Consider the following 288358-nt stretch of genomic DNA (forward strand, 5'->3'; position numbering starts at 1 on the left):
GAGCATTAAGTGTTAAATACTTTGGAAGATTTATGGTGCATTCAGAGCTAACGAAGATCACAGGGCCTTTTGTTCATGTATATGGAGCACCATTGACTGTGGTGGAATTAATGTCAAAAGGAGTTAGAGGAAACTGCAAGATGACCTGGCAGAGGTATCTTTATATATAGACACAAAGAACTCTTTCCACACAGGCACAAAGGATAGAGGCCAAAGAGCTGAGTTAAAGCTGCTGCTTTAAACTATTTTATCTTCAAGGGGCCCAAGTAGTTGAAGACTCACTGAAAATTGCTGTCTCTACAGTACTGTAGCCCTTACTATAGTGAGTCTATTCTGTGCTCTTGTGTCTGATTAAGGTGATTTTTGTCTACTTTACAGCCATCCACCTCCAGAAGTGTCCTCTTCCACTTCAATACCTCTGCCTTTTGGATAGGCTTGACATGAACAGTAATCAGCAACAAAAAGGTGTGTTGATTTTTATTTTTTATTTTTAAATAATAAAATAAAAACGTATGAGCTGTGGAAGACTGCTCTTTCTCAGCTGTGAAACGGGACTCACAGTGATATGCAGTAGAGATATCTCCTCTGTTTGGTGGTAGCATACTCAGTACTGCTGCTTTCCAGTTCTTGTCCTGGATCACAGCTTTGAATGACAGGATGGTTGCTCCCTGTGACTGTATTGCTGACTGCAATAGGGTGCAGTCATTTCCTACTGTGCTATCATCACACTACATTGTGTTATATATAGCTAGAGAGAAAATCAGAAAAGATGACACCTGGGAAAAAATCATTCTGGATAAATCTTGGGGTCAGTTGTGTTAGTTGAAATGTTCAAAAAGAAAGGGCAGTTATTTGTAAGCTGAAATTGTCATTTGGTAGAAACGAAAACTGAGATTGAAAATTTTTACCCATTTAAGCGTGGGTATGAGAATATCAACTGTTATGGTCTTGGTACTTTCCATCCTCTGCTTTTGGAAATATCAGTCAGCAGAATGAAGTTTGAAGAAGAAGAGTGAAGACTACTGCAAAAGATTTGTGCCTGCTACCACTGTTGTAATATGCATTTAATGGGGATTATTCCCTGTTAAGATATTTCTGAGTCTCTTTGTTAAGTGAAAAAATCTCAGTGTTGTTTAAACAAATGAACTTCTGTCTACAGAGTAAGACTTGAAAGTGTAGAATCAATCTGAAGGCAAGGAAAACAAAATTCTTGTCTTGGACTTGTGTTTCAATTTAAGCCAGCCTCAGTATCTGCACGTGCCCAAGACTGACAGTACAGATTAAGTGTAGTCCTGAGACTGTAGCAAACTGAGATGAATATACTGGGCCCTTCCCCTCCTTTTACTTTATTATGGAAAGAGGAAAATGATAGCAAAATAATTTCCTGATGAGTAGCTCTGGCAGACACATTGCCTCTTTAAAGTTTCTGATCCGAAGCCACTAACCTGATTGCTAGAAAGTACTGGCACCCAAGACCTTCTCACTGAAACACTGATAGACTTGCTTGGATTTTTGTGCCATTCTACTCAGCCTCTTGGCACAAAAAAGTGAAGAAATATGGCAAGATAGATAACTTTTCTCTGGCTAGCCCAGGGAATAGAATGATTTCCCCTTGTAATTTTAATGAAGGAGACAATTCGCTCACTGATTAATTATATCTATGCCCTTTCTTTATGCAGGTGTCACCTATGTGTTATCCAAGAGTAAAAAGGCAAAGGAAAGAACAGATGGCATGAAATTAAGACATCCAAAACTATTTATATCCACTGTTAGAAATAAGGCAAATTAAGATCAATTTTCTACTTCATTGTATGGAAATAACTAATCTTGCAGAAGTATTTCAGAAAGAGCTTTGAATAAGCATTGCTTCTCAAGAAAGTCTTGGTCCTTCATTCTTTTCATGAGTAAATGATAATCTCCTTGCAGACTGGGCTGGAATTGTCTTAAAATGTGTAGTCTCTTTTCCATATACACATTCCCATTTCTTTGGCTTTATTATCTGATGGGAGCACTTCACAGATTTTAATTACAGTTGTATAATAAATACTCTTAATATACAATTGCTAACAAGAAAAAATGTTGCTCAAGTACAAACTACCCATTCGCACCTCTGGATTATTGTTTCTAATTTATTTCCTTTCAGCATCACAAAATGTGTTTGGCATCTTTCTTTAATTGTTCACACATCTGAAACTGCTACTTTGGCTCTTTCCAGCAGGCGCCAAAGTTATGCCTCACTAACATTAGAGGAATTTCATTTGCTTGTATCTTTTGGCAACTGGACAAGAGAGTTTGTAAGAGTAAGCCTTTGCCAACTGAGTAATAGTTGAGTTGTGATACAGGAAAGGGTACATGAAATGTGTTTGCCAGTCAGCAAATGATTGAGTGAAATGTATTAAGTCTGCAGTAAGCAGATAGAAATAATGGATTTGTTATAAATCCACAAAATTATACACGATCTTGAGGACGAAAGACAATCCCATTTATATGTTTCATAGTTTCATAGTTTCGTGCGGGTTGGAAGGGACCTTAGAGATCATCGAGTCCAGCCCCCGGGATTCGAGCCTCTGTGTAGCAGAGTGGCACTTCTACCACTTGCGCCACAGGGGGGATATGTGATGACTACTAATTTCTTGTTGAAGAAATGGTTGTTAACAGTGACTAATAGCTATACAAAAGAGTTGTGTCCAATTTTAAAAATGCTTTGCCTTTTCAATATTTTAGTCATCGTTCTTCTGGAAGCAAAGACTTTTATAATTTACAGCCATAAAAGCATTGCTGTTAGTAACCAAATCATTCACATCAAATGTTGCGTTTTGAAAAGACAGAAAAATAATGCTTTCATTACTTCATACTAAAGGTTGGTTTAACAGTGCTGTAAGCTGTCACCAAATCCAATGGGATCTGACCATATTTTTGGTTCTTTCTCTTTCAGTGCACCTAAAGTGAACTGTAATCAGTGGGAAGTAACTGAAGTGAAATATTTTCATACAGAGGTCATCATTTTCTTGTGGAAAATGGTACAAGTACATAATTACTTCAAAGCAGGTATGTCTGGCCTTCAGGTTGCAAGTGGCCCAGGACAGCTAGTAATGTGTCCCACTCCATGCCAGTGTGTACCATCATGGCGGTAGCTCTCCTCCACTGAGTGGCCTGGCCCAGCCTTAGGCAGTACCTATCACTCAACAACAGCCAAAGCATTGGCCCAAAACAATCCCTCTTGTTTGAGTGTGGGCCAGAGAAACCTGAGCATTAAATTAATGTATAATTTTGTCATGAAATGAGGATGAATGTAAAAACATTTTAAGAGCTTCAAAAATAAGGAAGATGCTTGATAAAAATGTCGTTTAAGAACAATTGAAATGAGCCAGGTTTATTTCTTTAAATCAAATGAACTTCAAATAATTGGCTTGATGTAAACTGACAAATTACTTCAGCTTATCTGAACACAAATGCTCGTGTGCGCAAACAGCTCAGCAGTATTAAAATAAGAACATGTATATTTTCAATTTGAATTGAGATTTTAAGAATACAGATACCCTCCAGACTAAAGTGCACAAGCTAGAATTTGAAACACATTTGTGGAAAAATGCAAATATTTCTTGCATGAATTGTAATGGGGCTGTAACTTTATTGTTTATAGCTGAGATTAAAGATATGCATTATAGCCAAAGTGAAAACAGTTGTGAGTGAATCGGAGATTTCTCTTCATTACACAGAAGTATTAGATAGATACTGACAGTTAGCAAAGCAAGCCCTAGAGTTTCAAATCCATGTCTAGAGCCATTAGTTCAAGTCAGGTTCCACCAATTTCTTTTACCATGAGCAGGAGACATGCAAAACATCACCTTCAATGGCCGAGTCCAAAGATTTTTATAATATAGCTTTACCCTGAGGGTAAAAAGCTGAAACACAAAAAGGACCTTTGTTTCTATGTTGATTATTGCAGAAGATTTTAGGAGAATAAAAACAGGGATGGAATTGAAGAAACAGAGAATTCAAGGTCTACTAATTTATTCAGTTAACTTTGAATTAAGTGAAAATTGAGGATACCACTCTGGAATGCTCACAGATAGCAACACAGAGAGTGGTTTTCTCCTCCTTATTTAAACAGTGGTCTTAGTCAGAAACCTTAACAAGTACAGCTCTACTCTTGTACAATACATTTTGATTTGTTTGATTATTTGAGGGTCATGTGACATCTGAATTGGCATCATACTTTTCCACAGGCAATCTATGACAAAATAAATAAATACAAGAAACTGAGGAGATAAAGGCATTATCTAGATAATTTGAGGGAGAGCAGTGGGACATCCAAATGAACGATGCTTTCTCATGTCAATAATCAGAGCAACAGTATTCAGAAATGGCATAACGTTATATCATCTGGCCTGCCAGTTTCAAACTGTAACTCAGAACATCTTTTGTTTCCTTTCTAAAAAGAACAGAAAATCCATACAGGAAAGAAAAATACATCCAAAGTTTGTAAAAGCCCTCAAAATGCAATTTAAGAGTTCCAAAAATATTTTAATTATTCCAATACGTAAAAGTGAAAGGTTACTGGGATCAACACTCTTCCTTAGAATGGAAAAGAAGAAAAAAAGCAGTCACTTTCTCTTTCATTAGGAAGCATCAGGGAGATGGCTTCACTCATGGTAAGGGGATTGTTTTGCTGTGTGGGGTAATAACACAAATCAGATGCTTCTTCAAGATTAATTACACTACAACTTTTTGCCACCAGTTTCAGGATCTTGGAAAAATAACTCATGAATTTCTGAAGATGTGTTTTTTTCTACCTTAGGCATATAGAATGGTTTAAATTAATTTAATTAGATTAATCTGCTTCTTAAGTGGAAAATGTCTCCTTGTTGGAGAAAATAGACAGGAAGGCTAAACTGAAACCTCATTAGTATCTGTGTTAAGCTTCCTTAAATAAGTTTCTCTTTCTTCCCTTCAGAAAGGGAAAAAGAAAAATACCATCGAATATTAACCACAAGCATGAGGGGATTTTTCTTAATTGTACTGAACTGTTATCCTTTCACATCTTTTTGTCATCAGATTCAGTATGCGTTCAGTTTCACAATTTACTGTTTCTCAGCATCATTGTTGCATCAACTATTGACTGTCCTTCCATCTAGTAAAATATGAAAATGATAACAGCTGTCAATATTTACTATGATTTTCAGATAGGATAAAATGTTATCTTAACACCTGTTATGCCTATTTCATAAAATTAGGGCTTTTTTTGTTTTTTGTTTGTTTGGTTGGTTGTTTTGGTTGTGTTTGTTTGTTTGTTTGTTTTTGCATAAGTAGAAGTGGAATACTTGAGTATACAACAGACAGCGCAGTTAATCTTTCTGCAAAACCTTTGTGTTTCTGAAGTTGAGACATCACCCAGAGTAGAACAGTCCACATTGGTTGCAAATTTTGTGCGCAGTTACAGTTTAAAGTTTTGTGTTGTTTTAGTAGTAATGAGAAACAAATGCCGAAACAAGTGGTGTACTTCTAAAAAACAAGATTAAAAAGAGAATAGCTTTCTGAGTATCTGGGGGATTTTCTCTCACCTTTTTTAAATGCTTGGTTTGTTTATGTGTTTGATTTTTGTCTGCTTGAAATGAACTCTGTGAAAGTAACTTACTGTGTTCTGTTCTTGCTGCTGAATCTGGCACAGGGTGTGGAATCAGTCCTGGGAAAGATTATTTCTTGAAGAAATAATGAAGTAATAGGAATATTGCTGTTTTTTTTTTGTTGTTGGTGGTGGTGGTGGTTTTTTTGGCTTTTTTTTTTTACTTCTCCCTTTCTTTCCAAGTGGATTTGAATACATCCAGTAGTTTGAAAAGATCTTACACTGAAGTTTCTGTGAAAGCTTCCATGAGGTATTAAATGATTATTCTTAGATTTATAAAAAATGCAAGCTCCAATTCATAAATTTGTTCTATGTATAAGAAATTGTATCAGTTCAGGATAACCTCACTCAGGACAGCAGGAACCATCCACACATAACTCACTATAGACAGTGGAAGACAGCAAAGAGGGAAAAGATAGTGAATGAAACATCAGTTATAATCAGTATTGATGGCACTTAATAAGCAGTTTTGAAACATCTCTGTGAGAATCCTTTCACTTGTAATATTTTTCAATAAATAATGTAATAATTTTTCAATAATCTGCTTTTGTTTCCATTCATTATTTCATTTGTTTTCCCTCTCTTTTTTGCTTCACTTCTTCCCTGAACAAGTTTCTCTTGGGCTTTGCCTTTTTATTGATGGTTGTATTCTGTTCTTTTTCAGAACAAGTTTACTGTGACTTGTTATAATTGTGCTTGCCAAGCCTGTAACAACCGTGCCTCAGAGCTTATTGTTACCTGGATCCACTTAAGCATGTAGAAACTCTTTTGATTCAAGGAGTCTTAAACTAAAAAGCATTTGCAGACCTTCAACAAAAGTACTACTGTGTTACTAAATGTTAGCTTAAAATTCACTCTCACAGAATAATAAGCATTGTCACTGGGGGAATATGGATCTCAGCAAGTGCTAATTTAATCTTCCGCCCAAACTGTCTTGACATTGGCACAAGTTTTTTTTTTGTGCTGTGAAATCACAGTTGTTGCCCACCTCTTGGTGACATAAACTTATTGCTGCCTTCTGAACCTTCCATCAGCAGTGTCAGATTATCGTTCATAATGTTGGCCTGTGGTGTTGCTAATACTAATTAAATAACATTCTGATAACCTACTCAAATTGATTTACTCTCAGTTACAAAGAAAACAGTATTCTGAAGAAGCATTGTTTCCATCTCATGTGGCTGATGCTTTTCTGTCTTAGCAACAGAATCATCAGAATTCACTGCAGACTTGATGCCTCTTCTGTTATTTTAAGTCTTACCATACCTTCTTCTTAAATACCAAGTTATTTTTGTATCATTTTTTCTATTTAAAAACGTAAATTGTTATTTAAAGATTTTTTCTTTTTGCAGGAAAAAAATTCTTGTGGTGGACAAGAAGGGCAATGGATATAATTTATCTGTACTTATGCAAGGCCTTTGACACAATCCAACTCCACTTCCTTATCTCTCTGTATTGGAGAGTTATGGATTTGAAGGGTGAACTACTTGATGGACAACAAATTTGTTGGGTAATTGCAGACAGAAGGATATGGTCAGTGTCTCTGTATCCAGGTGGAGGGTGTTTCAGACAACCACAAGTGCACCATGCAGATGATTGCTGATCACTTGCAAAAATAAAAAGCATATAGTAGTGCTGAAAAATAGTGTTTTGTAGCTGAAAATTTGCTCTGACAAATAGGGTTATTGTGATCTTTCTAACTATTGTAGCTTCCATGGAAATAAGCAGGAGGTATTACTTTCAGAGCAACCTATGTATTTAGGCTCTAACTGATAAAAATATATTTGCTAATATCTTTGCATGGCAATATGCGTTATCTAAGTATTGCAATCAGAATATTCTGTCATACTTGCCAATTTACTGGGATCTGTTGTGTTTCTGATAAACAGTGACAAAAACAAACTTCAGTTCCCTTAGAGACCGCTGGTATATTTGAGCTTTTGTCTGCTCAAAAAAGGTAAAGTAATAAATCATGTGAATTCGGACTCTTTTAAACCTTGTGGCCATGTCCCACAGCAATATGTACATACTAATACAGAAATTTGAATATTTGAGTTATTGTTGACCGAAGTGGGCTCAAATGCACTATCAAAGATAAATTTAGGCATAAGGTTTAGATTTTTGACAGTGGGTTGTGGCTTCATTAGCCATGAGTTTCTAGGTCCTTGGTTATCTGGATGTATGGGTACATCCAGTTCCCGTGACCAAAGGAAGTCCAGTTTTCGTGGCTCTGTTTCAGTATACCAGAATGTCTTATTTTGCCTATGGGAGATGTAGACCAAAGAATTAGAAAACCTACTCCTTTTTTTCTCAGAGCCAACAAACCACGTTCTGCCTTGGGCCAGTGGCCCAGTTTATTTAAGGCCTATTGGCCTTTAATTCTGTCCATGTCATTTCTAGGCGTAAGAGCATTCATATAGGTCGTCAGATAGCTACTACTTTTAATGATGCTGTGAAGAAGCTCAGTCCTGACATCATAGTGCAGTTTAGCTACTCAAACAGTCTTTTGGTCCTGCTACTTCAGATAGTGTGATCTACATCTGGGACCTACAGAAGATGGATGACTAGTGAGTTCCACAGCTTTGCAAGCTGTCTAGATTAACCTCTGTGATAGCAAAAGTATACCAGTTGTTTTTCCATGCAACCATCCTTTCCCTTCAGTCCCTATTAAGGATTTAGATATTACAGTAGTGATGGCCCACTTTGAATTGGGACTTTCACAGAATCACAGAATAACTTAGGTTGGAGGGGACCCTAAAGATCATCTAGTTCTAACCCCCCTGCTATGAGTGGTGTTGCTGTCCACTAGGTCAGGCTGCACAGGATCCCATCGAACCTAGGCTTAAGCCCCTCTGGAAATGGGGCATTCACAACCTCTCTGGGCAGGCTGTTCTAGTGCCTTACCACTCTCTAAGTAAAACATTTCTTCCTAATATCTAACCTATATCTCCCCTCTTTTAGCTTAAAGCTATTCCCCTATTCCCCCTTGTCCCATAACTATCAGGCTATGTAAAAAGATGGTCTCCTTTCTGTTTACAAGCTCCCCTTAAGTACTGGAAGGCCACAGTGATGTCTCCTCAAAGCCTCCTCTAAACTAAACAAAGCCAGCTCCCTCAGTCTTCCTTCACAGGAGAGGTACTCCAACCCTGTGATCATCTTTGTGGGCTTCCGCTCTAACAGCTCCACATCCTTCCTGTATGGCAACCAATTCTTACATCTACTAAGTTCTTCTATTGCAATTGGATGAAACAGGAACACAAACAGTCAACCACAACCTCATGGCAGCAGCTAGAATTAAATATACCAAACTCCAGCATATAGAGATTAGTACCATTTAGAACTGCTTCTACCAAGAAACAGATTATGAAAATAAGTGCATAACAATGCAGTTTGTCATTTGTCACCAGCATGTATTGTTTGTAAAATGCCACAGCCCTTAAGAAGCACAAGAGGGACATTACAGGAGTATGAAGGAGAAGAGGAAGAAACAGAGGGCTTGATAACTGAAAGCTAAAGAGTCTGGCAACTGCAGATAAGCACTCACCTAACAAGATGCTTATTGCTTAATCTATGAGGAAGTATCATGAGACAGGTAAGAGGTCTGGCATGCTACTGAATTTATTAAATATGCTTATTTATTTATTTATTTATTTACTTCTAATTCCTCTTTGGATCTCAAATTCGTACTTTCAGAGAAGCAGAGAACTGCATCTTGGCACAGAAAGGCACAGACCTTTGAGTACCCATCTAAAAGAAGAAATTCCACTTGTTTTGATAAATTTTTGCAGGACATCTGCGATGTGAGCAGAAATAGAATTACCTGTGCCTCATAGCTAGAATGAAAGGTACCACTTCTGTTTAAGAGAAACAGCAACAAAAAAGAAAAGTATCTTATGATGTTTGTTTTTCCTTTTTAAGTGTTAGTAGTTATAAGAATAAAAACATTGAATAATTACACTTGATAACCATTCAAAGCTTCTCTCTGTTATCAGGAACGTCTTGGTAGCTACAAGTCTGCAGAGGTGCATACTGAATAAGGGTTTTTTTAAAAGCATATTTAAGAGAGGGGAGCACGCAAACAAGACAGTGAGACAGATTATTGATTTCAACCACAGCAGTCAACACCAGAGTACCCATCCCTGGGAAGTTCAAAGGAGTGTGATATACTGTGAATTTAAGTAAGACTGTGGTTATGATGTACTTTATAGCTTCTGGCATTCAAGTGATTTGGTTAGAAACCATGTTTTTTGTGTTTTGTGGGAAAAAAAAAAAAAAAAGAAAAAGACATCAGAAGTTGTGCTTTGTTTTTGAAATGCTGAAAACATTAAAATGTATAAACAATAGCATGGTTTAATCAAGTGCTACAGTTATCTCCTAGAATTATTCCAAGAGTTCCCAATGTTCTGAAAATACTCCTCCTTTTTCATCTGCTCCCTTTACTTTCACTGGGTTCTCTCCAGTCTAATCCAGTGCACCTCACAGTCTCCACTGGGATCACCATTTCTCTGATCACAGTTCTTCACTGGTTAAACTGCTTTTTTATGTGAGCTTAAGTTTGTTGGTAAATAAGAACCTTGTCTAAGCTGTAGCCTTTTGATATCGAGTCATTCCACTATTGTAACTCTGAGATGGTATCTCATATTTCATGTGATCCTGTGCAGACACAGGAAAATGATGATGAATATAGTTTACATTCCAATTTTAATCCTTCTGCTCCCCATAAACTTTTAAGAAAGTTAGTTTCAGAAACTCATTTAAAGCCAAATCCTAGCTGGAGGACCACAGAATGCACGGCAGGCTTCGTATCTCTGTATCTCTGCACCTCTAACAATAGGTATTAACAACTAATGGAACTGTGAAATAACATCGAATCAGGGCATGAGAGGGATGATTTCCAGTACACCACCTCTTCTTTCTAAAACCATTTTTGAGGCTTAGAAATGCATACTAAGTCATTTGGAACTTGTGCATTTAAAAAAGGAATGTTAACAACTTCAATATCCTGTGTTATCCCACATGTCTGAGTCTCTAGAAATTTGTGAGTAACATGCTTCACCAAACTTCTTATGGTCTTGACAGCAACTGTATTTTTGCCTTTTATCTGTTTTTTGGTTTTTTTGTTTAAATTATTATTATTATCTGTTTACTTTCAAGGACAAAGGTATGTGTTGTTGTATATTTCATGCAACATATTAGCCATGTTGGATCCACGCTGTAAGTTTGATGGCACTGAGACACACTCTCATTTATTCACTACTTAAGCAACTTTACGGTGTATCTCTTCTGGACCTTTCTCAGATGCTTTAGCCAGAGGCATTCACATACTTTGTCAGTAACACTGTCAAAAGCGCCATTCTTTGAGATGTCATTTCATTGTTAAGATGTTTACAAGCATACGGTCTAACCTGTTTAAAATTGCTCATATTTTACTGATTGGTTTTAGAAATCTGCAAACAAGTGGTATGTTGGGAAACCTGCAGCCAAGCCTTGAATTACAGTGTACTTTTTGAACATGACAGTATCAGTGTTTGACAGAAGTCAGTTCTCATCTTTTTCTCTAGGTTTTGACAACCCATGTAAAATACTTAACAGACTTTATCTTAACATCACACAACTCTTTCTTGGTCTAAACATTTGCTGTTTTACTTTTACACATTAATTATATACCTATTTGCTAAGGTAAACTTTCCTGAGGAATTTAACTGGATCTAAAAAAAAACAAATAAACAAACAAGACCTTACATCTTTTTAGTGGGATAAAAAAGAAAAAGTAGACCATATAAATAAATACTCGGTAAATGTTTTCAATAGGAGAACTGTGTCAATGTTATTGTTAACATTTTGTGATTGCTTTATATCCTAAATACTCTGAGGGTTTGCATTCCTTTTTTTTTTTTTTAAGTAGTGAACATAAGAAGATGACTTTGTATGTGACCAAGAACTTATGTTTTAAAGATAGAGTCAGAATAAGTTTGATTTTGTGCTATTTAAGTGTGGTATAGTTACTTGGCTGATAACATTAAGAAAATAGAATATCAAGATATAGGAACAATTATACAGGTGAAAAAGTATATTTCTAGTTCACGTGAGCTAAACATGTGTATTTCTTTAATAAAGACGAGAAACTACTTGAAAACTTGATTATCCAAAACACGCTGAAGGTTTGGGTGCCTTCATTGCAGAAAGTCCTTATATCTATGTCAGTCCTTCCTATAATTCTTTTCATCCAAAATAAGCTTTCTAATGTCTAAGCAAGGAAGCCTTTCCTCTCATCTTTTTTTTTGTTCCTACTGTTTTTAATAATGTGTCTGACATGCTAATGATTAGGCATGTGTTCGTTCATTGTTGTCTCATCTCAGCTGTCTGATAATAACTTAAGAGGAATGATGAGTAGAATTGTACATCAAGGATCTCTTTTGTTAATGGAGTAACCAGGAGTGCATTTCCAATTTGCAGTTTGGCTCTGGGGCTTCAGAATTACCACAATTGTTTGATATACACTTGGTTACTTGCCACCAAACATGTCGATGGATCAGTGTGTTATGAGACTATGTAGAAAGAAAACAAAAAAAAGAGAGAGAAAAAGAATAAATCGGGGGGGTGGGAAGCTTTTATTTTTAAAATAGTAGGACACTTGCCAATTGAGTGCTTGTCTTCTGCAAAACATGTGGAGTAGCAAGCCTGTGTGAATGAAAGAGAAGGAACACGTGTATGTCTGTATTTCTCTTTCGTAATATCTCAACAACAAAATAATTTATACTTTGATTCCACTGTCAGTTATTGAGTTAAACCAGGATTACACTGAGTCGTTTTAGACAACGATTTTGATGTTAGTTCAGAAATCCTTGTGGCAAATCTGTGTTTTCCTTAATCACTTGCAGTCAATCAGATTTTAATTTGTCTGTTTCTTCGGTCCTGCAAAGTTTGGGCCCGGAACCCCTTTCCTTCGACAATCAAAGAGTGTTTTTCCTGCATATGTCAGATGCACGGAATGTTTTTGTATGTTTATTTAGCTCTACAATTATTCCATATTAACAAAAGCAGATTGATTGAGGAATGTTCTTCAGAATGGCTTTTTGAAATCTTGCTTCATTGGAGCTTTTTCACCACCAATTCTGTTATTTTATTTTTGAAATATGGTAAAGGAATTCACTACAAAATCTATAAAACCTCATTCAGGGGATGAATGGCTTATTCTGCTTCTTATCTTGTTAATCGATATTGTTAACTAACTGTGATAGACATAGTTAATGACAGGACTCTAGCTCCTCCAAATTAAAGGTAATTGCCTTGTTCAGTCACGTTCACTCTCCCAAATATAAGTGCATGAACATAAGCCTCATAATTTATTTTAGACTCTACCATGATTGTTATGTACTCTGTTTTCTTGTTAACAACTAATATTAATTCTAACTCACCCAGCAAAGTTGAAAGCTATAAAACAGTCATCTTGCCTTTCAGATCTGGATGGCTAAATAACACATTACTGTGTTCCATGCTTACAGTTAAGAAGGTAAAAACAGAATTCCAGTACTTACAAGGCTTTGATGCTGGCCTTAATCCGTCGGCCAAGAACTTGGTAAGAAGCTGTCTGATGAGATTCATTTCTTAGCTTGAAGTTAAGTGGTACAGATATCAGAATAACCCCCCTGGATTTTGGTATGCCTTTCATGTATCCTTTTATCAGCTTTATTATTTATTATATTTCTGCTGAGTTTCCTTGAAAAAGAATAAAATGTTTCACTTATTCTGCAGCAATTTAGTGAAAGCTATTTAAAATAATATTTGAGGAGGGAAAAACAAATCAAAATGAATAAAAGCCTAGGAAATACATGATGAAATAGAATGAATATCAGAGCTATTAAATTAATAGGCTTGCAAAGTGCTATTTGTGGTATCTCAGTGGAAGTTTAGAAATTGATACTGACTTATGCAAATTAATTGAATACTTTTGTTGTACTTCAGGAATACATATTCAGGCTCTCTGTACCTATTCCCTGTGGGGAAAATTGCTCTACTTGCCAAAATTCTAGCAATTTCACCTTGCTTTCATCTTCTTAAGGAAAATAGTTCAGGTATTGACTCAGTATGGCATTGATTCAGCAAATCTGTGTAGTCTGAGATTTCATCTGTAGATGGTTGCCGTCTCAAGTTGCCCACCAACTTGAGTTGCAAAGAGTAGCATGAAACAGAAGTTTGGCTTTTGCATATTCCTAAAAGGAGCCCTTTCCTAATAAGCATTGATGTTGTTGATTAAACAGCAGAAAAGCGTATAAAGGATTTTGATGTTAAAGGGAAACAAGCTCATAGAATCATGGCTTGAGTTGGAAGTGACCTCAAAGATCATCTAATTTCAACCCCCCCTGCCATGGGCAGGGTTACCAACCACTTAATCAGGCACTAGATTAGGCTCCCCAGTTTCCCATCTATCCTGGACTTGAACGCTTTTCTGGGCAGCCTGTTCCAGTGCCTCACCACCCTCTTGGTGGAAAATTTCCCCCTAACAGCTTATCTAAATATCTTCTCTTTTAGCTTGAAGCCATTTTCCCCTGTCTTATCACTATGTCTGTACATTTACCTAGGTTTGTCTCGACCCAAGCCCAACACGCTGCATTTGGTCTTATTAAATCTCATTACATTCGTATGAGCCCACTTTTCAATCCTGTCCATGTCTCTCTGGATGACATTCCTCCCTTCTCTTGTGTCAGCTGTACCACTCAGCTTGTTGTCATCAGCAAACTTGCTGAGAGTGCACCCAATCCCATCGTCTATGTCAGTTATAAAGATGCTAAATTGTATCAGTCCCAGGAAGAACACAAGCTCATCCACATATCTGCTTAGACATTCAGCCAATCTGAAGCCCAGCAGTACTCTCCTGTAGAGCATCTAATGTGCCTGGGCTGGCATGGCTTACAGGGAGCACAGGGCCGGGCCCAACTGTGTCCTTCAGAACTGTTAAAAGCAGGATATTTGATAGGGCTTTGTTGCTTTCTAGAATGAATGTTTTTGGGTATTATCTTCACTGTATCAACTTGTATTCACTGTGCAAATTAGGTGATGGCACAGGTGTCTTGTTCTCTGAGAAGCAGGTGTCAACAGACCAAAGCTGGCTCTTTGGAGTCAGCTGGTTACTTTTTGATGACTTTGAGTGGTTATGACTGACTGAATACTATTCCTTTATTCTACAGCTATGAACTCTCTGTAGCTAACTCCTTTTCCCTACCAGGAGTGTAATTTTTTTCTGGGGCAGGTGTTTTCAGTTGGTTTGCCACAGAATTGCTGGATTGACTATTGCTATAGCTTCTGAGACAAGAGTAGCTGCTTAAGTGACCCACCAAAAAATTAACAGTGAAGATTCAGGAGTGGTGCCAGAAATAATGTCCTTCCTGTTACTGGTTTTGTTTGCTATTCCATTTTAATTTTTTTTTTTTCTGTCTTTTTTTTTTTTTTTTTCCTCTGAACAAGATTTTCCTTTAAGTAACAGTATTTTCATGTTCTTTTTCAGAATAATCCTGCTGTATTACAAAGTTTGTCTACATCATGCTTGCCAAGTTACAGTAACATAAAAATCCTATGCGAAACATGTTGCAATATAGGTTCTAGTTTGTGGTGTTTAACTGCTAATGGGATAGCACTTCTAGCTTTGCGTTACTTTTCCTAAGGCATCTAGGTGTTGTAGGGTCAAGAGAGCTTGGTACGTATGTGGTATGCTTGCAGGGTTGTTCATTTTGACAGGTAGAATTTGGATACATTGGGCGCAGGTTATACCAGCAAGTGTCCTACTGTCCATGAGCTCTTCTTGGCCTCCCAGTGGCTGCTCAAAGAATGAGTAGGTATTTTGGAGACACTCAGGCCAGGACCCTACCTGGCCCTATTTACTTCTGCAGCCTCACATAGATGCCTTGCAAAACTGGAATGTCTGTGCAGATGGCCACACTCCCCAAATATGGTCTTCAAAAAGCACGTTGGTTGAAAGCTTGCAATTTTCAGAAAAGATTCCTGGATGCATAGAAGAAGGAATAGAGTGAAATGACCAATAGTACAGAAACAGCAAATCCCCCTTTGACCTTTCTGTCAAAATTCCTTCTACAATTATTTGCAATTCTGCCAATAGCTACAGACGTTACTTGCTAGTGCTGACTATCAGTTCTTAGAAAGCTGTAAAAAATCTCTTCTACATGAAGCTGTCTGTCCTTCCGTTGCACCTCTTACAACAGTGATAGTTCAGCTATAAATAATGTTGCTAATCAACGTTTCAAAATGTTATTTTTACTTTGATAGTCATCACCTGAAAGGTGATATTTGCTACCCAGAGAGTAGCATCTTACCGAATCCTCCCATGCTTAACTGGGGAACTCTGCTATAAAGACCAAAACCTTGGTCTTTATGTCTTTGTTCTGAGATGTTATCAAAGCGGTAGGTTTGCCATTTGATATTGCCTAAGTTGCCATTTTATTATTATTATTTTCTGCAGTGTTTCTAACTTGAGCTTCTTGCTGCTGTTTTAACTCCTTAGAGTTGTTCTTTATAAGAGTGGACAACCTAGTAACGGAAAAAGAGACAGAGAATGGATTTTTAAGAATCAAGTTTGTCTACACCCTAGCAATGAACAGGCGTTTGTGGTTTTGTCTCTCTTTCATTTCATGCCTGCACCTTTTTTCTTACTGGATTGATATCAAGGACTTCATGGTTGAGGGCTGCATTCTCAGAGATCACGGCTCCAAAGCCTGTTATTTGTGATTAGTACCTCTAGGTACTGCTATAATCCAAAAAGAGATGGAGTAATTATATATGTTGCTTATATTCATGTTTGTGCTTGTAGAGATGTGCTGATGGGGTGGTGTGGTGAAATGATAAAAATGTTATGGAAGGAAGTTATTCCTTTCTGTGAAATAAGAAAAACTGACACCACCAATTTAATTCCTAGGAGGATAGTGAAAAAGACTAGGGCTACATAAATGTAGCACAAGAAGGAATTGAAAAATAATAATGGAAAAATCCATAGCTAAAGTGCTGCCAGGTATATAGTTATGCATGAAGAGTATTTGGTGATTGATCCACAATAGGACTGAGTGAGACAGAGGAACAACACACAGATATTTGTATCACTTCACATCCTCCACAAGAGATAAACGTGAAATATAGTTGTATTTCATAAGAGACTTATTTTAAGCATTCTTTGTTCCAACACTCCCTTTAACTTTTGTAGTGGGTTTGTAAACACTTTCTTGCTTCTGATGTGTTGGGTTTTTTTTGACCCAATAGACTCCTTTAGAGAATAAGTTTTGTCCTCACTATTGAAATGGCTGCCTTAAACTACAAAGGCTACAGTTCTCAAAGTATGTGTTGAGAGACAGCAGCCCTGATTTCCCTCAGTTGTATGTATTAATCCCCTATTTTTTTTTTCATTATAAAAGAAAACCTTCTGTCATGTTGTCACTATATTTATTTTTCTGTTAACCGCAAAGTAGAAAAATGACTAGTGAATTACAGAAGCCTCAGTCTTTTCACTGAGGTCAATTTTGTTTGAATATGAAAACAAAAAGCCTGGAGAACTCAATTTTTCTCCTCTCCTATTTGTAAAATGATGAAAGTGAACTAAGTTTTGGAGGATTCTGTACGTTCTCCTTTTAATCTTCATGAATGCTGGAGAGTGAGGAGGATTTCAGTATTCTCATTTTTAATCTACTTTTCTTTGAATGTACACAAAATGTAATGCAATAGATGATGAAAAAATTCCAATCAATGACAACATCATGTCTCCCAAAGTCTGAAACAAAGTCATATTCCTGTCCTCAAGTTTGACAACGTGTACCTTGAATTTGACATCACATACTTCTTTAGGAAAAAAATGTGGATATGAAATTTATTGGTAAAGGCCTATGCTGAACATACCTTTTTTTTTTTTTTTTTTTTTTTTTTTTCTTCTCTCTTTCCCAATCAGAAGGACAATAGGTCTATCTTGCTATTGAAAGATGATTTCTGCATGTTTTTTCTCCTTATTATTATTTTTGTAAATCAGATCTTATTGTTAACAATAACTGATGCCGGGCCGGACCCCATCCAGAATGGACCCCATCCAGAGACAGACACAGTCATGGATGCCATGGAGTTTTCTCTCAATTTAACGCTGTGTCACGTGGCTAATATACCAGCTTATTATTTAGAAAACAGCATGATTTGTAAAGCATTTTATAGTAAGGCAAGTGATATAAGGATCAGATGAAATGGTAATGAGGGTTTATGATAGAAACTTATTTTCCATCTAGTCTTTTAAGATCAAGACTGAAATTTTGTAACATTGTCACTAAACCTCAGCTACTTTCAGAGGAAACTTGATAACTGACAACACACAAGGCAAACTGTGTTCCTTTTTGGGAATATGCAGTCCTATGGAAGTCATCAATGTCTCTGGAGGCTGATAGACACAGTGAGGCAAGTGTCTGGAACAGAGTAGTAGTTTAAAATCTTATGGTATATAATATAATAAATATAAGTTTCATAGATTTTTTCAGCAGTTGGTGAAAGAATCACAAATGAGATAAATTGTTCTGCAATAATTGATGGAATGGAATACTCAGTAGTGCAAAAAACTAATCTAAAATTCAAGTCAGGATAAGAGAAAGTCATTAGCTATGCTGTGTAAAGCAGACATATACAATCAATGTGTGAATGTCACGTTTGTCAGGCCAAAGTGATGGGAAAAGACTTCTACTAACAGAGAGAAAATTGAACACATCTATAACAGTGGAGGATAGTTCATATCCTGTTGTAATTGCAGTGCAGTTGAAGCAGAATGAGAATAGCAGGGGAAAAAAAAAAACTCTCGAGCTTTACAGAAGTATTGTCTGGAATGCATGACAAAGGTAGAGGCCTGAAAGATGAGGAGTCTTTGAGCTAAGTGAAGCAGATCAGGGAGATGCTGTGGAAAGAAAAAAATAAATAAAAAAAGCAGGGTTAGGATTTAGGCAGCTAGGAAGAAAGTAACTGAAAAAGAACCCCAGATGGTACCCAGAAGAACTGATAGCTTTCTTCCTTCTGTCTTCTAAAATGTGTCAAGTGTGCAGGGTCAGAGTGCACACGATGACTTGATGGCAAATAGAGACATGGTAAATATAAAAATACTTGGGAAGTTTAGATGCATGTTAGTAATATGTGTGCACTGTATAAGTTATTTGAGTATCACCACTGATTTTCAAGGTATGAGGTGCCATCAAGCACAATCCTTAAAGCTGACAAAAATTGAAGGGAGAAAACAAATAAAGGCAAAATGGAAATCCACTGATATTGTGGAAATAATATTACTGCATTAGAACTCTAGAAGGCCATGAAACACAATTTTGCCTTGCTCTGTCTCAGTGAGAAAGCTCCAAAGCCTCAAAAAAAACACCAAGCAGGTTTGAAGGAGTAGAACAGTTCCTGCTTCACTGGCTATGGAATATTATGGCATGTTTTACTCACGGGCAAATACTTCTTTTTTTGCAATAATACAAAATGAAAAATAGCCACCACCATTAAAACTCTAGAGAACTAGAGTAGTACCTGTAAAGCAAGAGAAATAACATGAATGATGACTTAGTATGAAGAAAAAAGACAGTATTGCACAGTGAGGTGGTCATTTTGTCTCCAGTTGCATGAGAATGAACCAGATTATTTTGTGGTTAGTTTTTTGCTTGCTTAGTAGTTTGCAAAGATATGGAGCTGGGAACAATCTGTCCCAAAGAGATGCCAGACACAAGAGCAATATAGCTGTATTTCAGTGCAAGCAATTCTGCAGTTAGTTCGGAAAGATTGCTCTCTTGCCTGAGATATTCTTTCTTCTCACAGGTTACTTCATCGTCCAGAAACATAAGCAGCAGCTTCTGTGTATTAAGGGACTGAAGCAGTAAATTTTACAGCATAATTCATCAATGGCGTCAGTCAGATTTAAGAGAGAGCATGTTTTTGCTAAGCTGCAGAGATTGCTGTAACTGAGGTCAACAGCAAACTCTTAGTGCTTTTAAAAATTGATTTTACTGAAATCTTACTCCATTTTCCTAGGAATAAAGGCCTCCAAGGATTTAAACTGCTGTAACTGAGAGCAGTGTTTGGCCCGGTTCTCTTTGTAGGTGTGGCACAGCTCCATTACAACTCCACTACAAATAATAACATCCTTTAAAAATAAAGCCCCCTTTCTAGCATTTTAGTAAGCAACCTTTTGTTTCCTCTTGTAAAAGCTTGGGGGCCATGAGTTAAACTTCTAAAGCCTCTACAAAACCTTTCTCCTTTGCAAAACCTCTGAAGTGAAATATTTGACAGGAATAGGAGCATATTTGCTTATCTGACAGATCTGAGCAGATTCATTGAAAAAATAAATAAATAAAAAATTGGCAAAATCTTGTTTAATTTGAGACATAATGTTCAATTTTCTATAAAATAACAGAAGATACTGATCTAATTATCTGACTATTCCAGAACTCACTGGAATCTCTCACAGCTTTATTAAGGAAAGCCCCATCATACATTGGTCTGAAAAAAAAAGAGAAAATTCTTTATAAATGGTAATATTATAATTTCCAATCTTAATAACAACAAAAAAGAAAAAAGAACAACCCCCAACAACAACAATCAGTACTACAGATGGCATGACCCTATCTTCTGTCTTTGGATTAATGTTTTCCATTCTTGGTCTCAGATCTCAAGCTACTGAATTCCTCTGCGTGGTTCTCCGTCCTCAAGCAGCAACAGAGGTTATGGTCTTGGCTATTTCTTGTGATTTATCTCAGCAGTTCTTCTGTATATTCTGTAGTTCCTTTCTCTTCTGGGCAATGATAATAAGTCACCATACTGTCTTCTTAACGCAAAGTGTTATTTAAAATGAAGTCATACTGGAGAAAGCATATCCATAAAAACAGCAGAGTACACTATGTCCGTGGCTTGTGCTTCAATAGAATGCTCCTCTCCACAGATCTGGCATGTCTCCGGAATCTTTTTCACAGGCCCTACTGCAGAGCATCTCCTTCTTCGATTTTATGTCAGTTTCTTGTTTTATGACAATTTTGACGAGAAAAAGTGCTGGTTGACTGCTTTCATTTTTGTTTTTGCTGGTGGTGGGATTTTTTCTTAATTTTGTTTTTAAATAGTTTTGCAGTTTGGTGGGATGTCAGGTTAGTGTCAGCTCTGAGTGCACACTTTTTTCTGTTAATTGCTGCTAGCTTTCTCAACTATCTTAATCTGATCCCTTTCCTGTAAGTTTCCCACAGCTTCCTTTTGAGCTAGAATGCTGCATTAATTTGGGAAAAGCTTGCAACTATTTGTAATAAATTTCTGCCCTCTGACCATACTGTCCATATTATTTGTCGCATCTGTGTTCAGCCTGCTGTTGCTTCCCCATTCCAAATCTGATGCCGAAGATGTGCAACTGAAATGACTGAATGTTGGTCGTCTTTGTCTTTAAGACGCCTCCAAGATTTCAACTAATTTCTACTTTGACATACCATTTCCTTGTAGCTTTTCTATAGCTTGCTAATCCAAATGGCTAAGAAACAAACAATTATTTCTCCTTTTCTGATACCATAGCAGTAACTTTCTTTCATGTGTTAGTGCTGATTCAAAATCAGCAAAAAAAAAACAAAACCAAAAACAAAACAAAAAAAAACCCACAAAACAAACAAACAAACAAAAAAAAAAACAGAGAAGCTGCTAATACAAATTCTTAAGCTAATTGTCCTAGTAAGTATCGGACTACTTATATAATGAAAAATCCCCTCTAATCAATAAAGGCATTTTGAAGATTGAAAAGTTAGTTCAGATGAATCAAATCTGATGTTGCAGTGGGAAACAGCAGTTTTGTCACATCCAGGAAAACAAATCCTTGTATTCCATTTTCCTGTCTCAGCACATTTGCAGCAGAGGATATGAAGTGTGTGTATTTACAGCCTCATTTGGTGGGCCTTCTGAGTTCTGTTGAGGAGCTCCATCTTTCAAGGCAGAGCTGCGCTTGGCTACACAACTGGGGAAGGAAGTACATCAGCAAAGTACCCTGTTTAATGCATGAGAGTTGCTTGACCCAGGATTGACAGATTGTCCTACTACAGGTCATTCCTTTCCACTTGTGCTTGGAGAATACTCATTATGTATAATTATTTATTGCCGGTGTTGTATAATAATTTTATCCATAACGTTATGAAGAATATTTAGATAATGTTAGCTTAGTCTTTCACAGAAACGGCAATTCTTTGTTGCCCATTTGGCCATAGAGGATAAATACAAAGCTAACTCATCTGTTCTGGCAAAGTGATAAACTCATTATCATTCAAGTAGAAAACACTGAGGGCTTAGGAGCTTCCCAGCACACCCAGCATATCATGCAGATGAAATGGGGATAAGGATGATTCCTACCCTTGAGCAGAAGTTGACAGTGACACAGGTAAGACTACTGACAAATCGTGCACCTAAATGATGCTGAGTACTACTGGGGACAAGCCTTGCTTGTAGTCTAAGATTAGGAGTTTTCCCAGACATTTATGGTATTTCTAGTGATGTGTTTCAGTAATTTGGGTTAAATTTTAGCTTGTACATTTTCTTCCCTGAAGGAAGTTCCAAAAGACACAGTCCAATAAGGACTAGTTCAGAACTTATATAATACTTGTTCATCCTCCATGATGATGCTGTCAGTCTCCAAATTAATCAGCCTCTCCCCAGAAACCTGAACTAAGCAGTTTCAATGCACTGTAGTAACTGTTTGTCTCCATGCGGTCATTAGAATTTGAAGCAAATCTTTTCAGAAAGGTTTCCTCCTTTAGTGATTTCTCCTTAGGGGAGGCACTCAGATGGGAAGTGCTAATTGCAAGCACACTGTGAAATCAAATATATATATGTAGCTTACCATTCTGAGCAAAGTAGTGAAATGATTTCATATCATTGCTCTAGATGTGAAGTTGAACTCTCTAAGATAATGTTTCTTATGGCCTTTTACCAATCTCATTCTGCCCTCAGATGTTGCCTCGGACCGTGAACAGAACTCAGTGTCTATTCCAAGAGGGTATAAGAGGAGAAAATCCCAGCTTTGAGAAGGGACACAGAGCGAGGTACCGGGCTCTGCTCCTGGAAACTGATGGCAGGGTGGAAAGGGCACAGGGCCCCACCAGAGAAGGGTCAGATGGGCACTGGGAAACGTCTCTTTGCTGTGAGAGTGCTCAAATACTTGAACAGGCTTCCTAGAGAGGTGGTTGGTGCCTCGTGCCTGTCAGTGCTCAAGAGGTATATGTTTATGGACATTAGGAAATATTACTTCTCAGAAAGGGTGGTCAGGCACTGGAAGATACTGCCCAGGGAGGTGGTGGAGTCACCGACCCTGGGTATGTTTAAGGAGCGACTGGATGTTGTGTTGAGGGACATGGTTTAGTGGGAGCTGTTTGTAATAGGTGAATGGTTGGACCTATGCACCTATTTTTATTTTTTAGTCAGCAAAAATGGAGGACTTATTTCACTGTCAAGTGTGCAAGTTTGGCTTTGAAAAGACAAGGGAAAACTTCAAATACTGCTCAGTCAAACCATAGAGATCTCTCTGTGAGCTCTTCAAGTGCCTTCCCTAAATTGGATCCATATCCTCCATATTAAAAGTACTGGGCTATTTTAAAATGTTTCCTTATTTATTCTCTGATACGTCCTGACTTTATCTTCTGAAAGGGCAAAAAAAGTCAGTGAGTTGAAATATCTGAGAATAAATGATTTAATTTCTTAGTGGCTTTATTTTCTTTTTAGTACAGAGGTTTTCTAGTGTTTTTTTTTTTTTTTTTTTTTTTTGGAACATTCATTGTGTCCTGAAGAAAAATAAATTAGACGAATCAAACTTGTCATTATGCACCTCACTGGAGGTCTGCCAATGTCTCCATAATAGAGCGTGGTTTTACAGGATTCATACATTTCTTCTGTAAACGTTCAGCCTAAGCTGAAATTTGGCAAGCCGCTTCATGATACAGTAACATTCTCTCCTGCATATAAATGTTGCTTCTCCCTCTGAAAACTAGCGGTAATGCTGGAGAAGCATTTCTTTTATGGCTTCTATAGATTTTTGTTTAGAAATAGGTAAATTCAGTCTAAGTGCTTGGAATGTCACCTTTTTATTGCATTCCTAACAAATGATTCAGCCTTTACGAGGAAAATTTGCAGCTAAACTGCGTTTGCATTTCCCATGCTTTTCCTCTCTATTCCATCTCCATAATAAGTAATCCTTGTTTTTTTTTTTTTCACAGTGGAATTGGTGTGCAGTTGCTTCATAATTACAAGTACAGCTACATTACTGCTCAAAGCTGAATTCCTTACGCTGCCTCATTAATCCATTTTTTTGGATTTTCACCTAATTAGTGTGTAAGTATTGATTAGAAAAAGCCATAGCTTAGCTTTAAATAACTGGCTTCCTTAAAGTAACTTTTCACACTTCATTTATCACTTGTTTTTATTACATCCTGTCTTATATTTCTCAGTTTTCTGTATTTTCTCATCCGCTTGTGTTTTCAGGGCAATGTGGTCCGTTAGGAGAACATAAGGTGAAGTATATCCCAAGAGTGCTTCAAACAAGTGAATGTTTACTGCTGACTGGTGGGAAGGTGATAAGAGTTTTTGCATCTTAGCCACCATTCCAACACTGGCTGACAGGTGCCTGTTGCCTTACGATGAGCTCAAGCAGCACCACTTCCTGTTGTGGTATTTTGAGCTCAACACTTGACAGTCTGAAAAGATACGCGGTTAGTTTGAGGCCTAAATGATTGCTGAGCTACTTGGGAAGGCTTTCCCTGGTGTGATTTATGTGGCAGTGCTGTGTCAACCCAGGTCTGGATCCCCATAAAGAAGTGGGATCGACTTCTCAAATAAGACCCTTCATAAATAAGTCAAAGAAATTGAGGAGGAAATGTTCTCACGCCTCCAGACAATCCCATCGAGTCACAGAGGAGGCATCCCTCGATGGGGAGCATTGTTCCGTTGTGCGCGTTGCCTCCTCCCTGAATAAATAGGGGACTGTCAGGCCACCTTTCTTTGTGAGTAGTGAACCTCTCTTTAATTCTTTGTACTGTTTGTTTTTAGAGAAAATATTTTATCTTTCAATCTCTCAGATTAGGAGAAGCTCTGTGAGATCTGATTAATTAAACAATGTGATGCGAGAGCCGTAAACGTTAAAAAGCCTTCTTGAAAGCAGTCCGTGGCCCAGTCCATTGGATAAATTGATTGATTACGTCTGTGGTTGCTCCTAATAATCTGTAACATTTTTTCATTAGACAGAAAGTTGTTTTCCTATTTAGTATGCAAACGTGAGATCCGGAGCATTCTGCCCATGTGTTCTGATTTCTTTTTTCCATTATGCAATCACAGAATGTGTCACTTCCTTCTTATGAAAGAAAAATGTAAGAGATAAAATTTGTGTTTAGTAAGGATTTTGATCTTCAATATATTAAAGAAATTAAAGTCCAAGGTTGGCAGAAAATCATAAATCATGGTTATGTGTTTCTCTCGAACGATTTTATGGATGCTAGGGCAAAGTTATTACCACGTGCACTCTGGTTATGCAGAAATGCCACTAGAGGCTGTTTTCTTTCTTCAAAGGTGCCCTTTAAGCTAATGTAGAATTACTCTTAATAGAGCAAACATGCAATTTGCACAAAGCTAACACAACGCATTTCAGGTTATCTGTCATAGAGGGGAAAAAAAAAAATAAAAAAATACAGGATGAGAATTTGGTAATGAATTTTATCCTTCCTTTCTTCTCCATTATTTTTCCCAGAACCTGCAGTTTTCTGAAATGCACTCTTTGCTTCAATTTTCTTTCCAAATTATTTCTGCTATTTATTTATTGTTAACTTCAGAGGTGTCCTTTGTAAAGTTTCAGTATTCAAAGCCTGAGTCACATTGGTGTGGTTTGGTATTCTTTTCTTCCTGGATGGGTTCTGTGGTGATGAGACATTGTACTCTGCTTTTATAATCCTTGTAGGGAAGGGGGGAAAACAAAGGCTGAAAAATGCACTTTAAGGCATGGATGGTGAAAACAATTGGGTGGTCCTGTGTGGAGCCAGGAGCTGGATTTGGTAATCTTTGAGGGTCCCTTCCAACCTGGGATGTTCTCTAGATGTATGCTTCTATGCTTCTACTCTCCCTCTCCCTTTTCTCTTTTAGCTTGGATTTTTACCTGTAGAAAATGACATTGCAGCAGCTAAGATGTAACTAAGATCAAGGTGAGTTTTCTGAGTGAGTTACGAGAACAATTCTAGTCCTAAAGTTGTTGGCTTGGGAGTAGTTCAGAAGCAGTGCAACCCAGAGGGATGCTGGTTACTTCAAGCTTCACAAGGTAATAATACAAGGTGGGGAAATGTGAGCTGATGTTCTGCTTGGGCTTGGGCACTGGCTGAACCCTTTGAAGAACTCTGTCCCTCCCTGTCAGGTATGCCTCTTGTGGCAGCATTAGTGTGTGGCTCAGATGATTGAGAGAAGCAGGTGTTCTGGCATCAGCAGAGGGCTGTGCTCTAGCCCCTGATGACTTCCTCTGATGCTTGTGGTCAGGAACTTGCCGCAGAATGATGGCAGGTGCTCTTCCCAAGAGAAGAAGAACAAGGTTTGGCTTGTAGTTGCCTCTCTCTCTTTTCTCCTCCTCCAGAGAACCACTGTTGTGCAGGGATGGGTGTTCACCCTGCTGTTCCTATGGGGGAAGCAAGAGCAGAATCAAATAGGCTCCTCTCTCATGCTGCTGCAGCTGGAAGCTGCAAATGTTTTATACACACAACTGGAAGAATGAAAAACAAATATCCTCTTCTTCAGAACTAATTTTTCTACTAACAAAAACCAGACACATGTATGTAATATATATAATATGCACATACATGTACGCACATATATTGCTCAGAAATCTTCCTGCACATTTTGTCTTCCACCTTCAAAATGTATTAACCCAAAGTCGTGAAGATGTAGCTACATACAGATCAAAACTAGCAGTTCTGAGGAGGTAGTAGTGTTTTACATCAGGTGCTGTCCTCCAGTATATAAAAAGAAGTCAGGAAATGTGACTGAATTCTAGGAATGGTTTGATCGGGGGCTGAAACAGCAGCATCAACAAGAGCTTTTATTACTGGGGAATCTGAAATTTTGAAGGAAATTGGAGCATTTTCTTGGATGTTTTGCCGTGGAAACTCATCTTTGCCAAATAAAGAAAAAGTGTAGTGGAGTGAGATCTGATTAAGGTAAAGTGGGATATGAGATGAGCTTCTCTGGGCCACAGGTGGCCAACTGCACAGCCAGAGAACCCTGCTCTTCCTTCTGCCCTGGGAGGTGCCTGCTGTCTGAGACTGGTAAGGACTGTCCCCAATCAACCTGAGGCAATCAACATCACTTTGTGGATACTCGAAAGTATTTCTCTGGAACTGTTTGCATTTGAAAGAGAGTGCTCAGTGTGCTTACTGCCTGAATACTTGGCCTGTGAGCAAATAACTCCAGTTTGTACCGGTTAACGGGAGATGGAGATGATACCATTGTATCCCGTGAAGACAGATGTCTCCTTGCTTCCTCTTCATCTGCTGACTTTAATTTGCAAGGCCTGGAAGATGGGAAAAAAAGGAGCTCCTGCTGAGATCCCAAAGCCAGAAGCCATCACTCCAAAAGAGCTGACTTGACCACTTTGGATTATGAATAAGAGTGTCTCCTGTCATTGTTAGTTGTCATCAATTGAACAACACAACCTCTGACGATCCATCAGACTGAAGATTAGCAGCTGACAACAAGACATCCCTGGACATCACCAGCTCTCTAGGCAACCTGTTCTAATGCGTAACCATTCTTATTGTTCACCTAATCTACCTAAATAGGTAGGGTCAGTGTTCAATACAAGCATGAGCAAAAGGAAGGGTTGGAGAAATAAAGTAACAGATGCCGTTATATTTGATGAAGACAGTGCTTTAGTCTGACTGAATAATCAAACAAAAGCAAAAAAGAAAGCGATGCTCACTCCCTTGTTTAAAATACCAGAACAAGGCTGGCTTCTCATGGCTTTGTCTCTTGGTGCAGTGCAAGCCTGGTGGAGCCACTCTGGAGTTTGGGGCACCAGCAGTGTAACTGAGCAGTAGCAGCATTCAGTTAGCAAAGCCCTGCAGCCAGTGCCCTCGTTTTACTGGGGCAGGAGGGTGCCTTGTTGCAAAGCTGTGGCACACCCGGGGCTGAGCTCGGAGCTGGGGTCCTGCTGGCAGAGCTGACCCTAAAACGCAGAAGGAAAAGAGGGGGTGGTTTGTGTGGATGTTTAACACACTGGGGGGGCTCAAGTCCTGGGAGCGTGAAGTGTGGCTCTGGAGGAGCCTGCAGGAAGGGAGCTGGGGCAGCCCGGTACCCCGGGGCTCCTCTCTGCCCCCAGGGTCAGCGGGGCCGTGCGCGACCCGCTTTAACGCGACGGCCGGGCCGGGAGCGCGCAGGCCTCTCGGGAGCGCGCTGCTGGCTGTGGGCGTGTGGGCTGGGCGGCGCTAGGGCCCGGGGCGGCGGCGGCGGCGGAGCGGGGCCGGGCGGGGGCGGCCCCTCCCGGGCGCCGCGCGAAGGCGGGCGCGGGCGGGCGGGCGCGGGGCATGGTCCCGGCGGCGCGGCGCGGAGCGGAGCGGGCGCGGAGCGGTGGCATGCGGCGCGGAGACATGCGGCTCTGCTCGCGCTCTGCTGCCCCGCCGACATGGACCGCCGCCGCCTGCCGCTGCTGCTGCTCTGCGCTGCCCTCGGCTCCGCCGGGCGTCTGAGCGCCCGCCCCGGCAACGAAGGTGAGCCGGGCCCGCGGGGTGGCGGGCCCCGATTTTCCGCGTATTTTTACATTTTTATTTATTTATTCAGTTATTTTTTTCACGTTACGGTGGTCTTGGGCGGCGGCCGCCCCTCGGCCCGGGAGCGCTCTCGCCCCGGCAGCGCGGCCGCCGCCCGGTGCGGGGATCCCGAGGGGGGGGCACCGCTCCGGCGGCCCCCGAGGAAAGTTGGGGAGCGGAGAGCGGGGTTCCTCCCCGCAGAGCTGCGGGAGGGCCCGAGCAGCGCCGGGCTGTGGATCCCCTGCCTGGCAGGTGCCGGTTCCGCAGCGGGCTGGGGCGACTTTCTCCGCGGGTGAAGCGGTGGCACAGCGCTGCGCCCCTCCGCCTCGCCCCGAGCGCCGCGCTGCGTGCGGGTGCGGGTGCGTGCGGAGAGCGCTTCCCAAGTTTTCACTCATAGCGGAAAGCCGCTCAGCTCCTGTCAGACCTCCTCCGTGTTCCTCGGCTCTATCCCGTCGGTTTCGGAGCTGATGGTTATGTGTGTGTGTGTGCGTGAACGTGCGTGAGTGTTCAGCGGCGATGCTTCTCCCTTCTCCCTTCGCTCTGGTGGTTTTTTCTTTCAGGTGACATTTGATGAACGCGCACGTTGGGTCACGGAAAGAATCGATGACCGCCGGGCGCTTTGGGGAAAGTAACCGCAGTACTTCGGGGGGAAGCTCGGGCTGCCCCGACCCCGTGCTAAGGGGGATGCGGCTGATGCCCGCAGGATGCGGTCGAGGCGCCCAGGGTGCGCGCTACCATCGCGTCCACAGATTGAGTCTGGTGGGATAGAGCCTGTGGCTCCGGAGAACTTGTGATGCCCAATGGGAGTGCGGGGCTTGCACCTGCCCGAGCCGTGGCATCCATAAGAAAACACATGGAAAAGCTGTGTTAAAACCAGTTATCCCGTGCGAACAGTGCTGATGTACTTGGTATTCTGGGTCTTTGCAGGCAGTGAGATAAGAGGTTCAGGTGATTTCTGGAAGGGGAAAAAAATAAAATGCATACAACAAATAGGGAAAGACCAAAACTTTAGGGTCCGTGAGCGATCCGAAATCAGTCAGTTTGTTGCTGGGAAGAAGCGGTGGTCCCGTCGCGCCTGCAGAACAATGTCGTGTCTGTTTGTATGCTCTATGTAAATTTGTTCTGCATGGGCAATGCTTTCCAGGGTACCTGGAAGATGACGCTGCTAGCGGTTGCTTACTCCTAAGTCCACATATGTGTACTATTTTGTCATGCATTGTCATGTTTCAGCAATGATTTTCAGGTAGTAAAAGCAAGAACAGTGGTGGGGGGTGCCCTTGTCTCATGGCTAAAAGCGGGTTGGGAGTGCTGGGGGTCCAGCAGCCAGCAGCACAGCTCTGCCTCCACAGCAGGAGCGGCACACGGACTCAGTCCATGCGCTGAGCAAAGCCTGCCAAAACAGGAGCTGGGCACTCGGCTTTGCTAATGATACTTTTTTGTGTCTTTTGTTTAAAACCATTGGCACAGAGAACCGGGAGAGGAGGGAAAAATAAATAATAGTGCAGAAGACACGTTAAGCATCTTGTCTGAGTCAGCCTTCTGTAGGTACCGCTGCTGCTCTCTGTGCTCAGTTTCAGGAGCATAGCCGTCATATTTTCAGCCTGGGTTGCAAAAGGCAACATGCATTCAGTGATGGGATGGTGACTGGCTTTGCAGGCTTACTTTTCTTGAGGGATGGATTTTGCTATTCTTTTCAGAAAGAAAAAAAAAAAAGTAAAATAAAATAGAACACTATCAGTTTTCTTTAAAAAATGGGGCCAGCTTCAATGTTTGTTTGTTTTCACTAAGAAAAGCGCACTAATTACTTTATTCATAGTGTACGTGGGCTGATCATGTGAGTGGAGAAATCCAAATTATGATTTGCTGATGCTAATTTGTTTAACAAGTCAAGCATTAGCACGGAGCTTTAAATAACGCCAAAAGATTGCTTTTTACTTTTAAAATATGTTGGTTTTTTTTCTCACCACTTCTGCTGTCAGCATTAATTCCTTCCCTCCCAGAAAGTTTTCTTTCTCTGCCCCTGACAAGGAACCAGACCCTTCGAATGGAGGTTGTTAACTGGCTTGTGGTGAAGGACGCACTTTTTTTTTTTTTTTTTTTTTTTTTTCATATGCTTTAATATGAAGCTGCCGTGGAACTTGTCGTGGATCGGTGTAACAAAGGATGAAGCTCATTTCTGGTTGCTCTGTGTAACTTCTGAGGGACGTGAATGTCACGATGGATACATTGAAAGGGTTACGCTCAGGGCTACCAGGGAGATGTCCTATGTTTATTTGACTCGAAAGAATCACTTCTGTTTTGAAAATGCAACCTCAGTTAGCATTTAGAGTTAATATTAAAGCTGACAGCCATTTGGGCTAGTGCTGATACTTCAGAGGATGGGAAAAAAAAGGAGAAAAGGCTGGAAGGGGCTGAAGGCGAGTTGTTGGCTTACTTCCTTACATTACATTCTGTCAGTAAGTGTGGTCCTTTTTACCCCGTTTTTAAAATCATTATTTTGGATAGTTGGAATATTTGTTAACTTACTTCATCCCAGAAAAGTTTGGAGGCTTTTTTTTTTTGTCTTGATAAAACACGTTTTCCAGCGAGTTTATTGTTAACCACCCTGCCACGCTCATTGCAAACACTCTGCTCTTTCCCTATGTAGTCACAGAGGTTCAGGGAGGCTCCCAGAAGTTCAGGCTTGTCTGCGTAGGGTGGCAAAGCATGTGCCATTTACTGGGGGGGGGGGGGGGGGGGGGGGAACGGACGTTTAACATCCAACCCTTAGGTTTGAAGGCACTCATAGGAACCACACGTTCTGCTGTGCCATTCTGCTGAATATTTTTTCACGTGGGGTGGTGGGGGTTTTTGTGTGTGTGTGTCTGTTTTTTCCTAGAAAGAAGCAGTTTGTCTATGAATAATTCCTAGGCTTTCAAGGAATTGACTGAGCTCTATCATTCGGTAATTTAATAATTTTTCCCCAGTCTCTCTGGTAACTATATTGCCTGCCCGAGGGTACCAGCAGCCTTAATTTCGCTGTTTTATAACCCACAACAGTTAACACTTGACCCAGGTCATTAACAGGATTATCAGCAAATTTGTTTAAGCTTTTACTGACAACCCGAATTGCTTCAATAATATTTTGACTGTGCAGACAGGAAACTTCTCGTAACCTCTCAATCTAGCATAAAATTAATTTCTTGCGAACACAGCTCCCAACCGATCGATACGGTAAATCTGCTTACAGTGCGTGGTTTCAGATAGTGTCTGTTTTGGTTAACAGCAAGGAGGTTCCAATCAGCCCTCTACTTTCGGTCTGCATTGGCTTCGGAGATGTGGTTTCAGCTTTTATTCATTCACCAGCAGCTCAGAGCTCTGCGTAACAGCACAATTAAGTTTACCATTTTATCTGTTAGCACTTAAAGTCGCTGAAGGCAGTGTGGTGCGCCTTCATAGCAGTGACAGCCGTTGGCACGGCTTTGAAAAACGCAACGTTTGCACATGGAGCAAAGTGCCTGATCAACTTCCCCGTGTAATTTGGAGAAGGGCTGGGAGCACTGGAAACTTTGTGGTGGATCAAAAGGGAATGGCGCGGGGCAATGCTTTGCGCTGATCTTGCCTTGCTGCATGTCAGGTATGGTTAGGGCAGGGAAAGTCCTCCCGTATGGTGACACAATCCCTGCTGGCACTTGGAGCTTGCTGCTGAGTGTTGCCCTGTAAAGGATGTCAGAAGTCAGTTTAGAAACCTTAACGTGATGCCTCTTAAATTTAAGCTCAGATTGGTGGGTTTCCAGCAAGCTGTTTTTCGTACAGCTGTTATCCAGCGCTGCTGTGCTTAATCCGAAGCTGTACAACAAGAAACTAATGATTGTGCTTTAAAATTCACATGGTGATGATTTTAAAAGCTGTGCGACGGGAGAAGGAAGTTGGGCAAATCCCTCATTTCTGATAGCGGGCGCTCACAAATGGAATCATTATTTATTTCCTTTTCTATGACTGAAACTTATCTTACGGCTGATGTCAGTACAGCGCTCTAAAAAGGAAAATCTCTTCATTCCCCACGACAAACTTAAAGCAGATGTCTGAAGCGCAGAGATGTTCAATTGGACACAGCAATTAATTCTTATTGCAGTTAATTTGGATGCGACGTATTTGCTGCCCAACGAGCCGGTCAGATGACACATACTTGTTACAACTCTCTTTTCTGCACTTTCCTCTGTAGGAAATGAGGCTTCAGGGCTATTACCCAGACAATAGGCACGCAAAGTTGCTTGCAAGAAATCTTTGCAAATCAGGTGTGCTTTCTGATTGAACTTCCAACTTTTTTCCCTACTCTGTGGGGATAAAAGAGATTAGTTTTATTTATTCCTTTATTATTTGCAGGAGTTGGGTTAATTGCTATTAGTGTACTTACTCCTGATTCTGCTTCAGAAGTTGTAAGTTTTCCTCCAGGAGTGTACGTAATGGCTCTTGTTCTTGTAATCCCCGCTTGATGAAAGTTTGGACGTACAGATGCAGGTGTTCGCTTTCCTGCTTTCAGAGCTCTGGATTTTATCACCAGTGAGGGTCACTGCAGAGCTGTTACCGAATCCAGCCTGTATGGTTTGTCGCTTTCTGTGCGGAGCCTGTGTTAGCTGCATAGGGTACCTGTAATTCAGGGAGGTGCCACCGCTTTGTGCCTGCTGTTGGATTTCAGTCATTCAATTAATTAATTAAATGCTGCTAGTAAGCAGAGATACAATCGTGTCCTTGTTTTTGGTTAAGGTTCAAAGGTATTCTCAGTGGAGGTGGTTGTTGTTGAAACACAGCGGGTCCTGTTGCTGCCCTAAGGTGCAAAATGAACTGGACTTCTGTAGACGTGTCAAATAAACCTTCAGAGGTGGAGCAGAGAGATCTCTTAAGCCCACCGCATTCCTAACAGATAATTTCAGCATCCCAAGAGTTGCTTTCCTGCCCTGAAATGTAGTTTTTTATCTTTTTGCTTTTAAACATATTTTTCTTACAAAAAGAAGCCTGATTTCTTGAAGCGTTCTTGAAAATCGTTGAAAATCTATTTATAAGGGAGGAAAATCTTGCAGTAAGAGCTGACACAGTCAGTGGAACGTTTTGTGTACAAATGCATATGGCTGCTGCTAACTCCTCTGTTTTGCTAAACATTCATTCAAGTGACATAGCCTTTCTTATTTCCATAAACCTTGAGCTGTAGCTTTTTTTTTTTTTTTTTTAATATGCATTTAAATTTTTCTAAATAAGACACAATACTCAACAGAGTTTAGTTTAGTTTAATTCGAAAGACGGGATGTGAGCTCCCTGTGGTGTAGTTCTGGAAACAGAACGTGGCAGTGATTTGCTGCGTTAGGATCGTATTCCCCCACTGGCAGTCTCATGCTGCTTACTTTTTAGGTGCTCGATAAATCCTAGCGCGATTTCTTATTTTGCAGCGTGAAACTGATGTCAAATTGAAATTCAGTCCTTTGGACTGAAGATTCCTTTGAAATTTCTGCAGCGAATGAATGGAAGAAATAGAGATATAGGAATAGAGATAATCCTGTCTGAAAGAAATCTTAGGACAGTGACAAAAGAGTCCCAGCCCGTGTGAGTGATGAGCGGAATGAATGAACCACTGGCGCGTACAGTTCTAAATGTGCAGAGACGTTATTAAACTAGGCACACTGTAAGCAGAAACTTTAGCACCACGCTCCTTTTTTTTTTTTTCTTCATAAACTGCTGTATCCTGCTGTTCCGGGCAAAATATGGAGAAAAATCCCATTAATCTGCTGGAGAAATATTGATGAAAGAATAATAGCAGACTGAAGGAACAGTGGTGGAAACTTTCTAGCAATTAAGCAAACAATAGGGTGAATGGTAAGATTCAGTTGGGGCGGTTTAGTGTCATATGCTGCAGGGATGGGGATTTCTTTTTGGCCAGCTGGTTTCTTGTGGCATTTTTATATCTCTATTTGAAAGGAGAAGTTCAAGTTACATCGGTCTGTTTCTGTTTGTTTGCTTTTTAATAATAATGAAAAATAAATAACATCAACAAAAGAATAACCCTGAAACTTCCAAAGTGCAGATTCCGAACATACAATTTTGTTTAATTTATTTTAAACTTTCAAATTTCTGCCTCAGGAAGGAGGCTTTTCTATAAGATTGAGCATGAAGGGCTTAAACAACGAAACTGACAGAAAACCTTCTGATTCACGGCAGGATTCCCACAAACTGCAGTGACAAAGAGAGGAGCAGCGCATTGTTCCTTGGTTTGGTTGTTGAGGAGCTGGAAAGCAGGTTTTGGTGGTTTTTTTTTGGAGGACAGGGCTTTTTGAAGGATCTCTTTTGGAGCGGAGAAAAAAGCTAAGGTAGGAGGAGAAGTAGACAGAAACTGAAGTGAAACTTTGAGCTGAATCAGACCAACATCCCAGCTTTCTCTCGAATTAGTGACACCGTTAAGCACCCAGAATTCAGGTCTGACAGTGATCTGAACGCCGAACAAAACACAAATTAAGAAATTCCTTGCCGCCCTGAAAGTCTAAGCATTGTTTACATTAGTGAGCTTCACCACTATGATTTACCAGTGGTGAATTTCAACAGACTGCAGTTTAGAAAAGGGTAGAGACATTTTTACCATTCCATTTGCTCTTTTTGCAACGGTGTTTTTCTTTTTCTTTTTTATGGTATTTTAAAGGAAGAACAGCAGTTCCTGTCTATTCATTCTTACTGTTCATGATGCACAGTGGCATATATTGAAACAGGTTCTGAGAACCCAAGGGTCTTGTTTTGCAAAAACTTTTCTGCCACATACAGAGAACAAACGTCCTAGCAATGACAAGAAGTCAGCTTACCTGGAGAAGAGGGTTTCAGCTATGGAAAATATCATGTGGTCACCCAAATTATCTGGATACCTCCAGATACCCAACTGTGGGAAGCCTTACATTATCTCCTTTGTTCCCACCCCACTGCCACGTTGCCCTTATCACGTGCTCATCACTTTTCTCTCTTCCCTCTCAAATCAACAATTTAAGATTCAATCAACATTCAATCAATATTCAGCCATGCAGAATCAAAGGAAGAAAACATGTTGTCTTCTTCTTTCCAATTGGCTTTTAGGACGTGTCCATTCCTTCTTACCAAATCATGTCTTCCAGGAGAAGCAAGATGCTTCAGTCCTGTAGATGACCATAGGAAAAGTGCAGAACTACATGTTTAATGGCACTGCCTTTAACACAGTTGGCTGTGTTGGTCCTAAAATCTGTATTAAATCTGGACAGGGGTTGTTCAAGAAACTGAGGTAGGAGTTGTCTGTGCTTTGCTTGGTTAACAGTTCTGGAGAAGTGAGTTGCATGCTTAGTTTGTGCAGCTTAATGGAAACCTGAGCCCTTTGTGGGAAGGTAATGGAAGCAGAAGAATAAGCAGAAGACAGAGGTCTGAAAAAACTGGCTTATGGATAGACGGGAATAGAACAGTCATTTAAGCATTTACCTTTGTTATAAATATTTGTATTTCTCACATATGGAAATAGTGAAAAAAAAACATTAGCAGAGTTTTGGTTGCAAAGGCAGCAAATGAAGTCAGGGGCAATTCCATTTTTCATACAGATAGCTCAGCACACATGTTCTGCATTAATTACCTCCATAAATTCTGTTAACCTGGCAAACAATGAAAATATCATGTTGGTGACATCACTGTATTGGAAAATAAAACTGGTTTAAGCATCTTGATTTTCTCAACGTGACACTTGAGATTCCGTAGGCTATTGGCATTTTACTCCCCCAGTTTGCACCAGGATGTTTAGTCATTTGTTCTATGGGTTTATTTTATCTATGGAGTGTCTATGTAAGACCTCAAGCATTTCATAGCTCATGTGAACTGGCACCCTTGGTTCACGTAAGTAGAGAAGATTGACAAAGCTCCATCAAGGTGCACCTGAGTAGGTGGCTTTCTGAGTGCTGTATTTCAAGACTTTCAGAAACTTCAAAATTTTTCTGTTTTGAACAACAAAATTACAGTAGTTTGAAAGTGATTTTTTTTTCTTTTCTTTTTCTTTTTTTTTTTTTCCTTCTGTGTCCTATGAGTAATTTCATTAAAACAGTTTTTTCTCCCCCTATGATTTGGCATACAGCTACCTGATTTGCTTTGGGGGTATCACAACTGTTGTAACAAAATAAATGGTTGTTCACCAGAGTTGTGCTCTGGCCCCTGTCTCAAAAAAAGTCCTATCAAAGAACTGTTGATCATTTGCTATGATTTTCTTTGTTGGTCATTCATTGTGTTTGAACTGCAGTCAAATTTGTGAGAACTTAGAAACTTTTTGCCCTTAGTGCTACCTGTGGTCAGAAATCCTTACTGTGATGCTTCTTGGTGTCTAAACTTCCAGAAACGAAACATGTATAAACAGTTTTTGAGATTCTTGCTACATCTCAAATAAACATGGACACTGTGTTGCAACATGTTCCAACTGGTGCAACTGTGTTGCATCTATTTTCCTTTAAGTTGTTAGAAGCTTTCTCAAGCAGGCTTCCTGCTTTAGATCTCCTTAAAATAATTTTAGTAATCAGTTAGGTATTAGGTTGGGCTGCCCAGACCCAGGCATGTGGTGCATTAGGGTTTGGTAAGCCCAACAGGGTTGATCTTTCACCCTGGGAGAGAGCCACTGAATTCTCAGCTGCTGAAAGGTGTGAGGAGCCTGTGTAGTTATAGGTATAGTATATAGGTATTTGAACCTCATCCTTATGTCAGTATTATTATTATTTTTCTTTTCCTAAAGAAGCTGAACTTGGGGTTGGACATTTAAATTCCTTTTTAACATGGTGACTCTCATTTTGCATTTAGATGTTTAACACCACGGTTCACCAATGTCAGATTTAACACCATAATAGTAGACTAGGATGAGATTCAGAGGATTTGGACTTCATTGTGAGTTCAGCCGAACAGTAATTCAGATATCTTAAGGGTTTATGCCTCTTGTAGGAGATGCTGGAAAAAGACCAGTTGGAATCGGTTTAAAAAACTGAATGCAAAGAAGTGAAAGCAACACAGTAATTTGGAACCCATTAGGTTAATCCATTTTTAATTTCGATATCCTTGTCTTAATGAAAAGAACTGGCATGTATCAACTTACAGGAAATAGCCTCATAAAACTGAAATCTTATTAGACCCTTTTGATAAACATTGCATTCCAGCCCACCAGTCATATGTTTTTGCATACTTGGAAATTGAGCTTTACACCACTTTAACAATATCAAGAGAACTCTCAAGTTTCAAAGTAATAAAAAAGAAGGAAAATCTGTTTTGTCTGTGTTCATCCATGAGAAGTTCTCCCACAAACCAGGCAGCTGCCAACATCATGCAGGCAGGTACCCTCGAAAAAAAGAAGTGTACGGATTTGTCACCTCACTGCCACTAAAATTCACATCCTCATCTGCACAAATTGCCTATCGCTGCTTCCTCTTCACAGCAGCCAGAATAACTTCTGTGAGGTGCCACGTTAGTATGTTTGAGCGTGTCTGTACACCCGTAGACTCGATACGGGTTAAGATCAGAGCTCGCTTACGCTGTGTGGCCTTACAGCTATTGCCTGAGTTCCGTCCGTGGCAGGATGGGCAGGGGGCTTCTGGAGCTATGTGAACCCTCCCAAGATTTCCAGCAGCAAAATGCTCTGTAGTTTCCTACTCTACTTTGAAATTAGTTCCAGTTTGTCTGCTAAGGAACAGTGTGCTTCTGCCAGCTTGCTTTTTGAAATCTTTCCTGCTTTCCTTTACAGCCTGTGCTTTTATTTATAGGCATTCCTGTATCGCTCACTGCTGTGCTGCCTTCCCTCTTTTATGGCAGCCTTTTGAGAGAAACTTGCAACGAAGTTCCCCTTTTGGCTCTTTCAGCATTCAGCTGTAGGAAAAAGCGAGGCGCCTAAATCTGGAAACAGCCGCTCTTTGGGAGCGTGTGATGAAGAGAGTGAGAACTGGGAGGAAAATGACACCCTTCCTCTTGCAAGGCAGAGGACAACTGCTGTAAAAATAGAACTTACCCAAGTTGACGTAGGAAGCTTTTATGCTTTATTGTTGCAATAATTAATAGAGTAACTCGGCACCTATTGCCAGCCTTCTGGGTTTATTTACTTTGAAATTTGTGACAATCTTTTAATTTTGGAAATAGCTCGTAAATTATTTGTGTAACATTGCAATGAAAAGAATAGAAGCTTGGGCTACCCAGTGTCCTCCTGTGAAGACTCCTGTGTTCAGTTTTAGAGCGACTGTTTTGTAACTTAATTTTGGTTTTCCCTTGTTTGTTCATCTTTTGCCCCCACCCTGGTGGAGTTCTTCGCTCAGCAATTTAACCACAGATTGAACATGACAGTTGCCAAATTTGGAATGTTCTGCACAAAATCATATTTGATTGTACAGTATAATGGCATAGGCAAGAAAGGTTGAAAGTGCAGACCTCACAGCTTTGTGTCTCTCGCAGGACCTTAGTCTGGCTTTGAGCTTTAGCAGGAATCTAGCTGAGAAATCTCCAGTATAGATGAGAATGGTCAGGTGAATGGACCCAGCTTTAAATTAGATGTGTGTAACAAAGTATTTTCTGCTGCCTGCTTTTGGGATGTTTATTTTATATTGCTTACTGTTACTTTGCTTCCTAGAGTTCCCCAGGCTTGGGAGAGACAGAGCTATAAAGGCAGAGCTTAAATGTGAGCCCTTTGCACATCTCTTAAGCTAAGGTCATTTCCTTCTGAGCATTTGTAGCAATAATTAAATCTTCACTGCAACACTTTAAGACCTTAAAATCACAGGAGGCTTGGCTTTTTATTAATGAACAAGCAGAAAATCAGGTCCCAGATCTGCTTCTTGGGAGCAGGTTTCATTGCTGAACATGATTCCATGAGAAGAGTACTGAGTTCATTGGCGTTGCTTTGTGGAGAAACTTCTAATCAACGGATTTTATTTCTTTGTTTTTTCGTTCCTTCCCAGAGATTTTTGGAGTATCCTTCAGCTGGTTTTATATTAGCATGATCCTAGTTGGTAATTGTGGTGAGCGCATCTAGGTGTGATGTCAGCATCACCAGGGCCCAGCCTGTCTGTAGGTGTTGCCTCTAGTCTCAGAACACAAACAGATCTGCTGCAGCCCTTTGTATTTCTCTTTCCCCATTAGTGGAGGAAGGAAAGATTGATAGAACTCAGACCTGTGCTCATAGGTGCACCAGAATCCAGGTGCAACCTTTGTCAGAACTAGGCCTCCCTTCTAAATCTGTATCTGTGTTTGCCCTGACTCCGCTCTGTCCCACCCCAAAACCAAGATCTGGCTGACTTCCTGCCGCAAAGTATTTTCTCTGCTGCTCAGAATTACATGACACATTTCAATTATGGGCATTCACCAATTATTTTTTTTTTCTTTTTGGTCGCATAGAAATGGTAAATTTTCCCATTTGTTAGCATGTTTTTAAATAACTTGCATATTTCTAAAGTGACAGTTTGAGGCCAAACAAGAAGGGACAAAATAGAGTTGGTTTTTTGTTTGTTTTTTTTTTTTTGGTTTTTAACTTCCAATTGGAAATGTTAAGTAGTTGAAAAAAAATTCACACATATTTTACATCGTTGGCCGCTATTCTGCCTTTTCCTTTTCTGGACTATGATTTGGAAATACATAAATACATTGCAGTGGGGAAGTGATTGTAGTTTATTGCTTAGCTGTTGCAAGCTGTCTCTTAGCAGGCTTTCCTCCCTGCTTCTCAGGTAGTCAGGATTATCTCAGGATGGTTCTACCTGGCACAGCATTTGTTCACTTTATACTTTATACTATGCTCATATCATTGTAGCAGCCAGTATTCCACGTGTTTCTGGAAGCGCTGCTGCCTTCCAACTGCATTCAGGTATCTTGTTAGTTTTATGGTTCTTTTTCTTTTGCTGACATGGCTCCTGATAAAGCCTGCTGTTAGTGAGCCTGGAGTCAGGCCCTCTGCCATCACTCTGAGACTGGAAGCAATTCCTGATAGCGTGAGCAGGCCTGCACGTCAGATTCCACTCCAGCCCTCATTCATCTTCTTCACAATGCCACAAAGAAGGGAGTGAGTGAACTCTGCATCTCACATCCAAGTGTCTGCTCCGGCTGCGGGAAGGAAGGCAGTCATCTTGGCACAAATGCACATTGAGGGAAGTAAAAATGCTTTCGGGTGAAGCTGTGAGCTCTGAAGGCCAGAAGAGTCTCGGGCAGGAGAGGGAGAGCACATGTTCTCAAAAGATGTTTTGCTGGTATGCTGTTGCTTGGCAGTAGCAGCTGCAGTGTGTGCTGTGGGGATCTGGGCTGCAGGGCAGCACCCAGTACTGATCTGTTTTTTTCTTAAGGGCCTTTTCTTAAGCTCTGCAATTCATGTCATGCTAGAAGTACACATCTTACAGAGGAGAGTGTTGAGAGAGAGGGGGGCTAGAACTCTCTTCTCTGTAGTTGTGTCTTTTAAAGATGTGGCTACTACCAATTATACAGTGTATAAATACCAGTTTTCATTTAACTTTAATTGTGTGTGGAAAAGTCTGTTAGGATCATGCTGGTAAATTCCTGCTGATGTTGATCTGATTTAACATCTTTCTGCATTACACATTGTGAATCAGTCTGGTCAGTTCTGTGAATCAAATATTGCCTTTTGTTACTGAGTTGAAACACATTGAAATGAGTAATCATTATATGAGACAATTGCTTTTGTAAAATTTTTCAATGCAGGGGAGTATTATTTTCTCCTTCAGTTTCTAGAATTATAAGCAATTTTAAGGACACATAATAACAAAAGTTAATACTTTAGCATTCTCTATCATTTTGCATTTGGACCGTGACCATTGCAGCCTGTAAGATCTGTTCTAATTGCTATCAAACTGTTCAACTCTCTCCTGAACTCAAAGGAAAACAGTGTCACAGAAACTTTTCTTTGGTGGGGGGAGGAGGGAATGGACAAATATTTAAAATGAGCATATAAACAGGAGGGAGAACAAGGTTTACGAGGGTGGACAGTGATAGGACAAGGGGGAATGGTTTTAAACTGAGACAGGGGAGGTTTAGGTTAGAGATTAGGAAGAAGTTTTTCACACAGAGGGTGGTGACGCACTGGAACAGGTTGCTCAAGGAGGTTGTGGATGCCCCATCCCTGGAGGCATTCAAGGCCAGTGTCTCTGGGCAGTCTGTTCTGGTGGTTGGTGATGCTGCACATAGCAGGGGGGTTGAAACTGGATGATCATCGTGGTCCTTTTCATCCCAGACCATTCTATGATTCTATGAATATGTTTCACTGTATGTATTCACTGAATACTGAATGGTGCCCATGTCCTTATTCTGCTGCCTGTGAGTACTTCATGCAGGAGTACCTGGCAACCTGCTGAGCCTGCTTAGAGAGCAGCAGGGAGTTGACATTGCAGGGGCACAGGGAGACATGGGCAGTGATCTGCACCACGAGGGCATGCTCTCTCTGCTAGGCTGCTTGGTAAGTCTGGAGAGGAAAACTACCACCAGGTTGTGGCTCATTTCCCTCTGTAGTTTTTTAGATGAGGCTGATGAATTTGGACAATTCATAAATTCCAGAGTGGTTGCAATCATGTTTTCAAGAAGCTCATTCTTAACAAATAAATATATTGCTTAAGTTTACTCCTGAGTGATTTGCCTGAGCAACTTACTGCCAAGTAATTTACCTCGGAAGTCATACTTCCTTCACCACCATGTATTTCAGATGCAGAGCGTCTCGTCCCAGGAGATCCATAATCTGTGGGAATTTGTAGTCACAAAAGCAAGAGCTGCACTTTTTGCTTTTGAATTCTTATTAGTATTTCCTTTTTAGAGATGCAAATGCTGCTTCAGAGACGTCTGCCTTGGGCCCTGTGTGCTCAACACGAGACTGACTGATTCCTTTCTTTGTGTAGATGATTGAGAATTTAATTATTGATAAAAATCAGAGCGGAAGAAATATATGATGTTGGATTATACTACTTCTGTAAGATTAGTAAAGATGTTTTGCTAGCTGATATAGGTAAACATTTGAAATACCATTGTTTTCTTTTACAGTGGTGTATAACTGCAGGAAAATTATTTTTCCCTCACTTAGATGGAAGAGCAGCTAATTTGTGGTAGTATAGCACTGAAAATATACACATGGTACATTCACGTGCATAGGCAAATGTATTTACAATTGTTGATGACATGGTTTGATTTCTAATGCTGTATGCCTGGTATGCCTGCTTTGTTTTCCTACTGTGTTTTTTATACATCTCAATAACGGGGAAAAAAAAGCTTTTGTTTTTTAAGTGATAACCAAAATTAAACAACTAGTAGAAGAAAAATGCCAAATTAATACATATAGGATAGGAATAGGTCAACTTATCAGATTCATAGTCAATTGCCCTCATTTATACTTTCCTGGTCCTATTCTTTTATATTCTTTTAGCACCAATACCCAGACAGTCTGGTTCTGGGAACAGTGTCAACCCTTCAGGGTTGTCAGGAGAAGGGTCGTTGTTGTCAGTAGGAGCTGAAACTGCTTAGGCTGTTCGAGTGGCTACCTCTAGCAGAACTATCATGCTCAAATGTTAAAGTTTCCTTGCGTATGGTGGGATTTCTTTTCTTGTTGCCAGTAATTTCCATCTTGAAAGGAAAAAAAAAAAAAAAAAAAAAAAAAAAGCCAAACCAACAAAACAAAAAATGAGTCCAAATTGCAGATAATAAATATTGAAGGTGGGCTGATCAGTGCAATCAAGACAAATGTTGTGTTTTATACAACTAATTCACTAGCTTGTATTTATGTAGAGATGCTTCTTTATGTTTCTTTGTATCAGTTCTCACCTGTTCTGCTTCATGTGAATAAATAAATGGTTATCTAGGAAACTGTAATTAAGCAATTGGAAACTGGGTCCAGGATAAGGAATGGAATTTTTTTGTACTTGTGAAAGAATAAGTAAACGGCAGAGAATATCCTTCACTGTATTTTGCTTGTTTTTTTTTATTTGTCACATTTTAAAACAGATTTTAAGACGCTGTGATTGGATGGGCTGGAAAATGTCTATTTTGGACTGCTTGCAAATTAAATCTAATAAAGTAAAAAAAAATTAGCCAAAAAGATATTGGTGATTAGTTGATGGCATTCCTTAAGTAGCTCTGTCTGAACTTAAAACACTGTAAATAATTACTTTTGTATTTAAGGTGTTATACATGACATTTGGAAAACAGTACTACAAGACAATTTGAGAACAAATTAGATCAGAAGGAAGAAGAAGCTAAAGGGAAAGACTTCAATCTGCATTCATTATTTATTCTTATATTCTGAGAATATGATAGATGCCAAATATGGGCCTTTAATCAAATAATGATTAAAATATTCAGATCTCACCTACATACTAAGATGCACTGACCCAAATTTTATCTGTCCAAGGGGCAAACCCTGTAGTTTGCGCAGCTGATGGAACCGCTCTGTTCCTACCCCCTGCTGTAATTGATTTGAACAAAGATCCATTGTTTATTTTTGTCACTTTTTTGTTTTGAAAAGTTCCTGTGTCTGCTGCTCATACCATGTTTTAAGATAAACAAGGCGATCCTTTTCATTTATCTGTCTTTTTCTTCTTTGTAGCTATCTGCCAGGCCACCTGAACAAATCAACTGCTTCACAAGGTCCTCAAATAAACACATCTTTTAGTACATGTAACTGAGGTTAACTGGACAGAGGCAAACAAAACTCATTCTTCTTCATTTTATCTTTTTTTGTAGTTAATCTGCTGGATTCAAAAACAATTCAAGGGGAGCTGGGCTGGATCTCCTACCCATCACATGGGGTGAGTTCACTAGACTGTGAAATGGAAAAGCGCTGCTGCAGACCAATGTGCTATTTAACCATTGTTTCCTCTTCAGAGGACACTGTGCAATAGCTGTGGTTCTTTGGGGCTTCAAAAATAGTCTGCTCTAAACCTGAAGTATATTTTTTAGAAAGTTATGGAGCCTTTTCTCTAGAATATATTATCATGCTGCATATAATCCCCACAAAGAGCTTCTTGGAGAAAGTGACAGCAAAAAGTGCACTGAACAACAACAATAACAAAAACCACACCTGTGTTTAAGCATTGTTCCTGCTCCTATTGCAATGCATATTTCTAAAAAGTACCACAGAACTGTTTCATAATAGTGCTTTGATGATTTTATCAGATGGAAATAATGGAAGGCTGAATAATAAGCATGTGATATGAGTACTCATTTGTTAAAATCTGTGCTGAAGTTTTTCAGGTACTGTTATTTATTAGTTAGAATCTTATCAAATAATTGTTTAAATCATATTCTTGAGGGTTTCTTTTTGCTAACTGTATGGGAATGGTTGAGTCATGGCCTGAACCTCTGATTGATCACCTGAGGCAAGCACTGTTTGAGCCCTGGGAGCACAGGTGGAGGTAATTCAGTGGTGTGACTGGATGGGGTGGAGCCTGGCTGCACCTCTCCTGGATCCCATTTAAGGGCTGACTGCTACTGGGATGGATTTCTTGTTGAAGATTGCCCCCTTTGGAAGTGGTGGTTTTTTTTTTTGTTTTTTTTTTTTTGTGTGTGTGTGTGATCCCCGTACTTTGATTCTTTCTTCCCACTGCAATAAGTGCTTAAAGCACTTACTGTGAGAGTGGGACAAGTCAAGTCTCTTCTTACTGCTGACAGAACAAGGGGAAATGGCCTCAAGTTACACCAAGGTAAGTTTAGGTTAGATGTTAGGAAAAACTTCTTTACAGTCAGGGTAGTCAATAGGCTCCCCAGAGAGGTGGCTGAGTCACTGTCCCTGGATGTGTTTAAGAGCCGTTTGGATGTGGTGGTCAGAGATTTGATTTAGCAGAGGGTTGTTAGAGTTGGGGTACTATGGTTTGGCTGTGGTTGGACTTGATGATCTTTGGGGTCTTTTCCAACCTGAGTAATTCTATGAATAATCCTTCTAGTTATGCAACTTTTAAAATACTAGCCTAACCACACCACTCTGCTAATTGTGTATTTGTTGATTGTACATTTACCTTGTATCCAGATTTAATGAAATTGTGCATTCTGTCTGGGTTAATGCAGTCTTAAATCATCTGTGCTTTATTGTTTGCTAATGCTGTTATTTTAAGACCACATTTTCCACCATTTTTTGCTAGCTTGAAATCAGTGCATAGATGTCTGGTAGCATTGTTATTTGGTCACTCCTCAACTTACTGTGTTGCTGTGGAATGTATGTGCATTCTGGTGTGTAGGAAAAAACCATTATTCTTTCTTTCTACATCGCACAATGCAGATATGAGACTCCCAAGTTCCTGCATTTTGTCTCTTGACCAAAATACCCACCTGGTAGGCTGAAGCTTCCCTCACCTTTGGAAAAGGCTGTGCTTTCAAGCCTTCTGTGGAAGACTGTGCTCTAAGACCTGCAGCTCTTTCTGCTCTATGGCTTGTCCAGCCCCGCACATGGTGGTGCTTTGGTTTCTTCCTTTTCTGCTAGTCTTCTTTTAGTCCTATATCTTTAAATGACTCCTAGAAGCTTTTCTGTATCGTTCTGCCTATGTCTCCTACCCTACAAATACACCTCTATCAGAGCATACTACTGTTTGTAAGTCTTCTGGAAATAGGGTTCCTATATTGTTTCCAGTCATGATGAGGGTGGGAAGTTTCTAGCTATAAATCCACTAGTTGCTTTTTAAGTTCTCACTGTTGGCAGTTATTTACTCATTTGCACATCTGTAGGACTCTGAGCATCCACTTTTTGATTCTTCTGTGGCTTTGGGTAAGCTGTTACTTTCCTTGTATTGCTTTTACAGATATCAGTGATAACAGTACTTCTGCATGTCTGCCTTACAGGATTCAGTTGTAAAATTAAAGTAGTGCCTTCTTGATATTAATTATTGTACAGGTGTCTAGCAGTGCTGAAGGATTGAGTCTTGGTGTACTGTCTGAGTTTATACATGGATCTCTCGCTGTGTCTCTGAACGAATTGTTCCATTCTCATGGGGAAGAGGGTTCAAGTTTCTTTCTAGTGGCTGTTCCTGCTGATTTTTCCCAACAAGAAACATTTATAAACAGGATGTCCAAGAGGGAACTCTCCAACAATTTCAGGCTCCACAGTTTATCAACCTTTTTGTCTTTTTTTTTTTTTTTTTGAGCCTGTTTTTGTTTCATACTCAGCTGTCCTGCCCTCCTGTGCTGTGCTCTTCTGCTCTGTTCATCTTGCAGCTGTGCAGATCTACTGCTCTGTTCCCTGCAGCTGTGCCTCTCTTGCCTTGAATGCCTAAAGCAGTTGGTAGGGAATGAGGTATCTTGAGGGCTATAAGAAAAACAGATGTGCTGCATTACCCCATCAGAAAGAGCCTCCAGATCTCTCAAAACAATTTAATGCAAACTCTGCAAGTTTGTGTCAGGTAAATCTAGCAAAACTTGTCCATCTGTGGATGCTGATCCTACTTACTGTAATGTCCACATACACTGAAGCCAAACTAAATAATGGATTTTTACTGTTGTCCTTAGAAGGTAGTGAAATTCCTTGTTAAAAATCACATAGTAAATTAATGTAAATCATGTATTGCGAGTGTTTTTGTAAAAGAACTAAGGCTCTGAGCTGTACCCTTCAAAGTACTGTGAAATTCTAAGATCACCTACTGAAACATCAGTGTGAAGTATGAAAATACCAACATGTACTTTATTGAATATCCTATTCAAATATTTCTGTGAAATGGTGACAACTTGAGCGTCATATGAAAGAAGGATCTTTTCTTTTTACAGCCTATTATTTATAGTCAATTAATTAAACCTGGTAAATATGGCTGCATCTGTCTCTGAGCTAACTAAAATATGAACTTAAACTTTAGCGGAAAAACATTATAATAAAGATGTCACATCATACTGAAAGATTGCTGATAGCATAGTGGTGATTTACTGGGTAAAGCTAATAGAGAGCTACACTTGAGGCTGTGATTCACAAATGAGTGTACTGGTGCTGTGCCAATTCTTCTTCAGTGTGCAGCAGCATTCTCATCTGAAGTCATCAATGTCAATGTACGGAGGAGCATGACTTACAGAAATTTTATAAAAATAATTTATCTGAAGTGTTTAATAAGACTGTTAGAAGGCTAGTTGTTTTATTGGATCTTTACATGATATTGATTCATTTTTTGGCAAAATGATCCAAGCTGGTTGGTTGTCGTTTTTAGCATTCAATGGCTATTCTTTTTTCTTTTAAGTCTGACTTGGGCATATATAATAATAGCTTCCCAGAAATTCCTGAATATTCATGTTAAGATTTATAGCTCATTTGTATTCAACGATTTCTGTGTCCCACATAAGAACCCTCTGGCGGCAGTGTTTTAGACTATGGTTAGTAATATCACCCCATAAGAATGTGATCTCTCCTTGAATCATCCCATGCAGCCACAGCCTTGGCATCAGGAACACTGATCTGGTCAAGCTCATTAAAATCTCTTAAGTACAAAACACCATCCTGTCCAGATAGCAAGCAACTGAATTAAAAATATAATAGTTGATTTGCTGATGTTTGAGCTTGATTGGCAGCAGCCACAAGGCCCATATCCTCTGCTACCATCTTCAGCACCTGCCTAGGCAACCTTTTTGTAATGCCAATCAGTCAAATACCAGCTCGGTTTCTATAGGTTTCATTAAAGGGGAGAGAAAGAAGAGCTACTTAGTCTGTGCAGAGTATATTATTGATATGCTGATTAAGCATAAAGAAAGTGATCATTAACTGCAATTCACGTAAATTACAGCAGCACAGATGTGGGGGTTGGGAGGATGAAAAAGCAAGTCACTTTAATAATGTACAATAGACATGTGATGGATAATTCATACAGGACAAAAAGAGTAGAGTCTAAATCCTATTCTGCATATTCATGTGAGTAGTTGTATTGGTTTCAGTGTGTTTTCTTTTTTTTTCTTCTAGTAAGAAAGATGTTTCTAATTTGAAACATTTCTAAATTGAAACATTGAACTAATTTAGTTCTGTGTTCTTTGGGAAGTTTGGAAAATTATCTCTGTCATAACAACAGTGCATTGTTTTACAGTCACCCAAGTTCTGACATGATCTTTACATGTTTCTTGCACATACTGATAGACTTGATAGTTGTTGGGTCCTCTTTTGGGTAGTTGGTTGAAAAGTAAAAGAAGAAATCCTGTTTATCTTGAGAAAAAAGAAGGGTTCTGGTGTTTGTTATAATGTAATCGATAATGGTTTAAAAAACAAAACAAACCCCCATTAATCCCAATTGTTGTTCTGTATACAAGCAGTAAATTGTGGGCAAAACTAAAAAATACTGGTTGGGAAACAGAGCTATAGCCTTTGATCTTTGGGGATCTTTTTAGGTCCTGAAGTTTTTTTTGGACTCATCTGACATGAGAGCTAGGCATGTTCATTACCATAAACTCTGGGGCGCATACTTCAGCTGCTGTCTGTACACTGAAATGCTTTCAAAATCTGTTGTGAATAATTCACATTTTCTTGGTGCTCACTCTCATAATCACTTGGACAAGGCAAGTCGTTGCTCTCAATAATGGAAACTTTATTAAGTATTAGTGGAGAAGCGGATAACGTTCCCTGTTTCTATAATAATAGTTTGTGTTGTGTGAGGAAGGCCAGAACATGCATTATGGAGCTTGATTGAGAGTTTTTCCATGAACCAAAATTGGTTTAGAATCAAAATTCTTGAGTACAAATGAGGAAAACATCTCCTTTCTTATATTTCAAAAGCCTGAGAGTAGTTTGTCGTGTTAGACTTTGCCTGCCCACAAAAGTGAGTCTTAGAGGCCGCATTTGTTCTGGTTGCAGTAATCTGCTAACATGTGGCACTGTAAAATCTTCTGGACTTTTTTTTTTTTTTTTGTGGGATGTCATGGATGCTGTGACTGAAGAAAAGTCTGAATAAATAAATACTTGGGTACTGCTTGTGACTAGATGAAGTAGAGAAGAACTTGGGCATAATGACATTTTGACTGTGATTAAGGTATGCTCAGATAAACTGCATTCAGTAGTCAGTTATTTTGGCCATTGGGAACAGAAAGTTTTCCGTTTATTTGACATAAATTTTCAAGATTAAGTATTTCCATGAGTACTGGAAATAATGTGGCTTGTTTTCCTGCAGCTTTATGCCCTGCGGTTAATTGTGTCCCTGTGATTGAAGGTTTTCTTGCAGTGGGTCCTTAATACCATTAGGTTTCCTGGTACAATGCTGCAGCCTACCCAAGAACTTGGACATGCAGAAAGTTTCTCTGACCTTACAAAGTCCTTCGTTTGCATGCCGTGGCAGATTTAAGGACAGCTTAACCTTCCGTTGCATTTGAAACTAGCCAGGAAATGCAGAAATTTATGAGCACATCCTAAATTTGATTTTCTTTTAATGCTGATCGACATCTTTGTATTTTTCTTTTGTCTGAGATGTGAATCTTATCTTGTCAGCTTCTAAATGATACTGTATTTTAAGTGGAGGATGTTACCAAACTTACCAGATGGTTCTGAAAATGTGTTTCAACGTGAAACAAACTATATCAAACAATTGGTAGGAGACAGAAGATTGAAATTGAAAAATAGTCGTATAGAATAAAAACCGAAGTGCTTGTTTTTCAAAATGAAAGCAGGCATGTTATTCTATTACATTTTCCCTACTCATTAGCAGTGGTATTTCCTTAGTACTTCTGTTAACATTCCGTTACAAACAGGGTTTATACATGTTTTGCCCGAGGTCTGGTCTCCTTACAGCTTTATGTATTTCCTACTGTCACTCTGCCTTTCAGAACTTGTGTATCAGGTCTGAAATTTAAGCAGACTATTTTGATGATTGAAAGTCAAACTAAACCACAGGGGATTCTATTTCTGTGAATCGTGGACTTTGTTTCATTTTCCTCTGAAAAGCTGATTGGAAAAAATAAATGCTTTCAGTTAATAGACACTGATTTTTATTTTTATTTTTTTTAACTGAAATATCTGCTTTTAGAGCACATGGGAAGTATGTTCCTTTCATTTTATTCTCCTTCAAAATAATGTGTATTAAGAAATGATCGCTTGTAGTGTAGTTTTCATAAACCCTTCCTTACACCTTCTGTTTTCTTTAGTCAAACATGTTTTCTCCTTTGTAGACATTGTTTTTTTTTCCTACTGGAATAAGACTGCTTAAATATAAATTCATAAATACTATGTGAATTATTTTGCTTTTCAGAGAGACTTTTAAAAAATCTTCCTGTTTTGAACTAAAAAATCTATTAATTCTGATTTGGAGCCTAACTCAGTCTGTGGATGCTTCCTTTACACTCAGTCTGAACATGTGAGAGGGAGTATTGGTGCTGTGTTTTTTCCCCCTTTCTCACAGTAATTAATGTTAGTGATTTAAAGCTACAAGAGATGCAAGATGATTACTTTCATTATATGAATGCTGTTAAACTGGTGCCACATTTATTACTCCTGCTTTCTGAATATAATGTGAATGTTTTGATGCCTACAGAAACAGAACACGAGTGTTCATCGATGCATATTTTGGCTGCATTTTAGCTTGCTTTGACTTTTGTTTGATTTGTGCTCTATATCCAGCTGGTTTCACTAAGAATGCATTTAAAAGGGGAGCTTTAATGCAAAAATGTAGGTGGAACTGACTGAACGTATGAGGGAAACACTTTAAAAAAGTTTGAGAACCCAATGTTAGCTCAAAATTATGACTCCTGTGTGGTCAATTGTTAGTCCTTGTTACAGGAGAAATGCTGCTTAAAAATAAAGTGCACAGAATATCCTTTAGATGTGTTGATTTGATAAGTGCATCCTATAGTCCGGTCACTTGAAAAATCCAGCGTGATCATAACAATTCTGTGCGTCAGCACAGTAAGTGCAAATGTTGTTCTATTCTTATGGGTGATAATTACTGAGGAGAAAACCCCACATATTTGCTTCATCAGTCATCTTACTGATGGCTGCTGAAGTTTCAGCATCAGTTTTCTGTGGCGTCAAATTGAAAGAAAGAAGAGAGGAAAAGAGCAGGTTTTGACGTCTGTTCTGAAACTTAAATAAAGATCTCACTAGAATTGGGAGCTGCAGATCTTCCAGCTCCCCCTTTTTAGCATTCCAAGCTCAGAACCGGTGTTACTGCCCTCGTGGGCAGTGTTATTTCTGTCTGCCCCAGCGGCATAAATGGGCCGCATGTGAGCAGCTCTCTGATGGTCTGGTCACCATTAGCTATTTTTCCCTTTTTGCTTTGCTTGGATGTACTTGCCTAAAGCAAAGTGCATTAATTATCATGGAACGTTGCACTGTTTATCAGTGCAGTTGATTTTATGACATGCTTTCACTTTCTCAGACCGATTCTCTGTTAGCAGCCCCAGACACCCCTCGGCTCAGCAGGCGGCGCTGTGTGGTGCGGCGCGGCCCCGGCGGTGGCTGTGGTACTGCCCTTCTTATTCACTCTGGGTAGGACAAGCGGGCTTATGGCAGTGCCTGCAGTAGTCGAGAGGCTTTGGAGCAGAAGCTGTTTGTGATGGAATGCGTGTCATGTCCTTGCGTTCTGCTTTCCATCCGCGGTTGAGCTCTGTGAAGGGTACACCGGGGTTAAGGGCTTTTTGAACTGTGCGTAGATATGATCTTAGGCATAATATGGTGATGAAATGCGTGAGTTCTACTCAGTGAGTTTTGGTCCTTTTGTTTGAGGGTTAGTTTTCCCTTCTTACCTTAATGTCTCCCACACCAGAACTGTGTTTTCAGCTGCAGAGGCCTGACAGATTAATTAAGACATGCGAGCTGTCTGCTGGCACGTGCCTGTGTGGGCTGCTGTGTGCTTTGTGTGTGCCGGGCAATGACGAGCGGTCAGTATTGCCCTTCCTCAGGGGGCTGATGCCTGTTATTTAGGCTGCAGGCAGCAGAATGGTGCAATTCAGGGTTACTTTTTGCTTGGGATTTTTTTTTTTTTTTTTTTTTTAGCTTTCATATTGAAATATGTCTCAGTTTTGGAGCTGTTGATTGTTAGAAATCAGGAGCTGTTATTTGGTACAGTTTCAAGGAGGCTCTTTAGCCCTGCAGGACCATTGTTAACGTTATTGCCAATATCAGCTTTGGCTTTGTGTAGTGAACTCCATTGAAGCCTCTGGTGAAACTACTACAGATCCTGCGCACAGCTGGTCACAGTACTGTGTTGTCTTGGTGTGGAAACAATTCTGCCTGATACCTGTCTGCAGTTTTCAAGACACAATTTGTAGCCATTTTCTCTTCTTACACCATCTGCCACAACTAGGAGAGCTTTGCTGTGTTAAGTCCCATTCAAGATGCTGCAGTCTGCAATTACATCATCGTGCAGCTTTTCTCTTTACAAGACCAAACGAGTCCCTCTTCCTCACCTCTTGTGTTTTTTGTCCCCTAACTCTCTGAGTATTAGTCATCATACTACGCTTGTCTGCACAGTACCTTTCTTATCTGGAATAGATGAGGATTTGAAAAGCCCCTGTGATGATAGCAGAGAAAATGTGAAAATGGTATGAAGTAGGATGTAGGTATCTTGTCTGTGTGCACATTAGGTGACTCAGTCTAGAAGCAATTCACAAACTATTGCTTGTATTTTACATACCCTTTTCCACCCAGATAACTGACAAGAAATTGCTTCTAGACAAGTTAAGATTTCTTAGGAAGAAAAGGTGAGAGCATGGTGTAACTTAAGTCTCCACAGCTCCTAGAAATGAGAAGTCTTGCCTATACTAGTTTGTTTTCCAAAACCTCTTGTAAGGAGAATTTTGTCTAGAACCTGTGTTTTCTAAGGCTTTTATTTTTTAGTCTTATTAACTTTTTCCATAATAGCCAAGCATTTTAAGCTTGCATTTTCTGCCCAAAAAGGAGATTTTATTTGCTTATGATTGAGTGGCAGGAGCTTTTTTTATGGGCCAGACCTTTTTTTATTCGAGTAGTTATTGTTTGTTAAAAAAAACAAATGCACATTTCCTGAGGGTGAACAAGGCTTGAAAAAAAAAGAGAGATGAGGTAATCATGGAAGCTAAACTGAAATGAAAGTGATAACTCTGGGTAGAATGACATTAAACAGTCATAGCATATATGGAGAGAGGTGTTAGGTGTGAGGGCGAGTGAAGAATCTAGACTAGAATCTGTAGAAAGCAGCTCACATTTAAACTGCCTGCGGAGCTGTTCCTTGCTGCCTTCTATCTGAAAGATGTGGAGATTCTTCCTCATGTGACAGTAGGGAATAAAGATGCCACAAAAACCTTTGGCTTCTGCTGAAGGGAGAGATTTTGGGTTAACTCCTAGCATCCCCATGACTCTGACTCGTACCTTCATACTGCAGTGACGCTTGTGCCTGTTGACTTTTCAGAGTTTTGCTTATATAAACATCTGTGTAAATATTTGCTACGAGTTCAAATGAACAGGATTCTTGCTTTTCCGCTTTTCGCAGAATGCAAAACTAAAATCCCAACCAGAACTTCAGAAGTTAATTTTCTTGGTGGCTGTGCAGTTTCATCCATAATGTGCATCGCATTCCATCAAACTTACGAGATGTGTAACCTGGCAAAGCAAACACTGCTACTGGAACTTGAGCGTTTATATTCCCTGATATCCTTGTGTTACCTGTTTAACTTTTGCTAATACTTTTGTGACACTTTATTAATAAATGTAACGTGTCCATGACAGTAATTTAATTTTACTCTGAAACCTGGTAATAAATGTTTGAACTGTAGAGCATTTATGTAGAAGTGTTTTAGCCTGAAGAAATGTTTAGAGGAGAAGCTGAGCCGTGCTTCTCCCGCTGGCGCTGTAATTTAGCAGTGTATATTCAGAAGTAAATGGTTTTCAGATTAGAACATCCTCTTACAATGAAACCATCCAGAGGCATGAACATTAAAAAGATCGGTAGAACAGTACTGCCTAGATGAAGGACAGATGGGTGGTAAAGTAGTCAGTGCACAAAATGAACATGCCGCCCTCGTGGAAGCTTAACTGCATGTCTGGTTTGCCAGGACCATATGACTTCTGCATAATTTTGTCTTGTAGACTGGAAATTGACCCATATAACCAAAAAGGAGGTATTAGCTTTAAAAAGGCAGGGCATATGGAACTGTGTGGGCTAACAACTGTTCCTGAATCTTGGTAAGAACCAGTTACCGACTCTTCCATTCAAATACTGTTTAAGAGAAAGTTGTGAATCGTCTTTCTCATGCTGTGGCAGAAGTTTGTATTGTGGATTACCCTAATTCTGAGTCCCTGAGAAGTTTGTGGGTTTTTTTAAAGCATCAGTGAATAAAATGGAAGCTGAAACTGAGAAAATTCTGAAAATAAAACGTAAATGGAAGTGTTGGTGTTCCTAAGATTTCAAGGAAAATTGTAATACGTGGTATGCTTAAACTTGAAAATTCAGTTGTATATGACTGTACTAGTGCAGTGTCTTGATTTAGAAGGTGGAGGGCAGCATTGAACTCATAGAGCTAACTTGTTAAAGCACTTATTATTAGAGATGCAAATTGAAACATCTGCAATTCATATTTATGTTAGAGTGGTGACTTTGAGGACTGAGCAAAGAAGATGTGGTTTTACTTGACTAGGAGTAGTGTTTTAATGAGTAGAATGGCAGATCTCCATGCAGGCAGTGAGAAAGAGTAGACTTCTGTTATTAAGCATATAATCTGTTTAAATTTATGCTTTTTTAAAAACTCAGGGAACTCAACAGAAGGGTAAGGAAGCATCTGAACTGAAGGTATGCCCTCAGATTCTTTTGCACTGACTTATATGCAGCCGTTTGCATTGTTATGTCTACCATTGTATTCTATGCTACATGTATTTCATTATTTCTGGCATGTTTGGAAGTGGCTTTTTAAAAAACCATATGCATTTTAACTGGTGCATGTTAGAGTTATTTACAAACACTGGTCAAATGTGATGTGTGTTTGTTTAACCTAGTTTACTAGCTGAGTTAAAGGCAGAACTGTGACCAAATATAAACGTGTTTTGGCATGGCCACTTGCAATGTGTCTTATAGAAAACAAATTCATTTAGTAAGAAGGACACTGTTTTTTGTTTTTTTTTTTTTTTGTTTGTTTTTTTCCAAATTAGTTGTGCCTTGTTTGGAAAACTGATTTAAATGTACAGAATCAAATCTTGTTTTTGCATTCTTTTGTAACTCAGGTTTTGAGTTAAAGCCTTGTATGTCATTTTCCTTTTTATTTGCTTTCTCAGTTTCCATAAAAGGTACTCATCCAGTAAGGACCAAGAAAACAGAAAAACAGTTACTTACAGTTTCTATTCCTTTTAATTAAAACAGAAAAACAAAAATGGGGAGGAAAGACAAAACTGCAAGTGATAGCATTCCATTCAGTTTTTTGCACTTAAGCTTCCCTATTCTTCCATTACAAAAACAGACAATTTTTCTCTCCATATTTCTTGCCAGCAAAAGTTTTGATCTGTCTGCTTTGCTATCTTGTTACAAGTGTCCACGTTTTATCTGTAGTGTGGAAGCAGTTTGAGGAATACAGTTGAATGCCAGGCCTGCAGTCCCTTGACATCCTCATGGGGACAATGTAGAGTTTTTCTCTATCATTCTGAGGACTGGAGGAAGAATTTTAGTGATATTGTCCAATAGCCATCCTGTTAAGGTACAAACATTTTTGAGTTGATTTGGTGACAACTTTCTGTCATAGCTTTACCTGACTTGAAATCATCTTAGAAGGTCTTGTAAAATGCCATCAGTGCAGGGATGTTTGCTGAATGTGGTGCTACTTGTGCATCTCTGGAACACATGCATGTGTACACAGATGCACACTCACATATGCTATATGGCTAAAACCAATAGAAAATGTATAATAATAAGGACTAATTACACAGTTATCGTGTTATAATTGAATCCTGTCACATTTAGCTTGATCTATTAAGAAAATGGCAGTTCTGATAAAAAATGTATTTTTTTTTTTTTCCCCTCATCCAACCCCAATAACTTGTGAAGACTGTTCCTGATTTCAGACGCATTTGATGAAGTGGAGGTGGACATATATCTGATATATTTTACTCCTATGTATGTCATGTGAGAAGAACTTGTTTTGAGCAGTCCTACTCAAGCTATACTGTACTTTGTTAACCATTTCAATGTCTACAAAAGGGACAGACATTGTGAGTGTCATACTCTGGAAAAGCCTTCTAATAAAGCTCTGCATCTCTAAACATAGTTGGGTGAGCACCAGATTTAAAGAAAATAATAACACGTAAGGTTTCTAATTCTTCATATGTGTAGAAACTGCTTATTTTAGTAAACTTCCCCTCTTCTCTGGGTTTTGAGGTGTGGTATGTAAAGGGCAATGGCAAGTGATAGCATTCTACACAATTCGTACATCTCACTGCTTGAAACTGTGGTACTTGACTTGAATTTTAAAAGCTTTAGAAGCATGTATATGCTTGAAAGTCATTTCTTATATTCCTAGCAATTAAAATCCTTCTGAGAATCTCAGGCATGTGATTCTGCATTTCAGAGAGAAGCAGTTCAGGGATGTGTGTACATTTTTACTATATTTCACTGAAACGTAATTCTGCATCCTAGTCAAACAAAAAAATGTTGTAAGAAAACCCGTCATTGGGTATTACCAACACTTGAAAGTTACACACAAACAACTTCTGCAGTATCTGCAATTAATGATACAGGAGAAAGTGATACTGGAGTAAAATTCTAGAAGTTGTGGTGGAAAGTGCCCAGAGGCTTCTTGGTATGTTGTATACCTAACAGAAGACTTGTTACGTTAAAGATGATAAGATGATGTTAGGTGGTCTTTGCCCCATGGCTTCACAAGGAACATTAGAACCATTTGGACAGCTGACATAGTTAACTTCCAATCTATATGATTTTGACAATGTGGAATAGTTGAATGGGTTTACATAGAAAAATGAAAGAGGACTAGTGAAAAGGATGTTTGAATAGTGACCCAGATAAATTGCCTGAACTTGGTTCTTAGTACGTGACAGAATGGCTTTTATCATAGCAAGTCCATCACACTGGAGAAAGTTCAGGCTGCATAGAGCTCTGGGGTCTGTAGTGCCTTGGTTGAAGTTGTTAACCTATCTGTGAAGGCATTTTAGTCACAGAAATTGTGTTGGATTTACATTGTAACTAAGAGTAAAATGTGCAAGGAATGTGCCTGCACCAGTTACAGAATCATGCTCTATGCTCTTGCCAGGCAGTGGTGAGACTAGTTGGCCTGTGATTCCCTGGATCTTCTTTTTTTTCCCCTTCTTGAAAATGGGAGTTATGTCTCCCCTTTCCCAATCAGTGGGAAAACATGACTGAATCTAGATAATGTAGTCTGTTTTTTTTTTTTTCCCCCCTGACCTATACCATCCTAGATATGAATAATGATTTGCAAACACAGTGAACCAAAATTAATATAAACTGTTATAATTCAACAGCACATTCTGTGACATGACATTCAGTGTTCAGAAATCATAGCTGGAAAGGATAGAGGTAAGTGTCTGAAGAGTAATCCTTGGTTCAGTACAACTATTAAATGCCTTTGCTGTGAAGTGAAAGTGAATACAGGATTGCACTGAGCAGTCACCACTAGACAGTGTGAGCAGACACTGGGAGCCTGGGGAGGTTATAGAATAGTTAATAGCAATGTTAGAATGACAAGAAAATAAGAATGCTGAAAGCTCAAAATAAGGAATGAGGGTACATTGTATCTGAGAGAGAATGGGATAAGAAGAAGGTAGTGGAAGATCTTGAATAATTTAATTAAAATGGAATTTGCATAAAATGAAAATACCGCTTTCAATGTCCACAAATACATAGAAGTGTGCAAACTAATAGTGGTGCAAAAAAGATCCTGTTGGCCTGTCTGAATGGTTTACTTTTAGCTTGTCTGGGTGACCCTTGTCATTTTGTACATTGAGAGGAATAGGATTGATAAGGGGGAAAACACTAGCTAGCAATGTAATGTTACAAATGTTACTCAGAAGATGAAACCAATGTGAAGTGGAGCCAAAGAGAGTAAATTCAGGAAGAGGGGGGAAAAAGGCAAAACAATGCATCCATTTTTGTGGATGGTGGGGTGGAAAAATAAAAAAATAAAAAAAAAAAAAAGGAAAGAAAAAGAAAGAAAGGCATGATAATATGCTACCGCGTGAAATATTTGGGTTCAGAACAAACGTCAGGCTCCAAGCTGAAGAAAACAGAGCATTTGCATTTGTCTGTGCAGTCTTATTTTAAAATATATAGCTATGCATGAGCAACCTATAAACTGAGAAAGGGAGCCCATATGGCTTACAGCTTTTTCCCGCTGTTTGTTAAACCAGTAGAATAGAATCCAAGTGTGCTTCATGCCCTGTGGTCTTTCTAGCAACACAGTCCTTTCTCTCCAAAGAGCTGTCTGTGCTCCTGTGGTCCCAAAAGGTGGAAGTGACCAATGAGCTGCTCAGGGAGCAGAGTATCCTTCTGAAACAACCTCCTGGGATTCTTCCAGAAGCTGTAGGCAGCCTCATGTTTTACTATCATGGTGTTACTCTGGATAGTTTCTGAATCCTGGCTGGACCTGAAATAGAGTAACTGAGGGATGAGATGGAGTGGTGGAGACTATGGGAGGGAGTCAAGAAGGTAGGTGGGCAGCTGCTGGATCCTGTTGAGTAATGCCGGGCCCAAATTTTAACTGCCCTTGTGACATCCGCATGAATTTTAATTCCATTGATAAAGTATGAACTTAGAATCTCCTCTGATTTTTAAGATTCAGTGTTGTTAAAACAGGCTGTGTTGCTCTGTTTTCTTCATTTCTTTTTCTTTTCGTGCTGTTCCAAACCAGAGGTTTTGCTGAGAATTCTGTCTCTTTTTCTTTATTTCATCTGCTCTGTTCCAAGGCTTAGCGTTTATATTAATTGGTTGAAAAAGTAGAGAATGCTGGTCAAAAGTTTTACAATTTGTGGCAAAATTATGGTAGTTATGTTGTTAAAGGCATAGACAAATAGTATAAACTCTCATGCTTTGTTTCCTTTTCCTATGAAGGTCATATACACAGCAGATAGCTTTATAGTCACTCATGTGCTGACCCTTTTGCCTGATGAAGTGGTTGAAAACATGCATAATTGATGTGCAAAGTTGCATACAGTCAATACTGTGCGCAACTTTTCTGTTTATAAACACGCATACTTATGGCATAGCCTTATAGTGCATACTTGTTATCTGTGAGCTGCACACATTTTGACAGTTTTGGTTTATAATGAGTTTGTATAATGAATTAATTTTCAGGTGCTTTCAGTCATAGTTTCACAGATAGATTGTTTCTAGAATGCTGCAGAGAAAACCCTAAAAGAAAAATACTTAATTAAATGTCATGTATATGCTGTGAAAATTAATTTTTTTTGCCCAAATTGTCTCTGAGAGAGACAAAAAGATGATATAGTCACAGTTGTAAAAGGGCTGAATGTCAGATTGTGAAATAGAGCATGTATGTGTGCAGTGTAATACGCATTACAACTATCCATCCATACCGGAAGTAGCTATGGAAAATCACTCTTTTGGCATTTTTTAGAGCAGTTTCTAACCGTCTTTTTTCTTTGTTTATGAGAAAGCTTTTCTTTGAATCTACAGAAGAAATACAAAGCATTCTGTTAACATAAAATGTGCTATGTCTCCTTTCCCTATGGATCTGTCAAAAGCAACTGTATCTCTTTTGGAGGGCTTGTAAAATCCAGTGGTAGGAATGCAGGTCTTAGTAGCAGGTCAGAGAGCTTGGTAAATATTAGTCTGGTCCTCACACTTAAAAACATTGTGTTCGCTTGCATTCTTCTGGATGCAAGATTTTTCCAGCCTTTCCATTTCTCTTTGTATGTTTTTATTTGTTTTTCTTATTCAGACTTCCAACTGAATTGCATGACATTTCTTAGTTACCTTGTATATTTTGACATGCTGAAACTCCCAGTAGCTCATTTTCATCATTGTTCCACCAACTCAGCTTGCACTGCTAGTAGGAAAGGCTGCTGGGAGCAAAGGCCTCCATACACTTGTAAGGAAGCAATAAGAACAGAAAGGGCAAAGTGAGAACTGGGGATACAGGAGAAGCACGTGTGCAGTTTAACAGCATGTTGGCTGCCTTTTAGGGGAATTTGCAAGAACAGTATTAATATCTGGGTGCTGTGGGAGTTATGTCTCTGCATGCTTTTACTTTCTAAGGTGACAGTGGTACATACTTGTGAGAGAGATTTACCTATTCATTAAAAATTGTTTTCGGGTATAAACCTGAATGAATTTAGTTGCATCATGGATACTAAAGTTTTTTCTCTCTCTCTCTCATCTTATTTGTTTTCTGTTCTTTACGTAGTCCTCCAGAAAGAAATAGAGATGAAGTTTCTGCTATTGAATTTCTAAAAAGTTCAATACCTTGATCTGCAGAGGTTCTTTTATTAGGATTATTTAGGCTTTATTTTGTGTGTGTGTGTATGAACACAATTTCACAGGCCTTTGGATTCAAGCATTTGTGGCCAGTTTTTTGAAAGGAGAATTTGTTCACATGTGTTGTTATTTAGTTCCTTCTGCTTTTGATTCTGATTTGCTAACCTAGCGCAAGATCTTAGGAGAACCAGCAGGTATCACTTAGCATTTAAGAAGCGTTTCAGGTGTGCCAGTACTTCTGCAATTTGTGCATTTCTTTTGAGTGCAAGGATCTGTTTTTTAGTTTGATCTCTCTTTTGTCTAGAAGAGTGATATAAAAAGCTATACTGTGTGTTGTTGATTCTTTTGACTAGCAGCCAATGTAAAAACTCTTAATGTTCATAGCAAGGGGCAGTTCTAAGTACAGTATTTTAAGTTCCTGCTCTAGAAATATGGTTAAACTTCAGAGAGAATGTATTACTTGTTTCTATAATTCAATTAAATTGATAACAGGAAAATAGAGTATTCTAATAATTTTCATGACAGAAAAGAAGCCTGTATTACAAAGCACTTGCTGCTGCTCATCTGATCTCTTGGTCTTGGTGCCATATGCCAGTGTGTTAGCTCTGCTTTCTGATTAGAAGCTTCCAGTTGGGATAGGAGCTGCTAACAGTCATTTAGAAATAACAATAACAAATCCCCTCCAATAACTCTGAGAGTGTGGTTATAGGTTATGGCATGCAATTAAAATTATTAACTGAAGCATATGGCACTAAATACAAAGATATTTCACACATCAAGGGTTTTTATGATTACATATGTCTTTTTATTATGAAAACATATACAAGGTTGTGGGTTTTTTTTTTTGTTGTTGTTTGTTTGTTTGCTTTTTTAGTATATATGTGCTAAAAATATTCTTTTAAAAGACCATAAACTATGGATACTCTTTTTCATAAGATAATGTCTGTTGTGGTAGAACAAGTGCATCTAACCCATGGGCCACGTGTGACTTAGTGCAGCTAATGGTGTGGACTTTGAGAATTGTGAACTTTTATTGATGGAATTGGAAGCAAAATTTATGTCTGAACTTGAAGATGAAAAATGGTTCACAGATTTAGCATTTTTTTTTTTTTTTGTGGATTGAACTTTTCATTTGAGTTAAATGTAATTCTTCAAGGTGAAAGTCAACTTTGTGTGTTTTAATCCATAACAGCATTAAAAATTAAACTTAAATTATGACAAGCTCAAGTGATGACAAATAATTTTATGCTTTTTGATACATTGGCTAGACACAGTCATGTGAACAGTGGAAAATAGGCAGCTGTGCATTCTGTTCTGATAAAAGGTGTTTGAAAATAGGTTTAAAGGTTTACAAAAGAAAAATCCTCAATGTTTTAGTGTATTTGTTGCTCCTTTTCCAGTTGACATATATATTTCATGTGTGGCTCAAGACTGTTTCTCATCACTCAGAGTGGCTCAGGCAGGTAAAAGGTTAAACACCTGTGTACTAGAACCTGCGGTGTGCTGTAGTAAATCAGAGTATATCAGCCTCCCCCACCCCCCCCAAAAAAAAAGTAAAAAATAAAAGTATTTAAATAATTCATTTTAATTCAAATGAAGGCTACAGACCAGATCAGTGTATTGATATGGAGTGTTTTTTTTTTTATATGATTTATGGCACTGGAATGAATGTGAAATTAATTTAATAGTCATTGATCTTGTACTGTAATGTATTGGCAATGTGTAATGTGATATCTGTCTTCCAGATTTTGACTGCTTTCTTATTGCTTATAAAGGTTATTCCTTCTAACTCTACTTTTTTCTTCCTAATATGAAGAGATAAGCAAACTTGCTGGCCTTACTTTCCTTACTGTTGTGAATGATTCATTTGGCTTAACTGGCAGTAGTTTATTTGGTCTGGACTATTTTCTTCCTAACATACACTTGAGAAGCTAAGTCTTCATCAAATGCTTTGTTTCACAAGTCTGCAAAACAAAATAAGACTTATTTGGTTATTCCACTTATTGTCATTCATGCAGAGATGAAATTTAGGTGTTAAATTCCTCTGAGTCAGTTAATATTAAATTTATTGCTTTTGTTCCACAGCTCTGAATAATGTCAAGTTGTTTTTTATGAAAAATCATTAAACTACTTAAATATTTGTTATCTTATAAACTTTGGAACTCAAGTTGCTGTATATACTACATTTACACATGACAACCGTGGTCAGCTTAATGTTAGTTTTTAATGAAAGTACCTCTAGTTATTTGGTGCTTATAGGCACAGGAAAACTCTTGTAGATATTCAGAGCTTTGGGATATTCTTCTGATCCATCCACTAACGTAACATGTCTGACCTGAGCTGATTCAATAGACAATGGAGTGGTTCAAGTTCTGACCCAATTGACCATGCTTCGAACTCCCAGCACTTAGTCTTCTCGTGGTGTTGAAGTAATAACATCTATGATATCAAAGTCATGAGAACAGAATGTGCTTGTGACTGGCAGGTAATTTACAATGAGCTTTTCCAGGGCTGGAGCATAATTGCAGTAGCAGCCATACTCATAGTATCTGAAAGGTTTTGAGTGTATGAGTGTGCATTTCAGTGTTGTTTTTTTTTTTCCTCTTTTCTCTTTGTTGATTTAAAATTAATTGGAATTTCTTTGGATACAACTCTGATCTCAGTAATGCTAAAAAACATAGTGTTACTGTGTTGGTTTCAGAGGAATAGCTCTTATGTGCTGCAGCTATACCTCTGTATAAGCAGTTTCAGATTTTGTTGGGTTTTCTCTTATTTTACATCATGCGTTCCCCACAGCAAAACAATAGGTGCTTATTTCAGAGTAATGTTAATAAAAACATTTCCTTCTCAGACGATCACTGCACAGATGAGAGCAAATGAATAATAACAGCTAGAATCCTTAATGAAGTTGAGGTTAAAGTATTTAATCACATCAGGCTGATTTGACAATTTTATTTTCAACTAACAAACATTTACTCTCCCTCTCTGCCCCCCTCCCCTTTCTTTTTAAGCACAGACACATTATTGATCAATGTGTAATAAATATCACCTTTTCTGAAATGAAATCAGTCTTTTTTTTTTTTTATTTAGTGATAAGTAACAGGAGAATCTGCTTATTGCATAGCTGCTGTGACTCTTCCTATCATGTTTTCTTTGTGAAAAGAGTGACAGAATGCCAGCCAACCTCTGAAATAAAAAATCACAAAAATAGTGTTTGGGTAGAGATGACACAGTAAGAAAATCATAACAGTAGTTATCTTTTTCTTGATGGCGATTTGTACCAGTTGCTGCAGTGTAAAATAAGAGCTAAGCAAATGACATAAGTACTATGCTATGAAGTTTTCACCTGAACTCCCCTACTTTAAAGTATGTTTGTTTGTTTCTTGTACTGTTAATCTCAAAACATGTGGAGGTTCTTAATATTTGGAAGTAATTTGTATAGCCATTACTTTCGTACTCCTGGATTGGGTTTTCAAATTTTCTGTCATGTAATTTTGAGCAGAAATCCTACAATCTTTTGTTAATGTGGCTTGATGCATTCTAAGCTACAAGATATGTAAATATATATATTTTATTGTGTTATCACTTGAGAATAATAAATGTAACAGTAAGTAACAGAAAAGCTTAACTAGTTGAGAATTAACTAGTAAAGCCGTCCAAGGATCCTTCACTAGATTCATTAAATCGATTTAGTAGAGCATCGATTTCCAAATGCAGAAACATGGGATAACTGTATCCTTAGGCTTTCCCAAGAATCTGTTAGAAGTGTAATTTGCAGCAAAATCTGTGTATTTGTGACAAATTATCCTTATTTATCTAAATTAAGTAGTGCGTACCACAAAGTGAATTACTGTGGTCCTTGAAAGATGGAGACAGGAAGAATAAGCTACGAGATGCAAAAGCTATTGCAATGCTTTAGTGCTTAGTAGCCTATCTGGAATTGTCCCAAGGAAGATCATGGATTCAGGAAGTGCAAGCGTTTTTCAGAGTTCAGTGGAATTTTCCTAGCAAAATAACTATGAAAAGTAGTAAAAATAAAACATTTCATTGGGGGAGAGTGGGAGGTCATTTTAGGAGAGGAATAAATAAGTGTTTTATCATCGAGAATTGAAGACTGCTGTTCAGTATTATGCAACACCTTGCAATCCTCTACAAGATTGTATTTAAATTTAGTTTTAATTTGTGAAAGGTGATCTGTGTGCCATACACTCATGTTATGTTTGTGACTGATGTATTTATCAGCTGTCATAAGGATGCATGACATTTTAGAAAGTTTGCTTTTTTTTGGTGTGTGTGTATGTATTTAGATTCAATGTGATTATGAATCTACTTTCAAGAGCAATTAACTGTATATCCTACATCAGAGGAAAACAGCAAGTATTGCTGCTGGTATCTTTTATGACCTGCAGTTTTTCACTAGAATAATTTCCTTGCTGTTTTTAAATTTGCACAAGCAAGAATGACGAGTGTGAACATCTATCCAATATCTTTGCAGGATAAAAGTAGTTAACATTGTATTTCAATCATATCCACAGCTGTTAAAGTTTATATTGTGAAAAATTCATAGACAGTGTTTAGCAGGAAAGGTGTGATAAGAGGGCATAGGATATTAAAAGAGATTATGAATCCGGAAAACAGGTATTTATTGTACTCAGAAGCTGCAGTGTGAAAAATTAAAATGGAAAACTAGCTTGGAAATGACTTTCAGATAAAAGAAGGAAACACTGGGACAAGTGAAGATCAAATGGTGACAAATCTTTCATGTAAGTGATAGGGGCTTCATCCATTCCACCAGTTTTGTCCTCTCTGCGCTCACTGCCCACTGGACTTGAATGCTGAGATGAACTTTCTTAGCCCTGTCTTAAGATGTTCTTTAGATATATCTGTGGCTGTGGTTGGGGCAACAGTACAATGCAAAATCAGATATGCAGTCTCCCTAACTCTCCTGGATAACTGGATTGTAGACTGTTGTAAGGTCATGAGATGAAGAAGCTTCTCAGCTCCTTTTCTACTGGGCTACTCTGTCCATTTCTGTTGTACCATCAGCCATGTTTTCTCCCTAAATTACACCCGTTCAGGTCCCTGTAATTGCCATTCTATTTAACAGCATCCTTTTGTCCCAGTTTGATGTAAATAACAGATTCTTCTTGTCCCTTTGTTTTTAGCATGCTTGTGCAAAGCAATGGACAAGATTTTATCTTCAAATACTGGTTTACTCAAATCAGATGTTCTGTAACAAAGAATTTGAGGGTGTAGCACTGAAGAGATGAGAGGAGCCTCGCAAGTGGGTTCAGAGAAAAAAGAAGATAAGGGTTATGTGAAAAAAATATCCCAGTAGCACCACACTGCTCAGCTGACAGAGCGTGGTTATTATGGTGAAATTTACTGACAGCAGTCAGTGCATTTACTTAGGTTGCTCTGTTGTTACAGTGGAGTTCATAGTATGGTTTTCTGTGTTAAGCTGTTTTACAGTAAGATTTCACTAGTTCCTACACAATATCTGGATGTAATAAAATAAGAATAAAATATTTTACAGTAAGATTTCACTAGTTCCTACACAATATCTGGATGTAATAAAATAAGAATAAAATATTTATTGGTAACTGTTGTAATGAAAGTGAGCGCAGAGAGAGCTGTAAGATACAGCATTAGATTGAAAGGGAGCAGGTGGATCAGGAACAGAAATGCTTTTTAGAGATCAGTACAAAGGCTCATGACTCAGCCCCTTCTTTGGGCTTAGAGTTTTGTAACCAGGAGGGAAATGTGAGGTCCTGTGTGAGGCCCAGTGAGTATGAATACTGGCAATTTTTTATGTTTGGGTCATCAGCAAAGGTCAGCACCTACAGCCCTTGTAACCATCTATCTCACAAAGAGGCAAGCTAAACCCAACTAAACTAGGGAAGTTTAGGGAAGACACATTTCCATCCCCTTGATGAGTAAGCAGGCTCAGGTCCCCAAAGTACGTGTTCTAATACTTTGTTCAACCTAATTTTAAAATTTCAGCTAATGGAATTTCCTCTGGGAGATAGTTTTGCAGCCTTCTTTATATGTCTTGCCTCTATGAATTACTTGCTAATAATGTCTAATGTTTCTTAATGGGACTTTTAAAAAATGACTACTTCTTGAATTTTACCCTTGTGAATCATATGAAACAACTTCTTTTGTATGTGTTTGCTCTTTAATTAGCTAAACGTGATCATTTTGGTTTAACTCTACTTAGCGAAAATATATAGCTCTCTAATGCCTCCTTCTTGCATCAACCTGCCCAATTTCTTTTCCTTTATCTTCCTTCCCTGCCTATAGATTCTCTCCCATTATCCATTCCCTTTTATTAACAGTAAAAAGCAAATCCACTGGTCAGTCTCCAATTTTTGAACTGATGGTAGTATAGGTACTGTTTGCTGGAGAAGGAAAATGTTTCACCTGTACATGTCCTCAGTGATCAATAGTGAAGGTCAAGTGACATTTGTGAGGATGGGAATGTATGAATCAGCAGTGGTTACAATGGGACTGCTCAAGTGAATGCAGAGAAACGTACAAAGTGTTTCAACAGTAATTGTTCTCAATGAAAATTCTAGATTACTACTGTAAAAATCTTTCTAAGCTTGCATTGTAACACCTTGGTTATCTCTGATTTCAGAGTACTTGAATTAGTGAACAGAAGGAAACTTTGTGACTTGCTTTTCATAAGCATTGTAAGGACGATGCACCGCAATCTTAACCTTGCAAACTGTGATTTTTATATAGAAAATTATATTAGGCCAAATTAAGATTTAAATGAATAATTTCAACATTATTCATGTTACTTTTGTTTTTTGAAGCTTGTATTTTTATGTTTTACTGCTTTAACTTTGCAATGTGACAAAGGAAAGCAAAGTCAGTTCTTGTAAGAGAATTCATTTTTGTATTACTTAAGCTGTTATGCAGATTCTTCCTAATAACATTCTACGACTTCTAAAAAGTAATACTTGTTTTAGATTCTAGTTTCTACATGTATATGTCAGTTGTAGATTTTGTGTATGGTGGCAGGAAAGAAAACTTATTTTTCCTTGTGTTGTTCAAGAAGCTCAGTAAGTTCCAACTTGAAACAGGACTTGTCTCCTGTCAAGCTTCAGAGCTGTTCAGCCTGTGTAAGCTTTATCCATTAATGCCTTATGAATCTGATTTTAATAGAAGAGCTACTTGTAACTGATGTTTTAAGGAGCTATCCAGAAGACAGCTTGAATGTAGATTTTTCTGTGAGAATTTTTCATCTCTTAATGACATCTTAAAATGCATTCAGTAGCAAAGTTTAATATACATTTTGAATCTCTTGACTTGGATATTTTTGTTATCTTGAATATGTGGTTTAAACAATTTCAGAGCATGGCAGAACTGAGTCTGGCATTTCACTTGCTATTCACTCAGCAGCAGGGTCTTTCTTGTCCCTGAGAGGGCTGGTAATTGTGTACTGATACCTGAGTTGGAGGTAATAACAGATGATTCTTCCTGACTAAGCAATACTTCTGATTTCTGTGTAGGTTGCTTTGGCTGTTACATATTTTTAGTCACCTCTAGAAGTGAAACATCTGTACTCTGTCACCACAGTGAGGTAGTGTTTCAGAATTATTAGTTATACTTACTTTTCTCAGTTTCTTCTATGATTCATGTTACTTAGTAAAAATTAAATAAATCTTTAGAGTGGATTTTTTTCATATGTTCTGTCAAAATCCCCAACTTTGCTTAAAGCAGTACAGAAAGGTGGAATGTACAGTGAGTGAAATAAGGTTTGAGTTGGAAGGGACCTTATGGCCCACACAGTTCCAAACTACCTGCCATGGACAGGGCTGCCTGCCACCAGCTCAGGCTGCCCACAGCCCCATCCAGCCGCCCTTAACACCTCCAGGGATGAGGCATTCACAGCTTCTTGGGGCAGCTTATTTAAAACCTTGTGTTCTGAAAAACATTTTGTATCTGCGTTGCTCACCACTTTGGAACTCATTGAAATTAATGAGTTCTATGTATAATTAAATATATACTTCTGAATTTGCAGATGGAAGCGTTTTATCAAGTAATTCTTTTTTCTTGAAGTGTTAGTGTTGCAACAGTTCTCTTCCTTTCTCCATAAGGATTAGCAGGAGAACTTCTAGGGACTGAAACAGGTTACATTTGGGAGCATCAGAGTTGACTTTGACATTGTGGAGGAGTAATCATGCTTTGCTGAGAATCGTGTTCCTCAGTCAGCTTTGCAGTTAGCTTGCATGTGCTGACCTTGCCTCTGAAGTTTTTCCTATTAGCAAACTTGTTGTCGGGTTTTGAAATGGAAAGGCATTTTAAAAGAAGAAAGAAGGAAAAGGAGGATTTCATTAGAAATGTTTAACACATCAGAAAACTACTAATAGAAAGGTTAAATGTTGAATCTTGAACTAATTTAAAGTGCACAATCAGCCCAGATCACTGGTGGCAAGGAGTTTTTGTTATAGACTGGCCCAGACCTTGAGTTAAATTATGCATAATTATTCATAACTGCTATTTTTGGCTTGCTTGCATTTGTCCTAGACCTCTGCCTGAGGAAACAATTTGAAATAATTAGTGTGCAAGTGCCCTGACAATGATGAATGAATCAAATGCATCTGGTGCCAAATGTGGATCTTGATAAGAAGCAGATAACTTTGGCAACTGTGGATTTTTTGTTTTTTAAGTCTCTGAGACTGGGAGCAGTTTGTTCACGTTATTAGGCTGACATGCTTAAGGTAGAAAATTACCGCTCACTGTGCTGTGATCAAAGTGCAGCAAGGAATTCTAGCATTGCAAACATGAAGCAGTTCTGCAGACTGTGTGCAAACATTCCGGGCAGAGAGAATGAAGGGGGTATTAAGGCGGAACATTCTGAACACGCAGGGCAGAAAAGCCAAATGTTAATGTTCCAACAATGAAATGCATTGCTTATCTTACATAGATTGCAGGCGCATTTCAAGTAAATATTTAGCAGCATAAATACAGCTGTATATCATTACTTACAGAAAAGCAAAAGCAGAAACAAAAAGATTCTGTTCTTATTTGTGTGCTGTAACTTATATAGTACTTCTGGAGTCTTTGGGATTGTTTATTTATTTTTTTTTTTTTCCTGGTTGGAGTGCTTTATTTCTCTTCTATGCAATCAACTTCACAAGGTTTTAGATGTGGATAAGTATGAGGCTCTTTTTTCAATTAAAGTGTTTAATGAAGAGGGGAAACAATGCATTTCACTTAGTGTGTCTGAGATAGCTCATATCTGTCTTGTTGGATGAGTGAAAGAACTCTTAGTAGTTTTGCATTTAAGAAATAATAATAATGAATTGAATAAAATGAGGGCAAAAAGTAGCATTTCTTCCAGTAACATAATGACTCCAGTAACATAATGGTTTGGCTATCCCCTGTGTACCCATCCTTCTGTTGCTTCAAGATGCTGCTTTGAAATTGTACCACTACAATTACACATTGTAGTGTAATTAGTTAATTATTAGTTAAAAATTACACAGAAGAGCTGACAAGCTGCAAACAGCTGTGTTTTCTTTGTTTCTTTCAGGTGAAACTGTTATAATAAGAATTTAAGTTTTCCACCTTAACTACTGCTGCCTGTCCCCTCTTTTAAAAAAAAGGATTTTCTTGGTGCTGCTTGTTTTATTCATTTGGTTGTTCTCTTAAACTCCATCAAAGCTCAAATAGGAAGACTTCTAGCTAGTCTTTCACCTTCTGCTACTATCTGCACTCTCTGTTCTTCTAGTGGTGTTTTGTTGATGAGAATCTGAACATTTCCCTAGATGTCTTCACCCATCTAGGTGGTGGCCAGTGCAGAGCTCCAGCACACTGTTGAAGCTGTGAGCAGAGTATAGGCGTAAGGGCATGAAAAAATATTGGGCCTAAGTAAAATAATTATAAAAGTTGTTTGCTTTCTTGCTTGTTCTTCAATCTCAGTAGTCCCTGGAACTGCCTCTGTGTATTTAGTAGTGTGAAAGCTACTAAGGAAAGGAAACATTGCTAATGTTTGGAGCTCTTAACAAGCTAATTTGGAAACCTTTAAAAAACAGACAGTAAGAAAGTTAACACAAGATATTAACACTGCATAAGCATCATTCAGATTATACACTTGTTGAGGCAAAATGGACATGGATCACTTTATGTAGGAGCATTTGTCAATGCCTTCATTCCAAACGATACCTGTCCACATAGCCAAAAAGCTCCTGCTCTCAGCTTACAATGCTCCCCCACTCAGGCTTTGCCTCTGCAGCCTTAGCTCTGCTGAACAAACATCTTTGAGATGTGTCTGGGTATGTGCTCCATGTCCACTGTATCATACCTAGGGATTTCTGGTCCTGTGGTCGGAACATGGAAGACAGCATTTGGACGCTCTGGGAACTGTCTATCTGTAGAAGTATCAGAATCCAGACTAGATCTTACTGTTCAGCATGATTTCTCACTCTCCTGGAATACAAATGTCCTGTGGGGGTGTGTATGGGAGAGAGGGGGAAGTGTAATCACCCAATTAGTCTGTATCTTAATGCATATGCACGGTGGAGTAGAATTAGGCTTCCATGTCTCAGAGAGCACACAAGTGATTCACGTTTCGGTGGCTTTGTGAAGAATTAGATGAAATGATGCTATTTTCTTCATTTCTGTCCTTTTAAAGATCTGGTAGAGATATTTTCTTTCAGTAGAAGTTAGCAGTTTTTTAGGAGAATTCATAGTTCTGGAATGAGTTTACTACATGTCTTCTATACTGTTAGGACATTTAGACCTGCAGGGCAAGCCAAACATCTCGTCTCATCCCTGTTTCCTGTGACCACTTGGCATTACATGGGTGATGGGGCATGGCTGCTGGCCTTTTCTTGGTAGGTGAAAGCGTTAGCCAATAATGAAGTAATTTTTAAAAGATTATGCTGAAAGTACTAAGGTTTTTCAAACTGAATGAGAAAATAATAAGTGATATTATTATTATTATGGTAATAGTATCTTAAAAGGTTAGAGGCATATAAGTTGTTCAAACTGTTTATAATTACAAAGTTTATGTGGGTTTTTACTCTTTTGAAAACACTACCAAATGTTGTGAAATGCCATTGCCTGCCTCTGTTCGCTCAGCTGTGTTTTCTTATTCACAGTGGTTTAAAATATAATGAAGTTCAGGTTTTTGTCAGTTACTGAATTATACCATGACAATTAAACTTAGCAGATTGGTTTACAAGTGTCAGAACAAAGCTGCTTTTATTTTTTCCAGATTTATCTCCTACCTCTTGCTTCCCTGCGGATGTTCTTCATAGTAGCACCATTACTCTAGTGTCTATTATGTGCTGTGTTTTAGATTGATTCCTGTATGCAATGACTTCCTCATTTTAGACCTGTCATTTTCCTTCACTGCCCCTTGAATCTTAGTGAGGATCAGATTAGGCTTAAAAAAATGTGGTTGTGTGAGTGCTCAGAGTAATGGGATGGCAGCTGTTGAGTCAGCATTCAAAAAAGGCACTGTTTCCTTTATCTGTGCACTTACAAAGCCTGTAGACATCCTTTGAGACTGCAGCCCATAAAATTTAGTTGAAATTGACTGGGTGATTTCAAAGTTAACAAGGGCAGTTGGCATAATTATGTAAGCCTTGTTTCTTATGAAAAGCAGACTAGAACATCTTATTTCTGCCTTTTGCAGAGGAGGAACTGTGTGAATAGCAGAATCCTTCTTGCTGGTCTGTGATCTTCAAGTTCTCCAGTGTGTGTTACGTATCTGTCTGATTGCAAAAGTGTCAAATTCACATGCAGATCTGGCTGGAACTGAAAGATGTGTGAAATGATTTTCAGTAGCTTTTTATTCCCTAAGTGTCAGATGAGGTTCATGTAGGACCTGTACCAGGGGCTTACATGGAGTATGATGTGCTAGTAAAAGATAACCTCTCTAGACACACTAACCTTTCTACTGAGTTTAGATGACATCCAAATATCTTTCCCAAAAGTCTAAAAGCATTTTGCTTTGAGTGTGTTTTTTGGAGGCATTCTTCAGAAAATGTGTGTAACTTCTGAAGCAAATACCAACCTTGGAAATGTTCTGCTGATTGCTATGAGGCACTAAGGGTCTTTTAGTAAAGCGTGCAGTTAGCCCAACGAAAGGATGTTTTGGGACTCTGAGAAGTTCAAATTTCTTCTTTTTCTACTACCCTTGCTTTAAGAAGAGTTCAGTTCTGCTGTTGTTTATCCTAGCTAAAGTAAAGGAAGATTTATGAGACTTCTGTTTCTATGTAGATGTGTTCCTAAGCCAGGTTCCACTGTGCCCATGTTGACAGCAGATTCACTTGCTGTGCTAAGAGCTGAGTCTTTTTAACTAGTTAATGAGTCAAAATCATGAAAATGTTCATTTCTCCATTGATAACTGATAAGACCAATTGGTACTTCTGGTAATTAGAACATGATGATTGTATTGGGAATGTCTGCCATCCCAAGTAATGTATTTGCAGGTGGAAGTGTGGCAGGTTCACTTTCATGGTATCAGTGTTATATTCTTGAAGCTTTTTTTCTCTTGTGGAAGGAATGCTACTGCAAATACTTGATAGCTTAGAACTTCTATAGAGCCCTAATTCTCTTTATAGAGGAAAGAACTAGATGCTGTTTGGGTGAATTTGCTATTTTATTTTGGTAGACAGTTAAAAAAAAAAATCAGTGAGGGATATTAGCAAACTTAAATGATTAATTTAGTCCAGTAAGACTTTTCAGCTATCCTAAAACTAACTAGGTTTTATTCAGTCATGAAAACATGAGTAATTGACTCCTTAGCTATAAAATTACAGTCTCCAAATTGCATCTATATGCAGCATTTCATGTGGGTTTTGTTTCGCTGGAGGCAAATATTGTGGTGTAGATTTTCATGTAATTTGAAGTTGCTAGATAGATAATATTTTATAGTGCAACACACTCATTTTCCAGAAAGGGAATGTGCAGAGGGTAATTGCTTTGAGACAGCAGACTGGCACTGCGTACCAAGTCTTTCAGGGTAGGAGCTTAGTGTAGATAAGAAAATTCTTTGAGAAAGATATTTTTTCCTTTTGTTCTGTTTTTCATTTGTGGGAGCTGTGAGTAGAGGCGTAAAGGGAAACCTCCTCATGTTCCCTTTGTGCCTGTCTCTGAGGAGGCCACAGTGGTGCTGGCTGATTCAGCTCAGGGCAGGCCATGTAGGGCCAAGGAGGGTGGCTTGGGTTGGCAGGCCAAGGCCAACACCATGCCATGCAGCGCTGCCTGGCACGATGAAAGGCACGCATGTGTCCTGAGAAGGCCTCATTAACTCTTCTGGAAGAGAGAGTGCTACTTTGACATATTAATTAGTTGCCATGCTTTCTTTTACTCCAAGTTCACCTTTGGGTTGGTGACTTGATTCAAATTACTGATAATTGCACGGCTGTTAGAGGTCTGTTTATGCAAAGTGTACTTAAAGGGGCTTTGCTGGCAGAGGGAGCAGGCAAATGTTTTGTATCACTCAAGGGCTGCTGGCTTGTGCAAAGCCCACTCTCCCCTCCTTAGAGACAGAACAGCCACAGAGAAACAAAGCAAAGTTGAAACAACAGAAAACCAACAGCAGTTACTGCTAATAAAGCCAGCTCTTCTTCATTGGAAATAAATGGAAGAGTGAAAGTGCGGTGTGATGCAAAGTTGTTAGGCAAAGAAATGTTTCCTGTATTATTTTCTGCGTTATGTTACAACGTATGGTTCACAGAAGTGACTGACTTTCAGAATGTTCGATGCATTCTTTCATTTTTTCACAATTCCTGAATAATGCATTTTATTTCCACAGGAAAAGACTAAGGTTTTGGGTGCCTTGATGAAAACTTTCTGGCTAATGTAAAACCAACCAAAATATATGATTTAAATAAAGTGAATTTACCATTTCATACGTCTGCATTTTGTGCCATGTTTAATCTTTTTCTTATCAAGTGCAAGAAAAAACATACCAATCTTTTTTTGTAATTTACTTTCATCTGAAAAAAAAAGACAAAATAATGCTTTTCATCAAAAATGTTCTTTTGATGGTTCTTTTTCAGCTTTTCTCTGCTCTTTCAGCCAAAGATTGTTCCTGAAAACTGTAGTTTTAAAAGCTGATCCTTTCTGGGCTGTTTTATTTCCTTCCCCTCTCTTCCCACCCCCCCCAATAAGTTACTTGTGGGGAACAAAATCATTTTATCCTAAAGGATTATTTGTGATGTGTAATATGTGTTAGCTAGGTACTTGTTAATGAATGCTGAGAGCAAAATGTTTTATCTTTTATCCAGACATCATCCAGTTATAGCTTAGTCAAGCTTTGGGGTAATTTTCAGAAACTAGTGCCAGAAAAGCTGACTGTCCATTTGTATGTGCTAGTATCTGCACTCAAATGATACAGAAATATCCACTTTAATTTTCTGACTTGTAGTTGCTGTAAATCAGGACGTTTAAATTGATTAAAACCTCAACTTCTGTTTTGAGATATATTGAATAATTCTTGCTGTGATAATTCATTATAAAAGGCATGGGATTCTCTTTCTCAAATCTATGCTGTAAAACAGCGTCTACCATTCAGATTGAAAGCTCTTTCTGAGCAGAAGCATGTCATTCTTACATATTCCTATTATGCCTTCTACAATGGGATTGCTCCTTCTTAGTGCTACCACTTTTCAAGTAATAAATGTACCAGTAAAAATACTTTTTCATGAATTTATCTTATAGAAAGTACCATTATCTCACTGCTGGGAACATTTGTGGTTTTTTTTTTTTCTTTTTTCTTTTTTTTTCTTTGCATGACCTACTTTGTAGAGTAGACGTTTCTTGCAGTTATTCCTTTTTTCCCTCAACCATCTGTCTGTATTCTTTATTGTGTAAATTTGTGTTTCTATTACCATTTAGTGCATAGCAAGTCATTTTAATTTTAGCTAAATCCTCAATTTCAAGCTACTTCTATATTCTGTGAGGAGTGACTGTGAATAATAATGTTAGAATTTAGGCCCTTTCTGGGAGACTTTTTTTACAAATACATAAATACATACATATTCTACGTAGTCATGTAGAATAGGATCGTTTTGATTATTTAGAAGTGAATGTTTGACTTGAGTATCTTCATGATAGTATGTTTACATTTTGTATTGCAGAAGATTTGTTTGGTTGTTATTCCAGCTGTTAAAAGATGTGAAGCACAGAAGCGATTAGTATTTGCCAGAAGAAATATTTGAGAAAGTGTTTGTTTATTTTCTGAATACTGACCTCAGCTGCATCTCAAAAGGAGCAGTAGTCTGCTTCTCTTGCAGAGCATCTCAACCTTTGTCTCGGTGCTTTTGTCAGTCAAAGCAGATGGCTTTGTATACTGTTGAAGATGTCAGTTTGGCAATCCCAAAATTGATTTGATCTTCATCACTTGTATTATGCAGGGAACATCTCATTTTATTGCTAACAGTTATTTGATGGTATCTTTTTAAAGAGTCTTTCGTACTTATCTCGGTTCTCCCATATATGCAGATTTCCACAGAGATCTTTTAAAGACCAAACTGACTTATTTGAAAGAACAGCTGGATGTGTGTGCTTGTGCTGTACTTTAGAGATGTGGATGAGTTGTTAAAGGTGGCCTTTTTTCATTCATCGCTACTTGAATGACACATTTGCAATCACCCCAAATTGCAGTCCTGACTGAATTAGCACTGTTTGAATAAATGACTGCCTGGAAGAAGTCAAGAGATACTTTTGTGCCCTGAAGTGAAAATACTTTCCCTACTAATGAAGTGGGTGGAGGCCCTGAAAATGTGCAGAAACATCAAGGTACATACTTGTGGAACAGACAATGTTAGTGATTCTGGTGAAGAGATCAGAGGTGTCTGTGCAAGTGCTTTTATGCAATAACAAATGGTCTTGCACAGGTATTCTGTACAGACTCTTGTTTCTCATCCATGATTTAGATCACAGCTCTCTCATCATAATTTAAAAGAACAACTTTGTGACCTGTATGCATACAGGTGCTGTAAAATGCAGCTACCAAGTGGAAAATTTAACCTTAAATCACCTGCAATCTGGTAGTGTTTTACTGATGTTGGTGCTGTACTTGCTGGTACTACTGATGAGGTGGACCCCACAGGTCATCTTGCACAGTCTGCTTGCACATCTGTGTCAGACACGAGATGCACTTTTGAGACTAAGAATGAGGTCATTCTTTAAATTATGTAGGAAACCAGCAGTTCTGGACCTGTTATCAACTCTTTACTGTCAGTGTGGAAGGGCAAATAATCCAGAAAGGATGTATGTGGACCTATGTGTATTACTAAAGGTAGCTGCTTATGTTTGGGTCTTGCAGAACTGGTGGTGAGAGGGGAACCAAGTTTAGCTAAGTTCCAAGCATGCTTCATTATGGCCATACCTTAGGGCAGCTTCTTTAACCATCTCTGAGCACATAAGGTGTGCCCCTTGCTCACTGATGTAGAATGCTTGCAAATTAGCACTAGTGCTCTGCTGTTTCATTCTCCTAAGATGTTCACTGAACTTTACTTAAACAATATTTGCTGCTGATGATATTTTGTAAGCCATTAAAATTTTAAGTAAATTTTAAAATTTGCTTAACGTTTTTATAACGACTGTTTTGAAACTAGAGAGTGCTAAAGCTGTTCACTAGTTTGATCATTGGCTACCTAGCAAGTGTCATACCCTGTGGTCAACTTGTTCAGTGTTAGATGGTAGTTTTCTTTTGATTCAGCTGATCTTATGTCTTACTTTTGCCCTATGAATCCAGCCTTAAACTATGTACATGACATATGCAAGTGTTGTGGAATTTTCTCATTGCCTGCTCCTGTCATTTTGCATTTTTTTTTCTGATCTTCTGATGCTATGTCTTGCCATTGGGACTTCCAAACATTTCACCTTGAGTGTTACCCTCAGGTCTAGGTCCAACACTGTCCTGATGGGAGTTCAGTTAACTCACAGTTAATTAAGTTCTGGGGAAAGATAGATTAAAAACCCCTGACACACTTTTTGTTATCCCTCTGAAACTGAAATGGCTGGAATAACTTTGTAATGTGATTTCAGCTTCAAATTCTGCTGCATAAGCTATTCAGCAGCTTTTCAGTGTTTTCTCAGTTCAAGGAGTGTCCCTGTCAGAGTGTCGTAGTAGTGGTGGGATCATGAATAAGGACAGGTGAGGGGGGAAAAAAGACTGCTGAAGTAAAATTCTTGGTTAGTTGGTGAGTAAATGCTGTAGTCTATGGAATAATGCCCAGTATCACAGGTGTAGTTGTCTAAAATCCCAGTCCTGTACTAGTTGTACTTAAAAAGGTCAGGCAGGTGCAACAGTAAGTCCCAGGTAAGGCTATACTGAATGTCCAGTGAAAGTACTACAGCTCAGACTGCTAAAGCTAGACGAAGAGCTGTCATATCCTATGTGATTGGGAGTGTACAGAGCCTGCAGCTACTTAATTTGAATACCAAGTTAGTAATTTCATTGCAGATTTTTACCAAAATGACTAAGAATGACTTCTGATGGATGAATCCATGCCCAATTAATCCTGATGATTTTCTTGTCCTTCACATGCCTGGAAATGGCTCCTGGAACTAGTTGTCACATTCTGAAGCATAGAGGCTGAGCAGCTTGTTGTTTCCCATGTCCTCGCTGCTCCTAGTACCTGTTATCCTGACCCAGCTTTAAAACTGGTGTTAACATTTTGTGGTCATTGATCATACTAGCCCTTGTTGGGGCTTTTGTTTAGTTGGTGGATTGGTTCTAGTCTGCTTTTGGGATCTTCTTTACCAGGATGATGATCTTATGATCAGATCCTTTTCCAGGATGATGCTTCAGTGGCCTTTTTTATATCTGCTTGCTGATCCAGACTCGGGTCTTTCTACTTGCTTCCCATACCTCCATGTTGCTGGGAGTAGTTCTTGATTGCACTTCCAGCTTTGTTTGCACTGCATGCTTTGCTTGTGTCTGAGTTTCTCACTTGATTCAATTATGGTTTGCCCTCCTCACCTCAGCTGCACATAGCTGTTTCTGAGTTGTATCCACTTTTATACTGGATTTTATGTTTGTGATTTTTTTTTTTTCCTGACTGAAGCATTCTTTTAAAATTTCTTGTCCCTTACTGTCCTTCTTTCTTCCTCTTGCTTAGAATTGAAAGCATGACATGCTAATTTGTTCTGTGCATTTAGATTTCTGCATGTAATTCTCTGTAAAAACTGTGTTCACAAATGTCATTTGAATTTTTTATGAGCTGATTTCAGCTTGTGGGCACTCTGTGTGATTACTCACCTACTTTGCGTGTTGGTGCTTTTGTTTCCTTACAAAGATAACACAAACCTTCATGCATCTATGTAGAAAGCTATTTTGTTTACTTTTCTTACCTGTATCTCCTGTACTTGTGGGAAATAAGATACTTTTCCTAAAACTAGTATGTAAATTACTGTTTTATGCTTGAATACAAGGACCTGTATATGTGAAAGTTGGTATAAATAATAGTTCAGCTATATTAAATGTCCTGTCATGTCTCTTCAAAGCAGAAGGCTTTTGTCCTTTTTTCAGTCCAGCATTTTTCATGGGAAACTGTATTTTCATAGTTCAAAATGCTTTAATAACAAAGAAATACCAGCATAAAATAAGTGTGTGGGATATACGGGGTGTACTTTGTAATGAAAAAATGTTACCTTGGTGTTTAAGAAAAAAGGTTTTTGTTTTATATCTATTCCAGCTTTCTTCCACAGAAGTTTATTTTGTCTGGTCTTAATAATATCATGTAAATATGTATGTAAAGTTTTCTGATTTTATTTTCAAAATACTGTTTTCACTAGATTTTAAGACTTGATTTCCATAAATATTTGGAAATCAATACATAATGACAATAGAATGATTTTTTTCCTTTTGCAAGTATCCTTATTTGTGGAGTGCAATAGGAACAGTGTCATTACAGGAGGCGGTTTTCCACATAGTATGAGATGGCATTTAAAATTGGTAAGCCATAGTATTCCAAAATGCTTAATGCGCAGATTATGAAGCTGTTGGGCATAAGGTATACATTTAGCCTCCCCTGCATCAAATGCTTTAGTGAATTCAAACTGTGTTTTATTTTGTTAGTTGGAAATCCTGATTAATTTATTTCTGAATTTAATTTTCTTTTGTGCCTGTCAAACTGTAGTGTAGACAGATAAATGTTTGGACTGTTCAGTGTGGAAAATACAATTTTCATGACAACTGTTAGTCTTACACCATAATTTTGGTAAGTGGAATATTAGTTTTAGTGCTATCAAAGGTAAAGTGAATATTTAACACTAGTTGGATTCTTTTTTTCCCGACTCCTTTGGATTTGGATATTGTACCGCAGAGGTTCATCAGTAGTAATTGTGCTCGTTAATCCTTTCAAAAATAGATTTTAGAGTGTTAGGTTTGTCAGCTTCCTGCATCTTTCCTCTCATTTTTTGCTTCTGTAAGTGGTGTATGGAGTCTAAGCCATAGCAGCAGCCACGTCCCAGAACGCTGCCTATTAAGATGCTGGCTCTGGGGCATGTGAATATGAAATAACTACGAAATGCACTTTTGAACTTTATTGAATATCAGCAAATCTGCGTTACTAGCTGTATTTCATGGGTTATAAATCAGTGCTGATACCAACTTTTTTTTCCCCCTCTGTTTCCTGTGGCTTGTAGCACATTCCAAATGTTTTCATGAGCTGGGTTTCTCACTAGGTGCCATCCATCTTGTACAAAAGTGTTCTGGTCCTGGCAGCAGCAAGGATTCCTGGCACTAAGGTTCTCGGTCAGAAATATGGGGGTTTCTCAGTTTGTTTAGATGGACTCTGGGAAGTGAATGACTGAAGCAGAAGATCGAAAAAGGCGGTTATCTACATATGGTAGTTTTCCTAACAGCGTATATTCAAATGTAATTTTTATCTTCTGGCTTACAAGACTTCAAAGGCTTAGCTGAAATGGAAAGTGTGTGGTGGTCTTATCTCAGAGCCTGAGATTGAGTCTTCTTTATCAGAAGCATAAATAATTTGACACAGGAACTCAGTTTCTGACCTTTGGGCAGGAAGAGCCCAGAGGAATGAGATATAGTGTGAAGGTTAGGCTGTCTCTTATCCTTTGAGTGGTGATTCCCTCACTAGCACTGGGGTCGTTGTCAGGACAGCATGGAAGGGCCATATGGTTACTACTGAAGTGCTACCTCATGGGCAAATAGAGGGTTTCATTGTATTGTGGTTCTGCATAAACTTTAACCTCTAAAGCCACAATTCATCAAAATAAATAAAACAGTGAAATTCTTGTCTGAACTTTTTCCTATGCTATTGCAAGTGCAGAGAACAGAGTTGAACACACTTATGTTTATTGATACATCTTCCCATCAGGCTGTCATTTGTTTAGTGCTGTGGTTTTATTATTTTTTTGGAAGGGGTGGAGGGGGTTGGAAGAGGAGGGAGCAAAAACATATCCCATGTGCATCCCATGGAGCTTTTCCTTTTGAGTTTGTCACAGTATGTAATCAGTGTCTTAAGGAGAGTGATGCAAGGTTAACTTTGTTATTTTAATCACAGAGCCTAGAAATGAGGCAATTGGAATATAAAAACCTCAGGGCTGTACTGTTGAGCGTGTTTATATGCAAACTAGTTATGGCAAAGAAATGAAGTGTGAATAATTAAAAATAAATTACAGAAATATTTTCAGCACCACAAGTAATGAGAGCTATTTAGATTTGGAGTTTATGTGTGTGTGTGTGTGTATATATATATATATATACACACACACACAATCTTGGTAGAAAGGATAATAATTAGTGAAGTGTATGTCTAGAAGCATATCATGTTCCACTATACCATAGCAAGCTAGAAAATGAAATATATAGCTCATGTTTACATACTTGATGTTATGGAAGAATTCTGTTAGTGTGATTATAGGTCAGAAGTTTGTGTCCCTGCTGGTGTATTTCAACCTCCCATGTAGTAAGTATGTAAATATACCTATGGAATGAGATGTAGATGTAAAGTACTTTGTAAAGCTTCCCTAAAATATGACAATACATTTAGTATTTCATTTATCCAATTCCTAAAAGATTCAAAGACTTCTTGAGTTTGCAGTGACCTGTGAGCTAGGTCTACAGCACAGATAGCGTGCAAGATGTGGGTAAACTTGTGTGAGCAACAGGTGGCTTGTTTGTTTTGTAAGGGTAGTGGTGGTGGAGTGTTGAATTAATGAGCTGGTTTACTAAAGACTGAAATAGATTGAATTGGAATACTGCCCAGTTGCTTACCTGATTATCTTACCTGATTATAGTTCACTACTTCTTCTCCTACACATATCCTACATGTACAACTATGTGTTTCTCTGACATGCTTAACTTTTGCAGTTCCCCATGTGTACGGTTTCTCAAATAATGAACTGGAAGTTTTTAGAACTGATATATCTCTGATTTACCTGTAGTGTAGAGCTGTGACAATGAGCCAGTGCAGTAGCTCCTCAAGAGTCTTTGGTTAAAAGCCTGGCTGAGATACTTGTGTTTGTTTTTCATATTAAATTAGGCGTGAGTTCATCTTTCATCCCCGGCTTGTCATATGAAAAGTAATTGTTTAATATTGTCATATAAAAAGTAATTGTTTAATAATTGTCTTTGAGCCTTGAGAAATTAAAAGCAACTTAGCCAGAAGTTGAGAAGATATCTGGACTGTCTCCAGTATTCCCAGTCTAATTACTTTCTTCTTGTTGAACTGAAGCAAACTTGTCTTTGGAAAATATGGAATTTGAAGTTATGAGTTTCTGTATTAAACATTTTTCAATTAAAGTAACTGTGGAAATTTGCACACAGCACTAACTTTTCCTAATTGCATGGTGAGAAAATTAATTTCCATAGAATTACAGTAAGAATGTAATAATTATCATTACTCTTTTGACCCAGCAATTGACAAAAGAGTAATAAGCTTTTTAAAGGAACTTTTACTTAGCATTTTGAACTTGATGACTCTTGTCTGATTTCAGAGTGCTTAATTTTCAATACCCCATATGGTATCTAGATTTTATAAATATTAATGGTATTTATTTTATTTATTATCATTTTTTTGGTAGCACTGCCCAAACAAGGAGTTCAAGGACACTGTGTCAGTGCTTTTCAGGTTCATCTCACAATTGCTTCTGGCTGAACCGTATTGAAGAGAAGTTACAGTGGCTGAGACAGGATTTCAGATATTGTTTCCTGTAACAAGATTGGGTGTGCACATGTGTGTTGGTTTCTATGGGAAGAAAAAGACAATCTTAGGAGGAAAAGTGCTGAGTTTTCTTGGCTTACTGAAGGGATCATCCCACTGATTTAATTTTATGAACCTTCTGTCACAGGTTCAGCTAGTCAATTGTAAGCTTATATCAGGGAGGTGGATGCCACATTACTCCCTCTAGGAAGCCATTTGTGTACATGACTTTTATAAAGCCTCTCTCTGAGAGAGATTGCCAGATTTGGATATGAGCCTCTACCCAGATAGAGACTGAAAGAAAAGGCTCCCAGTGCAGCTAAAGGGAGGAGGTATGGTCTGTGGATGTTACCATATAAACCCAGTGGTAACCTACTGCTCTGGCACTGAGGCATTGATTTAGTGCCCACATCAGCATCGTGTGTGCCTGAGAAGTGGCAATACCAAACAAATCTAGACCCTACTCACAGGGCAGCTCTGTCCCATTTGTGTCTCAGATGCGCTGTGCTTACCTTCCACTCAGTGTGGATTCATCTGCCTGAGGGAGATGGTGGTGGTCCTGAGTGTCTATGGATGTGGTCATAAGGATGTACATCCTATCTGGACTGTTCTCTGTGAATAGTCAGTTATTCCTGGAAACTTGCCCTGACAGTCTCCTCTTCTTCCACCCCAGCACACTCTCACTTTGCCAATTTCTCTTTATTCATGGTTTCTGGAAAACCCCGGTTGAAGGCTCTGTTTGTCTTAGAGCAGCTGGCATCAAGATTCCTGATAGTTTTTCTCATTTAGTTTGGTATTTAGAAAACAAGCAAATACTGTTCAGATTAAAGAAAAAGACAAAAGGTGGCTATGTAAAATTTTGCCCAGAACTTTTCATCCAACTTTGGTTTAATCATTGAAGAACAAATCAGATATTCTGTTGAGAAGTAGTTTTGTATGTATTTGTGTTACTTGTGCTTGTGCAGTAGTACTGCCAGTTATATTTATTAGCCCTAAATATTAAACAGCTGGCAGGATTCCACTGTATATAAATAAGACATTTGAGACCTGGAAGAATGCCATTTCTAATACAGCCAGCTGCTACGTTTTACAGTTACATTCATCACAACGCTACTGAATTTCACTGTACAGTCAGTGCTCTGTTAATGACAATAGGAGAACATGAAGTGGTTTGGGATTTCTTTAGGAAATACCATTGTGTAAAAATACGTTGTTTTGAAAGACCGGCTGTACCAAATAAATGATACATTATGCACCTGTTATGTGCATTTTGATGTAAATACTTTTGTGTTTATTATTTTTCTGGTAAATATAAACCGAGAAATGGCAGAGATTGTATTGAAATGTAAATTGTTAAGTGTTTGCGTGCCACAAGCGTTCTTCACTTCCACTGTTGCAGTGGCATTTTCCTATTTATGTGGTGGTTTCATGTTTAGAAATTCCCACTTGCTGCTGCTTCTGAAACTATGTTCTACTGCTTTAAAAAAAAAAATGAAAAAATGACTTAAAAAAAAAAGTTAGAAATTTTGCTCCAAAAGTAATACCTTCAATTGATTTTCTAGCTACAAAGAGTACGATAACACTACTTGGTAGAGCAGATTCTCAGCTATAAAAGGCTATTTTTCAACATAGTCACCAACATTAGCTACGCATTTTCAACAACGATGAATGAATCTTGCCTGCTGTGCTCATAAAAATCTGCATGTAAAATGGAACATTGCTCAGAAGGTTCAACCTCTACTGCTGTACCACTAATATCCATCTCTGATGTTGTGGGATGACATAAGATATGATACATTACTTTTGGTGCAGCCCTCACGTGTAGGAATGATCACTCTCTTATTGTATTCCAAGTAATAACTAAAACAGTAATGAACATAGTCATTACCTCTATAGTAACAAACACTTCATAGAAACATAGAATGGCATGGGTTGAAAAGGACCACAATGATCATGGTTTCAACCCCCCTGCTATGTGCAGGGTTGCCAACCACCAGACCAGGCTGCCCAGAGCCACATCCAACCTGGCCTTGAATGCCTCCAGGGATGGGGCATCCACAACCTCCCTGGGCAACCTGTTTCAGTGCGTCACCATCCTCTGTGTGGAAAAACTTCCTCCTAAATGTGAAGAACTTTCTCTATCACTTCTTTGGTGATGTTAGTGTATTCTAAAGTGCAGCTAAATAACAATTACATTGCTTAAGTTTTAAAGATCTTTCAAGAATTATCATCAGCATTTCAAGTGTCTGTCTATATCTCATTTTCAATTACTTCCTACTCTACATATCAGAAAACTGAGACCTAAGTGTGGATGTGGGCTATCTTCAGAGTTACTTGGCAAGCGAATAATAGTTTGGAGGAGATCTGATTTCCTTCTGCTCTTGAATTGCTTGTCTGCTGTCAGTTCTGTGTAAAAGTTTGTTGTCAGTACCCTGTCTGGCAATATCCACAGTGCTTTAGGGGAAGCAGAAGGTAATGGTGGAGAACCTCACGCTTTTTATGCTTTATATTTCCTAATTGATAACAGGAGCCATATAACTGGAAGTGTTATGTCTAATATGATATGTAAAATCATCTCTACTTGTACTTCAGACAAAGGTTTTGCCAGATTGCTGTGTCCACAGTCTTGGGTAAATTCCATCTGGGATAAAATTCTGCTTGCTGAAATACTCATTGTACTAAACAGCTGGTTATTTCCATCCCAGAAACAGCTATGCGTAGAGTGAATCTTCCCTAGTCTGTGGGATGTATTTGGATGGGAGGCACTGTTTTGGGAGTAGTAGTTTAGTATGGTTTTCAGCCGCAGGACTGCAGAGTGAACTACAGACTTCAGAGAACTACAATCAGCAAATCTGATTAACTTGCAAAACAGATTAAATTGAAGTCTGTTTCTCAAGGAGACCAGCAGCTGAGAGAAAGTAAAGTTGTGAAGGTTTTCCTTGCCCAAGTTCTGAACCAGCACTTGAGTGCTGACTTCATCTGTCTGTTAGAGAGGTAAAGTCAGATGTTTTTCTCATTGGAGTGACCCTTTCACCTCACTGTGATTTAGGGAATTTTGTTTGCAGAAGGGTGAGAATCAGCTGTCCTCACAACTCTGAAGACAGGGTACTCAGCTGTCTAGCAATTAGAGATGGAGGAAAAAAAGATGACTTCTCTTTCTGCAGTTTGTTTTAATTATTAGTCTAGTATTGCCGTGATGATGTGTGTGCTCTTTCTTAAATACTTTAAGAAAAATACTTTCTTAAATTTTATGTGTCTGTGAGTGCTTGGCATCGACAAAGAGTGTTGCGTTCTTTGCTAAATCCAATTACTATTAATATGTTGTTTTATATAGCAAAGGAGGCGTTAATTCATCTAAAACTATTTTTGGTATTTTTATGTACCAGTTGAGAGAAGAGAGATATGTGCTAAATTCTGTACATATTTGCCTTGGAGAAACGAGGCTTATTTATGCTGAAAGATTGTGACCACTGTGACAGTACTGCAGTTAGCAGAGGATGATGCAGCTGCAGCAGTCAGAGGGAGAGAGTCATGGTCTTTTCCACCTCACTCAGTCTGGTCGTATCATGGGGCACCGACCATCTCCAGTCAATCCCCTAGGTTTGTGGTGAGGACAGGTGGGCTTCCTTACAGTGCATGAAGGAGTTTTTTACTTTATAGCAGAGCTTCTTGCTAGCTCTGTGTGGTAGCTACAAACATGCAAACTCTATGGGCAGTTTGTGGGGATGGAGTAGAAGACAGGAAAGAGTAGAATACTGGGGGAAGTATGGGTGAGTAGTCATCTTGGTCCTCTTGACATCCCTCCTGAATGTATTTTAACACAATTTACATTGTAATATGTTACTTGCAAGATACTCAACGTTGTTCAACAGTACTGTGAGATGAATGAACACTTTTGGTTTAGCTTACAGCAGTAGGGGAAAAAAAAAAAAAAAAAAAAAGGCAAAATAACCTAAAAAACCAGACAACGAGATCAGGATATTCCTTTAGACTTATTTGCATTTTGGATAAGTTGGGAAAAAATCTTGGGCTATGTTTTGCATAGCAAAAATTTGTGTTGGTTAATTGTACTAGCTGGATGCTTTCAAGGAGTTTTGGAGTTTCTCATTTCACCTGAGCTCTTAGCAGACAAGAAATTAAGGGTTGTTTTGTGTGTGTGTGTGTGTTTGTCTGAATTAGTTCTAATTGTGAGGCTGTTCTATGTAGTTATAAGGAAAACATAACTTTTAATTTGAAGTTACAAACAAAATCTCCTGAAAACAGTACTGTGCCATTGGGTATATTTAATCTGCTCCCACATATTTGATGGTTAGTGTATAACTGAGCAGAAGGGGAAATGATACGAGACTACTCTTGAAGTGAATCTTAGATTGAATATTTTTGCTTGTAATTTTATACCAATACAGCTTCCTTGAAACATTGCATTCTTCCTGGTATCCCACTGAAGCCTTTTCATTTAACAGGTATGACTAACTAATGGAAAAAGATGAAGTCTTAAAATAGCATTAAGGAAAATTGTACCAAAGTCTGTGCCGTAAATTTATGTGCTTAGCAAAGGTAATTTCATTGTGTGTGTTCATCGTTTGTATCTTTGATAACACTAAAAATGGTGGAAGAATGCTGCTGCCAGCAGATAATTTCATTGAGTTTTGAAAACACAGAAGAAGGTTAATATGGTGCTTCCCAAATTTATTAAACTCCCAAATCTGATTGTTATCTGTCCACTGATCTCGACTGAGTGGTATTTATGGGGTTTGTGTCAGTGCCTTTGGTGGCGCTATGTGGACAGTGTTTTCATACTGATGGGTTGGTCTGGGCTATATTCTTCTCTGATATGGTCACTGGAATTTCTTTTAAGCCCAGGTTTTCAGAGCTCTTGCTTCTTGTTTCTTTTCAGTATAGTGTTTCGGGAAAATTCCACTTGTCTTTTGTACATTATTTCTGATTTCAAGATATCCTAGAACACATGCTAATTTTTGTTGATTGTTTTTCTTGCTCCTCAAAGTTTTGCTTGTTGTCTGTACAATTCTCTCCGTGAATACTTTTTAGCTTTCAACAAGCTGAGAAGGTAGTTCTCCTGTAGGTATTCTACTGAACTTCATAGCCAATATGTTAGAGTCATGGTCAACTCATATAAAGTGTGGTTACCCTAATGATCTAAACTAAAGGAAATGTTATTCTTGTTTTAAATTCTGATAGCATTTCCCAAATGTGTGCCTCAGCAGGGCACAAATGTTCTGAATACCTTTCAGCATTGCACGTTATTTGGTAAATATTACCTGAAATATGTTTTTAATTATTACCTAATTCCCTTTTATTGTACTGAAGGATTTTTAGGTCAAATTTGTAACAAATTGTGAGATTTTATTGCTTCTTTGATTATTTTTTGTTGAGTCTTCTTAATTAGATGGGTGGTGGATACTTCCATGCCTAATGCCTTTAATTTTACCATTTATGTTGTCATGATATAGAGTACATCAGTTATTTCAAGCTTAGCATGAATTATATTTTCACTTTATAAAGGTGACAAGCAGAAAGCTGTTAGGAACTGGCTTGAAGACCTTTTGAGTTCTTTTCTAAAGACACAAATGTCTGTGGTAGCAATGGCTGAGCTTAAAGGTTTGGTTTGTTATTGTTATTTTCCCTACTCAAAAGGATTTCTTTGGTTATCAGCCACCTCTGAAAGCCTTGCCTATCATAAGACATCTTTCACAGGAGATGCACGGGGTTTTATTTCACTGTTTCAACTGTGATAGTGCTCATACTCAGAGTTAATAGCCAGTGTCCCTGAAAAGCAGGATTATGAATTCTTTGGCAAGTGTCGGATGCAACAAGCGAATGAAAGATTTGTCAATGTGAATTAATTTTCCACACTTAAGATAAATAATAGCACTGTGTAATACTGAAGGATTTGTAACTGTTACAGAGACAAATGAAACATGAAACAATTTGTTGTAATATTGTCTTGACAAAGATGTAATAGGACCTGAATTTCTTTTGCTTAAGAACATATTTATTGATAAGACTTTGATTTTTTCCAAAACAAAAAATGAACTAATTTTTGACAAAGATGTATTAACATTTAGTATATCTGCTCTTTTAAGTTGTTTCCTGGAAGAAAAACAACAGAAAACAAATACTGTGCAAATAGTTGTTTGTGATGCAGATCACTTATTTTCAGTGGAATTAACTTTTCAACAGGAAATTGCCTACAGGGAAGCTAGGGAGGGCCTTTTTATAAGGGCACATTAGTGGCAGGATGAGGGGAAATGGTTTTAAGCTGGAATAGTGTAGATTTAGACTAGATATCAGGAAGAAGTTCTTTACTGTGAGGGTGGTGAGATACTGGAACAGGTTGCCCAGTGAGGTTGTGGATGCCCTCTCCCTGGAGGAATTCAATGCCAGGCTGAATGGGGCTTTTAGCAACCTGGTCTAGAGGGAGGTGTCCCTGCCAGGGGGTTGGAACCAGGTGATGTTAAAGGTCCCTTACAACCCAAACCATTCTCTGATTCTATAAAATACCACCTTTAATCTCACCAGTGTTTTTTGTTATCTGTCAACTGTAACTTTCCTCTTTGTGTTTAAAAAAATAAAAAAATAAAAAAAAAATCACTTCATATAAAATTACTCAGAAGCAAAGACCATTTCAGAACAGATCTATGAAGCAGTGTCACGTCTCAGGTATTTGCTGACCACTGATCTCAGTACTTGATGGATTTGAACATGTGTAATACAGTTTCAGAGTATTTTAGTACTACATGAAATCCTGACTGACTGTTTTGATTCTCTGCTTGCAAATACAGACATCTAAGTTTTAAGAATAAAAGAATAAATTAAAAAAAAAAAAAAGCATAAGGTCTGCACTGATATTATGGTTTTAAACTCTGTGGTCTGTATCTGCCTTATTTTTAGCATGAACTCTGTGGGAGCTGGAACTACAGAGGTACACAGGCACTTAATTGTGCGTGTATATATATATATACAAAGAAGATGCCACTTACTGGTTTAGAGCCCAGAGGTGAAGTTTGACAGCTTCTCAGGGAAGCTGAATTCTTTGGAGGCCGAAGTTCCTATGAGATTTGTAAAAATAAGCAAAGGGAGAAGAGGGAGGGAAAAGACATTAAGTATGTGCATTTAGTGCTCCCAACAAGGAAGATGCTTGTATTCCTTCTTACCTTTTGTTAGACACCTGAGTCTGTGTTGAGCACCAAGCATAAGATGTAGGTCTGTAGGATGTTGAGCTTCATAAATTCTATCATGCGTAATTACCTCTTTTTATTGTATTGCCTGGCAGTCAGGGAATTAAAAAAGAAAAAAAAAAAAAAAAAAAAAGAAAAAAAAAGAAAAAGAAAAAAAAGAAAAAGAAGGCATTATTAGGCTTTGCTATTCTGTTAGTGCATGTAAATTCTTGACATTTCACTATCTGAAACATGAGACTGCTATTGGAATGAGCTTTTCTTTTGGAAAGGGAATTGCTTGAATGAGTAGCAGAAGGCAGAAAGTGTGTCTGCATGGGAAGGCATGCTTTTCTGTCATTGCTAAGCAAGGTGTAATAAAGATGGTGTTTTTGCTGGCTGAGGAATTGTACTGAATACTAAAAGCAAGCAGATGAGAGTGAGGTCAGTTTTCAGTATTAGAATGTTAAGCGTTTTTGGGCAGAGTTTGAATTATGGTTCTGCAGTGACTTATGTGATAACACCTTGTGGAGGGAGAAAAGCAACCACACTGACAAGAAAAATATCAGATGTATTTTATTTGTTTGGAAATAATTTGCTTTTCGGGACTGGCATATCCTACCACTTGAAGATGCTCTCATGAGTTTGCTTCTTTTGATTTCTCTGCAGTATTCTCCCTGCCTGTGTTCCAGAGTGCACAGTGAGTATGTAGTTCAAGGTGTATCCTATCTAGCTGCAATTAGAATAATTGAGTTACATTATTGAAAATGGTGCTTGTACAAAATCATGCAAAATATATCAAATTTCTTAATAGAAAATAAAATTGTAACTAAATATCATTAGACTGGGATCACCAATGGAGTCACAGGGAGAAGATGACTGCCTGGATTATAGGAGTGCTTTGAAATAGTGATCTAACTCAATTCTTAGGAGTTTTCCATTCCCTTTTGTTAAGAAAAGGGAATTAAAAAACAATACAACCAAAACCAGGTTTTCAACACTCACTGCTATAGGTCTGTTCTGAAAATAAAATCCTTTCTGTCCCAATTGTTGTCAGTCACTCTGACCTCAACATCTGAATTAATCCCCTCAGTGAGCATCTCGGATACTTTTCTGTTCTATGAAGAGCAGTCTCCTGACTCCTGCCTTTGATGGTACCTGAAGAAAAGTCACAGAGGAATTCAGCCCTGTAGCTTGTTTAGAATTATGGTCACTTGGGGATAGCAGTGTGGTAGTTCACTGGGAATAGTTGTGAAGTGTGAGCAGCATAGATGTAGTGCTGCTTGTTTCTTCAGTTTGATTATCAGTCTTACTGAAGACATCAATCTACACAAATTTGATTCATATTCTGGTTTTAGGCACTCTTCCTGTAATTTCAGTGACTTATTTTTCACCTTAGAGCTTTCTAAAGCATTAGCTCCAATATTGATTGTTTTCTGGCAGTGTGAGTAATTTGGTCAAGTTAGCACAATCTGAGATTGCACCTTCTCTTCAGTGGTACTTCAGTATTCAGTGATAGATTTGAAATCCTGTTGTGTATGTAAGTGGCAATGATATGGGAACCTACAGTTGTTTCCAAGCAATTTGGTCTTCATACAAAATAATGAAGTGGTAATTGTGCATTACAGCCTGTAGATGAAGAACATGGATGTGGTGCTCCCTTTGTCAAGCAATTCCAGCTGCCTGTACAGGTGTGCCGGATAAGAAAACAATGAGCAAAATTTGCAGTGAGACTTTAAAAAGAAATAAATAACATTGGATCTCAACAAATATGTTGAAATTATGAGAAATTATCTGGAAGAGTGAATAAGATGATCACTTATGAGTCAGTGTGAGCTGTTTTAAATGTCCATAAAATGTTTTTTCATAACCTTGTCAAGTTTCATCTAGTAGATGAACTTTGTAAAACAATTTGTATTAGTCCAGACAGTTAAGTAGATATACCCAGCTTTGTGGGAGGTGAGAATAGAATCCAAATGGCTTTTGCATCACTGCTGGCTCAGGGTCTGTACCTGCACAAGGGTAAGGATAGATGACCAGGAGAAGGTCCCACACTGAGCTTTGTGAACTTAGCAAAGACTGAGAGCCTGTCAAGAACTTGTCCTTGTCTGCTGGGTGGCTATATGGTGTCCATCTTTCTGATGGCCATGGGCGTGCCGGTGGCCTTGACCCACAGTCCCTGCACTGCTGGCTCTTTGGCTTGATGTAGGCTGCTGTGTTTTAGCTGCTGTATGCTTATGCAGAGGCTGTGATTTTTAACTCTGCCGAACTAGTCAGGAAGAGATAAAACTTGTGTATAGTCAGCTCCATAAAGTGAACTAAAATAAACTTTGTTTCAATTAAAGGGAGAGTATTTATACTGCTTTTATCTATTGGTTTAATAACATTTTTTAAAGTCACATTTTCAGGGGTGTGTGGACAATTTCATTGTGCAGACCAGCTCATAGCTATACCCAGACCTCCTTGAGCTGGGACTGAGCACACGCAGATTTTACTATGATACGGCCACATTTTTTCTGAATGTTTTCTCTGCAGTGTATGTAGATCCTTCAGCAAAAGGTGCTTACATAAAATGAATGATTGTTGAACTGAGATCTTAACTGTAGCATTGATGTGACTTTATTTTTGAGGGAAAATGCTTTCCTGGAAGAAATTAACATTTGTGTGCTTTCCCTGAGGATGTCAGTGATTTCTCAAAACATAAGTATTTCTGTCTGCTTCACGTCTCACTCCAGTACTTTTACCAAGCAGTAGCTCATTTTTAAGCTCTGTTACTTTCCGGCTATGCTGCAGCACTGCTCTGGGACAACGTTTGTGCTTTGTTTTTTGTTTTTTTGTTTTTTTTTTTTCAAAGGATGTATATGTGGTTAACAGGGAATCAAGGATTTCCATAGCTGTTGTGCTAGCATATACTCTGTTAGAATTCACTTTGTTATCACGATGGGAGTTTACCTTTTTTGTTTGAGTAATAATTAAGTTTTAAGAATAGAACAGAAGATCATGAGGCTCGATATGATCTTAGCAGTGTGTATAGGTGGCTGATGGCAGTGCATGAAAGTTGTGGAACCAGATTCTTCCTCCAGTGCCCAGCAAGTGGTGAGAAGCAGTGAATATACCCTGAAATGTAGTAAATTCCATTTAAACGTAAGAAAAAATGTTTTACTTTGAGCACAATTGAACAACAGGCTGCTCAGAGAGGTTGTGGAGCCTCTACCTTGTAGGTGTTCAGAAACGAGTGGGTGCAATCATAAGCAGTCTGCTCCAAAAGACACTGCTTGAGCCAGGTGTTGGACTAGATGGGGGGAATGGAGGCCTTTCAGCCTTTATGATGTAAATTAGCCATGGGTACTGCTCCTAGTAAGTATTTTAATTCTAGTGCTAAGGCTTCTCCATTTTGTAGTATGAGACAGAATATAGAATGGCTGCTATTTTCTTTTTGTGGACAGGTGTTGAAGAATAATATCCTTAAAAACAAAATAAACAAGTGGTCATAGTCCATTCAGGGAGAAAACCAAAAAAGATACTATCAAGCCACACAGTTGTCTATGATAAATGACTTAGTAGTAAATGTTTACTTGTAATTACACCTGTATGATTTCATATTTTCTCACAAATAGCAAATATTTCTGGTCAGTAAAAGACTTCAGAAAACAGGTAGAACTGGTCCACAAGTAATTTGCAAGTAGGAAACTCATTCCTTGGGAATTTCCTTGCTTGAGACATGCTTGAAATAAATTTGAAGCTTGTAACATTTTTTTTTCTGACTAAAATGCAATTTTAGCCAGTTGGCTGCCTTCTTTTTTTCTTTTTAAACACTAGCTGAACTTTGAATCTTAATATTTGAAGTACAGCTTGATTCTAACAGTGCAAATGTGGTGTTCTTGTAAGGACCCTCTACTGTTTGAGGTGAGTGTGGTTGTAATAAAGACTGCAATCATGATCAAAGGGACATCTCTGTGCATAGCCTAAGAAACCAGATTTTAGTAGTGTAAAACATCTGCAGTACCTCTTTTATGACACGTTGTAATAACTTGCCAAAAAGTGACTTCTTAAGGATGAGTTCTCCATTCACTGAATATGTTTATTTTTATGGGTGAATAGTAAGTGCAAGTTCAGCTAGACTTTCTATTGATGTCTGAAGTATGATCAGATCCTTTGTGGCTTTTGCTTTTCACAGTATTTGTCTCTAAATGTGATTTTTATTGGTATGCTTGTTGATCTCAAAATATTTCCTTTTTTTGCTTTCTCTTTTTGTTTCTCCAGTGGGAAGAGATCAGCGGTGTTGATGAGCATTATACTCCAATCAGAACTTACCAAGTGTGCAATGTTATGGATCACAGTCAAAACAATTGGCTGCGGACAAACTGGATTCCACGCAACTCAGCGCAGAAGATATATGTGGAGCTCAAGTTTACCCTGAGGGACTGCAATAGTATCCCTCTAGTTCTGGGCACTTGCAAAGAGACTTTCAATCTGTATTACATGGAATCCGATGATGACCATTTGGCAAAGTTCAGAGAGCACCAATTTACGAAGATTGACACCATTGCAGCTGATGAGAGCTTCACCCAGATGGATCTTGGGGACCGGATTCTCAAGCTGAATACAGAAGTCCGTGAGGTGGGACCTGTGAGCAAGAAGGGCTTTTACTTGGCTTTCCAAGATGTAGGTGCATGTGTTGCCTTAGTCTCGGTGCGAGTGTACTTCAAGAAGTGCCCTTTCACTGTCAAGAACCTCGCCGTGTTTCCAGATACAGTTCCTATGGACTCCCAGTCCCTGGTGGAGGTGCGGGGTTCTTGTGTCAATCATTCCAAGGAAGAAGAGCCACCCAAGATGTACTGCAGCACAGAAGGGGAATGGCTAGTGCCCATAGGGAAGTGCTTGTGTAATGCTGGCTATGAAGAAAGAGGCTTTGCGTGCCAAGGTAACGATGCACTCCATGTTCATAGCACAATTATTAACAGGGCTTTCCCTTTATGTCCCTACTATGTGTATTGGGTCATGTTAATTTTCTGCAAACTCTTGAGAGAAATAAATTAGTCCATAAAATTGCCATGGAAATGGGGTTTATTTGGTCTGTGTAAATAATGTAATTTGATTTTGAAATATTTGACAAGGTTAAAAAATTGATTTTTAGCTGATACGTTATGTAGCAAGCCTAGTTTCTCTTAACACTCTTGGAATTACTTTTCATAGATTATACTTTTCTCAAATGCATTTGTTATGTTGGAATATGTTATTTTTTTTGTGAGCATTTCTTAACTTTGTGTCTTGATGTATGAGTAGTTTATATCTACTGCTGAGCTGCATTTGTTAGTTGGGGTTGATCGGAAAAGAAAATATATAGTATTTGTTCAGGTAGTGTTGTCCCTAAATGGAGATGCATTTGGAAAATTAATGCTTGAATTTCAAAATTGCATTTTCATGAATGCTCGTGTATACAACTCAAAATTATGTTCTACATACTTTCTGATTTCTGCAAACTGTGGTTATGTGAATGCTCCCAAGAACAGAGACTTACACCAGAGATGTTTTTTTTTTTTTTTTTTTTTCTTTCTCCCAGAAATGGTCTTTCAGATGTTCTGAAATTACATAACATGTTTATCTAACTTCAATATTAATCAAAACACTGGTGGTCTATATTTTGCTTTTCACGGAAATATGGTGTGGACTTTAGCTAGTCAAAAATTTTACCTCTTTTCACAGTGCCTGGCTCTGTTAGATTGTCTTAGTTAAGTGAATGAGTAGTAGTTAAATGTAAATGTCTGGTAAGGTCATAGATCGAAGGACTAGTAGCTGAGATATTTACTGTGTGGTATGCAGGTACGTATGTAGATATGCATGTATTCATAAGAACAGAAAAAGCTATTGATATGTTACTCTACTGAACCTGGCTGAGAAAAGCTTTTTCCTTTTTCATCAGTTTGAAGGCAATCTTATATAATACACAGAAGTGCTGGAGGGTTCTTAGTGCCAGAGTAGGTATAGCTGTGTAGTTGCAAAACGTATTCCTCTAATTATGGTGATTTTCAGAAAATGACAGGTAAGATTTGTAGGAGAGGAGTATGAGTGTTTTATTTGTTTTTGGTTTTGCCATCAATATGAATGACTTGGAGAGTTGGGTCTTTGTTTTTCTGCAGTTAGATACAAATACTAAGAAGAACTAATTAAACTGTACTGCTAAGAGCTAAGATAATGAGAGGATATTTTATTGTGTAGAAATGCTTCAGTTAGGGCTTCTTATAGCTAATAACGTTTAAAAGTTGGTGATACTCTTCCAACTACTGCTTATAGTCTTGTTAACTACAAAACCTTTTCTCCTTGTGGGTAGTTGAAAGCTGTTGGGTTAGAATTTAGATTGCACGTGGTCCAAAGAAATTAGTTGGTGCAAGAAAGCGTCAGACTGAAAATGAGCAAACAGAAGTGGAACTTAAAATGCATTAAATAAATCATTTCATTAAGAACAGATTGTCAGGTGCTTGGGGTAAGCAGGACATATCTTAGCTCTGCAGAGATTAGGGTGATAGTGGGTATATGGCATAGTGTAATAATGGGTTATCAGGGACATATATGGGTATTATCATGCATGATTTTGAATGCATAAAATCAGAACATTGAAATACTACTTTCCCCCCCCCCCCCCCACTTCCTCACCAGCTATTGATCAGGGAGCAATGCATGATGAAACATTAGCAATAGTGACAGGTCATTCTGGTTTATTCTGATTTAACATATAATTTTCTGCTAACTTTTATTGGAAGTCATATTTATCAAGTATTTTTGGTGAGATGTGGTTGAAGTGATTCTCTAAACGCAGTTGGTAACCCAAAACCTCTGATTTGTTTGCATCAGTAACCCAGCAGGAGTTGAATTGTTCAGAAAAAGAGTTCAGTTTTAAACATATGTTTTGACATTAGGCTGATGGTTACTCCTGCATCTTCCTTTCTTTTTCTTCTTTTTCTTCCCTCCTTCTCTTGCTCCTCTTTTTGGTCGCTGGGTTTTTGGTCATAATCAAGAGAAATGTAATCAGGACTGTACAGTCTGAAGAAGATTCAGAATGATGTGTTGTGAATATCAACTGAAATTTAAAGGGGGGGTGTGGGGGGAGGAATTGTTCTTTAGAAATCTGAAATAGTACCAACAGAAATTTTTATTGTTATATAGTAGTCAGAAGATTCACCAACCTACAGTAACCATCACTACTTAATCTCAGTTCTTCAAATTAATTTTTGTTTGTTTGCTCCTGGAATGTTGTTTTCAGAAACAGTGTTTTGCATTAGCAGGAGATTATCACTGATGATTAAAATTAAGGGCCCTAATGGTATGCCATCAGCCCATTTATATTTCATTCAGAGCAGTTTGTGTTGGTACTTGAGCAGTTATGAAGGCATAGTCGTGCTCTCAAGTAACACAAGCCTTTTTTGTCACTGGTGTGATAAAAACATGCCTTCATCTGTGTCGGAAAAGCCTAGGCTGGACTATTGGGCTCATTCAGCAACTTTGTTCTTGTTGGTTAGGTTGTTGTTATGCTCTTGATCCTACCAACTAATCCCCATTTTAGAAGTTCAACAGTAGGATACCTACTTGTTAAAGAATCAGGACTCATTTTGTCATGACCACACTTGTCCTCACTGCTGTGAGTATGTGGAAAAATGGCTTATCCAAAGCTAATTGTATACCTCACCTTGAGGAATTCTGGTCTTCATAATCTACTTCAGTTAACAGCATGAGATTTAACACCTCTTCTAGCAGATATTTTTACATTTGTTAATTATTTTAGATGAAGTGGTTTCATAGAAGTTAGATAAGATGTTATGTTAGGACTATGTTGGAAAAGCCGCTCTTTCATAGTTTTGTTTTATCTCTGTTGGCTATGTTAGTTATGATTAGTTAACTAAATATGGTGTATGCAATCCATTTCATTATTGAAACTTTGTTAGCACATACTCAGTCATCCTAATAATATTTTAATACTTTCTTGTTGAATAAAACATCTTCACAATATCATTTCTAAATTATCTTCATGCCACCTTGATAAGACTACACTCTTTATAGCATCTTCCCTCTTAGAATTACTGTTTTGTTTCAATTAGAAAAGAATAAAACTAGTGTGAACTACACAATGAAGGTTACTCTTTCTGAGATTATTCCATCAGTTCACTGGTCAACAAGGATAACTCATCTTTTCCATTTTTTTTTTCTTCCCCCCCCCCCCCCCATAAAAAATAAAACAGTGAATTAGATCTGAAGGTTTATCTGCCTTAATGTTCTTTCTCTGACAGTGGCTAAAAGCAGATTCTTAAGGGGGGAAAAAAAAATCCAAACAACTGTATGAAGTGCTGCTTTACTGGGTATGCCTTTAATCTTCTACCAGTCAGCTCTTGCCTTCCGAAATATTAAGATGCCTTGTAAGAAATACTATATTTAATAGGAATTGGTGTCTTGCCACCTGTTAATTGTCTGTTTTTGCCACCTGTTAATTGTCTGTTTTTTGACTCACTTATTTTGAGCATCTCTAAGTTTTTATGTCAATGAATGTGATAATTACTCTTGCGCAGAGAATCGTACCTTCTTGCTGTGTCTAAGCTTTCTGTTTAAAGTCAGTCGGATGGTTTTCCATATCCCTTTACAGCAAGAAAATAAGTGCTGCCTTTTTAGCTTGAGTATTAATGATTCTCTTATCCACTACTTGTTAAGACTGATTCTCTGTTTTCCCAGCTCTCGGTCTATTTTACTGCCTTCTTATTTGGAGGACAAGCTAATTTCTCCATGGTTTAATTCATCCTTTTTGACTGAGTTATCCATTTTGACTGTCCCTGAACCTACTCAACACAATGCAGTCTTTATAAGAAGGACAATCAGGCTTACATGCAATATTCAAGTTACAAATACAGAAGGAACTTATGCAGTGGCATAATGTTTGGAAAGAGCATTCACATCACCTGTCCAGTTAGTGATTTGTATGTGCAGACACTAGGCTCTGTTGGGTTTTGAACGGTAGATGAAACAGGCTTCATGATGTGAGGGGTTTGCCAGTTGGGGTAATGGTATCAGAACAAATGGGTAAAAGTAAGATAAACATTAGAAAAACTATCTTTACTGTTAGTTCTGTAATAATTTGGAACTCTCCTTGAATTAATATTGAAAGACTCATTTCAAGAGGTGATTTTTTTTTTTTCTTTAAATGCAGTAACCAGATGAAAAAGGAAATCCTGTACTAGCAGGGTTGGACTAATAAACCTTTTCCATCCCAAATGTGTCTATTCTGTTGTTGATTTATTTCATGCACTTCAGAAAGCCTAGATGGATATGGAGAACCATTCTTACACTGACATTCTTAATTAGCAAACATGCAGTGGGCAATTATATACTCACATGAGACTGTGAGTGATCTTAAATATTTTTTTGAGCACTGCTGACAGGTGAGCCTTTAACTGAAAAAGGCTTTGTGAGTCATCCTCAAGTGGAAGGTGAAATTGGTGAGCCTGAAAGGAACAGCTCACTAAGCACTGAATTATGTTTTCTTCATGCTACCATTTCAGGGGTTAGTTCTAAATTTTAGTTGCTGGAATTGAGTTAATCTGAATTGTACATTTTCTCGTGATGCTATATAATAAAGTTGTAAGTTTAACCTCAAGTGACTGATACATTGTCTATAACAAAGCCATAAGAAAAAGAGGTTTTAATCTGATGGCCCCTTCTCTGTGTATATCATTTTTAGCAATTAATCATGTGGGTCTAATAGGAGGAAAGGGAGCAAGGGGTGAGGGAGGGAGAGGTGAAGCGTGCCTTGTTATTGCAAAAAAGACTCCACGAAATCTCAGCTAACACTAAATTATTCAGTGCTTTAAGTTGTATAGTGAGAACATCCCAAATCATATTTCTCTCTTCGTGAGTTTCTGGTGATATGAAAGGAATGCCATCTGTGACTGTTAATCCAAACCATTGTATTTGTTGCTTAATTCTTTCACTAGAACGGATGCTGTACTTGAGACAGAAGTATGTAAAGCATCATTAATACTTAGGATGGAAAACATTCCTCTTTTTTTGGTTATGCTTTTAATAATCTTTTGGTCTTTGAATAAGTAAATATGCATTTCATTTGCTTATAGCAGTACATAAAAATTTCACATGTAAGGAGAAAAGAGGTACTGTGAGGAACTGTTTAGCTTTGTGCAAGTGAAAACAGACGGAAGACACACATGCTTGCTGTAACTTTGGAGACAATAACATTTTCCCTTGGAAATAGCAAAGTGACTCAGGATATGTTGCTTGTTCTTCAGAAGCATCTGATTTTAACTTTTAAACTGCGTAGGAACAATTATGTGAAATAAAGAATAGGATCTGATCATATAGAGATTATGTCATATAATAATGAACTTGTAAGAGTTTTCTTTTATGTGGAATCTGAAAACATTTATGGATTCCTATTTTTTTAAAGAAGAGTTTTGAGATACATTTTTTCCTTAGATTTGAAGTATGTTTTCAATTTAAAGAAGAGTTTCGGTTTTGTTTTGGTTTTTTTGTTAAGATAGGGACTCTTAATCTTTCAAGCTAGTAAACTTAAAATGACAGCAGCTATAAATTATAAATCACTTTATTTGTAAAATATTCATTGTTTTCATTCACTTTATATTCTGTAAGTACATAACCAGAGCACATGGTTGAAGGATTTACCTTCCGCATTAGAATTTATTTCTCTCTTAGAAGGTTACATGAGGGATACCTAGATGATTTTTTTTTATCCAGGCAAAATTAATTCTGCTCTGAGTAAGATCTTCAGAAAGATCACAGCCTACTTTTTGTGTGATATTTTCTGTTACAAATCTGGAAAACATTGCTTGGACAAAATGTTGTGGTTTATGAACATGTTTGTCACATATTCGGAACAAGCCAAAATTAAGAAAGAACATTCTACAATTACTCAAAATGAGATATTTTTGGCATGACACCATGCAGGTTCACAAGTTAAAAAGCAGATGCTCTGTAGTTACATAAGAAACCTGACTACATTTCTTGTGAATTGTGGCAGACATACTTAAACAAAAGCATGTTTGCAAGTATCTTTATTAATTTTTAATAAAACTAATAAGTTTTCCTTAAGAAAACATTTTAATACTTTTTCCCAAATTGTTCCATTCTAGCGCGTTAGCATGTTGCATCAGTAGGTACTTCCAAATTGAATTTTTGGAGTGTATTTGAAACTAGTCTGGAAATGGAAATGTTTGCTCAGTAAATACTTGCACAAACATTAGTGACTGGCAAAATGCAACTGAAGACAGTGCAGTTGTACTATCTGTTGCAGATCTCTTTAGAGCTGGTGCCTGAGAGTGCATTCCATGCCTGCTTTTTTTAGCAGCAAAAAAAAAAAACAACAAACAAACAAAAAAACCCACAACCATGAAATAGGGCTGTGGAATATGCTATGTATGGATCCAGGGTCTCCAGTTTAACAAGTGCATGTGATATATTTGCTTTTTATTTGTAACACAGACATTTCCACCTTAATTCTGTGGTTCTTATGTGCTACCATGGAATTTTTGCACTGGATTTTACTGCAGGTATCTTACTGATTTCTATCACTAAGAATCCTAAGGGATCCTGCTAGCATTTCTGTAACGTTGTTTTAATGGTTTTACTTCTTTGGAGGTTTTCAAAAGATTAAAAGCTAAATTAATTGAATCATCCTGAACATGTTTTGCTTGTACTTTCTTTGGTGACTTTGAGTAGAAGCCTAGCTTGGAGTGGCACAAAGATTGCATTGTCAGTGCAAAAACATTGAGCACGCATTTACTCCATTGGTTTCTCTGCTGTGCATAGAGTTATTTGACAATCCCTTGTTAGTTCCAGAGTGGAGCTTATGAAGGCTAACAGAGGTTTGTATTACAACTGACAGCTGGCACTAGGCTTTAATAGAGAGCAATTGTAGTGAGAACTGCAAGTTTTGATAACATTCAACAAATATGCTCTTAAAAAAATAAATCATCTTGAAAGATGAATGCAGGAAAACAAGAATATATGCATGTCTGCTGCTCCTCAGTGTGAAGCACATGTTGTCAAAACATGCTGTTGGCAGACATCTAAATAACCAGTAATTGATATCAGACTTCACTGGAAACACTTGGACTATGGGTTTCCAACCTTTTGACTTGCCTGGGCCACACTGAGTGAAGAGGAGTCTTTGGCCACTTATAGGTTGCTTGAAAAGTAATGCCTCCTTTTTATTTCAATAGAAATTACAGCAGACCCAAAGAGCACAATGATGCTTCCATAAAGCAAATTATAAGCTACAAAATACTATTTTGTCCACATAGTCACCACTGTTAGCCATGTGTTTTTGCTAGCGATGAACAAGAACCTGAATGCCATGCAGCAGCAGATGTGACCACTGTTGCTGTCACCATTCCTGAAATACACCACCCACTGCCTCATTGTGCTCACATCCACTGTTTGGTCTCCATTAATGTTCAGCTAGTGCTAATGAATATCTATGGGTGCCATTTATTCTGCATGGAGGTATTCAGTGATCCAACTTTGCTTCATTGACACTTCCATGTCAGATGCTATTTTGTCAGAATGCCCCTTTGCTGCCATCTGTCATCTTGCAACAAAAGCTAACAAAATATGGATAGGGAAGGTTCAAACTCTATTGCTGTACTACCAGCATCCCTCTTTGGTGTAGGGGATGTTGACATGGATCAACATAATAAAACAGGAGGCATTACTTTCAGGGCAGTCTTCATATGTAATACAGTTAATGTATATAAATTACAAAACTTATTTTAAGGTTATTTTTATTAAAATATATGAAAAGAAAGCAACAAAAGCATAAAACTAGTGGAGTATTTGAACTTGTTTTGTGAAACTAGCATGTTAATCCAGTTTAATGGCAGTGGTAGCAATTCTTAGTGAGTTTTCAAGGTGTTCATCAGAGATTTTTGATGAAATCTTAATGTTTTTATGCTTCATCCTAGAAAACAGGTTTTCACAAATGTATGCACTGCTAAAAAGCGATCATCTGTGTAGGCATGACTGTGAGGTAGGGACATTTCTCTCTAGGAAGAGACAGCTTTATAAAAGTCTGGTAAAGAGGCATGATTGAATTTTTGATTGCAAATCTGTACATCCCACTTGAAAATTTACAGGTAATATATCTATGTCAACTGAAAATGGGGTCACAAATAAAAAAAAAAGATGATTTTTTTTTTTTTTTTCCAATCCTGAAAGCTACTCAGAATTCCTTTATCAGAACAGAAGGCACGTCTGTATTTTCTTCTCTGTTCACAGGATGGCCTTCAGCCAGTGTATCAAAATGTGTAACTTTATTTGCCACCACTTCAGGACACCCTGTGTCCTGAATTCAGCCCAAGTGGGGTTAGCAGCATACTGATCTTTGGTTGGTGTTGAGGGGCTGAGCTGGGCTGCTTGAGAGCACTGCCATGATGATGCAGGGCAGAGGACAGCTGTGTTAGCTGAACCAGGCTGTGGTTTGGACATACTTGACTTAGTCTGTGAAAGTGTTGAAATTGTCTGTATCTCTGGATTACAGATGGAAAGACAAGAGTTGTGTTCCTGACCTCTCAATGAAATTTTCTTTTCATTGATGTTCTGTTGTACCCTTGATAACATGAGCTTTTTAACCTGGACTTCACCTGATCTATTTAGGAAAAAAAGACAAAAAGTCCATTGTCCACTCTTTGTGGATTCACCGTTAAGTACCTATCCATATTGCATACTAAAGCAGTCGGCCACTCTGTTGTGCTAAGGCAGAAGTAGACTTAAACAAGGACAAATCCACTACAGGTCAAGGAGGAAAACTATTTCACTGTCGTGAATTTGTGGGTTCAGTGTTTGTCTACTGTAAGGTTAAAATTTGATGTGATAATTTAGAACAGCTGCTCTTTGACAGAAAGATTCACTTTCGACAGCAGAAGAAAAAAACATATGGTATAAGTTGTCACGATGCCAACCCTGAGTAACCACAGAAGCAGTGGAGGACAGTTCTCTAAGCAATGTAGTTGAAATAATGCATTTTTACTTACCTTCAGCACTTCCAATCGTTATGGTTCTTTTGAATTATACCTTATTCTGTGATAGTATTTTTTTTGTTATTTTAAAAGAACATCTTTTATTAATGACACGATTCAGTGGCAGAAGAGGGTTGTAGGATAAAAAAGATATGGTTTGTTTGTAACCCTCTTCAGATCTCTGCAAAAGTATATCAAAGTTTCATGGAACAATTTCTTCAGAGTTTTCAACCATAACAACATGCTTTGTTTAATACATGAGTTCATTTGTTTTTGGCAGAGTATTTAAGCATTCACTTCTGTCACGCTGCCTTTATGCACATGCTTAAATTCTAATAAATTGAGCATGTGAATAACAGGAAACCTGAAATGAAATTTGTCATTTACTGTGGTTTGCTGAAGCAGTAGTGGTCAGCTCACATGTAAGAATGAGTTGGTCATCAGGACTTCAGAATCCTAGGAATATTTAATTTGAAGGAACAGCTTTTCATAAAAATTAATTTTAAGTAAAATAAGTGTATTCCCTGATGTCTTTGGTTTGGCGCAGATTTTTAATGGGAGGAGAATAATAGAAGAAATTAGAAGTATTCAGTACTTAGCTCTAGGAAATGCTGAAAACAAGCAAGTAAAAGCCCTCCACTGGCCATCTACTTATGTCTAAAAATTTGTCTTTTTTCTTTTTTATTCTGTCAGACACTAAATAATAGGAATAGGTTAAATATATATCTTTCTTTTAGGAAAGAAATAACAAAGAAAATTTCTAAGGTGGTTATTATAAAGCAGTAAAACATTTTTTAGTGGTCATCTGCTACACAGCTGAAGAAAGGCCGTAAAGTTTATGTAACATTATATTAAAGTCAGATATTAAACACGCTCTTTGATGTTTTGCAACGTTATGCAGAGATCTGACCTAACCTGAACACTCCCTTAGAATCTATAGAGCTAATTCCTAAGATTCAGATATGTGTGCCTAAGTGTATTATGGAGGAGTTTTAAATTTTATATTATTCCTAGGAAGCCATAAGGTGCAAAAAGAACTATTCTTTTTACACAAAGAAATACGAACAAATTATTCAACTGTGTGTTGTTGCAGTTTAAGAGGGGCATCTCTAGCTGATAGAGTGCTCTCCTCTAGACTATGAAATAACATGAGTTCTCCCAAGTTTCAACAGGATGGTTCTTTTTTTTTCTCTTGTAATGTGATCCTACTACTGGGATGACAGGTATGGGCAGTTATTTTAACAAGCTGTGCTTCGAATCTGTTCTAGGAATTTCCAAGTTTTGCTCCCTTAAGAATCATGTGGAAAACTAAAGCAGGGCTGCGGGATTGTGACTTGAAGTGAAGTCAAGGTGTATTAATCATGAATGTGAGATCACTGTTCCAGCTGTAAAACTGGCACTCACCCTGAAAAAATACAGGAGTTGGGTAGGAAGCAGGTCATATTAAGCAGAATAAAATGTTCAGAAATCTCAGTTAACCATGGCTAATGAACATTCTGTTTCATAAATTAAGACCATTTGTTAAGCTGCTTGTTATATGTTTTATAACCTCTGTGATTTCAGGGCCAAATTTGACTGTGAAGATGTGTTGTACAGAGCATATACCACAAGGCTATGTGAATATGTATTTGTTAACATGGGGTGGAAGTAGAAAGGCATTTAATTGCTTCTTTTGTGCACCATTTAGTAAGCAATAGCGGTCTTGTTTCTCCTGCTGTGTGAGGGGATGAACTGGCAGTGAAATGAGCTGCAAAAGGCGAATATCCTACCGTATCTTTTTTCTGCCTGCACTAAGTACAGCAGATGGTGGAAGAAAGGTTTTTTTTTTTTTTTTTAACAAGACAGAACAGGAAAGTGGATGGGAAGAGAGAAGAGCAGAGGGAAGATGTTGCCAGGGTAAGTAAAATAGACCTATGTAATTCTTTCATTAAAATCTAAATGCTTCTGTTAGTGTTCTTAAAAAAATGAAATAATTGAAAAGAGGCCGCGTGAGAAGGGGAAGCATTGATTTGGGTTTTGGGACGGGAGTAAGAATTCACGGTGTCTTGGAAAGGCAGGTGAACATCTCCATGTCAGTCATCTTCTATGCTTCATTGCCAAAGGTGACATTCAGGATTACAAAAAACTGTAGAGAGTGTTTAATGTATGGTTATATGGTAGGCACTATTCTTACCTATCTACCTATCTGTTCCTACCTGATGATTCCCTGAGGGAGAGAGGTGGAGGAAGAGCATAGCTGAGCTCTTGGGGCTAAAGTAGAGATAATCCTCACTCACCCTCACACAAGTGTTGCTGGTCTGTTGTAATCCACAGTGAATCTGAAATTGGGATATGAATGGCATTAATTTCCATTTGATGGGATTTCGATAGTTCTGATTCACATTTGCATGTACTAACAACCTAACTTTTCAATTCTCAGTTGCTCCCTCAAAAGTGAAATATACTATTTTCTTAATTAAAAAACACGTGGACACAAACAAACCAAAAAAACCTACAACCCAAATCCTGCGGCAAAAGCAGGTTTTCAAGGAGAAGTGTGAGGTTTGTTTAAAGATGGATTAAGGGCTTCTTGGGACTTGAGTACATTGCTTAGCTGTGTAATAATTACTTTCTGGGACCGATGTGTTTAAATCACTGCCATAAAACTCAGGCATGCCTTCTATCTCAAATTCTTTTATAATTAGGGATTATCTTGTAGCCTGTCAGCTATCCATCTGTTGGTAAGCTTCCTGGTCTATTTTGCAGTCATAACAGGCAAGTTGTTACTGCACACAAACATGTTGGCATCAGATCCACAGATGTGCATCCACAGATTACACATCTGCCAGATTGAGAAATCATCCAATATACAGGTGTTTTCTTTATTTTTTTAAGGGCAGCAAATATTTTAATGTATCAGTGTAGAAGTAACGTATGACTTTATGCCTGCATAAATGGTGCTGTAAACAGTTTACTAGAGAAAAAAAATTGTAGTTATAAGTGCCTAGGTAGAGGAGAAAGTTGACTGATTCAGATACTGTTTCAGATAATTAAGTTTGTTAGTTGTAGTTTGTCGTCATTGTGTTGTGCTTGAGGGTTTCTGCTTCCAAATTGTTGCTGCTTTTCACTCTTCTTGGAAGCACTTGATTGGCTGCAGCTAGCAGTTAGATGCAGCTAAGGTGTAAGGATTCTCCTGAACTGTTGACTTCTCCTAGGCACCTTGAATGCCAGGTATTCCTCCTGCTGTCTGCATTCCTTTTTCTTTTTGCTAGAGTTGAGTTGAGTAGGAAGGATATTTTTCCCTGAGTTGTTCTGGCAAATCATTCCAGTTCCCATACCCCTACCCAAACACATGTGGACATGAGGATAAGTATTCACCGTACAGTAGGATATATCTGAGTTTATATATATTTTTCAGGGTCATCTGGAACTCTGAAAAAAATTTGCTATTTCTGTGCTCTGGGACTTAGTCAAGAGCAATTGCAATCTCAGAGATTATATATTTTAATAAAACTGTGCCTTTTGGTCCTTTGTTGTGGATTGTAAATATGCTTTAGGGCATTGCATCTTGTTTTGTGGTGCATGATGATGTGTTTTGTTGACTTTCTGTGGGCTGTTTCCTTGAGTTGGAAATCTGGATGTGTCCAAGAAGGGCTGATTTAAAAACAAAACATACAATGAATGCAAGATTGCATATTGCCTCTGCAACCCATTTAGAAACACTTACTCTTCCTGAATAGCAAAAACGTTCTTGAGTAATCTGAAGAGACTTCTAGCTGATGAAGAAGAAAATAAACTATTAATTCCTTCTTACTGTAATGAAGAAATATGGAGTCAAAGGAGCTTGACTGTTACCGGAGATTTTGGGATGCAATGGGATATCATTTGGAAGTTCCCTTTACATTGTGTTGATAACATCTGATGAGGTATGTTGATTAAAATTTTGCATAAAATGTTTTAAAAAGGTTTAGGAATCCCTCTGAGTAGTCATCAGGATCACACTTGCATAGCTTTCATGATTTCTAATAACATGTTTCCTAAGAAATAAAGGCTTGTTCATTCTGGAGGAGTTGAGCTGAAGAAAAAAAAAACATTTAAAATGACTGATCTGTGTGTCTGCTTTTCCCTGAGGAGTGGGGAACATGTGGAGAAAACAGGAGGAAGGGGTTGTCATACAAGCAGCACGCCTCACCTGCATCAGCAGCTATTCATAACATCAAAGAGTGCATTTTTTTCTTTGTTGTTGTTGACATAACTTTTTATTTCACCTTCTCATGCTGTGATGGACCTGCAGACCTTTGCAAGGGCTACTTTTTATCTTTGTCTGCTGCATTCATGTTCTTGTGAGAGAGAGTGGGTGGGTAAAGGGAAGCCAGCTTTCCTGTAGCAAATAGCTGGCAGGCTGTTTGGCTCAGGATTGATGCTCATTGCTGCTTCTCAGCAGGAGTTGGTGGAACCCATGACAGAGACAGATGATGGCATGCTGGATTCTGTCAGATGAAGCAGCAGTGACTGCATGACGAGGAATGCTTTCCTCATCAGCAAAGCTTACTTTTTGCCTTCTCTAAGGGGAATGTTTGCCTGGTGGAATGTTTTTGGTGGTGGTTTTTTTTTTTTTTTTGAGCATTTACAGTTTATGAACAAAGCCTCTGAGCAAGGAGTTGATGCTCTTGCCACCTCTGAGATCCGTTTCAGTATTCCCATTGATATGATGGGAGTGAGCCAAGTATTGTGAACAATGAGAAGTTCTTGGACTGTCGAGAACATGTGGCCTTTTGATAATGTGCTGTTCCTCTTAAATAGCAACTTATCAGTTAGGGAAAATACTGCCATAAATTAATGGATAGGTATCCTTTTGTTTTTGAAATACCTTACAACTCAGATTATGAAATTTTCAAAATTAGGAATCACTTACAGAAGGATAGAATTGTAGGGGTTGGAAGGGACTTCCAGAGATCGAGTCCAACCCCCCCCCTACCAAGTCGCATAGGTAGGCGTCCAGGTGGGTCTTGAATATCTCCAGAGAAGGAGACTCCACCACCCCCCTGGGCAGCCTGTTCCAGTGCTCCGTCACCCTCACCGTAAAGAAGTACTTGCACACGTTTGTGTGGAACTTCCTATGCTCCAGTTTCTGGCCGTTTCCCCTTGTCCTATCTCCACACACTGCTGAAATTGAATTATTCAGCACATTCACACAGTGAAGATCTTTATCTCTTCCAATTATTCAAAACTGCTTTGTTTTAACTTTTAATTTAAAACACAGCTCAGTTAGGGTGCTAATATAAGTCTGGTGATGTTCTTTTAGATTCCAATAGGCTTGTCTCTAAAATTAACATGAACCTGCACTCATAAACATTTTAGTTAACTATATGATGTTTATGTGATGCTAATTTTAGTGCATAAATTATCTGTCTAGAAAGCAAAAAAGCAATTAGCCATATGATTTTACTAATATATCAAATCTAAATTTCAGATGACCATTTTGATAAATAAATGCACAATTAAAGAGATTCTCTAGCAAATATTCTACCTAAAAATAGCTTCTTGACGGGAAAAAATAATAAATAAATCACAAGCACAAATATTTGGAATAATCATGTATTTGTGGGCGTAATTTGGTCCAGCTGAAACTTTGGTTATGATGTAGACAGACATATATTCTTTTCTGTAGCTCTAATAATTCAGAGCCAGCTTTCTGCATATTGAGTAATGGCAAGAAACTTAATGGAACATTTGTCCATCATGTCTATTAAAAAAATACTTGTCATCAGTTACATGCAGGCAGCTGGAGATAACTGTTGTGTCTTATTGCAGAAGAGTTATGAAGGCTTTGATTTGAGCTCTTGTGGTTTTGTATTTTGCAGAGTCCTCCTGATCACACTTTCATTATAGCTGGGGCTATGTGCATGAGAAATGCTTCAATTAGCAATATATTGAAACAGTTTGCAACTGTCACACTCCTCCCCTATAATTTAGAAATTTGCATGAATTATTGCATTCATAAAACTGAACTTCCAGTGTGCCTGGAGGCTTTGGGTCCAATCTTCTGGTTCAAATGTGTCTTTTCAGTGCTTTAAAAGAATAACTATCCTTTTTCCCTTTTTGTATTGATATGCATTTTCTTTCTGTCACAGTCTTACATAGATGTGCATATATATATCCCAGAAAGAGAAAAACTGAAATCTGGCTTTCACTGCCTTTACGCGTCTTGAGAGAGTCATTTTAAAAAACACAAAACAGGGAGATTGATTTGCAAACATTTGGAAGCCATAGGGGGGGTTGATGCCTGATGAGACTGACTGTTCCTGCATGGGGTGCCCTGTCTCAGCCCAGACAGAAGCTGCTGGGATGTGGTTGGGTGCCCCATGCTGGGGTGGATTCTCTGCAGCACTCGGCTCAGAATGACCGGGCTAGTGTTTGGCCATGGCTGCTGTGTGGTGCACAGCCCTGTACAGTGATACCAGGCATCAGGACAGGCTTGAGGGGAATTCACCTCATATGAGCTATGTTAAAAAGCAGCTAACTGGCATTAGAAACACACTGTGCTAATGCTAAATTAAGTCAGGATTACATGAGTGTAACAGAATTGACGTATAGGGGCAAATGTGGCATAAATAATATTTAATGTTTTTAGAGCAGGGAGGGCTGTTTCAAAGACTTGGCTACCAAGGTGGATGCAGTGAAAAGAATCAAAACTTGATGTATAAGTTAAGTATTAGCGTTGGCTAAACCCTCAAGTTGCTTTTCAGGCTTCAGCCAAAAAGGCATTTGTTAGCCTGGCTTAATTTGTGCTGTGATTCAGTTTCTTACTTCTTGCAACAGCTGTTTTAGTCTAGCTTACCCTGAGGAAAGCTCATAACTCATTATAGAGGGCTGTTTAAAAATAATTATTCAAATAACGCAGCAAATTATTGCAGTCTGAATTGGGTGACTTTTGTTAATAGGCTGTAGTTCCCATCTTCTCAGCTTTGCCCGTAAAGTGAGAGGCATTTATTGTGAGGGTGGTAATGAATCTCTCTTTCTAACATTGCCTTATATGCATATTGCCCATTGCTGGCCACCATATGGCTAAATGTGGCAGTCCTCGCAAGCTGCATGTGCTAGACCCTGCTCCCAGCTTCCTGCCTTTGGCTTGGGATGAGTCTCCTGGGATCTCTTGAAGGCTGCTCCATGACTTGCCCTCCTTACCTACTTTTTGTTTGCCACCCACTTCTTCCTTGTGTTCATACCCAGTTCAGTCAGTCTTCTTTTTGTTTTATCCAGCGGTTACGTAGCTTGCCCATACTGCATGGCTTTCCTTGGCTGTTGGTGCAACCTCTTCTTATTGCCTGGATTCAGGCTACGCAGAGGTGATTACTCGGTAAAGTTCAGCTTGTCCTCTTCTCTCAGGAAGATCATTTCTTTTAGCACTTTTGGTAAATGTGATCCCAACAGCTCTTCTGGGGAAGGCAGCTCCCCAAGAATGATGTGAATTATTACTTTTTGACTTCCTCCTTTGCAACACTCTCTTTTTGATTCAAGTGTGTGTTAAGCAGTTTGCTGTAGTGAAACATCCCTTGGTGTACAGAGAGCAGATATTTTTTTTTTTTCCCAGCTACCAAACCAGTCCTTCTGCTGTTTTTCAGACCTGATTTCAGATAATGTGCTTTGTGGTTCACAAGTGATCCTAGAGAGGTCACTTCTTAGCAGTGGGAAATCCTGTCAGATATCCTCACCTCCGCCAAGGCAGTCAGCAGTCGGCACATGGGAGAGGAGGGGAGTGCCTTGGCTGTCAAGGTGTGATCTGTGCAAGGGGCAAGCAGTAGTCCTGTTGAAGCAGAAACCTCTGTAAACTCCCAGTACTCAAGCTGCATGGCCACTGGAGGAGGTGTGCTGCACTTCTGAAGGGTCATGAGATGTTATGACCCCATAAGGCCTCAAGTTGCCTAGATTCTTATCTTCTTTTCTCTATGTGGTAAATACAAAAAAATTGTCCTTCTATATAAATGTCACAACAATTTATTGTCACAGAAAGTGGTCTTTTGGTGAAGGGGGACTAACATTGTGGAGCTGCTTTAGCTGTTAAAATGAGAGATTTCCTGCTTCCCCAGCATCCTGTTGAATGCTCTTATTCGTATTTCATTGTGGTAATGGTTATGTTTGCTAAGAAGTGTTTTTGTTTAATGATCAATCGGGGAATTTAATTCATTAATCCAAAAGCATTCTGCAGCATAATAAAATCTTAACTACAGTTTACAAATGGAGTACTAAAATAGAAAAAGATGCAGTTGCTTGGTCACATAAATCTGTCACCCAGTGAGAAACAGAACCCAGATTTCTTGAGTCTCATCTCTCTGCTTGTTTCATGAACCGTGGCCACCTCATCACTGTTTGAGAATGATAAATGCCTCCCATTTACAAGCACATATACATGTTCTGGTAATACAGTAAACAATGAAGCCTTTTCAGTATGAAGTGAGAGTATTCACAAGAGGCCGAGCCTGTGGTCCTCAAGCAGACAAAGCTCTTGTGGGCTTGAGTCAGAATTTTGCTTTGAGTGATTACTAGACCGAGCTCATAATGTGTTTAAGCCTTCTCAGGGGAGGAAGACATCTAGCTTGAAGCAAATCAGAAGTGAGAGTATTTTTCTGTAGAATGAAAGGGAATATATGCAGGATCTCTGTGGATAAAGTCATATGAGAAAACACCCACTTTACAACAAAAGTGGACTGACTTGCTGCTCTTAATTGCTTTTCTTGACATTAGTTAGCAAACCTGCATTTATAGTTAGTTTACCTGGTGAAGTACACAAGGAATACTGCCTTTTATACTTTTATACTTTTCTAATAAGCTTGTTGCCAGCAGTGTGGCCTATGTGAGTGTCTGAAGTTGTACGTATGTGTTCCAGAGCAATATCTACCTACGTTAGCAGCATGTATTTTAGTGTTTGATCCATATTTACATGGATGGAGCATTCAAGTAATTGACATGACTATGAAATGCACTTACAAGCATTTGCACTGGGCAGTTTAGAATACAGTCAGAGCATGGTCATTTCAATGAAATACCATAGGCAGCCATTAGCAGCCTTTCTGCTCTCTCCTTTCCCGTCCATACAAGTGATTATGATTTGTGCATATACTATCACAACAGTACAGAGTTTTTCAGCTGTTAATTTAAAGCTTGTGTAAGTTTGGTATATGAAACAGAATATCAGCATTGGTGATTTAAACACATTCAAAAAGAATGAGTATTTTTGAAATATCAGATAGCATAAGTTCCCAGGAACCATATTTTTTAAGGAGACATTCTTGGATTTGTGTGGTTAAGCATAGGTTCTTCATTTTCTTTCTCACAGTCACCCCAATGTGTATGCACATGCATGCATCTTGTCATTTTTAAGAAGGGATTTTGATCTTGATATAGCAGTATTTTTGAGCGGAAAATTGTTTGGCGAAGGATTTTCAATCAGCTGTAATCTTATGTGCCTGAATAGCTTTGAAGTCATTCTGGTTTTGGAAAGGAAATACTTTTCTTGCTTCAAATACTGAGTGTGTCTCATAAAACTGTCTTTGTCCAATGAGCAGATTTCTATCAGAGATAAATACCTTCTTTAAAATATCATTTTATATAGGTGTGATTGGTAACATTAGAAAAGATGTTATTGTTTTTCAAATTTAAGTTAAATACTTCAGCCAGCAGACCTTGATGTAAGTTTTACCTCCAGGGCAAGAGAAAATTCCTATCGTCCCACTGACTAATTTTTGTTTTGTTGAGGATGAGGGTTAGAGTTGTAAATGTGACATATTTTCTACATACAGATAAGAGTCAGATTGCTTCATGAGTATGTGTTAAAAGTCCTGGATAGTAATATAGTGACCTTAATATTTGAAAAGCTATTTATTATTATTGTTATTTATCATTTGATATTCTCAAGTTCAGGCTATTTAGAATGAACATTCAGACTTTCACGAGTGATGTGTTACACAATATAATGACAATAAACTTTTAAAACTCTTCCACATTTCTATGCTACCAACAAGTGCAAATGATGCAGAATGTATTGCACGGGGGCAGTGGTGTTACTGCATGGGAACAGTGGTTTTATAGGTTCAATTCTAGAAGGTACATCTAGTTATTTCCTTAATTTAAACTGCTTTCTTGTTGTGCTGTAAGTTATGGGACTGCTTGCCGCAGAAGACTATAAATGCTAAAAATGTACGTGGGTTGAAAAAGTGACTGTAAAAAAACTATGGAAGAAAAATCTGTTAAAAGTCATTAAGTACAAAGGCACCTTCAATGATTAAGGAAGGCCCTTTATCACAAACTACTGGAGGAAGAACAATATCCCGAGGCAGTATCAAAACATTTCCCTAGTTGCTGTACTCAGGTGAGACGAGCAGGCATGAGATGGTCTCCATTAAGGACAGAAGCCTTACTGAGGCTCTGGTCTTACTTGGTACGGAGGTCTCATGTTCATAATTGTGCAAATACTAGCGATTCAGTTTTATTTTTAAGAAGCAAAGTAACCTAATTTGCAGTAAATGGACATTCAGAATATGTAGATAGGAATGCAAAGCGCACATTGAGTAGAAAAGAAAGAAGTAGTGTAGAAGGTTTCCAGGTTTAGTCCCATTTTTTTTACTGTCTAGAATTAACTGATATTTTACATGCACACAGAATGCATTTTATTCTGTGCCATACCTGTTGTTTTAGCATTTAATAGTGTCTGATACATGAATGTTAAGAGAGTAATATTTGGATCCATTCAGGTTCACATTCTGCATTTCTGGAAGTAATTATTTTTGTGTTTACTCCAGTTGGGTCAGGCCAGCTCTAACCATGGTCTGAATTTATACTTCAACAAAGTAGATCTGAACTTTAAAACTGGAAAAAGCAGCAATGGATTTTATTGATGAGAAAAAGTAGTGTATCTCGCATGAGTGATAATTCTGAAACATCCCATTGTTGTAGAAATGTGTTTGATAAATAACTGCTTCCTGTTAACAAAGAAGGCAAAGAGAAGGCGATCAAGTGAATCTTTATCACCTATCAATATCTATATTAATAATATTTCCTTCCTCCTGGAACTGTGGCAAAGAAATGCAAGGACAGCAAGACAGAACCATCTGTGAAGTAGCCTAGATATTATCTGTGAAGAAGCAGCAATGTTAATATTTTATATTGTTTTGCATTATTTTTGTTTTGAAAAAGGAGTCTTAACTCCTTCATTATTTTTGTTGTTGTTTTTTAAAATTAGATTTCCTAGCTGACTAAGACATTCAGAGGGCTGGAAAATACCAAATCTGGGAATACAGAGATTGGATCTAATACGCTCCTTTTTTTTTTTTTTTTTCTTCCCTTTGTGCCCTTTCTGAAACAGCATAATTAATCGAGGCAATATTTTCTAATAATTTCTGTGAAAAGTAATTTGCTTCCTTCTTGTCTCCCAAGTGATAGATTGTTGAAGTTGAACCTATCTATGATCAGGCACCTCGATGGCAGTTTCATATTTCCATAGATGTTGCCCCAGCCTGGTTGACTTGATTTATAATAGCAGAGGTTGTGTGAAATTAAAAATTAATTAAGTTGATAGAATTTGTAATCGAGCAGACTGGCCTGAGCTGTGGAGATGCAAATAGGTCTGTTCCTCTTCTCCCAGTGCCCAAGCACATGGCAGCCGCACAGACAAAGCCAGAATCTGAGCAGAGATGGGCAGGAGCAGCATGGGGCCAGGACTCCTCCTGACCCCATTGCAGTTAAAGGAGGAAAGCCTAATTTAAAATAAGACACTAGTACAACAGTCCTGAGGGATGCTCAATCAGTAGTCCTTACTGTGCACCTTTTGTGTCTTCCATAGCCCTCTGGTGTGCAGATGTCTGCATACATTTAAATGGTTGGGGAACTAATGGTTCCTCTAATCCACTAATCCAGGTGATCTGCTGATCTGGGGGGTGGAAACATTTGAAAAGAGAATTGGCTTTTTGAAATGAGTAACTTGATCCTTCCTGTGACTTGCTTGAGGTCTGTAGTGTTTCAGAAGCCTCTTTGGGAAGGGTATGTTTGTAAAGGTCAGGTGTGCCATGTACAGAGGCTGAGGAAGATATTTGGATGCTGTGGAGTGCTTCTTTCTCCCTGTGCAATCTGCAGCTTTTTTCATAGCAAAATAACTAAAAACAATCCAGTCAACAATAAAAGGATCTCTAAAATGTTCAGTGATGTGAAGCATTCTATAGAGGAATATGTCATAAATCTTACACATCTGAATCCATCCTGTAAAGTAATCAAGAAAAATAAAAACTATCTCTTTTGCAGCAGTTCATGTTGTAGGGAGGTCATTTCCTGCAAGCTGATCCTGTCAAAAACGGAACATGTGAGACCTAATTCTCCATCAGCCTTTCTTCATTTTTCCTGTGAAAGAAGAAGAAAATACTAACGACTGGTATCATGAGGCATTGCTTAATCTCGGTTTGTTTCAGAAACAAGGTTGTAGTGTATTTAAATTCAAGATGAGCATTTAGACCAATGTAGGAAGATAGAAAATGAACCTGGACTGCTGTTCTGCCCTTTCAACCCCATGCTGTTCAGCATACTTCTAGGTGACTTATGTTCTGATGTACAATTGTCGAGCCATATTTTTTGCTCAGGAAGCAAATCGATGGTTGTTTGTATATGAAAACAGAGCAACCATCAAAACAAGACAGTAGCTGGGTTAAACCATATGATTGCACAGAATATGTGTAAAAAATTTCAATTTTATTTTGAAAAGAACCCCCCCCCTTTTTTAGGCTATTTTAATTTATTTGTTCAGCAGAGTTTTCGAGTACTTGGCAGAGGATAAAACAAAAGGAACGAGCTAAAGGTGGCACCAATTATACCCACCAAAAGGTATGACTGAGGTTGGAATGTTTGACTAAGTACTGATTAATTGGTTGACAATTACTGCTACTTGAAAGATGTCTGCCAGCATTAGTCTGTTTCAGGCTGTGGATACAGGGCATTTCTGAGCTATGCATAAGTGCTTTACTTATCAATTTCTCTCTTCATTGATGGATTCCAATTTCAATCTTTCCTTCTCCCACTGGGCCATGATTTAGTTCTGTGTAAAATTTAACATGCCATAAATAAGTTTAGTTGTATCTTGTTCAAAATGACACTGAGTCATCTAGAAAGAGTATGTCTAACTAGTGAGAATCTTAAACTTTCAGGGTTTGTTTTGTTGACAATGGGAATATGACCATGTTTCTAGCTGGTTGGCTTTGAAGATGACTTTAATTCTTTGAACATTCAGAAGAAATATAATTATTATTAAGCATGTCTTATGTCTTCATGCTGTTCGGTATTCTTATATTTATTTAGCCTGAGCAGGAAGAATAGAGGAATATTCTCATGTAGCATCCCTTTGGAAGTACCTTAACTACCAAGATGTCATCTGATGTGTTTTTGCACATAGGTATATATTATATGTCATTTCTTTACAATTGCTCTCTGTTTTTGCTTGTATTGAAAGAAGGCAGGTTACAGGGAGCAAAACTGATATTTAAAAAAGATTTTCCCTGGTGGTTTTATGTATAAAAAGATACACAATGGTGTCAACATGAAGTATTTTTTAACATGCTTATCCCATAAATGCTGTTTCAATTGGAGTGAAAGGTGGTAAATATGAATCTGCATGTTTGAAATTTTATTTTGAGTTGAATATTGAATCAGCAGCAAACAGTGAAATAAAAGTATAAAAATGTGAAACTGGAGGTAGTTAAAAAGAGTAAATAGATGAGGAGGAATGGATTCACTTTTTTCCCCGTGAGCATAGTTATAACTTACCCCAAAGTAGTACTTAGTAAATGTTGTATTTGATTTTGTCCAGGTGGAGTAGGTTTATCTTCAGCTGCCAGCTTTGCAAGCTACAGAAATGTGACCCAGCAAGCTAGGGATGTCATTTGGGCAGGACGTGTGGTGTATGGGAATTGATTGGTTCCGTTTCTCTGGGGACGTTGGGTGGACAGAACTGCAAAGGGCGACCTTCCCAGCTTCCTTCTCATGTTTTCATTTATAAGGAAAGGTGCTTGTTGAACCTCAATAAAAATGAAAAATAAGACCAGCAGTGCACACATACAGAGCATTCATTAGAAACCTCATACAGATTTATCCTGGTGTGTATCTGTCAACATCGTTACATGTCACAGGTCTAATGGAGTGACTTACAAGTAAGTATGTACTTGAAATGTCACCATATATTATTATTTAAATGCAAATACGCATATCTTTGATCTACTTTGAAAAACATAGATTGCATTTCTGTCTGGTAGGATCATATTTTTGCCATTAATGACACCGACATTTATCAGTTTGTTAACTTAATGTTTGTTTTGACAGTTAGTGTGCTTTTATCAGTTAGATAACTTGTGAACAGAGGGAGACACGGGTTGCTTCCCTGAAGACCTTGCATCCAATTTTTTTTTTACTGGTCTGACATTACAAAGAAATCCTGCAACGCTGTGGATTAATCTTTTTCAACGTTTGCATTTTCAGATCCCAGTTTTTGTTTTCAATTGAAAAAGCAGGTACCTGTATAGTGAATTTAAGATTGACAATGAGGTTGCATTTCTCAATTAACTTCTTGCGGGGTATCTTAGAAATAATCTGAGAACTTTAGGTTGGAAATAAGATACATAATTGTTTTTATTTCAGATTGTGCATAGCAAGAATCTGATAGCTGATGGTGAGGTTTTGATACTCATAGATTTTTACTGTACGTTTACCTGATAACACAGTCATATATTCGTGCCAGGCAATGATAATTTAAATAAACAACATTATTAGTAGTATCTGAGGAGGGTCGAATGAGTTGATTGTGAGTATGGGAATGGAATTCGAGCGAGACTTCAAATATAATCTCAATAGTTAGGATATATACTTCCACAGAACAAACATTGGATGATGTATTAGAAAGGAGATGAATCATGCTGTGAGATTACTATTCCTAAATTCTATTTAATATCCTAAACACTAATACAGTAAACTCCATAAGTAGTACAAGCCCATCTGTAGCAGCTACTGCTACCCCTAGCAAATCACTATTGTGAATCTCTAGACTAGTTTCTGAAAGCTATTTAATTTTATCTTTTTCTACTTAGAAAGTGAGTTAAAATATTTTGATATGAGAGCAGTGGTTTCTCCATTAGTGAGCTCTTCCTGCCCCTATGGTGTGTTTGGTTTTATTAATTACTATACTAACTGTGCTCACTTACTGTAGGCCTTTGTCTCAAAACTTATTTTGTGAATGCTCTGAAAGTAGAGTGTATATATTTAAAATGAGTCTGACCATCGTATTTTTGATAAATCTTCTCTCAAATTAATCTGATTCAAGAAACTGTGGGAGTCTTCCGAGTGTTTTTTCATCCTTTCCAAGTACTGTTCCCAGGTGTCATTCAGTTATTCCCAGCGATAATAAAAGATTTATGCATTGACAAGTGTGGAGGTGAAACAGTGGTTAACGCAGTGCTGCAAGTGATACTCCTGATCCCAGCAGGAGCTGCTGGCATGCTTGCATTTTTGGAAGATTTTGCAAAGTTTCCCCTCATGAATAACCATAAATTATTTTCTGGAGACTTTTTGTGTGGAAGTTAATGTCACCTCTTCTGGCCTAGAGATTCCTGAGGTGCATAACAGTATAGTTAATCCAGTACATTTGTGCTCAGAGGATCTGAAAGGGTATTAGTATATGAAAAAAAAAGAGGATTTTCAGGCTTATGAAATAAGAACAATTACCATCACATAATAGTTTGAGTACCTCTTATTCCTTTTACCCACCGCTTTCTTTAAGAAGTGAGGGAATTATAAAACCTTATGCAAACAAAGAGAGAATAGGGAATAAAAACTTTCAAGGATTCAGAGTAAGCCTTTCTCGCTGCGTTTCTGCTCTAACTTCATTTTGTCTCTTGAGAGCTGTAACATGTATTGAATTCATCAAAAAGAGAATGTATATCAGAAATGACCCTATGTTATAATGGAGAAAGATCGGGTCCTAGTTTCATGGTGTATTAAAAATAAAGGCCAGTTTCAGGTCTCACGTATAAAGAAAAGAGGAGTAGGATTTGGGGGAGATTCCCAAGTCAAGCAGCAACATTATAAATGAGTGCTTACTTTGATTAGTAAAGCACAGGCTGTACTTCCACATACTTGTGGTTTTGAATGAGCTTCAAAAGCCCTTGCTGATAGCAGAGAGATTCTTGGTAGAAAAAAAGACATCAAGTGTATCATAAAAGTTTGGTCTGTCTGCTTTGGAAATTAGGTATGATGTATATCTTTAAGAAATAGTTGAATTTCAGCTGTTCTTTCTAGTAGAACTTAAAAATAAATGGCAGTCACCCTACACTGCTTCTCAGTTGTTTCAAAAGCAAGACGGTAAGGCTGAATGTAGTGACTGTATCTTGTATGTTTCCAGCAACTGGAGAAATTCAATTTATGATGGTGTGGACAGCAATGGGGCCTTTCTTCTACAGTTTACGTTCACAAGGAAGGAGGAAGCTGAGTCCTCTGTTAGCATCCCAAACCATGCACTTAGAGTGTAAAGCTTTTCAAATTCTTCAGTGAAAAATCTTTTAAGCTGAAATGGCTAGGTGCTGGTATTTCAAAAATATCATAAAGAAACACCAGGGAAAATCACAGGGGCTCATGACTGCCCTCTGAGAAGCCCAGCAGTTGCTGCGTTATTGCCCCTAAATCTTCCAGATGTCCTTTCCTGTTAATGTTGAAAGCATGGCACTGTGTAACAGTTTGCAGGCTTAACTCTGCAGCTTCGGAGTTGGATGTAAATGGTTCTTTAAGAGATCTGAGTGAAGCAAACTTCTGAAGGGAAGTTCAGCTGCGCTGGGTACATCTTGAAGGTATCAAGATGTTTTGTAAACTTGAATGTAGTAAGATTATTTTTAAGTGTCAGTGGCCTGTATGCAAAGCTGCAGAATTATTTTCTTGATACAAAATGACAGTGAGACCCAGAGATAGATCAGTTGATGTTCCGCTGTCAGTCTTCTAGGGAAATTATTGGTTCGAACCTAATTTACTGCTGGCTCTTTTCTCCTTTTGGAGGTTTGAAGGGCAAAGTAGAAGACACAGCTTATTTTAATAAGAAACAGATGAGTCCCGTAATCACAAGAAACAGACTAGTCTAGTCCCCTAATCACAAAGGAAGGCAATTATTTTAAGAGACATGAAATCCTAAGAGGTGTGTTGAGAACAGACATTTCTCTACCGCTACAGGATCTGATCCCTTAGCCTTCTCTTGGTCTGCTGACTGTTGTCATCTTTTCCTGTGTGGCTTAAAGGGAGAGGTCACAGAAGCACTGCAGGGAACCCGGTTCTCTTCAGTCATTCTTCAGGCTTCCCATGTAGGCCCTCAGGCTGCTGGGCTGTAGGATCTTCCCCACCACTTGCTGAGCTTTTTCTTCTTGTTCAGAGGGCCATCTGCTCATCTCTTTTTCAGACAATCAAGCACAGGCAGCAGTGGGAAAGGGAGAAGTGGGTTTATTTATTTTCTGGCTGTCCTGTGTACCACTTGTTTTAGTGTCTAGAGTTAGGCTGCAGTAGAGGAGAAGGCAGGAAAGGGAGCAAGGATCGATAAAGGAAAGGGTGCACAAGAGCCAACGAGTGCAGTGAGACAGAGGGGACAAACACCAGGTGGGAAACAGTGGGATACCCAGGCGAAATTAACAGCTCCAAGTCAGTGCTGGTGGGATGGCTTCCCCAGGGTCAGAGTCAGTATTATCTCAGCTGCCTGCAGCCCAAAGCAGGGCTGGTGCACCTTACTGTAGGTGGCAGAATGTTAGTGCAGCCCATTGCTTCTGGTGGCACTATGCCTGTGCAGAACAAAGCTGGCACTTTTGTATGTGCTTGCTGAACTGCCTCATTTTACAGCTGTTCTGTGTCTGATGGAAGGAAGGAAGACTCTGTTGAGAAAGCTGGAGTCACAAGTACTGTGCCTTTGGTATTCCTGACCAACATATACATAGGAAAGAAAGAGGATGGTGTGTGAGGTAGGGGGAAGAAAAGAAAAAAAAAAAAAAAAAAAAAAAAGAATTAAGAAAGACATATTTTATGGAATACAGAGAGTAAATAGTAAGTGCAAAAAGGAAGCAGGTGAAGTATGATGATCGCTGACCTCGTAATTTATCAAACTCCCCATGCATAACATTGTTGCACTGCTTCAGTATCTTATGATATATTCTGTTTTGCTCAGAGTCTGTGATCCTCCTACTCAACCTTTAAAGTCCTTCAAGAGTAGCTGACCTTTAAAAATTATTTAAAACAAAATGCCAAATGAGACTTTTCTTAAGTGAAACTCTTTTTTTAAGATATTATTCATTGTGCGGACGTATTTTATGCTCTCTTGCTGTTACAGCACAGCAAAGCTTGCTGGTAGAAGCTGAAGGAAAAAAAAAAAAAAAAAAAAAAGCCAGACCCTGAGACTGTGCTTTTTTTTTGGTAACTAAATTGTTAATGAAACTGAATAAGACATGTAGCAGAAAATTAGAAGAAAACTAAGTGGATCAGTGGGAAAGAGTAACCTTATCCTTCGCCAAATTCTGAAGGCTACAGAATATCTTTCAAGGCCTTGAGAAGAAATTTAAGGAACTGGTGAACAACATTATTGTTTGCTCTGTAAATGAATTCAGTTGGCTGGCTGCTGGTGGGGAGCTCAAGTTTGGGGTAGGCAGTCTACTTTATATTTACTGAAAGCATGTAATTAATTATGTGTGGTTACTTTATGCAGTGGATAAATCAGACATTACTGGGCCAGCAAACAGGAAAGCAGTATAGATTGTAAGAAACAATGGCACACTGGCAAAACTGGGGTAGGAGGGAGGGGAAGTGAAGGCATGATCTGGATGACCCTGGTCTTTTCCATCTTCAGCCTCTATGAATCTATGAAATTGGCTTATTTGGGAGCTGGGATATTCTCATTAAAAAAACAAGGAATCAGCAAATACTGCTGAGATGTACAGAGTGTGCAACCACACTGCAATTCCCTCTGGAAATCAGGGAGGGGAGTGACTCAAGAGGAAATAAGTGTCAGGAAATGCTGAGCTCAGATGCTGGTGAACCGGTCACAGGAAGGGTATCAGCTAAACATTGCTACTTAACCTGTATTGGCTCAATCCAAAACGCTTTCAAAAGTTTCCATGGCAAACATCAGGCAAATATGTTGGAAATGTGGTTTCCTTTCTCTGATTCATTTCATTTCATTTTCCTGTGTTTGTAAGGATCTGTTTCATGATTGAAATTTGTTATTAAGCATCTCTCAGTCTGCTGGCTGGGCCTGTTTTATGGGGCTTTTTGTGCTTTTTGCAGCTTTGATGAAGCTTCTCCTGCTGTCACCTTAGACCTCGTAAGGCAGCTTTTGTACTCATTTAAGTACATTATTTTCATTGATCTGCCCTGTGTTTCGGCTCAGTACCTTCTATTGGCTCTGTACCCTCTGTACCTGTAGAGAAAGGTCTACAAAGGTCACTCTAAGAAAGCAAGAGTGGATGCCATGCTGTGCTGGGATGTTCACCTTTCTCCTCTTCTTGCCCCAGCTGAAGACAACCATGGCTTTCACCTTCCTTTGATCTCCTTTCCCTGGGACAAAGTGACCCAGACCACCTGTTCTCTCCCAAAGGAAGACACATGGTGACAGGTCCAGAGAGGTGTCCTCTTGGTTGTCTGTGGCACCTGCAGGGAACGGAGGATGCCAGTGAGCTGTGTTTAGCATAAGCGCAAGGCTCTGCATTGTTCTGGACTCCATCTGATTTCTTCTTATGGTTAAAGTGAATTGCCCAAAGCTTCATCAGTCAGGAACGTGAGAAGTCAGGTTTCACTGTTAGCATATGTTGATTCTGCACCTGTATCACACTACTCCGTTTTCAGTGGTTATGCAGAGGCGTTGGTATGAAAGTAGGGCATGATTTTCATGTGAAGTCATTTATTATACTAGGTTTGAGGTCTTTTTGTAACAGAACTCCGAATCCCAAGTCTTGAATAAAACCAGAAAATGGGTTGGAGAAACTCTCTGACAGCACAAGGTTTATCTGGTCTGTGTTTAGACAGACGCATTTCACACAGCCTTGTTTTTAACAGCTTTTCAGAGCTGAACATGGGCTCTCTACAGATCAGCTTTCCTCTTTGTTGAAGTAGGTGAGGAATGTTCTTCACAAGGTTTTATTTATTTTACCATTCTATGTTAGAGTCAAGATTTTGTTTTGGTTATATGCATTCATAGAGATTATACTGAGAGATTTTAGTATTTTCCTAAATGAAATGGAGCTCTGGAGACTGTTTAGGGCCAGAATGCTTCTAGTACTAAGAATTTTACTTTGTTTTGTTTTCTAGTCATCCTAATGATCCAAAATAAAATTGGAAATCTATAGCAAATGTTGGTAATGTCAAATTCAGAAGTGTCTAAGCTAACAATGATAGAAAACCTACTGGTTCTTTCTTTCAGTGGTGATTGCTCCCTGCGGTAAAGGTCTTTTTCTGCTTTGCTTGTTCTTACCTTAAAGAGATCCCAAGGGCTGAATTCCATTGTTTCTTTTGAGAAGTTATTTTGGGATCTAACATATGTCAGTCTCACGTATATATTTCTTTCCCCTGGAACTCATTAATTCTTTTCCCTGTAGTTTCAATCCCCCACTTCCAGCTAATACAACATTTTTGCTTTCCCTTCATTTTCTTGGTGTGAGATATCATTTTGATATGTTAGGCACATACCGAGCCTCTTCTGCTCCCACAAAACAGAACAGGAGGAAAATGTGAGACTGCAAAACTTTCCAAATGATGTGGATGACCACACCATGGCACTATCACTGATTTTCTCTAGTTTTTCTGTTCTGTGAGTGAGGTGTTTGCTGGCACTATTGTTCCTGTTCTTCCTTTGCAGTTACTTAGCTATCTTTTTGTGGTTGTTCCTTTCACTTAGTTCTCAGATATGGAAAATTAGAGGCTGGTCATAAAAATGAAGTGTTTGGTAGTGTAAGAAGCTGTCTGAGTGTCGTATGTGTAATATTGCTGGAGTATGGGACACTGAGTCAAGCACAGACTCTGTTTTCTAATTAGAGCGTCTGTAAGGAAGTTTATTTTCTAGTATAACTGTGGCTAAGATCATTTGCTCAAACAAAGCTGTTTAAAGGATTCAAGGAAGAAATTATTTCAATAAACAATTGGTTTGGGTAGCTTTCTGTAAGGTTATGTGTTCGTGTTGTTGTCCATGCTGTTTCCTTCTCAATTTTTGTCTGTGAAGTGTCAGCCACATTTCTGTGGCTTTCTCATCCTTATCTGATTTTTTTAATGGTTTCCTGCAACATCCTGAGCTTTATGTCTTCTTGACAGTTATTCCTCAGATTCTGAGCATCTTTTCTAGCTTTTCCCATGAATGCAAAATGGTTGTGCCCAATCTCTAAGCCTGAACTGGAACAGAGCAGGTGGTTGTCATCCCGTGTTTCACTGCAGCCAGAACTTTGCAAAAAAATGCCACTTTCTGTGCCAGCACTAGTTCTGCGAGGAACATACTTGAATCCTTGAATCTATTCCCATTACCCATATTTACTAGGCTGAGTCAGGAAAAAGTCTGCCAAAGCCTGCTGCCTCTCACTCCAGGAATGATGTGGAACTAGGCATTTTTGCTTGTGCTGAAATGCCAGTAGCCAAGCTGCTATTGTTTCAGAAGAAAAGTGCCTTATCAGTTATCAGTGGTTTGAGCAACTCTGCTAAATTGCCCTTTCCATATTCTCCCTGAGTTTGGTGACTGGTTTTTGGCCTCATCATGCCATCTCTGAAAAAGAGCTAGTGTTCCCCATTCTGGTGAGGGCACAGTGGTAAGTTCCATTCACTCTGTGGGGTTCACAAATAATGTAACTGATGTGTTTAAGTGTGGAAAACACAAAGAACTCCATCAAATCACTGAAGTTGCCATGAGTTGTGATTAATAGAAGATCTGTTTGCTGCTTCTTTTTTCTCTCTTTCCTGTACAAACATCTGGACATTAGATGCATCTTTCAGTTAATAATGTCTGAAAGGAGGAAGTCTGAGCAATGTCTCCTTTAATGTCAACAAGCAGTATTCCTCTGTGACAAAATGTCTTCCAACATGCCATTTTCCAAAGGAACTGACAAAGCTTACAAGTAGGCTACTCATGTGTATGGGTGGGAACTTACTGAAGTTTTCTCTGCTCGCATAGCTATGTGCTCTGTTTCAGAAAATACGAACTGCGATATGTCTGGGGTGAGGGTGTGTGGAATAAATCACAGGCATCCTTCCTTGGGAACATGATGTTTGAAAGTGAAAGTCAGACAGTCGATTGTACTGAATAATGTAACATTTGGCTCTATCCAAATTTCTAGGAAAATCATGTTTTGGAATGAGAAGAAAAGAAGTTTAATGTAATAAACAAATGAAAAACCATTTCAAAACTGTTTTGGAAAAAAAAATAATAATTCATAAAGCATTACTTATGATTCTGATATTAAAAGTTTGGTTTGTAACTGCATAGACCAAGAGAAACACTAAGTGAGATAGAAATATGATGATTGTTCTAGATAGCTTTCGCATTTGCACAGTGATGCTTTCATGTAGCCAGAAACCCTGTTGGAAGTCGTAACAGGGCTTCCAAAGGGCTAATAGGATACTTCAACTGTTAAAAGTTGGGCTTAAAATGAGTTATCAACTTACTTGCAGTCACATGAAAATTCCCTTGAGAATCACTGGACGTGAATGTGAAAAATCTTTCTTCTTTTAATTATTGCTTATAATGAGATATAAGTGAATGTTTCATTTTAGGGACTTGAGAAGCATAGCGAAATGCAAAGTCTGTTTCATGCCCAATTTAGAGAAGATTAAATGTAACATCAGAAATTTATTAGAAATATTTTTACATCTCTGAATTTTGTTTAGGCAGCTACTGTTTAGCTTTCATTTTTTGAACAAAATCAATTTGAGTCACTTGAATGTTTTCTGATACCCTGATACCATTTTTTCTTCTTGCTTGGCAGCATAAATCTGTATAAAGTTATTTTAAAATATATTTGTTAGCATAAATTAAGCATGATTACAGTTCTCCTATGCGTTGCTGATTTTAGCATGTGTCCAGTTGGAGCCTCACAAAGCAGGGCAGAGTAATTTTCATACTTGACCAGTTTCCACAGAAGAATGAATAGGCTTTTTCTTGCTGGTGGTTGTCTTATTCCACATTCAGTGCTTTGCTTAAGGTGATGCCGAAGAATTTGTATTGGAAACAGTAGAGATCTGTTGCATCAGTGCTGTCAACTCACCATCATAAGTTTCTTTAGTAATCTACAAATCCAAAATCCCTTCTGCAATTTTCCCATCTTTGTCAATGTAACAAATTATTGACAATGGGATTTTTTTTATGGTAATGCTGACTCAACCAAACCTGTAGCAATGAAAATACTGTGCTATCTGAAAAGCTATTTAGTGAGTTTCAGCTGAGCGCTCGGTGCAAAGGAAAAGCTGTGTGCCATGCTGAGACTACGCAACCCACCCTTGTATGTCAGTGATCCTTCATCCTACTGCAGTTTGCTTTCTGCAGGCAGGATGGGAGCTGATCATTGAAAGGTTTCTTAAATGCTTGGCTTTCTGCAGGGAGTACAGTATTGTGCATCCTTTATGTCAAGTTCCCAATTAAAGCCTCAATAATAATATATGCAAAGATAACTGGCTCTCATCTATTTTTAATGCAGCAATTTCAGCTGGGCATATAAATTAAAAAGAAATACAGGAGCCCAAAGGAGCAGAGAAAGGTTACAGCAATGGTTTAACTATTTAAACAATGTTTGAAAAATGCCCTGTGAAGTAAGTTTGATTAAGTAAGACAGCAAGTTTTACTGAGCTTTCTGTATTTGGTAGGGAGATTTATGAGAAAAAGCTGAATGTTGCTCTCAGGAAGCCAAAGTTCCCACAGCACGCAGGAAATCATGTATTTTTCTGTAACACTGAAGCAGGCATTCTGCATTGAAAGGCGTATCTGTGAGTCACCGATGTGCTGAGGGAGCGCAGCTGGGATGGTAATCCAGACCACTGTCATTTTGCTCCCTACAAAAATAGAAGAGAGTCAAAGACAGGCTTATGGTCTTTGCCAAATTTCTTTCCCTAAACTGAAGATTCAAACATGACAATTAGTTTTAATCTGTAACTTAACAGAATTGCTGTTCATCTTTTCCTCCCTCTGACACTTCTTTGTTTTGATTTGTCTTGTTTTTATGAGGTACAGTGTTTGGTCTGAAAAACTTTCTTCTTAAATGTTTACCGCTCTGGTTTTTATTGGGTGCAATTGCCATACTGCTGCAGTCGCTATGTACCATTCCTAACATCTGACGAAACTCTCATCTGTCCCTACAACAGAAACTCGGATTTAAGAGTTATTTCAAGCCCGCATTCGTAGTTACTCTTTAATTTACAAAATGTGAACAGATATTGTTACAGAAATTCCAGAAGATCATGTTTTGGCTGGAAACTGTAAAGAAACTTTATTTACTCTAATTTCTCTCTGCTTACATTTTGTAAGCGTTGCATTGGAAGATTAAACTAATAGCATTTAATGCCGTAACATTTTAAAACTAATTGCCCTATGAAATAACCTTTTTTCTCCTGTATTTCTATAATGTAGAATTTGCTGTACAGCATGCGAGCAACAGGCTTGGCAGCTTAGGCCATCTGTTCCTGGGGAGACCAAGCCCTTAATTTTTTCACAGGGACATCCCTCTATGAATTTAGTACCTCATATGTCTTTGTCCATTGAATGGAAAAGTCAAAATAGAAACCTCTTAAGAAAGTGAGTAAAACAGAGAAGTGAATAAAGTGGAGAGTTCTTGTGCTACAGCCGTGGACTGTGTTTAACTCTAGAGAGTTTGATAAAGAACAGTTTTCCACCAAAAGAAAAAAGAATAGCCATCTCAAAGTTTCAGGCGTTCAAGTGACTGTTGTGTTGTTTGTTTGTGTGGTTGGTTGGTTGGTAGGTTGGGATATCTTTGAGCAGTTAAACAATGTTTGTTATTTGGAAGGATACAGAATTGAATATCCTGAAAATAAGCAGATCCACTGAGTGTGTCATAGGTGCATGAGTACCCGTTTCCCTAGCAGAAGGGACAGAAAGAAGCAACATAGGAGATATCAAACATTCATATGCATTGTTGTATTACCTTTGGTTTTATGACTGTGAATTGATGATGAAGTAGGAACGGTTGATGAAAAGAGAACTGTAGCCAACAGTTTGTTTAAAATAGTGCTTGCCCATATATACTTGTTAGAAAAATGGTAATAAGAGCAAGACTGCATCTCAGGAAGTTTTAATATTGCTATTAAATTGCTCAATGTAAAACTATTATCTTCTAGTAACTGTGCTTAATGTGCTAAAGCTTTTCCACATACCTTTTGAGATTTTCTGTCTTGCGGTAGTGACATGTTAGTTTTTTATTATTTCTAACCATTTCACACATCAGTATGAATCTTTCTTTTCCCTGATTCACTTCAGATCAAAAAGGGACTCCTTTTTCATTTTCCTTGTGTCACAGTGGAAGTTCAGTGCTATTTACCTTGATTTCCGACTGCACAAGACCAGAAGTTGAACACAAGTTTATTTCATCATTTAATGCTGATTTGCAATATTAACGTGATAGAAGTCAAGTTCTGAACCAGTAAAGGCTTTATAATTGCCTTGATCCATTCTAAATAAACCCTAAATTACTTGGATTAACACATCAGATGTGTTTTACTTTGCAAAGACCCTCTGGAGAATAAAAATGGCAAAGAGAGGAAAAAGGTATTTATTTAGGAAAGCACTTTAGTATATGCCTCACCCTATAGGATATAGGTGCACGCTTCGAGTAATGTATACGTTAAATACATTTCCTGTCTCAGAGCTATGGGCAGCAAAAGATGGAGTGCATACAGTAAAGACTGAAGGAGACTGGAAAAATAGGGAGACTATAATGAAGTCAGGAGAGAAAATGGAACTATTTTTATTTTAAATAATGAATAATATCTGTTATAGTAAAAGAACAACCAGTCTTGGTGGTTCAGGTTTTCAGAGACTAGATCCAGCTTCAGTACATATCATTTCTATTTGCCTTTTTCTAACAGGGAAGACAGTGACTCCTAACTGAAATGTGAGTTGAGGAGAGGATTAGCAACCTGAACTTTTGTTAAATGTAAGAAAAGAAAGTCAGCGTACCTTGAATTTTCTCTAACTAAATAAGATTGATATTCAAACAGTGCTGCTTCTGGAAATTTTGTGCCAGGCATCAACTCAGCTGACAAAGTTTTAATATTTATTAGAAGACTGGCAATGTCTCATTTAAAAGGTAGACTATCATGTTTGGCTGTCTGCTAAAGAAGTAAAATAAAAAAGATGTTCACGGTTGATGTGATTTTGCTTTTAGATGCTACTCAATGAATTTGTAGTTTTTACAAAGATGCCTTTGAAACAGCACCTAAAGTTTAAAAGTAGATGGCAGTAGCTTTGCTTCTGACTGAAGAATATGCTGAAGGCACCTCTGTGAAAATTTTGCTTGGTTGCCTTCCCCTTTTTTAGATGTTTTTCTAATCTCAAGTATACCAGAGAACTATTCAAGGCATATTGCATGATTTTATCCCTGTACTTGGCTGGTTTAGTGTCGGTATGTAGTATGTTATCTCTCTTGAATAAAGGCATTTGTGACCATGTGGTGAGCTCTGTAGGTGGCTTCAGCTTGAAGAAGCTGCATTCTTTCAGGTGGGAAATCAACCTGTCAGGCTGAGTTATGGAAACATGATTAGTTTGCAGAGTTCATTAAATGAAAACTTTTGCAGCTCTGGGTTCCCATTGCTCACTGTGTTTGTTGTAGTGAAACAATCCAGTTTTTCATTCGCTGAGTAGAATACCATGTGTAGACCCAGCAGGAGGACATTCCAGATTTCCCATTGATTTTCTCTACCAGAAAGGCATTTTGTGATCCTGTTGGTGTCACGTATAGTATCTATATTGTCAGTTTTCCTTTGTCTTGCTCTCTTGCTGTTGGGTAAATGCATAAAGTGGCATTTGGATAAAATGTGGAAGACTGTCATGTAACAGAATATCTCAATCAGGCTATTACGGTTGCCCTTAAGATATTTTAACTCAGTACAGAAAATGAGTAATGATACCTACTTAGGTATGTGACATTTGCAATTGAAAAGGGTTGTGTCCTCCACAAGAAATCTTCCTCACAGAATATGGTGCCAGATTTGATGAAAAGGATCTCTCTGTCTCCAGATGTTGCTGTCCCTCACTATTTTGAGCAGCTGAGTAGCTTCACAGGTTGGAGTCATTATAAATTCCACTCACTGATAGCAAGGGACTGAAATCTGGTACCTTCTTACTTTTATCGTTGGTTCATTGCTCTTTGCTCCCTTTGTTTCCACCTCCTCATTCATGCACTGGTCCTTTCTTAGTGAATGTGATGATGTGGTAGTAGGAAGGGCTGCAGAATCTGGCATCGGCTGACCATATCATAGCTGTTGTTGAGCTCTGCAGCAGCAGCAACACGATTTGGAAAGTCTTTCCTATGAGAAGTGCTCATTACATGGTAGTTCGCGTATTTTCCAATCTGTTGTCAGCAGTATTATCAATTATGGATCCATACAAACTCAACTATTTATGCAAGCTTTCAAGGGCACTGGAATACTTGTTTGTATGACATGGGCATTCATTGAGTCAGTTGTCTTCTTTTCACCTGGGGAAAAAAACGTTGTTGAATAGGTTTTTGAAGAGAGCAGGGTTCTTTCCATCATTATTTGTTTATATGTTTATAACCCAAAAGATTTCTTCCTAATGAAATAATTAATGTTCTGTTAAACTAGAAATGGCCACTCCTCACTTAAAAGCAAGCTGTTATCAATGATGAGGTATAGATTCCTCTTTGAGCAGTGTGCTTAAAAGGTTGTGCAGTTCTGGCTAATACAATAGCCATGCTCCACTTGCCTTTTAGGGGGAAGATGGAAAAGGTCAATGGGGTACAATTGCTGTACTGTTATATTTACAGATAAAGTGCCAGATAAGACATAATTTATAAAAGAAACACTGTGAGCTATCCATGATTAATTTTATATTTTCCTTTTAAGCAGCTGTCTATAGGTAATTGGTTAATGGCTTAAAGATTTGTCTAATAAATTCCTACAGTAAATGGAGCTGAAAACTCAGAGAAATGGCCCAATTTGCACAGTATTCAGAAGAATAAGCTGGTTTGTTAGCCACTTGTATGTGATTCTGATTAATTGATCACAAGTGATAGCCCACTGTTTCTTAAATGAGTACATTCATCTTCAGCAGTGTTCTATAAAAATGGATATTTAGTACATCATCTAAGTGTAGCTAAGGTAAACATGCGCTATACCGTTCAGGTACTGTACCTTCTCCTCATTAATTTTTAGCTTCAACTGGGTTAAAACCCTTTTAAAATTAGATAACATGGCCATACATGAACACTGAGCAATGACTCTGCAAGGAGTACTTGCAGAGTTTAGCATCTTCTGCGTAATGACATTCAAGACTGAAAAAATAACCTGTGTTGAATATAATCTGGAATACTTTTGAAAGAGAAGAACACACAGCTTGAATACAACAAAAGCATGTACGGCCTGATAAATCAACTTTTTTTTTTTTTTTTTTTTTTTAAAGTGACACTGTTTACTGGATATAAATTACCTCTAGTTTATTATATTTTCTTTTAATATTTGAGAGACAAATTAATAACTTCTGTTTTTCTCAATGTCCCTAAAAAATATTTTTTCTCATCCTCAGTATGTGTTATTTGGAGTTGATAAAATCCCCACCCTGAGATTGATGAGAACTGCAGACCTAAGTGGCCGAGCCTATTGTGATTCATTCTTTGGGAAATAAAAGGCAAATGAAAGCATCTAAAGGGTACCCGTGATCCCTAAATGCATGCAGTAGCAAGTTATCCAGTCAGTCCCTGGAAAAATCCCTGATTTTCTTTCAGGGCAACATCATATTTCGTAGAATTCTCGGTAGGTTGTTCCTAAGAATTTGAGAAAAATACATCTAGAAAGCTGAGACCTTTTTACATTGACTAAGGATAAGTGTTGTGTTAGACAGCCTGACGGCATCTTCATGACAGCAGTGCAGGGAGAGCTCAGATTTAACGTTAGATCAATATGAAAGCTGCCAGGGTCTGGTGAAGGAAACCAAGGGACACGTTGTCGTCTTGTCTCTGCTGCCTGTTGTACAGCTCATACAAATCAAAGCACTGGGACAGTGACAAGCTATGTTTCTATCCCTATCGATCTCAGCTGAGTGAACTGTCCTCAAGGAAATCAGTGTCTTCCAGAGCCAGGTGTCCTGTGCTTGGGTTTCAGACACATCATGAGCTCCATCAGTAAGGATGGTAGAAGTGGTTAAGAGGCTGGGCTGATACCTCTGCTTCAGTGGGAGCTGGGGAGAAGCTGCATGTGGGTTTTGAGCACAGGTGAGCTTGACCTTTGGTTCTCTCAGGTGGCCTGAGGACACATATGCCACTTGATCAGCAAAGCCAAACTTGGAGAAGTTAAAGGTCCAGCTCTCAGAGTAACACACACACTGCAAAATTTCAAGGTGGGAAGCAGTGAGGCTGTGCTTCTTATGGAAGTGGTATGTTGGCTTGTATCAGCTGGTTGTTTCCACAGAGGTTTATTTATCAGCAGAGGTTGCCTATTATGTTCTAGATGTGCTTCATGTTGTACTTAGATGGGCAAGCACAACTTCTGCAGAACTGCTCCCAGCATCAGGGCGCATGGGGAAATCAGCCTCGAAAGGTCAGTTAGCCTCACTGGTACAGGTAGTAGACAGATTTTTTTATTATTATTATTCTTTGTTTTATTTTTTTTAAATTTTTTTTTTTTTTTTTTTTTTTGCAAATCAAACATCTTTTCAACTCATTTTTCTCTTTCTCACACAAGAATCAAACTGCAACAGCTTGAGTCAAAGCTGAGGTTGAATAGTGACTGACTTAAAAACTTCCTGGCACAGTTTCCCGGTAGCAGCTCTCTGGCACATCTGATCATATGGGGCTCAGACTTTGCTGTTTGAATCCTTCGCAGTTACAGCAGGCTGCCAGGCACCTGTGCTCACTGCATCTGCTTTGAAGAAGTTTCACTAGTGGGGAGCAACTTTCCAACCCATGGAAGAAGCTCTATAGAATATTTGCCTGTTATCTTAACATATTTTCTGTTTAAATTAATAACTGCAATTTTGTTATTCGATTTTGGGGGTTTTGAGGTGGAATAGTAGGGAGTATTGTAATGTGCTGGCAAGGGAGAGACATTTGGTCTTATATTTTTCTGCTTCCTAATAGCCGAGAAGAATGGAGTTCCGTATTTATTTTAGGGGTTGATTAATATGTAATCGACAAATTAAGTGCAATTTTCCCATGTAGGCTAGCCAGAGAACAAATAAGATAATGAAGCAGAAGCAATTTTAGTTTTTTGTGTTTTTTTAAATTTATTTATTTTTTTTTTTTTAACCAGTCTCCTAACCAATTTTATTTAAAAAGTTGGTAGGTTATGCAGCATGGAATCTTGTCTACATAAACCTGAGAAATTTCCCAAACATTTTTACAGTGTTGTTTCGTGCTGAGACCACGGTGAGTAATCTGAAAATATCAGATCTGTTGTTCCTGATTAAACTCCTTGGTTATCTTCTGCCTAAGTAATCAGGATTTTCATTCACTGTAAATCCTGCATTTAGGAAAATGAAAGGAGGGAAAAAAAGCCACACTGCTAGCCTACAGAGATCTAGGTGGGACTGAGATATTCACATACCATGCAATTTAAGTAGTTATTGTGGAAGAAGAGAGAGTGAAGTGTATGATGCTAATCATACTTTATACTGGTTTACATTCATTTTGCACTGTTCTAAATTGCTACGTGTCATACAGCACAAGAAATCCAGCTGACATACCAGCAGCACTAAGCAGAAATGATCCTGCTACATACAGTTTCGGAGCTGATAACATAGGTAAACTGATAGTCGTATATTTTGCAAGTTTTGCAATAGCTGAATTGGAGTGTGTGATTGACACCATTTCTTCTTCACTCCTATCACTGGAATTGCAAGATATGAACTGTGGAATTTTGAAGCATATGAGGACATCTGTCACAGTAAATCTATTTTTGAACAAAGTATCTGTGCTAAGACTGCAAAATTCTGCCAAAGTATGTCTCATAAATTGCATGGTCTGTTCCGTTAATAATGTCTGTTTTGATGGGTGACAGTGGTAAAATGTTGCCTTCAGGACACAGACATTAAAGACGTTCTTTTTTTCTTTTTTTCTTTCTTTCTTCCTTCTTTTTATTTATTTGTATTTTTATTTTTATTTTTAACCATTCATAGATCAGCATATTCCAACTGTAGTCAGAACAAAGAATCTTTTCCTTCTTTCTTTGTATGTTTACTAGCTGACTTTATGCAATCACTTCGGTTCTACTAGTTACTTGTATTAAGTGCTTGTAGCTTTTGGCTATTTCCTATGTGTGCTAAGCTAATTTTCATTAGATAGTCTAACATCCGAAGATAACCTATTGCCAGAGGTTTGTGTAGCTAATTTTGAGTGCCTCCAAAAACTCAGTTTAAGCTCTAGCAAGTATAAATGATAAAAATGAAGGCAGTGAAAAGTTAAGTTGCAGCTGGCTAGTGAGAATAGGGACTTCTTGGCTTTCTTGCTCTATCCTTGACTCCCTGCTTAACCTTAGGTTCATTATTCATCCTCTCAGTGTCTCAACTACCACAGAAACAGAGTAAGAATACCCTCTTGCATCAATCTCTCACAGACTTGTAGATGAAAATTGATGGAAAACGGAAAGTAATATTATTTATGCTTCCCATTTATTTATCCATGGTTACACGTTTGAAAGCCTCATCTCAGCCCCAGGGTACCCACCATCTGAGCAGTCCTTTGCTGCTCTAATGAATGTCTACTCACTGTCTTCAATGCTAAGGCTTTTGTGATGGTCTCTTTGTTCTCTACTAACAAAATAACTAATAATCTTGCTGTTCACTAATGTTCTGTAATGACAATCAAAATCATTCTCTTTCCAACATTCCTTTAAATTTATCTGCCTTCAAATATCTATTCAGGCAGTTAAATTTTATTTTCAGTAGAAAACTGAGGGTAAAACAATCACTCAATTGACACAGATTTGAGTGACAAGCAGGTAGATGTTTACTTTGTATGGGACAAACCCACATACTGATTTAGAGTGAGCAATGGAGATTCCACATAGAAGATTGCAGCTGTGCATGTTAAAATCTCTTCTCTTAGGTGTTGCCTCAATACATATATCTAAAAATCATTTTCTTATGATGTACTATATTCAGAAATGTTTGTTACTCATGCTAATAAGATGAAATTTCTATATGAAGTTCATATACATACACTGTGTGATTTTTCTTGAATAACTAGTAGAGAGGAGTGCATAAAAGGAGATCCCAAGGATTATAACATCTACTTTTTCTGAGTTTTACATGAACATAAAATATGTATCTTGAAACTATTCACAGAATCCAGTATTCCTATAACTAATATAACTCATTTTTCAGTGGTCCCATTGATAAATAATTCCAGAAGAGTGAAAAGGAAACAAGTCAGTGTGCTTCTGTGGTTGGTTTTTGGTTTTGTAGATTTTTTTATTATTAGGTACTTATTTTTAATAAGTCCTGACTTCAGTTTTGTAAAGGCCAAATCACTGGAATTGTAAGTAATAGTTTAGATGAATAATAACAGTTTTCAGCAAATTTGAAAGTCTGCATGTAGTTGATTTTCAACATGCATTCCAGAGTTTTCTCAACTTAATTTCCAGGTTATCTCATGGGAATTAAAAAGCTAAGAAGTATTTCTTACCGTTTTCTAATTGTTATCGTTCTAAGACTTGTCTTAGGATGTGAGAAAGTTGTATTAGCATATTTCTAGGCATTTTTGATGATAGATTTAAATACTTGGTTTCAGCATCTTGCTTGATTTAAGAACATTCTTTCTCATTTAATGTGATTTGGATTCAATTTTTTCATTCACGGGAGAGTAAATCTTCTGTATTTTGTTTCTCTAAAGTAGTTCGCTCAAGAATCTAACATGAGGGATCTCCTACACCAGGATGATGATTTTGGGGTAAAATGCCTATTTTGATTATAGCTGGCTATATGGTTTAAATAATAACAGCATTATTATATATTTCATTTTTTTAATCATTATTTTTTCCTTTTAAAGATGAGAAGTATTAATCTCATGACTCTTGTGGGTAAGTTTCCAGCTGAGGTTTCTGTGGTTGATTTCATGTCTCTCTTGGATCCTTGTGTAAGAGCTGAATCCCTCTCCTTCTTCCACAGCTGCTTATCTGTAGCATTGGGCTCTAAAATTTTGGGGATGGTAATAAGTCCAGCATAAGCCATGCAGTTACTGAATTCTGTTTACTGTGAATAATACTGAGTTGTTTCTTTTCTGTTTTCTTTTGCTTTTTCTGTGGATATGTGAGCATGTTCTTTGCATATGTTGTTTGCATAAAACGTAGATTTACCATTTGTCCTGTCTCTAGCCACCCTACATTGCTTCTTAAAAACTTATATGATTCTAGAAAGCGCTGTGACTATGCAGGTATTATCTTCATTTTCACAAGCCAAAGTGTTGAAGTTCCTGTTGCATTAGCGAAAAGCTATTTGCCTAACTTGGAACTGAGGTGATTTTCAATCTTCATGTGTATGATATACCATAAATAATCTTCATCAGAATTAGAATAGTTCATTTTGATGGGATGTAGACAGATCATCAAGTACAGTGCCTGACATCAGGCCTAAACAAAAGTAAAACACTTTAATGAGTATATTATCCAAATGCTTCTTGAGCACTGACAGGCATGAGGCACCATCCAGCTCTCTAGGAATCCTGTTCCAGAGTTTGACCACCCTCATGATAAAGAAGTGTATCCCAGTGTCCATCTGACCCTTCCCTGGTGCAGCTCTTTGCCATTCCCACCCTGCCATCAGTTCCCAGGAGCAGAACATGGCACTTCCCTCTGCATCCTCTCTTCTGTGCCCTGCAGAGAGCAATGAGGTTTTCTCTTGGCCTTTTCCAGTTTGAGCTGCCCCATGTACTCAGCCTCTCGTCACAGATAACTTCCTGCCCTGTTACCAACTCTGTTGAACTCCTCTAGACATATTCTTTATAGCAAGTTTGGTGAGACTGATATTAATCTTTAGAGGTTAACAGTCTCTGAGATTTGAATCTTAGTGTTCTCAGATATTCTTAATGTGTTAGAAGATCTTGAATTGGAAGTTTCAGTACTTCAGCTGTGGCATGAATAGCCAAGCAATCTGTTTTTCCTGATGGAAGGAGTGGATAGTGTTAGATTAGACATTAGAGAGTGACCTCTTGGAAGACATAGTTGTGCCCAAGCCCAATTTGAACACACCAGTGCTGAAGCAGAGTGATTGCCTCCCTGCATGAAGGGCTCATGCCAAGCACTGTGCACAAGCCTTCTGCACCCATGGCTCAACTTGGCTACACAAACACAGCATGCCTTCTTCAGATATGGCCATGCCAAAGAGAGTCTGCTAGCATCATTATCTTTGCACCCCCAGCTGAGAAACAGCAAAGAACCTCTGCCTTGGAAGGGGCTCATGATCTGACATTTGTGGGCGTTTGCAGATTCCTATCCTACCAAAGCAGATGGTTCCTGAGATCATTTCAAAAAATGATATGCTGGTCAAAAATAGTTACCTTACATAAACTGCAGTGATAAGACACATTTCTTAACAGCCTCTAGCAGTCAATATGGTTGTAACTTTTACAGTATGGTTGCATTTGATATGCTTAAATGAGTGTGAAGAGGCCTGCAAAAGCATTATTTAGTAGCAGACTAAAGGACGCTGTGTCAGACTTGTGATTCTAGAGCACTCTTCAGTTACTGATGTAGATCTTTACCACTGAATTCCATGAAGTGCTAGTTTTTGTTTGTCTCTCAATTCCTTGTAGAATAAATGTTACTAAGACAAACAGCCAATAGTATAATAGTGCTCACTGAGTAAAGACCCTTGTGTTTGCATTTAAGCACTACAGTACGTTAGACTTCATACTCTCCAAAGAAGCTTAATAGAGTCTGCAAAAATGGCTGTAAAGGCCAACATGGTATATCACCATAGTACTTCATTAGTGTCAGGGAAGGCATATTACCAATTAAATATTTAACCTACCCAGAAACTGTATTTGGCATTGATTTCAGCAGGTGTTTAGAATGAAAAGCATGTTATGAATGAGATCCATCTTGCTCTGTGACTGCTCAGAAAAATGTATCTTTCATTAACAGAAGAAAAAATATGATTGTTTTATAAATCTGACAAAAAAGTTGGGATGTTTTGCAGTAGATTATGTGAGTGTCTTTGTGTGCATGATATACTTCAAGACCTATGTCAGCACAGTGCTAATAGAGACCTGAGAGCAAGAAAAAATGAAAGAATCAGTCTTTTTGGACCCCTTTTTCTGGGCACACATTGTTTAATTGTTCCATTATTATTATTATTATTATTATTATTTTCATTTTCATTTCAGCACCAAACCTTAGATCGTACTACACTGTGTGATTCATTGCATTGGCAGTCTCTTGGTGTAACAAAGACATGCACTGCATTTTATCCCCTCCCTGAACTGCATCAATATAGGACAGATTGCTTTAGGTTGCAATTGAGTGGAATTCTCTTTAAGTACCCTAACTGGGTGGAAACTCTATTTTAATAGCTGGTAACTAGTTGGAATATGGTAATTCACGTGTTTTCTGTGCATGTGTCATCACATACCTTTTCCTGAAAAGTGCTGATTTAAAAATAAAAAATAACAATAATCTGAAAAGTATCTTGTCTGAAAGATATCTTACTGTGCAGTGGTTCCTATGGGAGAGAGTGCTGCTGATTGTTATTCTTTCCGTGGATGTGCATAGCACCCGATAGCCACATGGACAGATGATATCATGCAAGTATATGCGAAGTAGCAAAGCCATTTGAAATGAAACTGTGATGTTTTAGATGCCTTTAAATTTATATTTTACATGGCCTTGCTCCAGCCGGCTCTTTAGAGGGCCCCTGGAGCTTTCTGATGTAAATGCTTGATGGAAAATTAAGTCCTCAGCTGAAGCTTCAGAGTAGTCGTCCTTGTGTCAGATGTAAAATACATGGTATCAAGGGGGCTGTACTAGTTTCAACCATTGACTGCTTGTATGGACTAGGGAAAAGCTTTTAACCTCTTCTTTTCTTTCAAGGTGTTTATAAAGATGCTCAGGCAATACTTTGTTACTGTCCTTATACACTTAGAATGATAGGGGGTTTGATCAGATTGGACTTAATAGGAATGCACTAAAAACAAAGAAAGAAAGAACAAAACAAAAAGTGTGTGCCCATACTGAGTTGTGAGTCTTGCTTGGTTTGCTGATAAGGATTTTTGGTTTCCTGCTGAAATGCAACCTTGCCTTTACAGGGCCAAGAATAAAATCATTTTTTCCTTATTAGGAAAGATACAGGCAGGGAGTAGGAACTTGGTGAGAAGTCAGGCATGGACTATTGCTTTCAACATCTGTGCAATACATAGACTGCATTTTCTTCATGTGGGACTTGCAAAGCTGTAGAAATATATACATGGCAACATAGTTGGAACTCTACCCTTGGAGATTTGGCCTCTGCTTCTTAGAAATACTATTCCAGAGCTAATTTACAGCAGAAAAGTAGGCTGCATCTCACTGAAGCATCATGGTGTTTCAGGTGTTTTCTCCTCTCAAAATTTCTTATTAGAGGTATTTTCTTAACAGCTCTGTGTTAAGGATTATATTTCACACCCCTTTTTTTCTTGCTTATACATTTAATTTGACAGTGGGGGCAGAGGTTGGTTTGTTATGCTTTTCCTTAATCTTTGGTAGAAATAAGGAGCCTTACCTCTGCACATTGTGTGTGCCAGGGAAATAGCACATTTATACACTAAAAATGTGCTGCCCCTAGGATCTCAGCCTTATCCCCACATGGTGTTGTATACTAGAGTTGGATGAACTATTTCTGAAATTTTTGAAGGCATTTTCCTTGGTGGGTGTAGGTTTTCTTTTCTGCATCTGTGTATAATTTACATAATCTTATCTGTCTGAAATCATATTTCAGCATTTTTGGGCATACGTGTATGATCAAATGGGATTTGATAAAGTTGTTTTGTATAAAAGGATAATGGCTTCTCTCAAAGTTCAACTTCTGGCCACATGAGGTTTGTAATGCCTTTGCTTTTTAAGGAATAAAGTGTGACACAGAATGCAGTCTACCGGCACAAGATTTTGCTTTAGAAGCTATTTTTTTTGGAAACCTGAGTGATTTTCTGTGACCCAGGAAGGTACACAGTTCTGTAACTTTACAAAGTGGTAAAAAGTTAAGGGAATACATACTCTTTTTGCATCATCCATGAAAGCATGAAATATCTGACACTGAACCATGAAGGCGGATGTTAGGAGAATTAAAATAAGGCAAATAATTTCTTATAAAACACTGAAAGTTTAACAAGTACCTTCTGCACAAGAAGGGTGTTTCGCAGATATGCTTTTTCAGTATTAGGAAACTGTAAAGCATTCTGCTACCAGGTTATGATATTTCAAAGGCATGCACAGGCTTTATCTGAAAGCAGGGAAATGGGTGGAAGCAGGTGGCCAGTCTAGGGACCCAGGATTGCATGAGTGATGATGGTAGCATCTGTTAATATTTTTATTTAGTAATGATGTTTGTTTGAATAGTAAAGGTATTTTTGTTGTTTTCCTGTGCTTCCATGTTTGGCAGACAACATGTCTGGCCTAGGGGAGCAAATTAAAATCCCATGATGTGAGCAGCTATCCCTGGCAGTTCCTCTCTAGGGCTCAGTGGTACGCTTTTCTGCCTGAATGTGCAGTTCTTAGAAGACTGCTCTTTTCCTTAAAGAAAGGGCATTTGCAGACACCCAGGTTATACAAGAAACTGCTCCCTTTAGCACTCGTAAGACATGCAAGGCATGCCTGTCTTTGAGAAAAGTCATGATGTTCTCAACCAGCAGAGCCTAATTATGTAGTGCAGCTCAATGTATCTGCAGAGATGTTTAAGGAAAGTAATAACTCCCCTTTTATTCCTGAACAAAACCCCGAGCCTGAAAGAAAGGGGAGAAAATGAGAGATTTTTATATAGAATATTTGAATAACAAGATCAGTAGGAGATGGCACATGGAAGATACCTTTTAGGCAATTTAGGTACTTAAGCTGAAGAGTTATTATTAAGCCACTAACTGAGGACCTCGAAGTGCAGTGTTGCATGAGATTATGTGCAAGGATCGTTTCCCGCACTTTATAACTCTGTCATTTGCTGACAGGAAAAAGAAAGAAACTTTCTCTTGCATGGCTAAAAGTTTGGGCTGATTAATGTGACATGGGTGTCCTACTGGCACGATATATGAAAATGTCTCTTCTTCTGATGAATTTCTTGTTGTTTCGCAAGAGGTTTGATGTATTTTGAGCAAGTTTACATTCTGCTTTGTGACAGCTTCAGTGCCCAGGCAGGGAAGATAAATTGGGGATGGCTGGTAGTGAAACCTTAACAAATGTGCTGACATCCCAGCTGAACCACAGGCATATGATGTGATTGATTTTTTGGCCCTAGGTGGATGCGAAGACTTGCTGTCACTTGAGGTCCCTCTGCTCTAGAAGCCTCCAGAGATAAGCGTTTTTAATTGATGATTAACTGATTATTAGGTGAACAAATCTCTGCTTTTCTCACTCAGCACTCGTGCATCTTTTGCAGACTTTGTTCATTTCCTTTCACTGTTGTGCTTGGACAATACAGTCTCAGGTGTTGGTATATGCAGTCAGCAGTTTATCTCCTGTTTCCCTCTAGCGTAATTCAAATGCCTTTGTAGCCTGTTCCATCACTTCTTTTCAGTCATGTTTGGCAGGCTGATTTCTGAAAATAAATAAAGGAGAGGAACTAAATACCTACCGCTGGTACCTGCCAGTGCTTGAGGTGATGGCCACTATGAAGGAAAGCCCTGTGAAATTTCCCATTTTTTTTTTCTAATATTTTAATTGCTCTGGTTATCCTATAACAGCAGTCAGCACTCAGAGCAGTGTTCATTTAATATTATAAAAGGACTATTAAATTTCTCCTAACATCTGATAAAGAGAAAACCTAAACCTGGTGTGCTTGCCTCCTTTTCTGTTCTCTTACACTGTGAGACATTTCTTCTCTGTGTGCTGAGCTGGGAAATAGGAAAGCAGCAACTGAATCTTCAGTTTTTCGCTCTTCACTGTTCCCATTTACTTCCAGTCATATTTGAATCTCACCATCTTTGTTCAGTGCTTTGTGCTCCCTGCTTCTTTGGGCTCTTGCACAGATAGTGCAAGAACTCCATATTCTATATAGGAACCAGCTTAGTTCATTTGCAGTGCTCCTGTACTGAGTATTCAGCAATGACTTTGCATCTTGGAATCTGCAGTTTTTCTATGTTTCTGTAATATAAGTGGTCTTTGAATTAAAATACCAGCTAAATGACACACGGTAAGGTCAACTGCATTTCTGCTGATCACCTACTCCAGGATTTTGTGTCTCTGAGAGAATAACAGGCAGCAACTCATTATTGTTCCATGTAAGTCATTACCTTCCCTCAGCATCCTCTAGTCTGTGAACTTTGGAGGTTTTGTTGTGTCAGGTTTGTGAAAATCAGAGCAGCAGCCCTATGTCTGAGAAGCCTTTGGTTTATTAGATTAAAATGCTACTCAGCACTGATAGAAACAACTTCAAGTGGTGCACTAAGTTTTGGGAAAGCGACACAGGAAACAGAAAATATCTAGAGGATATTTTTGTCCAGATACTTATCGGCTCACAACTTCATCACAGAGGTCATGCAGACTGTAAGTCAGGAGTCTCAAGAGGATGCTACTGACTAGCAGGAGAAAGCATCCTAATTAAAGGAAGACATTAGTACACGTTTGTGTCAAAACGAGCATCTATCTGAATTGCTAGCAGCTCCCTGTTAACTATTCGTTAATGTAAAAATACCATCCTATGGTGTTGGCCTTGCCTAACTTTCTCTTTGCAGAAGAGAAAATATAGCTGTACATTTTTCTGTGTCCAGAAGTTTAGTATAACAGTGGTGTAGGAACAATAAGTTCCTTTTCCCATGTCTGAAATGTGAGAAGCTCCCGTTTATTATTACTATTATCTTAAAATCTATTAGCTTTTTAGTCCTGACAAGAAGATACTGCATAGTTTCTAAGAGGGGGATAAAAATAATAATTCACTCTGTTGTGGTGGTCTGTGTGAACTGTTCTTCATCTTTTGCTTTCTGCAGCTGCTTCTCTTCTTCTCCTCTTTGCAAGAATTACATCACACTTGCTTACATGTTGCTGGTCAAAATTAGACCTATTTTAAGTACTTACAGTGTAGCGACTTTTTCCTAAAGTATTGTGTCAAGGCAGTAAATAATTACTGCATGAAAAAGGAAATGATTTTTCTCTGTTTCTACACTTAAAATGAAGGAATTTAATTTGAAAAGGTTGAATTGTTTGTAATATAGTCCTTAATAAAAGTTTGGGGGTTTCTAGAGCTGCTACTGTGACAAACAAACAAACAAAAAAAGGATTAGGGAGAGAATTTCTTCTCATTTTCCACAACCAGCAAGATGAGTATTTCTGGTGTAGTTCATATCATTCATCATTCTGTATATTTGTGTCACAGTAAGTACATTTATTTTGCTATTGCAATACGTACACACATATAACGTATTTTTGTCTATTTTAGAAGATTTTGAAGAGTTATACTGTCCACCATGGAAATGTGAATAGTGGACCATAGTTAATGTTTTGCTTGTTCTGAAATCTGCCTTTAAAACCTTTCAATTTTTCCTCCATATATATGGATATATATTTATATTTAATTCTGTTTTAAAATCTATTTCATCTTTTGGCAAGAGTCCAGCATGCTTTATTTGGGAGAATAGAAGGATTAAAGGACATGATTGAAGGGTATTAACTTGTCATAGAATTGCATTGCTTGGGCAGAAAGGGGGCCCCCTCGTCTCTCTGATTCACACGCATGAAAACACCAGTTCAGCATCTGCCATGACTATAAAAATAATAATGAATTTCTTTCTTAGGAAAGTAAAGGATTAACAACAGTAGCTCATGCCAGGATTAGCGTGGGGAAGTGCTGAAACAACATTGCTGAACCACTTTGCCAAGGCACTTGAGTTTTAGCTGGTAGGAACAAAGCTGTTCAAGTCATTTAAATTGTATTTTGCAAGGGGAGACTCCAAGGTCCCAGAACACGTGTTCTCAAGATGTGGATTGTAACAACATTTCTGTGCTCGGTGCTCGTGCTTGCTTTTCTAATGGCTGACAGGGAGCAAGGTCATTACACCTCTTTGTTTATAACAAAATCATGTCATGGCAAAGGTTGAAAGCAACAGCCATAGATATTGAGGCTGAAAAGAGCTTCTGGAGTTGTTTTTTACTTAGTTTTGGATTACAACATGATGGTGTCTTTTGTTTTCCATGGTAGATCTTTGTCACATCCAACCTTGAAACCCCCATTTGAAACAGTGAGCTCACAAACTCTGTTGCCAAATTGTTACACTATTTGTTTTTAGTAGTTTTATTTTCATCTTTTAAGATGTTAGTTTTAGTTTCTTGACTACAGACACTTTTCTCTTGCACTTGCCTTGCATTTTATTAATTCCTCCTAGGCTTTTATTAATAATGTTAAATTATAACTTTTTTTTTCTTTCTTTTTTTTTTTTTTTCTTTTCCTCCCACTAGCTTATAAAATCACTTTTAAGTAAATCAGTCTTCTAAAACAGATTTATGTATTAACACTTTCTGGATGCTTTTCTGGATAGAATTTGTGGCATCACTAGTGAAAACACCATGAATAGGCACTTCACCAGGTAACAAGTAGATGTGCCAAATTCTCCCAGAATAATGGGCCAATGATTGGACATACCTGAGGTCAGTGCCTTTCCTAAAAGAGAGATTCTGTGGTCTTTCCCTTAATAAAATAGTATTTTTATTTTTTTTTTAAAGTTATGATAATAATTTTAGATGCTCCAGTTGTAGCTTCACTCTTGGTGTTGTATGGCATTCAAAAGACAGTCTTGGAGCAACATACCGTTCCACATACTGTCTCTGTATGAGCTTTCTTCTGCAGAATTAGCTTACTGCACAGCTTTCTTTATGGATTTAATTTAGCACTACCTGCTTTTGTTTAGCTGCTGTAGCATTATCCCAGTACATTTATCCTTTGAGTTGCCTCATAGTCCTTGAGGAATTCGAGTACTGATCAGATGATATTCAAGTATGTCTCTGTGTTTGTCTTTACTCTCACCTTTTTAAGTGCATGTGCTTGTTTTGCTACACTCTTGTTTATCTCAGGAAGTATTTTCTGTGCATATTCTTACGCTATATTTCTGCAGTACCGGAGCCACTTTTCTTGCTTGTTAGTTCACACATCTTAAAACCAATCTTGTTGATGAAAACTTCAATTACTTATGACTGATCATCTTATGCTCCTTTTGTCATATCAACTTTGTTACAAACACTGAATTTCACTTGTAAAATTAACTGGAGAGTTGTTCTGTTCTAGGTTTCTGTTGTGGTGGCAGAAGGCTAGTGGATGTGGTACCAAAATATTTGCCCACTAAGTGTGGTACCCAGGAGACTGTAGCCCAGTCAGGTCATGTGGCAAAAGGGTGGAACAGGCTGGGTACTGGGGGGGACATCTCTCTGAGGGCTGTGTGATAGAAGTCTTGAAAGTCCCTTTCTTTCCCTTTCCCTTTCCCTTTCCCTTTCCCTTTCCCTTTCCCTTTCCCTTTCCCTTTCCCTTTCCCTTTCCCTTTCCCTTTCCCTTTCCCTTTCCCTTTCCCTTTCCCTTTCCCTTTCCCTTTCCCTTTCCCTTTCCCTTTCCCTTTCCCCTTCCCCTTCCCCTTCCCCTACCCCTTCCCCTTTCCCTTTCCCCTTCCCCTTCCCCTTCCCCTTCCCCCCATTCTTCCCTTCTTCTAAGAAAATTAGGAAAATATTAGGAAATTATTCTCTAAGAAATCCTAGAAAAAAAAATTTGTAAAATAACGGCACTTGGGGAAAGAAAAGGAAATATGAGTAAACAACTGTGGTGTTTTTGTATGGCTCATTTTGCACGCTGGAGTGGACAGCTAACAAAGCTCGTATGCGTGGGATGCCCCCAAGTGAAAGCCAACACAGAATCTGTGATGCTACTGTGGGTGTGAGCTGAGGAAGAAGAGCCAAGAAATACTCAACTAAAGAAGGACAGACAGAAAAATTAGAGAAGTCTTGGGATACAATTGGAACAGAAAAATAGGACAAGATGCAACTCAGCAGTCTTTTCCTGAATATTTTGAAATTAAATAAGTGAACTACCACTATAGAATTTGTTTTTTTGTTTTTTGTTGTTGTTGTTTTGTTTTTTGTTTTGTTTTTGGCTCTTTCCAAGTGTTTGAAGGTATTTTCCCCAGAGGTGTTTGAAAAGCCAGAACTGGTTGTTTGTAATATATATTTAAAATGGATTTTAGATCTACATTTATTATTAAATTCTGCTGCCTCCCATCCAGATTCCCCATTAGACTGTTTTCTGATTAGTGAAAACAGCTTAATTAGGTAATTGCAAAGGTATATACGTGCGTTATTCTGATTTAAGAAACTATTACTTGGATTTAATCTTATTCTCTTGTTTAGTGCATCAGCAAGCTGTATACCTTTAGATGAGGTTGTTGTTTGAAATTGATTTATTTAAGGTAGTGGAGCTCTTGTATTGATCCTGGCTTAATTTCAGGCTAATTTTGTTTTAACTGCCATTGATTAAGAAACTATTTAAGATAAGGTGATATAAATGACTGTTAAGCCAAGGATGTGCAGAGAGATTTACAGTCTACTAAAGAAAATAGGTTAATGCACACCTTTACTTCTCTGGTAGTTACCCTAAATGTGGTTGGTGTCTGTGAAACAAAAGAAATTGTATTAAATATGTCCACACAGGGCATATGGTTGAGCTGCTTTACATGTGCTGAAGCTACTGGAATGCTTAAATCTATGTTGTTACTGTTCTCCTTGAGCTTAGATGGGCACTGAGTTACTGCAGCATGGGAGGTGGTTGGCGAGGACCTGCCATGAATTCAGCCCATAGTAAATGATGAAGGAATCTTACACAGGTGCATTTTACAATCTCAGCTTTACATCAACTGAAGAACATACACAAATGCAATTGCCGCTACTCATGATAACCTCTTACAGCATGGTTAGTTGTGTTTGGGCTCTGTTGTCTACTTCATAAGCGTAGCTGAAAAGAAAAATAAAATTAAAAATAAGAGGATTTTGAGATGAGCTTTTGAAAGACCTTTATTAGTACTTTGTTTTACAAGTAGTCGGTTCATTTGGAATATGTTTTGTCTGGCACAAAGTAGGAATGGTCTTATTTTACTGTTAGCTATAAAAATGCAAAGCAGTAGATGTAAATGTGAAGATGTAGCTAAGGAAAAGATAATTATGCAATACTTTATATAGAATTTATTGAAAGTAAAAAAAGATACCTTAGCCAGTTATTCCAGTGTAATTCTATGAAATGTAGAGACTAATGCGTAAGGTGGGTGGTGATGCACTGTTTTCTAGTCCACTGTTTTCTGGCAGTGATCAGTTTGTGGTACCCCTTTTGGAGAGACAAGCTATAAAAATGACTGGAAAATAAGCAATAATCTTTCCATTCCCGTGTTAGCAAACTCAAAGCTCTCCTTCCGTGCAGAGGGGCCCCTGTGTCCTGCTGTGTGGCAATTCATTCTCCTCTTAGTGACTCCCAGTGAACACCTTGTCAGCGGCACTCATTTTTGCGTTATTCTGAATGCTCTCATCACTGATCTCATTTTGGAAAATCCTTCTACTGTTAACTATGGGATGAAGCTGATGATTTTTTTTTTTCTTTTTTTTATAAAAGCCCGTTCAAGAATTTCCTGTCCCTGTTTACTGCTTGAGAGAACTATAAAGGACCGTATCGCAGGGCTGAACAAAGGGGCGGGCAGGGATCTCAAGAGGTTTTTCTTTCTTTCCCCAGAGGCAAGATCAGCGTTATCTACCTCTTCCATGCTGACTGGTTATTTATCATTTATAATGTCATCATGTTCCTGATAACTGGTGTCACCATTGGAAAGAACCTTTTAAATTTTCCAGAGGATAGTTTTTTATTCCCACTTTCTGTTATGTTTTCTATTCTCTTTACCTATCCCTGAACTAAGTTATTGCTTCAGGAACTTATGCTTCACTTGGGATTTCTTGGATTCAGGGTTAGACCCCTTTTCCCCATTTTCCACATGTAGGCACCTATAGAACAAACTTGTAATAACTCACCAGTGATTTTGTATACTCTTTTTGCCAGTCCAGAGTATGTAATTAGACAGATAAAATCTATAAAGCCAGGCCCTTACTAATCTATTTTCACTACTCAACATTTCTGCAGTCAAAATCAGGCAACGTAGAAGAAAATGTAACTCCAATTTATTTTAATGGGAACTCAGGATTTTTAGATCGCATCTGATTAAAAGTGCTCTGGATACCAATTCTCTGTAAATTATTTTTGCCTTGCATATCCCCCAAACGTATTATACTGCTACTTAAAACTGCTGCTGCCTGCTGCTAACAATTAGGCAGCCAGTTTGTCACTCCCAGGTTTTCACTGCTGAACCTGGCAGCTTTTGACTGGCCCTCTTCTGTCTCCTCTCTGGGAGCCTGTCTCCAAACAGCCAACATTAAATTTAGTGAATGTGAAGACTGAATGATCATATGGATTCCTAGCAGCTCATTCTGCTGTTGCTTGAGTTGGAAATGTTTCAAGATATCTTATAAAACTAAATTATGCTAGTAATCTGGAATTCATGGAACATTTGGCTATGAAAATATCATAGTAACTTTTTTTTTTTTTTTATCTACTCAGAATTGTGCTGCTTAGATATTGCACACAGCATCTTTTTACTTCAGCTGTGGTATCTTGATGTGAGAGAGCATTCAGGTGGTAAAATGCTAACTACAAATAGGCTCTTATTGATGGAGCTTTGTGATTATTTTCTATTATTTTTTGGTCCTCAAGTATTTTCTTCCCTCTGTTTATGGTCAAGTAGAAAATTCAACCTTATGTACAGTTGTACAGTGCTTTTCTGTGACAGAAATTACAATCAAAAGTAGCCTTGGATAGGGCTGTGGATATTTTTAAAACATTTTTTGCACGCAAGTTCTGTTTATGAGAAAATCTCAAGTACACAAATGTTGAGAAAAAATGGGAGAGGGAGCCTGCTGTAGTCTTTTCTGTATGTCTTAGATTCAAGGATAAAATGAGTTGGTTTTACTGGGTGACAGCTGTATCACAGGCTTCTTAAAAGTAGTTAAACATGATTACTACATGATTAAACCAGTGTTGTTAGACATTCTTATTGTCTGAGTATTTTAGGAGAAATATGCATTTTTATAAAGCACTTCTCTTTACTACTAGCTGAGCCTTAACTCCTATGATGACGTTTTGCCACAGTTGTGGAACAACATCTGTGGATGGAGACGCTGTAAAAGAACATGTTGCAGAGAAAGGACTCTGTAAGAAGAATGAGATAAAAATAAACTGTTGATCTTATAGAGACTTGGAAGAGTGCATGTGGGGGGGCAGGGGGCAGAGAGGGCAGGATAACATAGTAAAATAGGAGGCATTACTTTCAGAGCAGTCCTCTTAAAATATATAATATAGTTAATGTATATAAGTAACAAAATAAAACAACAAGCATAAAACTAGTGGAATATTTGACCTTATGTTTCTGAAACTAATGCATCAGTCTGGTTCAGTGGCAGTGGCTGCAATTCTTAGTGAGCTCTCAATGTGTTTGTCAGAGATATTTGATGACATTTTATTCTTCCTGTGATTCATCCTTGAAAACAGTCGTTCACAACTATACATACTACCAAAAAGCGATGCCATGAATAAGATGTGACTGTGAGGTGAGTGTTTTTTCTCTCTGCGAAGAGGGGGTTTCTGTAAGACTGGTAAAAGAGACATAATCAAATTTTTGATTGCCACTCAGTACATCCCATTTGAAAATGTGCAGATAATGTATTTATCTTGACTGAAAATGGAGTCACATATTTGTTTATTAACAAAAATAATGTTGTGGGTTTTTTGGCAATATTGAAACGTACTGTTGAATACCTTAATCAAAATGGAAAGCACAGTTGCATATTCTTCTCCGTTGACAACGCTGTGATTAGCCAGTGTATCAAAATGCATAACATCATTTGTCATCACTTGATCTGATACCTCACTGCACCCCGTGCTCTGGATTCAGCCTAGGTGGGGTTTCATTGATACTGAGGGGCCGGGCCATGTGGTGAAGCAGAGCTGCTGCTGCTGCGAAGGTGTGGGGCAGGGAATGGCTGCAGTGCAAGCTGAGGTTGGCAGTGAGTTGGACAGGCCTGATCTAGTTCAGCTATCCTAAAGCAGGTTCCCTAGAGTAGGTTGCAAAACAGTGGTCTCATCAATCTGAATTTTGACTGCAGCTGATCAAAGATTTCACCGAATGGCAACAGCCGGGGTTAGGGCAGAAGGCAGATGGAGGAATGTCAGTTAAAAAAATAAATAAATAAATAACAACAAAACCACAAAGCAAAACAAACAAACAAACAAAAAAAGTTGACAAAAGGAACCATTCTTCCCGATCCTTCTATTTCAGTGAGATATGTGGTATCTGCATTCTTGCATAGAAAATGAAAGAACTAAAGCCAATCGGAATTTAAGACAGAAATAAAACCAGCCATGAATTTGAATAGAATATTTGTATCTTCAAATTTCATAAGAATACCCCACAGTGTAAGATATGCACTTAATACCCTGAGATAACAAAACTCCTTTTGAGACAGCCACCCAAGCTGACTAAATGCACAGAGTAAGAATAAGAGTAAGAATAAGAATAAGAATAAGAATAGAAATAACAGACATGGAATTTACAAATGCACAACAGAAACTAAATGTGATTGAAGTGACATTCTCCCATATCACAGCTCTTAATTTTGTTCTGTTGGAAGGTTAGCTTTGATTATACTTCTTAATAAATCTCTCTTCAAGTGTTCACCTATCTTCTATAAGGATTATGAAAAGAGATAGCGTCTGTAACTTCCGCAGTATATCTTAAGTTCCTTGTACTGCAATTAAATTATTTCTCTTCAATATTCTGCACTTTTGAGGTTCTTTGAGAAGTTTGCTGAGAGGTCACGAGCCTTTGAAATCAGGTTTTATTTCACAATGGTCAGAAGTGTGAGTATGCAAAGACTGATAGGTACACATTGTCCTAAAAACTTGAAGTTCAGAGTTTCCCATTCCTGGCTTCTAGGTAGCTGAGTGTTTCTTCTGGTTAAATTTAGGAAGTTATTTTTCCCCTGCAGATTCAGAGGGAAGGAACTGTAGGATATACAGAAACTGTTCCACTTGTCTGCTGTTCATGACAAGAGCCAGCTCTGGAGAATGCTGCTCCTTCTTTCCTACTCTGTCCCATTAAGTTTAACCTTTTCTTCTGAGATACAGAAGAGGCTGCCTGTTAAACTGGTGAGAGATGCATAGTGAATTGATCATCATGCTGGCAGTCTTTGTGTACATTTCAGATAAACTGAGAACCTTTGCTACAGATAGGGCAAAGCAAATGGAGGATGTGTCCAAGTAGGCAGGGTGGAAACATTTCCATCTGCTTTGCAAGTCAGAAAGAATAAATAATATGATTCAAGACAGTTTTATAAACATTGCATCAGGCTTTGCTGAACTGTTAGCAGCTTTTTGATCAGCTATAAGTATTACAGCTCTTACGTTACACTATTCATTGGGATTAATGTGGCTAGTTGCTGCTAGTTTACTTCTACTCATTGCTTTCCATACGTGCTTGCTGTAACCAAGAGAAGTAGAGGGGAAATAGTAAAACATTCCTTCATCCTAGTATAGAAGCAAAGCTTTTTTCATTGCAAAAGGGCCAACAGAAAGTTAACTTGGGTTATATCTGAAAGTGAGTGTGTTCCCAGTTACTGCATATCTGTGTCCCTGTTCATAGTAGGGCCATCTGTCCCTGAATGCACTAGCTCATAGTCTCTGTCCCAAGTGGCATGGAGCAGCAGAGAAATTTCTAACAGTGCTAGAATAAGCTACCTCTTCTTTTATTGGCCATATGTTTGTCAGACAATGGCATTTTGTCATTACAAAAAGTATTGCAAAGGAGGTTCATGCACAGTTCATTCTTAAGATGATAACGAAACGAACTCAGGGGTTCTGTGTGCCACTGTGCCACTTTCTTGGCACCAGGTAGGGTTGAAAGTGCTTAATCAGCTTGGATCTTGTGTGCTAGATGTACAGCTGTGGAAAGCTGTCTTAATCTTGCTTCATGATGTCAGCACAACATACCTCAGCAATAGTGAAATTCATGTTAGTGGAAGATCATTTCAGATTAGTTATGCTCCAATATGGCATTTGGCTAATGCATTTTGACATTGCCTCCAAAATAAACAGCTATACTTGCTTATTGTACTCACTCTATACATCTAACCTGCCACTGAGCACAGGCAGCCAGGAGAGGAGCAAAAGAAAATGTATAAATGCTTTATTGATTTATATGGATATTGTTCTTTATATAGATGCACTTACAGATGCTTTTCTATTTATTATTATCAGATTCTTATTATACTTCATCTTACTGGGTTAATCTGGCTAAGGAACTGAGCGACATACATAGTAGAAAACCCACATATGGGGTGCTTATGTAATGCTGGTTCATGATCTTCAGAACCATGCGTTTGCCAAAAGATGCATTTTAAGTAACTCCAGATTAGAAGTCCATGGATGCATGCTGGAGCAGGCTGCACACAAGCTGCACTTGAGCAGCTGCTATGGACTCTCATTAAGAGTTTTATTTCTGTCTTATGCCGTGGCACCCAAAGCTGTGCCCATTGCATGAGGTGTGGCTGCACAGTACAGCGCAGACTGAGACAACCCTTCCTTCCACCCAGTGGTAGTGCTAGGCATGATGCACCCCAAAGTACAGTTGGCCCCTTTGGACTGATAGGGCACATTGCTGGATCATGTTGAACTTGCTGGCAGCCAGAACTGCCAGGTTCTATTGTGGGGGGCTGCATTCCAACCTCACATCTCCAGGCATGCCCCAGATCTGACAAAGAAATGTGTGAGTGAGATTTGGGGCAGAGCTCGGGTTTGTTGCTCTGTGGCATACAGGGTGGTGGAAAAAAATAACAGTAGAAGACATAGGGGTGCTTTTCTTATAGTTTTGCCAAAAGCACTTTTAGAGTAGTAGTATATAGTATATAGTAGTGATTTTTTCAGTTTGCTCGGGAACATATTTTTGGGAGGTTTGTGTTATTTTATAAGTTCTGGTTGTTCAGAGAGCTTGCTTTCTTCCTGACACGTTTTTTGTTGTTGTTGTTATTCTTTAAATAATAAAAATAAATGCAAAATGTTGGTTATGTGCTTTAGCAAAGAAAGGAGAAAATGCTTTTCGCTTTTGAGATTTGCTCTCCATTCCGTGTCAGTAACATGTTTTAATTTTGCACATATAAAAAGGGTTGAAATGCTTTTTTAATTAATAAATTGCTATCCTTTCACTATTTTTACAACCAGATCATGATATATTTGCACTTGAATATATTGGATATTGTTAATAGGGCTGATTGAACTACTGTTCTATTAATATGTAACAATTTCCTGTGTTTCACATACATCACTGTGATGGCATATCATATATAATCTAGATAGCAGTGGGCTGCTCTGACCTACAAAGATTTAATTTTGGTTCGATATCCCAGCATATAATTTATTTCAGTATCAAGCATGGCATCAGGTTTTTTTGTGAGTAAAAATCAAGGATCAGTCCAGCAAAGGGTGTCTAGTGGTTGGGGTCTGCTACAGGATGCCTGGTCAGGGGGAACCTGTTGATGAGGCATTTTTGTTCCAGTTGCAGAAGGTGTCCATGAGGAAAGGTTGAGGGAATCAGTCTTGTTTAGCTTAGAGAAGAGAAGGCTCCGGGGAGTCCTCATTACTGTGTCTTCCAGCACTTGAAGGGAGCATTTAAACAGGAGAGGAAATGGCTGTTTATGAGGGCGGATAGTGATAGGACAAAGGGGGAATGGTTTTAAACTAAGACAGGGGAGGTTTAGGTTAGAGATTAGGGGAAAGTTTTTCACACAGAGAGTGGTGACGCACTGGAACAGGTTGCCCAAGGAGGCTGTGGATGCCCCATCCCTGGAGGCATTCAAGGCCAGGCTGGATGTGGCTCTGGGCAGCCTGGTCTGGTGGTTGGCAGCCCTGCATATGGCAGGGGGGTTGAAACTGGATGATCATTTTGGTCCTTTTCAACCCAGGGCATGCTATGATGCTATGATTTTATGTCTTTTGTCAGAGTGAAAGAGGTTCTTGTAGATGCGGAACTCTGATGAGTTTGATAAAGCAAATGTAAACAGCCCTATTTTATTTCCTTATTTTCAACACAGAGCATAAAAATTATTTCAGTTGAGCTGCAGACAGTGTAGCTTGTTATTCTTGCTCAGCCCCACAGGGTTTGTAATGAGAGTAGGTGGGAACACTTCTAGTAGAAGTTGTTAGCAGGAAAACACCACGGCCCTTCTTTTCCATTACTTGGTACTAATGGATGCAGAATTTTATGCCTCCTGGTGGGTTTGCCCTAATGCCTTTGACTTTTGAAGGGTTTGTATGTCTTTTCAGCTTAGTTTATGCTTTTGAATTGTTAAATCAAGATGTTTAAAAAGTGAAAATATAAACAATGGTGATCATTATCATTTCTTATTCTTCCTTTAATCAGGAAATGGAATGATGTCCAAATAGCAAAAGACTCTGTATAAAACAATGCAGAATCATTAAAAATATTTTAATTCTATTCTTTAGTTCTTTTTTCCATAGCATGCAGAGGTGCCAACTTACTAATAGCATTGGTCTTCAGTAGATCTGAAAACTGTCAATTGAACATGTGGCATTTTATACTTGGCACTCAGAAGCACTTGCTGGAGTCAATATACACAGAATGAAACACTGAAAACATAGATCCCTTCATCTTCTGATAAATTTTCTGCATTGCAAAGTGAATGCTGCTGAAGAACATGGAGTTCTTGTTTCCTTTACTCTTTGTAAACCATTCCCAGTATAGGAAGTTATTTAGTTCTGTAGCAATAGATAAGATGGCTCTCATCTATTTTATAAGTATCTGTATTTCCACTCCCTTTGAATTCACACAGTTATTGAGTGAAGAAAAATGCTGAACTGTAGGCTTTGGGTTTTTTGTTTTTGTTTTTTTCCATTTATGTTTAACCGTTGGGTGTTTGTTTTTTGTTTGGTTCAGTAATTGCTTACGCTGCAATTACTCTTGTCGTTTCATAATGCATGCATAGAAAATGCATGTTAAGTAATTAAGGGTTCTCCTCTAAAATGCTAAAATACCAAGGAAGCCCAGATAAGAGCTAAAGCATACAATGTGTAAATATTGCACTTGAGTGGTTAGATAGTTTTGCAAAAGCTTTGGGCTTTTCCTTTCAGCTGTGAGAAGATTGTAAGTGCAGAGGTGTCCCCAGAGGCTGTAACTGGTTAAGTTTCAGGCTTTCCCTTGGAAAGATGAAAATGCAATCAGTGAAAAAGGCACATGCAGAGAAGTGTTTGTGAAGATGCTGAAGTCCTAATGATTTCATCTTAAAGACTTTTAGTAATTACTGAAACTTTCTTTTAAGCCCATTCTGTGTCCTAGTAAATGTAGAATATTGCTTATAATGACTGTTTATTTGTGATTATATGCTTAATGGCATTAATTAAGTCATATGTATTTCCATTACCAGAGCTTTTAAAACCTTCTCATAGAAATATGTAACAATTTCATCAATGCTGGCTGCACTGAGATATTTGAAAGCTAGTAATTGTGTGTTATGTCTACATTAGCAGGTGTTGTAGCCCAGTGGGAACATATCTCTAGAATAATGCAGTTGATATTATATTTATACCTGTTCCATTACTACATCTGTTTCATTACATTTTACTGCAGGTTAGCTGTAGTCTCATCTTGTAGAATGTGTGTAGCATTACTTAGTTTACCTGTTCATATGCTCTGCAGGTGACAGTGTGAAGCAAATCACAACCAGAAGGAACAACTGAGAATTTGCTCTAAGAGCGCTCTCCAGATCTGAACTTTGATGCTTACAAATTGGTTATGTAGATGTACCCATCAAATGACATTAGCAGCATAATCATCAAAACAATGACTATTTCTTACGTGCTGTTACAAATTACAGCTGTGTTCTGACACATTAAATTGCATCCCAAACTTATGTCAGCAAGTAGTAACAGCGACTTAGACCACAGGAAATTTTTCATACAGTTTTCAGCTCCTGCTGTTGATGCACCACTTCTCCACTTAAAAGCTTCCCTCTCCCAGCACCATTTCTTCATGAATTCAAGCAGCAATGTGTCAACAGTTGGCAGTAAAACAGTAAGAAATTCAAGTAGCTGTCAATGCATGAAGCATCGACACAGAATTTTAAATCCTGGTGTCTTGTTAATCTGAGTGCTTAAAACTGCCAACTCCTTTTTGTGTGTGTATGTGTGTGTGGTGGAGGAGAACTGTAAACCATCTCCAAGTACTTGTTTCCTGAACCTTAAGGCTTGCAAGCATCTGGCTGTGTTTCGACTGCAGTGACTGAGTTCAGATATAGCTTAAAAATGAGGAAACAATGCATTATTTAAGGATGCCTGTGCAAATTAGAGATAAACTGAAAGAGTGAACTTTGGGGTGTAAGAAAATAAGATTAATTCATTTTTACCAGCAGCTGGAATATTTCCCGGGGCTGAACAAGCAGTTGTCTTTTTTATGTCAGTCTACTGCTTGTCACAGGTACCAAATTCACAGCCCCAGAAACCAGTGTCCTCTATTTTAATCAACAATACAGGTTTGGTGAGGGCATAAGAACTATAAGCTTCCCCCACACTGCTCGATCAACATGCCTCAACCCTGACCCAAAAGAGTATCTCTAAGGGGAAAGATATTTGTTAAATTTCTTTTCCAATTAATTTGACAGCTCTGCTGAGACTACTAACAGGAGTATTAATTCATGCTAATTGCAGTAGTGGACCTGTGTCATCTGGGAGCTCTTCTTAGCATCACAAACCACAAGGCAGCATTTTGATTAGGAGGTGGCACTGAAAGAAGGGATTCAGAGCCTATTCTGTATTAATTTGCTTGTCTGTAAAATGGGGACAGTGATGTTCTCCTGCATGCATTAACAAAGGTAGAATGCTTCAGTAGAATGTTCAGCCTCGATAAAAGCCAATTCATCTTCCTTTCGTGCCAGAGACAAAAAACAGACTTTTCATAGTTCTGAATTCAGTGTTTTGGAACAACATATGTGCATTGGCACAAACAACTGGGACAGGAATGTCAGAAAAATTAATATTGAGACTAGGCTTTAGCAAAAAATATCATCTATTCCACACATATGACAGTAATATGGAGGTTTACCATAATTAATCTTTGTTAGTGATAAACTAGCAGTTATACTAAAACTTTTGCTTTAAGTCTTTGAAATAATATCTAGACTTCAGAGATGAGAGTAAAATAATTCGGGAGAACAAGTGATTATCTGCATTTTTCTTGCACTTTCAGATGGTGTTACAGTTTGGTGCAAGGTAGGCAAAGGTTAAGTATTAGGGCTAGATGCAATCTGTTTGACAATTAATTTATTATTTATATCAGCTTCCGCATATAAACTTGTCAGCCTGGATTGGGCACAGAGCAATTATACAGCTACCTCTGTGTAAAACGATAAAGCTGTTTTTCACTTATTAATTAAATCTAACCTGGGGGGATTAGAGGTCACTTTTTTGATTTTTCATCTCTGAAAAGAGGGAAGCATGGGCAGTGCCTTTCCAGCAGCGCACTGGTTCATCCAAGCTGGAAAGGAAACATCTTCACAAGAGCTTGTGCCCTGCACGGCACTCAGGTCTGTATTATGTACACTGATGTCAGGAAACTTCCATTGTTTGAAGCTATTAAGATCCTACCTCTCATTTACCTTCAAGATGTCCATAGGGTAACTTGACTTCAAGGAAGAAGTATCTTGACATTCTGTCCTTGCCAAATAGTCATTTAAAACTCTCAGATTTCTTTGTAGGAGTGCTTGCACAGCCTTTTTTTTCCTTTCCCCTCTTAGTCCAAGTTGATACTGGGTATGTTTTCTGGTATTTCTTTAAGCGTTGTTTTTTCATTGTTTGTTTGCTCTGTTGTTTCTCTTTTTAATACCTTCTAAATTAGGAAGTTATTTTTCATCTCAGTGTGGATTAAATTAACTTCTGAAGAAACAGAACATGGGATTTCTTTGTTTGTCAGAATGACAGTTTAATATATCTCAATGTGTCCAGGCTGTGCTTCAGGAAAACATCTTGTTTAGGGAAAGTGAAAGACACTGCTTATAAACACAGGTTTATTAAATTCCCTTTTGAAACATGTGCTTAAATGACTCACCAAGTATGGGTGGAATTGAGGTAGAGCTGTGTTTATTTTCGTTAAATTCTGAATCAAGACTGTGGTTCTCAGTGTTTTCCTGTTAATGAAAGATTTTTTCCCTCCTCCCACTCAACAAATGCCTGCAAATGAGCCAAAATACCTTATGATATTTGCATACCCACAAGCTCGGACAACTTTACTGTAGTGTTGCATTTAGGATCAACTGTCTTTGACGCTGCACTTTTAACAATGCTGCTGGTAGCAATCATGGCCATAATGCACTTCATAAAAGGAGATGCAGAAGCCTGCAAGGCATAACACAAAACTATTACAGACTGCAGTTGAAAGGTGCAGTGTTATTCCCCCAAGATAAAGCTATCTCTTATGTACATATAATTAATATGTCTGCCAGTAACAGTTATTAAACAAAGAACAGGAATTGTTTCTGCTGAATGGCTTGACCTGGGAGTAAAGCCAATTTAAAAGGCATCTGATTAAAATACATTAAGGTCACAGATCACTATAAAATATGAAGTGAGGAGGAAAAAAGCAGAAATTTCATGAGTAAGATTGAATACTATTGAGTGTGTTTTTTTGTACTGGCAGCAGCTTTCAGGTGTGAAAAATGAGTGCTTATTCCCGGGATGATTTATCTAGAAGCACTACAGCATCACATCACAATGGATCCTTGCTGCATGTGCAGCATGCTCTCCATCCTGCCAAGGCTGGAGGAAGAGGAACAGGTGAAGAAGAGAAAGGGTATATCCTGAGCCCTCAGATGGTGGCCCTGTCACTGTTGGAGGAAAAGAACTGTGCTGTCCTCATTAACTGTTGATCTCTTCTAGCTGTGGACACCTGCTGTTCTTCACATCTGCCAGCAGCTTTGGCTGTGATTTTCCCATCTATAGATGCGAAAGTGTACACAGGCCATCCTTCCTTCTGCTCTAGTCTTCCCCCCCCCAAGATAAGTTATCGTAATAAGCAACTGCATTTTGCAAAGCTAATAGTGGAAGTAGTGATGGTTATGTTTATTTAATATTTTAAACGCAACTTTAAATTTTGTCCATGTTTTCAGAGTAAAAAGTATGTTTCATGCACAGAAAATACAGTGGAAGATATTATTGGTTTGCTGATAACACTCAGCAAAAACAGCTAGGTTGCTCTTGCTGCTAGCAGTTTGTTAATTATTTCGTTTATTATACATAGCATACTGAGGACTGCAGTGGAGTCAGTGTCTGTTATATCTTGGTGAAAGAACTTTAAGCTTTTATTTCCCCAGCAAACAGAACAGTTGGTGTTGGGAAGGAGGAGGAAGCCGCTATCTGTGCCTCTTCCTGGGGATCTTCTGGTGGGTTCCATTCCACCGGGGATTTTAACCTTCACTAAAATCTTTCTCAGACATATTTCCCTCCTCCTCTGGATGAGATAGTTTGTACCAGCACAACAGTCCAGGAAAGAAAAAACATGATGCTGAGCCAGTGCAGTAGCCTATAGTGGGCATCTCTGCCAGTAGGGAAACCTTAGGGCTGCTGACACCTATACCCCTTCCTCCTTCTCCTCCTCCTAGGTACAGGGACCTATCAAAGTATTCCAGTGCTATTCCATCCCCTGCCTGTGTTCCTACAGCATGGTGTGGTACTTGGCTCTGAGGATTACTCCCTGAAGTAGTGTCATACTCTTTACTCAGATCCAGTGACAAAAGCTTATCTTAAGTTCTAAGGAATAAGAATTGAAAATATGCTCTACTTTATAGAAGCCTGTCTGGGTTGTGTAGGCATGCAAGAAGATTCCCAGAAGAGGCCAGGGGAAAAAAGAATGTCCACCTATATAAAGCCATGGATTAAGTGGCTCTGTGTATACTAATGTCAAGTAGAGCTGCTGAAGACTGTTTATGTGCTCTGAGGGATTTTGCAGAAAATCCTTATTGTAATGCAGTGTCTCCTGCAGAGCAGGGTGCTGGAGCGAGCAAGGGAGGAGAAAATGAGACATTTTCAGTGCAGTGAATGATGTGCAATAGAAAGTGATGATGGGATGATTCAGGGCAGAATTTTACCTTCATTTCCTATTCTTCATGTATCTGAACCAAAAGTGCAGTACCTCTATACAGTGTTATTTTTAATATAGCACATGAATGACACATATGGCTGGATACAGTTTGTGACAGAAGTGTGAAATGAGCAGTTGGGTAATATCCTTCATTTAAAATCAGTCATTGTTTTTACTTTGTTGTTGTTTACCAAAGGTATTAGCACATGCAGGAAGGGAAAAAGGTGACCCATCCAAGGAAAATGGTTTGGAGAGTTTTATAAGGTTAATCTATGCTGCTGGTTATATCACCTGTTTTCACAAGCCAAATACTGTTCTGCATCTAATTTTGCATTTGTGCATGTATATGGGTTCAATTCTGCTGCTGATAAGAAGATGGAGCTGCCATCATTTCCTGACCATGATCATCACACGTGGTGAGAAGAAAGTTGTACTTCCAAAAGGGACTTGACAATACCAAAAAGTCTTTGCCTTCCCATATTTGCTAAATGCCATGGCTCAGTGTCACAGTGATGTTCCATCTTTGGGCTGTCTTCTTGAGAAGCAGAGAAGCACTTGATCACACAGTTGCTGGAGCTGTATCCTTCTCAAGTGTGCAGTACTGCCTGAGCCAGGCCCCATGGCCTGGCACATCTGCTCCTGGCATGAAGAGCAGAGGGACACCCTCTAGCTGTGGGGCTGGGACTGAGGCGGCAGGACTGCAAGACTGGTTTCATGATTTAGGGAATTCAGTGGTGGGTATGGCTAGAAGTTGGTGGTAGTGTTGTGTGTGGCAGACTGCAGAGTCTGGGTGCTGAAGTATACTTAACACTTTAATATTTTAATTTCAAATTAATGTAAATTGAAGAGCTTGGAAAATCAGGCCTATGAGGAGAGGCTGAGGGAGCTGGGGCTGTTTAGTCTGGGGAAAAGGAGGCTGAGGGGAGACCTTATTGTGCTCTTCCAGTGTCTGAAAGGTGCTTACTGTGAGAGTGGGGCAAGTCTCTTCTCACTGGTGACAGGTGACAGGACGAGGGGAAATGTCCTCAAGTTGTTCCAACACTTCTTTACAGAAAGGATAGTTAAACACTGGAATAGGCTCCCCAGGGAAGTGGTTGAGTCACCATCCCTGGATGTGTTTAAGAGCCATTTGGATGTGGTGCTCAGAGATATGATTTAGCACAGTGTTGTTATAGTTAGGGTACTATGGTTAGGCTGCAATTGGACTTGATGATCTTTGAGGTCTTTTCCAAACTGAATAATTCTATGATCCTATGACTGAATCATTTAACTCTTAGGACTATATTTTCTTCTCAAAGTCAAATACATCAGTCACTGGATTATTGAAAAGACAGTCCCATTTGTTTTAACAATGACTGCTGTAGATGGCCACATAGAGTTCTTTTCTCTCACTGAAGTAACTTTCACCACTTTCTAAGACACTCATCAATTTTAGCTTAAGGAAACTCATTTTTATCCAGTAACAAGGACAGCTGCAGTCCTGAAACTCTTACCAGCAGGTAACTTCAGTGAAGCCAATGTGGCTCGCACTCATGCTGAAGAGATGGAAGCCAGTCCAAATAGAGTTATAAAATAATATTTGTGATTTGAGTAGAGAAGGAGTTACCACTGCCAGCAAGTGCTGAGCAGTGAGGGACCCTGGGGACAAGTTCCCACTGTCCCCTGCCCATGGAGGACAGCGAGACTGGGGCTGCAAGAGAGGTCTTCTCCCAGCCCAGTGTCCCCATTTCTGCTTCCAAAGGGGTTTGTTGGCTTTGAATGCTTCAGATGAAATACATGCAAATGCAAGATAGTACTTTAGTTGTTTGTTGTTGTTTGTTTTTTTTAATACACTAACCTATTAGTAATGTTGGTACATTAAGCAACTACAGAAACAGGTAATCACATTCTTATCTTTTGCACAAAAGCACATGGAACTGAGGGGGTAAAAATCCTTAGCTTCTGAAAGAAAATGTTAACGAAATGTGCTTCTCAGAGCTGTTCCCGTGCTGAAATTACACATTCAGCGATCACTTTGTGTGCTAGTGCTTTTATTGTCAGCCTGACTGAAGCCGAAGCCATGGTGTTCACCTTAAAACAAACAAACAAAAAACCACTAACTTTCTTCTGTCAGTTCACGTAATTCATTTTTTCTGACATAAGAAAGAATGAAAGACACTTTAAGTCATCTTTGTACATCTGAAATAAGAAATGATTAAGAAAAGAATAATAATACTAAATATGTTGAGATGATTTCTTGTTTGCATTTCCATTCCAAGCTTCAATTTCAAGTAAATTGCTTTTTTTTTTTTCCTTCCCCCACCCTTTGGGCTGCAGTGCTGAATAATCTTAAATTGCTCTGACAGAGACAGTAAGTGCGAGACAGCCCGAGGGGAAGCTACAAGATGGGGATGTCCTCTCTAGGATGTGCTGGGACAGTGGGGATCCAGCAATGCATCTCCGCCACCAAAAGCTCTGGTGGCAGTAGAGAAACAGGGATGTCCCTGTCCCTTTGGAAAAGAAGCAGCCTGATCTGGTTCCTGTTTCTTACTCTCTTCTCCCCCACACAAGCACCACAATTTCTTAAATGGAGGCTGTTTTTCATGGAATCTTGGAATGGCTTGGGTTGGAAGGAACGTTAAAGATCAAGCTCTAATCCCCAGCCATGGGCAAGACTGCCGCACCACCAGGTCAGGCTGCCCAGGGCCCCATCCAACCCAGCCTTGAATGCTTCCAGGGATGGGGCATCCACAAAATGTCTAGGCAGCCTGTACCAGAGCCCTGCTGCCCTCTAAGGCTCTATTTAGTAAGTTTGATTTCTTTACCATATTCACCCACAAAATCTATCTGCTGCTTATGCAAGCATGTTTATTGATACTTAATTCATTGTCTTATTAAGAAACACTGGCTTCAAATATGTCCCATATAAGCAATCTTACTGTAGTTGCACCCCATAAATGAATGTTCAGGTGTTACAAATAAATTATGCTTAAAGATCACAAATTGTCTGATGGGAAGATCAGCCACATGGCAATGGTTCAGCTTTAGGTTGTAAGTCTTTTTACAATCTTTATTTTGAATGAGTATAATTTATTAAAATATGTAAGATTTATACTCTATGTACTCAGAAATGCCTCTTTGTCTTGCATGTGCTTTCCAGGAATATGAAGATTTCCTTCAAATTAAGTAGATATGGTTAAGTGAAGCCATTTGTTTTTATAACTGGCACTGAATTTCCACAGGCTGTGTATGTATACAGGCTGCATATGTAGCATCCGTGTGGTGCTTGTTTCTTTATGTGTTTTCTTGGTTACTGGTACTGGAAAGGATAGGATTGCTGTCCCTTCTTTTTTTGGAGCCAGGAAAGCCCATTCTGTACCACAAGGCAGTAAAATATTCAGAAGCTCCTCTATCAGCAGCAGGGATAATAGAGACAAATAGGTGTGACCTGTTTATCATGGGGCAATAGTTGAGAAAGAATGAGAGCTGAGTTTTAGGACTGCAACAACTGCAGCAAAAAAAAAAAAACAAAAAAAAACAAAAAAAAACCAAAAACAAACAAAAAAAGCAATTCTCTTTTCTGCCGTATTTTCTCCTAGTGGAGGTGTTTAAGAGGAGTTGTAGAATTCACCTTTATTTTCCTCCAGTTAAGCAATCAAAATCCTCAAAAGAAGCCTTGCAGCCTGGGATGAGATGGAAACAAAAGCAGCCCCAGCTGCAGAAGGTCAAGCTATGCTGAATCCTAAAGCTTGGCATTAGGCTCTGCAAGCTTTGCTACAGGAGCATTTTTAGCAGTTTGGTTTTCGTGAGTTGCCTGGTGGCACCATGCATAGAGGCTCAACCTGAGGATTACTTCATTAAGGCTTGCAGGAGGTGTTGTGAAGTGGGAGATGACTTTCTCAGCTGTTTTGTTAGCGTGACATGGGAGGCAGCAGCTGCAGCCTAGAAGCCTCTATTTGCAAGGGCTTCGAAGTGCTGGAGGGTGGCTGAGATTAGCGCTTCTTTGTGAAACATTTCTTATGTCTCTAGACCGGCTCAGTGCTGTGCCAGGAGGTTTTTCTTTGTTAAGATGTTTCAAGACTGAATGTGCAGCTGTGTGAGGTTTTGGTTTCCCTCTGCTTTCCGATGTATTTCACTCAGGTGTTTGGTGCCCAAAGGTAATGAACCGGAAATGCACGTAGGAAACGATTATAGATGGCATTGTAGTAACTGAACAGCCAGTACTGCAGTTTTCCTCTACTCCATCTCTTATAAAAGTGTTGTAATTATTTTTGTTTACCACAGTCTGATCATCCAAACTTATTTTTCTGTTTGGGCACTGCATGCATGAATGGACAGGACCACATCATCTTGTATCCTGTATTTCATATTACATTTGTGGATCAGCTCACCTCCATAAGCAAAGATGAAAAAAGTGATCCTGCTTTGGTTCATGCTAAGACTGGTGAACCTATTCTTTTGGTTTCGAAGTAGCATTTAAATCAATGACAGGTCCAGAACCATTTTATCTATTCTTGACTGTCTGGGCTCCAGACACACACACATAAAAAGAAATAAACAAAAATGATTAGGTTTTTAGATTGTGTAGCTCTTTTTTAATTATTATTATTTTAACATGACGTGAGAATGTATTGGGGTTTCCTAAGGATGTAATTGATGGTAGTGTGTTAGGCAGGTTCTTGCTGTGAAATGAAACTGTTTTCAGATGCAGTTCCTTTTGTAGTGTTGTCTGTGTGCTGCTGTAGTACAGCTGTTGTGTAGTTATGGTTACAGTCTTATTGGTGTGTCAGCCAGAGTGACCATACTGGGTAAATTCTATCCAGAGGAGGATGCGTGCCTTGGAGAGAAACCACAGCTGAGCTGTAGAGCCTGAGTGTTATCTGGTTTTGGTTTAATTTTTTCTTTTTTTTCCCCAATTTTTAGATGATGAGATCATCTTAGTGGAAAGAAGTCAACCATGTTATTTAATTGCATGAGTTTTTCATAAAAATATATTTATTTGATCATTCATTTCTGTAACTTACTTCAAAGACCATTTTCATCTGAGGCAAATGTGGCTTTGAATTGGTCTGAAATGCAACAGGAACCTAAACAGAAAGGATGTGCAAATGTTGGTGAAACATCACCACCAAGACTTTGTCAGAAGCAGACTCTGTGGACTCCAGCAGCATCACTAGAGGACTGTGTTAACACAGAAAGCATCCTCACAGTGCATATCCTACAAATTTCTTGTAATCAGTATCCAGGGGCAGCTTATAGAATCTGGTGCATGGGCCTTCAGTAATGGAAAAGAAGCAAACAAAAATAAGTGAAGTTCTTGTAATTCAGTGTAGAAAATGTTTCTTGTTGTAATATACTGTTCTGCTATTTAAGCAAAACTGAATACAAATTGAAGCTGATTCATGCAGGACTTCATTCTACTAAGAAGTTAATTTGTCAGCTTCCTCATGAGAGAACTGTGGGTTTTAGATTGTAAACACCCAAAAATATGGTCTATATATGAAAGATTCCAGGACAATTAAAGGATCACCTGTTAAAATGGAAGAGCTGTCCATGAAATTTAAAATTCCACTCTTTTCATTTTGCAGCTTGTCGACCTGGGTTCTATAAAGCTTCTGCTGGCAATGTGAAGTGTGCCAAATGCCCACCTCACAGCTCCACCTATGAAGATGCATCTCTGAACTGCAGGTGTGAAAAGAATTACTTTCGCTCTGAGAAAGACCCTCCATCCATGGCTTGCACCAGTGAGTAGCATCATTGTGCTTGGGGCTGTCGTTTTTGCTCTTCCATCTGTATCTGAGCAGCTTGCTTGCTTCCTCCCATGTTCCATTGCAGTCAGCAATCCATTGCCTGCCACGTTTTCATACATGTTGGACAGGCTACCAAAAACTGTTGGACTGGATTTATGTCATTTTCTTCTCATTTTCTCTAAGCTCTCTGTTGAGAAGGAGAGCTAAGACTTTTAAACTCACACCAATATTTTCATCAAAATCCAAGAGCAATTATCAGTAGCTGTCCTACAGAACAACTCTAGAAGAGTGACACTCTGTCCTGAACTATGCCCTCAGAGTACTGACTTTTTAGAGCAAAACATGGTTCTTGGTGCTCTAGTTCTGTGGTCTAGTGAAATATTTCAGGAGTCTCTGCAGAAAGTAAATGGACCAGTTTGGCTATTTGACTTTTTCCTTTTATGTGGTTGTGCCCTTGTTACTCTCATTTTAGAGCAATACAGAAATGTCTTTCCTTTCCTTTGTAGGACCACCATCTGCTCCAAGAAACGTTATTTCTAACATCAATGAGACATCTGTTATCCTGGACTGGAGCTGGCCTCTTGACACAGGAGGTCGAAAGGATGTCACTTTCAACATCATTTGCAAAAAATGTGGAGGAAGCAGCAAGATATGCGAGCCTTGTAGTGACAACGTACGATTCTTACCCCGTCAGACTGGCCTCACCAACACCACAGTGACAGTAGTGGACCTTTTGGCACATACCAATTACACTTTTGAGATTGATGCAGTCAATGGGGTATCTGACTTGAGTACGCTTTCCAGACAATTTGCTGCTGTCAGCATCACCACTAATCAGGCTGGTGAGTCTCCTTCTGATTATCCTTTCTTTGTTCAGAACTACTGAGATGCACATACCTTTGTCTCTACTCCCTCTTTTACAGGAGTTACTTAGAATGCTCATTCGCTAGGGTAACTAATTGACTTGAAGGTGCTAGTAAAAAGAGAAACAAACTCGACATGTGCTGCTGTCAAAGGACCTGGCAGCATAGCTGTTATGATTAACTCCCAGTCCCCAGTTAATAGTCCCTAATAGCAAACTCATATGATTCTGTAGCCAGAATGTGTTTTATTAATAAAACCAGATTTTAATAAAACACTCATTTCAATAATCTCCAACATAAATTACTGTAGTAATCTTGGTGATTAATTTTGATTAAATAGAAGTGAAAAAAAAACCACAACAAAGCTTTGATATTAGACACATTAAAGCTAACATTAAATTAGAGAGGCTTCAAACATCGGGGTTTTTTATTATTATTTTTATCCTTTGCAAGTTTTCTCACCAATTCTGAACCATTGCCAACACGATGGGGATGTGGAGCTGAATACTGAATTAGGTCCCAGTCTCTTGGATGGCAGCGTGCAAAGGGATTGTTCTGCTTCTGTGGAGACTTTTTACAATCATCTGGGCCTTACACAAGCACAGCAGTATGCCCTAACTGTCAGATCAGAGCTTTTGTCACTACTGCATTATTCTACCATTTGTGTCTCCTTTGTCAAGGTTTCATGTAAAAATTGTGAAGAATCTAGACTCTTCTCTAGCTTTTTCTTTTTAGGCGGCAAGGCTGGAGAAATGTTTGCCAGTAAAGGAAAAGACTAAATAGTTAAATTTCAGTGGTCCTACTCCTGCTGCTCATAATCAGGATGCTCTCTACTAAGAGCATGTATGTACGTAGTAAGTCTGCTTCCACCTCTTCCCATCCCATACTACATCTCAAAGATACCTACATGAGGAAGCTCAAAGCACAGACCAAGTTAATATCATTCTAAGTAGACATTCTCCTAGTAAGCTAAGTTATTGCAATGTTTTTCACTATGGAGGTTATGTCTCTGCTCCTTAGATCACAGATCTGCTTTGGTGGGAGGCATAGAAATGTGAGAACAGATGGTTTTCTGTCAGCAGTTAGTATACTTGCAAATGCTCTGAAGAACTGTCTAACTATGCAGTAAGCAGATAGAGGTTGATCTGCTCAATAGGAATGTCTTCTTGTGATAAACTGCTACTGTGTATTTACATTTTTGGGATATTTCTGTCAGTGACTTGAGCAGCCTTTGTTTAGTTGCTCCCTTTTCTTCTGTTTTTTTTTTTGTTTGTTTGTTTGTTTTAATATCTGAGATATTTCCTTTCAGCCTGTTCATCACTGTAGCAGCTGGAAATCACCTGGGAACACTCTATTAAATTAATTCTGTAGGATCAGTGAAAGGTATTTCTCTGCAAAGGTCTGCTGCTTTGCAAGGTGCTTCCCCAGGGCCCAGAGCTGGCTGCCTTTGCAACACGATGTAAGGGGTGGATTTTGATTTTGTTTTGGAATGCATGACTCTTGTGACATGGTTGTCAGGGTCAGTGCCTTTCTGGAAAGAGCAATTTTGTTTAATGCAACGTACAGACTGCTTAAGCAGTTTGTTTATTTATTTTGTACTATCATGCATTGTTACATTATGTGCATTTAGGGGATGTGACTGATTACATGTTAACTGTTCTTTCTCTTGATCATGCTGGTTGATATACTTTGTCAGATTTCCCCTTGAAGTTATGTATCTTGCTAAAATTAGACCTTAAATATGCATATCAGTTATCTTAAGCATAGATGCAAGAAAGCAATTTCTCTAGCATTCCCTTTCTTTCTAGTTTATAAAAGGGTCACACCAGGAGCGTACTTTCTGTCCATGTTATACAGAAGAACCAGGAAGGGGAGTGAGAAAGTCTGAAGATCTTAGATGACATTTTATTATACATTTAAATATGAGAGCATTTCAAAAGCAATTTAAAGCACTATTGAGCAGGATCTGAAAGAGATCAAAAGAACCAAAAGCCAGTCACAACTCTAGGGCTATTATTTGTGCTGTTTGACTACAAATACATGCCTTCAAGGATCAAGGCACCTACAAGTCAAATAAAGCTTTAGTTAAATGATTAAGCTGTGCTGAACTGAAGAAAGTAGAAGAGGCATATTGCTTTGGGAGTTGTGTGGGTGGGGTGTCACATGTGGTCATACATTTCCATATGGTCAGGCAGATCCTATGGACAGAGCCACTGGCAAGTCCATAGAATTAACAGTGTTAGCAGAACAGGAATTGAGGAGAGAGGATAAAGTACAGAAGGTCCATAACATTTGGATCTCTTCTCTGGGGTTTTCTGAATCCAGACATTTGCTCTTCTGATAGCAATAATTTGAGAGCCTTCTGTTTTTGGAATGGACATGGTAAAGTAGCAGTACTCATCCTGGACGTTTAGTATCCATGTATTTCTTTCACCCACTGTCAAGGTTCATCCCAGCTTAGAGAAAAGTATTTTGCAAAATGTTTTTCATCCTCATAAAAAAAAAAGCAAAAGTGGTGTTCTATGAGTGCATGAAGTTTCCAAGAGCTTGAAACAGGACTGCACAATCTTTTTGATTTTCTAATGATAAAAATGAGATGCTTTGTGGCATTTACCTTGGTGGTAAAAATTCATACATTACACTACTTCACACAAGCTCAGCTCAAAAAATCATCAGTTGTATTGTGTTTGCTGGGACTCTGAGTCCCAAAGTCCTGCTGAGAAGTGAACAAACCTTCCTTTCCATGCTTCTCATCACACATGTGAGCATTTCTGCCTTTGCATCTGTCTCCAGCCAAATAGATCAGAATATGCGTTGTACTAACTTTCTTTGATTATGGCAGCTGGGAGATCTGCCAGTATGCGTTAAAATAAATTCAGCTGATACGTTAGCGAGTCAGTCAGTTTGCACAGCAGCTCCATTTTTAAATGTAAACACATCATATACACACATGCAGACACATATTTGTAATTTGCATAGACTTGTAGATACACACACACACACAAAGAGCCACTTTAGATGCTGCTGAAGAAACAGCGATGCCTGCGCAATGACTCTGAGCTCTGGAATCTCTAACTGAAAACTGTAATACGGTTTTATTAGAGACTTTTGAAAGCTGATTTAGAAGTAAAGGAAAAGTGTGCTTTGTTGTCTGTTGTAAAGTTTAAAACATCCAGACTGCAGGTGTTGAAAATTCAAGAAAGTTACTACATTTTAAACTACAAAACTGGTGTAAAGCCAAGATGCAGCCCCATGCATTAACAAAAATTCAGAATCATTTTGGGAAATAGATTGTGCTTTTTAATTCCATCTGTCTGTTGTGAGTTTTACTGTGCTTTTATTGCACTGTTTTCCTTCTTCCATCAAAGATGAGTAAGAAGGCATTTCTCAAAAAAACAACAAAGGCCTTTTGCAAAATAAAACTAGACTGAATTTTTCAGTTTTTCAGATACATCTTTCTGTCCCTGGTGTGGAATTAAGAGATAAGGCACACATTTCTATTTAATTTAGCTTGTAGATCATCCTACTTGATTGCAGTGTAATACATGCCTTCAGTTGCCACTTGATATGGCATCTTCCAAATTATTTTGATGCATTCTGAGGCTTTCACGTTATGTCAGTGTGTTGCACCAACACAGATGTCATCTCCTAATAGCACCAATCAACCTCATTTAGAAAGGGTCACTGATGACTATGGGAGATTGCCTGGAGTTCAGTGTCCCTTGAGGTGGTGAGTTAATACTGAATGTGCCAAGCAGAGTGACTGACACCTGTGGCATGCTGTCTGGCTTGTGAATGAAGTGATCGGGTGCTTGTGCATAGATGTTCTAAGTTAACTGGGTTTTCTGACCACAGTTTGTGCTTTTTAAATGGTTGCTTGTTGTTGCTTTTTTAATACGTAAAACCAGCAAGTGGTGGCTTCCTTGCAGCTTTAGAAAGAAGTCAAAAGAAAAAGACATTCAGCCCAGGCCAGAACATTTCTGTAATTACTTTGGGCTGCAGCAAGCACAAAAGTCCCACCAAACGAGCCATAGGCTGCTATGAGTTCTCCCCTCAGTCTTTTCTTCTCTGGGCTGTACAGACCGAGAGCCCTCAGCTGCTCCTCAGATGTTTTGCCCTTCAGACCCTCTGCCATCATTGCAGCCCCCCCTTTGGATGCTCTCTAATAGTTTGATGTTCATCTTACATTGTGGTGCCCCAAACCTGCACACAGTGCTTGAGATGAGGCTGCACCAGTGCAGAGCATAGCAGGACAATCCCTTCCCACAACTGGATATGTAGGGTGTAGAACTCACTCAAGAGAAAATTTGGTAGGGACAGCACAGTCATGCTAATGGGTAATTAGTAGGTTATCCAGTGCAAAGCACATCCATTGTGTCAGTGATGTATCTATGCTAAATATATTTTGTTGATACTGCCTGAGAAAGTAACATTTTTTCTTCTGTAAGACTGTTTTTATGGTACTATACAGTGTCATATAGTTTGTAGGTACAGCTCAAGAATACTGAGCAAAATGTAACCAAAGATTTAATTGACTTAACTGAACTTTAAATAGACATACCCTCTGCAGTGACCTTTGTAGTCTACAGGAGACAAGGAAAACTTTCAGAACTTGTAGATATCTGCACTGATACTAGATACTAATCTGTCAGGCATGTCTTAAGTAGCCTTTGATATCCCATTGGCAGACAGTACCATGCCCATTCCTGTTGCTGAATGCCTCCTTCATCTGAGGAGGAATAACCCTGTGCATCAGTACATGTTGGAAACCAGTGAATTGGAAAAGGCCCTGCAGATGCTCATAGATCTGAGCTGACCATAAACCAGCAATATGCCCTTGAAACTGTGAAAACCAACAACATCCAGAGCTGCAGTAGGAAAAGCATTATCAGCAAGCAGGTTGAGGGGTTTGATTCTTACCATCTAGTCAGCCCTGGTGAGACCACATGTAGTGTGACCAGGTTGGCCCTCCCCAGTACAAGAAAGACATGGGTACACACCAAGGCAAGTCCAGCAAAGAACCACTAGGATGTTAAAGGGAACATTTGTAATGTGAGGAGAGGCTGAGAAAGCTGAGAATGTTTTTTCTGAAGAAGAGAAAGCTCAGGGAGATTTAATATATATTTATAAATGCTGGATGTAAAGGTGTAAGGAAGATTGAACCAGGCTCCTCTTAGTGGGGTCCGGTGACATGACATGCACAAACTGAAATACAAGATATTTTAAATACAGGGAAAAACTTCTTTACACTGTGTCATTGAACACTAGAACAGGTTGCCCAAAGAAATAGCAGTGGCTAGAAAGGACTGTTCTCTAATTTCTGTTTTCTCTTAATTTTCATCTTTGCATTAATTCAGCAAGGACTTAAGAGGAGTAAAATTCACATGCATGTAATCAGATTAGAGAGAAAGTAAGCCTGTGGATGCAGAGGGTTTATAAACATTGATATCCTTGCTTGAAAGAAATTCGGGAGAGTCTTGCTGAATCATTTGTTTTGGTATTTAGCAAAGATAACCTCGAAGCTGTTACCATTTGTCATAGCACTAAATGTTTATGTGTTCATGAGCATGAAAAACTGCAGTAGGATTGAATTATTTTACAGAACACCTCTATGAAAATGCATTGCTTTAAAGGGAAAGATTTGATTTAGATAAATTGCCTGTGAGTTAATGCCTGCTTTCTAAGTGTTCTCATCAGAGAGCCTGCAAGACCCAGTCTTATTCTTCAATGTGTTGTACATCCTTGTTGTATTCTGTTCAACAGCTATGGTACTTCCCTTTTGAGTCAGCTGTGAGTAAATTGAGACCTACATTCTACTACCTACCTTTCTTCACATGAATGTTAGGATGCTTGATAATGGGTGAAAGCAGTTTCAAATCCCTTGCGAGCATTTCAGTTAAACTGCTGCAAACCTCTGCAGAGTCACTTATAGTGTGAGGAGGAGTTTTATTTCCTGCTTTATGATGTTAAATTAATTGGGACACTCTACAAGAAGAGTGCCCCAATGTGGGATCTGAAATGTTCTAAAAAAAAAATGGTTTATAAACAAGCTTATGATATATTAGTACAGGTTTATTAAGGAGACAATTTATATTTGGCTCTGCCTTTGGGCTTCCTAGCTGCAAGGACTGAGTATGCTCTAGATAACTAAGCTGTTGTCCCATAAGATCTTGTGTACATTATATTGTTAGTTGAAATGGTTTTGAGTCACCATGTAGGGCTGCAAATCCCTTTGTCCAGGTCAGTTTACTGGGGCTGCAGGAGCAGAGCAAGAGAGTGAAATCAAAACCCAGAAGAAGATAGATGGGAATTAGATGTTTTGCCCTTGACATTTTTATTCCACTAGCAGTTTCCTTGAGCTAGTAGTTACTCCCTCTCTGGCTGAAGATTCTGTCTCAGAATCCCTACTATGTCTGTACATTTTCCTGAGCTCTTGCCCATTTTGTTGCTTCGAATAGAATTCAGAAATTCTAGGATTCCAGGAAAATAATTATAAACTAGAAAGCTCAATGTCAATATGATGATTTTTGTATTTTCCAAATATACTGATGTGGAAACTTTTCATTTTTAATACTTCAAGTCTTTAATATGTGCCTGCTTGATAATAAAATAAGCTTGTTTTATTTTAAGCCCTAAAGGTAACAGCTTTAGAGATAGTTTTATGTTTAACTAGTTCTTAAGAAACTAAAGCCTTGTAAAATGAGGTCTCCACTATGCAGCTGTTGAGGCACCTATTCAGGCCTGCAGCATACAGAATAATGATAAAAAGATACACTATATATAATCTCAGGGTTCTCTAGAAGAGCAGTAGTCTTCCTTTTTCCTTCCAAGTGGCATCTTTCTTTGATTTTTTTAGTATCTTTGTCGTGAGATCAACAAAGCAGAACCATTCATTTAGCCTGTTCTTGCTTAGTTGTCCAAAAATACATGGAAAGGTTCTGGAAAATGTACAGCTGCAGTAATTGTTGTTCCTATGCATCTAGGTGTGGCAGTGTTTCTTCTGGGAGAAAGACGTAACCCATTTCTGTCTCTCATTTATTCTGCATTAATAAGTTGCATTGTGGTACATCTATATGAAGTGGATGTAAACATACAGTCCACTTAATCAAACCTATTTTATATTCCTCTTCCTATCTCTTCTCTGAAAAAGTAGCTAACAAATGCAGCAACTTTGAAACACAGAAAGAATAAGCTAAGTAAAGGAGGAGATAACAAGTAAGACAGTAAGGAGCTCTTGCAAGGGGCTAGGATCAAAAAGTATTCAAAAAGGCTTTGAGCACAAAACTGACCAATAGGTACAGAAATTAACGTCATTGGGGTAAGTGGTTTAAAGTGTAGATTGGTGGTATGTCTTCACCTATGTTTGTCATTTTTGGACTGAAAATTCTAATCTCCCCATTCAGAGTCACCTTGAGGGATAAACATTCAAAATGAAGAAGAAATCAGCAGTTCTCAGTCCTGTGGTAGACAGAGACCCATTTGGCTCACAGGGGAAGCTGTTCAGACCTTAGAACTAGAGCTTTTCTTGCTTGAAATCTGTTGCTTCAAGGAAATAAATTCGGCACCAAGCTTGGCTTGAATATGTGCCTCTGATTTCTTGTGGTAACTGTGGTACTATCTCTGCCTTCAGGCTTTATTCTGCCAAGCTAGACTGTGCTGTCTTCAGCAACTTCCAAATGACATGTGATGCTCCCTGGCTAAATAAAATCCAGTTTTAGAAAGGACTGTGTGCACTTTGCAATCTGTCTCCCAAGACAGGTCCCTTAAGTAGATGCATCTTTGAAGAGAGACAGTTTGAGAAAGCCACAGATGTTTAGTACATGATATATTTCTCTCTTTCCCTATGGTCCTTATGAAAAGGACATGAAGATAGACTTATTAAAAGTCAGCTAATGACATGTTGTAGGGAGTCTCTGGTTCATTGACTGTTATTACAGCTGTGCCCCATTACATTCCAAATACCTAGGACATGCTTGTTTTTTGAATGACATTTATCTCTTGAGTTTCAAACATTCCTGACATAAATAAAGACTTTATGCTTTTCAAATGTGTTTTACAGCTCAGCCCAGAGGCTATTCAAGGATCATTTTAACTCAATAAAACTCCTCCTTTAGGGATATAAAAGGGAAGTGTTTTAACAATGTCACTCCATGCATGGCCTTATATTAGCTAGAGACAGTCTGCCTGAACAGCCTTTGATCCCTCTTCCCCTGGATGTTGAGAAAGCTATTCTGAGGATTCAAAGTCTGTGACATACATCAGTCTATTCAGTGTGAATGCAGACTTCATGTGAATACTCGTGACCTTAGGGAAAGTTCAAAGGCAAGGTTTTGGCTTTTCTTGTGCTTTCCCCTTCCAGTGCTTTTAGCTACCCCTTTTCAGAATGGGTGAAATGGTGGATAATGATTTTTTTTTTTTTTTAACCACTTCTTTTAGTCTTTAACTTGATTCTATGAGTGGATTCTCATTTAATACACTAGTTTGGTAAAATAATAAAAATAATGAAATGTAAATAAACAGGATGCTTAGCGCTCAGTTAAATAATATTGCTTAGCCTTCTGACTTTACTTACACTGGCATCGTGAGTGATCGCTGATGAAAATAATGAGTCTCTTTACTATAAGCAAAGGTATCAACTTCCCTTACTTCCTTAAGCTTCTCCATTTAGACAATTTTCAGTCAGTGACAACTGGAATCAAAAAATAGAAAGGTACTCTTTTATTTTGGTTTGGGAACCATTTCTTTTCATGGTAATTATTAGCGCAATATTTGTTTTTACAAGCATTTTAATGTGAAAATGAATTGTAGCAGAATAATATACTTCTCGTAAACTATGCTACTAAATGTAAAGAAACACCCAAATCCAAAAGAAAGTAGGAGATGCGATCACCTTTCAGCTGTGTTCCATCAACGGTTCTAATATTCTGGTTAACCTTTGAGAAGTCATTTGATTCAAAGCCAATTCTGAAATTACCCAAGAATGACAGGGCAAGAGCTTTAAGAAATACTATGACCATTCACAGTGATTTCTGATCAGTTTCAATAGGCCCTAATGGAATTTACTGATAGACCAATTCAGGAGTTCACTGTGGCTACTTAAAGGGACATAAATATTTTATATATGAAAGTACTTATCTGAATGCAGGTGTTTTCTCCGTTTTTGAATTCTGGTACTTCTAGAGCTAATTCTTCAATACACTTCTTAAACTGTGAATGGCATTTCTCTGGTGGACTCCGTAACTGCCTGAAAAAAAGAGAAGTCTACTCAGCATCTGACAGTTGACTTCATAGTCATGGGGAATAAACTGTTCTTTCAGAAAACTTCACACCAGGAAGCCTGAGGTCCTAACATCCTACAAAGTAATGTAACAATGGGGTGGGAAAGGCAAAGCAAAATTGTTTGTTTTAAACTGGTACTGATTTAAACGCATCCTGTGATAAATAGGAACTATTGAGGAGCTCCTACCATCACCATCTCAAACAAAGTACAGAAAGAATAACATTTGTATTATGAGTAGCATTGGGCTGAATTCTTAGGAAAGCATACATAGCATTTGTCTCCTCTGTGCAATAACAGCAGTGAACACCATGGCACCATAATTTTCAGTTTCTGAAGTGAGTGCCTTGTGCAGCTTGATACTTCCCAAATGGACATGGTGTTTCCATGATTTATTACACACGTGTTAAACATATGAGTAAGTCTGACGTTCTGCTCGCCCTGTGGAAGGCATTTGCTATCTCTCTTCATAAAAGGAGGGAAAGACGAGAACATGAATGCACACCACTTAATGAAGTTTGCTTTTAATTTAGAATTTATTTGTAAGAGTGAGAAATGAGCTCTGACAATCACTTGTCCAGTGACAACTGCTGCCCAGAAGGTTGCCTTTATCTATACTTGAGACTGAAATCCAGCAGCAGCCTTTTAGTGCAATTCCTGCTCAAGCTGCTTGTTTGCCCTTCTTTCTTTCAAGGCACCCGTGCAGTGCCTGCAGCCACTCTGGAGTCTATCACCCCAGGCTGGAGTCCCTCAGCTTTCAGGTGCATTCAGATACTTTGGCCATAATGCAGGAAATCATCCATTAGAAGGATCACAAACATTCATCTCTAAATTGTTGGGTTTTTATTTTTTTATGGGAGAAGCATCCATAGCTCTCATACTTGATTTTGTTTCATCTAAAGTTAACCTGCTTCTATTCAACTTAGAAGTTTTGTTACTTTACTTCCCTTTCTCACTTTGACTTGTGTGAATGCCCATATCTTGGTAGCTGTCTCATAGACAGGATGGACCTTTTCACCTGCTTCATAACTATTGAGTTCTACAAAGATCTGCCATGAGCCTCTTGCTGTTTGGGATGGATAGGCTTCCCAGTCTCTGCTGACAGGGAAGGCATGCTGTGTTCTGGTTGATGGTTGTCTAACGGTGTTACAGAATCAGGTGACATTTTACAGCTCAAGTCATAAAACTATATTGAGTCTGCTGCAGCTCAAGCGAAAGGTGCAAGAGGGCATATAAATGTACTGTGCTGGTTTAACTATGTGTCCTGGAGATTAAAGGCCAAAGGACTGTGTCTGCACATCCAGTTAAGAGAGCTGGATAGCTGCATCTGGATGAGGAGGATGCAGATTTACAAAATGTTAAAACGTGGCTTTTTCCTCTTTCTCCCTCCTGCCCTGGGATCCACCTGGTGACTCAGCTCCAGCCTCACCTTTCTGGTATGCACTGGTGGCACCAGACCACTACTATTCACTATGGCACAGCAGTGTAGCAGGGGCAGTGTGTGTAACTCCGATAAGAAATTAAATGGTAGCGCAACCCTAGAAGTTTTAAAGCAATGCAACTCCTGTTTTCTGTGAGCAGTCTTCTTTAATAAACCACCTAGATGTTAAACCACTGTCTAGAGACTGGAGGTGTAAAGGATCCAAGGGCGAGTGTAGAAGTCCATATAACCAGATGTGATTGTGTAACAGAAATATGGTATCATTGTATTGATTTGCAATTATTGCTTAGAACTTTGTCACAGGCTGAATGCTGTCTGGCAGTAGAATGGTTGGATGAAAGTGAAGATAGAAAGACAATATATAAATCTAAATGCCCGGGTCTTGTTTTGTGGGTGGAGCACAGCTGGCTGGACTGGGCCCAGCTGGATGTGGGCTCCCCATGCTTGTGGCAGGACTAGTGCTGCTGTGTATCCTCACTCATGGATGTGACTCCAGGTTTTGAGAGAAATTGCTTCTAGTGAAGAGAGCAGTTTATTCCTTCAGACACTGGTCTTTACGCTTGGCCTTGTGCAGTTGTTCTGTGGTGTGGGCACTGGTGCTCCAAGGCTTACAGATTTGGGTTTAGGTCCCCGTAGATCCTGCTGTCAGAAACTGCAGATTTAATTCTCAGATTATGATCTTTATTTACTCTTCTGGTTCCACATTACCTCCTAGGGGCATTAAAGAAAATTTATACGTTATATCAGATGACAGCGTTATGATTAGATAATAAAAATCACCAGTTTTCTAAAGAAAGAGAAAGAAACAAGCCTTCCATTTATTCAGTAGTACATAAAAAGTTTCATTTTCTTTTTTTCTTTATGTAATAGTCAGTTCTGCTGGCTCAACTTTGTTCATGATCACCATCTCTCAGTGGGAATATTTTACTATCTGATGCTAAAAGCTGGTTGCAAGCAAAAGTTGGAAGTGAGCAGACCATGGTCATTTTTAGAATGAAGTCTGGGAGAACTTTACAAGGCCTTTCCTAATATTTAATTTGTGATCTAGAGACCTAAGCAAGAAACAGCACAACTCTAAATATTTCAGCAAAAGTACACACAGGACTTCCCTGAGTTAATAGTGAGTTCTCTCTGTCACAGAACTGGGAATTTTCTTCCAGTATATACATCTGTAGGCCAGTCACATATGAAAACAATAACCAAGGAATAAGAAAAAGTCAATAAGGAGATTTATATACAGCTGCTATTAAACTGGAGGAAAACAAATGATCTGTTGGGGTCAGTTTCTCTGGGAAATCAATTTGAGCAGAGTTTTATTGTCCTCTCTGCTAGATCCTTCATGTTATTTGCTTCCACCTTTAATAGTTGTGAGTGAGGAGGGTTTTACACTTGTGAGCCTAAGCTCCCCGGATCATTGCATTCGTTACCTTTTCAACATCCACATTCCCAGTTGTCACAAATGCTGCCTAACAGCACTGAACACTCAAAATACGTTTCTCCTTGTAACTCCAGGGAGTTTTGAGTGTTCACATTAACTGCTTAAACTAGTCATAAACCAGTTTGACTGTAGTACCAGTGCAGTAGTAACCACTTGATTCATAAATGTCTCTATATGAATTGTATATGACTACTGAGAATACAGGCCATTTCTTGAGGGGAAAAAAAAAAAAAAGCATAACCTCTCCATGCATGGCCACACAAGCCTAATGTTAGTTATAAAACAAACAAACAAAAAAACCCTCCAGCCAACTTTTTTTTCAGTGAGGGAGTGCTAATACATTAATCAGAACACCAGAAAAAATGTAAATACATGGAACCCTGTGATCTGCAGAATTTATACAACAATCACTGAAATGCTATTCACTCAGCTTTTTAGTCTAGAAGAGTTCTCACCTTAAGTTTGGCTTTGAAACGTACATTCTCTAAATGATAATCAGTTCAACATATTACTAATGCTAATGCTTTAACATAATGTTTGAAAACTTATATTTAGCTAAAAAAACTTAACAGTAATTTTTAGTATCCTGTCATAGCAAGCTTGTTTTTCTGATAGATAGTGTCATCCGTTTAGAAGATCTGTTCCAGCATTCTATTTCTGTACAATCTAATTGCATCTCAATATTTAGAAAGGAAGATCCTGGAATTGCTATAGAAAATGGACGTATGAAGTATGAAGTTGTTCTACTCCCTTCCATAGCTTGATTTTCACTTCGGTTTCATCTTACTGTACTTATTTCATGGTCTTTAGGAAACAGGAAACTCTCATCTCTCTCTTGATCCAAAAGACAGCATCGCTCTTTGTGATATCTTCATTGGTCAATGATTTATCATGTTAAATTCCTTCAGCTTGTCTCCTTGCTGGAATTTCAATCTCTTCAGAAGAGGTAATAAAACACAATAACTGAAGAATTCTGGTTAGAAGGGAAGATAGCTGTGTTGCAAAATGGAAATTAAGGCTGACATCTACTTTAGACCAGAAATGGGAATTGGTTGCTCTGAGATTAAAAAAGTTCTCTGGATTGATTGAGGTAGTCTACTTCTGCTTTGCAGGATATATTCAAGTACTGGAGGGGAAAGAAAGAAAGAACTGTGAAAATAACTATATTTCAAAAGATACTTTCTTAGTACAATGTTCATATGGTGTTGGTTGTTTTACATTGTATTGTAGGGATGTGTACAAAAAATAGTTGTTTCCATTGTCCAAATATCAAGTCATTCCTCTTAGATTCATCCCAGGCTTGGGTGACAAAGGCATTTGTATTGACTCATGACTATTTTAATGCAGGGCAATACATAAGTAGAGGTTACCTTCACTTTTACTGCATATTAAATCCATTGATTGCAGTAGATCTAAAGCATAATCTTAAGGTTCATCTGAAAATGATGTTTTCTTACGCTTGGGTTGAGGACTTCTAACACTTTCAAACATGCCTATTCAATGGATGCAGCAAAAAAAAAAAAAAAAAAAAAAGAAGAAGAAGAAAAGAAAAAAAAATTATATATATATATATATATATATATATATATATATATATATATATATTTGCATTGAGATTTAAACAGTTCAGATTCTTCAGACCAGCAAAAGAAGCTTGCATCAAGTGCTGTGCAGGTCATTTTTGCATTCTCTCCCATCTTTGTCAAACCAGAGAATAATTGGCACGTGTTCCTCTGTTGGCCTGATGTGGAGGAGTTAAAGCTAGGCGTGGACAAAAGTTCAGTAGCTAGAGACATGGGTTGTGCAGGGCAGCAGGTGCTGTAGTAGAGCCAGGTTACATTTATCTCTATCTTGCAGCAGAGCCTGGTGTGGTAAAGGCCAGGCTGGCTGCTGGGAGAGGTTCCTGTGAAGGCTATCCTCTCTGAATCTCTGTTTCCTACAACAAAGACGTACAAAGGGATTATAGTCAACTATTGTATGTGAAGTCCAGTGTGCACTCACAGGTGCTGGAAACAGCAGGAAAATGGTGAAACTAATTCCCAGATGTTGGTTCTTTATTTTTCAAATCAAATGTACTTCAAAATGAAAATGTTCAGGTAGCATGTAAGATAAGATAATAGATAATAATATAATAAGATGAAGGAAAGAAAATATACAAGAGTGTTAGGAAATTAATATTAAATTATAAAAAGTATCTTTCTCTCTGAATAAAATGATATGATATGTCCTTTAAAAGTAGGTAGTTAACCACAAGAACATTTGAAGAAACCTTTCATTTGTACACTGAAGCTTATTTAAAATTAGGTAAGCTCTGTAACACACATTGTTAAGATATTGTTTTAAAGAGATTTGGATATATATGTGATTTTATATATATATGTATTTTATGTATGGATTTATGTATCTAATTTCCATAGCTCAATGGTTCAGCAGCTGGCAGAGTTCATCACTGTGCTGCAGAAACCAGATGTGCTCTGTGCGTGGGATTGAAGGTCCCTGAAACTTTTTGTTCTCTGGGATCATCTGTCTCCCCTCCACCTTCCCAATGCCCTGGGATGCTGTCTCTTTCAGACACTGCATGTGTGCAATTTCTAAGCAGCTTTGGGATCAGGAGAGGTATATGAATCTTTTATAATGTTATTGATTACTGTAGAGCAGACACTTTTCTAGTGAACTGCTGTGAGATAAGTTACTGGTAGCATCTGCAAAGATGTGTATAAATTAGCTTAAAATAATTAATACTGTGAAACTTTTTAAGACACATCTGTATTGGCACTTATAAGAATATTCCTGCCTGCACTGAGAGGGTATTACAGCCCAAATTACTGTAATTTATTAGGGGAAAAGCCATTTCTTTTAATCATATATTAATTATTCATAAAATCTGTATTAATGTTACCTTAATGGGAAGTGTTACCAGCTGGGATACAAGGCTTGGCACTCTGTTCAAACACAAAAATAGATGAATAGCTTGGCTTAAAAAGAAGACTTAAAAATGACTTACAAGAATGTGAGAGCAGCAGACATGGGTCTACGAGTTAGCATAGAGCTGGCTATGGCAGAGAAGCCCAACCAACTTACCCCTTGCATTTTGGCTTCAGCACTGATTTGTGCCTGGGTGCAATCCAAGTAGAACTGCTGGAGGATGTTCATTAGAAGCTGGTCCTGTATTCTTTGTGCAAGTGCTTTGCAGCTCTTCAGCCAGCATGGATCTGATGAGACCAAATAAAATCAAGAGACTCTTTTCCTTCACACTTTAAAAAATAAATAAAATAAAATAAAATAAAATAAAATAAAATAAAATAAAATAAAATAAAATAAAATAAAATAATAAAATAAAATAAAAATGACTTAAATAATTGAAATTCAAGGTAAGTTCTTCCTGCCAGGGAAGCAAAAGGGAGTTTTGCAACATTTTAGTCTTGTGAACCACATGATCTGTAAAAGCACTGTCCAGAGAATGAGTTTCAGCTCTGAAGAGATGTGAAAGTGCTTACATACAAATGCTTGTGTGAGTGGATGCAGTTCTCTAGATGCTCTGCTCAGTTAAAGGAAGCTATCAATATTTAGGTTACAGTGCAAGAGTACAAGGTACATTTTCAATGGAATTTTATCAAAATCAAACACAGCATGGATTTTCCAAAAATTGTTAATTGTTTTAATTAAAACTCTTTTTCTTTTTCTTTCCTTTTTTTTTCTTTCTTTTTTTTTTTTTTTTTCCCTGTCTCTTGAAAGATCTATTGATCTATTTTGGGAAGGAAAACACGGACACAAAGGACACTGAGTAATGCATGCAAATATGTAATGCCTGTGAAGTGCAACCAGTTTTATATGAGCAATAAAACTTCATAGGATTCAGCTGAAATTAAATTGTTTAGATCAACTACAGCCTTTTTATTAGGATAGCACAATGTGAACTTATAAACACATCTGTTTTACGTGGTAAGATAAAAGGCTGTTTGTTTGTAAAAGGTTTTTTATAAAAAATGACAGTTACAACCTTTAATGTGTGATCTATAAGTTATCATCTGATGAATTTTGGCCAAAACCATGGAAGAGAGGCATTTGAAGTGGGAAACCAAGTGAAAACAAGTGGAAAAAAAAATAAAGAGCTTACATAGCTCTCAGACAGTCTAGGAAGCCTATGGCTTGGAGCAACCCAAAAAGCTGGGTGGTCTGGAGAAGAACCCATGTTAAGGGATCTTAGGTAATTATGATTTTTTTTCCGTGACGTTGATAGTTTTGGGTGGTGGGTGAGTCTGTGGCGTGCAAACAATTGTCATGCCTAACCACAATCAACGTGGATCAGAAATGAGGTTGTTCTGCAGTTAAGGTATTTTTTTCTTCAAATTTCATTTTCATAGCAATGGGATATAGGAAAAGCGTATTTGAGAGCAATTTGTATCTGGATAACTTACCAAGTTGTGTCTGCAGGAAGCTGGTGGTTGTTACTAGAAGTATGTTGTGCATCCAAGGACTGTGCTACAGTTGAGTATGAAGGCAGGATCAGGGTTCTGCAGTCTTGAAATAATAATACTCTGGCATTGTAAAAAGTAGGTAGTACTGTTGTTTTGTTCTCTTTTTCAGTGTATCAGATGTATTTCACTGCTTACACTGTAGTAGCAGATTGAAACCATCTGCTGCCTTGCCACTAGTCTAACAGCAAATCTCAGCTCATTTTCCTTGAGGCCAGCGTGCTGTAAGGCATGTGTACCAGGACAATAATCCAGCTGCTGAATGTTGATACAAGTCCAGACCTATGTTCATGAGTCTTTTAAATGGAAACAGTTCTCTTTGCCAAGGATTGGAATGGAGATAAACACAGTTTGCTTTTCTCTTCTCCCTGTTTCCCTCATCTCTCCTTTTTCTACAGCACCATCCCCCATCACAGTGATAAGAAAAGACCGGACATCCAGGAACAGCGTGTCTCTGTCTTGGCAGGAACCTGAGCACCCAAATGGAATCATCTTGGACTACGAGGTCAAATACTATGAAAAGGTGGGAAGAAACTCTGAAGGGGAGGCTTTTATGCTGGTAATGTGGTAATGAAGTTATTGTGTCTTGTGTATGTTAATGATCTAGACATCCTTACTGCATTTCATGCCACAACAGAGTGTGTGAAATGGGGGTGGAAGAGGGATTTTTCCATATTAAATGCAAATCTAGGATTTGTTAATGGGATTTTCTCAACTGATATTTTCAAGAGAGTAGAAAGAACTGGTAACAGCCATTTTAGTTATGGACAAAATTACAGAATAATGGGGATTGGAAGGGACACCTGGAGATCATCAGATCTGACCTCCCCTGCTAAAGCAAGGTCCTTACAGCACGTCACACAGGAAAGCATCCAGATAGGTCTGGAATTCCTCCAGAGAAGGAGACTCCACAACCTCTCTGAGCAGCCTGTTCCAGAGCTCTGTCACCCTCACTGTTAAGTTCTTTTTTCATGTTCAGATGGAATTTCCTGTGTTCTAATTTGTGCCCATTGCCACTTGTCCTGTCATTGGGCACCACTGAAAAGAGCTTAGCCCCATCCACTTGACTTCTGCCCATCAGATACTTATAAATGTTGATAAGATCCCTTCTCAGGCTTCTCTTCTCCAAGCTGAAGAGTGCCAAGTATCTCAGTCATTCCTTGTACAGGAGATGCTCCAGGCCCCTCATCATCTTTGTGGCCCTCTACTGGACTCTTTCTAGAAGTTCCCTGTCTTTCTTTAACTGAGCTCAGAACTGGACGCAGGAGCCCGGAACTGCACAAAGTTCACTTATGCTGTCAATATTCATAGGGTAATTTGTCATCCTTGCATTAGTGCTTCCCTCTGGTACAAAGGTGATTTAGAAAGAGATGGACTAGGCTTTTAGTGACTACTTTGCACTGTGAAAGTTCCCACTTTTCATGAATATCTGAATTTTTTATACACTGCGTTAGATAAAACAAAAAGGATCTGACATTAAAGATGTTCTGCCCTGTGCTGGCATTTTGTTGAATTTATGCTCTAGATTACTACATCATATAAACATTTTTATTTAGTAAATCTGCATAACCTAATGGTTTTGATTTGTTTTTAATAAACCTTATTGATAGTGTTGAAAAGACTATAAATTTATGCAAAGATTGTGAAGAATAGTATTGGTCATTTTTAGAGTGATCAGTGAGAACTTTAGGCAGAGCATATTGCTAATGAATTTGACTGACTCAGTAAAATTCTAAAAATGTAACATTACTCATAAAAGGATAAACAAAAAGCATGTGTAACATCTTGGTTCAGTCTCACCTTCAAGTGCAGTAGCCTCCAGATATTAGCTTTGTGGTTTTTTTCTGTTAATTTCAATGGGAGGAAGATCAAGTTTATGTGCTGGGCTTGACAATAATAAGAGAACTAGCTTATTGAAATTGTACATCCTCAGCAGTAACAGCATGCAGAACTACTACACTCTCTTAAATTCAATCTTTTGAACAAAACTCACAGGTGGTGCCTTTTAGCAAGGTTTGGAAGAGCTACATACTTCATAGAACCTGGGTCTGAAAGACCCCAGAACTGCACTGTGTTGTGCACAGGTTATTTGCCTGTATGATTAACCTGCCTTTCCAGGCACAAGCCTTTATCTGGGCAGCTCTCTAATCCCATGGGGTGTGGGTTGTGCTGCTCAGGTGTTGCTTGCAATGGCATCAGATTTGGTTTGATCTGTTCCAAAGGGAGATAGTTTTTTTCTGCTTGTGAGCATTTAATTCAATGTAATTAAATGACTGTCAAGCTGTACTTGTATTTTTGTGTTATTTTTTCTCACTGTTTTGGTTATCATTCTGCAGTGAAACTGGCTTTTTTAAATTCATGTAAATGATCATCCTCCAGTACAAGGGTACACACAGTCCAGGCACGTGGCTGCTATTCAAACTGTGTATATGCAGTCTTTGTGGAGCAACTGGCTGTCATAAGACAGCTTCATGAGACAACCAGTCTTATGAGCTGATTGTGCACATGTGTTTCTTCCCTTTGAAGTCTGTGATCAAGAGTTCATAGGCACCAGACAGCTTTCTTAAACCAAAGAGCCAATTGCTTAACAATAGGAGCCAGACTATCCAGAGCAAAGGGATTTTTTTTTTTTTTAAAAACAACCTTCTGACACTGGTGTTTTTAATGTGTGGTCTGTAGTCCCTCGGGGATTCAGCAGCCTGTTCCTTGGGGTTTATGAAAGTTAATGAAGAAAAGCAAGTCCATTGTCAGGAGGTTTCAATGCATTGCCCTTTGCAAGTCTGCAAATTGGAACAGGTTGAAAGCTCCTACTCTAGAGATGTTAAACTTTCCTAGGGGCCAGGCCAGGCAAGGCTGGGTGGTGACCCTTTGCTCCTCCTTCAGACACATTGGGGGATGCCACTTTTCAGTCTGAGATAGCGATGCTGTCCCCTTCTCTCTCCTCTTTTGAAAAGAGAGCTTGCTTTTTAAATTGGCCCACTCCTTTTAAAATCATCTTGGCCATGCTCATCAAAACGCACTGCTGTTAAGTGACAGCTACTAAGAAATAAACCCTCCAGAGTCAGCAATCTGGGTATTTCTCCTGACAAGTCATACGTGATCGCTGGATGATGATTTATGTTGAGCCATTCTTTTCCCTCCTGCTTGCTTTTGCTCACAATAACTCTCAGAAATTAATATACACAGTATTAATAGATTATTGCATGTCAGTCCAATTCTGTCATTTATCTTGAAGAATAGGTGATATTTTTGGGCTGATATTTAGGATGTTACAATAGATTTGGATTAGAAACAGAACTTAGATATAAGTGATGATACTGTGTAGCTTTTCTAATGCATTATCAGCATCAAGTCTGTGAAAAATATTAATTTTCATTAATTATAACATTTTATATATTATATATATAATAATATATAATTAAACTTTTCAGATTTTATCATGTGTGATTTCACATGTGTAACTGAGAAATAATAGAGCTTCTTATGATATTTCTATAGAAATCAGGATTTGCAGTTCTGGAAGACTATTTTTAAATGAACTTATGGGGGTATTATGTATAACGTTATGAACTGGAAGTGACAGGTCTTCAGATTTCCTGTTCAAAATAGAATTTTATTTTCTTTTAAAATCTATAGAGCTTGATTGTGAGTCTATTTGACAAGTTCCTATTTATTTCAAGCATTTAAAAGAAATAAATTCCTCTTTCAGATGTAAAAATGAATGCCATATGACACATCTAGGCATTTACTTTATTGCAAGGCATAATATTTTATGGGATGTTAGCAGTACAGAATGACGCCCCACTTTAGTCTGTTCATTTATAATGCCGTGCTGGGTTTTAGGAGTCTCAGCTGACAAAGCGCTCATATAGCAAAAATCAGGAGTTTTTTTCTTGCACCAACAGCTACATTTTTTTTCCCTTGTTGTCCTTGCACACCTAATTAAGTACTCTGGAAGGTGTATTTTGTGATGCAAGGGCAAAATACCACATGAAAATTATTAATTGTCTAATTTAAGTATGTGGGTTAAAATTATGATAAATCCCACTCTCTTTTTTAAAGTGAAATGATGCTCCAAATGATGAGTGAACTTTAATTGCAGTCTTACATTACTAAAATAGATTTGCTTTTCCCACCATTGAAATAATGTGCTCAGTAGACTGGCTAAAACAAACAAATAAAACATTATATCCAGTTTGTGTTTTTTCTGAGGCTGGAAAAGTAAATTAAATGCAAATGAACTCAGTTGCTTTTAAACTCCTGTTAGGGTTTTAAGGGCAGGCCATGTACACTCCATGAGATTCTTGGGAGCTGTCATACTGACAGCTGTTAACAACAGTGAGAGGAGGCAGTGCTGGAAGCCAGAGAACCTCCTGAAGATGTGCAGCCCAGGTTTGGCCTCTACTGCCTACATGCCACCAACGGAGAAAATGTTCTTCCTGGTGCAGTGTAAACACTCAGTGTCCTTATCTGAAAAAAAAGGACATACTTTTCACTCTCACTAGCTCAGCCACCATAAATGTTAAATGGGTACAAAAAATGTCTTTCATAAAACATGGCTTGTAATTATAAAATTTAATTTGCATGTGAGACACTAACAGTAGTGGGATTTACTTCCCAGTAAAGATTTTGTCTAGTAAACTGTGTAGATCATGAGGAATATTCTTTCTGCAACCCAGTTCAAATTTATCATCAGAAAGTCTGATTAAAATTCTGCTTGGCAAAGAGTGACTCTCCTCTTTGTATATTCCTTCTGCTCATGGCAGCTCTAGCGCTGTATCTCTGAAGTTTTACTTTATCCCCAGGAAAGATAAACTTGGGCTTTTATGTGGTGTTTCAGTGATTTGATTACTATTAACATAAAAAATGACTTTCAAAATATGTGTGTAAAAAGTTTGCCATAAACTAAGATATCGTGACATCCTCCATACCGTTGTTTTAAACATTTATTTTGCAAGTTCCACCGCGGATTATTAGCAGACAGGGCCATGACTATATTCTCTCTCGCACGTATGTATCTGAGCAAGAAGGAAATGTTTGCATTTCAGAAAAAGAGCCTGAAGTGAGATCAAAATGAATGCCCAGTCATAGCATACACAGAAGATTGTGTGTTTTAGAGACAAGATTATGATGTCTTTGAAATTAAAACGGTTGCCTACTTTTCAGCTAAATGACGAGATAAGGAAAACTTGTAAATTGCAGTACTGGGTATTCGTTGGTTAGAAAATATGTATTTTAGGCAAACCTGTTAGCTCCTTAGAATGTCTTCCTAGAAATTTTCTCCCTGGAATTTATAACAGAAAACTTTTTTCAGAGATACATCAGAAAACCATAAGAAAGTCCAATTCCTTTTTCTGCTTACACTGCAAGGAAACTAGACCATGATAAGCATTTTTATAGACAACCTTTGAAGAATAGGTCCAGCTCATCCTATTTTAAATTGTGGTTCTGGCAAATAACCTACAGGCAGAGGCTTAGCTTTTTTTAATTATTATGTTTTCCAGTGTGAATGTACATCATGTTAAATATTACGTACAGATTCTGGTAATCTTAATTTCCTTAATTTTGATGTAAACTTCCCTGTTTCTATACATATAAAAGATTACCAATAATAGGTCAGTTAGGCTTTGACAGCATTAAAGGGAATGGTTTTGTTACTAACCTACTAACTTAGAATAGATCTAATTCTCTTGCTCTGGACAGCACTGTAAAGCAAACAGGCTAAAACAGATCCGGTCACTTGAACTACTCACATGAAGAGGAGCTGCCTTTGGCAGTCAGACTGTATGAAGTGTTTTCCAGCCTCTCTCAGGACTCCGTACATCACTGGTGAAATTAAAAGCCCAGTAACTTGCCAGCTAATACAGTACCATAAAATGCGGCAGGAATTAGGTGAGATTCTTTGCAATCAGCATGCATTACCCCAACTTAGATTTCACTCTCAACAAGGCATAACTCAATGATTTGAGTGTATTATTTCAAAGTAAATGGGCAGCAGATGAAATCCCCACCACCTCCAAAATAGAGAAGTTCATCATCGCAAGCCGAAGTAACTGACAGTTTTGCAGTTCCCCACATGTGGATACAGTCCAAGACTTTCTCTGAGGCACTTCCAGCTACCATTTTTAGAAAGCCAAAAATGCTTTTTTTGGTACAGGATGATGGTAGTAAAATAAGCAATACCTCAGGCCCCAAATGAATGCTTAACATTTTAAGCTATGCTTAGACTGAGACTGAGACATGCGTTTATCAGAACTAGCTTTTTGCACAGTATACAAGGTATCAAAAATTACCGAATTACGAAGTAGTCTTTTTTTTATTTTACACTAAAAGTCTGTATATCAGAAATATGTGCCTATTGAAGCAGAGCATGCTTGTTAGGATATCATCTGTACTGGACACACTCCTTGTTCTTTAGCAAAAAGCAATAAAGGGTAGGCATACATGTTCTTCCTGGCTACTAAAACCCTAGACTCATTCAAGAACAAGTTCAGTGGGGTTTTGCCCAAATGAGGCCTGACACATCAGGCTCATAGTTTTTATGGCATAGTAGTAAACTGGTTATATTAGCCTGTTCATAGAGCTGGGGTAAGGAGTCTGAACAGACTGCTATTCTAACTGTTATAAGGATACATGCTATCTTGTAAAACACGAGGCAGTAAAAACCAAGTCCTGCAATAGCTCTGCAGGGCCCTAAAAGCTCTAAATTGGCCTGTTACAACTTCCAATTCAGTACAGTAGGCAAATCTGTTTTATGGTTTTTAAATAAAACTGTAGTCTTCATTTTTCTTGTTGTATTACAGGCTATGGACAAAGTGGTACAAAGCCATTTAATGAAATTTTGTACACTCAGCATGTCTACTACTTGATTTACAGTGCAAGGATGTAGGAGCTCTAATGATTTAGATTTCTTGCTAATCAACAGATTTTTAGTTGATTGAAAATGAATGGCTGTGCAGGCATTTGTCAGGCTATAAATATTCAATGTGCCACTGCTTTCCAGGTGGTTTGTAGTCATTTTATACCAAACACTTCTTGCTTCTTTTTCTTAGGGTGTGGTTTTAATCTGATAATTTCTTTTCCCAAAAGCAGGAACAAGAGACAAGCTACACTATTCTGAGAGCCAAAAGCACTAATGTTACTATCAGTGGCCTCAAACCTGATACCACCTACGTCTTTCAAATTCGAGCCCGAACTGCAGCTGGATATGGGACAAGCAGCCGCAAGTTTGAATTTGAAACCAGTCCAGATTGTATGTATTCATTCAAATGGTTTTAATTGATTACTTGGGCAATTTCTGACTGATGTGAGTGGCTGTTTTCATTCCCCTTCAAGTTTAGTAAATGCAATTCATTACTATTTATTATGTGTCTTTCTGGATAACAATACTATATAACTTATATGTTTTATCATTAAAATTGAAATGCATTTTAAAGAATGTACAGGAATACCACGGGTTATTTTCTTGCATTGCATACCTTACATTGCCTAGTGCCAGAATCAATATCTTGCTTGACTGCAGCTCATACCAAGAGAGGGCCTGGTACATTTCCATGTTCACAGCTTGTGGCATGAATCCTGTGGACTGTAAACACCATGCCCCAAAGGAGTTAATATTATATAAGCCTTTTACTCCTGGGGGTCAAAATGTAATTCTCCACGTTCCTGCAGAACAGAGCTGATGTTTCCTATACAGCCACGAGGAGAAACTAATGCCCACTGGCCAGCAAGATGGTGGCTCAGTTAAATAACTGGTAAGGGAATCTGCACTCTGACTCCCTTCCCTCTGTCACTAGATTTCTGAGTGACCCCAGGGAAGTTATTTACTTGCCTTTTTCTCTTCTCTAATGCACAGGTAATAACACTTACTTGCTTACCTGATGACCTTGTCAGTATTATTTATAAGTTCTGTTCTTACATCAAAAAGACTAATGGAGCTCATCATCCTAAATATTATGTTCTCACCTCTTGGTACTACATACTAAATCAGACCTTTTATTTGCTTGAAGGTGAAAGTAGCTTAATACACCAGAAAGTCCACCTTAGTTCAGTTAACCACTTACTGATGTAGCCTGGCGCTGTGTAATTAAATACTGTTTAGAAGGCAAGGAAATCACAGACTTTTACCGGCTGCTCAGAGTTGTAAAACAATTCAAGACTGTAATTCTGCTATGGGCTCATAATGTTTATTCATGTACTCATTATAATGATTGAGAACCCGTGATGTGAGAAATATTCTGCTAAAATAACAAACTCTTACCAAGAAGAGTAGTGTAAGTAAATCCAGTGTTCTTTCACTATCTATGTATGCAGCGTCTATGTATTTCTGAGGTATGTTAAGTACTTCATCTGCACTTCATCCTTCCCAGCTTCAGCTTTTTGGAAATCAATTGAGCTCTCTATTTAAAGAAAGAAAAAAGAAACAAAAACCAAAACAAACAACAACAACAAAAAAAAACTATTGCAAATTACTGTTATGGTGTACATGCATCTTTGGCATAATGGATGAAACTCTGGATGGAACAGAGTAGTACAGAAAGGAGAAAAGAATCAGTTATGATGATAAATGATTTTGTAACTGGGAAACTGATGAGCTTTCTCTGCAAAGTAAAAAACAAAAAAAAAAAAAACAGAAGTTAAAAAAAGAACAAACAGTAGATTACCAAAAATGTGGAAGGTGAAAAAAGATAGCATAAAGAGCATGTGGATTATACAGATAAATACTGAATCACATTACTTGATTCCTATTGTCGTAACAACATAAGTCAACTTGTAGGCACGTGATAGGCGGAGGCTTCTTCCGGGCAGTCATATAGACTAACTGACCAGTTTGCGGGGTGCAGGAGGTCTGTCTTTAAGCTTTCTTTAGACAACTAACATGAAACATTGTGGTGAGGAACCTAATTCTGCTCTACTCAATGAAGATCAATAAGTGTCTGCTGAAGATGGTTTGAGTTGGAAGGGTCCTTAGGATGGTGACAACTAAGTGAGTAATCGTACTTAAGATCCAAAGATGCCCTGTTGTAATATGGCAGTACCCAAGCACCTGCCTTAGGCACTGCAGAGAAGTGCCTTCAAAGCAAGGCAGAAAGGAGCCCTTCTTTTTCTCCATTGAATATTGATTAACTTATATTTTTCTTGTCTGCTTCTGTGTGCCCAGACAGCCTTCACAGAGATACTGTATGGCTTAATTGTGAAGCCTAATTCATTAAAGCACTTTCCATCACACAGACATGAGAGTAAGGTTCAAGATTGTTGACAAGCTGAAATTTCTTTTCAAGGAGAAAGTTCATATTGACTGTAACAAAATGTTTAAATGCCATGATACACATATGTTTGTACTTATATATATATTTATATGTAAGTATCACTTTAACAGCTATTACTACAATCAGCAAGAGGAACAATCAGCAGTAGAAGCAACAACTGTAAATTTTCAAGAAGGCAAGGGTCTTTCATTTACTTCCCTTGTATTTATTTGTCTGATGAAAAATTACCTTACAGATTAAATATCTGGCAGAAAACCAGACTCTATATAGTGACATTTCAATCTGTTTGTTCCCTGTATGAGTGGTCAGTCGTGTTGTACTAATTAACACTTTGTATGGGCAGGTTATTTATATATTTTTGTCTTAACTTTCCAGCATTCTCCATTTCCAGTGAAAATAGCCAGGTCGTTATGATTGCCATTTCAGCAGCGGTTGCCATCATTCTCCTCACAGTTGTTGTGTACGTCTTGATTGGGAGGTTAGTTTGTGCTCCGTTTTACACATTTACTCCTTTTTCCATTTCCCCGTGGGACCTTGATGAGCGTGGCAAATCGAGCATCGTCAGGCAGTAGAGTGGCTGGTTTGCACCTTCTCCTTTGTCTGCTTCCACAGAGCTCTGAGCTGCTTGGTAATGAGCCCACTAACATTCACAGCCCCAGTCATGCAGCAGTTGTTAAAAAAAGCTATAAACACATTCTTAGGCAATTGTAAAATTAAACTGTAGGGGTCAAAAATCAACAAATCTTCTCATTAGCCAATTTCCTCAAATTCCCTGAGAACATAACATGCCTCTATAGGGTAGAGAGAATGTAAATATCATTAAATTTTCAAACAGGCCTTTAATTGTGAAGGAAAAACATCCAATTCTGTTTCCACCTGCAGTTCACATATACAATTCTCTATATTCATTTTTTTCTTCTCTGTTGCTTCTAGATTCTGCGGATACAAGAAGTCTAAACATGGCAATGATGAGAAAAGACTACATTTTGGGAATGGCCACTGTAAGTTATCAAAGTCTTTAAATGATAACAGATTTGTGGATTTCATCCCTTAGATAATTTATGGTTTTCAGTTAATAAATAAATAAATAAATAAGCCATACCTCACTTAAACCAAGGTGAAATTGGGAAGATAATTCTATTCTCTTGTGGGTAAGCAGATTTTCCCCTAATAAACAGTCTTTGTCTCAGTTTTATTCATTTATGTTCAGGTTAGTAATAAGCAAAACATTGCTGTGTTCAAATAAGGCACGTGTTTATCAATATGGTATTGATTCTGCTGTGCATTAGTGAAATATTGAGTGTGACTTCAGCTTCCTTCTTAACCACTGTATAACATCTAAGCAATGATTTTATTCATTTTTTTCCCCAAAAGCAAAATACAAAATCAATGAAACAAATCTTGGTGAGTGCTGGAGGGACCGTGAAAACTGATTGTTTAACAACAGTGATGCACTAACAAATTTAGTTTGGAATTATTATAAGCATAGACTGAAAAGTGATTTGGAGTAGTTTTTTAAATTAAGAATAACTACTAAATGAGTGTCTCCCAAATTTATAAGATTTCCTAATCTAGCTGTGTTTATAAATGTTTCGTTAGAGCCCTGATTTTCTAATTATAAGAGTGTTTTCATTGGGTCTGACCCACAACTAGGAAGAGAACCTTTTTACTGACTTTTAATGTCCTTGAGTCACAAAATAAATGTTAACAGTTAAGGATGTTACATTTTTGTCATCCTGAAGAAACTGGGCTACTTTTGATATATCTCTCAAAGACCAAGCCAGAGCCTGTCTGGTTTATATATTTTCATACCTATTTTTGATGAGGTTACATGTCCCATCGTTCCTGGATCATTTAGCTGTGTCCTGTAAAAGGAGCAGAATGGAGCAAGGTCCCGTCTGGGAGATGCATGGTGCAGGAGTTGTTTTTCTGATCCCAGGAGTGGTTTGTGGCTACCAGAAAGAAGACACTTGCTATGGCCACAGCTGGCTGGAGAGATCCTTCTGCAGTATGTCAATTTCTCTGAGCCTCAGTTTGCAAGGTGTATAACCTGGAAGGGTTCTGCCAAAGCAGAGGGGTTCCAGATCATGAAAGCTAGTTCATAATCAAAGTTCTGCCTATACTCTCTTTAAAGGAGAAATAAATAAATTTTGGTGAAGTTTAAGGGAGGAGAAGGTGATGCTTTAAAATTACCAGTGAGGAGTGAAGAAGGCTTCAGAAATTTTTATCACTGCATAATTTTTTTTCCACTAAATACTTGATGTATAATAAGCATGCTTTTAGTAAGAAGCAGGAGTCTTTTGAAACTGCTTCAGCTTAAGATAAATACCCTGCTATACCATATAAACCATGTGGAACTGTGTATTTCTATTGTTCAGCATGCTGTAAGGTTAATGTGGCTTACACATAATCATTTTCCTTCTATTCTTATCCTTTTGCACACAGTGACACCGTACCATTTTCAAGAAGAGAGTTACTGGTATCCATATGTCACTCCTCTCAAATATACCTCCTCACCAAATATAATCGAATTAACATTTTAATGAGGGATTTACTGGCAGTAGTTGGAAATTAGGACTGCTTCCTAATCCCAGTGGCAATGGAGTAACTGTTCATTGACTGTTTGTATTATTATTTTAAGTTTGGAACCCTTCTTTATCTCCAGAGAGCTGTATCCACAAACACGCGTGCTCCTTCCCTACATTGTTAAGAGGTATGCAAACTGTGGCAATGGGTTTGCATCATCCAGCCCATGAACAGCTAACCAACTAGCCTGCAAAAAAAATCTATATGAGTACATGTGGCCCATAGAATTAATGCTTCATCATCCAAATTTAATGAGGTTATAAAATAAAAGCAGCCAGTAAAAAAAGTGTTGCAGACAAATAACAGGTCAGAGTTTCTCTCCTTACTCCCACACAATGGAAAGTTGCAATCGCTATTGTTAAACATGTCGATGCAGTTAAATTCCTGTGGATTAAATTGCTTTTAATTTGGCTTTAGATATTTATGTACTGCTTTCTGAGGCGTGCCATGCTGATCTACGATGTAGTCAGAACAGAGATGATCATGAATTTGATGTGTCTGTTAGAAATTCTTGAAAATTATTTACTGATTTATGTTAGGATTTCTATGTATCTACACCTGTGGCTGGTGAAACTTTAGTATTCTACTAAACTTGAGTCCTTCTCAAAGAATAAGAAAATAGCTCCTGTGAACTAGAAAAGGGTAAAGTAACTTCCCTGGCTGTTGTAAAGTTTCAGCATCTCAAATAGAGCAGCTGGTTTATTTCAATCAGTTTATTCTGAATTACTTTTAAAAAGGCACCAGCCATGAGCTATTCCCTGCAGCCTTATTACAAATCCTATAATATTACTTCAAAGGAGCAAAAATGTGTTTCACCTCCTCAGATCCTCTCCCTTTGCCTTCTTTGGCTAGACCTTTTTTATTTTTTTGCTACCCTTAGGGCAATTCATGCTGGTAAAATGAAAATGTAAATTATTATGTTTGCACAGAATGAGCTGTAAAGTAGTACAGCTTAACACATGTGTATGTGTTTATTATCTGTTTTTCATGACAGAACCCAGTTACTATACAAGCTGCCCTTAATTATTGGTGTGAAGGGATTATTCTCCTTGCAGTCACCATCACCTGATCTTGGGAACCTCTAGGGTCAGCATTAAAAATCTGCAGCCAAAATCCCCTCAGAGCAGAAGCTTTTAATTGTTGTTATTTTTATTGAGGGTATGAGAGAGCCTGTAATGTACATTCAGCATGGACGGAAAGGAGCATTTACAAGATTTTTAACCAACAGCAATATACAGGCAATTACTTTTTGTTTTACTTGCAAGTAATTCTGTAATCATCAGTCTCTTGAAGGAAACACAGTCGGCATTTAATGCTGCACATACGCAGCCCTTCTGTTAAGAGAGTGGCTCTTAGTTTGCATTGTTTTCTAGCCAATTAGTTTGGAAACTTGGTTTCATCATTTCTTTGTCAATTCCGAGGCCAATAAATCTCCATAAAATTGATATATATTTTCTTTCACATACCGTTGGGACTGTTTGACAAAACAATGGCAAGTTCTAACTAATGGTGCAAAGGCACTTTTTCCCATCTACCTAACCACAATGAAATGTATTTAACTATGCTAGCAGTAAACAATTGGATGCAGTAGAATAATATCATGCAAGAAATGCTATTCCTGGGTAGATTAAAACAATAGTTAATATCTTCTACATGACCGACGGTAACAATTGAAATATGTGTTCAGGAGCTCAGGTTTTGTGTTAGAAGCAGCAAACATCAAGCTGGATGTACTGGCTATTTTGCTTTTTGATAGAGAATGTCTTCATATTCTAAAATGAATATGGAGAGAGAGATGCAAGTTAGTGAGTATGAATACAAGTATGGCCTTAAGCTGGGAAGGAGAAATGCTTTGCCTTCTGCATCTTTATGGAGAGAAACGTTGGGAATGATACTATGTTCCCCAATCCAGCTGCTGGATTACTTGTTGTAAACTGCTTGAAAGTGTCTTTAAAATTATACAGTCATTTGAATTAGTGCTTGATTCAATCAAGCAGAGAAGTGCTTGGCCAAGAGACTGTGTGAAGGGTCAAAATACAGTGTAGGTATTTGCGGTAACTCAGCACTAGATCCAAACTGTAATGCTAAGAAAGACTGGCTTCTATCCTGTGTATTTGTAACAGAGGGGTAGCAAGAGGCGTGCATTTATTTATTTATGGTTTTCTTTTTCTTATGTATCTTGTTAGAGGAATCAGAACTTAAGCAGGTTGAATGTAAGTGCTCTAGTTAGTATATTTCTGAGAATTTTTCAGGTTTACTGTGACATCAACCATTGATTCCAGGTCTCGTTAACTTGTAAGGAACAATATGAAGCAGCATCTAAACAGAGCAAGCCAAGAGGGTCAGGGACTATTTTAACATTTGAAAACTGGTAAAATATGGCAAGTGCAATGCTTTTCAAACTTCTGTGTGGTAACTACTGTGTGCCCCGGTGGCGCAGTGGTAGCAATGCCGCCTTGCAACACTGGGGCCCGGGGTTCGAATCCCCCTGTGGCGCAAGTGGTAGAAGTGCCGCTCTGCTACACAGAGGCTCGAATCCCGGGGGCTGGACTCGATGATCTCTAAGGTCCCTTCCAACCCGCACGAAACTATGAAACTACGTGAATGTCTTTTGTTTCACTCTGTCTTAAGATTCCTGGAGATTCATCAAAAGCTTTTTGATTTAAAGAAGCAATGTACTCTTTTCTTCTATCGATAATACTTCTGTTATCTCATTTGCTTTTTTTGAACAAATTAATTAAGTCCAAGTAACATTTTCTCTCTGAATTTGCTTTCATACAGTAAAACTCCCAGGCCTGAGAACTTATGTAGATCCGCATACGTATGAAGATCCCAATCAAGCTGTACATGAATTTGCCAAGGAACTAGATGCTTCTAATATATCAATTGATAAAGTTGTTGGAGCAGGTAATGACCACTACAATATCTTTCTACTGCATGTACTGTTTTGCATCTTTGACTTTATACTTGTGACTGGAAAGGAAATCTTAGTAAGTTTGCAACTTCCTGGATCATATTTAGAGATGACTTCAGTACATATGGGTGGCTAGCAGCACACACATCTATTTGCTTCCTGAAGAAAGCAGATAATAAGATTAGTTTTCAAATGACACCCCACGGGCCACACCTGGACACAGCACTCATAGGAGTAGAGACTTCAGCCTCACTTGTGTGTTTCTCTTTAAAATCAGTCAGCATAGAAATGGTATCAACTGTGAAGACGCTTTCTGTATTTTCCTTAAAAGGACTGGTGACTGGCTTTGAGTGAAAGCACAAACTCATTTCATACCAGTCACCACACATCCATCAGAATGCAGTGACCTTTGGCTATTAGATTGATTTTGGACACTGCTTTGGATTTGAATTATTGATTTAGGAGGAAAGGGTAGTATATCTGATAACCAATTGTCTGAAGGATATGGATGCCATATATTGTTGGGTTTACTGAAAGCAAACTGTCAAAATGATCAGATTTTGTAGCAGAGGAGATGGATAGTAGAAAGTCTTATCACACTGAGTTGTCCATGTTGCTGTGCAGCATGAAGCTCTTGATAGGATACGTTCTTGATCCTTGAAGTGAAGTGGTAGATTGTCTCATTGAGACAGATGATCATGAAGTGTTAGCTTTCCTGCTGTATTAAAGCATTTATGAGAGAAGGGCTATTGATTTTTAATCCTTTGAAAATTACTAGTTCTTTTATTATTGATTTTTTTTCTTTTTTGACTTCTCTCTACATTTACTATTTGAATTAAAATCATGAGATGTGAGAGTAACAGACTTCTAGTGCACAGCAAAAGATTTTCATCTGGGAAAAGATGTGAAACAATGCTGATATGCTCAGTGCACCTCCTGAATAGCCCAGTAAAAGGAAACACTATTAATTCCTTCATATTACAGCTACTCAGCTGCTTGTATGAATTTAGGTTATCTTCTGAAAAGGCAAGATTCTTGTTTCATCTTGGTTTTATTTTTGCCCCACAAGAGTGCACTGTTCTCCATCATCTTCAGTAGAGGCACCAAAGCTTTGCTACTATACATAATAGAGAATGTCAATAAAGGAAGAAGGGGTTATTGAAAAGCTGAGTCCAAGTGTAGTATGTTTCTTTACAAGACTTTAAGGAGCCTTCATTCTCAAGCATCCTTAAATTGGGTTGTCTGGTCTTTATAAATCTAGAAAGCAAATTCTAAGAAACAATGAAATGTCATACTGTACAGCTCATTGTTTGGATATATGTGTAATTAAAAGTGCACATGAGAAGGAGAAATAAACCAAAATTGGCCAAGTATGAGGTCTGTAAATGGAGAAATGCCTTTCAGAGAAGCTTGAAAAATCCTGCATTAAATGTCTTAGAACAGCCAGGTGGTTTAAAAATAAGTCTCTTTGCTCCATTTCACTCCAGTGAAGGTGACAGCACATTCAACATCAAAGCCTACAGGTCTTCCACACTGAAGCTGGGCTTCACTATTGTATTCATTATGAGGCCATGACTCAGATTCATGCAGCTTAAACACTTCATATGGCATTAAATTTAGCATTTCCTATTAACAGTCCTGAAAGATGCCAATAGGAAGTAAAAGAGATAGAGAAGGGGAGAGGGAATGCAGATGAAAACACTTTATGTAGTGGTGGGAGCTTCCGAAATGAGTCTGTAGCATTGCTTCATGCTGTCCTCATGTGCTGCATGCGATAGGTCATGTAATCAGAACATTATGAAAGTCATGTGAAATGCAGTGAGTGTCTTCTAGACTGCTTCTGTTGAAGCACTTTCTTTCCTCTCCAAAACCAGAAGGGCATTTCCCATCTCTTACTTGAGTCAGTGACCTCTTTGAATGAAGGACCTGGTCTTTTCCTGCCCCTCTCTTTTACAAATGTGTGAATGAAATTATAAAAAGATATCTATTCATTTGACTACATTGAATTGTGACATAAGTAACAGGACCTTCAAGTCAGAGAAGTAATTTTGGTATTCTGTGGTATTTTTCCAAATATTTTTTTTCACATCCTTAGCCAGAAATCTCTGAGAAAATAGAGGGCAGCTTACATAGCTTTGAGAACATTCTCAAATGTAATAAGGAAATTCTCTTATCCAAAAGAACCTCAAGAAAAACACAAGGGATTTTAGTGAGAGGCTAAGCATAAGAAAATTGAGGTCATGAGCCACATTTTCAGGTTTTTCTTTATAATAATTCCTTCTTTTAAAACAACTTACTTGTTTTTATGGATCCAGTTCAACAGACCACTTAAAAAGTTTAAATCCAATTGGATCACAGGAGAATACTAAGGAAAATGCTTTCTTGATTTGGAACTGACATAAGATTGTACTTTGCTGAACATAGAGCACATATGTGCTTTCCTTTCAAAGTTTAAACATATTTGTAGCATAGCACTGTGTTGATCAAAGCACTTCAAACATTTAGGGGCTTTATTGCAAAACGCTGTAGTGTCTCAGCGAGGGCATGCAGGTGTATTTCCATAGTGTTGCAGAGGTTCCCGAAGCTTGTTAAATGCAGAGCTGCCCCTCCAGCTCTGAGGGAGCTACATGCACACAAGAGCAGTGTAATCACCTTTTAAAACACAACACAGTTAAGGCAGCCACTAGTTCCACAGATTCATCTTTTACTCATCCCTTGGGTCCAAAGGCATGGCCAGTGCCACTTATTGATGCCATAAGAAGCCTGTTTAAACAAATTAAGATTTCCTGAAGAAGGATCTTTATAACATGAACAGCCCTACTAATAATATATATTTGCTTTCCACATGCAAATAGACACATGATCCTGCAAGGCATCTTATACATTTTTTTTTTTAGGTGTAGCATAATGAAAAATGAGTACTTCAGAAAGGTTTTGCATAAAAAGCCATCAGCCTAATCTCTAAAAATCAGTGCTAGATTTTCCACCTTCTACCTCATACACAAAGTTTTTTTCTTCCTAAACAATATCTGATGAGGTACTGTTTCTTTACATATGGATGCATCCAATCCATATAGATCATATAGAAATGATTGATTTACAGGGGAAAAAAATGTAGTGTAACTGCATATCAGTGTGGATGTTGGCCACATAGACTTATGTAGCATTCATATGGCCATGTATGTGAGGGAACTCAGGTTAGAGTAGTTGGTTTACCTGTTGAGCTTTCTCCAGATTACTGAGTCATTTATGATTAGGAACTAAAGCAGTGTTTGTATGTTGATCAAGATTTTTATTTTTTATTTTTTTTTCTAGAAAGTAAAATCATTTCATATTCCCAGGTATCAGGAAGATTAATTGCCATGAAGGGTCTGATTTTTAGACTCCTGTAACATCCAGTGGCCTCAAGGCACTTGTGGGAATCTAATTAATCACCCAAGATCTAAATTGTGCAGCCATGGCTAAATGGGAATATGCTGGTGGACATCAGCTTTTCCTTCTCAAAAGCCAAATAAATATCTGATATACTATTCCAGACTGAATTGATGGACTTATTGCCTAAACTACTTGCTGAAGTCACAGATACACTCTATTGACATTACCTGGCCAACAGTTTTAACATTAGTTTGTTACAGCTTTTTTGGATCATGGAAACATAAAGAAAAGGGAACACAAAGCTAAACATTATATTATCTATTTCAAGCCTTTTCCCCCATTTCTTCTGTTCTAAAGTCATGCTGTGGTCTTCCCCTTAATGATGTTCTGACAGTATTGGACAGGATTTAGTGTTTGAACTGAAGAAGTGTTTGCTGTAGGTAAAGCATATAGGTCATCTCAGTTTGCAGAGGTTGAATATTTTTAATTAAGAACTCTGAACAGAATTCAACACTCATTACTTACTAGTAATAGGTTTTACAATTCATTTTCTGAGTTGTTGCTTGTCTTGTCAGTTTGAAATTACTAATAACATTTGAAAAAATGTATGTAAGTGCTGTTTTAGTAGCATACTCCTGTTTGTTTGTTGTTTAAGTGTTTAATATATTAATAGCACAATATCATGCCCAGAAGATGAAGCAGCTCAGCAACTGATAATAACATATTATGGCTTTCACTTCTGTATTTTTTACTTAATTCTAGCCTGGGTTACCAACTAAGAAAGGTTGCTGTCCTTTGACACATTTGTTCAGATTCTTTTGGTTAAATAACCTGTCTGACAGAGGAACCTTAGAAAACAAAGCTGAGAAATGACCCTAAGAGGTCATGAAGTTGATGCTCTTACCCAAAATGAATCTTGTTAGGAACTTTTCTTGATAGATGGCTTTTCTTTACAATCTCTAAGATAAAAGAGTTCATAGACTCACAAGAATATATATATATTTTCTGCTGTCCAGGCATCCTTAGTGGTACATTTTTTTGTGTTGTAAAAATCTTTATTCTAATTTACACCTATTCTTTGTTTTGCCTCTTTTGTGTAGAAAAAGGAGTTGGTGCCCATCTTATTTATAACCATCATTTTGATGTGCCAAAACCATTATCATCTCTCCCTATCATGAGTCCTTGTTCTAAATAGGCTTGGTTCCTTGAGTTATGAACATGAGCACACAAGCCTGATTTTTAAGATTCTGGTCATTGCTATTACTCCCTTCATCATTCCTGAATTGCAGTGCCACTAATGTGGCATAGACTCTAATGCCAGCCATATGGGTAGCAAATTGATGAAAGAAGAATTTTAATGTACAGATAAATGCATGAATACATAAATAAATGAGCTAAAGGTAAAATCTAAAACATATCCCATGTGATATCACGTCTGAAATCAATAGTGCATGAGGATTTCTGTACAGATATCAATTCATCATACTTTTCTGAGCATTAAATCCACAGAGTAACATTATTTCAGTTTACCTATCATAAATATTGTATTTGTATGCTTTTTATTTTATTTTATTTTTAAATATTTTAAAATATTGCTTAATGTGAACAATTGGCTGCATGGTTAAAGAGAGAATCACTGCAAGCAAATAATCTCCAAAATCCTTTTCACTTTAGAGGTATAGCAATGCTGTTGAATTTAGGACTATGATATCATGGGGAAAGCTTTTATATAAATAGTGTAATCACTGTTTCCCTTATGCTTTATTGACAAAAACAAAATTCCCAGTTTACATAAAAATGATGTTGGCTAGATTTTGCTTTACATGGCTTGTTGCTTTCCAAGTCAAACTTTTATACGAGACCATTAGAAATAATATATCAAAGGAAAGGCTATTTACATTTAGATCTCATATATTTTGAGGTGAGAAAAAAAAAACACCCAACTTTATGCACTTATTGACAGAAAATGAGTGTTGAAAGCATCCAGTCCTGTAGTAAATACTTTATTTTCTATTCAGTAAATTGTTTCTCCTGTCTTTAAATAAACACGTAGGGCAATTCTTGCTGTCCCCCATTTTCCTGAATGTCATCCATTCTCCATTTGTACAGAGTTTTCTGTTATTTCATTTATTCTGTCATTAGAACAAGGAAGCAAAATGTTCCTAAAGTTACTTTAACCTGGGTGCTCTCTCCACACTTTATTGTATTCTATGAAGTCTGAAGTTGGGGGAAGGTTGGGTAGTTGGGAATCAAAAGTCAGTTACTGCTCACATTTGTCTTTTGAGATATTGAAGCTTATATTCTTGGTGTAATCATTTAAAAAATATGGAAATTTCCAAGTGAATTTTCTTCCATCAACCTGTCATGCTTCATGCTTCTTTCATTTAAACACTAAGGTAAGTAAGTTTTGTCTCCTCCAGGATGTTACATAGCAAAGGATAAACCATATCATATAAAAGTAAACATTCATCAAACTTTGCTATTTTGTATTTAAGGACCTCATGTGATTCTCAGTGGGCACAATATTCATAGTGGACTATCATGTCCTGTAGACCCTTGGTGACAGGATGTATTTACGCAATGAGATCAATCTGAATAATGATAGAGCAAAAATAATCTGTATGGCCTGCTTTCATTGGGCAGTCTTCCTCTGAGTTCACGTCTGTGGTCTATCAGTAGATGTCACAGTTCAGGGACTTTTCTTATGAACACTGAGTCTTATTAACTTTCCATTAATTAACTACATTTCATCTTTCATCTTTTTTCCACTTTTTTTAAGGGGAATTTGGAGAAGTGTGCAGTGGGCGCCTGAAGCTGCCTTCTAAAAAGGAAATTTCAGTGGCCATCAAAACTCTGAAAGCTGGCTACACGGAAAAACAGAGAAGGGATTTCCTGGGAGAAGCAAGCATCATGGGGCAGTTTGACCACCCCAACATCATCCGACTGGAGGGCGTTGTGACTAAAAGTAAGATTTGACAGATCATTTCTTGCATGGGAAGTGTCGCCAGATGGCCTCAGGAGGTCTCTTATAATCTAAACTATTCTGTGATAGTTTGATCTTTCATGAAAGAGCAGAAGACAGTAAAACACTGACTCATCAGTGTTTATGCTCTGCAAACCCTTCCAGAGATGTTTATGTCATAATTCTGATAGTATGCACCAAATATCATCCATGAGAGATAAGAAAGGAAATGTTTGTAAACTTATGTTGATGGATTCAGCAAAGAGACAAGGACCTTGTCTGTTTTGTTGCTCTTGGGATACTACGGACTTAAAAACAGAACCCTGGGCTATTAAGATAGGAAAAAAATGGGGAATAAAAGTAGTCTGCTTGAAAATAAAACAGACGATGTGGAGAAAATGAGCATTTCTAAAGAACGTTGCACCTAAGTAATAAGCTGGCAGATTTTAGGAACCAATTTAATACTCTGGAGATATAAATTACAAGAAAGTGGCCAGGAGGCACTTGCAGATATAATCTATTAGAAGTCATGCAGCCTGCTATTCTAAGGTTTCCTAATTGCACTGAAGCAATACTTACTGCCTTCAACTAAATCATTAGAATTTATCATTAGTGAAAGTTAATGAACAGCCTACCTGGCTACAGCATCTAATACAAGTATATAAATAAGTCCACCCTTCTTCCTACATGGTTTTCATGCAGGGAAAATGCTCTGTGCGATATTCAGTATGTACCAGCCTGAGGCATTTTAAAGAGCCTCTAGAATTTATACTGCCTAGATAAAATCTCTTTAAAAGTTTTGGGACTTTAAGCTGTCAGTAATAAGATTAATTTTATTTCATTGATACTGTTTAAATACTTTTCTAATGCACATTTTCTAAATCTACCATTGGACTGTGGGATAGTTTTTGTTTTGTTTTGTATTAAAGCATAATTTTGTCAGTGTTTATTATAACAAACAATCTCTTCTGAGACAAAGAAATAGTTGAAAACTCCATCCATACGTGGTACCTCCCTGGACAAGAAACATATTTGAAGAACCATCTCCAGATCCACTTTAAGATCATAGCATCTTGTAACAGGCATTCCTGAATGCTGATATTGGTCTTATAGTTCACACGTAGTTTTCCCGTGTCAGCTGTAGTAGCCTTATCCCAACCTTCCAAGCATTTCCCAAGAGTCACAAGGTCTCTTTACCAGTGGTTGGTGGGATCTCCTACTTGTGGTGCTGCCTTATTTAGGAGAGTTACCCTCATTCCTTGCGCTGCTGATTGGCCTCTACCTTAGGATGCAAAGACAGAAATGGTTGCAGAAAATAGGCATGAAATATTGGCACAAAATATAAGCTTCTTCTGGAAGACATAAATTCAAAGACTTCATCTACACTAAGTTTCCATTGCAAAATAACATGATAAATTTAATGGCAAAAGTGCTGTAGTCATTGTTAAGTACGAGATCAGTAAGACTTTGCATGAGTTATTCTTAAAAGCTAACAATAATTCAGGATGCCCTGAAATTCTTCAGGGGAGTGGAAAAATCGTGTAGTATATTTTCTAGTTCACGCTAGAGGACTCTGCTGATAAAGCACACCTTTAGAAAGAACAGCTTCAGTGAACTGCTTGAAACGTGCAGAGGACATTTTAACTGGACAGATTACAACTCTTACTTCTTTTTAGTAGATGGTTTTGTTGTTTCTAAGCAACCTTGTTTTTCAGAGTGGGCCATTCAAGTTTTCACAAACAGAATGGCACAAAAGATTTTCACAGCTTACTGCAATAAGGTACATGAAATAAATTCAAATAAGTTTCAAAACAAATGACAAAAAGTGTGTAAATCCCTATATGTTAGAAAGAAATACAATAATAATTCTTCCTTTAGGTATAATTCATGAAAGTCTGTTTTGCTGATTTAGATAACAAAAAAAATATCCTTCAACTCATGCCTCTCAATTCCTATTAGAAAAGGGTTGCAGGATGTGCCTGTATAAATTCAGGTTAGCTCCTGGTTTTAATGACATTCATTTTGTGCAGTCAAAGTAATATTTACAAACGCTGAATTTCTTCAAACAAAAGTGTCTGTACACAGCTGAGCTGATATCTGTGTTGTTACATTTTGTATTTCTGTGGCACTTCAAAAAATAATTTAATGCTCTACGTGCAGAATGTTGAGCATTGCTTATACATGTGCATTACTAATTCTGTCTTCTTGTGTAGGAGAGCATTAGTAAGTTTATTCTTTGGCAGTATTCATGTCAGACTTGCTGTCTGTCTCAAGGGTGGCTTGCAGGATTCGCTGTCTATCACACTGAACTATGAGAGAGCAACATACAAGTATTCCCAGCTGAAGTCAATATAAGTATCAGGGATTCAGCCTTCTCTCCAGATGGCTGTAATAGTGATAAGAAAGTTGAAAAAACTGTTCTAGAACCATTTGTGTCTGTTTTACTGGGTAAAATTAAATGGCATAAATGCAAGGAAAGGGAATCCTTTAATATCCACTAAAGTTTTAGAAGAGTAAGAAGGTGGGTTATGTTGTTTGTTTTTCCCTTGTCTTGGCTTTGTTTTGTTTTATTTTGTTTTCAAACCAGACCACTATAGTGTAATAACAATTTAGCGAGTGTTCATATTTTGTAATGATAGCTATTAAATCACACTCATAAGCGCTGGTTTTTATACACCATTAGGAGAAGGTCTTTGAATTACTCTCTGGATCTCTTCTAATCCAGATAAGTAGACAGTATGACCTTTCTTCATTAGCTGAAGTCTTTTGAGAGGTCTCAGAGGTGAACTCACTTCTCATACTAAGCACTCTTCTGAAGGTGCAGTAACTGCAATCCATACAGCAGGACTGCTTGATACACGAAGTTATCCAGCTGTGGTGGCTGGGATCTGCCTGCCGACACACTGGCAATGCGAAGGAATTGCACTCACCAAATACAACTTCAGTCCCCTACTTCAAATTGACTTCGGTTCTGAGTTTTCCTTTAGACCAGTCTCCCAGGCGTGCTGTAGTCAGTAATCCTAATAACCAGCACACATGTTCTGCATAGTTTACTAATATTTTACAGCAATTTGTAGCCTGTTAGTATAATAAATTTCAGCAACACTGTTGACACAAGTTGTTATCATGTATGAACGGCTGTGCTTTGATAAATGAATGCAGATCATTCTTTTAAAAGTGCATGGTGTTGCTTTGGAGCATATGCTTCTTATTACGGACACATTTGTAACTGGATGTGAGTGAAACCCTGCACTTAGGGCTTTCTTAATTTGGGTGATCAAGGCAGGAAGATGCTCTCCTAGTAAAGCTGAAAGATGGATCTTCTTACTGAAATTTCAGACTTCTGATATGCCATAAAATTGAGTTTATGCAGAAAACAAGTTCACTTTCTCCTGGTTTCTAACTGTGTGGATTATCATAGAAGGTTTTGGATAGCCACAGTAGAGTACTGCCGTTTACTTTAAAGGTCCAGAAATGCCTTTGGGCTAATATTACATGCCCAATGTAAACAGGGTACGTTTTCTGTCACTGTACATTTCCTGTGAGCAACAAGAATAAACAAGCAACAGAAAACTTCTGGAATTTTTACATCATTCATTCTTCTATTTGTACTATATTTTATATAATTCCAAGTCAATGTTTTGAATGGAAAGTTTGTTCTCACTAGTTAATGGAGGGCAGTGAGTTACCCATTAGTGTGTCTCCCCCAGCACAATGCATCGGCTGCACAGCAGAAAGGTGTTTTAACCCCTTCATCTATGCAGAGAGGACAAAAGATTTTCCCCTGAAAATTCATTCAAGAATTCAAATTATTTGAAATTAATGTTTATCTTCTAAAAGAATTTCTATTTGACGGAAATTTTGGGAGTAGGGGGTGGAAAAAAGGGGTAGTTAAAATGTGCTTTGCTTTTCGCACAGCTTTCTGGATTTTGATTATAGCAGATATATCTTCAAGCCTCATCCTACTCAATTTTAAAAGCTTCATTTTTAAAAGTTTATTTAAAAGATGTATCACTGGCTATACAATATGAAGCCTTATGGCATGCTTTTATGGTCAGAAGCCTTCTTGTATTATATGTAAAAATAACAATTCACCTCCTTAAAGAGCACTGTGTTCCTACCCACCTTTCTCTCTACCACAAAGAGAAAATAAACAAAGATTTTAAAAATATTATGAAATAATAAACTACAAATGATGGTGAAATATTAGCAGGGCAGTGGCCTTTGGAAATGTTGCTGTAATCACATTCATTTTTGTATTAATTTCTCTTCAGCATGTCAGAGTCATATATAATACCTTGGTTATGTTACGGAATACCCTAGGGTAGAAAGATCAGTTTCACTAACTGGTCTGAATCTGCCCAGAATTTTCACATACAAAAGGCTTTCCAAGGGTACAGGAGTAATACTAAAGGGAGTGTGGTGCTGCTCTCATGTACCTCCATAGCAGGAACATGTTGGCTGTGCTCCTGCAGCAGATCCCTCACCCCTCTGTTGTGCAGAGCAGACACTTGAGGTGACAAGCTGTGACTCTTCTGTAGCCCATGCCCAGTTCCCTTCAGGAAGAAACATCAGGATATGTGCCCAGCAAAGCACAGCTGCATAAATGCAACTGTTTGGCTCACTGGCTGGACAAGGCACAGTGTGCTGAAAATGCAGGATGCTTCACCTGCTAAAAATCATATCAGTTTACACAAAAGGAACTCTGTTTCTGTTGATGTTGTTGCAAACGCAATTGCATTGTAGGCACAGTGATTTTTGCATGTATCATTTTGCTTTCTATTTTAACACTAAGATGTTCCTTCAGATTTGGGTACATGTTCGAAATGCCTCTTTACCAATCATTCTGTAGTCATTTTAAATGCCTGACTCCTGTAATGTATTTGCAGGTAAACCAGTTATGATTGTTACTGAATACATGGAAAATGGTTCCTTGGACAGCTTCCTAAGGGTGAGTGCAATGGATCATTACATGGTGCATGACCAGCTCTTGTTCTGAGCTCATTATCTGTAGCCACTCTACTCTGATGCATCGTGAGCTCTTGTTTCTTAATACTTTATTATTTCCACTGGTTGTCTGCATTATGATCTGCAAGGATCTGCTGTTGCATATTGATTGCTTGCTGCCTGCCACTCTTGTCCCAAAAAGAAGTGAAACATTTTTCATATTATTTGTATGTCATGTCTATTAAATAAAAATAATTCTGGCACATAGAAATAAAAATTGTTTTTACTGGGGCAAAGCTACCACTATAATGCAGTTGTGCTTATTGGTTGGCAGCCTGTATGTCTTATAAGTGATTTCCAAAGCAAACAGATTTGTGGAAATGCTATTGGTAAACTAGTAATGGTGAGCCAAGAGCCATTTCCCTATATGTAAAAAGTTTAGGGAATAGCCTTTATGTGAGTGTGTTTGAAATGTTTTGCTAGCAAACTTTATTAGACTGTTTCCTTTCCCCAACCTTAGACATACTTACAGTGCTGTTGATTTATCTTTGTTTTTGGTCAAAGTTGGTAGCGAGCCTAAAAAAATTTGAACGCTCCCTGTGTCATCAAGATTTACATGTGGCAAAACAAGAAGTGTAGCAGAAATGAAATCCCATCTGAGGGAAACACTAGTTTAATTTTAATTTGTTAGGGCAAACTCAGCTGTTGTCTGGGAGACTGCTTTGGTTCTACCGTGGTTGAATGACATTATCCCCCAAATTCATAACACTAAACTAGACATTTAACCCCAAAAGGGAGCATATTGTCAACCTTAGTTTCAATATGTTCGGTATATGTTATGATGTTCGCTGAAGCATGTAAAATACATATAAATAATGTGTCAGTGTATCTGAATGAAATATACCTGTACTGAGCGATATATATTTTGTATAGGCTTGAAATTCTTGAAGAAAGCTCTGAGGAAAGAAGTATATTTTCTGGCTGTAGAAAACAATTGTTTAGCTTGTTCGTTCATTTGGGTGTGATTTTTTTTTTTTTTTTTTTGTCTTTTAGTGTGGTTGCATGGAAATACAGAATAAGAACCTTATGAGTCATTAATATCATAGGCAACGCAGGTCAAATATCCCATTTTATAAATGCCTGTTAAAGGTAGTTAGCTTGCCTTCCTTCCTGCCATCTCATTCCTTCCATGGTTAGAAACCTTCATGTGATTCCCAGCTAAATCTTTTCCAGGATCTACAGAGATCCGCATGTTTGGGCTCTCTTTAAAGAAGGTTTCATAGCAGGGAACTGACAAGAGTCTTTAATAATAATAAATTCCTTCATGAAAGGGAATTCTGAGAGGCTCTTTAAGCATCCTCTGTGTCATGTATTAATCTAATGTTTACAGCACTAATATTGCCCCAAAGTATACTAATCAGAAATGAAATGACTACAGTCAGTCTTGCAGACTAATTTGTGTGAGCTCACCACACTTGGCAGAGCCAACTCCAGTGTATTTAATAAAGTTCTGGAAGAAGCAGCAGGAAGAGCTGGAGAGTTGCCTATGATGATACATTTATGGCACTGAGGGATTCATTTGAGAGCTGTTGTAGGACATACTGTTACCCTGTTGTCTACATATCTGTATGTCAATATCAAAGCTCAGTGTTAACAAATAGCATTAGTAAGAGCTAAGAGATTTAAAACACATGCCTAGAAGTAGACAATTAGAAATCTATACAACTATTAGTTTCTAGGCTACAGTGTGCTTAAGTGGTTTTGTGTTTGTAAAGTTGAGGAAAATTTTGAGAAATGAGTTCTAATTTGGGAGGCATTCGAAATCCACTGAATCAGGACAGGATTTATTGCAGCTAAAAAAAAAAAACAACCCAACAACCAAACAACAACAACAAAAAACATCCATACATAATAGAAAACTCATTAGTCTATTGGGTAAGGCAGGGATTTTCACTACCAGTTCCCTTTCAGTGAAGCTAGACATCTGTTTCTCTAATGTCCTGACACTCCAGACTCAGGGGCACGCATGACTTAGATTTATTTGCCACTTTTATACAGGGCCCATAGAGGAAATTAAAAATCTGATGAGAACAAGAAGAGGGAAACTGAATTTTTATCTGAATGGAAAATCTGTCCCTTTTCTCTCAGCTGATGGGGAGATTATTTTCTACAGATCAAAGTAGAGCCATGTGTGGTATTTAACTTTTGATCTCTGACTAACGAGCTCTTTGCTTAAGGAATTTCCAGAATCTTAATCAAAAACCTTGTATGTGGAGGAGCACAAACAATCTCTGAAATGACATTTCAAATGTTTTCCAGAAACATGATGCCCAGTTCACAGTCATTCAGCTGGTAGGCATGCTTCGTGGGATCGCATCTGGCATGAAATATTTGTCAGATATGGGTTATGTCCACCGAGATCTAGCTGCTCGTAATATACTAATCAATAGTAACTTGGTGTGCAAAGTCTCAGATTTTGGTCTTTCTCGTGTATTGGAAGATGACCCAGAAGCTGCTTACACAACAAGGGTGAGTTTCTGTATTTATCCTTTTAAATTACACTGTTTGTTGTGATAAAGTTGACCTGAAAGCTGAGGAAGCCCCTGAGGCTTGTACTCTTTACTGCAAGGCTCTCTGGTCTTCCTTGGCTGTAGGTGTTCAAAAAACCATAAACTCATTACAGCTTTGTTTTTATTTAAGTCTCAGGAAAGACAAAAGGCAAGAAAACACTCTGTTGGTAGATTAATTTCCTTGCAGTGTGCAAAAATTCATAGCTAGGTTTCTTTTTGCTGTTTACATCAAGGAATGAATACCACAACTAGGGCCTAAGGTAGTTTGGTACACAGTGATATAAGACTTGATGCATGAAGGTTTTGTCACACTGGTTATTCGACACTTAGATAGTTTTTTAAAAAAACAGACAAACAACAACAACAACAAAAAAAAACAAACACGCACACAAAAACACTCAAATAAAAAAAATCTTTTTATGTTTTTATACCTTACGGTATAATGCTATTTATGTCTTGATTGGAACATGCTTAGATTACTGTTGTGTAAAAGGTACATCACTCATACTTGCTGCTGTACCTTTAACTGAGCAAATACCTGAGTAAAAGAAAAAATAAGTATTCTTTAAAATATCCTGTGCTTTCTTCTTATATCACATACACAGAGTGGTACTCTTTGTTAGAGACATAATAATGTCAGTTAGACGAACGTCTAAATGTTCTGTTCCATCTGAGATAGTTTTGTCTGATAGAGAGCTTCTCGTTGGGTACCATACTCAAGTAAAATTTATAATGAAGCCTAGCAGCCATTTTGTCTTCAAAATGTACAGAACAAATTGGAGTAGAATGTATCAGCAGAATCTTGATGTGGGTTTTCTAGGGTTTCCTTCATTCTTGATCACTGACAGCAACAAGCAATTATTGCAGCAGTTTACTTGAAAAACAAAGATATCATACGTGTTTTCTTATACATACATTCATACCTTCACAATTTATCATATGTAAAGATATTGTTCTTTACTTGAGCCTTCTGTGCTCTCTCTGACTTCTGACAAGCTGTTGCATGTTTGTAGAAGTGTGCAATGTATACTGCTTTAGGAACTGTCTGCAGAGATCTCTCTCACAGTTAATAGAAAGAGACACTAATAGGAGAAAGCAGTTTTCATGTTCAGTATAGGAGCAACATTCATAGTTAAATATTAATATAATGGAAGAGTTCCTTAAGAGAAAATCACCTATAGCTCCATCACAGAGATCTGTTGCCTTGTCAAATGTCCTCCCCTAGTATGTATGCTTGCAAGCTGATGCAGTTAACTTGTGACCTTCCTCCACTGCCCAGTGGCAGATGATCTGTCTCCTCTTGAAAGCAGATTCACAAATTTGCCTTCATAAATATGCCTCCATTCTTTTCTTTTCTAAACATTTTTTCCAAACCTAATAATACTTGCTGTTCTCTTTCTGGCTATTTAAATGTGATACTCAAAAGCTTATACAGCAAACCCCTGCACCATGCATAGGATATCTCTCTTGTTTCTCACACATGCCCTGTCTGTTAGTATCTCCATGGGTGAGGATTCCTCCCATCTCTAGCAAAACTTAACCTCATGACACATGCTTTTGACGGGCTTCAAAGGTAAGCTCTCATGTTCCAAAATTCACCTGGCCATGCAAATAGATAGTTTAGTATAATATAGTAAGGACATTTGGGGTACTCACATTAAGACCTGAAGACACTTTTAAGTCCTAGTTATCTTATATGAAAAATTTGTAAAGGCAGAAGAAAAAACAGATCCACAGCATGCTGCATATCATAGAGCTTTATAACTGAGGTGGATTTTGCTGTGAATGGAGTACACATAAATGGCTTGTATCCCCAGGTGGGCTAGGATGAACCAGGATTCTCAGCATCAGTATTGCATCTAAATTTCCTGTGGCCAAGTGCAACACTGAAATTCTTTTCTTCTCCTTCTGCCACCTATTTTCTAAGTCTAACTTCCTATTTACATTTAGATAATGAAACACGATGGAAAGGAACTGTTTTGCAAAGTATATTCATTTGTGTTCTGTAAACTCCATCTGGCATTTATGGTATGTTTACAAACTGCTGCAGGGAGATGTTCAGATAATTAAAACCTTCAAATACATCCTAGAACAATTGAATTTCCTTCAAAAAAAGTTACTGAATATAACTTAGCCACATACTGATTCTGAGAGGATAAGGGTATTCGCTGTTTGTCTCTCTTGCTCAAGTTTCCTTTGAAGTGAATTTTGTACACAGATCCAGACTGGGCATTTGCATGTTTGGGCCCCAGCTAAAATAACTGAGGGCCATGAGTGTGAAAGCATTCCACAGAGTGCATTCCCACCCAGTGGATACACAGCTTCACTGTATATAAGACCCATACTGTTCCCATCATACCTCCCGGTGATGCTTACACACTCCTTACTACTGCCCCAAGTTCTCTGTGAGACTGCTCTGTGAGAACTGGGATTTGTAAGAAAACTTTGCTACCTAACAGGATCGTGTTTTAGCTCCTGAGTTACTGTCACTGCTTTCATACCACAGAAGGCACTCAGTAGCCTGAGGTCTGCCTGCTTACAGAAACAGAAGCCAGCATCTGCAGCAAACCCACTAAATGTGCTGGAGGGGATGTACTGTAATTATCTATGTTCTCCGTACCTATTCAATTTTAATTGAAAGGCCAAGGCTCTATTAACGTTTCCATTGTCAAATTGATCTTTTCTATTCGTATTATTTTTAGATGTCTGAATGACAAGTAGGTGGAACAGTATGAACTGAAATTAAATTTAAACTATCACACATGTAGAAGGACTGTAATTATGTCTCTCAGGTGTTTAATATTTGGGTAATCAGTAGATGAGTATAGACTGTTTAAGTTCATCCTTGGGCACATCAGTGGTGTTCATGGCATTTCAGTGTATCCAGTTCCTATATTTGCATGCATAACTCACTTCTCCTTGAATCTGCAGCACTCTAAAAGCATTGTGCTTTGGTGGAAAGTGTCCTGATAATGTGATCTCATAAAACTGAGTCAGAGTAGGGTAGGCACAGTGAGGCACCACTCCTTGTTCTCTCTGCTGAGAACAGTTCTTTCACTGCACATTGTTGCAATTACTTCTTGAGATATTTTTCCTGCATTTCCTTGGTATACAAAAACACAGCAATACAGACTTAGTCCTACGAAGAATCTGTCAAAAAAAGAAAAAGAAAGAAAAAAAAAAAAAAAAAAAAGAAGACATGACAAATTATCTTGTATAGGTGTATAGGACAGAAGTGGCACTCTGTTATCACTTACCACTTGAGAAGGATATAGATTCAAGATAAAATATTAAAGGCTGAAGCAGAAGGGTTGTGTAATTTTAAGGTGTGTTTATTAGTGTAAACTAGGCTCATCTCACACACATGAGACCATTGTGCTATGCCTCAATACCGTGTTGATGAATTAATCCAAGTCCTAAGGTAATGAATTAATTCCAGGCTTTTACCTTCAGGTTTTCCTGCAATGTTATTCTAATTTTTCTGTTAGAACTATTTTTTCTTGATTCTGCTCACCCCAGGCCTGCAGCTGAGTGGCCTGTGACAGTCATCCTGTACAAGTGATAAATCACAATGCTCGAAGGAGTACGAAGTCCTGGAAATAGCTGACTTGCACCAGGCTTGTGAGAAATAAAGTGGGAACCTTGAGATGAATTAGAATGAACAGCCAGATTCTGTAGGAATCACAGCTCCATTTCAAATCCTGAGTGTTACTCTGACCTGGGCTACCAGGGCTTTGAATCTGCAATAACAAACTCTGGCCATCTCTAATACTAAGGCTTTCTTTCTTCTCGAAGTTACCACATTCTAACTACAAACACATTTATGTTCTAGCCTCAAATGCATTTTTTTTTTTATCTGACAGCTATTTCTCTAAGAATCATCAAGGAAAGTTCCATTCCACATTTTAACAAAAAATTGAAAAAGTGAGCTTGAAACCACTGATGGAAATTCAAATTTTGAGAGTAGAATTCTAAGTACTCCAAAGTGATGTTTTGATGGTTTGCACAACCAGCCATTATGCCAGCATAAGAAAAAGAGCATCACTGTGCCTCTCCAACCAAGCACCAGTATTGTTCTCCTGTATGGCCTACTGCTTGTGCAGCCTTTCTGCTGCGCTCCAAGTCTGCTCAGATTTGCAGACTGATTTCTGAGTCTGTGGGATGAGTGGGAGATACTTGCCTTGGAAGCTGTTTCTATTTGTGGTGGTGACGTTTAATTCCTATAAGCTTGGGATCATAGAATCATAGGATGGCTTGGGTTGGATCTTAATGATCATCTACTTCCAAGCATTCTGCCATGGGCAGGGTTGCCACTGACTAGATTAGGTTGACTTTCTCTGTAGTGTTCGTGTTCCTTATTGTGTGAGATGTGGGAGGAGAAGAAAACAAAGCTGTCTACTAGTACACATAGGAAAAAAAGCTGAAAAAGTGAAACGGAGATTGTTATCATCTCCAAATCATAAAGGGCAAATGGCTTTGTTGTTAAAGTACCATGGTATGGGAGAGCTTTATTCATTTCTTAGCTGTGCCTTGGACTCAGCGAGGGATTCAGGACGTTTGTAAAATGCACAGTATTGTTTCTCAATAGAGTATGAGAAAAACAAAATCATTTTTATGCTCTCAGTACTGTCATACAGTAGTACTGGGAATTAAGAATAACATATATTGAATAGAAAATAGCATGTACTTTTCTTGACTAAAGCACATTTTATTATGGATTTTGAAGTCTGAACCAGAGAGACAACAGGATCTCCAGCCAGGCTTCTGTAATGAAACAGTGGTTTGAAATACCCATATGTAATTACTGTTTCCTACTTGCTGGTCCACAAGTAATGTGGAAATTCAGTCTTTACCTAATTATAAGGGTTGTGTATGAAATGAAGATTTGCTTTTTGGTTAAGGTAAGGAGTCTGTTACATGGGATGTGGTCCATACAGAGTCGTATGCCAGATCAGATCCCATCTCTGAACTTTGCCAAGCTTTTAAGACATATCTGATGACATTCTGGAGTTCTGAAATGCAGGCTGAGTAAACTGCACCTGTGTTGCCTATATTTAGCTAATTTGTGCAGAAATTGCAGACACTTAGGTGCCAAAATAAGCTGTATATATGTTTCTAATGAACACTTAATGTCCACATTTCTACTGTTAACCAAGGTAGTTAAACTGAAGCTGATGAGTTTATGCCTGCCTTCAGTGCAGGTGCACATCATACATTATTTTTATGCTTTAATACTTGCTGTTAACTTGTGGTAACAATAGAACTCCCCGCACAGGTTATTGTGAATCTAGGTACATAAGCATACCGTAGTATAATGGAGGTTTCAGAGGTGTGTTAAATAGTTATAGCCTAGGGTGAATTCTTAAGAAAATATCCCTGGATATGTTGTACATCCCTCGAACTGGAAATATCTTGGAACTGTCACAGTTTCTTGTATTCCAATATATTCAAACCAAACATACCTTAAGTAGGAAATTTTGCACTTCTGTCACGTATGAATTTCTTTTCTCATCTGTGATCCACAAATCAGAGTCTGAAAATCCTCTGACATAGCTGGCACTATTGGAAACTGGCTCTTCTCTCTAATTTTCATATTGCAGAAACTCAGCCTGAGGCTTCTTGTGTGCATTTTACTAATCTGACCTTTGGCACCAAATGGCGGCCATAATCAGAGAAAGCGGTTCCCAGAATTACAATATTAATTATAACAATAGCTTTAATTCTTTTCATGTTTAAACCATTTAAAGATGGCTTGCTTCTCTTGTGACTCTAAAAGAATGTTTAAAACCACTTGCCCAGATATTTTTGCTCTCTCCTTCCCACATAAACAACCCCACCCAAATCTTTATCTGTGACTGTCTTCTGGCTTAGAGAAGGTGATTTGTGTGTAGTGCCTTCTGCAGTTGGAGGCGTGGGTTAGTGGAACTCAGCAACTCTGGGGCCCCTTTATTTTCTTAATTCTCCTAGAAAACATGGGGTCTTTTCTGCAGATTTCATTACTAAAGGGAAGTTCACATGAAATGTCACACTGGAAGCCAAATCCAGACCATTCTGCACTGATAAAATGGTAATCTCAGAGATTCATTTAAAGTAATCAATTATATGAAATTCTATTCATTGTATTACAGACATTTTTTTCTTGTTCTTGTCTACTTTTACTTAGGGGGGCAAGATTCCCATCCGATGGACATCGCCAGAAGCCATTGCATACCGGAAGTTCACATCAGCCAGTGACGCGTGGAGCTACGGAATTGTCCTCTGGGAGGTGATGTCTTATGGAGAGAGGCCGTACTGGGAGATGTCCAACCAGGATGTAAGTACACTGTTATCTGAACTGTGTTCTCAAATAGGATCAGACAGGGAAAGTAAGCGAAGCATAATGAAACCAGGTGGCTCTGAGTTTTTGACACTGACATTGAGGAAGATGTAGAAAAGAAAATTTCTCCATTTCTCGGGCCAAAAATTAAGTTCTAATGAGCTTATTGAAAAAGCTTATGTATTTTTAGCAAGGTATTTTGGACTTCCAAGGGAGCATACCAGAGAATTTTATTACTCTGGTGATTTTCTGTAGGGTGATTCAAACAGTTTCACAGCAGTGGTGTCATTGCCTTTTACATTCCTTAGCTTATTGTTAGAAAACTCTCCTGTATTTCTTTTTATGTCCTTTGGTTCCACTTCTATAATACTGCATAGAAGCCTTCAGTAAATGTCAAATACACAGAACAAGTTGCTCTTGAAGCTTGTGAGAACTAGAAATACAGTATTTCTACTAAATGTTTAGTGAAACCAACATATTTCTGGAAGTAATTAAAGGATAAAGTAGAGTAGTAGAGTGATTTTATTAGAAGACTTCAAATGCAGGCCTCTTTGCAGCATTAGTAAACTATCCAAGTCTCTAATCCAAACGATGAATGTATTTCTCCCAGTATTTCTTAAGAAGCATAATATTTCCCAAGTAAGATTTGTGTTGCATCTATTTTTTTTTTGTGATTTTTTGTTGTTGCCATAAGAATACTAGTTTTATTCCATGCTGGATATGAACCAAATCTTCTGATATACAGTCACTAATGCACATAGATTTTCCAAAGTGATGATATTTTTAGTGCTAGATTAAAAAAATGTCAGTAACATTTCGAGATGTGCCTTGCTAATGCTACCTTATACTAAACAAGATCAAATACTAAACAGAAGAAAAGTTTTCCTTTCAAATTAGTACCCATGGAATACAAGTCAGCAGCAAGCTATGTATATCTTTTAATTAGTCATGAAGGCTTTTCAATTTTTGGTGGAGTTTAATTAATATTGTTACATAAGCTGATGTACTAGTGGGATGCTTTTCTGTAATAACTGTTAACACTAAAACGAGAAACAGAAATATAAGCCTATTTCTTTGTATTGGCTGCTTTAATTATGGACTTTATTATCCATGCTCTAACCCAGATTTTTCCTGTTGTTTTTTTTATTAACGGATCGAGAAAATAAATAAATAAATAAAAGCCACTGAGAGGATAACAAAATTTTCCTTTATTGTTTTCTACTTACAATGTGTTGGTTTTTTGACTTATGATGCAGAGTATACAGTAGGACTGATCAATAGGTATTATACATTTTGAGAAGTTTATATTAGAAAGTGTAAATATTGGGCTAAATTTTGTTTTATCACATGGTGGTTTTGAGTTCATTGGCCTTGTATCTAGAGAGCTGATAAAAGAACTGGGGATACAATTCATAGCAGGAAGCATTGAATTACCTTGTGGTGAGTTTTTAAGGTATTTTCTGTCTCTGTGAGATCAATTACAGACTCATTTCTCAACATGATCTTCTGCCTACCAGTACAGTCTCCTGTGAGAAGGTTGGTTGGTCTTCTGCTGCATGCAGCATCCACTGGAGAGTATGGGACAAACCTGCTTGTAAGGATGGTCAGACAAATGACATTCAAGATCTTTTGCATTTTGGCATACTTAAGCAGGCAGCTTAATAACTGTAGCTTTTATTTATGCATTTAGTTCAGTGTGAGTTTTGGAGGTCCTTTTTAGACTCTCACCTTCCTCAAAGTCATATACTGTATCTTAACTCTCCCACAGCCCTTCCTGCATGCCTAATTTACAGCCTGGTTTACTTTGCAGATAAACCATGAGCATTGCGCTGCAAGACAATTAGTGAATAAACACAATTGTTTAAACATTGAAAGTCCATGTTAATGTTGTTCACAGAACTGATAAAAACAAGTTGATGCAAGTGCCTTTAAGTTCTCAAAAACTTTTATCCTTGTGCAGGTAATTAAGGCTGTTGATGAAGGGTATCGTTTGCCACCTCCTATGGACTGCCCAGCTGCCTTGTATCAGCTGATGCTGGACTGCTGGCAGAAAGACAGAAACAACAGACCCAAGTTTGAGCAGATTGTCAGCATCCTGGATAAGCTGATCCGTAATCCCAGCAGCCTGAAAATAATCACCAATGCGGCAGCAAGGTGACATATTAGATCCTACTTTGCACATGAATAAATGTCTTTAATTTCTTTTTCTTCCATTACTAGAATTTGTTTCATTTATTAACCCACATCTTCATTTTCTAACCATAGATATTTGCAGTCTTAAAGAGGACAGAGAGCTTTCTGTCTGTCCATTTGGGAGAACTATTTAACATTATCATTGCTGCTGTTTTCATTAACGATGCATTATTATTCAAGTTTTGCAAAGCTAGTACGATATGGTTATGAAACCCACAATAGGACTGTATAGAGATTTGCAGGAGAGACAGTGATGAAAGATTTGGTCAACATGTAATATTCCTTTTTTCTCTTCTAACTTTGGATGTTGCTTTAAACGCTGAGTACTTCATAGGTCGCAGCTAGCCATGTTCCTAAGTATCTTTCAGAATTGGATCCAAACACACACCATACACTCATACTCTGCACTGACAAGTTGCTTTAATCATATCAATAACCTCTTTTGCTTTCAGTAGGACTCACAGTCTTAAAGATGCACTTATATTTGCTGTTTGATATATGCCTTAGCTAGGAATTATTTCCAACCCATGCAGTGTTCCTAATTGCATAATAAATATTCATTTAAATCCTGGTTATTCAACACATTCTGGAACATCTCTATGATGAAATAAGAATTATTGAGAGAAAGTGAAGAGTGTGTTGACACTCTAGTTTAGTAGACTTCAAGTGAATTGGTTTATATAATGTGCAAAACATCATATTTTTGCTTATGTGATCTGAAGAGATGTAAATTATTTTTTGCACAAATGCTTATGAATAATTCTCCATCCACAAAGCAGACTGTCAGGGAGAAATCTGTGCTGATTCTCTGCTCCTTCAGACCCAGGTCTTCAATGGCAGGAGAACAGATTCTGCCATGAGGCGAGCTTTACAAATGAAGATGAGAAATCACTTCTCCCAAACCTTTGCTTCTGGCACAGCCCGCTTCTCACTTCAGTCTAGCAGGAAAGCACAGAAGGAAGCAGAGATAAGGCAGTGCAGCTAGGAGGGCTGCACTGGTGCTGTGGACCACAAGGCAAGCTGTGTGGACCTCGCTTTCTTTTTCATGCATCTGATGTTGTTTGTGGCTGGCTGTCCTGGTCACTGTCTGCTGTCACTCCCAAGGCATCAGAAAGAAAGCAGAGATGAGAGGAAGAAGAAAGACTTGCTAATGGGTTTTGCTATTAGAAATACTTGAGAGAAGTCTTCTTGCACAGTAATTACGTTTCATAATTTAATTGGTGACCGTCTAATGCACATTAAATCAGCATGCTTACCAGAGTGGTTATTTCTGTTACCTGACTCATTAGGGAAGAAAAAAAGGAGCTTTTTAAAGCATTGTTTTCTCTGTGAAGCAGATTTATTGTAAACATCCTGCAACCCCACTTGATAAATTGTTGATGCAAACATCTGTTTTTTTTTACAGATGAACTAAAGTGGTCTGCTGGGTTAGAAGAGCATGGCATCATGACTGTTATATTTTGGTTTGGGGTTTTGATTGTAGAAAGCGATGCCTGTGTTTTACATTTCAAACAAAAGCAAAATGTTCCCTATTTACTGTCCTCCCAGTGAGGCAGATGAACCACAGCAGAAAGGAATACAGTTTTAACTGTCATTTCCAGCTACCGGTTCAGAGCAAGTAATAGCTGATACCCTCCAGTAAAGCCCACTTTCAGTCTGAGTACTGTGCTGGAGCACTGCATTCTTGCTTTTCCAAGCAGCTGAGCCCCTCTTCTCCTCTGCAGCACCTCACTTGCTAGTGACAGACGCTGTGGTGGGACCCTCCTTCAGGCCCTGGGCCAGCCCAAGCCCCTTACCTCTGGGAAGCTGCTTGTGGCCATTCAGGGTACATGTGATTCATAATCTCTCCATTTCACTCTGTCAGCCTGTGATTCATGTCAATCTCATGTCACTGCCAGAAGCCAGGCACAGAGAAGCCTGACTGCAAGGGACACATAAGGTGAACTAGTTCTTGGGGCCCGGGGGATTATATCAGTGCAAACGGCTGTTCTTGGTTGTTATTTGAGGCTGTAGTACTCCTACTGCACCTCTCTCCACACCCGCAGTAAGCAATTAATCTAAATTATGGAGGTCCCTCTTCTACCCATGTCTATTCTGCTACTGGTAGAATGGTAGAGCTTTATGCGCAACATATGTTCTTAAGTGTTCAAAATGTATTTGGTCAGGAAAATTGTTTAACCTGATGATGTCTGCTGCAGATGCAAAGCCAGTCTCTTCTTGCATATTTTCAAGTCAGTGCTTAAAACAGTTACAGTGATGTTGTATCCTATTAGAAAGCACATTTCTGGAGGTGCACAGGATATCCCTGCCCTCTGGTATGCTGCTTTTAACAGACTGCACCTGAAAGATGTGCTTAGCTCTGTGTCCGATGCCAAGGCTCTATCCCCAGCACATTTTATAGTAATATCTCATAGGAATACAGCAGAGGAGTCAAAGCCTTCACTTCTGTATTCCCTTTCAGTTTTCTATCCCTTCTGGCCACTCCATGGCATCTAATAATTTCTTGATACCTGGGGAGAAGTTTTTATCCTTATTGATCGTCTCTTTGCAGACCTCACTACGTGCTTGTGAACCTTGCTTCAACAAAAGCTTTTTGTAATCTCAGTGTAGCAAATGTTTCATGATACCTTTCCTCACGTTATGGTTTATCTCTAATTGACTCAAAAATTCCTTTCCTGTTCCTTGCAAAGTACTGACTATGGCTGATTGCTTTCTTGTCCTTTTAATTAGGTGGCCACCTTGAGTTCTTTTAAACAAAGCCTGCACTGGATGCATCGGTGTTTTGTGGCCCTCAGGCTGCCTTGAATTATCCAGCTCTGTAAAGGGCCATAGAAGCAGAATGTGATACACACAGAGTTGGACAAGTCATGCAGTTTCCTAAGGCATGACCACATGATATTTGTATTTGATTTATGTCTTGCTGTTCTTTCTTGTTTTCTAAGCATTATGTTCATTTTTATAGCAGAGTCTTTAGGTTGTTTGGATACCTTTAGGGTGGAAGTGAGTTCATAGTTCTTCCAGTTTTGATCAGTTTTACTATTTTTCTTCTTGAGCTTATTATTTTTTTTCAGTCCGCTGTGTATTACTTCACATTTGTGAACATTTCATGCAGATACAAAGCAGATGGAAAGTTTTCTAACTTGAATAAGAGAGACAGAATCACTTCACTCACCTGCTAACCAGTTAGTAAAGCTATGATATACTAGGGATACAATTTTTATTTATTTGTGAAGAAAAATCATAACCAAAGAGTCACACATCTGAAAATATTTTGTATATGCTGCTTTTTTGTGTCTTTATCATTTTTTTTTTTCACTTATTTTAGCTGGTTTGTTTCAGGAAGAACATAATTTCTCCTATATTTATACATATATATACTGGCTGAAGGGTTGCATTGTAACTGTATGTGAAGCTTACACAACCATTTGAAGAAGGTATTTAAAATGTGATATTTAATTAGAAATACATTTAAAGAATTTTTGTGCCCCAAAGTGAATTATGCTGTTGGAAGACTGTGTGGCATTTAGGTGCAAGGGTTCCAATACAGGGTTAAGGCAGCCCTTGTACTGTGGCAGCCTTCTTCTAGTTGCAGCAGTAAACGTGGTGCCGTGTACCCTCACATCTGTGGTGCAGTCACTATTCCAGGTTCTATTCCTGCCTATCAGAAAATTTAAAGTACCTTCTGCACCAGAAGATTAATCAGCAAATTTGCCCTAGATCTTTGAAGAAAAAAAGTGTTACTTAAATGAAAAAGACAGAGATTGTTCAGCAGAGCCATCAAGCTTCAGTAAAGCCATTTAATGTTATCAGCAGAGACAGGACGTAAAGCCGACTCTCTTGAACTTTGCAGATTCTCTGCCTCCCAAGCCCTGCTTGTGGCATCAGCCAAGCTCACTAACTTCCAGTCAGTCTTTGGGTTTAAGAGACTTTCAAAGGATTCAAAGTCTGAATCTTTGTTCTTGCACATGGAATCTTCTGAAGCAAAGTTTTATTTTGTAAATCCAAATACATTAATCCTCTAGCATGCTCCAGATACCATACTAAATGTTACATATTACAATATGTGCAGAAGTCTGCCTTTAATTTGCAGCTTATTAAAGACTATCAAAAATGTGGAAAGCTGAGTCTTAAATATAACTAAGAAAGCAGACTTTTAAAGAAATAGCACCACTATAAAAGTAAAATAAAATAAAATAAAATAATATAAAATAAAATGATGTTTAAATTATATTTGTCCTTATTTCAAACTTAAAATTTCTACAATACAGATCTCAATCTATAGGTACTAAGTTTGGTCCAGTTATTCTTGCTTTAAAATAATAATAATACACAACTAAAAAATATTCTTTGTGTTTGTAAGCCTTTAAAATATAATTGGGGGCTCTGGAAATGTGTACATTCTTACATGTGTAGAGCCTTGGCCCCAGAACTGCATTGCCCTGACCAAGAACAGGGAGAAACTAGCCGTTGCTCAGGGGCATAGAGGCATACTACTATATATCCTATACTACTATACAGACTTCACATCCTACTTTAATTTCCAGGTTTCAATTCTGTGATGAGGGGAAGTTTTCATCTATAAACGAAGCTTATATTTTTCAGTAATTTATACTGCTCTATAACTGCTTGAAAAAAGAAAAATAGTAATAAACAACCAACAATAAATGCACTATTTCTGTCTGCACTTCAGCCTAGTGGGTAGATTTAGTTTCATGTATGGTACACATACATGTTCTGTATTTAAAATATGAGTTCTCCTAGTATTGTTATATCTCAGGCTAAAAAGAAAAATACAAGAAAGCTTGTTATTTTCAGAAAAAGAATAGTTGAAATTCTTTTAATGTAGTCCAGGAAATGTAAGGGGTCAGCTGGTCTTCCTCATGAAAACCCAAAAGTGTTGGAAAATGTGTACGAATAATTCCTTATCTATATTTTCATGTGTTAACAAGTTGTTTACAGCCCTACTCTGATTTTCTTGAATTTGAGGTCTTGCTTGATTTATTAACTGGAGTAACTTCCTTGGGTATGTTTTGGCCTACTTTTTATTTGTCAGTAGTTGATTGCAAGATTGGCTTTGTTGGCCCTCATTGTGGTGTTTTGCTGAGGCAAAGCATAATGTTTGCTCTCGGTCAACGAGAGCCATCATTTGCAGTTAAAAACTTGAAGTTTGTTTTTCACAAAACTTGGTTCCTCTTAAAATCTGATGATTCTGTGGAAAGTCTCTACTGTGCTAGCTTGACCTGTTCTTTGTGGAAATCAAACTCAGTTGGAGCAGCAAACAGGTCGAAACAAAAATTTACTCAATTTGCATTGGCTGAACTTTTTGTTTGTAAGGACCCTTTTTTGCCATTCAGGTCAGATGGTTTCAGATGCTTGAAATGTTATCGCTGACCTGCTGCAATACTGGCTGCTTGCTTCTTCCCTTTAGGAAAGTTCAGTCTGAAGGAAGAAGCTGACGGTTTTGCTTGGAGCATTTCAGAGAGGGTTTAGCCTCTATGCTTCTCCAGGTGTAACCAACAGGGTCTGGCCAAATGCTGCATAACAGCATTCAGCCCACATGTGAATTTTTAGCTCCACTCAAAAAACAGCAGCAATATAGGCTGTGACCTAAAAAGGAGACTGTCTGCTCTAAAAGAATCCAAGCAGTGTAACCCCAGTGTGCTAGCTCTCTTTCAAGTGTCTGTTAAACAGCAAACACAGAATTTATGGATGGGAGAAACTCCACAAATCATACAGAAAAACAACAGATTCTGGTAAATAGTACTTGCTGATGTCTAATCGTAATTTGGGTCGTGTGCGGAATTCAGGCATTAAACTGAGGACACTTTTAGGAACTTTGGTGAATTAGCATGCTAGAGACAGAGAAACTATTTTCACCTGACCTTTTTTTTCCCCATAGTCATTAATATCATGCCTGAGGTAGACATGAATGAACCACTGTTCCTTCAGAATTACAAACTGTGAGGGCTCGCTGTTAACATATACAGAAAAACATCTATTTGCACTTTCGCACTTCTAACCTGACAACGTTGATGAAACTCAGACACGAGTTCACATCAGACTGAGTTATGTAGTTAGAATTTAAATGTGGAGGGATAAGCATGGGGTTGCATTTTGAACATTTGCTGTTGGTTGTGCTTCTGTGGGATTTTGCTCTGTGTTTCTCAGCTTGATGCAGTAGGTTTACAACATGAAGCTTTCATTTGTGTTTATGGCAACGCTGCACTAGAAGTGCTGGAGAAAGAAACCACACGAAGCCACGGCTTGACCTGACGAGTACTGTAGAGGATGTCTGTCAAAATTCACACTGCAGCCAAATGGGAGATACAAGGGCAAAAGCAAATGGTAGATATAAAGAGCCAGAAAAGCATTTTAAAAGCCCTCTAAGGCATTTTTCTCTCTGTCCATTAAAGAGCCCATAGACTGTCCGAACAATAATGACTGGCTGTTTTTAAGGGTCCTGTATGAATACCAGGAAATGGCCATGAGATATTACTTCTCCTGCTTAAAAGCACAGCTTAGGCTGTATTACGAGAAAGAGATCTCAGCAATACACTGGTGCTTTTGCCTTCACTGTCTTCACTGATTTTGGTGGGGAAAAGGTGAAATGGGGAACACTAGTACATACAGCCTTCAGATTTATTACCCTCACCAGATGCTGAAAAGATGGAAGCTCCTTAAAACCATTTTTCTGGGGGGCAGACAAAGGAGCATGAGAGATTGGAGGGCTGACATCTGGGGCAGCTGAAATTTTATGTCCTTCTTATCCTAGAGGAAGCTGTGGCAGCTTTTTTTGCCAGTGGACAACGTGGAACAAGAAAATAATTCCTGTGTGACATGTAGAGAGATGCATCATTTTGCTACAAGCCAGCAGGCTAACCGACCAGCATTCTTTTCCTCGATGATTATTTGTATTACCCCTCTTTATTTCTCCACCTCTCCGACTTCAGAAAGGAATCACAACCTGCTTACTGTCAGACTGTGCAAACATGATGTGAAGCTCCCTGGGTAAAGCAAATTATTTTAGGGTCTAAGTTGCAAATTTGCTAAGAGTACTTGAAAAACAGGCATGGTGTGGTAGGTCTGAACTCCAAAGATTCTTTTCTTTAAGGTTCAAGGACAACCAAGTAAATACAAGGTCTCTATTTCTCCTCAACATGTCATTTATTTACTAGTCTTTTGTTGTCACCCTGGTATACCTACAATTTTGTTTGTTGTGGAAGATAAAACTACAGTCTGCTTTGTGTGCTAGATGTTCATTTTTGGTGGTTATTTTTGCTGTTGTTATTGAAATATTGGAATGTCTTTGTTAGATCAGAATTCTGCATTTCAGCTTGCCATAATTATAAAGCACATGGCATTTGTGTTCAGACCAGGCCTGATTCCTTCCCAGGGAGCAATTTCACTTTACAAAACCAGTTTATAATTAACAAAAGTTTGCTTGACACAGGATATTAATTTTTTTTTTCTACATACTTCCCACTTTAAGTGAATCAGACTGTGGAAGAAGAAGTCCAGATTTAAAAACTATAGATTGATCACGGTGTTTGGAGGAAGGAACAGGAAGAGCTAGGCAACTGCAAGAGAAAGTCTAGGATCCTGTGTGCAGATCTGCACTCTGCATTTGCAGAATGCCACCCTTTGTGCAGAAGAAGTCATTGGTCATTTGATTTTTATTTATCTTGGTTCCTGATATTTTCAAGCATTCTTTTCTCACCAGACATCATCCAACCAGAGACAAGGTGATCATGCTGTATCAGGAGGGTTCTAATGTTGTTTTCTGCAGTTTTCTCGTTGTTACATGGTGCAACAAACATTTCCCTGTGTTGTGACAAAAACCTGTACTAATGATAAGAAATTGTAGCTCCCCTTGCTTCTGCGGGTGGCTTAAAGGTTAATTCCAACTGTTTACATAATGGGCACATCCAGTGAATGTTTTCAGGATCAGGGCATTTTGTAACTGGCATCTCACTGTTAGATTTTTCTCTCTAACCTAAGTCTGACTTACTTTTGTCAGGGATACCACATCAGTAAATACAGCTCTACAGACAGGCAGACAGTCAAGATGGACAGGATAGAAAGTCTTCCTATCTTGTTCTGTTGAAAGATAATGCAGTGGGGTATCATGGCTGGTGAAAGAAAAAGATATTTTTTATCTTTTTTTTTTTTTTTTTTTCTTCAAAGAGGGAGGAATTACAAAACAAGACAGAGGGAAATGTTCTATTTCACTTCCCCTGAGCAAACATGTAATTTCCATGATTTCTTTTTAATGACTCTCTTCTGAAGCTAGTAGGTACTGATTTATGAAAAGCTGTAAAAGATCAGGTGGAACCCTGCAGGACGTCGTTTACAGCTGCATGGATTGCAACCCATCTAATTTGTCTGGTAAAGTGTGAGCTCATGGCGCACATCACCCAGCCCATAAATTTCATGCTCAGACCTACTGTCTAGGGGCTGGGTCAGGGGGGAAAAAACGTCAATGAGTGCAGATGCTCTGAAAGCCCAGCTTTCCCTCGGTACAGTCAAGGAGACATCACAGACTCTTTGCTGTGAGACAAATTCCAGTTCATTGATAAACTGTCCAGATGTCCTCTCTGAGGAGGAAAGAAACTAATTTTGGTTTGGAATCCTACAAGGAGAAAAATGATACTTTACAGTGCTGGTTATTCTGAGGTCACTTACGTTAAAATTAGGTCATATTTTTTGTCCTGATAATACTTTGATCCAAGTAATAAACATAAAAGCTCTTCCAGGCCACTCTAATTTCTAATCCTAGAGAACTGTTCTATCTCAGCTTGTTTATGCTTTTGTTTTCTTTTCATTGGTGATTCTTGAATCGGACTTTATTTTAATAGATTTAAATTGAGAAGATGTACTAGGTTGGAAAAAAATCTCTATGTTTCATCATTAAGTACACTTCATAAATACTCTTAATAAATGTCCTGGGATACCAGACACCATACTCAGAAAACTATAAATAAAAAGTATTGGCTCTTTGTGGGACAAACAGTAGTTGAGGAGATTCAGGCTGTACAGCTACTGGATAAAAGTATATTGGGCTTGATTTTCCCACCTGGGCCTTAAGCTGGAGTCTGTTTCAACCGGAGCAGGCATCTGGTGTCTTCTGTCACCATACCTCTTTCCAGTGAGATTGAAATCTGCATCTGCAGTCAGTGGCACCTCCAAAGTCCCCTCCAGAGGCAGTAGAGCATGTCCTGACTTGGATCCAAACAAAAGAGTGGGCAAAAGTGCTCAAGCAGCTCCATCCCTGCCCTGAGTCCTGCTGAAGACTGGTACTCAATCTGCAGAAGCATATGAAAGTTGTGATTTGCAATTATGACTTCCAAGGACCTGATAAACTCTTCAGGTGTGTCCTCACATCCCAGAATGGAAGAATATATTAAAATCATTTCCTGGTCTTGAAGGAAATCAGCAGATTGATAAGGATTGGCATAGTGTCAAGAATAAAGGTGCTGTTTTATATGTAGCCAATTCCAATTACTGCTGTACTGCAAATCTGCACTGCTTTTTTCTTCTCTGAGTGAGTGGTCAGGCTCTGGAATGGGCTGCCCAGCAAGGGGGTGGAGTCACTGGCCCTGGAGGTGTTCAAGAAATGTTAGATGTTGTACTGAGGAACATGGTTTAGTGGAAAATGTTGGTGATAGGTGGGTGGTATCCTGAAATCACAGCCAAAAGCATGCTCATGCCTGAGGCAGACACCCTTAAGATACTTATCTTAAAAAGGTTTACATGCTTTTCTGAATGGGGACTAAAAGGATGCGTGGCATATAGGCATATCCTTTTCAGTGGAGGAAAAATTGTGAAATAGAGTTCGTTATTCTAACATTTCACTAGTTGAGTAAGCCACTATTGTCCTAATTAAGGACTGAAAGACAAGCATAATTTGAATTAGTGAGGTATCTTGTAGAAATTGTTTTTCAGGGGCTTCCTGCACCACGAGGAAGAGAGAAGGTCTGTGAGGACTGATTGATGGCTGAGGACAAGAACAGGGTTTATCATACAAGCTGCCTTCCTGGAAGGCCTTTTTCAGAGTGTACAAATCCTCTGCTTGGAAATGCATTTGTTTATCCGTGGGTTGCAACAAATGGTTCATACAGCTAGCTGGGCATAGCTGCTGGGCTGGAAATTGTTTTAAACCTCAGTACCTTCAAAGAAGTTTTTGGATGCTCTCAAGAGTGTGGAAACAGGAATCCTCTTACCAGACAGAAAAAAAAAAAAAAAAAGTCTGGATCAATTTAGGAGCAATTCTTGCATTGTATGCAATATCCGACTTTCAGATTCAGCTACCGTAATTCTTCCTTGTTGAAAAAGTTATATATATTTCATCTTAGTTTCATTTTCAGAAGGATGATTTCATCTCAGTAGCTTCTAGGTAGAATGGTACCTACTGGAAATGGCTTAAGTGGTCAAGGAAACATGGAGATGAGTTTTGTATTTGATTCCTTGATTTGATTTTGTTTCTGATGGATTATTTAGTTGTTTTCTAAGTAATGAACGTGGAAGCAAATCAGTTCAGCATCCTTCATGAGCACGAAATTCGATTCAAAGGCAGGAAATTATTCAGTTCTCACTTCCAGATTATTTATATGATATTCTTATGCAGGCTTTGGCTTTAAGATGAGCACAGTCTCAAATTGCAGACTGCAAAATAAAAGTCTCTTGTGGTTGCATTTGTCTCACAATTCACTTACCACTTAGACTTGATACCATTTGTATGCCACTAGTGTCTTATTTTATATGCTTCTACCTTTTTAGCACCACCTAGGAGTTGTTGGAGGGCTGTAATACTATGAACATTTAATATGTGTAACTTCTGCCAAAACGCTGAACTTGAAGTTTAGAGTGTGCATCATTGTAGTGACCAGTATATTGTTTGTGACTGGGTGAATCACATAAATATAATCTAAATTAGGCTTGTCTTTGCTAATACTTAAACACATTAAATTGCAGGATAATATTGTACTCCTCCGTGAATTTGTGATGCATCGGTGATTTTAAACCAGGGCGTGAAAAGCTGGAGCTCTTAAGCAAAGTGACTGCACAGTGTCAGTCAAAGCTGTCAGTGTGAATACATGTGGCCTCAGTGGCAGATGAATTCTACAGATGAACAAAAACATGCATGTAGCCTGGGAGCTCCTAGTGATGCAAATGATAAGTTTAGACACAAAAAATGAAGTTGTATTCACGTCTGATCCACAACTTTCACCATATTCTTCTTCATTTCAGGCCATCAAATCTTCTCCTGGACCAAAGTAACATTGACATTTCAGCCTTCCGCACGGCAGGTGATTGGCTCAATGGTTTTCGAACAGGACAGTGCAAAGGCATTTTCACCGGTGTGGAGTACAGCTCCTGTGATACAATAGCCAAGATTTCCACCGAGTAAGTTGAAATAAACACAGCCCTTAATTACTGGTTAGAGCTGGATGTTCATGTTTTAGCATAAGGGTAGCATTTTAATACTCAGCTTCCTTTTCTTTTTCTTTTTTTTCTTTTTTCCTAAAATAATGTTTAATGGAAAATGTAGATTACTGTAGTAGTTGCAATATACATGAAGGAAACCTGTTTCATAAGTCTTTCTCACTAATGCTGAGGAAATTTCAATTTCTTCAGGTATGGCAGCACCATCCCATATTCCATCAACCCACGTGCCAAAGACCAAGTACTAATATAGCTGTTTTTCTCCTACATGCTAATAATGGTTACATGGGTTGATAGTGATAGGACAAGGGGAACGGTTTTGAACTAAGACAGGGGAGGTTTGGGTTAGATTTTAGGAGGAAGTTTTTCACACAGAGGGTGGTGACACACTGGAACAGGTTGCCCAAGAAGGTTGTGGATGCCGCATCCCTGGAGGCATTCAAGGCCAGGCTGGATGTGGCTCTGAGCAGCCTGGTCTGGAGGCTGGCAACCCTGCACATAGCAGGAGGGTCAAAACTAGATGAACTTTAATGTCCTTTTCAATCCAGGCCATTATAAATAATTTTTTAGTGGGAAAACTCCCTCTTGCCTTCTATTCTGACAATTAATCATTCTAAGCTTGAAAGTTTAAAACTTGTAAGTTCATACATTAAAATGTAGTGTGACAAGGAAGAATATGGTGGTGTTCTCTTTGCACCTGAAAAGGTATCAAGTACAATTATGAACTTACTGTACAAGAATATCCTGACTCCCCATTGGGCTCACTGGATACAAGACCAGTTAAGAAGAAGTAGCCAACAGCTGCAGGGCTGATAATTAAACACATCAATGCCATTAATTAGTGCATTATTGCTACTATAAAAAGGCTGATAATGGGTTTTTATGACAATTACCCTTTAGGGACAGTGCAGAAATCCTCCAGGAATGCCCAGTTTCCTGTGAGCAATTGTTTAATGAGCCCTTGGCAAGCATTAAACTGCTTCTATATTGCACAATGAACAAAGAGAATGAACTGCCTCAAGAAATAAGGAGTGATAACTGCAGTAGACATGGGAAGCTTAGACATGGTGCTTATTCTAAGGACGATACAACTGTTCAGAAGGCTTGGCACATAAAGTAAAAATATCCACTGGTCAGGAAGAATAATCATGTTGATAGGGGGATGGTAGAGGGGCTTAAGATTGCAGCTGGCCCAGAAGTAGCCCCCTGTGCGTACACCACTGGCAAACACTACTTCATTGTCCATTCTTGCAGGTAAGCAAACACAGCAGGGCTGAATGAGTTTTTACAGTTTTTTTTTTGCAGCCTCCTGCTGTCTTCAAACAATGGCTCTCAGTATTCTTCATACCAGAATTTGTGTTTCAGCAGCATTTCTGTACCTAGGGGCTCATCCAGTGCATCAGTATAAGATGAGCGAGTTGATTGCTCTCTTCTCACATCAACTGTAGGAAGCACAGAGGCAGGATGCTCACTCACCTAGTGCATGTTCTCTTTTTTCCAGTGACATGAAGAAAATTGGTGTTACAGTTGTGGGGCCTCAAAAGAAGATCGTTAGCAGTATCAAAACTCTAGAAACTCATACGAAGAACAGCCCTGTACCTGTGTAAGGTACCAAAATGATGTTGCTGAGAACAGAAAACGGAAAAGTTGCATCAAAGGGCAAAAGAGATGGCTGATAAACGGCACGGTTTAAAGGAGTTCTTTTCAGCAGTTTTGGAAACATAATGGTTGAAATTTCAAACCCACTGAGACACTCAAGTACTGAGTATAAATGCCTTAAAAATAGGAGTGAACTTGTTTTCTATCTGTTAATCCTGAAGGGTGGGTGCTCTTAACTGACTGTTTATGCAGATAGTAAATGTCAAAAGAAAAAAAAAATGTAAAAAGTCCTTCCAAGTAAAAAACAGTGATACTAAAACTTAGAGCCATTTGAATATTAAGTGACTGAATAACATGAAAAACCCAAGGACATAAAAGCTGTGTACTTGATCTATACAGCAAACAAGAAGAAAGAAAGACTTACAGTATTTTTATACAGAAGAGATCTGTAACAGGTATTTTATTTGTTTAAAAGCAAGGAAAATAGAGGACTATACCTCACAACCTGTCTGGCCATATTTACTATAATGTCATTGTAACATGCTATTTGAACTGCAGAAAGGAATACAGAAATTAAATTTGTAGTGACTGAGTTAGTTGGCAAAAGATTTTCACCATTATGTTAGCTTCCCTTATTGCGTTCATTTAAATAGAAAAAGAAGTCTTAATTCTTAAAAGACTTATTTATTTCCTTTGTTGCTGTTTTGTTGGTTTTTTTTTTGTTTTTTTTTCATTATTGTTTATATTTATGCTTAAATACCTTAACCTGGCTGCATTATTGACAAGTGCCAAATGTTATCAAAACTTCATTGGTTTAACCTGACAAATTGTGTGAGGGTTAATTACTTGATTACTTTACACTCACAACATTGTATGCAAAGTACCGAAGGAAAGAAAGATGGTCTTTTTTGTAGCTCCGACCCTAAGTAAAGCATCGGGACTTGCTGCAATTTCTTTCCTTTGCAGTGAGTGCTATTTTAATGTGGGCTTGAATTCTGGCAGAATTGCATGCCCATTGATCTCCAGATCAATACTTGGCCTGGCAAATCACATGCATTTCCTTTGTTTCCCAAAGTCCTGATTTCATGTCAGATACAGCAAAGGTCTGCTGTCTTCAGATGCTGTTCAGGTGGGAGATTTACCTAGCAAATGTAAGAGTGTATCCTGCATGATCTGAGAGTGTTTTATGAGCTTGCTGAGGAATTATGCATTTCTGTCTTCCATCTCATGGGCTCTGCTCCCAGTGCTGGTAACTGGGAGTTGTACTACCATGTAGGCAGCCAAGGATAGTTGAAAAGGATGATTTAAGCTTCTGCAATGGGAGTTTGGCTTGTCATTTTGCCTGATTCTGATCCAGAAGACCTCTGTCCAGATGCTGTGATCCTTCAGGAGTCCTGCTTTTTGGTTCAGGTTTTGTGGGCGCCTGATTGCTACTCAGCGTGGTTGGAGCCACCTCAGTCTTGGCAGGGCTGAAAATTAGTTCACGGCCTGTTGTATGGCAATGTGAGAGCCCAGAAACCACAGTACTTGTAAGAGTGTGCTTTGGTAGGTGTCCCAGTGTAACCAAAACCACCAGGCTCCATCCAAAAGGTATTTAGGAATGGTTCTTGATTCTGAAAGGTAAGCTGAGGTAAAGCCAGCTATACTGTTTTAAAAGATAATAAGCTGTGCTTGGTCCCTTGAAAGAAATCATAAGGGAGCCTATCTTTAGGGGACCATTCACACTTCTCAGTTGAAAAAGAAACCTAAGGGAGGGGATCTGAGTCTTCCTACATCTTCAGCATCTTCCCATTAGTGAGCTCTTAAGCTCCTGAGTATGATCATCCTGCTTCTGAGCAGACACAGCTCTTTCCTCTGAAAACGAAGGGTTAAAGTTGCTGTGTGAGGCATTTCTAGTGCTGCATACAAGCCAGTTTCTTTGAGCCCCACTGAATTTTCAACTTGCCATTTTAAAATGTAAACCTGATTCTAATGAGTGACAGTGAGTCACTGGCAGTCCCAAGAGTGTAGGCGAGGCATAGGGGTGCATGGCATGCCACGTTCTGCTGTGCAGTCAACTTTGTCATCCTTTCTTTGTAGTGTTGGTCTGGTTTTTGAAGCTCCTTGTAGCACAGGGCACATAAATATGCAAATAAAATACAGTTCCTAGGATTTGTGTGGCTGAATCAGCTTCTAAATCATTTTTATCAGGTCTAAGGCTGTTCAGATGCAGAGCAACAGCATTAATCACACATTAGAATAGAAGCAAAGTTAGGGACAACGGACATGCTGTAAAAGATTGCATTTGAAATGCACTCAGGGGATGAGAATGTCTTCTGAAAGAAAAAATAAATAAATAAATGAAGGAGTTTTAAAGTAAGTTGAAATTTAAAAAAATGAAAAGTGGAAGAAAAAATGAAAAGGAAGCACTTATGATGCAAACAACACTTCTCATGTACTACAATCTATTGTTAAATACAGCATGCTAAATACACAAACTGTATTTTCAGTTGCTTAGTTCATCTAGAATCTTTCTTTTGCTCAGTTTGAGATTGCTCTGTCAGGTGCTGTTGGTGAATTTAAAAGTTTACCAAAATCCACTTGCAGTCAATGTGTGTGGGGACAGCGTTTTACAACATGTTCCTCCTGATGTTTCCCTTCAGCTTCATTCTGGAGAGTTGGGGTGAATGGGCTGAGGTGGGGAGAATAGATCTCTAAATGTTCCTGAAAACACATAGCTGGTTCATAGTTTTAGATTATGAGCAAAAACCTTGCACCAACCACTCCCAACCTTCTCATGGTACCATGTCATGTTCCTTGCCCACTGTTTGAGCATGCTCAGCATAAGAAATTAAATCTTACTGATGCTTGAGAATATAAGAAACTCAATTTTGCTTTTCTCTGCTATGAGGAGTGTTTTAAACTACATTTAGTTTTTTTCTCCCTGTCAAATGTTGATTTGTACTGTAAGTGGCCTCTTTTGCAAGCATCCTATACTCCCTTTCCCCATGTACATATGTATACATAGCAGTGTACAATTCTTCATTGTGGAGTAGAGATACTAGAATTTGTGTGGCCATCTTCCTGTACAGGACTTGCATTGATTATTGACATCAAGCAAAATGCAACAGCTCATAAAATGTCATACCATATTATTGGGTTTGTATCTTTAAATATAGTTTCCATTTTATTTATTTCTGTTAACATATCTAGTTTTGTGCTGTTATTTAGCATTCAATAAGCAATGTATAGATGTGATTTGATTGACAATATGTATTTACTTTAACATGTACTTCAAAGCATTACTTACTCATTTAGTTTATATATTGTGCAATTGTAGATGGCCTCTTACTAATGTAAAATGATTTGTAGTGGAAACATTTATATTTTTATAATAAACATAATGAAAGTATTTTTTACATACTGGAATACTGAGGTGATTGCTTGGAAGACAAAGTAAATTTATTTGATTAGAAAAGTGTGATAAAATTGTAATTAAATATGGATAAATTCTGAGTGTTAAAGCATGGGTTCGGAGTGAAAGCTAGATATTGCCTATATTATCTGTTAGAAGAAACAAGTAGTGCAGGCTCTAAATAGACAGACCAGCACTTGTGCTAAACTGTCTTACATCAGTCAGAGACTTTACTTTCTCCATGGATACAGGAAAACATCGTCTACTACAGCCTGCCTATGGGATACTGAAAAAGTTGTCATTTATTTTAGTTGTGTCAACTATTTCCAAACTTCTGCATTTTTTCTTCCCTTGCCAGTGGACCTCTTTTCATCTTATAAATATGTTGAATCCAGTAAAAGATGTAATTTTCAACAAAATAAAAAGCCCACCACTTACAGTAGTTTAACCCCATGATCATTTCTTGCCTCTGAGTATCTGTGTTAGATAATATTTTGCTCCTGTTTTGTTGTGTCCCTACCAAGTTGTTTCTTCATGATTCACTGAAGTGCAATGTCTTTGGAAATGCCGACATACAATTCAACTTCTCATCTCAGGAATTGTCTTCTCAGAAAAATACAAATGGTATGAATGTTCACCAAAACCAGCTAAAACTACTTGAGGAGTAAAGTTACAGGCCCTTCTGTACCATAAATGATTTTGCATGTTTTTGTATATTACTGTGCTGCCAGGACAAAACAGCGAACACTATACCTGTCCTGGAGTGAATAAGTTTTTTGTCTTGGTATCTTCAGTAGAAGGGCAAATAGCCAAAAGCAGCTGCCCAAAATATACGGACAAAAATCTGACTTAACATTAAACAGCCACCTTTTCTTCCAAACTCCAGTGTGCCTCATGCCATGTTTCAGTGCATACATACATTGTCATTTTAAATTCTAATGAGGGAATTTTGATGATAGACTTGAAGGACGGGGATTCAGCTCTGTCTCATCTGTGCTACGTACAAACTGTTTGCATTGCAAATAGGTCTCACTTCAGCAGTTGTTTTAGGTTGATGTGTGTCTATCCCTTTAGCATAATCTGGTACGCTGTGTTTGCATTATATCCCAAAGGGCACAGTGGATATTAATGCTTACATAACAGTTACATTTATTGTAAAATGGTATTTGTGATTGCAGCCAGCTCTGGAACAGTGGGATACATTCAAATGAATGGAGCAGAGCAAGAAAATGTGTTGCAGCCCACTGCCATGTCACTGCTCAAATCTGGATGTGTAAATTGCTGATAATCAGTTCCATAAACATAGATACGCTCTTTTTTTTTCTTTTTTTCTTTTTTTTTTTTGGAATGTCAAAGTGACTTTTTTTCCACTTAGCATTCCTTCTTAAGGATGATGTCCAGATGTAGTTATCTAAACCAGTAAAAGCCTAAAGCAGTGCCAAGTGAATTCAGACAATTACTTCGGCTGTCTTACATATACCGCTCCTGTTAATATAAATATCCACACTTCCCTTCATTTTCTGAGCCTCTGTAATTCTTCAGATCCTTTCCAAGCCAACACTGCCTGATCAGCAATTCCCCATTTGTACGTGTGGTCTCAGATCTTGTTCAGTCTTCAGTCCAATTCTTTGTGTAATTCTAAATGAATTTTAATCTCATAATGTGAAAATATTTCTCTTAGAAATAATTGTCTCAGCCTTATTTCATGCACATACTGTATAACCATGCACATGCTCATCATACTGGTTACTAATGCAAACTGTGAACAGCATGAAACACGAAAAACAGCCTTTTCTTGGCTTCTTTGTTAGGCTTTTTAGACGGCCAGGAAAGCTCTGATAAATGATAAGTACTCAGTAAGTAAGATTTTTCAGCTCACTATGCATGCACATTACAGAGATTTCATAATAGCCCATATTTCCCCAGTTAGCTCATAAGAATGTCATATGAGACAGCACCAGAAGTCTTACTAAAGACAAGATAAATCACATCTACTAGTTTTTAGATTATCCTGTCACAGAAATAAATTAGGCTGGTTTGACATGATTTGTTTATTCTTGACAAATCTGAGTCGGTTTCTTAAGACCTTGTAATCCTGCAGCTGCATAGAAGTGTATCGTGTGATATCTTTCTGGATATCGAGGCTAGCATACCTAGTCTTTAATTGCCTGGCTCTTCTTCTCTTCCCTTTTTAAAGGTCACCATGTTCTTTGCTCCTCTCCAGTCAGCTGAAACACCATCTTCCCTCATGCAGTTCAACATGCGTTCTCCAAGAGAACAGGCAGTGGTTACCCTTGGACTAGTTCTTCAAGTTTGCTACAGTAAATCACACAGATTCTGAAAACTTGAAAACATCATTCTGACTCAGAAGATTCCTAACTCTGAAATAAAAGTAAAATACATGTTGGCAAATATTTTTACTGCATGTGCAGAATTTCAGCCTCTGTCTTGAACTTTTGCAAGCAAGCAATACAGATTCACTATTGAAGAAATACAGTAACTGCTGGTTGATTAGCAGGTTTCTTCGTTTGTTTATAATTAGACTGAACAAGTGTGGTAAATCACTGCTATGTGAATTTGAGGCTAAATGATAAAGTCAAGCATCCTATGAAGACAGTTGAGATCTACTGTCTGGGATCATTACAAATTCATTGTGCTGCTATAGACGTAACGGGGGAAATATCCATTATCTCCACTCCTCTTGCATCCAGTTTATCCTAATATTATTAGAAAGCTTCATTTCTAAACCTCTTCAGTAAAGTGGCCCACTTGAGTTTACCCACAATAGATTTGTAATTAATACCCTTTCAAAAGTATACATGTGCAAGTGAGTGTGAAATAACCAGAGTTTTGTGAATTATGCTTATTATTTGGGGAAACGGAGAAGCAGATTTTAAGCTTATATGTGAGCTGATTCATTACTAAGTGTATGGGAAATTGGTAATCACAGCCTGAACTTCTGATTAATCAGCTGAGGCAAGTGTTGGGTCAGCTGTGGGAGCACAGGTGAGAGTAATTGTGCTGTGCTCCTGGAAGGGTTGGAGCTTGACTCCACCTCCTCTAGACCTCATTTAAGGGCTGACCACCACTAAGGCAGCATCTTTTGGAGATTGCTCCTTGGTGGGGATTGCTTCAGTGGTCCCCAGCAGTCTGAAGACTTCCACATGGGTGAGTTTTTCTTGTAAATAACCTTTTGGGTATTTTTCACCATCTTTTCTTTATTGTCTCTGTATGCTAAGCTATGAGGCATACCTGAAATTGCTGTTTCAGCAGTGGTAAAGTAGGTATTGGTGTAAAGCGCCAGACATGAGATTTGAGGAATCCATAAATGTAATAATCCCATGCATGTAAAGTACCCGTAGGCTGCTCCTCTAATAAATACTATGTGTTATTCCCAGAAGAAACTTTATGGTACACTGAGATCACCTCTTTACTGTCAAAGTTCATGTGCCTCTGACCTGCTGAGCAGTGTTGTCTGAGGTGAAAGCTCTGTATCTTCAGCAGTCCAGCCAAAACAGCAACCATCTTGGCAGCACCACGATCTTCACCCCATAACACTGCACCTGCCATAGGCCAGCTCACCCCATAGGGCTGAATTTCTCCGCTTGGCACGAAGCCCCCAAGGATGAAAACTGAGTATTTAATCTCACTGCATTCACATGAGCTTGGAGTATAATGTAATTTTAAAGCCCTGAGATGAAGCCAGGAAAAACATATATATGTTAAAAGCAATTAGCTTGAATTAAAAAATTAAAAAAAGAAAATTGAAGTCTGGTACCTTTGTGCAACACTCTTGCCAGATTTGAATAAGCAGCTCTGAGGCCAATTTTCCTGTCTCCCTGTTCACAGCAGGAGTGAGTCCTTGGGTAGAGTTTACAGCTTGAAGCTATTTCACAGGGTGGCTTTCTCCCTTAATATAGTCCTTTCATTACACTCAGATCTCCCATCTTCGCTCATGCAGTTCAACAGCCCCAAATATAGGCTTGATCCACAAACATTCTGCATGCCAAAGCACTCCTTTCTCCTACAGACTTTTGTCCCTTGATACACCCACCAAGTATGTCCCAAACTATGAGTGGATGGCTTACACCCATCATAGCTTATAGCCCAACCAGACAGAGAACCCAAAAATCAGGCTTAGGGATGACCAAATTGGTATTTCAATATTTGCCCTGTTAGTTGCGTGCCATGCTGTGCTTTTCATTCCTGATCTTTTGCCATGCAAGTTTGACTGTGTGGATTCACACCAGACATTTAAATGTGCATGTAATGTTTTCCTCATAAATCATGTTCAGTGTAGATATTTCTTCACACATAGAATTTTGAGTGGTAGAATAATAATTTTAGCCAGAGAATGGTATCATTTTATTAGGAACAGATGATGCCTTGACAAAAAGAGAGCAGAAAAAAAGAAAGAAAGAAAAAAAAAAAAAACAAACAACCACAAAATTCCAGGTTATTGGGAAGAGCAGCACCTTTCAAATTTGAACACAGAATAGGCATCACACCTGCACAAAGGTGAGCAAAACAGGGCTCCTTTTTCTCCCTATCTCTTGTTTTGTCTCCGGGTTGTTTTTTTGCATGGCTACTTGGATATTTGCTAGCAGGTTTGATCACTGAGAAAGCATGCGGCCTCCCCTCAGGCTGGCTGTCAGCTAATTAACACTAATGATTCCCTGCTTTTAGCATTCCACTTTAAAGTTGCATCACCTTTTATTATTTTACTATTTTTAATCTCTTTCCTTCACTCTCATAAAGTTTTTGTTTGGGCTTTAGTGGAAGACTAATCCACAATCCCCAATTGTATATACTTTTTTTAATAGTTATGCCTCATTAACTGAGTTAATACTTGCCTAATTGTAGTAGCAAAGCAATAAAATCCAACCCCTACAAAAAATGTGATACTGTAACTTCCTTTCCTTTAACTGATGGTGCGCTGGGCTACCTGCCAGGGAAGCCAAATGGAAATAGGAAACAATATGAACAAATACATTCTCTTTTTAAGGTTTAGATGTAAATGTTTGCTTGGTTGCTTTTTTCCTCTTCTGACATTGCTTGGTTCATTTTTCTTTCTCTTTGCTCCCACCTTTCATTCTGTCATTGTCTACGTGGGTTAGGGGGAAGAAAAGGAGCCGGCCTATGGAGGAATTACTTTTTTTACCCCTTTTTGCCTCTTTCTCACCTGTGAGCTGTTTACTTCATATAGGTTCTGTGTTTTGCTGTAAAAACAAATGTAACAAGGTCACCATGAATACGTATGAGCACCTTCTCCCCATGAGCTATACAGAGGACCATAGTAAAGTCAAAGTAACATATTCCTTGTAATGGTTTTATAACTTTCAGAGTGCTTATGGAAGCCAGGGAAGTGATCACTTCCCCAGAAAGAAGGAAGACACCCTGAAGCACAGGGCTGAAGAAATCACGGAGTGTTGCTGACCTTCACATACAAAAGTACAGCTTATTATCACCCTTCTCCTGTAGTTTCTATCTCATATATTGTCTGCCATACAATTGTCAGTTAAAAAAAAGGTGGGTCGATTGTTTTTATGGCACTCACATGCTAACCGTGCCCTACTAGTGCTTAATAAGATAAAGCTCCTACCACTGAATGGGGTCTTAGGTCTATGATAAGTAGCCTGGGCTCAGTTAACTCATCTGTGCTCTTTAGGCCATTAGGAAAATGAATGTGAGGGATATATGAATGTGAGTGTCATTTTATCTCAGTTTCTTTGTGTTGTTTGATAGCTCATGCTGCTAGATGAGTTTTTTTTTTGGTTGGCTGGTTGTTTTTTTGCTTTCCTGAGCACTCTCAGGCTGAAATGCTTTTGGAAAAATCCACAGAAAAACAAAACAAAAAAAGGCAAAAAAAATACCCGGAAACAACAGTCTGAATGTATGTATCCCATCTGTTCCTAACTATAGTAAGTGCAATACCAAAATCTTGTCCTTTCCTCACAGCTTCTCCACTTTAGTGATGTGACAGACTTCACTGGTATCCACTGGTTGCCTTTTTGTACAAGCCTCTCTCCCAGCCTTCCTTCCTTGGACAAAATCTTTTTGTTTATGAGTTTAGTACAGGCCATCAGCATCAAATATATGGCCTCCTAATGAGGTCATATAGTTATTTTGGCTATATTCATTTGTTGCTCTGCCCCTGCAAGGGGAGCAGTAAAATTACAGTTGAAATACTTCACCAGTCTCAAGAGCCAGATCTTATGGGTCATGGCAGATGCTGTTCCATGAGGAAAGATGTCATTCTGATTTGAACAGAGCGACCTTTTCCATCTTGTATGAAACTAGTGAAAAAAAAGCAGCTTGAAGGCTTCCTTCCTGAGCTTACTGAAGTCCAGGTCAGATGCTTTTCTTGTCTATATATTCTCAGTGATCTAGTTCCTTAGTGGGCAGGTCTAAATGAATCAATGACCAAAAATGTCTTAAAAGCATGCCCAAAAGGTAACTTTCAAAACAGATCACATCTTCTGTCATTTTATCAATAGATGTGACTATTTTTCCAAAGCAGCTATTCCTATCACATTGTAAAACAGTCCCAGTTTGCTCTGATAGGGTTGTGTAGGTTGAATTAGTCTGTGTTACTGAGACTATACTTGTTAAAAATGTTTACCCAATAAATACAACATGGGCTTGGATCAACAGATGTATGCAGTATGCCTACTGGTTTAGCACTGTTAGCGCTTCTTGAGGGAGAGATTGCTGCTACTATAGAGAGAAAAATCTTTGCTTCCAGAGCAAAAATAGCCCAGTGGAGCTGAGGAGGGTTGTCAGAAATTTCACCTGCAGTTTATGAAGAACTGATTAATTTTCCAATGGGAGGGTGACAGGAAAAAAATTCTGGTTGGGTACCTGAAAAACCGAGCTCAGTAAAATCAGAGGCAGAAGTAGAAGGCTCAGGGGAAGTGTTCCTGTTTCCTTCATTTAGCCTTAGCTGAGTGCGGACACAGGGCTAAAGTTACCGCTCTCTCCAGAGGTGCTCTGCACAGTCTTGCATGTGCAATGGGAACAGTGCATTATAAATCTCTTTGCAGAGCTTAGGAACGTAAGGTTCTTGGAAGAAAAATACGTTGACTCTCATGTCGTTTTGGGGTTACGGCATTTCTAACTTTGCAATAATTGCCTAGCGCTTTGCATTTGTGAGAAAGTAGAATGAAATGTCTGAAAAGTGTGTTCTGCATATTGTAAAAGTCCAACTGTGGCTCAGAGAAGTACTCATGAGACTTATTGCTACCATTATAAGCTTAGAGTAATGTGTACATATTTTTCTTTTTAGACCATGCACACTATATTCAACCCTCAGGGTATTAAAAAAAAGAACACATTCAATTTTGAGGTGGTTTTTCTTTTGTTTTTATCTTCCTGTGTCAGATGCACCACCTCATGCCAGCCAGATGGCTCAGCTATAGGTGAGGTCCTGCTAGCTGGTAGTGAGTCCCAGCCACCACAAGCTGTGGCAACACACACTACAGTGCCATGGCCTTAGAGGTCTGTCCAAAGACCCCAGTTTTGCTGCTGGGTTGGGATTTCTCTGCAGCAGGAACGCTTTGCTCCACTACAGGGAGGGGAGGGATGGAGGGCTCAAAGCAGCAGCTGCAAGGGGGTGATGGAGAGTTAACAGCTTGCAATCAAGCTGTAAAATCAGAAGCCCAGTGTCAGGATTTCCTGTTGGTTAATGGCACCTGGCCCAACAAATCTCCAGTCCTCACTGGGGCACTGTCAGTTTGGCAATGTAAAATAGTGAGCAGTAGTAGAATGTTTTATTAATGAAAATGCTCATAATTTGAAGCCCCTGAGATTTCATTCTCCTTGTGTATTGGTTATTGTGCCTTGGCACCAGAGGAGAGCTAAGGCAGTAACACAGTCTTTGCCCAACAACTTTGGTTCTCATTGTTTATTCATGGCATTTTGAGCATACAGTAGCTATTTACTTTTTAATTTAAGTGGATATTGTTTTCCTTCTGTTCAAACTTCCTAACAAGCCCTAGGTCAGCCTTATACAGAAAATGTGAATGTTTCCATTAAATCACAGCAAACATGATGGGTTTAGCTATTGAATAATTCAGGGCATTTCATTCAGATGCGAACTATTTTACCAAATCAGCAACAAAAGGAGTTATGAAGCCTCTGTCAGTAAAGTCTTTCAAGAAAGTAATAGAATGGGATTGCATAGAAATCTCTTTGTGTGGCTGGGCTATAGAAAACCTCTCTGGGTCTTCTGAGCTTGAGCCTGCCTGATTCACCCATAGTGATACTGCACCACCCACAAAAACTCTTGAAAAGTCCTTGCGATAAAAGACAAATATCATCCTTTCCATTTTCCTGGTGTGTTGGGCACAGATGGACTCTAAGACCTGCTGAAGGTGTCTCATGTGGTTGTTAATGTTGATGTCTGTTGATGGCTGATTCCCACCCAGTATGGTCCCCCTACTGCTGGGCCGTTCTGCTTTGCTGGGTTATTATTACAAAATAGTGAAAAAAAGTATTAGAGTTGCAAAGTGCATAAAAAACAAAATTGCACATTACTCTCCTGCTGCTCATCAATCCGTAGCTTTTCCCTCATTTTCTCTCAGCCTTCCATCCTCAGAATTTTAGTAACGAGAGAACAACCTGTGCAATCTGTTCAGCGAGAGAACAACTCATTTGAGCTCAATTTCCTCTTCTCTGTTGTTGAATATAACTTCCCCTGGGTAGGTGAAAATTTTGGCAGCCTGTACAAAGACTAGCAGAGACTGAAGCAGAAGCTATAATAGAGCTGTTACGACTTGACAGCCCTGTTTTGTAATGCACAGGGGGATTTTATTACAAGTCAATTGTAGCTTCAAGAAATTTAAGAGTATGGCATCTGCTTGCATGATTTTTTAAAATGTTTAATAAATTAAATTGCAATAGATTTTAAATGGAGACTGTTGCTGCAGCAGACCTGAATGACTTAATATAAACTAAAATCAATGAAACAACTTGATTTCATTGGCAAGTTTTGCTCTGTAAGTGGAAGTGAATGTGTTTGCAGCTCTAAAAATTTCACACACATTTCTTCAGGTACTGGCAAAACACTGTATTTTTATACTGTTGACTGAGTGCTTTACTTTCTGCTGACTTTGTGTTTAAAGTACATCCTGTTAAAGACTATTTAATATAGCCTGACAAGGATCTGTGTCATTACAGTGTCTATCACTGATGACCAGGAGCTCGGAGGATGACTTGAAAAATACTTTCCACTTCCCCACTTCCCATTACCTTTCTTTCCCTTGAATTAATTATGTGAGAAGATAGGAGTTAAAGCTTCAGATCACTTTGTCCATAGACGCACAGTCTGTCTTACAAGATTCAGAGGGGATGATGTGGAGAATGATGTTGAATAGAATTCTATACTTCACATAAAATGATAGGTTTCAGTGTTTATTCACTGTCAGAGTAATGGAAGATGGCCTATAGCCTATGTGGATAAGTGGCTGGTTTGCATCTTCTTGTATCCCTCCACTGGCAAAGGTGTTTTCCACACAGGGTAGCTACAATCCCTGTTATCTCATTACAGTGCTGTAACACTGGGTGCTGTGTCTTGCTGCCTTCCCTTAGCAATAAGCTCAGTATCCCGGTCTGGCTTAACTGATGTCTGTCTCTTTGCAGGGCTAATTGTTATGCTAATAACAGCAAGATCGTGGGGTTTTATTGCCTCAAGTTGCACCAGGGGAGATTCAGGTCGCACATTAGGAAATCCTCCTTCTCCAAGAGAGTGGTCAGGCACTGGAACAAGCTGATCAGGGAGGTGGTGGAGTCACCATCCCTGGAGGTGTTCAAGAAATGTTTAAATCTTGTACTAAGGGACATGGTTTAGTAGGAATTATTAGTGATAGGTGGATAGTTGGACTGGATGGTCTTAGAGGTCTTTTCCAACCTTGAAGATTCTATGATTCTAATTCCTCTGGCCTGGCCTGTGCTAGAGGCACTACTCATTTCTCTGAGCTTCTGATGGTTGCATGGAAAAAATTACAAAATAATAATAAAAATAGAGAAAACAATAGAAAAATAGGAAGTGTTTTAGATAGTTTATTTGTAAGGTATTAACAGAAATACCTCTGCCTGCTTTTCAATAGTAGATTTTAATAATGATTTAGACATTGTGATGGCAACTCAGGAAGGTCAAAATATGTGTGTGTTGGTTTCATTTCTTTCCCAAACTTAGAACCAGGTCTTCTCTGACGGATACAACTTTACAAAGTGTATTATACCCTATCTGCCTGTTATCAGTGCAGAAAATCTGATGCACTGAATGCCATCAAATCACATCACTCACAACTCAGACACACACTAATATTCTTAATGTATGATTGCTTACCTCCATTTTTGACGTTAAAGCAGCAGTCCAAAATGTGAAATTTCCTGCTGACAATATCTCCAATGCCTGAACACTGTCATACAGGCTTTTTTGTCATGTTGTTATTGTTGCTGTTGTTGGAATGGACCATGTGTCTTGTAGCTGTGAGTGGAAAGCAGACATTGTCCTTTAGGCCAGGGCTGAGCCCAGAGATGCCCAGGGTACTTCAGCATGCATGGCTGGGGAGCTCATCCCCCTTGAGGATTCTGACAGTGCAGAAGGGCTTGCCAGCAGCCTTGGAAGAGGGAAAAGCCCAGCCAGGGCCCAGCTACCACATGTCCAACAGACAGGGGTTTGCAGGATCTCTGGAAGAACTTTGTGCTCCAGATCACAAAAAATAAATATGAATCAGTGTCTATTTCCTGCAGAGGGGTGATGTTAAACACAGGCAATCATTAGAAACTAAAACATTTACTCTTTGTTCAGTTTGTGGGGGGTTTTTAAATCCATTTCTTTCCCTTTGGAACAAAAGAGCACATCTGGCTATGGATTCCACAGCATTTTCCAGATCAGCTCTGAAGGATTTTTTGGGCAATCTAGATTCTCAAGGCCTCAGGAAATTTTTGGCCCATGGGCAGAAAACTCATCTGGCCAGAAATATGGAATTTTCAGTCTTGCTTAGGATGTGAAAAACCTTTGGGATGACTGCCACTGTGCAGAACTCCTACTTTGACTAAGGAAGGAAAGCACATGGATCTATGCCCATCTGCCAGGAAATATGCAATTTCCAGGAGCCCAGGCTCAAACCATCTGCATAGCTGGAGTTTATATGACTTCCCTTGCTCCTTCAATTCCCTAACTCTGGGGCAGTTTTCATAGCATAGAAACTCTGAGGTGGGAACATCTGTAAAGTTATTAGCTGCTTATCAGATTACCTTGGGGAGAAACACTTATGGTTGACATAGAATATTCTAATTTCTGCAAATCAGCATTTTCTAATGAGAAGGAGTTTTGTCAAGAGCATTGCAAGCAATCTTGTTGAAAGCCATGCACCTGCAAGGTGGTAGGACAGGAAAATACAAAGAGCACCAGCTATCCAAGAGCGATCCATTGCTGTGCTTAATCTTCATCTGTACCCACATTAACATCTATTTTCAGCACTGTAGTAGCTGGGAACATGGAGAAAATGAGTGGATCTCTGCTACCAAGTCCATCAGCTCTACCATTTTATTCTTAATTCATGGGGGCAGATGCATTGAGAAGTGCAGGTACAGCCAGGAGAGGGACATTTTTAGAGAGACTGGTAACAAACACAGCAAAAACCACCAGCATTTTCAGTTAGGTATCACAGAGAGGCAGTACAACACAGGTTCATGAGCTGCAAGCAGCCCAAGATCTAACGAGAGGCAAAGCTTTCCCCGTGTAGCCTTAAGATCCTTTGTTCTTCAAGGTTTTGCAAACAAAGGGGACATAACACCTTTACAGCCTGGTGGCTCTGGGACAGAAACTGGCCTCTGAGAAGTGGAGGCACATCAGAGAAACTTGTGCATCAACCTTAGTGAAGGCATATATGCAGAGATCTCTCCAAAGATGTCATGAAATCATTATTTCTGACCTCTGCTTTCTCAGACCCCAATTCTATATTAGCTGTGGTTTTTCAGCAAAAAAGGGCATCCTGTTTCTTTCCCGCTCAGATGTGGTGCACTACGCTGCTTTCCAGGACACTGCATAGTGACAGGATGGTGAAAGCATGAGCTTCTATTTATTAACTGAGTGATACCACATGTAGATCCATTGGATGTTTACAAAACTGTGTGGGTGGGTTGATCAAACACAAGGGGACCTTCCCTTTGGTTTAATTCCTGTTAACTGATGAGACTGGAAAAAAGACACAAAAAACACCCAAGTGATATCAAACAAAATCTATCTGGGCTGCAGCCAAATGAAAACAAAAAAATGAGAGACAATCAACACTGTATTGTGTTTGTGTTTTGCTTTTTCAGGCTTAGGTGAAAGAATATCTGTCCATTTTCTTGCTTATCCAAGCCTGGAAGGAGCTTTGCCTTCCAGCCTGGCACAGCTGGGGCCCCAAGTCCCCCTGAGATGCCTAATGCCCTACAGATTTATTCTATGCAGTTAAGGGACTTATCTCCTTCCAAAAAACACTTTAAGAAATGATCACCTGATAGAGAAAGCGTGGTCTCATGTACTGACGTGTGAGAGGGGAATACATCATATGCCCAGGGGACCCAAACACGGATATTCCCTGGTGCATAAGCTGCTTGAGAGTCACTTGTTATGAACTGTGTGGTCTTAGAAGAGCAACTCTAGAGATACAATCAACCAGAAATTTGCCCTTCTGTCATACAAACCTCTGTTTCTCTTGTTATGAGATATGAGCTTAACATTTGACCTTTCAGCCCTTTCCCTTAAACACATGCCTATCTTTAGAGAAAGCTGTGTAGCTGAACTTTTATACAGTATCAGTAGCTACTACCTACACCTGCATACATCTGCAGTGAATGATACAGAGAGCTTTCACTTAGATATAAAAGTGTGCATTTTCCCATGCTGTAACTTGATTGTCTTCCACAGTATTACACAGGGGACAGATTTGGATAAAAGTAAATCCAGTCCAAATTTTTACTCAGGGAAAAAGTTATATTGGGATTAATGGGTTAGTCTGACTGTCTGTCCTGCAAAATCAATTAAAAGCATTAAAAAGCAACAACAACAAAAAATGCAAGAGAAAAGAACACACCTGGTGTTAACAGGCCCATTTTTACAACCTTTTTATCATGTATAAGTGCTCAGCACCTCCTTAAAATACTACATAATCTGAAGGCAGCTTCTTTGCATGGGTGTAAATGGGATTCCCTTGTTACAGCTGTGTATACTTAAAGCAGTGTGGTACCAGGTGTGCCTGGCTGTTCCAGGGACCCAAGTACCCCATGGCTTCATGAAGGCTGCTTCATGCTGACCAACAAAGGTAAAATGATCCTTTTCTATTTGGTGCTTCTTTCTAACTGTGGGGTGAACTGAGGGTTACCTGGTAGTAGAAGGTGTGATTTGGCTATTGCAGGTTAGGTAGCTGGTTAGAAGGTCTGTGATGTGGTAGCTGAGATGTGTGGCTGCTGTGCTGTAAGTAAGCTGAGGAAATGGGGTGAGACCTTGGATGGGGGTGTCCAACCCTACAAGGCTGAGGTTGAGTTGCATCCCCCTGTGCCTTGAGGTGTGTTGGGGCTGTACATCCTCTACAGCTGGAGAGGAACCTGGAAGATTCTGAACTCAAACCAGAAGTTGTGATGCCACTCTGTTGTGCCTCTGTCCTTGAAGGGCTTGTCCTGTCAGGCAGACAGAAAGTTTATGCATGGATCCCTATTGCTCTGGTTTGTCCTGTTCTCTACCTGTGTATAAACTCAATGTATGTATACTGTATCTTATGTTTTAGTAGCATCTACTGTTGCTGTGTTTGTCTGAAGGAAAAAGTTTAAGCAGATGTTTTCTAAAATATGGGATGACTGAGCCTCATCATGTGATCTAATGCATAGTAATTGCTATGGCTGCTGGGATCTGGGGCTTTGATGGCAAAAATCCTCTGTGTTTTTGGTCTATCCATGTTGCCTTGCCTATACTCTGTTCAAAGCACTTAAGGGCTTCTTGAGTTCCAGGCATAAGCCTGGCACCATGCTACAGGAACGCTGATAACATTATGCTCTGGGTTTGTGATGATGACTCTGTGTTGGATTTTAATATGTAGCAGTGTACAGAGCAACCTCTCCATTCATTTCCCTTCCTCATTTGCTCAGCATGAGCTCTCACTCTTATTGCTATCCCCAGCTACTTTAGGGTCCCCACCTAGGGCTGGTGTGTGCAGGGAGGTACCAAACTGGGGACCCACTTGCCATCTTGACAGCTCCAGGAAGGTGGCCAAGAAAACACTACTTAACCTGGCTCCTTCTTCCCTTCTTGGTCAGACTAACACTCTTACTTTCTTAATCCTTCTGTAATTTATCTTCCTGAACTGTTGAGCAGACCTGCTGTGCCTCTGCGAGCCCTGAATGAGATGCCTAGGGCTGGGTGCTTGGTCTTTCCTCCTGTTGGCTGGATCTGATAGTTTCTCCTTTAATGAAATACCTCTTAATCTGTGTGGCTTACAGATATGATGTCTGCATAACTTTATAATGAGAATCCTTATTAGGCTGTGATGAAATTCCCTATTACATATATTATTTACTTTGCGGAAATGAAACTGCCTTCCTTCATTCCCCTGCAAGATTCTGCTTCCCACCTTTTTCTGGACAGGTAGTTGTTGAGCTAACTTACTGTAAGTTGTCTTTTTTTGTATGTGAGTTGTTATGGTTTGGGTGGATGGGGTGGTATTAGTCTTTGGGCAGCAGGAAGATGACTGTAGTGGAAAAGTACTGACTCATGCTGTTCCTCTAAAGAGTTACACCTTGCCCAAATCTCTCCTGTAAGCCAGGAACATTCCATGTTTTATGCTGAATGCTGTGTACGTAGCAGAGCTATGGATGCCAGACACAGACAAAAGTAAAAAGATCTCACAGTTAATTATTTTAACAAAGGGAAGGAGCAGTTTCGTGGTGCCAAGGCACAGAAGGTGTTCCATATTGAGGATGGATGGGATAACCACATCCCTGGCCTGCTATGTGCTTCAGAGTATCGCTTACCCTGTGTGCAGAAAGCACTAACACTGGCTCGTGTCGGGTCACTGAATTGAATTACATCCTAGGCTTGAAACTCAACCTCCCACCTTGACAAATTGTCTGCTGGCTGAACACGATTTGAGCCACTCCAGTGCAGTTTCACTTAGCATCACCCCTTGGTATCCTATTAACAAAACGTGTTAGCATCAGACAGCTTGGCAAAATGGTAAATAGTACAGAGCACATGGCCATATTGTCTGTTTGACTGTAAATAGATTGTGAATAATTGAATAATGCTATACAAGAGTATCTGCCTAACATAAGGCACGAATTATGCCTCTCTGCTTCAGCTCAAACATTTCAGACTCCTTTTCTTGTCCATAATTGGACATAATCAGTAACACAGCCAGCGACTAAAGACTGTCTGGTATCAATTCCCACATACAGGAACTACAACATCTAGATTTTTGGGAGTTAATGCTCTCTATTAGCTGATTAGTTCAGTTAATTTGTTGTGTCCCATGGTGATTGTAAAATAAGTAAGAAAGGGTACTTTGTTTCAAATATCTTCCTGTGGCTCTGTGTGTGTCATGTATATATAATCCACACGTGTGGATCTACAAGTTTGCCTGGTAGTTGAAGGTGTTGAGAAAGTGCAGTTTTCCTTGGCTTCAGAGGAAGCTGCTGGCTCCAGATCTACTAAAGAAAAGTTGTCCAAGAGTATTAAGTCTAAAAAGAACAGGTTGTTCCATGGAGTAATATACAAGGAAAGGGGTGCATGTTTAAAATTAAATAAATAAAATCATTTTTACTTCTAGATATGTTTTGCCCTACTGGCTAATGAAAGTGCTTTGAGCTGGGCGTTTCTTCTGGAGCAATGTGACCTTGAGTGCAATTAAATGATAAAATAAGGATAACATCAATCTTACTTTTCCATTCAACCTCCCCCTAATAAAGCTTACTATGAATCTGTTCCAGCTTGCCATGCCTAGATTCCAAAATGCATAGTTGCTACAGTGGGGTAGAAGTAGCCTCGTTTGTAAGTGTAGACCACTGATGGATGGCTTAGTTTCATATTTTTCTTGTGGCTTAGTTTATTAGTTATGGATTTCTTAAGTAATCATTTTCTCTCTTCACCCATGAAAGACAGTGTGTGTTATTGGGCAAATGTTTTTGCTGTACTTGGCTAATTTGAGTTGCTGACAACACTGGAGCACGTTTATTTGTTCAACTCCATGGATGTGAGACGGAGAGAGGCATCTTGTTGATGGATGACCTCCTGAAGTCAAACTTCATTTTAACTTTGAGTCAGAACAAGTTGTGAATTTGAGGTATTTGGATGACAGAGCCTTTAGCTCCTCAGTCCAGTTGCGGTCATTGCCATCCCAGTGCTTTTTCTACTGCTGTGCCAGCTGAAAAACACTGAGGGGGAATGCTTGTGTTGCAGCTTTGGATACCTGAGTTCCAGGGCTGTTTGCCTCCTCTGTCACCAGCAGTTTCTATTGACTTCTATATTAATCTTTATACTTGCAAACAGACAGAGACATTTTCAGAGACAGCATTTTTCACCTGGTGACAGCCATGGGGTGACTGGTGACGATGGACTGAAGTGCACGAGGTGTGAGCATCCTGGTGGGGAGAGGGGCCTGTAATGGTGCTGTGATTCAAGTGTCAAGTTACCACTCTTCTGCCTTGTGTGTGGACTGTTAAAGATTAATGCAGGGTGATTTATTTTCAGCTAGATTCACTTGACAGTGAATGCGACTGTAACAAATGTGCTTGTAACAGGGGAGCTCTGCGTAAGTCCTGGAGGTGTGGGGGGAGAGGATTGTTGCTAGAAAGCTGAAGGAGTGGATGGGCAAAGGGACTCCTTCATGAGAGCGTACTGGGAAAGTCACTTCTGAAAACAATAACAGAGCATTTCATGGTCACTTCCAACTGTTGAACCTTGGTGTTCTGAAGTTTCAAATAACCTTTTCCAAGGAGCTGACAGAAAAGGAGCAGCAGGTCCAGAAGGATGAGGTGGCCATACTCAAGTTTGCCACTGCTTTTCTCAACTCTCAAGCTGCTGTGTTTTTTCCACTGAAGGGTTTCTGGTAGAAAACAGTCGGGCTGGTAGGGTTTTTTTGTTTGTTTGTTTTGTCTATGTGGTTTGTTTTGCTTTCAGTCTAGAACATGCCTTTAATACTATGAGGTGTATGAAATTTTGGTGAATGCCCCATCCCTGGAGGTGTTCAAGGTGGGGTGGAATGGGGCCTCTGCGCACCCTCGTCTAGCTGTAGGTGTCCCTGTGTCACTGCAGGGGAGCTGGACTAGCTGGCCTTCAAGGATCCCTTCCAAAACAAATGATTCTATGATCTTGTTTCCTTGAACACTAGCAGTAACCACCCCTAGGAGCAGTAGGGAAGCACCCCATGCCCTGATGGTAACCACAATCTGAGTGCTGATGGGTGCCTGTCACATGTGTCACATATATATTTGGTATTCCTGGTTGTTCAATGAGATATAGAAGCTCCGCAGACAAGCAGGGAAACACCACTGATTGGCAACCAGTATTAGGTAAAGGTCAGTGATAATTACTCTACCTCGTTTGCATGAGAGGTTTTGAAAGATGGAGAATAAAGTGTCTGTGGCATTTTCTGCCAACAAATTACTTAGCTGACAGGAGGGTGTCACAGCTCATCAGTGCTGATAGTGTAAGTTGGTACTTGTGCAATTAAGCAGGATAGAAATATTGCTTCAGAGAGTTAACTTTCTGGGAGTAATTACTGTAGGTGTCAACACATGCTGATGAGAGAGAAGAGGATATATTTACTATATCTGCGAATCAAGGTTATGAATCATTAGATAGTTGTTCAAGATGATCACCTCTGTCCCTAGCCCATCCTTTCTTCCTCTTGTTTTAGCACATTTTACTGCTGATTATGCTAGGAGATGGCTTCACTTAGACTAATTAAGCTCTACTGATCAGTCCTGACTGTTTCTCGTCTAATTGAACCTTATGAGAGCTAGGCTTTCTTTTTCAATCTTGCTATATTTTCTTGTAAAGGTGCTGCAGAGCTTAAGTTGAAGCAACTGAAGTAGTACCACTAGGGAGGTCTGGAGCAGCTAAAGGAAAAAATGAGGTTTGAAAGAAGTCTGAAGACAGGCAGCATTTAATTAAGAAGGCTGGTGGCTTTGAATATCTCAGTTTTTGCATGTCAAGTTTCCATTGCTGGAATGTTAGTGGGGGTTAGGAAACCAGGCTCCGCAAACTAAGCCCCTTAGGAATGTCTGCTGATTACCTAAAGGCGGAGATCATCAAGGCCAGTTTTTGGGGATGTAAAACGTGACTTCTGATGAAAGCTTTTGTTCAATAGCAGTGATGGGGTAAGGCTTCATTCCAGTGATTGAAAGAGGGCCAGAGATTTGCCATGGGCAGTGCCAGGGCTGGTCTATATCCATGTCACGTTTGTACCCATGTCTTCTTTCAAACGCTTCTCTGCTGAGTCTTTGCCACTGCAGAAATGATGTGAATTGTACATGTTTGTGCTTAATTCTGTAAGTTTTTTCCTGAATAAATCAAAGTAGAGAATAGCAGAAACTTATTGAGTTTGATACTATTTTTCAACAGTGTTCCTTTTCTCAGATTGTTGTGTATTTAAACCAGGGGGTTCCAAATGGACTACTTATTTATTAAGCTACTGCTACATAGGTGGAACTATGCAGAAATAGAGTGTCCGAACTCTGCTGTCACTGAATTCCAGCTGATGTGAGTCCTTTATGCTCCTCTCAATGTCATCACCTTTGGGTTTGTCGTGTGCACAGAAAGTCTAAAACACACAGTGGAAAACCCCTCACTAAGCAAAGCAGTGGCTGTAGCTTCATATAAATCAGAGCTCTGACTTACCCATTCTGTTGTAGAAAAAGCACACTTAAATGCTTGGAAACTGTACCTGCGGACAAAGAGCTGCATGTCTTCCTCTGAGACAGTGCAATTTATCATATGTAGAGGATCGTGTGTGTGGCAAAAAGCAGTGCTTACTGGAGCAGAGTGATGAATATTTCTCCTGTTCTACTGCAGCAGCTGTACCTCCATGTGGTGGGAATTGTCCTGTGGCGTTTTCCTCATCCTTGATGTCACTGATCAACTATGGCACCTTCTTAAGCTGGAGCTGCTTGGGGCACTGCCTCAGGTTTTTGTTCCTGGAAGCATGTCCTTGCTGCGCCTGGGACCAGCATATTTCCTCTGGAATGGCATCTGTACTGTTCTCTCTTGCCAATCCAAGAAGCCAATCTTTCCAACAGAGGAGTGAACGTGTACCATTTGCTTCTTTGCTGCAACAACTCTGAACCAGTTATCAGTTGATTTAAAACAAAAAACAAACAAAAAAGAGTAGGTGGCATCAGCATGATCTAATATAGACTCATGGTTTTGAGGTATACTCCCAAGATCTGCTCTAAGCAAGGTTCAGTGCTCATTTAAATGATCTTTTAGTGACTCAATTAGCCTCTTACTGGGAGGAGTAAGGCAATTTATGCCTCCCCAAGGCTTTTTTAAGGCTCTTGAGAGACCCAGGCTGATATGTCCTTATAGGTTACGTATCAAAAAGGGTACTATAGTTTTTCCAGCTGTATCAGATGGTTTAAAAAAACTATTACTGTTCTCTGCAAATGTTGCTTTGCTTGATTGCATAAACTTTATTTAACACCCTGTTTTGGAGTTATGGTTGGCAGATACTGCTCCTATGCAAGTCTGGTGTTTTAATATACAAGGCTGAGCTGAGCTGAATAGTTAATTTGAGGTAAAAAGCATTAGGTGGCATGATGTCTGAGAAATCAGACTTGGTACAATTTTGCATCTTGGATCAGAAAGAGTTATCATTGCCACACTGGTTGAACCATGGGAATTGAGACCAAGCAAGAATGGCAAGAAGAACTGGCTAAAGGCAAATCCCATGGGAGATCAGCAGGCAGTAGGAGAAGCATTGAAATAAAATGTTGCAAAGAGCTATAGGACTAGAGGGCCGCTTTGACAGTGATGAACTTTGAATATAAAGTTCACATGTTTCTGACTTCCTGTGCTATAGCTTGTTAAAAACTTTCCAAATTCCTTGTTTATGCATTTATTCCTTGGTGTTCTGATTTTAATACAGCAAATGATAATTTCCATATGGAACACCTTTCGTCAATTTCTGACTCTTCTGCAACAGAGTCATATGTGTGTGAGATTCTTATTTCAAGTCCTTTCATAAACTGAAAGTTTCAGTTGATGGCATGCTTATTTTCATATTTGATTAGTAACCCTGTTAAGAACTCACTGAAGAGCATTCATCTCCTTGTGCTATCATTTGTCACTCAGTACTGTGAGATTAAAAGCAGCATGGCTGCAGCTCAGCTATTATCTACAGGCACATAAAGGCCAGCAGTTTCAATTTTAAAACCTTTCACATTACTGTACATTTCAGTAACACATCTTCATCCATGGCTACTCATCTTTTTATTCACTCTGGATGGAGAAGGAATATAAAATCTTCTTTACACTGCCTTTGATTAGTTCCCAGCAAGAGGGAATGCTTAAGTGTTGGGATCTGGGAGTATATTGTGGGTTTTTTGGTTGGTTCCTTATTTATTTTCTTTGAAGTAATAGTGGAGCAATAGCAATTTGAGTTCTTGGGAAATCTGCCCACTGAGGGGAATAAAGTGATGGAAACAGTCTTAAGAGTCTATAGTATAAATACTTGTATTATCGTGAAAACATATTTGGACCTCTTTCTCTGCCTCTTTATATGTGGTGATATCTTCAGTAAACAAAAACATTAAAATTGGACTGGGGGAACCTCAGGACAGAGAACAGAAGACCCTTTAGGTTTCCCTTTAGGAAACTGATGCCATTGTTTAGCTCAGATTCTCTTTTCATGTTATGCAGTAAATCTCACATCATCCTATGTGGTAGCAGTGCAGGCATGGGTGATGGAATCTAAGGATATGGATTTACTTGTCTGCCCAAAATTTTGGGCCTCTGTATTTGAGAGGGGGCATAAGGATGGTAATTCATTTGAGTTACTTTTTCCTGTATGTCTACATGTCCTTACACTATCACAGCTCCTACTGAATGATGGTACCAGTTCTTTTCCAAGTGCAGATGTACTGCTGTACTGCAGCATGATTATTGTTAAATGTAGACTGTACAGGTGCTACACCTGGGCTTTCTCTAGGAGTTTCATCACTCCTTAGGAAGGACTTTATCAGCCACAGAGCAAAGCTGAGTGAGGACATTTGTCTGTGAAGGTGTTATGGGCATGTCCTCACCATTCCCTCATTCTAGTTTACAGGGAGTGGATAAGTGAGACTTATGACTGAAAACCAGTGAACACAAGGCAAGCAGTGAAGCTACTGCTGAACAGGGAATTATTTAGTGTGAGGTAGCTTTTTTCTCACCTCTGATTTCAGGCCCTGCAAACAGGATTTCTCAGCCTATGGAGAAAGCAGCAGTGTGCGTCACTTGATCTGGATGGGGTGGGGTTGAATCAATTTTTCATGTACTCATAGAGAGAAAGGAATAATTAATTAATAATAATAATTAAAAAAAGGACAGATAATTTCCTAAGTCAATGACAAATCTGTGTGCTTGGCTATTTTGACCAGGCTGTGTACCTGTTAAATTAGGCCGGACTAATTGAGCTTTTACAGTGCCTGCTATTTTTTTTTAAATTTATTATTATTATTATCATTATTTTCAGTCTTACATCAAGTTTTTCCATTTAGAAAAAGTTCTGAGGTAGTGGTGGTAAGTTTCAGAAGAGAAATATTTTTAGTTTGGAAAGTAAGAACAAGGATTTGCTACATCAAAATTGTAGGTGAAATATATGTTTGGTTTTAGTAGGATTCTCTGCTTGCTCTGAGACTAAGTATTCTGTAATGAGTAGAAGCAGTTGTTAAGAATGTGTTGATTTGGCTTTGAATTCCAAATTCTCATGGTATGGACTATTTTAATAAACTGCATTGAAACTCATGAAGGAGTTCACTACACTGGCAGTTGCATGGGCTTAAACAGGAAATGAGATTAAAAAAGCAGAGACCTGCCTTGTTGCCTTGTCTGGAGCTGCCCCCCCCCCCCCTCCCTTGCCCCTGATCTTCATCTCTACAGCTTTTGTCCTTCATGGGATATTAGGAGAAAAGTATGCATCCTGGAAAGGGAAAAGGTGTTCAAAAGTAACTTTCAGAAAATGGTCAAGGGCTAAAATTCAGGTGTCAAATTAAGGTATTAATAGTGATCGTGATGGAAAAAATAATGCCTACTGATGAGGTCAGCTGTATGCACAGAGAAAAGAGTGTCTGAACTTATCTGAGACTTTGCAAATCCTTTCAGTCAACTGAACTATGTTAATATCTGCTCAGAAACTGCTGGGCCTGGTAGGGAGATCTCTGCAGAATACTGACATCTTCTGGAGCAATGCAGCTGTGAGATGGGATTGACTCGAGTCTGGAGTTGCTCATTTAAATAGAAGAATAAAATATGAACCAATAAAATACTCATTTGTACTGGAATGTTGAAGGGGAGAAATATCTGTATAGTTCAGCATAACCTTAGCCACATTCTCATGACTTAAGAAGTACTTAGTGTAAAATACTAAAAATAGGCCTTAATCCAATGCTTCTTGTTTAGAGAAATATCAGTGAAATGGGAATAAACTAGTGAAACAAAGTTTGGGACAGTAAGCTTTATTTTCTTTTCTTCCCTTTCTCCCCTATGAAGAAGGAAATGTCTGTTTGTCTTATGCTTGGTACTGTTTTGCTGAGTAACTGTGCTGAGCTTTGTGGCATCCACAGTTCTTGCAGGAGGAGCTGAGGATATTGCTGTGGAATCCTGGACAAATCATCCTTCCCTTTGCTCACCCCATCATAGGGGCTTCTGTAATCTGACAGTAAATCCTCTCACAAGTGATGCAGGGCACCGACTTTCCCCTAAAATGTCCTTGCAGGGATGCCTTGTCTAAAATGGGCGTGGGAGGGGAATGATCACTTTGAGTTGGAGTTCTTTGTTTTCTGTAACCACTAGGCTGACTACTTGGGAATGATGGCACTGATTCTCAAATTGCCTTTAAAGCGGGATGTAATGTCAGTGCCTACAAAACAAACAGCCGTCCATTTTTAGATTTTTAGCCTCAAAATTTGATTTTCTGTGTGGTTTTTGTATGACTGTAGCAATTTTGTTTGCTGTGGGGAGGGAGCACAGAGACCTCTATTGGGCAGCGAGAGAGTTCCCCTCCTGACTACCTGGACTGCCTTTGACTTGATGAGTGGGGAAGTAAAAAATATTACTCTGGTGCTTTATATAGATGCTGCAACTAAATTTTCAAACAGTTCAGAAGCTGATGTTAGTTCAGGTATCAAGACATCAAGGGATGTTTATGGAGGGAGCCCATGCAGTCTAACAGCTGTTTGCTGCTTGCTCATGCCATCCCATGAGCTCTTCCTCCTTTTGCTAGATTCCTTTTTACTCACATAGACTCTACAGCAGTATTCAGGCTAAAACAACACCGATCACTAGTGTGCCAAACTGCATTCAACTTCCAATTATGTGAATCACAAGAGATATTTAGCTCAATATCCTGTTTTAAAATTCTATTGCACTGAGTTGCACTGCTGTGATACTTTTCTTTTTGCTAATATGAAATGTGTAAACTTCTGAGAAGTTGAAAATGTAATACAGCATCTCTCTTTGCAGGGCAAAATGTGGTGTTAGCATGTCTGTTCAGCGGTGATGCAAGTGCTTTTGCAAGTTTCCTTTCAGTCTAATACTATATAAAACCCCCACTGCTGAGCCAAAATAAAATAAAAACAAAACACCCAACCACATCAGTAAAAATAATTAAGTGATGCTATAGGAAAGTGAGCTTTACATATGTTATTTTTCATCCTTACTCTGTTCCATCCAAATTCTTGGCATTTGTGGTCACAGTAAGAATCTTCATGTGGTTTCATAGTGCAGGATTCAGAGAGCAGCTTGTGTGGCACAAACCAGGATTACTTGTGTTACTTGTTCTTGGAGACTTCGGTCAAGGAGCCCCTTCCAGAAAAACCACTGCACACACAAATATGGACATGATGTTCTGAAGCAGTTCAATTCCAGAAAGAAGTAAGGAAATTTGGGAGGGAGAGAAGGAAAATCATGAAACATTTATAGCTGCTTTTATTTTATTTATTTATTTATGGCGGGTGGGGATGACACACCTGTATTTTGAACACAAAAGCAGGGAATCTAAATTTTACCCACTATGATGTGCCTTCAATTACTTGAAAAAATGAAAGGCTGGTGTTTAAACTTCTTGTAAGGCCTATTTAGGGCAATCCCCTTAAAATAGTGGTTTCCTTGGGGTTACTCATAAAACACTAGCAAGCTGTGGAGCTGAGCTTTGGTGACACAATGCTAATGCACTGAGGGGGCCTGAAGACCCTTCTGCCTTCTCAACTGGCCTTTGGCTGTGGTGACACTTGGAATAATGTACTTGCAGATATAGTGGATGAATAATGTGATACTGTCTTCTCAACTTGTACCAAACAATAAGCTCACATTATTCTAGACAGATTCTTCGTATACTAAGTGAGAGTATGATGTGAGACCAAGTCATAATAATGCTGTTATAAAAGCATATGCGTTTAATCTTAGAGTGTGGGCCTTTTTTGAGATGTCAGTAAAATTCTGCTTCTGTGTAATGGCAATGTTAAATTATGCAATGAGAATGGCAAGCAAAGATTAAGAACAGTGAATGTTTATAGTACTGATGTCCTCAGCATAGCTATGGATCGGTAATAAACATCAGGTCTTATTTATCAAAAATTGGATTTCTCATCTGCGATAATACTATAAATAATGAATTGTTATCCTACATGACTTCAGCGTGTACGTAACATTTTCGTTAAGTTTGATAAAATGCATTTATGTGCTGTTATTTGACATCATCTAGTGGGCTGCACTGAGATAAAAAACAATGGAATTCCATGTCCAGGCAAGGGTGTCAGAGGAGCCTTAATAACTAGATTCAACACCAGAGGGTCCAATTCACCTTGAAAGGATGTCGGAGCAACCTATGAAATCTGCATACTGCAGTTGAACTTCACTTTACATAAAGAGTGGGAAAATCTTCCAATTGTCAGTAAAGAAAGCCATCAAACTTTTAAAATTATATCATACATTCACAGAGCTTTCTTTAAAGCATCATTTTGTATTGGTGTCATTCACCTAGAAAAGCTTTTGCAAGCATTCGGTCTTTCCCAAGCAAAGGTCCTGATCGAAATCCTGCAAAGCAGATATCCCACTGACCAGATCTAACAACCATCAGTAACTTCTTCCTGGTGCATTCAGTCACTTCAATTGCACTTTTCAGAAGCATGTGTTCAATAAATACAGTACTTCCACAAATAGTTCAGCATTTTGATCAGGTTGCAGATCCGAATAATTAGAATACTAGCTCTGAAACAGTAACATTTAAACATTTCATTTTTGAAGGATGACAGTGTGTAAGTGCCCTCCCTGAAGATTTTTTTTTCCCCCTCCGTGATTAATTTACTTGCATTGCTTTAATCTCTTGCCATGTGCAGCAAAAAGACAAATTGTGTTTATGTTACCCTAGTCCCTCCCTTCATTTCCAAAACAACTGCTTTTATGCACTTCAGGCTGCTTGAATCAGGCCTAATTACAAAGTCCTACATCTGCTTTCAATCTATGGTCTAGCACACAAGGTTGCTCTTGTATTGGGCTTATGCCATGGTTTCACTTGTTTGTTTATGTTTTGCTTTAAAAATGTATGTGTATAAACATCCACAAGGACAACAGTGTCCTAACATCTGACATGCATCACACAACAGCTAGGAAGGATATCCACTTCCATTCTTTGTCTGTTCAGGACACTGGAGCTCTGTCAGGACAGGCGCAGAACTCCAACCCTAACCAAACTTGTGGAAGCCATGTCAGGTCTCATGGATGTTGTTCTCTTTCCATTGTTTTGCATCTTCTGTGTTTGCCTAGCAAGGAGGAACCCAACTGTTTCAACATGTGAATAAAACCTTCCCTCTCCCACTTTAGAGTGGTTTTCTCTCTGCTGCAAAGAAAGTTACACTGAATGAAATATGGAGATTATAGAATGGTCAGAGAGAGGAATGGTTACATTTCTTATACCATGCATTGGTCTTGCTTCTTGAATTGGTCATGCATTCTTGACATTTTTGTCCATTCATGCAAAAAGAAAGACAAAAGGCTTTACAATAAGACCAAAGGACATTCCTCACTGAAAGGGGTAACTAAAAATCTTGGGGACAGAGAAGGAAAAACTTTGTTTTCATTTAATGGAAGTGCTTACCATAAGATCATGAGTAAGAACACCAATGCAAGCAAATCTCACAAGGGGTGGAAGGTCTAGGTGTTTATTGTTCTTGCCCTCCGGTTGGTAATATTTTAGTTCTACTGAGCACTGCTCAGGTCTCCTTGCTGCAGGGCAGTGTTGAACCTGCTGATGGCCAAGTGTGCACCAAGACGGCTTCTGAAGCCATGCTTCAAGAATTCAACAGAGATGAAGGCTGGAACTTGAGGAGGCAGAATTTTTGCTTCCAAATTCAGAACTCTTAAAACTCAAGGGATAGGAACTGTGAATATACACAGAGCTATAAGATAGGATTTCCTGGTGGTATATTATACACATTTGGTCACTTATCAGTACGGCAGCCTTCTTAAGCATGTGCTGAATCTCTTTATCTTGTACTATTATTTCTTTATTCTTCTTTCATAAGCAGAGGGAATATATGGATGAATGAAAGCATGTATTATAAATATAGATTTAAGGACAGGATTACTTTGTATCTTACAATAGCTCATAAAACTATTTTTTGGCTATAATGCTTGACAACGAGGATAAAAATTCTTTACAAAGTCATAGAAAATATTAATAAACAACTGTTTTCACAGACATTTGGATTTGTTCAGCTATCACTGAACAATTCATAAAACCATGAAAATCATTCTCAGATTTTTTGTATCAAATTGATGAGAGATAAATGGCAAAATTAGCCTTAAAGAGAGAAACAGTTATTCAGCAAATCATTCTTAAAACAAAGCAGCATCATGTGGATCAGTGATCACTCAGCTATGTATAAATGAAAAGCTAAAACATATTTCTTTAACTAAGATTGTACGATTGCCTGTGTATGGTAGAAGACAGTGGGCAGGGGTGGTAGTCCAGGAGAAAGAGGTTGGTTTTATTTGGTTGGTTTTTTTGTTTGTTTGTTTTTGTTTGTTTCTTTATTTTCCAAGAATATCAAAAAAGAACCAACAAAATCTCTAGTTTTACATCTGGTCTAGGTCAGGATTCAGGGCTAATTTGTTTTTTACATAAAAATATTTTTACAGCAGATTCTTCCCAATCAAATTTTCAGGCCAAAGTTTGTGGAATAGTTAGTGTGTCTCCCTCTATGACAATGGAATAAGAAGCACCCAAGGTGAGATCTCAGTCACAAAATGCTGCAAGATTTCTGGATTCCGATGCTACTTGAATGAATGATAGGACTAAAAAAATATATGTATGTTACATATGGGCACAATATCAAACTGAAAATGAAACTATTCATATGTTTCAATCTTTTCATCTCTTCACTGTTGAAGATATGCAGACTTGTGAGGCATCCAAATGCAAGGTCTGTTCTTGTCTCCTCAGTATGTTTGTGAGCAAGAGTTACTAGTGTTCCTTAAGCCTCTTGAGCTATTTGTTTTCATGTGTGCAATTACTGTCATTATTAACATTGCAGAATACATCTGCAACATACATGTAGGTCTACTGTAGCTGTTTTACATGGGGGGTATCCTTCTTTCTGTAAAAAGTAAAATTGAGAGGGCTCTTTTTCTCCATTAAAATTACACTCTGCCTTAACATCACATTCCTCATTTCCTCAGTGACTCAATAAGAACTTAAATTAAACAAGAAAAGTGTTCTAACAAAGAAGTGAGGAAATCTAGAGTTAAAGCTGCTACTCTACTCTTAATTCACCCGGTGGTGCATAGGTACTCTATTAAGAAAGCCACAGAACAGCAGGTGAGCTTTTATCTTGTGTTTCTGCAATGTATATACCATATGTGCTACACAGTTCACTGCATATGCTATGTATGATCACCCACTGCTTTGGACCCCTGCTGTACCAAGGTACAACCAGGTGATGTAAGAGGATGGGTAATGACTGCTTGATAAATATGTTCTCATTTCACTTGATGATCTCTAAGTTTGCAGCACATTCTTTTAATGGGATGGGACCTAAAACCTTCTCTTCTAATACTATTTAGGCCACATTAAATGTGTTTAAGGCTGTTTGAGTATGACCCTCCAGCCCTGGCTCCCCATCAGCCTGAACCCTTCAAGAGCAGCTGGCTGAGAGCTTCTGTCTCCTGCTGCCCCACCCCAAGGCTGTTAAATGCCATGAGACATGCAAGCAAAAATGCCCCCATGCTGTGTCCAGAGGACCAGCAAAGCTATTAAAGCATCCATGGTGCTCTGTGCTGCTAATTTCTATGTATCTTTGACTTCATCTTCTGAACCAGCAAAAGAAAAGGAGAACAGCAAGTGAAGTCCGAGCAATTCTTCCGACTGTGCGCGCTGGGAGCTGGCTGTGAAATCTGTGCAGACATACTATAAACTGCAGTTACCCTCATTTTGAAAATGCATTGATCAAAAGGACCCTGTCAGTATCTGATTAAGGGCCATGTAAGAGTACTGAAGACATTTCCTTCTGGTTAACAGCTCTGATTACAGGGGGCTCCTGGAGCGAATTTCCCTGCAAGCAGACAGGCTTGTCTCCGGGCTCCACCTGATGCTATAGGGTTTCCCAATGGCAAGGCTTCCTGTTGTTGAAGGCTACTATTCATTCACAGCTTGTAAATCAGTAGCTTGTAAATCAATGGATGAAAAAACTACTGTTAGAGAAATGTTCCTCAGCAAATTCCTCTCCCTCCCCCAGATGTTTGTTTTCCCAGAGCGTATAGTCCATGATCATGGAAAAATATTTAAAAATTCAACATGTGTAACTAATTACAGAACTGGAAATGAAGGACCATACTTTCTTCTTTATCTGGGAAGCTTGCTGTAACTACTTTAATGGAACTTTTTTCTTTGGTTAGGCATGGGTTTGTTTTTCACTGGAGCCAAATTAAAATTTTCAGTGCTAAAAAGCAATTGACATGCATATCTTAAAAATAGAATTAACGAATGCTTTAATTTAAGCAAGAAGAACTGGGGAGATTTGCGTTTACTTAATACTGGTTTTCTAGCATAAATGATTGAAATGGTGCTAAGAAGCCCTGCCCTGATGAATGCATCCAGGTGATGATCAGCAGCTGCTACTACTGCAAAGAGTCCAATACATCCAGTGAAAATTTCTCGAAGGGGCTGCAGAGTGCCAAGAAGCTATGATAATTAGAGTACAACATTTGGTATCCAAACCTCAAGAAATGCACACGTTGAGAAATATAACAAGCTCAAACTGAATTACTGACAGACGTGCTGCTTATCTTGCCTAACACCAAGAAATGTGCTGTGCATGTAATTTTTATTATCAACTCTTCTTTTTTTTGTGTAAGAAACCAGGCAGAACTGAATACCATCCTGTGTGGTTCAGGATGGGCTTGCAGTAATCCACTTGAAATAAGTTTCAAGTTGTCTGGATAGTTCATACCACTGACCTGAACGCAAACCATGGTGGCACATGTGTGCACCAATGAAAGTGAACTCTCAGCTTATTTAATATGTACTGGGAGATTCTTTCGGTACTAAGTCTTGTTGTTTGCTCCAGATCAAGTGAGTGACTGGACAGGGGCCTTCAGGGAGGGATGTGAGATAATACTGCAGCCAAAGCTCTAAAAGAGTGTAATTTTGTGAAGGGAACAAATACATGTAGAGGGCCCATAGAACTGATGGGTGAGCTGAGGGAGAAGTTGAATGAGCAGAATAAGGATGCTAAAGTTTTGCATAAGCAAGAGAGAAAGGAGAAAAGGTTGGAAGTATTGGATAATTTTTAAGTATATGCTTCTAAAATTAAATAAACAAACAAAAAAAAAAACTTGCCATAGAAAATAGGTTACTCCTTGAAAATAATTTTACTTAGTTGAAATTGCTTTCTCCAGTATCTCATCCATGCTCAGCTGTAGGTGAGTTGACAGAGTTGCAAAATGGTGGCTTATGACTTAGTTTAACAGACATCCTTGAACACTTGATGGTGTTAAGAAGAAAAGGTAGCCTGATCATAAAACTGAATTGGTATAATTAAGTATAACACTCCTGGCACAACTTCATTGGCAGCTGTCACTGCCTGTGCAGTAAATGAGGATGTTGTACTTCCCTTGCTCTTCTGGCAAGAAGGATATTGTTTTCACATTTTGTGGTAAGCAGAAAGAAAAGCAATACAATTAATCATGTCAGTTAGCCTCTTGTTGCCTCAAAAGAAGAGGAGATGTTTTCTTCTTTCAAAAGGTAGCAGGTATCTGTAGGCATGTTTGCATTATGGAATTGTAGAGAAAGCTTTTTATGATGCTGCCATCAAAGAAACAAATCACAAAGGAAAGGGATGGAATAGACTAACTATGGAGAGAGTAGAATGGTGCATTTTTTTGTTCTTTTGACTATTGTTCTGAAACCATTAATTTTTAACTTAAAAATGCTTTCTATATCATTAGTCTTGATTATTGAATTACTCGCATTGTGAATTTTTCCTCTTTCTTGTTCCCATGAGAAAAATTTTAAAAAATAATAACCTGCAAATATACTTTAAAGATATTCTGAGATGTGTGAAAACATGTTCCTTAAAATATTCAGGCAGCTTCCAGTGGAGACTGGATTAGGTAGAAAGCCTCAGTTTTGGAAAGACTAATGCACTTAATTTTACAGTTCTGTGTAGTGTTGTCTCCTAAAGCACTTCCTATGCACATGTATAACACATATAGTGAATGCATAAATCTTTGGATTGATGCTTCTAATAAAAAGAAGTCCAAATCTTTCTCTTAAGAGAAAGCAAACTTGAACTTGGTGTAAAATAGTTGGATGATGTTTCTCTCTTCTCCTTTCCATAAGTTCTAATTTTCATGCTCCTCTCTGTTTCTTGGTTGTAATGGAGAGTAAATATAAACATGCTGAAACTCTGTGATGGGGGAGGGGAGAGGGAGGTGCATCTGTAGTGCTTCCATCAGTAAAGATTAAAATCTGGTGACCCCAACTAGTTCTAGTCCATCCTAAAAAATCTCGAGCTACTGGGTGTTCAGAGAAACCAAGAACTCAGACTTGGAGTTTTTCTAATAACTACAAATTGAGAGAGATTACATGTTCTCTAGGTTTCTCCCGTTAGCATCTCAAAACTTCTGAGAACAATTATTTTTATATTTTGGAGTAAAATTTCTTAAATTAGATATTTAACGATACTTTGCTTTGATCTAAATGTATTAACAACAAGGCCTGTGGAAAATTACTCAAGTCCTATCACACTCGATCCTTCAAAATCTGGTCATCCAACTGGAAACACTGACCTGGGGCCACAAGTTGCCCTCACTCCCATTCTTCTGTGTCCTGGTGAAATCCAGTGCACTTTGTTCAACTTGGGAATGCTATGACCTTTTGCCTTCTGAAACTTCTCTTATTGCTTTTTATAATTGGACCTCTGGACATAAATTCATGTAGAAGTAATTTATTTCTAAGCCATTTTAATAGGCTTAGGTACTAATTAGTTTTGATTTCTTGATTGCTGTCTTCAATCTTTTTGTGGTTGGTCACTTGACCCTAATGACTCAATCTTTCTAACTTGATTAGGAAGCTATGGGCACTGGTAATACTAGTTGCTTGGATATGAACTGTTTCTGGAAGAACCTTTAACATAAATGTCAAAAGAATAGTTTCTGAGATCCATCATTTTCCTCTTATTTGTACTTACTGCTTTCCCCGTTTAGTAACCAAGGTCTTTTAGGAGACTTGATGGGTACCCAATCCTTTTTGATATTGTGCTAGACAAACTCCAAGCTGAGTCTGGGCAAGGCTGGTACTTTATCACCAAAGGAAGACCTGTATGCAATTACTGCATCCGTTCTCATGATGAAACTATTTTCCATAGAAAAAATCTTTAATACCTGTTAAGTGATTCTAGTATGTCCATTTTCTTATGAGAATTATGTTACAAACTTCCTTCTACTGAATGTCATTTAATAGGTTCCTGCTGCATATATTATTTGTATAAATAAATGTTTTATGGAAATACATTACATAGAATATCTATGCTTCAAATGGTTTGTTTTCTGTTTACTTTTTCAGTTCTTCTATTGGTGAGAGTATGACAAAGCCAAAAACAAAAACACACTACGAAAGCCAAAACCAGACAATAAAAAACAAACAACTCTATTACTTCCTTCTATTAAACTGGTATAAGAGGATATGATCTGTAATCATAGAATCTCAGAATGGCTTGGGTTGGAAGAATCCCCAAAAATCATTAAGTTTCAACCCCCCTGCCACAGGTAGAATTGTAAACCTCCAGATCTGGTACTAGATCATTCTGCCCAAAGCCCCATCCAACCAGGTCCAGAACACCACCAGGGACAGAGAATAATGTCAATGGAAAACAAATTGTGAAATCTTATTCTACTTTCTTTTACTTCTAGGGTATTAATATGCAAAAGTATTTGGTCAAAACTAATCTTGTATTGACCTTGTAGAAATTTGATGAACTTAATGTAGTATGAATTCTGTATCAACTGAAGGTTGCTGATTTTTAGAGGCATAATGAATTCTCTAGCTTCAAAGCCTTTCAGAAATCGCATGTTGTTCTTATAGTGCCTTTAGAATGTGGCTGCTTACAGTCTCAATGATTGTTTAATTAGTCGTTTTGCAGTGTTAACTGATTGTGGATTTTTCAGGGGGAAATTCTGGCTTCATTTCTGCATAAAAGCTGTGTTTAAAATGTTATTGAAGAACTGGAAAAGCTGCAGCTAAAGAAGATTGTTTTGTGCTTCTAGCTAGTGTGGGTGCAATCTTTGAAAGTGACATTGAAGAATTATTCAGTGCTACGACTATATTTGTTAGCATCTCTCAGATTTAGAAGGAGAGAAACAGATATGCCCATTAGCTGGCTAGTGATCTTCACTGTGTTCTAGTGTTCTAGCCAGGATGAAAAATTGATTATAACTGAATTAGTATTATAAGCCACTGGGAAGTATAAAATCTGTCAGCTCTTTTGCGAAGCAGGCAAAGATGTTTAATATGCATATTTTTTCCTGTCTGGAGCTAAGTCAGAAGTGATTATAAGAATGTGAACAGAGAAAATTGACATATTTTCATAGAATTCAGCTTATGCGATTGAGATTCTGGCATGAGATTTTAGTTTTGATTATAAGCAGCACCCAGTAAAACAGATCTTTGAATGCTGTACGAAGCTTTAGGAAAAACCATCATAGAGAAATGTTTATTCAGTGTATGTTGTCATAGACCAGTTATTTCCAAGAATTTCTGCTGCTTGCTGAGTGCTTGTGGTATAGGGACACTTTCACACAACTTAAATGTGTGGAAATATTACTGCATGTTATGTGAGGGTGCTATAATTACCTTCACAAATTCTTATCAGCAATAAGTTTTCCGTTTCTATCATAGTATTTCTAGAAAAAGGAAAATACCGTTAAACTGAAAAGAGCTTTTCAGTTTCTTACATGGCTTCTTCATAATTTTTTTTGGTGCATAACATTAATCGCCATGGTTTCTTGAGCAACAATTTTCTGTATGTGTCATGCAGGGTTCTCCCATCCCTGGAGTCTACAAGTCACTGCAGAGAAATATATGTTCTTCAGGTGCACCCCTTTCTCACCGCTCTTTCCTGTCTCCAAGGGCTTCGTGGCCTTCTTTTTCCTGACACCTTCCCTAGAATCCCCACATGAGCTACATAACACATTTTTTTTCCTCTCTTTTCTCCTTTTTTTTTTTTTTTTTTTTTCTTTGAGGGGATGTAAGTCTTATTCAACATATTTCTGGTGATAGAATTCAATTAGGTCCTCACAGGGGAAAAAGAAAAGCACTTGTATAGATGTTTCAGCTGAAACGTACCAGCCTCCTATTCCAAACTGCAGTACTTTTAATTTCAATTTAAAAAAAAAAAAAAAAAAATTAATATCATTTTTCTGTGGGAGGATTACAAGAAATTTATGGTGACATGGCAGCTCAGCCTCTTGGGTTTAAAGTAAAGATTCAAAGTATGTTCTATCTATCACTGTGTTTCCCATAGTTTTTATTTATTTTGCATTTTATTAGTTAGTTGAAGGCAGAACAAAGAGGCCACTTCCATAGTTTTTTTACACTTTCCCTCTGCATACACGTTGCCCATTCCATATTGCTAAACTTAAAAGATAACATTAGTGCTGTTTTTGAAGGCATAGATAGCAGCACTTTCTGTTGTGGTTTGTTTGTTTGACTTGTAGGTGAAACAACGGGGAACCCACAGATGGCATCTAATATTTAGGCAGGAAGAAGTCAGCATCAATGTCACAGAGGAAAGCGTTAAAAATAGAAAACGTGCCTGTGGAAGGGCTAATTAATTTACAGTGAAATTGCTCAGCAACACAGCCGGTGCCAAATTCTCACAGGAATGTTTTAAACTGACATTTTCTCAGTCTTTGTAACAGCTTCCATTCTGCTTCAGCACAAGGAAATGTGAAGAAGTCATGGGAGTTCTGGTAGTGTGTCGCAAACTTCTATGAATGCCAGTTCTGCCAACTTAATCTCTGTCTTGGTTTTGCAGCACATGCCAGTATGGGGAAAGTGTGATCTGCTATCACACTGCTTTTAGCTGCATAAAGCTTTCCTTCTTACCTTACAGGAAGCTTGGGGACGCAATCAGACCCATAATGATGAAAAGCCATTTACAGCTGTGCAGCATGCTGGAATTTATCCTCCTTTGTGGTGGATCTGCATTTGAGTTACCCAGCAGCTGCAGATAGGCCTCTTCACTTGTTTATTCCCTTGGCACATACTGACATCAGGATTTAATGTCTATGGTTAAAGGATGCTTCACCTTACCTCCTGTGTCTGGTTCTCTCCTTGGAGCTTTGGGTGAAAACACAGTATGTGTGCTCCATGAGCTCTGCCTTTCACTCGAGATCAGAACTTGGCCCTGATTTGATAAGATTCAGGCATGCATTCAATCTGCTGTAACTGAAGCCTAGTCATCTATAAATATCTTTGCTGACATTTTAGACTATTTTTTCTTCTCTGTGCTATTTGGGATAGAAGCAGATACAGGGGGGTGCCGGCTGCACTGCAGTACCACACGATGGGCTGTGTGCTTGGGGTGCTACCCATTCACTCAGTTGGTCCCAGTGCTTTTTGAGTCAGGCTGCTGGCACACTGGAGGTAATGGGGAGCACAGTTTTGGTGATAGTAGCTCCAAGTGCTGAACTGTTCCTGCAGAAATAGGTGATGTATTCCAGAGTGAGAAAAGCCAAATTCTCCTTTTCCACACTTCTCATCTCCTATTCCTTGTTCTGCACTGCTGAAGAAGGACAGATATTACTTTTCTGAGGTCTTTTACATGCTTCCTGTATATAATTTTGTTTCATATTTAAGATGAACAGACACCTTTTTTTTTCTTTTTTTTTTTTTTTTCTCATTTTGTGAGAAAACTTCTATGCAATTAAATCTTTTTAATGATCTTGAGTTGACTTTAAATATCCAGCTTTAATACCCACGGCTTTAGGTCACTTTGTGCAGTGAAATGCTCTCAACATTTGTGCAAGGTACAGACTACACAACCTTGTAATAACTAGAATAACCTGAGGGGGATGATGTTCCTCCCACTTGGACTGAAATTAACTAATGTTTTGTTCTTGCAGTTTTGCAAAATCCAGAGCAGCCCTGTGAAGTATGTACATAATGAGGCTAGAACAATTTGAAATTAAATATTCTATATTTCAACTTTCAGAATTTCTTCATAGCTCCATTCACACTCTCTTCTGACTTCTTCAGCCACTCCAGTGAGAACTGTAAATGCCCTACCAGATATGTTGATAATCCTCCTTTCTTCCTTCAGAGCATTGGACAAAGTCACTGTATGTTGGACTTATCTCTGGAAATAGCATTCAGGCCTCCTGATGCAGTGTTCTCATTCAGACATTCAGCAGCTCCTGTGGCTTTTGGCCTCAGTGAATTTTTTCCCCCTTCCCTCTTCTTTGGCCTCTCCCCTCTCCGCCTCCAGTCTGAGGCCATATGGAGTCCTTCACTCTGAGCACCAACCTTTGATGAATATGCCCTTTATTGCTGTTCACTCCCAGAGTCTGCGAGAAACATGACTGACTTTGCAACTGGTTTATTTCATATCATAAAATCATCCTGGGTAAGTAAGGATCACAGAAGTTCTGCATCTGAAAGTTGTTTTTTACCCCATGAGCAAGTTCACCAAAGTTAATCATTTCATAGAGCCCAAACCATCCCTTGTTAATGAGAACCATGTGTGCATCAAACAGCCCAGGTCTTGACAAAAGCACTTTTCTGCAAATACAGAACATCTTCAGATTAAACCTGCCAGTGTGCTCCTGAAAGTTGGGAAGGGCTGGATCCCATGCTGCTGTGGCTGTCCAGCTGCTATCTGCCTATGAAATGGCAGTTTGAAATTGAGGCAGCTAGCCCCTCTGGGATGTGAACCCCATGAGCACTGGGGAAAGTCTGGCAAGTCTCTCCTTTGCTTTAAACTTAGCCATTCTGTGAAGGGTGGGAGAAACTGGAGGTGAAGGAAGGAAATGGGTTTGTGGAGATCAGTGTCAACATTTGGTGCTGGAAAAAAGGAGGAGGTGGCAGGTTGGCTTGCAGTGTTCCAGTCCCTTTGTGCAGAGGGACTGCACTGTATAAAGGCTTCAACTGATCACTGGAACTAAAATCTCCAGAACTCACTTTCTCGAAGTATGTGAAACTTATCTTTTTTGGCTATGATGCAGCAACTAGAGGCCAGGAAAAGATGCTGTTGGGGAAGCTGCTGAAGAAATGTTGTATACATAATCTAAATTTGAGTCCATACTAATGCTGATGTCATCACTTACAGTGTCACTCAGCTTTATTTCCAGTGCAGGGCATAAAGCAGAAACAAACTTGCTGTCAGGCTGGAATGATTATTTGAGAGAGGTCAAGCATTTATCTGTATTTTATGGGAACTGGCTGAGGGAAGAACAAAATCTGCTTGGGCCTGAAGCATAGAGGAGGAAATCACAACTGCCAACAGACCATATGCTGTGGCTGGCAGGTAAATGCACAGGATTTTTGTGCATTTATAACAGAGATTAATTATGCCTGTGTCGTTACTTTCAATGGCATTGCAACAAGCACACAGTTTTACAACAGAATTCTCCATTTGCGCATTTTGGTGATTATGTGGAACGTTCCAGCTTTGTATCTTGAGCTAATTATCCTCTGGCAGCTAAGCACAGCTCTGATGTTTATCTTCATGCATAAAGAAAGATGCAGCCCCATTTTCTGTCACTTCTGATAATTAGACACAATGTCAAACAGGTCCCTGAGAACTGATCTGCTTTCCAGTGGTTTCCTTGGTGCCCTGTGGAACAATTACTGGAGTTCCTTTGCTCAGACATCAGAGGCTAAAATAACCATGTGGGTGAAAATGAAGAGTTGGATCCCCAGGTGTATTATAGAAGCAGATGCACTGAGGATTTTTAAGGTGTTTTTCTGCTCTTATGGTAATTGAGAATCCATTAGATGCTGCCTAAGTTTTACTCATTGTTTCATTTCTTTGCTCTGGTACCATAATGGCTCTTCCCATCAGAGCAGAATTACTGTCATGTTTGGCTCAGTCTTTGGGCTCCATGCTGCAATAAGGGGTGGAGGGATGTAATGCTGAGTTTATATGGACTATGTTCAGTTTAGAGTCACTTTTGTTGCTAATAAGCTGCAAGCTGGGCAGGGTGCAGGTGGTGTTGGAGTCTCTACTCATCCTGACACCTTCTTGATTCCTCCCAGCCTCCTCCTTTTTCCCTGCCTTCTGCCGTCCATCTGAAGGGAAGCAGCCGGTCAGCTTCAGGATCCTAACTGAGATCTGCTCCCCTGCTGCATCACAGCTCTTATTTGTGACTACATTTGGTGCCTCTGTAGCTTTATTTTTATTTATTTTAGGTCAATAAATGAGCCATATTGTTCTTCCCTGCCACGTGCCTTCTCTAGGGACTACTGCAATTCAGCAGCTCCACAAGCTTCACCTGGAAGCCATTCTGCCTCCACTCCCCCCAACACCCTCCACAGGGAGTAATTGCCTAATAGTTTACACGTGTATTTCAATTATCTCTTCCCAGCCTTCAAGCTGTGTTACCTACCATGCATTTATCATTATGCAATAGCAGATTTGGGTACAACATAGAGACTAGATTAAAGTCCTGCTTGATTGATTTCTTATAAAGATTAGAGTTGCTGACATTTTCCACCCTAACTCAAATAACGCACACTGGCTTTGATTATTCCCTGTTCCACACCAGTCTAAACCTGAAGTTGGTGGGCTTATGCAGATGCAAGGAGAAAATCAGATGTGCTGGCCAGGCCTTTTGATGTCAGCAGCTGCCTGCTCCCATTTGCATGTATTGCTGTAGAAGGAAAACAGGAGTTCTCTTTGTAGCTGATCACTCCAATTCAATAATTAATCTAAGAGTGCACAATCTATGTCATAGCTGGAATTATTGTGCCAGGTTTCATAACTCTGCCTTCATTTGTATCTCCCTGGTAACTGGCTCCGACAGGCAAAACAGCCAGAGGGTTTGCCTAACTTAAATATTAGGATGAAAAGCACATTTAATGTTGGATGCTAGAAATGTTTTTGCGGGGGAGAAGTATAGAAGGGGAAAGTACACGGAAGCTTTGAACCAGTGATGCTCATGTTGACACTGGTGATTTTACCTTAGTATGCAAAACCCTTCCAAGCTCATTCTAGCTTCTGTTTTAATGGTAAGCGAGCATAGCATGTCTTACTGAGTAATTTGGTCAACCCCCTTGGCAGCACTGTGCCATGAGCCGTCTTTCCTCCAGCACCACCCAGCAGTGCAGCAGGCTGCTCCAGGGCACGGGGTGCAGACACTTGAGCTGCTGCTGTGGGCTGTTCTGTTGCCTCTGTAACACAAGCTTGTTTTATCTGTAAGTGATGAGGGGAAGAGCCTGTAGGCACTGATGTTTGCTTGCACAGGAGTCTTTATGTGAAGCGTAATTACTAAATTAGGTGTTTTAATTCTCTCTAACTGTGATAGCTAATAGTACTAATGGAGCTATTCAACCTCAGCAAACCTTTGCTTGTCCTAATTGCTACTAGTACTTCTGCAGTGTCCTTCCATTGCTATTTTTCTTTCTTTTTCCAGCTAAAGCTGATAAAGAGTTTCACATTATTTTTCTTTTCTGGCACACATCATTTTAATGAACTGGAGGTGTTGAGGATTCAAGGCACTGAACAGCTCAGGCTCCTGGTGTAAGCTCTGGGATGGCAGTGCTCTGTGTCTCAGGGACTTGCACAGCTAGGTGACCTTTAGGAGGAGTCCTGTGAAGGATGTTGTCTATATGTTAAGCCATTTTATGAATGGATTGCTGCATAGACCCCAAGGTCCCTATTTACCCATTAGACTCATTTTATACAGTAGTGATTTACTCTCAAATGCTACCCCAAGGACCCCCACGTACTTCTCTGTTGGGCTGCAGTCTGCCTTAAATTTTATCCCTGCAGGAGCTGTGAGGCTGAATTCTGTTAGTGCCCCCGCAAGTCTGTGGGCTCTGGTTATACACCTACATTACCATATTCAGTGTAATAGTTATTTTTCATTATAGCTTTGCAATTTTCTTGCCCTCTTCCCACCAAGAGAAAAATCAGGTCTTCATAAATTGTGAATAAGCTCCTGTCACTTGTGATCCATGGGCTTGTAGAAAACCATTAATTGTGATTCTTCCTCATTAAGTCTAACTATGGAGATCATGCAGAGACCAGTGTTGCATTAAGATTTTTTTTGTTGAGAGACAGCAGTAAGCCATGACCTTATAAAACATAGCAGCCAGTATTTTTATTAGTTTGCAAGATATGATGCATTATATCTGCCAGTTCTGTTATGTTCATGAATGGTGTAAGGCTCTTAGAAACTTGGTACTTGACATTTAAGATTGATGCAGTAGCAATTAATTTAAAAATATAACCTAGTACAAGATTCCTAGCTAACCTAGTTATTGAATTAGCACAGTATTTTGAATTGCTTACATTTTGTGTGTGAGAAACAATTCATAAGAAAGTCATCAATGTTAATGCTGTTTTAACCTTTGCTGGTTTGCTTAAGGGTATAACATTTGATGAGATGCTTGCATCTCCTGAAAGGGCTGCTCATTTCAACCAAGCAAATTGACCTGGCTATTGGTATCATCATGGAGAAACGTGCTTAGCATACAGGTTGCTAACAACCTAGACATTTTGGTCATCATTCTCATTTGGAGAAAGCTGCCATGTGGTAGCAAGGCTATGGAATCAGTGGTATTGGGGTCATAGTAAAGGATGCAGCCAGCATTTAGTATCAGCCACTCATTCAGAAGAAAGTTATCCTACTGCTTGTAGACTCTCTTCAGAAGTATAAGGAAAACCCTAAACAGACTTGGCATAACTTGGGTATGCTAATGCAGCTTAATTCTGGACATATCCTAATCACTTTCTACTAGTTTCTATGCTATTCTACACCCATCTAGCCACATGTGTTTAACAAAGAGAAGTTTTTGATGCTATCAAACAGTTAAGAAATTGTACGCTGAATACTCTTGTTTAGTCTGTGAGAGGAAAAAAACCTGAAGCACATCAGTGGTGAGAAGTGGGGTTTTTTTTCTTTCTTTCTCTCCTTCTCTCTTACACTGTTAGACTGAAAATGGATTTCTAAAGTTGAATATTATTCTGGCTTTGGAGTGCCTCCCTCAGCAGCCCATGGAAAGTCAACTCTGTGCTCTCGCAGTGCATCTTGCAACTGCAAGTTCTGTCCATGAAAACAATTGTAGCTCTTTCCTTCTGTTTCTGCTGCTTATTTTTAACAAGCTTCCCTGGAAATGTATGCAGCCTCTGGAAGGAGCTAGGGCAGCACTCACCAAAATGACCTCAGCAGATGCTCTCTGAGCTGGATATATGATTGGAACCAGAGGAAGAATAGAAAGGTTTTCAAGCCTTTATTTTGGCTGCATTTGCTTTGTAGGATCCTTATCAAGAATGAGGGCTATTAGAAATAGTCAACCTTATCAGCCTTTAAGATGAGGTTTTCAGGTTTGGTTTTTTGAATTACTCATAGAATAATTTGAACTTTGCTGCAAAGAGCACTAACTGACATGGCAATTGCATTGCATATGCTATTCAGAATACAGCCACTGCTAGCTTAAAAACTCAGTAAAGGTTAATAAAGCATGTGTTAAGCCACCAGGCAGAAAGAACAATCAAACTGATACTCAAATAGTTTATGCATAGGGGAAACTGTTAATTACATCTCCAGAGTAAACAGAATGGTCTTTGGGCACAGGCAAAATTAGGTAGTTGCCTCAGGCAACAAAATTGCAACCCTAAGTCAGACAAAGAAAGACCCTCTGAACAGCTACATTCCTGGTCTCACCAGTGAAAGAGTGGTACTCTTGGGCATTATCTCTTACAGCAGCTTGAGCACCACTCGAGGCATTTTCCCAGCCCTGCACCTGTGGTCCCTATTCTCTGCACATGCCTGGAGGTTGTGTGCAGGTAGCAGCCATCCCCTTGAGCCCAGGATAGGGAGAAGGGACAGGAGCTTTGTTATGTTTCTTCTTATGTCCTTTCTCCACCTTTTCCCACTCATGGACGATGGATGCTCTGGGACACTGGGGGGTCAGCACTACTGTTTCGGGGAGGTGAAAGTAGGTGCCTAACACTGAGGTGTGCTTGAATTGCTTAGGTACATATTAATGGTGCACAGACTCATACTTCAGTAAAGACGTGATATTTTGGAAAGCATCACCTAGGAACTCTGCTGGTAGATACTAGCATAGCAATGGTCAAGACTAAATGAATCAAAATGTTTGCAAATCCTATTGTCATTTCCCCTTCAGTTGCTTTTCATAATGAAAGAAAAAATAATAATAATACAAGAAAACCAATAACTCAGCATCCTAGCATGCTGAAATGCAGCTTCATTTCAGAACCAAGTGGCAAGAAGGCATTTCTGAGCCTGGCAGGGTGGTGCTTGGTTGCTTTCCTTTACACTGGATCCATGAATGCCTGAGAGCTGAGTGGGTACTGTGTTCTTTTGTTAGCTGTAGAGCAAGGACAGCCAGCTTAAACATCCTCAAGTGACAAACAGCCTCGGGGGTTTCCTTACTATTTTTTGGCAGACAGTTCTTTAAAACTGTCAAATTGAAATACATTCAATTTAGCCTGATGCAACTAACTTTTCTGTAATTTTCCACATCTCCAATACTTTTTTCCTTTGAGTTAAAAGAACATATGACACACTACAGCTTTTAAGAAAACTGGTATCATTTACTGAGGGAGCTGACAGAAATGGTTGCCAAGCCACTTTGCTTTATTTATCAACAGCTCTGGTCAACTGAGCAGGTCCCTGACAACTGTAGACTTGTCAGTGTGACACCCGTGTACAAAAAGTGCTGGAAGGAGGATCTGGGGAACTACATCCTGACCTTGGATTGGGGAAAATTGTGAAGTGCAATCACACAGCATGTGCAGGACAAGCAGGGGATAAGACCTAGCCAGAATGGCTTCATGAAAGGGAGGTCCTGCTTGACCAACCTGATCTCTTTCTGCGACACAGTGACTTACCTTTCTATGTAGTCTACCTAAACTTTAGCAAAGCCTTTGACTCTGTCTCCTATAGTATTCTCCTGGATAAGTTAGCAGCCCATAGCTTGGCAAGTACACTCTTCATTGAGTAAAAAAAAATAATTGGCTGGAGGGCTGGGCCCAGATAGTGGTGGTGAATGGCATTAAATCCAGCTGGTGACTGGCCACGATTGGTTCTCCCCAGGTGTCAGTATTAAGGCCTGTCTTGCTCAATATCTTTGTTGATGATCTGAACAAAAAGAATGAGTGTACACTCAATAACTTTGCAGATGACACCAGGCTGGGATGAAATGTTGATCTTCTTGATGGTAGAAAGGCCCTGCAGAGAGATCTGGATAGTCTGGATCAATGAGTTGAGGTACCTTATTCTTTTTTGCCAGAGTTTGCTTGATCTGTGTGTCAAGGCTAAACCATTTGGCCTGTTATATCTCCATTTACCTTAAAACTGTCTAATCTGGTGTGAAGCATTCCCTATCTCCCATAAGAAAAATGAAGAATTTCTCTCTTCAGAGAGGCTTCATTCCTAAGCCAAAACATCCATAAGGCAGTAGCTACTGTTTATTCACTTGTGGAAAATCTTCTATGATGTTTTACAATTTTTGGATTCAGTTGGAAAAAAAAAAAAAAAAAAAAAAAAAAAAAAAAGCAACAAGCTAAATAATAAATCTTTTTCCCAGAGATCTGCCTACATTATTGATGGGGCCTTTAACAAACAGGAAAACAAGTAAGAGGGTAGCAGTCTAGCCTCTGCTTTGATCTCAGCATGTGCCGGGGAATGGTCCCTGCCAAATAGAGAAGGTATGTGTCAAAGCAGAGGAATAAGGGAGGACATTGGCAGAACAGCCTCTAACCTTGTGTCTAAACCCTGCCAAGACTTCACAATTTTTGCTGATATATGTGAATAGTTTTTAAATACCCTTCTATTTCCATAAGTTCCTCTTTGTGTTACACCATACCAGACTTGCAGTAGCTTGCAGGTGATTTCTCTTAAGCATTGAAGTGGAACTATATCTGTTGACAGGGAAATCTTTCCTGTGATTCTTTCACAGTAATATTTTGCATACCATTCTGTACCTACGCATTTAAAAGGAGATAGCTATCTCTTCTGCAATAGTAAATTGTGCTAATTTGTTGATTGAATTAGTTCTTAAGGTGTTTGCTGGAAATTAGGATTATTTACAAAGTGGGAATGAAACTGGGAGCTAGGTTCATTGTGAGCTCTTCCTGATGGTGGGGAACCATCTGCCTGCCCACATGATATTGTCAAACACTCTAAGGTGTACATAGGGTACTTTGTTAATTTCAAACAACTAAGGTTGTTTGGGTGTTGAGAGCAGCAGATAAAATAATTGTTATTTCTGGAAAATATTTATATAACCTTGATTGCATACAAAAAGTAAAGTAACTTGGGCACAAACTAGCTCATAGGTGGTTCACTCTAAACACCAGGCAAAACTTCTGTGCTGTGCTGCTGTTAGAGCACTAGCAAGGGTTTCTGAGAGACCATAGAGTCTCCTCCTTGGAGATCTCCAAAAACAACCTGGACATGGTCCTGAACACACTGTTCAGATTGTTCCTGCGTGAGCCAAGGTTGGACTACTTGGATCTAGAGGTCACTTCCAGCCTCAGCTACACACTGTAATTCTGTGGTCCCTGAGATAGGGGGTTATAGGATTAAACTGAAAACTGAGACTCCCATTAACAGTTCCCTGAGCAAATGGCTATATCCAGACTCAGATCCGGTCCTTTGACAGGAAAAGGAGATCTGGCTGCTGCTCTAATTATAGTACTGGAAAGGAGAACAAAACTGAAGCAGGCAAAAACAAAGCTAGCTTAAGGATGTTCAAGAAGCTAATGCCTGAACTTGTGAGATTTCACCTGGGGGTCAATGTTTTCCTAGAGAGCTACTTCACTGCAAAGAAGGGGAACTGGCTTGATGCTGAGCTTTTGTTGTCTTAGGCCATTTGTGTGTGAAGTTTGTAGAAGCTTTTGAGTTTGGTAACATTGTGAAAGCCACAAACATATACAGTGTTTCCCATTTCCCTTCTATTCCAGACAGCACTGACTCTGTGGTGCTTACCCAGAAATGTTTGGATATAAGTGAGCTGTGACTATCTTTTATTTGTTACTTCACTAGGCTCTGGAAAAACTAAAATAAACATAAGACTCTCAAAATAAATCTAGGAAGAACCAACAGCCTACATTCCAAGTTTTGGCAACTAGTATTGTATTTATTTTTCTTTTATTTGACTCAAGCTGCCTTCTCTCAGAAGGAAGAAGCCAAAATCATATTTTGGGGTGGTTCTGTGAATGGCTGGAACATTTATGGCACTGAAAGAAACTTGTTTTGCCCAGCTGTTTAGGAGAATATGCTGGATAATTGGTTTAGCATAAACAAAATGACTATTGGCGAGCACAGATGTCATTTTTATAGTCAGAATTGATGGAGAATCTGGGAGTAACCTGTTATAGAAATCTGGTATGTCTATTTCCAAATTCCTCATTTGAAAGCTTCCAGAAGAGTCCAGAGCTTTTTCAAACAAACATGATATACTTATCTCCACAGGGAGAAAATCGTAATCACTTTACTCAATGAGATACAGCACTGTTTACTTCAGACTCTTAATTTCAATATCCAAAATTTAATTTCTAACAAATTTGCTTTCAGAATTGCGCATGTAAAATGAAGTAATCAAGCCACACTTTACTGGGGCTTTTGTATGTGTAGTTTTTCTTTATTTATTTATGAGGTTAGACTATGATTTCTAAAGCAAGCAACGTTCTTTTGTTTAAAAAGCAGCCATATTCAGTAATCAAATTGTAAGAAAAGCTAATGTAGTAAAAAGACCAGTACGTAACTTCTTGGATCATACCTTTGTCAGAGCTGAGCTAGCTTCCTGAAACTGTGAAGAAATAGTAAACTAGCTCAGAGTAGGAATCTCTTGTTTCAATAGTTCTATAAACAGATCCACTCTAGAAACTGCAAGTGGCATCTGCTCTTGGTGTGATGATTTTTCTAGTCATGGAAAGAGGAAAAAGTATCTTGTTAGATCTTTTCCACATTAAGGAATAAATAAGAAGAGACTTAGACACCTTGTTGTCAGGATACCTTCTGGGCTCAGTAAAGACAGTGTCAAGTCATGTAGTCTCAAAACTTCTTGGCAGTGGAATTTGGAGGGTACTATAGATGTCTCTCCCTTCACTAAATTGCCAGCTGAGTGGATCACACTGGGACTGGCATAGAATGAAGGTAAATGAGGGGAGGACAAACTCCCTCCAAAGGGCTCTGCTTCCTAAAGAAAGCTTGCTGCCAGGCAAGACACTTTGGAACTTATATTTGGTAGAAGAGGCTTACTATTTATTATTTCCATAGATTTTGCAGAGGAAGATTAAGACTGCTACAAGACTTAATGTAACGTTGATTCTGTGACCTGTTCTCACTGCAGATACTCAGTGACTGAATTGCAGAAAACACTGTATGCCAGGGAGCTTTTCTGTGGCCTTCAAGTCTTAGCCACCTGCTTACTGCTCCTTACTGTCAGCCCTTTGCCTCCAGCTTCGATTTATCACTCTTCTGTTCCCAAAGGTGCCAATGGGAGCAATCCCTACATTTTACAATAAGAAGATTGTAAAACAAATATGAGCAGGCCAACTTTAAACACGCACCATCCATCCACCAAAGTAAGAAATCCAGAATGAGGAGGTAGCTTCATCTTGAGAAAGTGGCAATATTTTCTTTTTTTTTCAAAGATTAGAAGAATTTACAGTATAAAACCTAACTTTAACTTATTGTTTAAAAAACCCTGAGAACTGGGAGATATAGGACTGTGAAGTTTCCTTAGTGTGTTACCATATTTTCTTAAAAGCTGGTAGGCAGAATCCTAGGTAGCTATGGAAGAGACCTGATGAGAAACACGTGAGGTTAACCTTTTTGAATAATAATGCCATCCACAGGAGTTTCCCAGCCATCAGCCCTTGTCCCAGAAGACCATTTGTACTTCACAGCATTAATATTCATTAGGTGTAACACCATATGTTGCACAGCAGGATGCATTGCCAGCAGACTGTTTGTCATAAAGCCAGATTTAATAAAGCATTGTAAAACAAACATTATGATGATAAATACGAAATGACAGGCTAATTAAGAGAATCTTAATTGCCATTTTTCCATAATAACATTTGTTTAGTATGTATCTATCTTGAACTAGTACCTTCCTTGTACAGCTTTTTACTTTGTATTTGCTCCATAAGGGGACCTGTGCCATGTATGATTTAAGGCACTTAATGTTCTGTTAGAAATAAATTCAAGATTAATAAATTGTTCCTGCTCTATTAATGTTGAGTACTCATTGATCTCTAATCTTGATGAGTACAGAAAAAATTGTGAAATATAGATTTCAGAGGGTTGTGAAGTGGTTGGGCGAAAACTTACTGCCCTCTTTTGAGAGAATCTATCTGAAAATGCAATAGCTGCAGTTCTTTGGACAGGTACTGTGCAGATCTTTTACAGCAGTACTACTTTTATGTGAGCAGCTTTAATATAAATTGCAATTATCACATAGTGGACTGAAAGGCCTCTTTGTTCCTTCTTCACTAAGACAAAATTGCATTACTTCTGTATTCCCCTACACTGGTGATTTCATGGGAGAGGAAAGGGTTTAAAGAATGTGAAGTGATATTGCAAATTAATGCAGAGAAGTGACACCTATTTTCCTACTTCCCATTGCCTTTTTTTTTTGGCATAGTACCTGCTGTCAGTGTCAGTAAAAACAATATATATTGCTTCAAACCTGTCAAGAAGGTGAGCTATGAAACTTTTCTAAACTTTCCTATTATTTCTCCATGTTCTTCTTACATTATACAACATCTTTTATTCTGACAATTTTCTGAATCTCCATCTAAATGAGGAAAACAAAAATTATGACGTGAGAAAGGCCACATCAAAACGTGTGGGTGATTTGCCCTTCATAAATAAGGTTGCAATTGGATTTTAATCCTCATCTTGATGATATTTCCTCTTCCAGTGGTATCAGTCGCTCTGGTAATCTAGATTATTTGGGTTTCAGCCTCTGGATGTGTTATTTTCAGAGATGGATTGGTGATTGTAACTGAAAGCAGGTAGGAAACTGGAAGTCAGGAGGAAAAAAAACAAGTGTGCTGTGACATGCTTTGAATTCTACTACAGTTTCTTTCCATCGGGATACCTTATAGCTTTCATACATTTCAGAAAACAAAATATCCTAAGGGACAAAACAGAGTGAAAGGGGGTCAAAAAGATAATAATTCATGTCAAAATATTTATTCTGCTGTGGTACCTTATACAGAATAGTTTTACAGTGCTTGCATTGAAGATTTTGAAGTAGCAGCTATTCAAAAACAGGAGTGGGTGTTGTGGATTTATTTATTTGATTATTTTCCTAAATTGCAGTTTTGTATATGTGCAATAGACCTTACCAAACACATGAAGTTTTCTGCAGTGAGATGTTGATTGCTTCAGGAATTCCTAAATTTTGAATCACTCTCTTACCTCCTACACTGTCTCTGTCGTCAGATTAAAAGAGTATTTTTAAATAAATAAATAAATAAAGGGGAATTTATCTGGTACACTGATATATACTTCCCCACCCTCAACACCCCTATTATTTTATATGGCTTGTGATAAAACTGCAGCTGAAACAAAATAAATAACAGAAGTCTTGAGCTGTAAAGGAGATCGCTGTAATGTATAAGGACTTTCTTTTTGGATGGAAGGAGGTGAAAACGATTTTATTTCTTCCGTGAACATTTTCTGAACTGAAATTTATAGTCCTTCCCAGTATCCCACCTGGATCATCTCCCAGTGATAACTTGTCTACTATTTTATTCTTGTTTTTCTCACTGAGTACTGCTTCATTTTGTGCTCTTGGTTTTTGACCATACTTCTCAGGTTTCAAGGTTCTCTCTTTAGCACACATAAATTATCAGTGCAGGGTTTTCCAGTTTTATTCTGTCCTCCTTTTATTTACTACTTTCACTCTAGGTTTTAACCATATTATAACCATTATTCTCTTTGCATTCTGTGCTATCTTCAGATGGCTATCAGGTATTTCATGTTGCAGGCGATAATCAATTCCCTTTATGTCAGGCAAAGTATGAGGTGAGCAAAATATCTATCTCAATGCTGTCTAGTTTCAACAGATATTGCCTCAAAAGCGAAGATTCCTCAAAACATTCACTATGACCAGAGAAAAAACTTCTATTTTTTTTGTAAAATGCTTCAGGAAAAATAATTGAATATTCCAGAAAGTTACCCGAATTGCTGAATTACCAATAACCTCAACTTCACACAAGGCCTTAGTTTGATAAAGAGCCCTAGACCTACCACTGCCTAGAGAAGCCATAATTTACCTGATTGTCTGAACCCCAAAACACCTTGTGGCCACTCCTGGCATGTGTCAAGGCTCATGTGTAAACCTAAAGACTATACTTGAAACTCTCCTGCAAGGACATGGAAGGTCACTGACAAGAATAGCAGTCGTGGTTGTAAAATCATTTGTGTTTGAGAAGAGAAGTAAGATGACAGGGAAAAATTAATAACTAATGTATATTTTGCCTTGCCTGGAAGGTTGGCTGGGTCAGTCATTCTCTTGAGCAGGAAAGGTGAGGCATTTATAGCAGGGTGTTACTGAAGTACAGAGATTTTTTTTTCAGAAGAATGGAGAAGGAATCTGAGGGGACTTACTGAACCATCCAGTTGGGTTGGGAATTGTCAATGCTATCTTAGGTCTTTCCCAAAGAACTACAAATATTATACAAAGGCTAGTCCAAAAGTAATGCACCCATTTACATTCAGTGAGGTTTGCTGAATGATTATACAGACCAAATGGTGGATATGAGCACAGTGAGATAGTCAGTGATGCATTTCAGCATTGGTGACAATGATGTGAAAGACAAGCCACATTCTGGACAGTCCTGCATAGCTGTCACACCATGAATTAAAGAGCATCTTGATCAGCACATCCATGCTAATCAGTGAATGACCACAGAACTGTGTGTG

The 288358-nt window shown here is 38.5% G+C and overlaps 1 protein-coding gene and 1 long non-coding RNA gene across 2 annotated transcripts in view; both read left to right on the forward strand.

Annotated features, from left to right (window-relative positions):
- The window catches only part of LOC107321316 (uncharacterized), an 8646-nt gene extending 3104 nt beyond the window's left edge, over positions 1-5542 (forward strand). Inside the window, exons 2-3 of the long non-coding RNA XR_001558532.3 lie at positions 379-465; positions 2936-5542. This is a non-coding gene — a long non-coding RNA (uncharacterized LOC107321316). The remainder of the gene's footprint in view (positions 1-378; positions 466-2935) is intronic.
- A 22647-nt stretch (positions 5543-28189) lies between these two features.
- Positions 28190-238935, forward strand: EPHA3 (EPH receptor A3). Its single transcript, XM_085546983.1, has 17 exons — positions 28190-28377; positions 44119-44183; positions 94327-94987; positions 167260-167415; positions 167928-168263; positions 185314-185438; positions 192008-192167; positions 194560-194662; positions 195118-195185; positions 199552-199677; positions 205839-206024; positions 210911-210972; positions 213288-213497; positions 219702-219851; positions 221815-222008; positions 233295-233450; positions 234991-238935. Exons 1-17 carry the CDS (start codon positions 28293-28295, stop codon positions 235094-235096), a joined length of 2949 nt encoding a protein of 982 aa, XP_085403109.1. The 5' UTR covers positions 28190-28292; the 3' UTR covers positions 235097-238935.
- Positions 238936-288358: the final 49423 nt, after the last annotated feature.

This window comes from Coturnix japonica, chromosome 1 (assembly GCF_054131305.1).
Source record: "Coturnix japonica strain WE chromosome 1, WE-NBRP24, whole genome shotgun sequence".
NCBI lineage: Eukaryota > Metazoa > Chordata > Aves > Galliformes > Phasianidae > Coturnix > Coturnix japonica.

What these genes read in the sequence shown, in the direction of transcription:
- EPHA3 (XM_085546983.1), top strand. Translation starts at nt 28,293, where the DNA reads ATGGACCGCCGCCGCCTGCCGCTGCTGCTGCTCTGCGCTGCCCTCGGC. An exon ending in AGGTCAAATACTATGAAAAG is followed by an intron (nt 185,439 to 192,007) that starts GTGGGAAGAAAC and finishes TCCCAAAAGCAG; the next exon opens with GAACAAGAGACAAGCTACAC. An exon ending in AAGCTGCTTACACAACAAGG is followed by an intron (nt 213,498 to 219,701) that starts GTGAGTTTCTGT and finishes ACTTTTACTTAG; the next exon opens with GGGGGCAAGATTCCCATCCG.